The 205,514-nt window shown below is 38.5% G+C and overlaps 2 protein-coding genes across 5 annotated transcripts; both read left to right on the top strand.

The window, feature by feature from the left end:
- Positions 1 to 52,389: 52,389 nt before the first annotated feature.
- Positions 52,390 to 55,458, top strand: LOC122994217 (E3 SUMO-protein ligase ZBED1-like). The gene is made up of 2 exons (XM_044368792.1): positions 52,390 to 54,002; positions 54,232 to 55,458. The coding sequence occupies exons 1-2, from the start codon at positions 53,778 to 53,780 to the stop codon at positions 54,718 to 54,720; spliced, it is 714 nt and encodes a 237-aa protein (XP_044224727.1). The 5' UTR covers positions 52,390 to 53,777; the 3' UTR covers positions 54,721 to 55,458.
- A 16,207-nt stretch (positions 55,459 to 71,665) lies between these two features.
- Positions 71,666 to 202,187, top strand: LOC122994302 (cadherin-12-like). Of its 4 annotated transcripts, none has more exons than XM_044368912.1 (14): positions 71,666 to 71,681; positions 83,316 to 83,363; positions 111,267 to 111,888; positions 136,413 to 136,537; positions 139,841 to 140,010; positions 146,679 to 146,798; positions 149,856 to 150,023; positions 150,185 to 150,372; positions 162,027 to 162,280; positions 163,244 to 163,380; positions 171,051 to 171,172; positions 173,839 to 173,953; positions 179,430 to 179,681; positions 201,298 to 202,187. In XM_044368912.1, the coding sequence occupies exons 3-14, from the start codon at positions 111,583 to 111,585 to the stop codon at positions 201,909 to 201,911; spliced, it is 2,571 nt and encodes an 856-aa protein (XP_044224847.1). In that variant the 5' UTR covers positions 71,666 to 71,681; positions 83,316 to 83,363; positions 111,267 to 111,582; the 3' UTR covers positions 201,912 to 202,187. The 4 variants fall into 4 exon arrangements, with proteins under 4 accessions (XP_044224847.1, XP_044224850.1, XP_044224848.1 ...); XM_044368913.1 differs by lacking the exon at positions 71,666 to 71,681 and adding an exon at positions 72,682 to 72,704; XM_044368914.1 differs by lacking the exon at positions 71,666 to 71,681 and adding an exon at positions 75,019 to 75,134.
- The last annotated feature ends 3,327 nt before the right edge of the window (positions 202,188 to 205,514 follow it).

Genomic DNA, 205,514 nt, shown 5'->3' with positions numbered 1-205,514 from the left:
TACACTGATGGCACAGCCATCAGGAGCAATTTGGGGTTAAGTGTCTTGCCCAAGGACACATCAGCATGTGGACTGGAGGAGCTGGGAATCAAACCGCCAATCTTCCGATTAGTGGACGACCCGCTCTACCTCCTGAGCCACATTATACATTATATTATGATTGTTAATGGACAGACTTTAGTCAGGTGTGTTGCAGTAGTGTAATCACAAGAGCTGAGTTGGTGGTGTCAGCAAGAACGCTACAGGAAATGATCATACTGCATCCTCCTGTCCTCATGAGTTTGGGCCCCTGAGTTGAACCTGGCAAGTTTGAACTTGCTGTCCTACGCATTAAGAAAGGCCCACTGAGAGGCGACTTCTCACCTCATGTTTAGTCGTACATTTTGGTTGGCTTGGCTTTTCTCTGTGTGAAAAGAACCAAATTAAGTTTACCAACTCATCCACTGATTCAGACTAGAGAAAACCAACTAGAAGTTTGAATAAATACAGGTTTTCAAAAAAAAAAAAAAAAGTCACCCAAGGCTACATGGACCCTCATACTAAATACCAACTCTTCTTAATGTGTGCTCCAAGCAAACTGAAAACATAATCCCTAGCATCCCTTCCTGTGCTAGGCCTAAACTAACTTTGATTAAGTTGGTTGAACAGTTATTGTGTAGTATAAATCAGAAACTACCAAAATGAACAATAAATCACACATTGCAAATGTCCCTTGAACAGAATAATAAAACTATAACCTGTATAAAGGAACATGTAGACCACATAATGTTTTTTTTTTTCAGCTGCCTATTGTAAGAAGGCATGTAAATTGCCAAACCCCTCTGGCTAACACTGTGAGAGCACAGCCATTACTGTGTGACAACTGACAGCTGTGACAGTTGGCCGGGAATTCTGTTGAATGCCAGTAGAAAGTAGGTGAGCCTGGCCAGCCTCACCGTTCCACTTAATTAGTTGTTCCCTGCATTCATGACAATAGAATAAACATGATCCTCCCCTGGGGTGCAACTAATTAGCTCATGTTGCTGCCAGCATTTCTTTATGCTTTTTAGCATTACAAGGTTGTCAATTACACACTGAGTGGCAGGTTGAAGAACAAAAATGTCACTGGTTCTAATTCTCAGTTCAGCTGGGAGATCTGGGCAGAAAAACAAAATGAGAAATATTCTCCCTTTTATTGGTGTGGTGCCCCTGATCTAAGCATTTAACCCCCAACTGGTGTGGTTTATGAGGTTCAAAAGCAGGGATGTAGCTACCATTGAAGACACCGACATCATATGCTTTTCGGTGTTTTGGGTGGGGCATTGGGAGAATTTACATTATACAGTTTAAAGAATTACAACGTTTTGTAGGATGATTCCAGCATTTTCCGATTCAATATTTCACAACCACGGTTTTATTCCTGGTAGTGTGGAGAGGGCTTTGAAACAGTATTTACAGTATTATATTATTTGTAGGAACATAAAATGGCAATGCTTTATTTTACAGGTTTGCAATGTCTTGATAATTGCCCATTAAGTTTTCTTCCTTTGGTTCCGGTATATGGAAACTATCCTGACACAGAGTAATCTGAGTTAGTTCTGTTGGGTTTATAAACAGTAGTTGGATGTCAGAGGAGTTTCGTTGAAGGAAAAGTTCTGTTAAAATAAAACGTGCAGAAAATATAATCATCCGAATGATTAAACAAAACTTTTTAATAGTATTTACATTACAGTAATTAGGAAGAGGTTTTTGCACAAAGAAGGAACAAGACAGCAACCAAAAATCCCTTCAATGAACCGGTGATGCACTGTTCATCAACATATCCCACAAGGACCAATACTTGCTCACATGATTATGAGAAAAGAGTGGAGGAACTGCATAAATAGCAGTAAATTGGCCTAAAAGTACACCATTATTTTGTGCTGAATTCTTTTGCATTGGAAGCAATGCATTTGTCACAGTGGCAAATCCAAGGGACATATTACATTCCTGATATTGTAAAGCATGATGACTGCATGACTCTCCAGAAAATCACACATCTTTACACACTACCATGTAAACCTACAGTACAGAGTACCTGGAACCCCCCACTGTGAAATATTGGGTTGAAAGTTCAATTGGTGAATCTGGCATTTCATATATACTTTTTTAGTTTATGAAAAGATTATGTGTGTATGTATAGTATAGTAGCAGTGTGTAATCTATCAAAGTATGAGCAAAGGGGCCTCAAACTGTTATAGATTTATTATGATGTTTAGGTGTGAAGGATATAAAAATGAATATATACCAGACAATAATTTATAAAATGCCCTCAAAGTACCTTTTCAGTAAGGTCGGGTCGAGTATACAGGTTCATAGTATTTAATGACCTTATCAGAGAGTGCATACAGCTTCGGTAAGCTCCAATGGACAAATGTGTCAGTCAGTCACCACCTGCACAAACTTTTCCCATCATTTAAATGGAACGATACTACAGTGCTAAAAACTCACTCAGTACTGTATAACAGTTTGCTTGGTAGCGTATTAAATAGGGGTGTGTATCTCTCGCTCTCACTGGATTCGATACGTATCTAGATACTAGGGATGTGCAGAGAGTCCAGTATTTGTATTTGTATCTGTATTTGAGGAGGCATCAAAATTATTTGTGGAAAGAGGCTAGGAAATTAAAGTGTTACAATAAGTGTTTAAGAATAAACTACCTTACGAAGGAGGTCCCCAAACTGGGTCTCGAACTGGAGTCTCCCAGATCATAGACGACTGTGCTGACTACTGAGCTAAAACTTTACTCTTCACCTCTTTGCAGACAGACTTCTAACTAACAAATATTTTAAAAAATATTTGTATGAAACAAATATTTGTAAAAAAAAACCCCCACTATTTGTGCTTTGCCGAAGAATGTATTTGTATGCGGGCACACCCCTACTAGACACATCATCCACGATCCAATATAAAAACAATACGGTTGAATTTTTAACAATATGATACACTGTGGTACAAAGCCAATTTAACACAATTTGACTGAGCTGCCATTAGGAATCGATATTTTTACTTTTTTAATAATAAATGTGACTAAAATAAACAATAAATTTCAAACACTAAATCATAAATGCTCCAGGAGAGTATGTCATTTGCCACACCAACAGTGGTAAAGATGGGCAGAAATACACTGGATAACTCTTTAGGCACTAAAATGCTGCTGAATGTGTATTCTTTACCTCAGTCTCTGGGTCAGTGTCATCATCATGTAAAAGGGGGGGAGCTAGGGGTCAGTTGGAAGTAGCATTAGCTGCTAATGCTAGCGTTACTTGCATTGTATTGACTTTGAGTAACTTTTCATTCTGTCAGCATACACGTCATTTTCATAAATTAGTAGCAGAATGTGAGGTTCCCCGGCATATTTTATGATACCAACGTTTTGAAGACTAAAAAAATTTAAACATCAGGCAGCATAAACATGGTGGTACCAACATTTCTTTCAGGGTGGGAATGTGATGGAGGGTTTGAAGCAGGTGTGTGATTGTGAGCCAGCAGGAGAGGGGCGGGTTTCACACACCAATACAAACACACAGAGGCTATATGTACAGTACAGAGAAAGAGACAGAGAGGAGACTTTGGGATAGTTTTAACAGACATATTGATTTTTTCCCAAATTTTATTCAGAATTTATCAATGTAGCAGTCTCAGACTCTTGTATCAGTGTTCCTAATAGGTATCAGTTAATCTTTATACCCCGAATACTGAAGCAGAGTAGGCAGGAGTGTATATTTCCTGGAGGCATGATGTACCTGTGCAGACCTGGTACCAATCAAACTCAAAACTCACCACACATTTGTTGCTAAGGATGCTGAATCTCTGGCCTCAAGGTAATGTGCAATTCAACACAACAAATACTGAAACTGAGTGACCACAAACAAGATGGAAAGTACAGCATCCATTGTAAAAATCCTGAAGGTAATCTCCTTTTCTGTTGCTGCCCTGAAACATCTAGCAGGGCCACAGCTGCTGTCCTGTTCCCCCCGCCCAGACTCTTATACAAACAAGTAATGATGATAATATAAGAACAGATATACATTCAAGAGAGAGAAAGAGGCAACTACTAGCTTATAAGAAACAAAACTGCATACAAGAGAGAAGAGAGAATTTGTATATATATCTGTAAAGTAGCATACTGCAATATACAAATATATTTACTTGTGTTATTTTGTTATATACTTGTATTACTATTATTACATTAACATGTAAGCAACTTTTCAATGTTATTTTGAACATTATGTACTACTGGGTAGTTTAATAATGCATCGTATGTTATCAGTTTATGTATTTACTATCTAAAATCGGAATCTGCAAATGTAGCAGAGTAGAAACAGAAATAAAAGGCAGCACCGAATGGAAATATTCAAATGAAATACAAGTACCACTTTAGTAAATGATTTTAGTTAAATAAGGGCATCAATAGCAGCCAGTGGAGGAGAGGAAACAAGCACATTTACTCAAGTGTTATGCTTAATTATAGGTATGAGGCACTTGTACTTCACTTGCATTTTATTTCTATTTTATGCAGCTGTTCTACATACTTCTACTATACTTACTGGTTAATTTGCAGGTTCGGATTTTACACACAAACAATATGATCAACGAATAAAATATGATTCATTCTACAAGAGTAACAAAGAAAAGTAAAACTCTGATTGTCCTTGTTTTCATGAACAGGATATAAAGAATAACTCAAATATACACTCTGATCACAGGCCTATCAAATCATAATATGACATTGGCTGTTAGAAGGCTGACCAAGAAACGACTAGTTCATCATACCAAGAATGACACAAAATCTGTAAAATCAGGGATTCCAAGAGAAGTGATGCAAATGAACTGGGATACAGTCACATAAACACATGACTTGAACACCTACTGTGATAATTTTATGACAGCAATTCATGGTTTAATAGACAGATACACCAAAATAATAATAATAATAATAAAAGGAGGTCACTTCCATGGTTTAGTCAAGATATCTGGCAATTAATGAAAAAAATGTGACTTTGCCCTTAAAAGGTTTCTAGTCACAAATACTGACACTGATCGTCTCTTTTACACAGGCCTAACAAACAAAGTTGTCACTGAACTATGCAAGACTAAGGCTCTAACCAACTCAAACACTATAAACATCAGAGAATAAAGGAGCTAAGAATGAACAATGAACATATCTCTGATAATGCAAAAATTGCAAATGAGTTCAATGCTTTTTTGTGGAGTCAGTACAGGAATTTGCAAATAATTAAAAAGAAAAAAAAAAAATCTATTTTACATCAGACGTCAATCTTGAAAAAGTCAACAAAGTCAATCATGATTCTGCACTGACGAAGAAATAAAGAACAGAACTATTTAAGCCAGTAACACACCTCATGAACTTATCAATTAAAACAAGAACTTTCCCTTTCCCGTTCTGAACTTGACATGTTATTACAGACCCATTGCCATTCTCCCAGTTGTCTCCAAGATACTGGAAAAAGATACTGCATCAACAACAATTTGGATTCAGACCCAAACATTCTAATGAGACTGCTAACTAATTACTGCTATGTAATTTAAAAAATAACAGGTCTTTTGGATGAAGGTCATGCTGTGGGAGCAGTCTTCTTAGGCTTGCAAAAGGCTTTCGACACCGTTAACTACAGTGTATTGATATCCAAATTTCATAGAGATAATCAGAGTGTCCTTATCCTATTTCCTTATTTACCTTATAGACATGAAATTAAAGGAAACTTACACTTTCATTAAGATGAAGTGGATAGGTACAGATGTAAAACAAATTGAACCTTGGTTTTGTAACACATCAGTAACTTCAAATAATTGGCTTCATAACTTTAGCAATCACAGGTTCAACCTGGAAATGTATTATGTTGCCCTTAAAACTTAGAGTCCTTCCTGAGTCTATGGACTAGTAGAACTGAAACAGTATCCCATTGGGAAAAAATAAAAGTGTCTTCCAACCACCTGTCTTTAATTAGGAAATGAAATACTGAAAGTTGTCCAGGAGGTTGTGTAGCAGCAGCCGTCAGTTCCTCTCCAATAGTCACAGGGAACAAGCTGTCCCTCTTAATCCGAAGTCTACCTCAGCGCTAACAGGGGAAAATCACATAAGCAGGTGATTTGAGGCTAGTGAGTGCAGACGGTGAGCAACTGGCTCTCACAGGCTAACTGCCACAGCTACAACCATCTGAGCTCTTTTTAAGCTCAGTATATACACAGTACTGTGCTCTAGGTTTAATACACAATACAAACTTTAGCTCATTGTAACTTAAATTATTATATTAAATCCAAAACATACATTACTCCCTAAAATAAGGAATAAAATTATGATATTTTAAGCAACATATTCCTTTAACATCTAGCTTAAAACAGCATAAACCATGTGAGTTTACATTCTGGACACAGAGGTAATTTGTACAAACTTTTTGCCAAAGTCTGCCTAGCATGGTGGCTAATTAGTAATTAGCCATTAGGGGTAATTGCCATTGTTTCTGTGAAAGTGCGGGTGATGCAACACCAATACCTGCAGCTGCGACGTGCCTGCGTGACACCTCATTACGTCCAGCATTATATGATACAGACATATTGTATGTTGGTGCCATTCTGTGTGAATGGTGTGAAAAACTAACAGCCCTCTAAGTGGAGATCTTCAATAATATTCTGTTAAATCTGATTTTTAACATCACTTCATAACTTTATAGAGGTACACACCTGTGACTCAGGTGTTAATATTTAGTAGTAACCAGTTTTATATCACCTCTCTATAGTTCAGTAAATATTAAAAGAATGTGTCCCAGAGCTGGAGCATGTGAGGGGTAATTACAGCTAGACTTGATAACAAAGTGATAATTAAAGTAATAAGTAATTGAGCAGGAACGAGGAAGACATTTCTCGTTTTTGTTTGGTTCATGTTTGAGACTGTGGAAGGTAAAATATACATATATATAAAATTTCATGATGTGATTTACTTTATTTTTTAACTTTTCAAAAATAGAAATGTATTATACACTTACGAAAAAGAGCTTAAAAGAACAATATGTACTTTCTGCTGTTAGGGGTCTCTCAATCAAAACAGCATGACGATGGTTTGAAGTAACGTGGGATCATGGGAGTTGTTGTCTTCATTGTTAAACAACCAGTTTCTTCAGGATAGGATTTCTTCAGTGTTCATCATTCAGGATGTTTTTGCTGGGAGCCGAATTATCCGCAGAGGTCTCCTCCTCTCCATAACAAACAGATCTGGTGATTAAAAACACTGAATGAAGCGGTGTCACTTTAAAAATCAGTGTTTCTCCGACATCGTTCGGTGGACACAGTACATCCAGGAGGGGCTTTGTGTGAGCCGAGCTGCTGCTAACATTTGCTCAGCTTGTTTCTCTGATAACTTAAGATACAGACATTCAGCAGGTTTTTAGATTCAGAAATCCGATGACTAAAATCCTTCATCTGGTTAAAAGATATAGTTAAAAATGACCAAGATCTAAAAAGTTTATCATAGAAATGTGGCTTAAAACTGATTAAAAGTCAATTCATGACAATTTCTGGTGGGCAACCACAACACTGATGTATTACTTTGTATGTGTATACTCTTTGGTAGTCTCCATTGTAGCAGACAAACACAACATCAACACATCCATCTTGTGCACATATACGCTTCGGTAGAGGGGTATGATGCCATTGACAGGTGACCAAATGAAACAGACTTTGATTATTGGTGATTGGAAACATTTGGGATAATGTAAGTACACAACTCAACAAAACATATAACATAGATCTATTTATTTTTAGACATTTTAATGCAGAATAGTCACTCATTATAGCTTTAAACAACGACACAGAGTAGAAGAAAAATCACACAGAGCCAGCTGTTATCCATGTAATATTTGTATGCCCCTATTGACCTCCTGTTTGTAACTCTTCACAATATTGGAATGCCAGTAATGCCTAAACCACTTTCTTGATATTCATATATTATGTCTATCAGATTTAAAGAGCATACATTTAAAACTCTCTCTCTGTTGGACTGGTGCTCCTTATCAATCAGATATCACTCGCACTTCCAAACAATCCACTCAACATCTCTGTAATCCAACAGAGACACACTTTAGAAAACTGATCAAATCCATAAATACATTTTTATAGCACTGTTTATCCATCACTGACAGCAGAAACAACTGTATGCTGCTGTTGTGAATGTGAGCTCTCAGGGCTCCAAACCAAAGCAGTAAAGTAAGAGAGCTAACACTGCTGTGTCTGAATCAAAGCCTTTATCATCATAGGCACTAAATTTATAAATTTCCAGGGGGTCCCCGATACAGCCCCCATTGCGGAAAAAAAAATCCATGATATGAAACTGACAAGGCACATAAGTAACCTAATCAAAATGAACAAAGCACAGTCACCACTCATGATGATGCCACACTTTAAATACTTTCAAATGCAGTTTTCAGTCAGACTATTATGTAGTTATTTAGTCCTTGTTGGAGATTTGTCAGAATTTTGTCTGGCACAACAGATCAATACAAGCCAGTGACACACTGTACATAACATAGGGAATCATTAGTAAACCTCGCACTGCTCAAGATAATTACGTTTAAATAAAGTGGTATCCTGGATGACTGGTGCAAAAACAGATGGGGAACCCTCAGCCACCTGTGGAGGTGGTGCTCAGTCTCGGTCCTGGAGGATTTTGTTGCTACAAGAGAACTCCAACTTGTATTATAAACTTATGATCTTCAAAAGGTCGAATTGTTAATGGACCGGATGCATTATAATGGCTGCAACTAACTGATGTGAAAGTTATTTTGCGTGTGTTAGAGCAAGTCAGGTCAGACGAGCTGGGCATATGTAATAGGGGTGTGCCCGAATACAAATACATTATTCGGCAAAGCACAAATAGTGGGTTTTATACGAACATTTGTTTCATAAAAATATTTTAAAAATTATTTGTTTTTGGGAAGAAAAAAAAAACATGTTAAATACCAGTTCACAGGTCAGTTACATCGTTATCTCAGTCTCTCTCTCCTCCGCTCCACTGTCTCATCTATCAAGGGTAAGTCCCAAGGGACTCTCCAGAACCTGTTGTCCCCTATCTCCTTTCCACAAAGTTAGGTTGTAAAGAAACAAGCAAAAAAGTGCAAAGCAAGAATCGCCTTTGAAGTTCTTCTTCATGTTACATGGTGTCCCATTTTATGAGTGTATAAATGAGTGTCTGCCTGCAATGAGTTGATAAGTAAAGTTTTAGGTCAGTAGTCAGCGCAGTCGTCTATGATCTGGGAGACTCCAGTTTGAGACCTGGTGTGGGGACCTCCTTCGTAAGGTAGTTTACTCATGAACGCTTATTGTAACACTTTAATTTTCTAAAATTAAAAGCGTAATAAATTCAAAAGCCATACATAAGCCTCTTTTCACTTTTGTTCGAATACAAATACAAACACAAATAATTTTGCTGCCTCAACAAATACAGATACAAATACAAATACTGGGCTCTCTGCACATCCCTAATATGTACAGTAAGAAAGAACTGAGTGGTTAAAACCTTAAGGGAGCTGTCAGGACATTTGACATAATATTACGTAATATGTTAGTGAACACAGGTTTAACTTTCAGTTAAAACTGAGGTGCTCACAATCGGTTGATAGCTGATATGATGCTTTAGTGGTGCAGGTTCCCAAACAAAGTTACAATTAATCAAATCACCATAAACCAACTAACACAGAATGACTACAGGGCTTTTGGGGCCCCTGATGGTCTGGGGCCTCAAGAAAGTTTCTCATTTTGTGTTATTGGGTTTATCATCTCATGTGGGTGTTAACAGCTGGATTAGCAGTCAGTGACTTAAAAAAAATAGAGATGATAACATTTTCTCAGGAGAAGAATAAAAACTACCCAACAAGCAAACATAAACACAAGTATGTGTTTGTGTTTCACTATGAAAAGCTGCTCTTAGCATGGATGGATTATGAGAAGATGAGCCCCTGGCAGCACTCATGAGAGGGGATTCCAATTACTTTAAGTGTCCTGTAGCAACAGATCCACACTGACTCTCATTTCCACAATTATTTTGCAATATATTACAAGATATTTTATCAAATATTACAAGAAATCATCAAAGGAAACCTGTCAAGCAGAGTATCTCTGTCAATACATTCAAATTGCTTTACTAGTTTTACTTTAGGCTTATTATAACCTATGTAAAGTATATACAGTGCATGTGGGGAAACATAATATAAAAATAAACATTGGATCAGACTCAGTTTGGGCAGGTCACTATTAAAGGTGAATGTGATCAGGTTCAAAGAAAATAAATATGATCAGTGATCCATCCGTGAGAGCAGGTACAAGCTACTGGATGCATGAAGAAGAGGAACAATCTGTTGGTAAAAATAATTGTATCTATTCTCGTGTGTGATTTTGCAACTTTAATTAACTGTGTTTAAATCCAGTGAATTCACATTTTGGCAGCTGTGACATTTAAATTGTAATATTCATAAGCAGCTCTCAGACAGTGACTCAGACTGCTAGTAAATATCTTGGGTGCTCTCTTGTGGTCGCATTAACACAGTACAACTTTCACTTACACTGTGGCCTAAAGTATGTGGACACCCCTATCCGAGGCAGTTTTCCTTTCTGTAGACCTAAGAGGTGTTGCTCAAACCAGGAAAATAGTACTACTACAGCAGTGTAGTCAACACTTTTCTGTTGTCCATTCTTGATCCAAAATTGATTTCAGGTTGAGATGCACCCATAATTTCAGGGCTGATATGGATAAGCGATAGTTATTAGTTAGTTGTGGCTGATACAAATGCAATTACTGATGTTATTATAAATAAAGTCCCTCTTTTTGTTACTATACTTCCCCCACAGCTCAACAGGGAAACACTGTCCGAGGAAACACAAAGAGGGAATTTGATGCCAAAAAGACTGTAAATGTGTCAGAAATCCACTAACTCAGACGTTTTGCTCAAAACAAAGACTGTGGATTTTGTCCCCCATTACTTACATTGTAAGTGCATCATGAAGGGATCTTCTAATGGTCAGTATGAACAGGAGGAATGATTACATCAAGAAAAACATGTTTCAGTGTTTATTTGGGCATCAGACTGTGAACTGAACTGAAACTATGAATCCATCCTTTAACAAATCAAAAAACACAGGGGACCTGCAACTGACAGAGAACAGAGCACAGGACAGAAAGTCAGAGAGGCAAACATCTCCATTCAGAAGTCAACATTTTTCTCTGCTGAAGAGGAGAGGCACCGTGACTTTCTATCATTCTAGCAAGAAACCACACATGACAGGAACTACTGTTATCTATTTTAAGACATATGGCAACAAACTTGTAGTTTCTTGTGTGTATCACACTTTATTATATGACATTACATTCTCTGACTCATTTGGCCAAAGCAACTTAAACTGAGTGCATCTTTTACATCTTAACACACCAATTCATTACTTCATAACACAATTAAATTTGACATTTTAAGAGGAGTGTGCTAATATGTTACCACTATAATGTTAACTGATGTCACTGCTGCCTGCACTCTTTGATCATAATGGCTGACCTGTACCTAAACTGTGGACAGTTTTTTTTTTTTTTTCTTTTAGGCTATATTGAGACATTGTACCTGTCTGTCACATAAATATTGTTTAGCAGTGATGTCTTGCTGTTGTTGCATGTTCTTTTTAAATAGCGAGTAAAGGGCAGTAATACAGTTCTGGAAAAAGAAGTGATCCTGCCATGCTGGTGTGCTTCTACATCATAGGGAAGCTGGTTTTGAACACATTCAGACATTCAAAATGAACACAGTCGCTCTTCTTAAGACACCAGATTTGAACCTGTTAAAGTGGCATACATGTAACTTTACATGTAGGATACTCGGATAAAATTGTTACAACCCATCTGGCTGTCAAAGACTGTGACAATCTTTTTTTAAATATATTTTTAAATCATTTTAAAAGTTAATTACTAAGTACCAGCAATGCCAAACATCCTGAGGACACCAAACCCATCTGGGGTCAGTCGCAACATCATGTTCACACTCTACAACTGAGAATTTTTACTTTTCACATGATATTTTGGTAGAAGTCACTGTGTGTGTGTGTGTGTGTGTGTGTGTGTGTGTGTGTGTGTGTGTGTGCATATCTGCATGTGTGTGTTTCTCTGCGGTGTATATTTTGTAATTGCTCGCCTGAGGAAGTTATTGAATTGAATTGAATACATCATTATCTCTAAATTAATTCAGCATACTGATGAACTCAGTTCCTGATGAATATATCTCTAACTCACTTGTCACTAACTCTGAAGAGACACAAACATTGCTTCTGTAATACGTATTGCAGAAGACAGGGGACTACTGCTCCATTGAATGTCTTCCTATATGAATTATAAACATAATTAGTGTACAACCAGCTTCATGTGAGGTTGGTATTATCTTCTCCAGCTGGTACCATATTGCCAACATTATCTCAGAATGCCCTGTTCCCCTACAGTGACCATTTCATATTGCTATTTATGTGACAATATTAGGAATATGTGACAGCAGTCATTTCCTTTTTCACCACTAGAGGGCAGACTTGTACACAATATCATTATGTTGTCTCCACATTCTCCAACAACTGAAACATCTTCAGTGAAGTGAAGTGTGTGTGGCATGGACAAATAAAAAGCTATACCTGCTGATTTTTTTATGATATAGATAGATAAATAGATAGATAGATAGATAGATAGATAGATAGATAGATAGATAGATAGATAGATAGATAGATAGATAGATAGAATAGATAGAATTAGTGGTTTTGCTACCCCACTTTTTATCTTTTAAAAAATAAACTTATCATCATACAGTCCCCACAATCAGGTGATTATATTTAAGCAGCCTATATCAGTGATTGTTGTACTATTCTCAGCAACTGACAAAAACAAGTAAACATATCACACATTTTGGGACCCACCCTTTGAGGTTCATTTGAACACGCCACTGATCGTTTGCCACAGTATGCTTTGCCTGTCAATCCACACAGGAGTCTGACTGTTTACAAAAGCGAGAAACATAACTTAACTGGAATCATTGAGTGAAAATAGAACATAGGTAAAGATAGGTTAGCGTGTGTTGAACGAACCTGCTTGGCCCACTGACTCCAGCCAAACTTTAAATTAGCTAAAAGTAGAATTGTACTGCTGCTGAAATGCAAAACTGTTTTGTAAGTCAGTGTTTGCTAACTTTGCCTGACCATCCACCTAACATTAGTTCGCTGATCGGATAGTATTTGGCTCTTCGCACATGAGCTGGATCAGAGTTGGCTCTTTTAAGTGTAACATAGGCTGCCAACTGTCACACATTGACCGTGAAACTCACATAATTGCTCACATGCTCTTATGCCACATGTCCTTTTTCTCACACAGTGAAAAACAAATTCATAACATGAGATAATGTTCTTAATGCATTCTTGGTTTCCATAATACCCTCAATCTAACTAATCTAGACTAGTGCAGGAGGCTGTTTTTTGAATTAATTCAAGACGTTATGTGGTGTAGAAATGCAGGAAATTTGTTTTAAATTACTTTTGTGTTTTCCGGGGGAGGAACCCCCAGACCCCCCCTGCCAATTATATATCTTTCCAAGTTTGCTCCCCTATTTTAAAACATAACCAGGTGCCCATGTGTATATACAGGGGGTGAATGCAAAAAGACATTATCACCTATACAATATTATGCATTCCAAAAGCATCACAACAGAGAGCAGAGAGAGAAAGGAAACACAAGTAGAGAGAGAGGTATGACATGCAACAGACATTTGCAGTTACATGGCATTTAACATTTAACCAGCAGGCTAACAGGGAGTGCCACGTTGAAAGTGCTATTGATTGCTGTAATTTGTTTCTTTTGTCCCTACTGGCTGCAAATAAGTCCCTTCTTAAAGTGATTTCAATGTACAGTAGGAGGTGGGGGACAAAATCCTCAGTCCTCCTCCTGTGAAAAAACACCTTCCAAAGTTCAGACGAAGCAAATATGAGGTTTCAGCAGTCTCGAAGACGCCGACGTGATTTGTCTTGATCAAAGTTGAAATCTATTTGTTTCAACAGACGGAGTTTTTTTGTTACTGTCCCTCTACCTTTGCTCAGCAAGCAAAGAGGAAACTTTGTGCAAGTTACAGTCTGTTTAGCACAGTTATGGGACAAAAGAGATTGTGCAATTGAAAGCCTCACTACCTCTGTCACACAGCAGAAGCATTCATTTTATTTATGTGTTTTATAATTGTATTTATATATATTTTGCAGTGACTCGCAGTGTATTTGTATAATGCATGGTTTTACATATTAAGTGTGTTTCTAAATTGCTTTTATGTTTTCTGTGATTGCTTTTACTGCGTGCTTTTAGTTTGTATTTTACTTGCATGTTGACATCCTCCAGCTGGTCATGTGACTGTATTCCCACTAATAATAACCTGCACCTGGTTGAGCTTCTTTTACCCTTGTATAGACATAGGGTGCATCCCAAGTCTCTTAAATCCACATTTCCCTCACTTGTGTCTTTTCCTTGTGTCTTAGTCCCTCCCACCGTGGATGCATGCAGAGACGCAAGGAAACCATGTGAGGAGAGAGGAAACAAGGAAATATGTTTTTAGAGACATGAGACGTCCTGTCCTCTGAAGCATCACGTGAAGCAACGTCGGTTTCTGATGACGGCGGCAGCTGATCGCAGCTGGACCAGCTGTCAGTCGGCTTTAACAGCTGCACACATGTGCACTGTGTTAATACTAATAAAGGTGCACAGTTATCACTGACAGAGCAGCAGTGTTTTCTCTCTGCAGCCTGTTAGCTGTTTAACAAACACCTGCACATGAATAAAAACCTGCATTCTGTATTTATACTGTGTCCTGCTCAGACACACAAACCATTTCTACTGACAGAACGTGTTTATATCATTTATTAATTATTTAAGTCTGTACTTATTGATATTCTGATTGTGAATTCATTATTTAATAACCCAGAATATGATTAGAGTGTCTCTTGAACACTGGAAATTATTTATTAAGGCTAAATGTTTCAGGGAAAATGGAAATTATGTTACTCATATCAAACCTGACGCTCAGGAATTTCTAGCCTTACATGTGACTGAATGGAAATAACGATAAATGATGTGAAATATAAATGTATTTAAAAAGTGTTTCTAGCTGACAGACAGACTCTCCCTGACTTTAATTTTATCCTTAATGAGAGAAATGACAGATCGTGAAAGGAATATTTCTAATAAATGAAGAAAGTTGTTTATGGTTCTTTTGTCAGTCAGTCCGACAATTAATACAGATGTTTAACTAGATGATGAATCAGAAAACAAATAAAATATAAAACTTGGCTGTGATACACTTGAGTTTGATATGTAATCTGTCTCCACTCAGTGAAGTTGCGACATATCAGATCAGTCTGATTGGCTGCAGTGTCCAATCAATAACTGATATCCAATAAGGGGGCGTCAACAAAAAGACGTCTGTGAAGGTTGCTCTCGTGTATCCTCGCTCCTCAGAGCAGAAATAAGAGACTTGGGACAGCCCTCAAAATAGAGGACCAGAACAACTTTCTGCTCAAGTGAGGAGTGAGGAAATATCAAACAAGAGACTTGGAATGTAGCTGTAGTTTTTAGCCAATCCAAGTAGAGTGTGTAGTTTGGTGGACCAATGTTGTGACTGGGAGGGAGAATCACACCTCCAGAAATGGGAAGAGCAGAGAGAAAGAGGGGAGATGGAGTGCAAAACAACAATACAAATGACTACCGTGTGTCCCATTTGAGGACAGCGGCCCACTAGGAGACCTGTTGATGTGCCCTACAGAAACTGCCAGTGCAGACCTAAGGACAGTAGTTACGGAACCTTTAAACCTTTTAATTTGTCTTTTAAACAGTTTTCCTTTTTTTTTTAGATATCTTGTAGACAGAGGCTGCCTTTTTACTAATCATTCACTTTGTATAAGTCAGGCTGTTGAAGCCTCAAACTGAACTTTTGAATTAATTCTTAAACAGAACGATGATTGTGAATTTTGTTGGAAATTGCTTAAATAGAGATTTTTTGCGGCCAGTATGGACAGAAGCAACAAAAACTCAATGTTCATATGGGCATGTACGTATTGTATTAAGACAAACTTGAAAAAATGTGAGGCAGGCAAATAGCAGCCTGTGGTCCAAAATCTGGCCCTCCAGCTTTTGTTGGGCGGCCAAATATTTTAGTTTTTTTCCCTTTTATAGATTACATCAAATCTTCTTCATAAAACACAAGGCTCATCTAAATCCCAAAAAATATGACTTAACATTGAATAGACTTATGAACTCATGATAGATATGATGATAGATCACAAGATATGAATTCCATCTCTAATTAATCATCTCATGTTTATGAGTAATTTTTTTTGCCAAATTAGTGAAAGACACAGAGTCACAGCAGCTTAACGTTAATAATAATTGCTGACCCCAGCTTTAAGGAATGTGGTTAGCAACGACCAGGATTAGAACTCTAGTCTGCCACATGAAAGTCACTACTATCTACACCCAGCAGCCACCTGGACCTCCTCTCTCTGCCTCACTACATAAAGGCCACATTACTTGTCACATTGGTGCTGAATGTTAGCAAAGGATATAAATCATGAACTGCAAAATCATCCAGTATGTGTCCTATGGATTTTGGGCTGAACTGAAAATTTAAAAATACAGTGGCTCCAAACCTTCCAACCTACCCCTCTGCTCCACTAGGTGTTCCTGTGTTCTGTGGTTCGTTTGCTGGTTTCTCTTTGTTCTGCAGGATCCGGGGGGCAGGGCGGAGGGTCGTCATCTGCTTCATGAGCCACACCTGGGCCCGGTGTGATTTCTGTATAAAGCACCGTGGCGTGGCTTTTGTTTGCTGACACACATCCATACATACATGCATACATCACTGATTACTGAATCCCACGTTTTTTCCGTTTTCCATTTGTTATTCAAAAATAAATACACTTGTCCACGCTGATAAACTTGTCTGGTCTCCCATATCTGTCGTCGTCCAGGAGCCGGGGTGTGACCGTTTAAATGTAGGTGGACCACAACTGAAAGGATAGACAGTGTTAGGTTGAAATATCCCCCTTTCTGTCCAACTTTCTGGTCACGGTCTACAAAAATTTGTTGGTAGAGTAGTAATTATATACTGTATAAAGATGAGCATCTGTCATTCAGGCTGACTATTGCTCAATCCTCCCCCTCCTGCATCATCAGAGTGATCTCCAGATTGTCCTGGGATGTTCATAGGTTCGGCATCCACATGCAGTCTCTTTACCATCACCAGTCCCAAGACTTCAAGGGGGATTGAGACTTAAATCCTATCATGGTCCTGCATTCTTTGAAGATGATACTTCACAGTCTCGTTACTAAAGGCTTTGTGTGTATCTAGGGTCAGATTAAGCTGTTAGAGGGCTCCTATTTACGCCCAACCTCCTGCCCTCTGTGACCAATCAGTGCTATGCCAGAATACTAACCAACCCCAGTGTCAATGTCAGTGACTAATCAAATTACCACAAACTTTGTCAGACACATTGTTATGAAGGGATACTATGTAAACGCAATATAACCCAAATTGTAAAGATCATAAAACTAGATTTTGACAGGGACCATCCACAAAATTAAAGTCCCCCCTCCAGTCAAAAAGTGTGTTGTTGCTTATGTTTGAGCGTCACTGTGCGGAATTTGTTTTCGCATTCATCTGGTCTCATTTTAATCATCTGATCTTAGCATACCTACATCATTTATGTGCATTTATGTGACATCACAGTTAGTTTGGAAGCCAATCATGGTGTAGTATACACATTAACTGCTGGACACAAGGTGTCTCCTACTTAACTGTAAACTTTTGAAATAAACAACACTGTAAACCTTTAAAATTAATTTACATATTGATAGATTCTGGATTTTTAAGGAGGATTTTAACGAGGTAAATGCTTTGAATAAAATTGCCTAATATGGAGTATTTTTATATATCTTAGAACATGTATGGGGGGGAGCTTTAAGTAAAAGACTTGGTTGATTTTATACTTTAGTGGTACAAATTCCCTAAAGAGATTAAATTAATGAAATGAGTAAATCTTATTGTTATACAGGGAACCTAGGACTCTGGGGGCCCCTGTGGGTTTTGAGTCCTTAGGGCAGTTGCCCACCTTGTCCATTTGTACCTCAGTACCTTTTTATTGAGATTTAATAAGAGGCAAAGATCATTACATTACATGCACTGTGGTATATATTATCAGTATATGCAGCACATTAAGTGTTAGTAAAGAAGATAGGTGAATGTATAGCTGTATACATGTATGCAAGATGTGAATGTGAAATAAACATGATACATTCTTGTTTCTTCGTCCTTCAAGCTTGACTGTACTTTTCATTGTTCAGCAGTCCTTAATCTCTACATGTCTGCCCTTATTCCCCTCTGTGTACTGAAACATATGCCATTTGGTAGACCCTTTTATACACACTGTGAGTGCTTATATTTTTAGTGTTGGAGTTTCCACTGGGAATCTAAGCCTCCTGGCAGGATTACAGCTGCGTTGTCCTCTTTGAGCTACATAAGACTACATGCTTATGAATTATGAATATCAAGAGAATACCCCATATGTACAGAGTGATGTAATCTTGACAATATTTCATTGCTCTCAGTCCTTCATTCCTTCCCTTTATCATATTGCATCAGCTATATATTGATGTTTGAATTTTAAATTCATATTTCTTTTACAGTGTACATAGTCCGTCATACCTTCTATCCATCTGAGAGCAACTGATATCAGTAACAGCAGAAAATTAAAAAAATATATATAGTGCAGGTTTAAATGAATGCAAACAATGGATTAAATGAAAATGTGACAAACCCACAAAGAATGATCAATACAGTCCACCTCGGCTCTGTGAAGCTTTTTAGACTATGCCGTATCATCGTTTTGTTTTTTCAACCCACAACTTTGCTTTCATTCAACTCATTTCCAGCTGTTTTAAACAAGACAACACTACACTTACACTACCTGCCCTGCAGCAAAGTTAGGGACAAGCTGGTGAAGAAAGTGGATCATCAGATATTTTTTGGGGGGGAGTTGGTGAAGACCAAAACATGTTGGACTTAACATTCATTTGTAATTGTGTGCAATGTTGCTGTATCTGCTGGATGTGTAATTAGAAAAAATTGCCATGAAACTTGGTACAAACACTCATGTCCCCTTCAGGATAAATTGTAATAACTTTTGTAACCTCACAGTTTTGCAGGTATTTGGTCATAAACCAAACACAAATGTTAGTATGTTAACACGCTAAACTGACATGTTGATCATTGTAAATATTATAATTATACATATTATAGCATTGTACTTGTGAGCATGTTGCATGCTGACATTAGCATTCAACCCTCACAGAGCTGCCGTTAGCGTGACTGTTGACACTTAGCCTCCCACTGGGTAGCTGCTATTTCATACATGCTGTTAAATCTGGAATGCATTGTTTCTTTGCACTGCCACATTTACACACCTCTGCTTCTTCATCATGATGTTGTTAGTACACAGTAAAAATATATTCAGTCAATGCCATACTGACATTATTAACTGAAGTGATGAATTTAGACGGGAATAACATATTCAGACAGGTACATCCTAACTAACCTGCTCAGAATTGGAGAGTATCTGCATGTCAAACTCCAGCTTTAATCTTGTGTGTTTAATCAGGGAGATTGTTAAGAAGGCAGTCCACATATTTTTGAGCAAAGACCAAGCTTTTTTTTAGTTTACTTGCTGAGCATCAAGTATGACAACTTGATATGCATATTAATGCACATCAAGTTTTCGTGCAAGTGAGCTGTCTAAGTGAGCAGCGTGCAGGCAAATAGCCCCTTCATCACCTATTGCAAGCACAAATTGCCTCAGCTGTAAGTGTAATCCACCAAGGCTCGGCATCCTCACACCCTTAAGCCCCTTTGTAATTAGGGTGTTCTCTGATGTGATATGAGATTCTAGTATGGAAACTGTCTCCTTCACTTGCCCGACTGGGTGATAATGATGTAGAATCTTTGTGTAGCCTTTATGTCACCTTTTAGAGGATTTTATTTGCGCTACAGTACTTTGGTGAGGCTGAATTTGGAAGGAGTTCAGTGACCTGGAGAGAATCTTAATTTGCACAGCCTCAATTAAAAAAGAAATGTAGGCAACATATTAAGATTTACATAAAATCTACATATATGCATAAACATGTAAACCACAAATAATCCTTTTTTTTTTTTTTAACCAGTGCTATTCGACAGCTTCTTCTCATTGCACAACTCACAGCATTCTAATGTCATTTTGGTGATGTTCTCTTCTGTGCAAACATTAAATCCAGGCCTCATTGTTAAATATGTGGTTAAATATATTTATGTAATTCCCACTGGCTGAATTAGTCATACCCACATTTTCTTTGCATGTTGATATTTGTCCATTACTATTTGCTGGTGCAATGGCCCAGTTTCCTCACAGCAAGCATGAGATTACATGTCATCGGGTCTAACCATTTGATTCTGTTCTTTCTGTTTTTATTATACTGGCTGTTTGCATCAGACTGATGAACGTTCCTTAATCTCTCCCCACCTTTTGGTTTCCACATCTGCTTCTTTTATGTGATATAGTTTTGTATCGACTCTGCCAGTGACAAACAAATGCTGTGAACACTAAGGAACCATCTTTTCAAAGGAGTCAATATATTTGTTTAATTTGGGGTTTTTTAACTGATGAAAGTATATGTAAATGGAGAAGTTAGGATGACTTTCCAGTAGAGTTATTTAAAGGTAATTTATTGACTTTTCAACTGATCATTTATAAAGTTTTTATTAACTGGCAGCAGTCTCCTGCTCCAGAGAGTTGTTGATAAAAGAGAATGTGAGGTGATGAAAATGTAATTGAAAAACAATATGATGATAAGTCATAAACTGAAAAACAGTGGGGGTATGCATCACACTCACTGAGACCAATTCTGTTTTTGCATCTCAATACAGGATAAAGTGTTTCCTCACCAGGGAAAAGCACACACTTTGATGGGTAGTGCGTGCAAATAAAAAGGGTGGCCCCCTTCTGTTGCTCAACTGTAGGGCACATTATGATTACCCAGTTTCTTATCAATGACAATACTGCCAACCTCTTCTCAATGTAAATCTGTTTACTCTAGATGACCACAGTCGTCAGTTTGCCCATTATAGTGTTTAGCAACGAGGAGAAATATAGTAATATTCAGTCTGCATGAACATTTCTAAAGAAACAATACCACTAAAAACTAAACTAAAGACTTCCTCAAAAGTTATTAGACATTATACATTGAGGGTTCAAGGTTATGAATTAAAACACAATGACAACATAAATGAATAGCTCAACCCTTGTTGGGAGTGAATTGCTATGCTTGGTGATTTCAAGCATATCTGGGTCTTGATCTCAACCTCCATCTCAGTCTCACTCTTGATCAACAGGTGGATTGATGTGGCATCAGCAGTAGGGATGTGCAGAGATCTCAGTATTTGTATTTGTATCTGTGTTTGTTGAGGCAGCAAAATTATTTGTATTTGTATCCGAATAAAAGTGAAAAGAGGCTTAAAATTCTATTTTTTGTATTTATTACGCTTTTAATCTTAGAAAATTAAAGTGTTACAATAAGTGTTCATGAATAAACTACCCTACAAAGGAGGTCCCCACACCAGATCTTGAACTGGAGTCTCCCAGATCATAGACGACTGCACTGACTACTGAGCTAAAACTTTACTCATCAATTCATTGCAGGCAGACCTCTACCTATTTATACACTCATAACACAGAGACAACACACCATGTAACATGTAGAAGAACTTCAAAGGTGATTCTTGCTTTGCACTTTTCATTTATTGCCTATTTTTTACAACCTAACTTTGTGGAAAGGAGAAGGTAAACAACAGGTTATGGAGAGTCCCTTGGGACTTACTCCTGATAGATGTAATAGTGAAGCAGAGGAGAGAGATAATGATGTAACCGACCTGCAAACTGGTATTTGACATGTTTTTTTTTTTCTTCCCAAAAACAAATAATTTTAAAAATATTTGTATGAAACAAATATTCGTATAAAACCCACTATTTGTGCTTTGCCGAATAATGTATTTGTATTGGGGCACACCCTTAATCAGCAGTAATGCAGGCACTGTACTGGATTCATGCAGAGATGATTGAGCTCAGTCTGGAGTAGAAGCTCTTGATTTAACAGTTAACCAAAAGAATGATGTTGCAGATACAAACTGCAGTTAGAGAGGTTTGATCTTTTGGAGGCAGGATAAATCTGGATGAAAGAGCACTTGCCCCTCCCTCATCACCACCACTGAGGTGCCTTTGAACAAGACCCTTAACTGGAGCTGTTCGGGTGGAAAAAAAAAATATCAAGGGATTTCTGATTTCCACCTCTACATGACTAATCTTTTCATTCTAATGGCACAATTTTATATTCATAAGTGCAAGTTTACGAGTAAAAATCCAAACTTTGTGTGAACCCTCCCCCTCAAGCTTAAAAAAGTTAAGTTTAGTATATAACATATATCATATGTACTTTGTCTTTGTTCATTGCATTGTGTATGTTTTTGTATGTATGTGTTGTTTCAATAAAGAGACAAAGAGAGACAGAGACAGAGAGAGAGAGAGAGAGAGAGAGAGAGAGAGAGAGAGAGAGAGAGAGAGAGAGAGAGGGGGAAGACATCACATGAGAGGTCCGGTCAGAGGATGTGACCGCGGGATTTGAACGGAGACAATGGCTAATGGTGTCTACTAGCTTAACACATCTCTGACAATAAGATAGCTTGGGGACAGAGCTAAGTTCTGCTACCTTGTTATCTGCTCACCAAATGTGTGTGTGTGTAGGTGTGTGTGTAGGTGCATGTATGTATGTGGTTAATAAAAGGAGAAAGGAGTGGAAACACCAAGAACAGAGAGAGATCCTAGCAGCTGTGGGGAGACACAATAATTGCTTTTTATCACTCAGAGACGTGTTGAATGGACTGTGATCCGTCCGCTGTGGTTGCTAGTCTTTTAACAGATAAAATACAATTTATTGGCTTTGCACATGGTGTCAAACTAACACAAAGCAGGTCCACAAAGCTGGGCAAAACACAAATCAGCTTAGCGTGATAAACACAACCAAAAACAAGCAGGAAACAATAACACTTCCATGGTATTAACAGCAGCAATAACCAGACTCACGGTCAACTTCACAACAACAGCAATAAAGCTTAAAATAACATACACAACCTATCTCTGCCCAGAATTAAGCCTCTTACTTGTGTTGCTTAAGGAATCGAATAAAGTGTGTTTCAGTCTGTCTTTCGGGTCAGGTTCCGTTCCTGGGGTTCAGATACTGATGGGGGTCGTCTTCTCACTCTGTCTGCCGGTTTCACAGCAGCTGATCCTCAGCGGAGTTGCGGAAGAAACAGTGGAGTCGACTCAGTTGAAGGGTTTATCCTTCTTTTTCAGGAAAGGATGAGAGTATGATGAGTTGCACAGCAGTCTTCTTCAGATCCAACAATGTGCTAAAGAAAATCTCTACTTGTCCAACAAGGTGGAGATAGTGTGGAGGTTACTTCCTATGGGTCTCATCCAATGCGAGCTGAGAGTTTGACTCTGCCAGATTTCACATCTGGGTGTGAGTTGAGCATAGCATGGTGGGAAGTGAAGTCCGTTATGGACTACTATTGTTCGACTTGGCACCGTCTCATAGTTATCAGGTTGTGTGAGTCAGTTTCAGTCAGACTTTATGATTGCATGCAAGCCTGCCTTTGTCCCATGGGGCATATGAGGCCAACTGTTAAAAAGCAGCAGCCTCTTTTTTGGGCTTATTCCTCAAACACTCTAATATCTTCCTGGGTTCCGCCGTGGACCATTTAGTTGAATAAACTGATTGTGGACTGGATTTAAAAATGTACCTGGTATTTCAGATGCACAGTGTGAAGAGGAAGTGTCGTCACAAATGACCCTGGCTATGCTGTGACAAATTGAAAAGCGCTGAGGGCTATGATGCAGACTGCTCTTTAAGAGGAACCTGCAGATCTTGTTAGGCACAGAGGTAATGTGTAAAGAAACCCTAATTGGGCACTGGTGACAGCGAGAAAGGAGCCTTTTTGGTCATTAAAAGAAGAAAAGAGGAAGAAACAGAGAGCAAAGTTTGCTATCTTTGTTAACAGATGAACATACCACCCAAAAGGCTGGAAACATGAAGGCAATTTGTCCTCTGAATGAAATGTTAGAGCTGGAACAATTGATATGTGTTGATGAGCTGTGCTACATAAAAGCTCCATCTTCACAAAACGAAAAAAGGAGCCTTGTACTTTTTTTTGTTACACACATCACACATGTGCGAGCAAGAAAAAAAAAAGCAACAATGGCAACCTAAATGTGATCGTCACAGATCGCGTTGTCGATCTCTCTCATAAGAACAAAGTGCTGCATGATCAAAGGGATGTGGTGGATTAGGTTGGTAGTGAAGTGGGAGAGCACTCACACATACTGAACAGCTACACCGTTCAGAGACAGAGATGAGAGACACAATCCAAGAAACTCAACTGTGCAGGAAATGGACAAAAATTTAAATGTCAGAACAAACAGAAATATGGCAGAAAGGAAAAAAACAAAACAAAAAGGAGAAAAAGCAAAACAGAGAATGGAACATAGTATGTAATTTGGGATAACCTGTCAGCTACAGAATCACATTTGGGAAAAGCATTGAATAATATGGTACAAGGCAAAGAAGCAACCTCATAAATCATGTCTTGATCACAACATGGGCATGGCAGGTAACTGTACTAATAAAGACTGGAGTCTGCGTGCAGGAAGATAACTTTGCCCAAAATCCAGAGATAATATGTGGCTGAAGAAGCCTACAGGTACTGTGAAACGCCTCCAATGTAATCATTGCTCAAATGTAACTGAAACAAGAATATTTCTCGATTATTAAAACTGGTAGGACATACAATCAGAGAAACTTTAACATTAATGGATATACTGTATGCATATAATGTATTGACCATGTAAGGGAATTCTATACTGTATGAATGTGATGTACAGGATTCTTACCATAGCCTCAACACTATAAGAGCCTCTGGGGATATGTGCCTCTTACATAAGAAGGGGATAAATTTGGAATATATGTCTGTATAGGGATGTAGGCAGGGGGTGGGAGAGTGGGGGGTCTAGATGATGTAGATGACACAGAATATCTCACACTTCACACTTTAAAAGGTGTTTATATATATATATATATATATATATATATATATATATATATATATATATATATATATATATATATATATCAAATTGTGAAAATGTACAGGAACTAATTGTTTTTTTATTGCCAATAAGTGAACAGGTAGTAAGGTAATGTACTTTCTCAGTTGTCTGAAACAGCCTTTGGACTGATTTCTATATAAAGGACTTGGGCTTTTCTGCAGAAATCCAATGGAAGTGACGTTTTTGCGCGCTCCCAAGTGTCTTGCATCTCTTCTGCTAACATCAACAAATGACCAGCATAACGAGACAACAACACAACAAAAACGGTGCTATCCAACTAGAAACACGCTGCAGATAGCACTCCAGCTAATGAAACAGCTAGCTGCCTCCGTCAACCACTACACATTTCATAACAAAACTCCCCTGCAATGACAAGTCGCCCACTCGCGTGCACACACCTCTAAAACATTATGTCCTCAACGAAGGAGCAGAAAACAAGCTCCAGAGAAACAGCAGAACATAGCTTACCCCTTTTGTTTTTCCTGTTGGTAGTCCAAAGGTCGTAATAAGCACACATTTCACAACAAAACCGCAGCATGTTGCTCCCCGACCACAGTTTACTGAGCCTACCTTTCACAATATCTGCTCTAAAATTGCGATTTCTTTCGGCCTGTTCTTTTCCATTGGCCTACTCCACATCATGTGACTGTCAAGTTTCTGTCTGCTCAATATTCTAATATTCATTTTTATTATTTTAATCCTTTTTGATAACATTGCTAGCGAGAAATGTGCATTTTATTTTCATAATCTTCATTTGTTGCTATGTTGGTTGCTTTAGACGCTGCTATCACTGAAACCACATAGTTGCATGTTGTTTGAATCATTGTCTTTGTGATTTTAGAGTGCCCTGGGGATGGATTGAATTTGAAATCCAGAATTTGAAGCTTTGCGACTGGCTGACCGGAGGACCCGCTTGGAAGTGTTTTCATCACTGTCACCACGATAAGGTTTTCTTTTAATCATATCTTTAACATTTCTCAACACAAAAACAGGAAAATGTCCTTGATAACTCAACAATATGATAGGTTGATGTTAAGGCCATCAGTTTTAATCATGTCTCCTTTGATTCTGAGAAATAAAGTTTATTTTGTCAGTTTTTATTAGCAGAATGCTAAGGAAGAGCATTATGTTGTGGGCAGATGTGACACATTCCACTACTGTTTTGGGTTGTCTGCCATTAGTGGGCTTCATTCCATTTCAAATTGCTGCAACCCGAATCCATACACCACTATCTCTGTAAAAAAAAAAGGCATTTTATAGTCTGCAATTGTAAAATGAGAAGTTGCTAATCTACTTTTATATTTCCAAAATAATGTGCGTGCTGCATCAAGTCTTGTACCATGGCCATATAAAAGGAATGAAGACGGGGTTATCAAACTGGACTTAACATTTCACATCCCTCATTTAATCCCTACACTTTTCTCTTTCACATATTTCATCAAACTGGACTTTACATTTCAGGGATAGCAGTGTCCATAGCAACCACCATAGTAACGATCGAAAACCTGCAAGAATCAATGTAATAACTGACAAACTAAACATCATATACATTCACTGAACAAAGATTATGAAAATAAAATGCACATTACTTGCTAGAAATGTTATAAAAAAGAATTTTAATGCAGAAACTACCTTGAAGTATTGCATTTTCCACTAAGAATAAAATGAATGGCTGCCATTTTGTTGAGCAGGCAGAAACTTGACAGTCACATGACATGGACGCAGGCCAATATAAAAGAAAAGGCCAAAAAGCTGTAGGCATCTCACAATTTTAGAGACGTTATTGTGAAAGTAATAAGTTTTGCGCTGTGAACCAACGTAGCTATTAAACATTTTGATGTTAGACTGGGTTGCTTTTTAATCACTCAAGTAAAAGAAACAAGGGAGAAATGACAAAATAATGCTAAACATTACAGGAAATACAGTGCCTGCAGAAATATGGAAATATGAATTCAACTCAAAAGGAACATCATCTGCCCTTGGCGGCACGCCATCTGTATCCAAGGACATCAGTTCCCTCTTGGGAAAAGCTTTTCCGCTGAAGCCTGCCTGGTCTCTTCATCCATTACAAAACTGTCAGAGCACCACAGTGGGAGTGCAACATTGTAGAAGAAAAAAAGACAGTGATTTGATTGGCTAAGATTGATGACTGGACTTTAATATCATCAAAATAATTCTAATTTTATCACTATGAGTCTAACTTCTAATCTGAATACTAAAAAAGGAAATATACCAATTTTACACACCACATGAAGGTTTGTTGGAGGTGTTGGTTTTGACATTTAATGCATACATCCACATAATGTAAGCAGTATGTATGCACCTATATATTATAGAATTACCTGTGAATACATATACTGGGTAAAAGGTAATGTACTATTAATTAACTATTAGTATTATTTTTGCACTGTATGTCATACAATGCATAACTCTAGATCTCCACTGTCCGTTATGTGTTTAGTTTTTTTTTTTTAATTAATTTTTTAAATTTCCCCTGTATTGTTACTTGTTAATTGTACTACTCTAGGCCTCTGCAATTGCCCCTCAGGGACATATATAGTAATTTGATTTGAATAGAACTGAATTGGATTCACTTCAAACTGAGGTCATAGAGTGGTGGTCATCTTGCATGCATTAACTTTTTCCCTCCCAAACCTTGTGAAACTGTGTTATAATTTCACATTTTGCCTTATTTAGACCTGAGGGCAGACACACCATCACGTAGTGCAAGGAAGTTTGGGTGTTTTAGAAGTCCAGACTCGAGTATACTGAAACAACCCAATGTATCAAATATTTCAAGTCTTCCAGTGCTGGATGTTGCACTTCTCAGGCTACTATATTGTAGGACACTCTAACCAGATGTGTGTGTATAAAGTGTATAAAGTGGTAGTAAATACATTTATGCTTCATTATCCTCCCAAAATATTAGGCTGTATGCTAAATACAGCTGATATTTTATGAAATCATTTTGTTTTATTTACTTACACATAGCACCAACACAATGATTTATTATTAAGTATTATTTTTACAGTAAATAAAGAAATATCTACCATATATACTTACAAGAAAAAATAAGAAATGACCTGGAGATAATATATACATTTCAGCCAAACTACAAAACAATTATTAACAGGCACGTGTAACTAAAGTCGTGTAACTATCATATCAACCAAACTGCAGCAGAGAGTATCTCCAAAGTCTGCAAGCACACAGTTTCTAGCAATGTCTGGCCTTTTTGTCAGGGAGCTGTTTTGAAACAATATATTTACAATATACAGATCAGACAGTTTATCCAGATGATTTAAGACATTATTTCGGAAGTAAACTGAAAATGAGCACACATGAAATGTCAACAGTAATCACTTATTGCACAGGACAACAGTTTGTTCAGTTACAAGAAGTACAGTAGGTCAAAAATGAAGCAGGAAGTGGATCTGTAAACTGTAATGACTGTTAATATGGAAAGTTTGAGTAATCATTTTACTGTTCTTTTTTTCCCCCCAAAAAAGTCTGTCTTACCTGGAGATTCATTTAAAATCTGTCTGCCCTTCCTTGTTTCTTGCAGTGTAAAAGATAGTTAAGATAAGATCAACAAACAAACTAAAAAAAATGGTCCATGTTAATATTACGAAATGAAATGTGATTTAACTTGTGGACCATTCCCATTAGAGGTGATTATATTTTGGCATTGCTATTTCACTATAAGTTTATCATCTTCTGCACCATTCATTATCTATGGAGCAACCACTGATCATGCATAGGAGTGGAGACATTATTTCCTGATTTGTTCATGTTTGCATCTGTGAGTTGGCACACTCACTACACTTCATGAACAAGCCACTTAGGTCAGCAGACTGTCAGATTCTGTTTAATCCTCACAAGACAGAACAAAGCCTGTTGTGTTTGGATTTAATGATGGTTCAGTAGCAATATCTATTTTTACTATAATGCACTGAATCTGGTTTTACATGTTTATGTTTGTCAGTTTCCTTTTCTTTTTGCTCTGCCAGCAGTGATGAAAGAAAATGTGTATCCTCTTTGCCCACCCGACGTCAGCCAAATCCACCAAAGTACATCTTAAAATATCCAACTGACAAATATATCATACCAAAGAAACACTTAGATTTTCTTTCCTTAGGCATGCATGAACATTTTTACCAATGAGACTTTCAGATATCTGACCCCCCCCCTTCTGTACTTTGAGGTTAGCCGTTCTCCTCTTGGCATCCAGGGAGTGAGGGAGTGTGTACTTGTGTGTGAAGGATATACCGGATGTGCACTTTTGCACCTGTGCCCATCTAAGCTATTGCATGATGCAGCAGTCTGTTCTCTTCTATTTTTGAATAAGATGTGACAGGACACGTTCAGAATCTGATATCCTGTCTATTTTTGACACACTAAAATAAATAAAATACATATGCAATGAAGCCTGTCTACCATGAGACTGATTACACCTCTTCTTAGGACTGAGTGGGCATGTACACACTATGCCTGATTGTCTGACCCTGATTAGTTTTGTTGCACCTGTGAGGTTATTTATTTGATTACTCTCATTGGCTCATGAAGTTTGGTGACCTCATATAATTACAACATAGCTCTTCTATCTCATCTTCTTTTAACCTGAACAGGTGTTTAATTTAATGAGTGAAAACATGTGTGGGTGTGAAAAGGACCGTGTAGGGTTGAATGATGTATTGGTAGTCAATGAAAACTTTTATTTCTGCATGAACATAATGATGTAGTTGCTTGTTCTTGATTTTGATATTGATTTTTAAGCTAACTTGGCTATATATCTATTGAAAAATCAGACAGTATAGCTCACATTTATCAAAATACTACATTGATGCTGTACTTGAAAATACTCCATACTTTTAATACAATCATGATATACAGACAGGTGACAAATGAAAGGAAAAACTGGTGCAGGTCTGAATGCTTGACCCCTACATTAAGGGGATCTGGTGGCTCTGTTATGCTGTGGGGGGCATTTTGCTGACATGGTTTGGGTCCACTTGTCTCCTTAGAGGGAAGGGTCACTGCTAATCAATACAAAGTTGTTCTGAGTGATCACCTTTATCCTATGATGAAACATTTCTATCCTGATGGGAGTGGTCTCTTCCAGGATGACAATGGCCCAATGCACAAGGCATGAGGGGTCACTGAATGGTTTGATGAGTATGAAAATTATGTGAATCATATGTTATAGCCTTCACAGTCACCAGATCTCAACCCAGTTGAACACCTATGGGAGATTTTGGACTGACGTGTTAGACAACACTCTCCACCACCATCATCAAAATACCAAATGAGAGAATATCTTGATGAAGAAATGTGTTCATCCCTCCAGAAGAGTTCCACAGACTTGTAGAATCAATGCCAAGGCTGAAGAACACCACTCTTCAACTCTGTGTCCATGTGCCGACTGAGTCGTTGGTATATTTTTATTTATAAAACCTTTACACAAAAACTAGTACTGTAAACAAGGACATCTTCAAATCATTGTCTGCTGTCTGCCCCTAATGAACAGACAGAGACAGGAAAGATGTTTTATGCTCCAGACATAGAAATAGTCTGCAGAGGGAATGCCAGCCTTGTATTTGTTTTTAGCTCATTTTAATCTTATTTGTGTTTGTGATTTTCTCTGCAACTCTTGGCATACTTTAGCCTGTCTGCATACTAACACTGTTACCTTGTTTTTATTATTGTTTTGTATCCCTGATCTTGTGTTGTCCTGTCTACAACTGTTTATGCTACTGTCCTGGTCATACCTCCCTTGCAAAAGAGGTTTTGGACATTAGAAGGACTTCACTGATTGAATAAAAGACAATAATATTTTCTTAACTCTTTAAATTTGAAACAGTCATTTATTAAAAGGCAACATATAAATATACTTTATGAATCATACAGTATACAGTGTCAAGTTGACATGAAAGATCATTTTGCACCAGCATGAATACTGTATACACTGCACTGCAGTAGTTTAAAAACTAGTCCATTTTATCACAACACACTGGATCTCATTTTGGACCCAAAAGCAGACTAAAGTGGAGGCAAGTGAAGGACAGGAGAGGTGATATAAATAACAAAAAGTTGTAACTTGGTCAATATGCAAGTTTGCTGTCAGCAATAGAAAGATCAGGCAAACAACTCAAAAGGCTTGACAGGCAGCAGATGTCATATGAACACATACATGCAAGCAAAACGAAAAGTGTAGCCTGCTATAGAAACAAGCAATCATTCAATATCTGGCAGAAACAAAGACTCTTAACCAGAATGATCCCTATATGTTAGCCTGTCTCTACACAAGTATGACTTAATATAGAGTGACTCAGCCTTTGTGGAACTCGGTTAAGCTGTTATTTTATACTGTCCTCCTTACACATTCTGTACCATGAGCAGGAGACATCCATCGCCATGGATACTGATAGCCTTGCTCATTCAGCCATTGATGAGCAGTACATTTAGTGCATAACTGCAAATGTATAGCATCCCCATAGCAATCAGCATATGCTACAGATGGTGACAAATTAAGTAAAAAACCTGAATAAATGAGTGGAGAAACATAACAAAAGTAAATGCTTCCACTCAGATGCACTGCATGGTACAATTAAGCGTTTAACATCCAATCATGCTCTGTGGTATGTATAAAAATGCTGAGCAGGCCCAGTTGATTCTGAAGAAGGCAAGAGGAATAAGATCTAAGTGACTTTGAAAGAGGGTTCATTGTTGGGGCAGGAGCTTCAGTCACAAAGACTGCTCAACTGGCTAGTATTTCAACAGGAACAGTGACTAAAGTGACATCTGCATTTAGATCGATGGGAAAGACATCAGTAAACAGGGTCAGAAATTGTGGTCAACAGTGCACATTTGTTGACCGTGATGCTTGTGCATTGGTGATATGTAAGGAAAAACAGGAGAGCAACTCCTCTTGACCCCTACAGTGAGGGGATCTGGTGGCTCTGTTATGCTGTGGGGGGCATTTTGCTGGCATGGTTTGGGTCCACTTGTTCCATTAGAGGGAAGGGTCATTGCAAATCAAGACAAAGTTGTTCTGAGTGATCACCTTTATCCTATGATGAAACATTTCTATCCTGATGGGAGTGGTCTCTTCCAGGATGACAATGCCCCCATCCATAGGACACGAGGGTCACTGAATGGTTTGCACATGGACGAAACAGAAGGTGCATACACACAAAAAATTTCCCTTTATAAATCACAATCAACTCCAAGTGTCCCACCCTTGTAATGCCCATAGCTGCCTATAAATAATCAGTGAAATGCCCCAAATTAATATTCATTCATACCGACTGCATGAAGACAAACAAGGCAAACACTGACAGAATGGCTAAAATAAGACATTTCACAGAATGTGAAATCGAAGTTGTTGTTGGGGAGGTTGAGGCAAGAAAAAATATATTGTTTGGTGCAGTCAGTGTGGGCATTAGAAATACCAAACAGGCTTTAGAGTGGCAGCATGTGGTGGACGCAGTGAATGCTGCTGGTTCAGAAGGTCAGATCCTCTCCGAAATAAAAAAAAGAAGTGATCTGATATAAAAGCAGAGTGTTTGTGCCATGGATAGGGTAAAGGGTACACTGGAGCTCACCCCACTTATGAGCGACTTGCAGGAATTATCGGGGAATCCCTCCTGAGTAGTGACATAGGTGGAGGGAGACACATATATGCAAGACGCACTGGATGACCCTTGTATGTAATTTGTATTCCCTTGTTTTTGTTTTTGTTATTTCCCTTGTAAACCAAATGCATTCAAGTTATGTTTAAACATTTATTTAAACATTTGTCATTTTACTATTTATAACTGCACACTATATACTGTGTATCCTACTCCTAATCAATATCTTGCACATCTATCCCATTCCCTTCTATTTAATATTTAAAATTTAAACCTGTTAGCTGCTCCTCTCACACATAATATATTTTTACATTTTATTCTTTTGTAAATTCATTCTTTTTTATATTATTTTTGGATTACTTATTTTTTTCTGTATTTTTTGTGTATATTTAAGACTGTTGCATGCCACAACACCACCAAGGCAATTGTTTCTGCTGCGAGGTGCGGGGTGGGGTGGGGGGCTCGCTGCAAGTATTTAATAACCTCAAGCAGATATCTTTTAATGTAACAGTCTTTTGTGTAGTGCCCAATTCTCTCTTTTTGTCATGATCCTTCCACTGTAGCTCTACAGGGAAACACTGTACAGGGGAATAAAATGTGGGAAGCAGTAACTTCATTGATTATTTAAATCTCCAGATACGCCAACAGGACTGGTCAAGATCTAATGTTAATTAGTCATAATTGACAGTGTTTCTCTGTTGAGCTACAGTAGAAGGATCATAACAAAAAGAGAGACTTGGGCACTGTAATATTAAAAGATATCTGCTTGGAGTTATTAAATACCTGCAGTAAACATCCCCCACCCCGCAGCAGAAACAATAAGCACGTTTCCCCATTAAGACAGATGCTGTGCGCATTTACACATGAGGCACAGCAACGTCACTTCATTGATTATCTATCTATCTATTTTTTTTTCAATTCAATTCAATTTTATTTATATAGCGCCAAATCACAACAAAGGTCATCTCAGGGCACTTTTCACTTTAATTTACAGAGACCCAACAATTACCCCGTGAGCAGCACTTGGCGACAGCAGTAAGGAAAAACTCCCCTTTAATGGGAAGAAACCTCAAGCAGAACCTGGCTGTAGGTGGGCGACCATCTGCCTTGACCGGTGGGGTTGAGAGAGATGGGGGGCACACAGAGAAGCAGAACATCTATCTATCTGTCTATCTAGGCCATAAGCATAGCCAATGCCAATGTTTTGAGATGCAGTAGGGGCAGAAAATATAGATATAACAATAAATGTGAAAAACAAGTTGGTTTCTGATTTTCGTTTAATTTCTATTCCAATTAGCCATTTGAAGACGAAAACAGGAAAAGCATGTGGATTTCCGTTTTTCTCATTCACAGGAAAATTGGAAAATTAAAATAATGCATTGTATATTTGTTTATCCTGTTATAAAACAAGTTAAACAAAGCTGTGGACGGAGGGTACACCAACAGTGGTGAAACGTTCATAGTTCATGTCTAAGTTTAACATAATGTTGAAAGTTCAAAACATATAGCATATGAACAAGTTATGGCATGAGATGTATATTGCTTCATAAACAACAGTAACTTACATGGTGATCTCCTTCCTTTCTTGATCATGTTGATCTTTTTCTTTCCTGAGTTTGTTAATGGTGCATCGCTTGGTCGCTTTAAATATTGCCACTGCAAGGAATTGTTGGACGGAATTATCTCCTTTCCTTTTGTAAAGGATGGTCGAGTGTACCTTATGCTAAAGGAGATTACAAAGGAAGCATTAAAGCACCTTTCCTTAAAATTTAGAGAATTCGATCAGCTCTTATCATGGCTGCCACTTAGATACTTCCGGGTCATTTCACTTAGGAACATTCTTAAGCAAAAAAGACTATTCGACCTCAGCCCAGGACTTAAATACAAACTAAACTGACCAGGGGATGAGGTGCAGATGGAACAGGAAAACAGGAAAGACACTGCTAGACTGGGAAAGACACAGGGAGCAGGGCAGGGCTAACGAGCCTAATGCAGGGCAGGTGTGGAGGAAAAGTTTGAAGAGAAAGGCTGGGGACATTTTAAACTTTCAAACATACAACTGAAACCGACGTAAGGAGCAACAAAAAATCTGACAGACGGATACTGTTGAATTATTTTAGCATGTTAGATATTTTCAGAACTTACATGTTCTTTCCACCTACAGATTCCCTTTCAATCTATCCATGAATATTGATAGAGGACAGATCAATAAACACAAAGGGCATCTATGGCAATATAAGATCACAACACAGGATGAAACAGTCAGTTCATCCCAATAGTATCTATTCTTCTCCTACTCAGTCCAGACTTAACATTACAAGGAAAAAAAGTGAGGGTCTCCGGTAGAGTGGTGGATAATGGCAGCTAAGGAACGCAGAGCCAAACTGGGACAGAACCATAACAGCAGATTGACATGTGTAATCATTTAAATTCAATTGTAAATGCGATTAAGGAATATAATATCCATCTGTGCCGACCTGGAGTTCAGAGGAAACGTCTGTACTGATGTTTCCAACAACTTGTAGAATGTCGGATCTTTTCCATGTTCATCTACAGTCAGAGAGGGGCTGCACATACGTTTACACACGGATGCTACAGCTGGAGAAAGAGAAAAATGGTTCTGAATCTGAGACAAACATGTTAAAAAACATTTCACTGAGGGCATACCGTGTACCCAACCACACATTTATATTTAATCAAGTGTAAGGGTCCACTGGACCTGAGGGTAATGAAAGTGCAGAAATTGTAGGTATGAGCAGGTAAAAATGGTAAAAACAGATAGTAAATAAATAATAGATTTGCAGCATGTGACGACTCCTACCTTGTCCTTCTATATGCTGTATGTGTGTGTGAGTAAAATTTCTGAACTGTTTTCATCATTCTACAGGGTTTTTCCTGGCTCAGAATGGGCCTTTGGGGGGTGACTATGCACGGCAGTAATCATGATCGATCCACCGCGTACAGTGAAGGCAATTAGTCTGTTACCTTATTTTACAGAAATCTATGTCCTGTTCTTTGTATTTAGCCTGCTGCTGCATTAGTTGGATGTAATGAATGAATGAAAAGAAGAAACGCAGATGAGCAAAATGAAACTAGGAGCATCTGTGTCCACAGTAAATCATCTGTTGAATGTTTTATGTTTATTCATTTGTGCTTTAGGACGTAACCGCCATGAAACAATCAAGAAAATAACGTTTTATTTCTCTCATTCAGTCTACCGCAGCTCCTTCTCCTTGCTTGACCACCTTGTGCTATCTCTCTCTCTCTCTCTCTCTTGCTCATGCTCTCAGCTCGCTTGTGCTATTTCTCTCTTTTTCAGTTGCTGAAATAACAGCATTGGTTGCTGGGTCCTCATTTGATGCTCCAAAATCTAAACAAGGTCAGAATAGGGGCGTCAAGGCAGTTTGAGGCGCCTCCTAATGTTTCCCTGCAATGCATTCAAATCATAAGCGATGCGTTTTCCATCACCCACTGGTTGATCCACCAGAGAGGGAGAGCTAGGCTAACACAACAGACTCACTCTTCAGTTCGCTTGTGTGCTGTTGTGTACTGCGTTCAGTTTTTTCTAGTCTCTGCTAGCATGATGTCACACTATTTTGATCTGTTTGGATCTCTGGGAGTGAGGTCGAGTGAGGTCCAAAAACACACCTGCAGTTACTACTTATCACCATACGGTACCACCAAACAGAATGGAGTGAAGGTCCTCGAGATTGTTACTTTAAAAGCAGGTTGCATCTAGCTTAATTGATCTCTGATTTAATACACCACCCAGCGAGCATGCTAAGTGACACAAATCAAACACGCCCACAATGTCTGGTGACTAACAGGTGCATGCTGGGTCTGGGCCTTCAGTGAGCTGTCTGAAAACTTTCTGCTGTTTGTGACAATAATCCCTGATGTGACTGCAGAGCCTCATTTATCTCTAAGTGTTAAAAAACTTTGAGGAGCGCAGTGGGACAGTAAGGCTGAGTGGACAGGTTATATGACGCATTGAGAATGAATGAGTTGTACCCAGATTATTGAGGACATTGCAGTGCATGAGACCCACAGAATGATGTTCAGACAGGTGAGAACAGTAACAAGCTCACTTACTGTAACTCTTGCCAGAGGAGAACTACAGCAACCACTGTGTTTGCCTAGTAACATATTGTTTTGTGTGTGTGTTTGTGTACAATATGTGGTGTATAAAAACTGCAGTCTCTCTGTTGCTTTAATATGTGTGTCTGTTGTTAATTCTATATGAAATGTCAGGCTATTCATTTATGTGGGTGCTGGTTGAGGTGGTGAAATGTACCTCATTGCGGTGGTGATGTCGCTCGCTCTTGTGCATGGTGTAAAAATGAGCTACCCTACAGAGCTAAAATACACCAAACCCAATTTTCTATTTATTAGGGCCCCATGGCCCTTTAAGGTGTAAGCGGTAAAAGCTAATGGACTTTTTTGTTAAAGTCAGTACAGCAATCTTATGAAGTCAGACCTGGTAACATTTTCATGTCACTTTCAACACGACAAGTCTGAACTGAAGGCTGTGAGATGAACGTAAAGGCTGCAGCAGTGCAAAATAAAACATGCAGAGAGAATGTGCGTCTTGTTTCACATTCTAAGTAATATTTAAACTTCTCATTCTTCATCTTTTACGCACAAAGACAATAAAAATCTGTTCACTAGACTATGAAAGAGAAAGAGAGCAGATTCTTCTCACATCAGATCAGTCTATAAAAAATATTTTTCCCTCACTGTGCAACCGGGGGAAGAGAGATTCAAAAACCCTCCACAATAATAATCTGACTGGCACTCTGTTTTAAGGAAGCAGTGTTTCCTCAAGATGACAGTTTTTCCAACCTTAACCATGTGCTTTGAGTTGCCTAAACATGACTGAACATATTAATCATCCTTTTGTTTAGTAGGATCACAGACCAAGCTATTATTTGTTATTACTTGCATCACAGATGCAGTGTCTGTGTGTGTGTGTGTGTGTGTGTGTTTATGTGTTGTTACCCTACGGTTAGGCTAATTAGACCAGTGTGAGTTAAGTACTGTTGCCATGGTTACTTGCAGCCCAATACACCTGGTGCATTAATTTAGAAACTGTTTATATGTGGTAACACAACATGGTTTCAGTAAAGAATAGATAAATGTCAGCCAATCTTTTTTTCTTCACTAAGGTGAGCTTTATGATAAATTGTTACTTTTTCTGTTGTTAATGGAACAAAACTAAAGTGAAATTCACACTGTTATCATTCTGAGCAACAAGTGTATTTTGGCCTTTAGATGTACTGACAGTCCAGGTTGAATGGATTTGAATGCAGGTCAAGTAATGAAAGTCATGTGTTAAGACAGAGTGTATTTGCTCAGTTCCATCTGTCCACAGCACAGTGCACAATAAGTGCCAAGAGACGACTGTTGACCTGAGCTGCCCACCAGCCACAGCAGCAGGCAGAGTGAACAGGAAGAAAGAAAACAGTGTTCAGATCTGTTCAGGTGTTTGACAGCTGGACTCTATTGTGAACTTGATGAAACTGTCAGTCAGTGTTCAAGGTGGTACATTTGTGACAAGGAGGCTCAGATTACAAACACATCAGTCAGTTTGTTTATTGTTCTGTCATATAGTACATCCCAAAAAACTGAGATTTTTTCACTGAGTTGCCATTAGTAGAATCATTGATAATGTTTGACAATCACTCACGATATAATGAACAGTAATGTACCGTTTCTACAAAATACAGTAAAGTACTAGAAAGTCTGAAAAAACAAGAATGACCCTTAACAGCAGGCTGCTGTAACATTTGACGGCACAATGCAGTATTTTCAATTTGGCAATAGTAATAGAGTGAGCTACGTGCAACAATCCATATTCAGTCATCGTTCACCCTCCTTTTCTTGACAAAAAGGTCAGTAACATCATACTGAAAAATTGTCCCATTTAGAGTAAAATAGATGATAAAGCAGCGTATGCTTTAGGGCATGACTACCTTGTGATTGACAAGTCGCTACCAAGTCGCGACAATGTTGGTTAGGTAACATAACCATGGCGTAACCCCAGATTCACAGAGTATAGGCATAGCCATGACTATTTCAGTGTGTTTTCAGTTCACGAAAATTAATTTTAATGTTTTGGTCACCTAGAAAAGTCTTGGTCAGTGTTTGGTTGTACTAAAAGACCCTCTAAGGGCAGCCTATTCAATTGGCAGCCGGTGGTCCACATCTGGCCCAGAAGAAACCTCTGAGTGGCCCAGCAAGCTTGAATTAAATAGGCTATTTTAATAGCAATTTTAATATTTTAATTGTAATTCTATTTCATAAAAATTATTTTTTAATAACAATGTTATTGAGTAGCCTAAATAGTTACAGCACTGCGGCCGTGGTCTAAACTCCATAAGCAGCCAGGAAACAAAACCAGCATGAGAAACGTATTCTGCCTGTTACAACAGGATCTGAGTTCACTGGGGATGTGAGTTACGCGTGTGCAAGTGGATCTGCCATCTTGGACATCTAGGTATGGCAACACTACTTGGACAAAACACATACTCCTGCCTGACTCAATTGTGTCTGTCAATGTACATCCACTAAAAGTGCTTGTTTTTGCCACTGACAGGCTCAGATTGTTATTATAAGTGACGGACAACATTATGGAAAGGACCATACAGAGAAATAAAATGTTTTTATTTACCTTTTGCTTGATCCAGTCTGTTGGTTATTGTGTCTAACCAAGTCTCGCTCAAGGAGATTGTGTGCAGTGGTGGTAATTATTCATCAAATCATTATTTTTGTAATATTTTTTACTCTGTACATTGGTGGTAATTTTTCATTAAATCACTCTTTTTAAAATAATGTTTTTCTCTATTTGTGCGTGGTGGGGGTAATTATTCATCAAATTATTAAACAAAGGGAAACAGTCTTTTTTGTCCTCTTGTGTCCAGCTCACCAGCTGCTTTAAAGAGATGTGGTGAATACATGATTGATCAGTGTTAATCTAGCTGGGCTTTTTTTTTTTTTTTGGCCAAGCATTATAAACAGTATCATGGATGTAACCCAGACTCACTCAAAGCAGTGGGTATAGAGGCCATGGAAATGTCTAAGAGGGGAGGAGATAAACTAAAGAAACCGTTACAAATAGAAACATTTTGGATCTTCAAGTTAAGGGCCATTACGAGTCCAGGCCTGAATGAAGAGCTGGATTATATTCCATATCTGTAAATATATTTGTTGTGATGGGATTACCCCTAGGATGACCCCTGGGATTGGTATTTTTTGGTAACGACTTACTGATCACAAAGCAAAGTACAACTGTAATCCTTTTTTTGGTCTCATGATATGTTCTTGGATCCAAAGAGCACCTGTTTTTGGTGCCTGCATTCGCAAAGTAGCAGTATCTACTGGCATTTGCTCTCACTACTAAATGTTTCTTAGGCAGCTGTGTATTATGTAAAGAATGACGGTGCAACTAAACAAAGTGGAAAGTTTAGTGTAAAACTAAACAGTTACACTACTGTTATGTGTTGGCTTAACACGTACCTTTTCATCAAACTAACATTCAGCAGTTACAATAGAATGCTGGTGTCACTTTCTCGCCAAGTCCCACTTTATAGTCAAAATGAATAAAAATTAACAAAATAATAAGCAGGAGAAAGTGGACATGCTTGAAGAATAATGTACAACATCCAAAATAAGTTGCACTGGTTTACAAAGAGCATGTTCATAGTTCAGGACATGTGCATTAAGGGGAATAGCAGATTTACGTAATCAGATTGATTTTCACATGTATGAAGTTGTTATTCCTCAGTATATAAATGCATACACTTTGATATACAGTATACAGTATATTACTACATTTAATTTTCATGTGCATCCAAGAAACTAAGAACATCTGCAAATGTCAAGATTCATTTACTTTAATTTAATAATTTAATTCATTTTATACAATTCCATCTTTCTCTTTTTTGTGGAAATTACAGTGCTTTCCCCTACCTCTTCTGTTAACCTTTTGAAGGTGTCTAGCTTGAGGCCAATAATTAACCTTGAAATATGAAATTATTATCACAAGGTAACAGAGGCAGTGACAGGGAACTGAATGTGAATCATATTTAATTTCCAAACACACCCACTGTTTTCTATTGTCAGTCACACTTGGCAGGTGTTACGGCACGTCAAACCACCTGTTGACTCTGATAATGGATTGATGTTTTGACTGCATCAACACCTGGCCTGATCCCAGCAGCTGTCCAATACTAAGCAGGTCTGATCACAGTTTAATGAAACACATGATCAGAGAGCAGGTTTTATTGTTAAGCTTTTTACATAGAAAATAATGCAATTAGGCAAAGGCACAATGAAATCACCAGGCCTGTGCAGATACAGCACATGCAAAGATGTCTTGTCAGTGTTTCCCACAGGTCTGAAATATACTTGTGGTGGTAGCCAGCAGAAAGGGCTGACCTGCTGGCACAAAAATGGTCTACTACATGTGACAAATCACAAATACATGTGACCTTTAACACAATATTTTGATTTATTGATTTTGATTAATTCCCCCCCCCCCCCCCCCCCCCCAACCTCCCCACATAATTAAGACATAAAACTCTCTTTAGTGTGAGCACTTAATCTATCAAGGGTTGTAAAAGAAGAGCTCCAGTGCCTGTGCATATGGAAATGGTTCTGGTACTGGTCCATTTATCGATATTCAAGGACATGCAGCCAGGTGCTCCCCTTTCGATTTGTTTCTCAGGTCAGTTTTGATCTGAAAAACAGAAGAAAAACAAACACTTGGCCTTAAATTAACTATAAAGAAATTAGATGTAAAATATATTTAGTGCTGAGAGAAAGATAAAATTCACTTACCCTGTATATGGTTGAAAAATCTGTTGCGGTTTACACTGGAGACAGGGATGACCAGCCCTGCTGCTGCCAGCAAGGAAAAGCCTATTACTAAAGACAGACTGATTATATCTAGTAAAGAAGTACTAAGGGTAAGACTTCCTGAAACAGCCTAGTTGGGGTATATTTCTTTCTTCTCCTTCTTTTTTTTAAATCTGTTTATTGGCACTTCCAGTTTTAACATGTACAAATATATATTGAATACTTTTACATAGTAAAGAAGTACAATTGTATGGAAGTCTATGAGAAAATGACCCTAATTCTCACTTGATTTATTACCTCAGTAAACAGTTTCCTAATGAGTTTATGGTCTCAATCGATAGTTTCAAGTCTTCTTCAATACATCATGATGTTTGTTTTGTAAATTATGGTCCCATTTAGAGTAAAACAGATGATAAAGCAGCATATGCTTTAGGGTGTGGCTACATTGTGATTGACAAGTCTTTACCACAGCGACAACACTGGTTAGGTAATGTAACCATGGGGTAACCACAGATTCACAGAATAGGTGTAGCCATAGCCGTCACTATTTCAGCGTCTTTTCAGTTCATGAAAGTTAATTGTAACATTTTGGTCGCCTGAAAAAGTCTTTTTCAGTGTTTGGTTGTATTACGTCCATTATTTTTTACAGTTTATGGTTACATTAGTTATTATTAAAGTAAATCAGAAAAGGCATCCAGACTTTCTTGAACTTACCATTATTGCCCCTTAAAGTGAATTTTATAATCTCCAACATAAGATGAAACATGACATCCCTGATCCATCTGACATGGGATGGAGGTTGTGAGCTCTTCCAATTTAAGAGTGTGAGACATGGGGCTAATAAGGTAGTAAAGGTCACCACATCATATTCTTCAGGTCTCACACCAAATATAGTAAATAAAAGATGTGGGTCAATAGTTGTACTGAAAACTTCACTCAAGGAGTTGAATATTACTGGCCAAAATGCACGAAGAGTAGGGCATGTCCAAAACATGTGTAAAAAAGTAGCTGGCGCCTGTTTGCACCAGCCACATGTGGGGTTGATGCTGGGCTAAATCTTGGCCAGTTTAGCTTTGGTAAGGTGGACACAGTGAACAATCTTAAATTGTATATGCCAATATCTCCTGCATGAAAAGAAGTGCACTTGTTCTAAAACTGCCTTTCACAGATTGAGAGAGTTGTGCCAAGATCTTGTTCCCAGAGGGTTCTAAGGCTGGCCACAGGCTGAGGATTTATATTGGCCAGTATATCATAGATATCACAGCTCTTCCTGGGAGCGCTCCTGTTTTTTGGTCCCCTCCAGCTCCTGTTGTCCACCTCATTTACAATGCTGAAGTCCCCAAGTCCTGGGTCATCCAGGTCCTGGTGATGGCAAGCAAGGAATGATCTGGAGAGTGGAGTCTTGCCTGCTTCCAGAATACTTCTCAGAGTAGCATGTGTGACAAAAAGGACCAAAAAAATGTATTTAAAGACTGTCATCTATATTTTGAGGTGTTGGGCCCTTGTTTCATTATATTATTCCATTATCCTACAGAAGTGACATAATAGTATTGTCAACATAAAAAAACTGAGCCACCCTTTATAGTTAACTTATTTATATATTTTTCATTACCTGAAGAATGTATTACACTCATTTATTTTCCTCTCATATTCACAGTGTTCATTGGCTTTGGTGACAGCTATGTCCGGTGTGGTGCCAAGAGAGATGCAGAGACTATGGGAAGAAGTGTGCCAGATGCCCCTAACATTAGACATGACCATCCCGGGCTATTTTTGAAAGATGGAGTTTAGTGTTATCAGTGAACTGCTTATAGTATATTGAATTTGGCCTTTAGGACCCATTTTGTTAGACGTAAACATAGCCCTGACTGTCATCGCTAATGTTGTTAGTTAGTTTTAAATATTGTCCACCTTTTAGTGTTTTATTAAAACATTCACATTTCAGTAAATTCTATTTATATTTGCACTCCTTTTGTCTTTAATACTGACTGAAAATTGACTCAAGACATTGTCTTGAAATATCTTGAGAAAGGTCAGAAGACCAAATCGACAAATAATTATGCAGAGTCTATTTCTGTGTGTGCAGGAGTACTTTCACTTTCTACTTCAAGATAACTAAGGAGACTTACACCTAGCAGCAGGGCCTGAGAAGGATTTGAAGAGTGCCTTCTGTTTGCTGCTCTGTTAGTCTAGTTTAAACACAGAACAATGTGACACGTTCAAACAAACCAGTGGGTCAGGTGCTGGATAGAAGGGCTCAAAGTACAAAAAAACAAAGAATTACCTGCAGACTGAATAGTTTTGAGGCCCCTTAGAAGGTATTATTTATTTGTGATATTGCAAACTCTGAGAAGGTGTTCCACAGGCAAATACCCAGGCACAGTAATGAATGCTGTGAAACAGTGAAACTAGATGTCTGCATTTTACCCATCCTAAGTATTAGGAGCAGAGGGCAGCCACTGTACAGCGCCCAGGTACCAACTCCAGTTCTATGCCAGTGCCTTTGGTCAGGGGCACTGACAGGATAATTAACCGAACCTACATGTTTTTTATGGTGGGAGGAAACCGGAGCACCCAAAGGAAACCCACACAAATACAGGGAGAACGTACAAACTCCACATAGAAAGGGCCTTTCCCAGCCAGGAATCAAACCCTGGACCTTCTTGCTGTGACGCAACAGTGCTAGCCACCGCGCCACCATGCCGCCACCCACTGAACCATCATGTCGCCACATCAGCTGATCAAATGCACCTGTGGCAAACAGGTGCATTCTGTCAGCCGATTGTGCATGTTTTCTATTTTGTTTTTTTTAGCCTCACTATATAAGCCTTGCAATACCTGTGCAATACCCACAAGACCTTATCGGAAGTCACAACATTGCAAATAAATGGTAACGCCTAGGGGGCTAACCCAAGGCTAATTAATTAGCTGGTTAGTTGGCTAGTGAACGAGCTAAGCTAACAAGCCAGGTATGGTGACCGCAGGCATTGATACCTGCTAATTAATGCTAACAAATAATACTAGAATTTCACTCACTGAAAAAAACTGGAGCATAGACTTCTGGGACAGTACATTAGTACAATCCACCGTATAGCAGGCCATATTGTTTGCGCAATATTTGCATGGAAAATTCTCCAAAAGGCCCCAACACCACAAGTCAGGTTCAGTGACTCAAACATGGACTCGAATTAGCTGAGGTGATGCCTAGCAGACAGCTAGCATCAAGCTAGCCACCCATGACAGCAACACCTTTCACTCAAAGCAGCCACACCCTTAATTACGCATAGTAAAATGAATTAATAATAAAATCTAAACAGGGGAGTTATATAAAAGTTAACCCCCTGTACAGTTGTCATGAAAGGGTAAATTAGCTATGGAAACCAAAACTGTTTTTTGTACAAGGCTGTTGGGCATTTTAACATAGGGGTCTATGGGGACTGACTCGCCCTTGGGGCCAGCCTCAAGTGGCCATTCAAGGAACTGCAGTTTTTGGCACTTCCGCATTAGCTTCACTCCAGCCATTTGGCCATTAGGCACTTCCTTGTACTAACCTCCTCTGCAAGAGCAACCAGCATGGCTGGTAATTGTTAAACATTGTTAAGTATAAAATAAATAATATAACACCACAATAGTATTATCAAAATTGGTGAACAAACACCTTAACTTTCAAGTCGCTCAGAGTAAGAGTGGTGGTGGTGGATCAGTCACACTGATCCGTTAAACCACAACACCAGGGATTTACCTCCCCAAGAATCATGAATTCATTAATCTTCTCCTTGAAGATGAATGGCAAGAGGAGGAGTCCACCCCTGAAGTCATGGTCAGGTGCTCCCTTGTACCTGGCGAACGGGGAGCAGGAGCATCCTCTTGGATGGACTGATGTGGAGATATGTCTGCACAGGAAGATGTGGTTAATACCCATGGTTGTGCTGTCTCCTCAGACACTGGCATCCTCAGTAGTGCTGGGATTGGACTTTGCATTCTTCAGTGGGATGAAAATTGATGTGGTAGGTGGCTCTTACTGGTTTTGTGGGGAGACGGGGAGGTACTTTTTCCAAGCCTGTCACCGGAGATGGAGGGAGCTGGCAACCATGTTGCTCTCTTCTTGGCAAATACCCCAGAGATCATGCAACCTCTCTTGCCAGAAGTATCAGACCTGATGACCTTTGAAAAGGCAGTTCAAGGCTTGCACTTGGAAGGGGAAAGGAGAGAGAGGCTTATAGAGATGCTGCAATATAACAACAATGTCTGTACCACCAAGGTTGGGTGCGCTGATTTGCTTAAGCATCAAATATTCCTGACTGAGGATTTGCCTTTAAAACAGAAACCTCACCGTCTCTCTCCACCAAATCAGAAGGTGTTAAAGGAGCTTCTGGATGAAATGTTGGCAAGTGAAGGTTCTGTGTGGATTACAGAAAACCAATGCCAGAACCTTTACTGATGCCTATCCCCTTCCTACCATCCAGGAAATCTTTGAGTCCCTTGCTGGAGCTACCATATTCACAGCTCTAGACCTTAATAGTGGATACTGGCAAGTGGAGATGGATCCAAACTCCAGAGCCAAGACCACTTCCATCTGTCCATATGGCCTGTACCAGTTTAAGGTAATGCCTTTTGGTCTGAAAAATGCACCAGCCACCCTCCAAAGGTTCATGGACATGGTCTTAGGTGAACTCAAGGGAGACACTTGTTTTGTGTACCTGGATGACATAATCATCTATTCCGACTCCTGGCAACAACATTTCAAGGATGTCCAAGCCATCACTGACAAGCTCTGGGGGGCAGAGCTCACTGTCAATGTGAAGAAGAATAAATTCTTCTGTACCTTCCTGACATTCCTTGGACATGTTGTGTCTTCCCGTTGGGTTCAGGTGGAACAAGAGACAACACAGGCTGTCCAGAACTTCCCAGTGCAATCCCAAGTGACAGCAACATCAAGAAGAGGGAACACACGAAGATCGAAAAATACCAAGGGCTGAAAGAGGAGCTAGAAAAGATGTGGAGAGTAAAGGCAACAGTGATGCCAGTGGTCCGACAAACCCATAGAGGCCTGGGAGAGCAGCTGCAATGGCAGGTCTGGCCAACTGACAAGTACGCTGCTATCTGTGAAGTAATACTACAAAACACATAAGCCAATTTGTATCATGTATGTTATGCTGAATGGACAGGCAACTTTACAACAGCTTTACAAAAGTTTGTGTGTGTGTTTCTTCAGCTTCTGAACACCTCATAATGAGGAGGTCACAACTGCTGTGCTCCAGGCAGAATTTTGCTTGCTAAATAATAAATGGAAAATTGTTAAATCAGTAATGTTTGTCACAGTTAATGTCTGGCATGTCGAGTAGCCCTGCTACAAATTTGATATTGGGCACAAACAAACTTGATATCTCCAGGGCCATTTGAATAACTTGCCCCCAGTGATGGGCTGGCAGCGAACGCCAAGTGCTACTCACAAAGCTTTTGGTGTGAGTGCATAGTTAGCCTAAACTCTGCAACTAAATACCTTATGTAAAAGCTACTGAGCTAAAGGAACTAGAAACATGTGTCACATAACTTTGCAGTATGAGTTGAACCAGGATGACCGAAAAATGTCAAACCTGAATGGATTCCTAATTTGGAAATTCTGCCATTGTGATGTGTATTCATAATTTATACCTGACCTTGAATAAATGCCTAAACTGAACCACAATTATCCCTACTTAACTGAAAAGTTAACATTGTTTGTTTGTTTTTTTCATGCATAAAAATGTCTGATGGAATTATTTTTTTATCTTATTTTTTTTTAGATTCTAGATGGGATTTAGGTTTGGAAAGGGCTGAAATTAACTTGTTTATAATATTTTGTTGATCACTTTTTCCCTGTGTTACAGCTCTTCAAAAAGCGGGTCAAGTTTGGGGAGAAACTGCTCACAGCAGACGACCTGACTTACTTAAAAGGCGTTGACACCAACTTCGTTAGTGATGAGGAAAGTGACGAAGACAAGACGGTGTTTAAATTTGCATCCCCAAAGTGGCGGGCAACGCGGCTGACTAGGGTCATGTCTGCCTGCCAAAAGGCCATTGACAGAAACCTAAAGAAGGCAGTGGAGCCCAGATCCACCCACATATGAAGTAATGCGGGATTCTTCTCAAAATGAAACCCCTCTGCCGCAGAGGGCAAATGTTTATATGTGAAAGAGAAAGAGAGCAGTGGGGAGGAGGATGAAGCGTAGGGGAAAGGAAAAATGTAAGGCATTTTAGCAGTTTTAGTTCTTTTACGTCTGTAGCTGCGCATTTGGCCATTGTGTTAGTCAAATTTCTTAAATCTTGTTTATTTAGTGCCCACTGCCTTGTTTTATTTTGTGCAAAATTCTTCACTAATCTGTTGGCTCTTTTTTGTTAGCCTTTGCACAATTTCTGTTTTGTACCTTTATTTAATACAATTAAAGTGGCTTATTTGCAGTCAAGTGGTTTTCAATACGGTCATTTTTAGCTGAATATTCTTTGGATTTCTTCAAAACAGAACACATGTTGGTGTATTTCTATTGTTAACAGACAAGACCACTGAATCCTGTCTAAAAAATTCAGAAAACAAATCTGACTGGTTTTAAAGTATGATTACTGGAATATTTATACATATTTATACAATTTCCTGATATTGGATATGACAGATATCGTCAGATATGACTTAAAATCACTTTGGTAATATATTGAAATATCCAGACAGCAGAAATTACTCATGTTCGGACTTCAAACATGGTTACTGGTCATATCTATACAGTTGGACATGCTCCGAACATGAAATCTGTGACTCTCATGATTGGAGAGTATCCACTATGTATATCATCGTATTTGGATCATGTTTTATTCAGGCAATAATATCTCTGGATTATTGAGGTTTTTGCACAGTGAGCCTATGCATACACCCTCTGATGACGAAATTTACATCACATGGACCCTAGCGGACCCTTGCATACTCGCAGATGTGGAAAGTATAATTTCAGTTTGAGGGGGAGGCTGTTCCAAAGCCAAGGGGCCGTACCAAAAACGCACAGTCACCCTTGGTTTTCAGTCTGGTCAGTGGAACAGCTGAAAGTATTTGATCGGCTGATCTTAGAGTCCTGCCTGGGCTGTAAGGAATTAAATATTCTTTAATATAATCTGAAGCCAGACCATGGACGGCCTTGCAAGTAATTAATAAAATTTTAAAACGTATTCTAAAAGTAATGGACAACTGGTGCAGTGATCCTAAAATTGGAGTGATATGACAGGACCTTCTAGATTTAGTTAATAATCTGGCTGCTGAGTTCTGAATAAATTGCAATTGTGAGTTAAACAGTAGTCCAGTTGTGATGATATAACAGCATGTATGACTTTTTCTGCATCATTGAAATTGAGTGTCTTTTCTTGGAGATGTTTCTTCATTGATTAAAACAAGCTTGGATGGTAATTCTGGTATGCTGCTCAAAGGATAAGTGGCTATCAAAAGTTACCCAAGGTTCTTTGCCATGGACTTAATGTTGGTAGTAAGTGAGCCAAGGGAGGACTGTAACTGTATCTGACACTGGTATATGAACGAATCTGGCTTGGTTTTTGTTGCCTGGATTATATCCATAAGGTTTTACTGTATTTTATTTTATTTTTTAGTATGAATGAAACATATTTTTATATCACACTGAAGTTAGAGGTGGGAGGTCGGGGTGGATGGCAGGTGTACAAGAAGCGGGGGTTTGTCGCCAGAGACCGAAGTTCACATCCTGGCTCCCAACTGTGGTCAGGTTTAGGCAATAACAGCACTTTGGTTAAGGTTAGTGAAAGATCCTGGTTTTAGTTAAATGTTAATGAACACTGTGCTTCCAGTCATTGCAGATTTTTTTTCCCTAACCTTAAGTACTGCCAGTGCCTAAACATAACCATTAAAATAATACTACCAGTGGATATTGTCATGCAAGATTGGATATTTTGGCTGAAAAAATAAATAAATATGTTGTCAGTAAACATTTTACTCATATGTTCAATATAAACATTTTTCACAACTTTCATTGTTTTGGGAGTAAAAATAATTTGGGAGGCATTATAAATGTATTATGAATATTATTAAATGCAATTTCTAGGGGAAATGGTTGCCTCAGTCTATGGGTAACAATTTGGTATGTACTATAAATGAAGTACATATTGGATATAGTCTGGGTAGCAAAGTGTATTGATCTGAAAGTATAATGAAAGCTGTATCCAAAGTTGTCACAGTTGGAAAACAAGGAATTTAAAAAATTCTAATGTTGCTTTAGCTGCCTTCCTTTGCACCACATGGGATTACATGACAATACTCATTTCATTTCCAGACATTTTCTCTCTGTATAAAAAGACACTGCATCAAAAATACACGAGCATCAAAGGTAAAAGTCAAGCAACTTTTTTCTCTACTTGAAAAGGCTTTTGGGAACAAGCAAGACTGATGAAATGTGAACCTCAGCAGGGCTACAAGATCAAGAAAATAAGACATAACTCTGTCTGGTGTGATGAGCAACTGAATCATAACAGTTTAAAAGTGTGTGTTTATTCCCACTCTTTGACTGACTGCACCACACAGCACAATAACTGAGCTGAGAGAGCTCTTCCATCAGGATGTCACTGTGTCTGCTGGGATAAAGCAGGCCACTTCAGGTCAAGAAGCACAGATACAAATAAAGAACAAAACAAGTGGAAAGCAAGCTTGGAGAGGTAGATGCAGAGAAATAGCGATATTTGGACAGACACGAGAGAGACAAACAACAGAGAGACAGACAGCAGAAAACACAGAATGATGACTCTCTTGAGGATTTACCAAACATGAAAGGGAAGAAGGAGAAAATGGTGTTCTAGCCTGAGAAAAGGAGTATTTTCTCTCCTTCCTGGGGACTAAATAGCACTCATTTCACTGTGGCATAAAAGGACACACAACTCAATAAGCACTACCAGGCATATGTGGGAGTTACTAGTGCATACAAAGTTGGTAAAGCTGGCTTACAGCACTTACTATTAGATTTTGAATTCTTTGTGATGAATGTTAAGCCATGATTGAATTGTTGTACAAAAAACCTATTATCTTAACTAGTGTTATAACATGTATATTTACATCATTGTAACTGTTGGTTTCTCCTTTATCCATTATATCCATCTATGTTCTTCTTTCTTTCTTCTTTGTTGTCTATAAAATACACTGCACTGCCCTGCTGCTGTTACTGCTGTTGTCTGGACTAACCACTCATCTGGCCTCATATGTCAAGACCTGCAAAGGCCTTGGGCTTGTAGGAAATGGTGTCTGTTAAAGGCCACTAAATACATAAATATTAAAGACCCCCTCTAGACATTTATTAAAACATATTACCACATCGAAATAGTTAAAATGGCCTTATTAAAAATCCCAGAATCTACTGTACAAATATGCAAATATTCAAACATCCAACTGTATGAACAAGAGGAAAGACACATTTTTTGAGTGAAAGGGATTTTTAATAAGCCACAATAATTGGTTTGTTATTTTTAAATTACTATGCTAGATGTGTGGAGTAAAACCAGCCTGGTTGCCAGAATAAAACATTGGCATTGTACGTTTCTGCAAACCACAGAAACGTTGAATATCTACGTTTCAACATGTGTGATACGCAGTATATTAACATGTCCAAAACACGTATCATCTCAACATTTCTAAAGTGACGTAGTTCACATGCGATCTATATGAACTGACTTTCCTATTAGGAGGAGGAGGGGTTGGTAAGTTTCTTGGCAGCATGTTGAAAAACAGCAGAGCATGGTTCGAGACCACCTCGAAACCAATGCCTGCTTCCCGTTTCAAGTGACAAAAACGGGTGTTTTTAGCAAGACGTCAGGACATTTGCAAGGAGTAGAAATATTAATATGCTACCTTTGTAGAAATGTTGATATAATATATACTGCACGTGTTGAAACGTATTTGCAGAAACATTTATTGCCAACGTTTTGTTCTGGCGATTGGGTTGACTGTTAAGTAAAGTTATGTACCAAAGCTGAATATCTAGTCATTTGCATTAATTTAAGGTTTTGTAGGGTTCACCAAATGAAATGTAAGATGTTTTAAGACCTTTTTAATAGCACATACCAATAATGTGTGTCACTATCATATCAACCAACGTATTATGATGAAAAACCAGAAAGGACAATATGACCTACAATGATTTATTATTACATACATACATTTTACCAGAACCTCCCAGCAGTATGTAAAAATAATCCCTAAGGATATAATTAAATTCATGTGACCTGGACCAGATAAGGGGCACAAATGGATAGATGAAGTTTTTGCTAAAACCAACACCACTGAGTGGATGAGCTTCCTAGCTACTGTAGCTGCAGTAGTGACAATGTGTGTTACAGGTCTGATGGTGATGGCTGAAACAATCCTCAATCTAAACAATCCTACTTGTAGTTTATACCATAGATGTGCAACAACTCCTTACAGCCCGTGATTGGACACAATTTTAAAACTAACATTACTGCTTATGCAGTAATGTTAGTTTTAAAAGCAAGAGGAAATATTAAGGAAGTTCAAGAGTTTTTCATACCTGCTAATTAGGGGTGCGCAAAAAAATTGATTCACATAAGAATCGCGATTCTATGTCTGCCGATTCAGAATTGATTCAGAAATTCCAAGAATCGATTCACATTTTTCAGTCTTGCCGCAATGCTGTTTTCCATTTTTTTCCTGACATGAGTTAGCTGCTAAATCCCATAGATGGCGCAAAGACGCCACATCGGTTTCCACCCGGACCCAAATCTGGGGGCAAGAAGGAATCGAAGGGTGTCATAGAGAGGCTATGAGCAACACTGACGGAAAGACAAATACAACCTGCCCCATTGACAATGAAGGCATTCATTTGAACACATTTTGGCTTTTATTTTCTCGAAGGGCAGAAGGAGCTTGACAAGACGAATGCAATATGCAAGCTTTGCAAAGCGAAGCTGAAGTATTTCAGAAACACTACAAACTTAAGGACTCACGTTGTACGCCATCACCCAGAGATAGCTTTGGAGCAGCAACCCTCAGTGGCAGCAAGCATTCCGGTGAACCAACGCACTCTTCAACAATGTTCTAAACTTCCAGCCAACTCCGAACAGGCAAAGAAAATAACTCCATAGCATATTTCATTTCAAAAGATCTGTGGCGTTGTTGACAATGAAGGCTTTCGGTACATGATGCACACAACTGAGCCCAGGTATACTATACCATCTCATCTCATCACTGAGAAAGCGATACCTCAGCTTTACCAAGAGACAAAAGAAATGGAAGCCTTGAAGAAAGCACCGAGAGTATCTCTAACAACTAGCAACTCAATCATATGTCAGATATACTGCTCACTATATCACTGATGGTTGGCAGCTGGAGTCTCGTGTTTTACAAACCAGAGTGATGCATGAGAGCCACACCGGAGCGAACATGAATGAGACGTTTCAGACTGTTGCACAAGAATGGGGGCTCCCAACCACCGACATAGTACTAGTTACTGATAACGCTGCTAACATGGTAGCTGCAACACAGTTGGGCAACTTTAAACAAGTGTTTTGCACACACCATCAACCTTGCCGCGCAGAGAGCTCTAAAGCTGCTGCCTGTGTTATGACTGCTGGGGAGGATTCAGAGAATCACAGGATTTTTCCACCACAGCGCCACTGCAAATCATGCCCTTGAGCAGAAACAGAAGCTTTTGGAGCTGCCAGCCCATAAGTTGAAGACGGATGTGGCTACAAGATGGAATAGCGTGTTCGAGATGATAGAAAGGTTCCTCGAGCAGCAGCCAGCCATTTGCGCTCCTCTCCTCTCTCCTCAGGTGAGGAAATGTGAAGCACACCTCTGCACACTTAACGAAACAGATGTCACCAACACAGAAGAAGTAGCTATGGCCCTAAAGCCAATGAAAGAGGCAACAAACATAATGTCTGAGGATAGCACACCAACGTTGTCGGTGATAGCTCCACTGCATGCACAGCTACTCCACGACACAGAAGCAGGCTTCTGTGGTGACACACCAATCGTCCGGGAAATCAAACAGGCGATCCACAAAGATCTGGCCAAGTGTTGTGGAGAAGAATATGCTCCACACTGCTTCTACCCTGGATCCCAGATTTAAAGCACTGCCTTTCCTCTCCCAAGATGAACAACAGGACATACGCTCCAAGGTGATTGCTGAGGCTGCAGCACTTGAGGTAATTCTTCCATACAAATAAGTGTAAAAAAATATCTGTGCTACATCATAATTGTGTGTGCTTATGCTTAATAACTTACAATACAGGTTTCACAAGCACAACCATATATAATGTCATGTAGTGGGCCACTAGTTTATATATATAAGAGATAAGACATTGAATTTGTAATACAGGATGAGACTTATATGTTGACTGTGTTTTTCCTTTTCTTGTGGTCTTTTCACTGTAGCAGGAGGAGCCTGAGGACCATGCTGAAGAGCCAGATGGTCCAGGCAAAGGCCTAGATGATGATGAAGCAGAAGGCCCTGCCTCCAAAAGAAGAACATTATCTTCTTCACTGGTGAATCTATTGGGCAAGACGTTTGCTGAAGTCAGAATTGTTTTCCCTAAATCTGCCCACACCAGAGCTGAGGAGGAGATGAAACAATATCTGGAGGTCCCCCCAGTATCACTGTCAGAAGATCCCCTCAGCTGGTGGAGGTCCCACAAGATTGTCTTTCCCCTAATGGCCAAATTGGCTAAGCGCTATCTATGCATCCCTGGTACTAGCATTGCGGCAGAGAGGGTATTCTCATCTGCTGGGGACATAGTAACTGCACAGTGGAGCATGCTCACTCCAGAACATGTAGAGCAGCTTCTGTTTCTACAGAAGAACCTAGACATTTCAGACAGTGGTGGACTTGTGGCTGCAGTAACAATCAATCAGGCAGAGAAATGAACTATGAACTTGTGACACGTGTGCACACACATGTCTGAATGTATGTTTGTCCACGTCCTGTCTGATTCTAAAGCATGTGACCAGACGTGCCAAAACTGAGACTTATAAATGGTCTGGTGTTGACCATACCAGACTGTCACGGTTCCAAAAACTGTTGTCTGCTGAAATTAACAGCTTAAATAGAAATACATTACAGTACATTTTCAGTGTTTTAAAGTTGTTTTTGTTTCAACTCCAGCACCTACTAAAACATTTGTTGGGGATGTGCATTTGTCTACTCCTCTTACCTTGACAGGTTAAACACATTCAAAGAAGATTAACAACTGAATTTAGAGGCAGTGGTTGTGGCCTCTTGTGATTATGATAATTGTTTTCCCAATTCCATTTCGCAGTTGTACACCATCTATTGCACTCTTAAGTCAAAGTGCAGTGTACTTTTAAAAATGTGAAGTAATGAAAAAAAGCCATGTGTTGAATGTGTAATCGAGGAAGTGAAGTAAAGTTAACTTGCCTGTTATATTATTCGGCTACTTCTGATGTTAGCAATTATAATGCAATATTTCAGATGGAGACCTCTGGCCTTTATTTGAGTCCATACTCCAGGGAAGTTAAGTTCACGTTTTAAAAGTCAACCACTAGTTACAGCAATTTACAGCTAAATGAAGCAGGCAGCTATTGTTTGTTTAATTTTGTTATTTAAGTATGAATTACAAAGTTAAAGAATTCAAGTTATTATTTGAAGTTTTGCACTAATTTTATCTCTGCAATCATTTTTAATTTTGTATTAAGTATTCATTTTACCCTTTGTCTCAGGGCTGCCTTAGTGTCCTATTGACTGAGTGGACTAAAGGAAAAATAAAACTTACTCACGTTGACATTGAGTAGCATATGGTAACATTTGATTCAGTGTGATTTTTTTTTTTCTTTGAGACCTATAAAAGTGTCTACCACAGTCAAATGGAAAGAGTTACAGCAATCTAGAATCAAATCTATGAATGTATTGAATCGAGAATTGATTTTGAATTGCGAATCAAATTGATTTTGAATCGCGAATTGTTTTGAATAGCGAATCGATTGTGAATCGAATCGCCAACCCAAGAAATTGAATCGAATCGAATGGTGAGATTTCCTGAATCGTGCACCCCTACAGCTAATCCTTTTTGATGGAACTGAATTCAGTGCTTTGAAGACGTTCCAAAACCTGCAGATATCCTGATTAATACAATGTCAATGTGATTTTGGATGGATGGATCTTGAATGTAATGAAATGTTTTAGATTTACTGTTAATCCACCTGTGGAAATTTTACCACTCTTATTAGCTATAATTCCTCTGGATTTTGGTTTTGACTAAATGGGAAAAATCTAACTGATCTTCAGCTAAGACATCAAGAGTCATGCCTTGTAACCAGAGTTCTGTGAACCAAGGCTCTATGAAGAGCTTATTACAGACTCAAAGCTGCGGAATAAAGCTTACAATCCCGACAACAGTCAGTCACCATTCTTGTTGCTAAGTAACAGGTGGTGGCAGCTTTCTCATATAAACTTGTCACAGTGTCAAATAATACAGAAACACAGGTCAGTGTGGTGGAAGACCAGACCTGAGAGCATGGCTGGATTACCAACTGAGCACAGTAGACAGCTGCCCCAGGGGTGCCACACGCTCAGGGGCCCCCAGAGTCTCCTGGTTCACCATGTGGCAATAAGTTTGCTGATACTGTATGTGCCACTAAAGCACATTATAAACTGAATCAAAGAAGCTGACAATGGCATTAGAGTGCTATACACCTTCTTCATGGTGGACATTTTGTTTCACAATTTTCATGTGGCCACTGAGAAAGCATCACCATTGTTTCTTTAAATAAAGGACATACAGAATCCTCATCTTGCAGGAACTTCACGTTTCAGTACAATTCAAGGACAGGAGATCAGAAGTCCATGCGGTGCTCAAGACAAAAAGTAGAATTATGAAAACAAATTAAAATGTCAGGTGAGAGCTGGAATAACATGGTCTCCCTTTTGAACAGTCTTGCTGCAATATTCTGGACCTGCTGAAGTCAAGACAAAGATGCCTGGGAAATAGAGTATAGGGAGTAACAGAGCATCAGAACCAGCTCATCTGTGACTCATAGGAGGAGAAACAAGTGCTGCAGGACTACAACACTGTTATCATCTCCATGTGCTGACTAGAGCTGTAACATTAATCCATCAATTGGTTAGTCCATTGACAGAAAATCGATTAATTGTTTTGGTCATTTTATTCTAACAAAAATGTCCAAAAAAATGAACGTGTTGTAGCTTCACGATTGTGATAATTTGAAGCTTTTCATTATACAGTACATGATAGCAAATTGAATATCTTTAGATTCTGAACTGTTGACAAAAAAAAAGACATTTGAATTTCAAGTTTGATGCAATCTTTTTCCAGTCTGTTTTTGAGAATCTTTTCTGCTGGTACTGAGGACAATAAATAACAACATGTTCTACTGTTTCCTGTATGTCACAGTACTCACACATACCAGTTGCATCTTTGGCAATTATCACAAGTGTACTGTTAAGACTAGTGTGCCCAAATCTCATCCTTGAGATCACGTCTTCTTTCTCAGTTCTGCTAGTTTCTCTCATTTCTCCTACTGTCTTTTGGATACTGTAGTAATGCCTATTCTATTCCTCCTGATTTGATTATGCTTTTAATTCCAGCCTTAATATACTTTACTGTCATATTTACTTCTAATTTATCAGTTGTGTCTTTTGCATATTTATCTGCCAGTTCGTTTCCCTCGACCCCTCTATGTACTGGAATCCAGATGAATTTCATGATTATTCCTGCTTTGTTAACTCTGAAAACAGTTTGAGGTATTTCCAGCACAATTCCCTGTCTTGCTTCTGAGTGCATATTCTTGACACTGGTTAATGCACCACTTAGAGTCCAAACCTATTAAAACTTTGCTTGGTTTGACGTTTTCTGTCCAACTGAGTGCTAAAAGCATAGCCAACAGTTCCCCTGTAAATACTGACAGGTTGTTGCTCACTCTTTTATTCGACATTACATTTCAATCTGGAATGATGAATGCAACCAATACTCCATTATCGACTGCTTTTGAGGCATCAGTGTATATTTCAAGATATATGAATAATGTCCTTCTATGTATCTGCTGACTTGGTTCGTATCTATCTTTTTCTCTTTATTTCATCCTAAAAGGTGCAGGTCAACCACAACCTCCTCTAATAATCAAGGCAGGACAACAGAGAACGGTACAGTGGACTGTACTTGTATAGCGCCCTTCTAGTCTTGCAACCACTCAAAGCACTTTTTACACTACAAATCACATTCACCTATTCACACACATTCATACGCTGAATGGGTACAGGGGCTACCACAGCCATCAGGGGCAATTTGGGGTTAAGTGTCTTGCCCAAGGACACATCGGCACGTGGACTGGAGGATCCAGGAATCGAACCGCCGATCTTCCAATTAGTGGACGACCCGCTCTACCTCCTGAGCCACAGCCGCCCCAGCCGCAGTGGAACCTAACATCATATCCCTATCCCAGTTCCATTTACTGTGTTTCTATTATCCAACCAAAGCTCTTGATCTGTCATTTTTCTTTCTCTTGGTAAGGCTGTAATGTTTTCTGAGAAGGATGATTTTCCTTATGGCCCTTTAAGTTTACCCGGTATGTTAATGCTAATTGAGTTCTTCTGTTTTCAACAGTGTTTCATTCATTTCCACCTGCAAGGCTGAAACTGGGGTTGTTTTTATGGCACAGCAGAGTCTCAAGGCCTGATTTGTAGGCCTGAATTGTATCCAACTTCTTTAGTAATGTTTTTGATGCAGACTGATTATGTAGCCATAATCTAGAACTGCCCTGATGAACCCAACATATACGGTCTTCAGAGAAAACCTACTTGCTCCTATGGCAAGTCATTTAAACATTTAATTGAACCACACTCCTATCTGTAATTACATTTTAGATATCCATAATAGCATTTCTCTTAGTCAAAATTGTATTCTCACCAGTCAGAATGGTAATTAAAAATATCCAAAATAACCACTAGTAACTCTTACTAGTAGAAATTGCATTTCAAGATATCTACAACTTTAATTGTACTAGTCAAAAATACATTTAAGATATCTATAAATCCTTAAAAAGTATAAGTGGCAGTTTAAACATTTAATAGCTAGACTGGATATGTATTGCAGATGTCTGCAATTCAATTCTTCCAAGTCAAAATGAACATTTCAGATATCCACAATGATATTCTTCCAAGGACAAATGATGTCACTTTTGCCATTCATGTGCATTGGGCTTTCAATTTCAGATATCAACGATTACACTTTTGATATCCAGAATGAACATTCTGGATATCTCCCATTTCAGATATCGACAATCCAATTGTTACAATTGAAACTGTGTAAACTGTGTAAATGCTGAGTTTCCAAGCTGTGAAATTCAGGACCTGTTGTCTATGGGGAGGGGGTGCTGTTGCTCCAGTTGTTTGCTAAGTGAGGGGCTTTTAGTCTATTGAATACTACCGAGAAGCAAACTCTTTTTTATCTTTTGAAAGTGCATAATTTATTAGGGCAAGCTTGTTTGTTAATAAGTTTGTCTGCAGTCATGTCACACAATACTAAAGTTAACATTTTGTATTCACAGACAGTACTATCTGACTGCATGCAGTCTGCTGTCTCCCCCCAACCCACATGCATGTACACACACACACACACACACACACACACACACACACACACACACACACACACTGACATTTTCTTGTGTCATTCAACCCTCTCACTGATACACACACACACACACACACACACACACACACACACACACACATACACATACACACACTTGCTCAGATTAAGCCCACCATGTGTTTCAGGGATTAGGTTGTGCATCCCTAAAGGGGCATGACATACCATCTGTGCAGGGGCTGACCACAGAACACATACACACATGCACTGTTAAGTCTACTCATAATCATTTGGTTGTAGAACACTGTAATTGACTTTGCAGGAAAGACAAAACAACAAGAACATTTCTTTGTCATGATTGCATGCGAAATGCTCACATCACTGCTGCTCTGTATCCAGACATGTGGTTAAAAGTGCTTAAAAAACACATACACAGCAGCAGGGACCCAGTAGCATGGCTTAAGTGTGAGCTCCAGGCTGCTTTGACTTCATTTGTGCTGATGGAGGAGAGCATGTATTTGATTTACTAATGCCTTTGAGAGATTCATAATACCTCTGAACCAACTGTTCTGTAGCATGAATTAATATATACAGTCTATGACAGATGAGCTGTTTTTGTGCTTCACTGTGTGTGTGTGTGTGTGTGTGTGTGTCTGTATGTTAATATGGGTGTGTTTTAATTAAAAGCCAGTATATCATTCCCAGACAACTACTGTACAACACTAGCCTCCATCTCCAACTGAGTCTGGATCCAAGTAAGAGAAAGGATTACGCTTAATTAGAAAAAAACAACACACAGTAACAAGTATGTTACAGACAGACAGCTACACTATTAATTTAGAAAACAGAGGCTTTTTAAAACCTGACCTCTGACCTTCCCATTTGCTTACTGCTCATTTGGTGTGTGAGTTTTGTGCGAAAACATAGTGCTTATCACAATGCTTGCATTTGTGTAAAAGTCTGTTTTTGGCCTTGAGAGAGTTTTGATGCTTCCTTTATCACATCAGCTTACTAGGTTGCACCTCTTGCAAATGTTGTTTTGCAAACTGGAGAAAAAGTTAGCCACTTTAAAAGCCAGCATGGTATTTCTTTATTCATTTATTCTGAGATAAGGTCGTTCACAGGAACATATCCAGGGAATCTTTCGGGCAACTAACAATTTTTGTCTGTACCACTGGCACCTAGTTCCAGTTTAAACTCCTGTCTTCAAAAAAGGTTATTTAATATGTATCTGGCACATTGTAATGACCATTTCTGACACTTCTTTTCATGAGGTACTTAATCCAAATACTGAAGGTCCTGGTTCCAAATTATTATGATGATCAGATTAAATTATAGATTTTAGATTAATGAAAGTTTAATTGGAAAATGTCACTCCTGAAATAGATGTGACAAAATACTCTAAAAAGAAAGGCTGATGAGTGGTAGGTCGCTCAACACTTTTGATAAGTGCCAGATGCTATCCTCCAGCCGGCTTGTTTATTTACATTATATCATCCCAACTGGGACTAATTAAACAAGGATGTTACAAGTTATCTAAAGTTAAAGACCAAAATATCAGTTCAGTGAAAATTACAGTCTCCATGGCGATGTTATTAACACTATCCAATCACATTGTGCGACGAAATATGTCAAAATTCTCCAGGTGCACGACATGAAAGTTAAGTGTCAAGCAAAACTTTTTTCTGTTGAAAATATGTCATTTCTGTCAAGTGACACTTATCAAAAGTGTTGAGTGACAGCCCCTGCTGCATCAGCCACCTCCCAGACCACCTCAGCAGACACATTGCAGCACTAGCCATCCCGTGGCCACGGAGCAGCCCATGCTGGGGCGAAAAACACCGATAGACCCCCGCAGAAGCTGGGAAAGTCTGCGGTGCCCAAATGACTGACAGTGGGAGGAAGCGTCACATCAGTGAGGGATAGGATAGGTTCAACACCCCACCCCGGATGTGCCAGCGGAGTTCACCGCCCCCTCCCACCACTGTTCATGTTCATGTTCACTTTGTGCTGCACGTTAACGAAGTGGATGGACAAAACACTGAGACTGGTTTATTCTTTCCAGTTCCGCTATGTTCCTCCTCTATTCTTGGGCATCAGGGACATAAATCTATCCTCCTAAGAGGAGACAGATTCTCTCTCCGGGGAGATCCAGGACCTGTTGCTGAAACAGGCTGTCTCGGTTGTTCCCATTTACGACAGACAGAAGGGGTTCTACTCCGCATACTTCCTGCTTCTCAAGAATACGGGAGATTTCAGACCCATTTTGGATCTCTGCATCTTGAACCAGTGCATCGCCTGAAAGACATTAACCATCAGGATTGCTGGAACAGGTTCAACCAGGCAACATTCATCATGCTCTGCCCGATGAATGTCCAGTAGAGGGTAGTGTGAAATAGAACGAAGGCTACGATATTGTAACCCTTGTTCTATAAGCACAGGCGGAGCCCTCTACCTATGGACCCTGCTGCTCCTACGCTGTCTGCTGAGGTGGTTTATGGATGAGAGTGACTAAACTAGACTAGGAGATCATGGGCCTGGAAGGAAAGCTCAGTGCTTGTGCCCTTTTCTATCCATAGCAGGTGGTCTTTTATCCTGTTTGGATGGTTGGCAGAAAGAGAGGCAGAAGGAGCTGGAAGGACTCGTGAGGTTGGAGGACGCATGTGAGCCAAGACACAAAAATAATAAAGAAAAAAAAAAAAATTTTGTGTTTGGTGTGTGTCACTTACATTGATGTATGTGTGTGCATGTGGGTAATGTTAAGCAGCAGTGGTGGAATAGTATTCTGTGTATCCAGGTGCGGTTAGTCAGTAATGGGGAGTCGGGTGGCTGAGGGGGTTCGGCCAGCTGTAGAATGAATGACAGGGGAGTGTCAGCTGTTAATTTTGCTTCCTTTATCGTTTTCTGGATGGATGAGACACTGCCTTATATACTGTGTGAGACAAGAGTAATTGATAGATGCCTCTTGATTGGCTGGCTATGGACATGCGAATTTCAGTGGGTCCAGTGTTTACAGAATTAGGGTTACAATATCAGAGCCTTCGATATATCAAGTTTGGATACACTCACAATACTTGCAAGTAGACCAATTCATTGTTTGTTTGTGTCTGCACATGGGGTTTGTTGACAATAAGAAAAATAGAAATTTCACCTGATGTATCCTTTGACTTTGTAACTTCCACAAGAGAGGTTATGTTTCAGGAATGTTTATTTGTTTGTAGTTAGCAGGATATAAGGATAACAGATTTCAGTAAACTTTAGTGTAAATGTGGCCGGTTGTCAATAAACAAAACAAAACAAACAAACAACTGATCAGGTTCTGATATGTATAGTGCCACCAAATGTATGCACAGTTTGAAAAACCTTCACCAATAAGTGGCACTACAGCAATGTGGTTATTTAAAATATATACCAGCTATATAATACATATCAGTTGACTCATCCTTGTGTGAAGGCTTTATACTTATAGGATTTAGGTTTTCTCAAAAAAAAAAAAATTGATTATGATTATATATTTTGTTAAAGATCTAGATCCAGACACAGATTAAAATTCTCTAAAACGTTTATTTATAAAAAATAACATCACAGGACTCTGCAGCCTTAGGGTTGTCGTCAGTGTGTTCTAATTTGCCAGTTGTCCGAGTACTTTATGTACCAAAGTAGAAAAATAAGCTGAAAATAATCACTTAATAGATAATTGCTGCTTTGAAGAGAAATGTCTTGCCTTTCTGCCATGTTCAGTTTCAGTGTTTACCCCTTCACATCTCCTTTCCAACACTGATTTAAACATCACAGTACAATTTGTTTTCATGTTGCATACAAAACATGCTCTAATGAAACTGTAACTCATCAGTCCGTCATTGGTGTAATTTGCCTAATTGTAATTGAAATGAAGCAGTGAAGATATGGATGTACTAGAGGAACCATAGACTGTATATAAAGATAGCCGACATGACAGCTCCCCAAAAGGGAGTCAAAATATATCTATCGTCCCCTGATGGCTGGTTCCTTCCATGTTAGCAGATGGACATGGGTCAAACTAAAAAATCAAAATGTGCATCAAGAACATTTTTCCCAAAGATGGTTTCTGCAATTTTAGGTAGTTCTTATCATGCTGATGCATGTTCAAGTGCTCATTTTTTGATAAGTTTGTTGTTATTTAATGATATAAGAAGGGGGTTTGATGTCATCATTGACATCTGTGATTGACAGCCGTTCTCAAACCTCTGTCTGGAGTGGCAGACGAGCCAAGTGACTGCAGCAGTTTCTGATGGAAGACACTAACGTATGTTTTCATCTGTGATTGACTATCAGCATTTTTATACCGACATGGAGCTGCTGTTGACAGTTCTTACAGATACTGAAGAGTCTTCTTTTCATTTACTTCAGTAAGTTTATCATTTTTCATCAGCTAACTCGTGTTAGCTAGCTAACTAACCTTAGCCTACTGTAAAACTCACAACCTGGTGGGGCAACAGTTTTTTGTTTATAAATTTGAGTTTGAGTTGGCAAGACCATACTCAATAGGTATTCAACCTACAGAGTCATACTTTAATGAAAATATTAAAATGACCAGTCAGTGGGGTAATACTGTTTTAGAAAAATCTTTGGAATTAACATATAAACTAGACAGTCAAAGGACAGACAGTGACTATGCAGGCTGCTGTGTGACATCTTCACTTTCTAGCTAACTTACCAGACAGGTGAGTTCACATGATTTGGTCATGGTGGACTACTGAGAACCAGACAGCTGGCCCACACCTCCTTTGGCATTATTTGCTCTCAGTCATGTATCTAGTGATACACTGTATGTGAAGAACAAAAATTTTATGAACTTTAGCTAAGTATATTGTGAAGTAACATTTATAATCATACAGAACAAAGGAGGAACATGAGATATCTTTTGTGTCTCCGTGGTTCCATGTTGAGCTCGAACTGATCTATGAGTTTAATTTACTCATTTGATTGTATTGTGCAGCACAGAAGATGAAGACACCTCCAGTCTGGAAAGTGTGAAAGAAAATTGAATAGTAGGTTATCATTTTATAAATCTTTTGTATATATGTTACAAATGTTTTCAAACTAAGGAGTCAATGTTTGTTATCAACTGAATGTGATGTAATGTCATTGTCATTTTGGGGATACATGTTGGTGAAGAAATCCTACTCCTAGGCTAGTTGAACTCTTGAACCTGTTTCTATCTGAGGGTTGCTTGCTGACCTCTGGGGTTAGCTAGAGATATCTTTGTCTTAAGCCTGCTGTTTTAGAGACCATACGTGTTTGTAAGAAGGTGTAACGGTTTGTGGAAGTGTCCATTTAGGTACCAGACTGTTTTTAGCTTTGCTTCTGGAGAGGTATAAATCTGTCTAGTTTGAGTTCACAATCTTTAGAGAAAGGGCTGGCTTTAGGGAAAGGGCCAGCTGAACAACATGTTTTCTCTCCAAAAATACAAGATGATTGTATTTTTGTTTGTGTTTGGACATTTGTATAATTGTAACTGATGATGTGATGGATTGTACAGTGTTTACAACTGCTTCAACAAGTAACAATGTTTAATGCTTTCTTTATGTCTCCATGTGCCTCTTTCTCGAGAAAAAATTTCCACAACAACAGCGGGACCGTCTACTGTCCACTCTGTCATGGTCTTTGAAAGAAATGTAAAGATGAACAAAGGTTTGAACATTCAGATAAATCATAAACATTTATATTTTATTAATGTACTTGTTAGCTGAGCAGACCTGGCTGTGATTCCTCTCTTCTTTTTTTCTCAGTATTAATGTGACAAGTTAACCCCAAATTACACATCTAACTGTTTGAATGTAATGTACAGTAACAACATTAAAGCCAATGTAATACAAGTTCAGTAGACTTGTCATTATGGATTATTATTACATTTTTGGTTAATGTGTACACTTGATAATACAGAGAGCATTAGATCATTTTCAGTAAACTGTTACTGTTACAAATAATTTAATTAAATTCATGTTCTCTGCAGGTAGTGTACAATATGAAGGAACAATCACCACATCAGAATTGTATAGAATAAAACTTTATTCAACAAAAAGAGCATTTGAAGGATAATATCCAGCAGGCACAGCCAACCCCAGGATGCTTCTGTCTGAAAGAGACTGTCCTCCCAAGAAAAATGACACAACAGGTCATAATGTCAGTCACCCAAAAACGACCTATAGTTATGTTTGACTGACTTATGCCATCTAGCAGCTGTAGTAATTATGACCAGAGAAGTGGTATAGTTTAGATGATGTCTATATAAATTCACAAGTTTCCTCATTTGGAGGTAGTATGTTGGGTGGATGGCTTAACCACAACTTGCAAAAGGTGGACTTTGCCACAGGAAACCGCTGTTCATTTCCTGTTTCCAAATGTGAATCAGGACTGTTTTTTAAAAATGGTAACAATGATCATCCCCTAACCTTAACCCGATGGTGTTTATTGTTGCTCTGACGATGAAGGTCACCTAAATAACTTTAAGGAAGTAGTAACTTTGACCCACACCACATTTTTCAAACCTTAAAGGGGACCTATTATGCATTTCCTTATTTTCAGTCAAATATATATTGTTACGATGTCGGATGTTCATATCAAACATGGCCAATGAGGTAAATGTATATAGAAGTAATTCCTTTGAGCAAATAGCAGCAGCTTCAGACTGCTCTGGACACTCAATTTCCAATGTATTTTTCTACTTTCAGCAACATTGGCCGTGATCGATTTCTTTATATGGTCATCTGCTCCACGAACAGTGGGAGTTCACTGCTCCACTCCGCTAACATTATGGTATTTTTCCATTGTTTTGGGGGTAGTCACGCTGAGCTATGACTGGAGTCCAGCTGGCATGCAGTAACTGTTTTCCATTACACAGCAGGGCAAAGTAAAATAAGTAGTTTACTTGTTGGAGGTGTGCTGGTCGTCTGCAGCTCTTCATCAAACATTATCATCACTGTGGTTGTTTCTGCCTGTACTATTCCTCCCTGCATTAATTCTAACATATCAGCTGAACTTAGATCTGAAAATATCTCCATATCTTGTTGTGTTAGCGCCGCTAACAAACCTCTGCTAATTCGGTAGGAACACAAATCATTTCCTGTAAATTCTTCACAGTCATTTACACACTTTTAATATAAAGCAGTAAATCAGGAAATGTTGGGTTTTCATCGGCAGTATTTTAACATGACTCTGATATGGCTGCCCATTGGCAGGCTTCCAGAAATCTGGCCAATCAGAACAGATTGGGCTCATCGGGAGGGGGCCTTAAGGTATACAGGTATTGGTTCGTGTTAAGGTAGGCATTTTTGTAATGCCTTCATCAAATGATATTTTGTCATTACACATCAGTTTGCTTAAGAAAATGTAAAAGCAACTGTATGACAGACTTAGCGATCTACACTTAATATTTCGAAAGAAAGTAGCATGATTTGAGCCAATGAGATGTATTCAGTGTTCGCTAAATTAATCTGAGTTTCTAGCATCAAATTGATCTGCATTAACTAGAGTCAACAGGGATGTTGTAATGTAAGATTATATGTACAGTGAGCATACATATTTCCTTTCTTTGTATTTTATTTGTTATGTATGCTCAACAGGTGAATATGTGTATAAGGACAGTGAATGCAGCTACATTAACATGAATGTTAACTGTTTATTAAATGTCATTATATATTTAGGCAAATAGTTATGCCAAGAATTTGTAAATGCTAGGGCACAAAACCAGAGATAGTGATGAACCCATAATATTGCAGATATTCCTAATAAAAATGGTGAACAACATCTTAAATTAATATAATTATTATTTTTCATCAGTATATTTTAGCCATATTTACACAAATACAAAATGATGGACTTGTGCCTACCAAAAATATGGCGGTGTTAAAAGTGATAATGTGAGGGAATACGCCTGTTTTGTATGCACGTTTTTTTTTTTTAAAGCATTGAATTCCAGAGGGCTTTCAATGCAGCATGGAGCTTTTTAGACTCAGAGGAGTGACTCAAAGCTCAGGAACACCTAGTGATCTCCTGATAGTGATGGATCACCTTGCTGAAGAAAGGCCTGCACACATGAACTGTGACTGCCCAAAGGATCCTTACCATGAGTGGGACACTGGTTAAGCAGTCATCATGGTGCTTTATATAGGGTCTACAAAACTTGCCTAGAGGGACTTCTTCTTAAACAACCAGCAGCAACATTAATTTATAAGCCTCCTGATGACAATTGGGATCTGCTGCCTGTGAGTGGGGCCTCAGTGCAAAGAAGAGAATTAATTCAGACTGGAGCAGTATAGCTCCAATATACTGTAGATGTCCCCTGCAAACCTTTTTCATTAGTCATGAAAGCCCTTAAGATCTCCAAACCCAGAGGGAGGTGGACAGATAGTTTTCTAAGTCAGAGGCAATTTGTAAGCTAAGTATATCTCCTAATTTCAATGCAAAGGGATTGTGGCTTGTTTCAGTCAAACAGGAAAATGCATAGGTGGAAAATGCCTGTGTTCAGCTATGTATCCTGTTTAAAATAGTAATTCTGCTCCACCCAATGTGGTCAAGCATTGTTTAGAGAATGAAGGAAGCTGGAATCTTCGGCTTTTGCATTTTAAGGTGTCAGTAAGTCTATACCACCTTTTCTCAACTGGTGGTCCATGGTTTTTGCTAGGAACAGATTTTGTTTGGCATGAGTGGATGTTGTAGGAAAAACCTAATAAAATACATTGACAGTTAACAATGTGCAGGTATGATCTGGATGAACATTTTGTGACTTGGCAGATATGTTTATTGAAAACTATATATTTATCCCATCAGACATGTGACATCAGATGCATGGACGAGTAAAAAATGTGGCCACTGGACACAGATACTGTATGTTGCACCCCAGCTGCACCAATGTGCTCTGGAACAATTTCACAAATTATGCATCTTCAAGCTGACTGAACCTCAGCAGCCAGATTTGGTGGTTTTGTTGTATTCCTCTAGAATAAACAACCACAACTGACTGCCTGCTTAGTTTATATTCCAGACAAATTCAACAGGACTTGAACATAGACGTAGACTTGACTGTTTCTATGTTGTTTCAGGTGAGTCATAAATATGACTGTAGCTGTGAATGCTAGTAGTTTCACTCAGATTGGGGGATTCTTTAGGCATGTCTTCTTATCACAGTGTGTCTAGTAATGAAAAAAAGGTTGAGAACCACTAAATCATCAAATAATGACTAGCCTATATTTCATATTGGAAAACAAAACTGTTTTTTTTTCTAGCTCTCCAACCATTCAGGTCATATTTTTGGATCTTGGATCTTCTAGTTGACCTGCTGGAGGTCAAAGACAAGAGCTATTCACAGCTGATCCAGATTATATTAAAATCATATAATTTAATAGCTGACAATCCAGTATTCAGTAAACCAGGTTGGTTTATTAACATGATCCCATATCCTACAATATGTGTGAACCAGCTGGACAGGTTGGCATTTGAGAAGAAGTTTGTTGACTACACCATACCAATACCACTGTATTGTCTTCTATTGTTTATGTCTAATATTACTTTAAAGCCATACAATGCTTTTATTGAATGAAACCTACTGTGCATTTGTCCTTCAGTACTTTGTTTTGTATGTATAGTAGGCCTAATTGAAATACAATTTGGAAAACCAGTGTATTGTTATGTTTTTTGTATATTTTCAGCAGTCTGTAACAATTTCTGCAGATGACTCCGGATATAGTACAATGTGAGGTAACATTAAAATAGTAAAAGGCCGTCTAAATATAGTAGTGTTTCAATGTAGTGTTTTATTCCTTTTTGAGGAGTTCCATTTTATGAAAAGGGATTTGCGTGTGTGTGTGTCTGTGTTAGTAGTTTGAACAATATCTTAGTAGTAAATAACTAATGAATAATGTATCAATAACAATAATTTGGACATATTCCGTAAGTGTAAACACACACACGCACTTGGTTCGTTTGATTTATTGTGGAGGAGATTGAACAAAGTTTCAAGCTGTCTGATAATTAATATCCATTCTGGTGAGAGCAAATGTACAGGTTGATATGTATAAGTGTCCCTCTGCCCTTTTTTTTTTGACTCGGCCCTTGAGTTGAAAAAATGGCAGAGTGAGATAAGAGAGAGACAAAGAGGAGGTAAGACGGGCAGAGGCAGGGACACCACGGTAGTCTGTCAATGAGATAAAAGCACAGAGGAAAATAGCAGGAGCAACACAAGAGAGAGGTTGGAGTGTTGTGTGTATATAGGTCAGTCAGCAGTGAGGGACATTCATCCATCAAGACTCTATCAAAAATGCAAGAGCTGCAGCTTTTTCTGATTAGCAGTTAGATTAAAGACACATATAGAAAAGCTCTGATCATTTGTCAAACTACCCAGCCGGAGAGACTGAGCTACATACTGTCAAGTAATGAGGCTGCATGTCATTCGCCACAACACACACACACATTTATAAATATGAAAAAAAAATATGTAAAAACATAAATAAAAATATAAATATAAAAATGAATATATAAGCAGTGACTGCCAGGCCTCCTTGTAAACACACACACACACACCAACACAGCATCTCATCACATGTTAAGTCTTTAATTGGTTAAGATGGGAGCCAGATGAGGGTCTTTGTGGCATTGGAGACCCCTGCAGCGTCAAGCTTTAAGATGAGGGAGTGGGAGGGCGGTGCTAATCCACAAGCTAGTCTTTGTGTGTATTTGTTCGTATGTGTGTGTGTGTGTGTGTGTGTGTGTTCACCTGCTGCTTGTGTGGCAGTGAATGCATGTCACGTCAGAAGTGTTTCAGTGTGTGCCAGTGTCTTCATACATGTCACACATATATGTTGATTTGGTCTACAATGTGTGTGTTTGTGTGTGTGTGTGTGTACGGGGTTATGTTTATTTGTGTGCATAAATGCCATCTTTTTTTTTTCTTTTGTCTTTTTTTTTTCTTTTGTCTTTACTCATACAAAACCACACTTGCGGGTAAAGTCATCCTCTGTTTGTGCTCATATTGTGCTCAGTCAGTGTTTGTGTACTTGGCTGTCATAACAGGCATACTTGTAAGAGCGTGTGTGTGTGCGTGCGTGTGTATGTGTGTGTGTGTGTGTGTGTGTGTGTGTGTGTGTGTGTGTGTGATTAAGTGCTAGGAGAGAGCCCTTCTTGAGAAGCTCAGGGGAAATGCAGTCAGATAGCGTCTCAGCTACAATACAGCGAAAACAGCCGGCAGAGAAACAGACCGTTTGCCTGGAATCTTCACGACTGATACTCTGTCAACAACTCTGAACTATCTTTACCGGGAGGGTTGGATGAGGGGGACTGGGGGTGGGGGGTGGGGGGTGGGTGGGGGTTGTGTGGAGGAGGAGGGGGAGGGAACAAGGGAATAAGATAAAATGAAAAGAGAGGGAGAATCAGAGTGAGAGGCTCTGCCAGAGGAAGAGAGAAAAATAAGTTTAGTGACATTTTCAGCAACAGACTGAGGTAAAAGAGTAACAGCCAAACAGAGAGACAAAGAGAATACATTACATTTAAATTATATCTCATCCTATCATATATATTATTTATTTATTTGATTATCATCATTATTTTTGAATGATTTGCTTTCAACAATTTATTTTTTCTTTTATAATTGTTCACAATGTTGTAATGTCTTTCATTTGAGACATATGCTTTTGCACTTTCTTTCAAAGAGTGAGATGGGAAGATAAATATCCATGTCCTGTCTGTCTGTTAAGTATAGATCTGTATTTAGGCTGTAGTTAGCATAGCTTGGTATAAAAACCAGAAGCAGTGGGAAACAGCTAGCCTGGCTCTGTTCAAAGTTTTAAATTGCTTCTACCAGCAATTGTAAAGCTGACTGACTAATACGTTTTATTTCCTTTGGCTAAGTCAGACATAAACAGTAATATAAAAGCAATACTTTGTGGTTTTAGTAGGAGTATCGTGCCATTTACCTAGCACTTCTATGCAGCTAATAGCATCTTAGCTACAATACAGCAAAACAGCTGGCAGAGCGATAATGCTTAAACGCACAATATGTAATTTCAGCCACTAGGGGTCTCTCAATCAAAACAATAACAAAGGACGGAGTGTGATGACGGTGTGAAGTAGCAAGGGATCATGGGAGTTGTTGCCTTCGTTGTTAAATAACAAGCTTCACTGGGATAGGATTACTCCAGTATTAATCATTCGAGATGTTTTTACCGGGAGCCGAATTACCCACAGAGGTCTCCTCCTCTCCAGAACAAACAGACCCGGAGATTACAGGTAAAAACAATGAATAAAGCTGTTTCACCTAAAAAAAATAGTGTTTCTCCGACGATGTACGGCGAACACCGGACGTCCGGTACGGGCTGTTAGCCGAGCTACTGCTAACTGCTGGTTTCTCCTGGGAGCCGAATTGTCTACAGAGGTCTTCTCCTCTCCAGAAAGAAGCGTACACACAGATTAAAATCGTTAAAATACTAATTAAAGCTGTTTTACCAAAAAAAAAAAAAAAAAAAAAAAAATCAGCGTTTCTCCGACGATGTTCGGTGACCACCGGACTTCCTGGAGGGGCTGTTAGCCGAGCTGCTGCTAACGTTTGCCCAGTTTATTTCTCTGGTAACTTAAGATCTAGACATCCAATGACTAAAATCCTTCTTTCGGCTAAAAGATATAGTTAAAAGCAACCTAAATTTATCATGAAAATGTGGCTTAAAATTGAATAAAAGTCAACAGTAACAGTTTCTGTGGAACAACCACAACGCCGATGTATTATCTTGTATGTGTGTAAGTAACTCTTTGGTAGACGCCATTGTAGCGGACAAACACAGCGGAAACAGCTAGCCTGGCTCTGTTCAAAGTTTTAAATTGCTTCTACCAGCAATTGTAAAGCTGACTGACTAATACGTTTTATTTCCTTTGGCTAAGTCAGACATAAACAGTAATATAAAAGCAATACTTTGTGGTTTTAGTAGGAGTATCGTGCCATTTACCTAGCACTTCTATGCAGCTAATAGCATCTTAGCTACAATACAGCAAAACAGCTGGCAGAGCGATAATGCTTAAACGCACAATATGTAATTTCAGCCACTAGGGGTCTCTCAATCAAAACAATAACAAAGGACGGAGTGTGATGACGGCGTGAAGTAGCAAGGGATCATGGGAGTTGTTGCCTTCGTTGTTAAATAACAAGCTTCACTGGGATAGGATTACTCCAGTATTAATCATTCGAGATGTTTTTACCGGGAGTCGAATTACCCGCAGAGGTCTCCTCCTCTCCAGGACAAACGGACCCGGAGATTACAGGTAAAAACACTGAACATTGAACATTTTCTACAAAAACTTTCTACAAGTCTGAACACATCTTTAGAGTAGTTGATAACAACCATAGGCTGTATATAAAGATGGACAACATGACAGCTCCCCAGTGAAGCCAAAATATCTCTTTCGCCCCCTGGTGGCTGGTTTTAATATAGGTCATAAACGGGACATGGACCAGACAAGAAAATCAAAGTGCATGTCAAATACATTTTTCCCAAAGATGATTTCTGTCATTTTAGGTAGTTCTTATCACGCTGATGTATGTTCAAGTGCTCATTTTCTGATAGGTTTGTTTTTAATTAGTTAGCGATGCTATGAAAAGGGGATGTGACGTCATGATTGACAGCGGTGATTGACAGCCACTCACAAAGCTCCGTCAGACGCAGCAGATGAGCTGAGTGACCACAGCAGTTTCTGATGGAAGACATTAATCTACATTTTCATTGGTGATTCACTACTAGCTATAGCTGGTGGTTACTGGCCGGTTTTGTTGGTTTATCTTCATCGTGGCTCTGGGTTCACTTGGCTCTTGACAGCTGTCAGTCAAGTTAAAGGGGCGTGTCCTTCGGGCCATCGACCCGCCCCCTCGACTCTACTGCGCAGACTCTGGTTGCAAATGATGTCACTCAAGCAAGTTGACGGCTCTCATAAATGCAATATTTTGGCTTTCCTTTGCCATTCGTCCATCTTTATATACAGTCTACATGCTATACATGCTAACAACACAACAAGCTAACTGTACCCCCTTGGCTCCAGTCTTTATCCTAAGCTAAACTCTCCCTGACAGCAGCTCAGTAATTAGTATATCATACTGACCATTATGGAAAAAAAACATTTATGTAAGCCTCCCATTTAGATTTGGAGATATCAGGAATTCCTAACAGCTATGACATCTTGTTGACAAGAACTACAGAAGTGTCAACAAACTGGTGACAATTTGGCTGCAAAGCTGCCATTGCCAGCAGTTACATCTTCAGAAAATCCAATATTAACGCTAATTGAATCAGTTCAGCTGAATAAAAATGATCTCTACACTGTTTTCTGCATCTGGTTTCACTTTTTAATGAACTGCTACACAAATAGCTAATATAGCTTATTGCACTGCTTTGTTGAATACTCCATTCTGTTGGTCAATTACGCCATTTTACAGTCTATTATTTTCTGAATAGCAGACCGCTGCTATGAATAACCGATCGTTGCTATGGACGCAGTTGTGATCATAGACTCTAGAGGACAATGTCCAGTAATATCAATCCACAGAAAGAAGTAAAAGCACCAACTGCATCTCATTCACGACACCCTACTATCACACAGAGGGCAAAGTGGAGCAAGATCCTGTCCTCCAATCCTAACTTAAGCGATAGGCAGTAGTGATAATAGTATTATTGTTACCAGTTGTAATATCAGTAACAATTGTGTTTCCAGGTGTGTCAACTGCAAAGCCCCAGCAAGAGGGAAACATATAGAAGAACGACAGAAACGTCCTGATCTTAAGAAGGCTACAAAGTTTTCATAGATGTTTATGTTGCTATGCACACAGTTCCATTCATAGAATCTAATCTCATTTTTTTAAATAAATAAAATCATTTTTTAAATCAATATTTTGTGTCAGATTATTGATTTCTTTAGTAAATAGCCAGGTAATAAGCGGGATAATGTAAAGCGAGCACCTGCGTCACCCTGTCGGGGGTTAATTTCACAATAATGACCTGCTCGCTGTACATTATCCCCTTACATATTTATCTGTTGTGACAGATACAGATACAGATACAAAACTAGCAATGGGGCATCCATCTTGAACTAATGTATGAACACTCCCAAGTGGTTTTCAGAACTTGCCATTGTGCGGGACATGGTGTGAATGCAGCTTTAATGTATAGAAATGAAATAGATATTGATCTTCTACTCTTTTCCCATAATGCTAAAGTATTATCTTAAAAATTCTGAATTGTTATACTTACATAGTAAGTCTTGTACAATTTGTTATGACAACGGTTTCCTTAATTAACATTTCTGCCATTGAAGCAAATTGGTATTTGAGAGAGAAATCTAGAGAGTAAACAGCAGGGAGGGATTGGATGGAAGTACATCAAGGGACAGAGAGAGAGAGAGAGAGAGAGAAAGAAAGAGAGAGAGAGAGGATGGGAGGGAGGGGAGGGGAGGGGGGGGGGGGGTCAAGGGATGTATGATAGAGAAAGAGGCAGAGAGAGGGAGGGACTTAGAGGGAAAGAGAGAGAGAGAGAGCTTAGAGGATACGCAGAGAAGAGAAGAGAGGGCGAGGGGCAGATAGAGCGTGCTTTTTAGTTCAACAGGGTGAGCGGAGAGAGCGGACTCAGCGCAGACAGAGTTAGATGAAATATTTGGACTTAATATACTCAGCAGCAGTACGGAGGGACACTGAGAGGCTTGTGTGAGGTAACTGGCTCTTCTTTTCACTCCTAACACAGCATGTTGATGAGAAAATGTACCAAAGGGCACTGACTCTAACACTCCACATTTATAAAAAAACCAAGTCTCTTTGGTACACTTCTCTCTCTTAATGATGGTTTATTTCATGTGTTGCCAAGTATCGAGGTTATTCCTGAAGTATTTAACATGAGAGGTGGGACAGTAAGCCGGGAGGGAAGGGGGGTTGGGGAGCTTCAGGGTTCTCTTAAATCAATTAAAGAAGTGACAGCTACAGTAGAGGCGCTGCAATCAGGACATGTTGCGCATTCCTAAACAGGAAAGCCTGTTCACTCACTGTGGAAGAACATGCCTGTGTTTTAATCCTGATGACCAGTTTATGATTGTGTGATATGAAGCTTGAAAGCAGTTTGTTCTCAGGAAGTGCAGCCTTCGTTTCGCCGGCTATAGGGCTTGATAATAATAGGGTTAGTAGGCAGGAGAAGTTAGAATGCAATGTAGCAGATTAGTTGGTGAGCACACAAAGGTGAAACTCTAACAGCGTTAAATGAAAGTCAACATTACCTGCTCTCGCAATAACGTCCCCTTAAAGACACATTTCCTTATTTTGTTATAGGACCATACAAAACTCCGATACAACCTCCTAGCTCGGTGTTGATCTTTTAAAGCTCAACTGTGAGCCGTGGTGAGCTTCTTATGGTAACGACGGTGGGCTGAGAGGAAAATTACGGAATGCATCTTTAAGCTCATACAGTCTTCATGAATAAAGACATTCCCCAATGATGTAATACAAAATCCCTTACATATGTGATAAAGTATAGTCCTAGTAATGTCAGAATAAATGTACATGATGATATTGTTACATTATCTATGTTGATACCTTACTGTGGAGAATAATGTGTCACTTATCTGATTGTATAACATATATATTAATAATCATTACATCAAAAAAAAGTTATTTATGGAAGGATACTATAATAATTACATACATACACACTTGGAAAATGGCTAACCTGTCAAATAATTATGATACTGTTAGAATATTTGTTGTACATTCACGATATTTATGAGAAGATAATAATAAACATGTACAATGTGAGGCTGCATTTATGGATATGCAGTAAGTATGAATTTCTTCATATAAGAAGGAACTAGAGCTGCAAATTCTCTGATTTCAGCTTCTCAAATGTGAATATTTTCTGGTTTCTTTAGTCTTCTGTGACAGTAAACTGAATATCTTTGGATTGTGGACTGTTGGTCGGGACAAAACAAGATATTTTGAGGGCATCACGTTAGGCTTCGGGAAATATTGATTGACATTTTTCACAATTTTATAGACCAAACAACTAATTGATTGAGAAAATAATCGACAGACCAATCAATAATGATGAATAATCGTTAGCTGCAGCACTAGATGGAACATAATAAATGGATTGGAAGCTGGTTGGGACCTAACTGGAAACAAACAAATCATACAGGAAAAAACAGATGACAGTAAAATCACAAAACATTTGATGATAATTCTTATATTATGTTTGCTTTGTTTTTGATGTCGCACTTAAAACTGCATTAACTGGATTTTTCTGGCACTTGTTTGCAGTGCAAAAAGCTGTAAAGGCTTAAAAGCTGAATGTGTTAGTAACCATCCAGCAGACACAGTTAATATTAGCATTCATTTGAGGTCATGTTTGTTATTCTGCTTTTACTTCTGTACTGTTCTCCACCAACTCCTGAGGGAAATATCTCTATTGCAGTTAAATGCTCCAGTATGTCTCTAACTTTGTCTGTCTGCAGTTTGGGGTGGACAGGAAGTTTACAGTGGCTGCCTGCTGGAAATGAGGTTGATGAGAGCTGTGAGAATGAATCAAAACAGTGAAGTTGCTTTAAAACCAAAACAATGAGCTAAAAGACGCTAAAACATTCATAGAGCTGAGGTGAACTGCAGTATGGTGATAATTTTCTGTCACTACGACAAACCCCTTTCACAATATATGTAGTATTTCTTTTTCCTGTTTTAATATAAAATATCGATTGGTGCAGCTTTAAGTTGGGACATAAAATGTGTTCAACTTAGCATTCATTCATTGTAGCAGGATACAAGAATTCCTCAGATCTTCAATAAATCTTCAAAAGTCAGACAACAAATAATGAAATATCCAAGACTACTCTACACATACGTAGGTCACTCTCCAGACATCTCTCTGATGTTTCAAGCAAAAAATATATTTACTGCAGAAATGAGCTAAATAAAATAAAAAGGAAGCTTTGGAGGAGACAAACAGCTACTCTCGTTATTGAATAACAGTGAATATTCCTCTGAAAGACTCTTGTGATGAGAGATTACTTGAGTTGATGTTGAGATAATAGGGACACGAAATTGTGTCACAAACTCGTGTAGTATATTTTCTAAAAGGCCACTGTGTGAGTGAGAAACGTTCTCTTAGCAACTGTGATGAAAAAGCAGTCATGAGACACTTGAACAGCTACAACCACACTGTAAGTAATTTGAATAAATGGGCAATGAAGCAACAAAAACTCCACAAGAGAACTAAATCAACAATAAAGAATGTTTTTGGATATGTTCATGCCAGCAGGATTAAATCAGGGACTGTCACTTGTTTAAATAGAGCTGATATAATTAGGTAACCAACAGAACATTTGTCATTAACTGATAATCTGATAATTGATTAATTACCAAGTACAAATGGCAAACATTCTCTGGTTGTAGCTTCTTAAATGTGATGATTTGCTTCAGTTCTTTATTTTTTTTAGTTTATTTTTTTTTCAACATCTTTTTTACTTCCACAGAGTGTACAATAACCAGCATCAATCGATAAATATACAGCATAACTGTACACTGAGTATCCTCATATCCCCCATCCCTTCCCTCCACCCCCATATGCCCAAGTAAACAAAACAAAATAAAAACAAACAAACAAACAAAAAGTATACTGAAGTATATTTTTTGAAATCGCACTTTATATACCTTAGTGTGCCTTAGTGTATATATATATATATATATATATATATATATATATATATAAATTATACTAAAGTTGTGTTAAATTGAAAGATGTGCTTAAATATAATGAAATTATACTATTGATGTGTTCTTGGTTACTTTTGCCTACCAAAATAGTATATTTTTAAGAAATTCCCTAAAGTACAACCTATGTTTGTAAAAGTCTGAGGTGTGTACTTAAGTATATTTAGATTACACTTACAGCATATCAATGACCACAACACTATACATGTAATGAAGGACCAAATACATTGCATGTATACCCTCAGAAAAGATCTAATTGAAAATCTGGCATATCATTTAATAAATAGAAACAAGGGTTTCAATCAAATTCTGTTTCCAAAACCGATTTAATAAAGGAATGAATTGAATTCGAGAACAGATGGCATTGCCACAACAGATGCATAAATGTTCTGTCTTTAGTTTTACATCTAGGACAGTTTGATGAATTATTTTTGGAAATTTGGTGCATCTTTACAGGAGTGAGATAGAATTTATGGATAAATCTAAAAATGAACTTCCTTGATTTTGTTACTTGTAAATGATCTTGTAAATCTTTCACAAATGTTTAGCCAGGTATTTTCATCTAAAGCCATCCCTAGATCTTTTTCCCAAATCTTTAATAGAGTTAGGAAAGATGAATGACCTCCTTTAGATAGAATATCAAAAAATTCACTAATTTTACTTTTAATTGTAATTGAATACATTGATATTTCCTCTACTTCAGAGAATCCAGGAGTCAACATATGTTCTTTGATAAGTGAAGGGACAACATCTCGAGTTAGGAATGCAACACTCTGTTCTTAAATCAATGAAGGACTTTCATTGCAATTTTTCATGAAACAAATCTTTGAATTGTTATACATCTGAGTTTAGCCATTTGCATATATTGATTAATGTAAAATGTTTGTTCAGATCAGAACATCTTGGGGCAGTTTTCTCTATTTTCTATAATTTCACAGACGGGACAATTATTTGATTTATTGATTTGATTTCTTTTATTGTTAATGTATGAATTGTACTGGTATACTGTACTTTTGCTTGCATGTTAGATACATTTGTAGTATATTTCTTTGCATTGGTGTATTATATATATATATATATATATATATATATATATATATATATATATATATATATATATATATATATATATATATATATATATATATATATATATATATATATATATTGTGGTAAGCTAGGGTTTGAAGATGGGAGCAGCTCAATGGACAGCAGATTTGACTTTGACAGCAGCAGGAGGCAACACTGAAATAAACTAATGATATACTCCCATTCAGGGGGAATGACAGCAATTGTGCCTACAACATCACTCACCATCACCACATTTGTTTGTAATAAGTAGTTGTGTAATAATTTCAGAAACAGATGAAAACTTGTAGAACACAACACAAGATAAAATTATAGCAATAATGCAGGAACACACATTAAATTAGACTTATACTGGAAGGCTTTTTTATACGCCTCAGCCTGATTATACTGTAACTACATGCACACCTATGACAAACAGGGTTGACAGCAGCACACTGAAGGATGGCGTCTTGTCTGAAATGTCTGCATGTGCTAAATAAATTATCAGAAGTGGAGTTCAGTCTTGGACTGAGCTCATTTTTTGTTAGACAGATGGATATGTCTTTTGCCTGTGTAAAGTTAGAATATAATAAGTGGCTCTGATTTCTGGTGGATAACATCTGGGTCTTGTTTGTAGAATTTAAGAATTTGAGGACTTATACTGACTTACCTCTACATAAGATCAACCTGCTATGAGATTTTGATTCCAGTGTAAAAGTTGGTGTTAACAGATGGATTTGGTTTAAAAGAGACATTATGAATACCAGATGCATTCTTATCATAATGGTCCTTTATGTCTGAGAAGGCTTTGCACTAGATTTTGGGACCTGGCTGCATTGATTTGCTCCCATTCAGACACAGAGCATTTGTGATTTAAGCATCAAAATTCATTCTTGACCTTAGAAATATTAGTTTGACCAGATTATCCCAATTTAAGGTCCACTGACTAGCTTTTTCCAGAGCTTCAAGCTCACTCACACAGTCTTCATCAGTGGACGGAGGTTGCTCAGTTGTCTTGGAGATGGATCTGTTGGCATGCAACCCAGTATCTTTGGAATTACATCCATACTGTACAATTATTTTGCACCCCACAATTTATTTATAACATTTAGTGCCAGTTCAGGGAGATGTGTGCCCTTTAAAGTAAAGTAGATGGATGGCCAGGTAGCACATCTGTCCTCCATGCACGAAGACCAGAATTTGCCTCCTGTTTACAAACCTGCACATAACATGTGCCTTTTTTAAAAAAAAAAAAAAAAAAAAGCTGTAACCACAATCTTTCCTTAACTTAGCAAAGTGTTTTTGCTGTCCAAATCTAACCATACCTTAATGATACTTTATTTGCCACAACCTTTCTCTAGCCTTAATCACAACATAGTTGCCATGCACAGACATCGTAGAAAGAAATAATTTAACAAAACAGTGGCTTTGGATGCACTGTCGCCAAACACAATCAGGGGTTTGTGGAATCACCCAATACTAATGTTCTTGTCTGGTGGTCTGGTCGACACATGGGAGCTCAATAGCTTCATCTATAGCACTCTTTGGACTTTTCATTTGTGCTGGCTTAAAAAGCTGTTGAAAGCTCCAGACAAAGCTAGTAAGTGGACCTTGAGTTGGGATTGCTACCATTTCCGAGCTCAAGAATGAACTTAGATCCTTAAATAAATGAGAATTGCTAAACGTGCTATAGGTGTGTCACTGTGATAAGGCCTGGCTGTGTTCCAGTTCATCCCAAATATGTTGAATAAAAAAGTGGGAAAAACTAGGGAGACCATTTCTGTAAAGACCAAAACATAAAGTGCTGCCACAGCTGAAAGCACATACTTGTCTAAAATATCATTATATGCTGTAACAATCAGATGCCTCTTCACTGGAACTGAGGGGTCTAGCGAAACCATAAAAAACAGACCTAGACCAAAAGTATGTGGACAGTAATGTCCACTACTGGCTATGTAATATAACATTAAAGCTAAATAAAGCCTACTTATGCATATTAACATTAATCACTGCCTCTTAACACTGTGAAGTACAGTTTAATGTTGTTGGTTTTTACTAAATTTATGCATTTCCTCCACTGTGTTAGTCTGTGGCTGTTTACACCACAGGTCTAATGTCAGATTATTTAAACACTTGTTGACATCTTATTATAAAAGTTGCCCATTTCTAATGCCGTGCAAGAGTAAACAACCACATAACTAAGCAACAACCACAGCCCACACAGTCAAATCACCATCTGCACCGGACACATAGCAGCAGAAATAATGACTAAAGTTATTGCTTATTGATGCATATGTAGAAGCCTGCAATGAATAAATCACATTATAAAGGTGAAGAAGAAACGAGAGGAGCCCTGGTTTCAGCATGGGCTTTAAAATTGCTCCTACTGTTATTGCTGCTACTGCTACTCAGTTCAGAGGGTTGTGTGGATCCTGGTGAGGATGCATGGTGCAATGACCAGAAACATCAGATCTGTGTGTTCAGATGAAAGTTGCATTTGCAGACATCCAAACATAAATGTGGCTTGAAACTGCTCTGAAAATACAAAAGTCAACTATAAAAGTTTTTTTTTTTTTTCCCCTTCTTCTAAGTTTATCATTTTGTCTATACTGTATCTGATTTATTTTAAATGAACTCAATGTTATAAGGATTGATATGAACATAATTGAATGATGCCACATGATTAAGAAAATAAGGAAGTAGTAGTAAGAAATAGTGGAAGAGAGGCTGGGGCCGCTAACCCATAATGCACATAGTAATAACATGCAATACATCAGTCAGTACAGTTTGACCTGCGTTGCATTTTAATGTAAAGATTCTGGTCCTGACTTCATGCCCCACTGGAGCAGCCAGATGTGAACAGCAGTGATGTCACTGCTAATTCAGCAGTGTTTGCCCACAGCAACAGATGAACACACAGTTGGTTATTCATAATGGGATTACTGGTGTTAGATAAAGACAGTAGAGCATCACTAATGATAACAGAGTGCAACCTAACAGTGTTATTCAACTTCGGCAGCAGCATCATCCTCTGAGTGCTTGGCCCTGTCACAGGAAAGAGTCAAATCCTTACTGGTTATCTCCTAAAGCTCTGCTGGTTGACTGGAGCTTCAATTGGGGCACCTCCAGGGAAAAACTAAGCCTGGCATAAAGAGGTGGCTTGCATCTTAGCTAACCTCCTTTCAAAGAACACAGCCTGGAAGAATCTAAGCTCCAGTGGTAGAATGTAACTAAGTACATTTACTCAAGTACTGTACTTAAGTGCAATTTTGAGGTACTTGTTCTTTACTTGAGTATTTCCATGTGATGCTACTTTATACTTCCACTCCACTACATTTATTTGCTTAAGTTACAGCTTTAGTTACTTTTCAGATGAAGATTTGACACAATGGATAATAAAACAAGCTTTTAAAATACAACACATTGTTGAAGATGAAACCAGTGGTTTCCAATCTTTTTGGCTTTTGATGTCTTATAAAAAGCAGTGTGTAGTCGGGGTCCCATTTCACATGTCTATGAGTTGTTAACAGCTCCACCAAATAGTGATTTTTCCCTCTAAACGTCTCACATGCTTTCATTTCAATAAACAACATAACACACAGCAAAAAAAGGATAAAAACTTTCCAAATGATTCATTATTCACTTCTCTACTGCCCCCCATCAGTGTGCTCAGTATGTTGAAAACTGTATCAATATGAATATTTGTTCTGATTCTCTCTTAATATCACTATAGCCTATGCGACTACATCACTGTCAGGTGCAGGGCCTCACATATATGATATGATATAATATGATAAATATCATTATAATGATGATATAATATTGATAAAACATTGCCACTTCCTTATTGCTGTGGATTATGGGTAATTTTCTGAGCAAAGTCTAGTTGAGGCCCCTTTTGAAATAGTGGATGTGGACAGCCCTCAGCTCTTGCTGACTTTAAGTGTGCGTTCCCAAGAAGTCTTGTCACATCTGAAGTGCAGATGTTTGGATTTAGTGTGGATTTTATTTCTATTTTGAATAATGAAATTAAGCTGGACTCCATTGAAGTAAATTGTATTTTTGTTGCTTTTCAGCCTCCTGTCTACTCTTGGTAGGTCATAAAGAAGTTCACCATCCTTTGGGTGAGTTTTATTTATTCCTCCCTTTACAGACTACAATCCTTTATGTTGCACAAGATGATACCAACATAATAACTGAAATATTTTTATACCACCGCACATATGACTTGCAGTCACCATCAGCAAAAAGTTTCTCATACTGTCTCCATGTTTGATTGTGTAACATTGTCTGCTTTTCACATTTATATTTTAAATGTATTCATTTGGCGGACGCTTTTGTCCAAAGCAATGTACAAATGAGGTAGAATCCAAGCTTGTGTAGATCAAGGAGAAACTACTGAGAATAAGTACCTTGACATGCAGTTCCACGTCCCACCTGACACAAATGTCCTATTAGTTTAAGGTGGAATGCATGCAAGGGGATCTCTGGATTTCTGTTGTTTATAGCAATATAGTGGATCACCTGAAAATGTTTTCATCTCTGTGCCTGTTTAACATCATACTGTCAAATGAAAATGCTTCAAATGTTGTTTGAATATCATTTGAGATGTTTCTAAGTTAGTTGGTGAGACGTGACAGCTTATCGCTATTAATGTGCATGTTGGGTCCGTTGTCAATGTTACCTGTGCTTGTTTATAGAAGCTGAACACCTGATATTGTCCGAGAAAATATTACATACATACATACATATTACATATTTCTCCAAGTCAAGTCCTGACTTATTCCAAACGTTCCAATCACCACTCCCTGTAAAGGTCTCTACCTCATGTTTTCTGTTCATGCATTTTCTTTTTTATCTTTCTTTTTTTCAGTGAACTAGTCTTTTTGTGATGGGTTTTGATATGTGTTAAATTTGCAGTTGTTACGGGTTTTTTCTTGGCCGTGTGCATCACGTCATCATTGAAATGTGAATCTTCGCCCTCACAGAGAATCAATTCTACCTGCCAGCTGGAAGCCGGACAAATCAGTGAACCATTTGTATGATGATGTCCTTGCCACGTCTCAAATCCCTGAACCACATCAATAACTATTTAAAGCATTCATGATACAAAATGAAGCAAGATTTGACACACTAGGTGATAATTTTGGAGACAGAAGCCTGTTGCCTTATTTGTCTTGTATAAAATGAACAGAAAAGGCAGATGACCTCGACCGAAAAAAGCCCAGAGGTTCAGGAAAAATCACAGTGGGATGACATCATTTTGGGCAGACACATTCAAACACAAACTCTATTTAAGTGGCAACAAAGTCTACAGTAGCAGGTTAAAAGAGTGGGCCCTTCCCAGATTGATACAATTCTACCTTGACTGTGGAGAGATAGCGAGCATCTGCCAAATTTTGACGGTGCTGTACACAAGATACAGAAAGCAAAAGGATGAGAAAGTACGCTTTAAAAATAAATCAAAACCTAAGTCTACCATATTCACCATCTTAGTTTAGCATGTTAGCATGATAATAGTTGCTAATTAGCACTAAACACAAAGTACAGCTGTGCTAATGGGAAGTTAGTTTTGCAGGTATTTGGTTATAAACCATAGAGAGATATTCATCTTGAGGGGAACATGACTGTCTGTACCAAAGTCCATCCATCCAATAGTTTAGTTCATGTTTTAATCTGGACCAAAGTGGTGGACTGATCAACTGACATTGCCTTCCTTTTACACTTTCATGGCCTTCACAATAAATGCATTTTAATATGAAAGCAGTGGAACACCTTTACTGTGAAGCAGGAAGTTTTGACACTGACATTCCTCGTTAGTCAACATTAACCAGGCTTTATTCAATGTGTGTTTGTTTTTTGTTTTTTTCTTTATAAAACTAGACATTTTCAACACGTTTTGACAAGAGGTTGTTTCAAAGCATTATTCAATAGATTTTATTACATGATTAACAAAGTTTGATAAAGGAGAAGAGCTCAGAAAATGAGGACTAATGTTACCTAAAAGTTTAGCTTAGTTTAGTTTTTGTAATTGGAATCATAAAACACTACAAACGTACTGTTGAGCAGGTCAGTTTTGCTGTGTTAAGAATGGACACTCTTACCTTGTGTCCAGACAGAAAGCAGCAGAAAGCGTTAGCAGCACGTTTAACAGATCAGCAGCAAGTGACTACACAGGAATGCGTTCAGGTACATTGTTGAGTGTAGGTGTTTTGGAAGCGCTCAGAGCTCAATACACAATGACTGTAGTTACACGCATAAAAAGAAACTAAATACTTCCATGGGCAGTTCAAAACCAGTTTGTTTCATACACACTGAGACCGTGATGACTGAAGCACCACTACAGACAAAGCACAAATCTTTGGAGCAAACATACCCACTCAAATCCAAACTGAAGGAACAGAGAATAGGAACGATCTAAGAGCCCAATATGATTAATCCACTTTATTTTAGGATGCACAGTATTTTATTTTACTTGAAATGAGTAAAGAACATTTATTTACTATTAGAGTACTTATTATTCATAACATCTGTGTATAATAGAATGTTAGTTTCTTTCATATTGTTGGTGTATATACTCATTCACACCTCACATCTACCGTATTAAGTAGTGGCTGGAGGCCAAGCAATCGACCCGGCATGTTTTGAACGGGCACTGCACTGGTTTTCAAAATTGGAAGAAAATACTTGTTATCAGCTGAGTTTAGCTATCAGAATCAATACTGGGGGTTAAAAAGTAATTATTTCACGTGTTTGTTTGATTCAGAGCAAAATAAAAGGTTTTTATTGCATCATCAGCAACCTTTGTTTAATTCCAAGGTAAAAGTGAGACCCACTCTGCCCTCCAAAGGACACATTTCTGTTGATGTCTCCAGAAATGAATTTGCCTCAGGTGGACTCCAGTCAAATTCTGGAGACATCCTCTTTACCATTAAAAGAAAGCAGAATGGATTAAAATCCTAACTGAGCGTCATACTAATGATTCTGAATTACTGGATGTAGAGGAAGTATTTTTGTCCTGTAAATGTGATGATCTTTCTAGGCTACTGCGTAGACTGAAGGCCCCCCAAAAAAATCAATTTTATATCAACGTTTTGACACAATTTATGTGAAAAAAAAGCAAAGCATGAATAAATAAATAAATAAGAAAAAAAATCTATCTATATTTCCAGTCAAATTGCTCTTGCGGTCGTGCAGGAAGTGCTGGTGATAGATGGAAATGAATGAGAGTAATATATTGGCAGCATGGAGAGTTTCTGTGTGGCTCCAACTGGGGCAGCTCGCCTTGTTCCACCTCAGTGGAAGATTGATGACTTCTGGGTTTTCTGGGATTTGCACCTGTTTCCACTCCTCTGCCCCACCGACACCACCCACCCCCCCACTGTCTCCCCCCCCATCTCTCCCCTCCTGTCCTTCCCTCTGCATGCTCTCTCTCTCTGTCCTTTCTCTTGACTGTCTTCTGCTCAGGAATTGTATTGTCTGAAAATATTATCCACATAAGTATGTCATCAGTGCACTGAAATGCAGTTTTCATGAACACACAGGAATGTAAGTAAGTTTTAACATTCAAAAACACGTGTGTGTACCTTTTGCATTACACCCCCCATGTAGCATTTATAAGCAGTTTATATCCAATTCTCAGACAGAGCAGGACCTTTAATTAGCAGAGGTGTGCACACACAGAGCTCTCCACAATCACAAAACAACTTGTACTCATGTGTTTTGCCTCTTTTTATGTTATAGATGTGAAATAGTAATGTGACTCAGGCAGTGTCTGAAACTTGTTAGATTAATGTCTGAATCTTACAATAATGTTGTTCAGGTGTCATTGAATGTATCCGAGCTTTTGCAGAAACATCAGTACTGATGTTCCGTTTGTTGTCCACAGCTGGCTGTGTGTCACAGCTGGCTGCAGCATCGTACAGCAGCTGAAACAATAAGTGCGTCTCTTAACCCGAGAAAGAGGCTGTGCGCATTTTACGCACGTGGCGCAGCAGCAGTAACTTCATTAACATTGGATCAATCGGGGATCTGACAGTAATTAATGTTCAGTGTTGTGCTACACAAATCAGCTGTTACATCTACAGATTTCAGGTTTATACAGTGGAATGGTTTGTAATAAAGCAGCACTTATGGATGAATCCTGAGCTCCATCAGAGCTGTCAGGACATTCTTATTTTTAAGTAGCTGAAAGTCTGAGATAAGCCTGCCACCCCATACTCACCTGATCCCCTCAATGTATGACTGAAGATTTTGCCCTTGATATCATTCAATATCAATTTGATATCAGTCAAGCCTCACAAGCTTGAAGATGTGAAGAGAGAGAGAGAGAGAGAGAGAAAGAGAGAGTGAGGAGTGAGTGTGTGTGCGGTTAACACCAACTATCAAAGACAAGATGCTAATAACTCCACCCTAATTGCGTGTGGCAATTAGCGCTGGTCTTAGTGAATTAGACTGTTTTTGCAGCGAGGATTATTTGCATGTATTTATATTACCTAATTTACATACATACAAATGAAACAGGCGCACCATGATGTTATTTGCTTGGCAGTTTGCAGTTTGCAGTGCATTTCACCCTTTGCGGCTGCTTTGTGAATTACGTTTTGTCACATTTGCACAGGTTTAGCAGCTGCAAAAGCCGTGTGATCCTTTTGTCCATTTGGCTAAAGTCTTTATTCTTTTGTATTTTTTTATCATATTGTTGTAAAACTTTTCCCTGTTTTCTGATCTGATTCCATTCTAATTTGCTGTTGACGTCGTTCAATGCAAACTCACCACTTCCTCCTTGTTGTCTTGAGAATTTTCTCCACAGCACTAATTGCATCAGTGCAGTTAGTCACAACATACTCACCACTCTTCTCTAAAAGTAATGTTTTCACTTAAGAAGTATATCCAGCTGCTTCTCCTTTGCTGTTTTTACAGTCGCTGTTAAGCTGCTGTCAGCAAAATTCAAAACTTCCTGCATAGATCTTTCATATTAAAAGAATTCCAGCAGCACAGACGGCATAATTCTTACTTTTTCCTGATATGCTTTTAATGTGAAACATCCATATGAAGTGTTGTAAAACTGGTAACACTGACTGAAAAAATGGCAAAGTAGAAGCACTCTGAATTAATCAGTAAATAAAATCAGTATACGTGTTAAAAAGAAACAGCAGAATGACTGTTGGTATTAGTGATGTACATTATGTTGATATCACCATGTAGACTATTACAGTACCACCACACTTCAATGTTTCTACTGGGCCTTTATTAGGGACCAACCTTTATTTGTTTATGTCAGCTGTTGGCCAATATTTGAATAGGTATGCAGGTATGATATTTAATTAAACTACTTATGTATTTGTTAAGTAAAACTCTCCATATTATTATTATTATTATTTTTATTACATTACAACATAGAAATAACTGTTGTCAAAGCCTGGCTCCTAGGCTGTGAAAAAGATGGAAGACCAGATGAATTTACAAGCTATGAACAAGCATATTTATGTATAAAAAGAATAATAAGGAACGAAGCAAAAGTGGAAGTCAGCAGTCAGTGATGTCAGCATGTATGGATGTGTGAAAATGTCTGCAACATATAAAACAGAGCAACAGTTGTGCCTGCGATGGGAGAGGATAATCTTCCCCTGGGGGGGGTGGTGGGTAGCTTTGTATGGAAGAACCAGTGTTGGAGAGTAACTAGTAACATGTAATGGCATTACGTAATTAAATTACAAAATAAAATGTTATTGTAATCCATTACAGTTACTCAGAAAAAAATATAATTAAATAACAATTACTAATCAAAATGTTGGTGATTACAAACGGGTTACATCCAAATATTCTTTACGGTAAAAAGCTTATATGTAGAATATAACAATCATTCTGTTGCTTTGCATCTTTTCGCCTTGCCGGAATCCCTTCTTTTGGCATATTTATGGACAAAGCGGGTCAACGAAGCCGTTGGGATAAATTTGAGTGCAGCACCATCAAGGGTAGGATGGCTTACCAGGAGCTGTCGCTACATCATGACAGGCTTCACTCATTTGGCAGTATATGCTCAAATTTTGATTTTCGTGTAGGATGACAATCATGTTAACAATACTGAACATACCCGAGTCTGCAGGAACCTGCTGTCCCCATGCATGTCCACTGGACAGGTACATGAGATCTCATCTCCAATACTTTTAAAAGTTTGAGTTTGCTGAGAAACAAAACAGCCCTACATCTAACCACTTCACCTGTGTGTGTGTGTGTGTGTGTGATCTCACAAGCCGAAAGCTGAAAATAAAGCACTGAATCCATTTAAAACATGTGCTATACATGCACATGATCATAGTAACTAGTATTTTTTCTTTGTTTCAACACTCTCTGTAATTACTCCACTACGCTCCATGCTTTCTTTCTCTCTGTCTCTCTTTTGCACACCATCCTCTCACAATGTGTGTTTGTTCTTGCGATATAGTCGCTGGATTGCTGTTATGTGAAGTTGTTTGTTCCCATTTCATCATATTTATGTTTCATGTCTAACCATGGTGACTGTATTTCCTAATAAATATTTCCTTGAAGATTTTCCATGAACATTTTGCAGTCTTTTAGTCTCACAGGCACCTTTTTAAAACAAAGTCATGTAGATCATCAGCAAAATGGAAATGGAATGTATTCCTAACATGGCCTGTGCTTTCAGGGATAAAATCAGTTACATCACCAGAGTTGCCATGAGGAATAAATTCATGTTAGCAGTAGTGCTGAAAATGTCTTGTTCTTATTGTGGCTGTCTGTGGAAAAAAAACACCCAACACTGGGCGTTCAGTATAACAAATGCAGAAGCTTTCAGTAAGAGAGAGCAGTTTATATGAAAACGTCACACACATGCTAGACCATTTAACTGACTTACTTTCATTCCCCGGTGGCTTAACATGACGCCAGTGATGACGAGATTAGCTTCTGTTGAATTCTGCAATGGCAGTGAAAAACAATGGGGTTGCCAATTTTGTACCCAATTAGACACCTGTCCCTGATCACATGCAAACAAAGTCCAGAGCTTCTCTAATGTCAAACCAAAATGTCTGGTTGAAGGCTATGCTGGGTCATATCAGGCTTTATGACCATGACTGACTTGTCCTTGAACACAGTCACTGTCATATACAATCAGTTTTAACTGAGTTGATATTCAGTGAACTTTCACTGCACCCCATTTTAATACATGCAATCTTTGTTACACTCTCTGTGTTAATATCTATGTAGGCCCAGTATGTGTGTGGTGTGGTTTTAACAAGTTTTCTTCAGTTGGAGTTTAGATTAAAGGGGACATATTACGCATATTTCCAGGTCTATATTTATATTCTGGGGCTCTAATGGAATATCTTTGCATGATTTACAATTCAAAACTCCTTATTTATCTTATATTGACCCTTTATGCAGCCCCTCAGTTCAGCCTCAGTCTGAAATAGGCCGTTTTAGCCACTGTCTCTTTAAGACCCGCCTCCTGATGAACCCACTCTGCTCTGATTGGTTAGCTTCCTGAAGCTGTGTCACAGTAGACTTCCTGCCGATCAGAAGGCTACATTAACAAACCATGAAACAAACTATAGTAGTAGGATTTCGTTACTTTTTCTTGTTCGTTACTTGAAATGTCAACTTCTCAAATCTATCTGTACATGTTCAAGCTGACATCTGATCTGAAATATGAGAGCAGATTAGGCAAACAACACATGGAAGGACCTTAGCAACAACCTTAGCAACCAAGGCTACGGAACAGACAAAACTGTCAAAAACTGTCACAAATGAAGCGTTCACAACAGGTTGATTGCAGGGAGCATTTCTGCATATGTTAACCTCAAGTTTTGGAACTTTGACCATGTTTGGCATAGATACCCGACATCATAACAGTACATAAATAACAGAAAACAAGAAAAAACATGATATGTCCCATTTAATTATGTCGTGTATAATAATGTTTACTTTGACATTCGCTAATCAGTTCATGATAGAACGGTGATACTTCTCCAGGCCTTTTTCATACTGTAATGAGGACCAGGATATGGTATACATGGAGAAATAATCAGCTTTCTTCAGAAGAAATCAGCCTGTACTAGCCAGATATCACAAAATCCTTTACATGGACATTTCTGAAATCACAATTGGAAATGAGAGTGAACATCTCACACAGGTTCTTGTAGTGGCATCTTTGTCTACACCTTGTCTGTTTTTATCTGCAGGTTATGCCTGTGAGTCTTTCTCTGTCAGTTTTCTTTGTTGACACTTCTGACCTGTAGACCTCTAAGTTCCGCTGAGTGAGGAATCTAACATCAGCCCAGGCCAACAGGCCATGTACAGCATCCTGTACCTGTTTTGTTGACAGCTTTCTCAGTTTTATATTATGTATAATAATCAAGGGCAAATGCTCTGCCAAATATTTATGCCTAAAAAAAAAGAATACTACACACAGCTGGTTTGTGAGACCTTGAACCTCTCTGTCCCTCCAAAGGCTCCTGCACTCATGCTTGTGCTGTATGGTGATTTTATATTAAAACATTCTCAAATTTTTTATTACTTTAGCAATAGAAATGAACTGTCACTGCTGTTTTTATCTGTACTAATAATGTCTCAAAGGCAAACCATGCAACTCAGCGTGCATGTTCTGAACACTTTCTTTCTTTTTCCTCTACTACTCCTAGCACGGATACACTATGAAAAATAGTTTTTCTGTCCATGCCAGTAACATACCGTATCTTTTTAGTTTAATTATAACACATAAAAACTGCTTTGAAATGATCCAAAATAGTTAAAAACAGCCAAGCGTCTTCATTTTCAAGAGTTAATTAATTGCACTTCAATAATGACGGCTGCGGGCATAAATATTCAGATTTTTAGTGGACCACTGTTGATCATCATGAAGCTCTGGTAGCTCTGAGTTACTGCGTGCTTCCACCTGACAGAAAAGAGTATACAAGTCTTATTTTCAAGCATACACATCTCCTGCTTTCCCAGCAGGATTAGGTGTTGATGCCATTTATTAGCTTTTAAAACAAAGACTCAAATGGGAAGGGAAGCCGTGATATTATGACATGCTGAAGATGGCCCTATTAGAATGGGGTTTTTTTTTTTTTTTTTTTTTAAACACTATCTGACCATATCCAACATACAGTATGTGTGATTTTGCAGAATTTAGCTGCATATTCCTGCTGGGCTTTTCTCCTTTTAATGTATTTTCTCTCAGCTCCATTTTTTCCCTCATTCTCTTTTTTTCAGTTGCACTGTCTGTTTTTTCTCCGCACTGAATGTTGTGTTGATGTATACATGCACCTGATGAAAGGCAGAAATCATACTATTAGATTAAAAGCAGGGAGGGGACCTGGTGGTCTACAACTCTGTGACTGTAGCTGCCCTGTGCTGTTTTTTGCTTTGGTTAACCATTTCATTCTGCATTTTTAACACCTGATACTCTGGGTCAGTGATCTGGCCAGGATACCAGGTATTCTCCCGGCCTGTGCTGGGCTTGTCCTTTTACAGTAGTTGGACATACTATAGCATCTACCTGGACATGAGCTTTCCCCAAGCTGCTCTGACTGGTGACTGGATTTAGTGTTTCAGTTTGGAATGAATCAATTTGAGCCCCAACACAGACCTCAATAATCCTTTTCAAAAGGCCACAGCCGTCAAGTCTCAGTGCATCCAGTCACTGAGCAACAGTAAATGTCATCAAGTCAATGTGTTTACTCATATCTTTTGTTCATTAATTTTTGAACTGGACCACATTGTTGGATTATGTGTGATATCCTGTGAAGCCAAAAGAGCCACTTCCTGCTGTAAAGAAATCAAATTTGTTATTGGTTGTCACCATCACCGAACTGTCAGTCAAATTGGGTGTAAAAAATAGGCATATTTTATTATATGTCCAACATGCGTGAAGATTTTGTAAAAAGCATATCCTGTATGTCTTATATTATTAGCTGTCCAAATGTTGCTTCATCTCCTCACAGGCATCCTTACAGTAGGTCAGGGTCAGTTAATTCATGCTTGGCCTTAGTGGGACTTTCATCTGAGGAGGTAAAACCGTAGCTGGACAACAATAAGAAGGTCTTTTTAAGGCAATTTCAACTCACAACCATTTGGAAACACATTTGTATGCGAAACAATAAAAACAAGCTCATTTCCCTCACTACTTTGAATAGGTTACAACCTCGTTTTGCCATATAAAAACTAAATGGAAGCTAGGCTAAGTGATCAAATAAAGACATTGCAAACTATCTGCTGGTACACAGTTTGCTGGGTAAATCTTCAAACTTGACAAGTTTTCGATAATTAATTTTTTGCATAATTATTGTACCTTAAAACGTAATAAATAAAGTTTAAAAGAAAAATGCTGTTGTGGCACATGCTGTTTATAACCTAAGACAAAGACAAAGTCGATGATGCCCTTCAGCCTCTCCTTTTTGTCTTTCTTCTGCTCCACCAGCTGTGCCTTCAACACCTGATGTGTCCCAGAAGTCAGCCTGTTCATGACACTTTTTACACCACCGAGGATACTTTTTTTCCTCTTTACGGAACAGCAGTTGAGGACATTGTGACATGTTTTTATTTTCATTTTTCCCCTTTGCTTCAGTTTCTGCTGGGTCCTCAGATATCTTGCTGAGCGTTTAGAAAACAAGCTCCTTCCAAATTTAGGCTCAGGTGTGTGAGAGTTCAAGGACATACTTAGCTTCATTTCTTATTTTGGAGGAGGCCGACTTCTCCCCAACAACCCTCTGACTCAACCTCTTCTTGGTCCTTTGGGTGGCTGAGGGTTTGAAAATAGCCTCAGCTTCTCCTTGAAGGAGGCTTCAAGCCCCTCTCATACTCGACAGCCTCCCACTTCTCTATCCCCTGCTTTATCTTTTTTATCTAACAGACAAATAAACTCATATTGTAATTTAAATTCCAATTTCATCTACCGTCATACTGTTTACATTTAGTCAGTCAAGTTGCTTGTACATTATTCAAAATGACTATCGAAAAATGGTGTATTGATCCGGTCAGAGTAATAAGCCGTAAAGCCCATTGGGAAAGAAGTCAACAAAAACTCCCAAAGAGTATTTTATAAAACATTCAATCACCTAACTTAAGATTCCCTGGCATGCACCTCTAATGGCTGTTTGTTTTGACCTAACCAAGAGTGACGGACCTGTCCCATCGTGGGTCATTTTCAGCTGCTAGGACAATCTAGGGGGTTTAAGAAATTGCTTTTCTTGTAAGTTGACTTATAGCAACCTGTTTAGCTGCGAATATCTCATCATTGCCTTTCACAATTGTTGTGGCTGTTTTTCTGTCACTATTTTTAACCATGGATGGATTAAAAATAACTAGATACCATGTTCCAAGATGGTGCCCCTCTCTGGGAGCACATGCTGAAAACATTTCTCTCTCCATGCTTAGGTTCCCTTAGAGCATCAGCATTAGAGTCAATTCATGGTCAATCAGAACTAGTTTGTACGATGTGTTGGCCACAAACACTTTTCAATGATTATGTCAAGAATGTAAAAAAAGAGTGCTAGAGAGACAATTTTAAATGCTGGCGACTTTCTTACCTCCACACAGCTGACCAATCACTGCGTGAGGTGGGTGTGAATGTTGGGAAGTTACAGAAATGGTCAGACACACCCCTAATCCAGTGTTCAGGTATGTGGGGAGGACGTTTCCGAAGCTATTCAACAACCTGACAAGCACTTCTGATGGAGTATACAGGCCCCTATAGAGCATGCCGTGTTGCCAACTATTTTCAATAGAAAGTAGCCAATGCCTGCAAGAAAGGTCAATGGATGTCCCTACAGTACAGGAACGCATTTTAGCATAAGCAGTCTATCAAATGTGGTTGTTCATTAAATGGTTGAAATCTACCCCTTTTAAAATATTTTTTTATGATATTTGGCTTCATTTTAGAACATTCAATGTATTTTCTGTGTATCTAATGCACAAACGCAGAGCATGTAGCTAGGCACAAAGGATCACAGCTATTAGTGACCGGTAATGGTTTGTCAGGCATCACTACTGCACTTCACCACATCTCAAGAAAGAATCTCTGATTTCTTTAATAATGGCCCCAAAGCCAAACAGCAAAAACCCTTACCCTGCCAGAACACAGTCAACTCCTTACAGGCGGACCCCTGCCACTCAAGCAGCCCTGAGGAGGAGAGATCAGAGCAGTGGCAGTTGCTTGCTAACATCAGTGCTAACATCAATGCTACCCCCCCCCCCCCCCGATGGTCCTATATCAGCTAATGGGCAAGTCCCAGCCAATTACTCTGTTGATTCTGATTGAAATGTTTTTTGGATTATGTTTCTCGTTGCTGTTCAGGCTCACTTTGGTCTTGGTTTCAATATTTATGTCATGTACATGTTTACTGTAAATTTCAGATCTTTTGTGTGTTTACTGTTTTAAACTTGGTGTGATGGTGGTGGTGGTGGTGCTGGACAATTAGTTATGTAGCTTGCTCCCTGTCTCTCAATTTCATGTCTCACGGGTTACAGGGCGTACAAATTGATTATAGCCTATCATTTAGCAAGTTACATTATTTCTTGTTTTTGTCACAGACATGGTAGTGTGACATGCTGCGAATGAGAGCAAGAGGATGTCTCTGTGTGTGAGAGGTTTTGGAGTGCAGTCTTTAATGAAAGCCTGTTTGTAAATCACTGCCTACGGCCTGTTCAGAGTTACTCGTTAATGTTTGTGGTTGCTGTGTGTGTGAGTGTGTGCTATAAAGTTCAAATGCCTTGTTCTATTGTTACCCATATAGCATGGCTGTGGCTCAGTCAACAGAAAAATCACTGTCTGTTGTGGTGTAAAATTCTTGTTGGCCATTTTAAGTAATACAAAAATCATGAATATTGCACAGCATTTAATATGACTATCACTATATAAACTTTCTCTCATCACCCCCAACTAGGGATGTCAATGGTCAACCATTAATCGGTTAACCACCAAGAATATTTTTGAGCGGATACACATGTCGGTCTATAGATTAATTTGCATACTAGGGTTGGGTACTGATCTTGTTAATTCACATTAAACATGTTGGATCAATTGGTGCCAAATTTTGGGACCTTGTAGGACTGAGAGTGAGCGTAGCACCGAAATAAGTTTTAAAAAGACACTCATACGTCTCAACCCACGGATACAAAGAAATATGATTGATCCATTTTACCAACCTGCACGGTGGCTGGCAGCTAGTTTGCATGGCTAATGTCATTAGCAAAGCCACGCTGTGCTATGTATAGCCCACAGACCAGTGGTACCCAACCTTTTTAGCGTATGTATCTCTTGGGCTGTTTTGCCACGCCGATAGTACCCCCTCACTCATGCGTGTTGATGTTTCTGCTAAACTAGTTCTATTACACTCATATTAAACTTAAACAACTGATTAAATGAAAATCATTTGAATGATTCCCCTTTACTACAAAGACATTAACACTTACTGTGAGTGAAAAAAATAATATTGAGACTCACTCAGTAGCAGTTTCAACTCCTTATCAGTCACCTGTGCCTTAATGAGACACTTGAGCTTGTTTGTCTTCCGTAAGTTTTGATAGGTCTGGAGGCAGTGTGGCAACAGCTGTTACCAGGCTGTTCTCCACATTCAGTCTGTTCCTCTGCTTGGCTCTGATGAGACCCAAAGCTGAGAAGGTCACTTCACACATATAAGTAGATCCAAAAGGCAAAAGTTCATTCAAAGCACATTTTCCCAACTCAGGATATTCCTTTTCAACATCACACCAAAGCTTTGTCAGCATGTACCATCTTTAGCCCACAGTTGGAGGACAAATCCATCAGATTTTCCTGCAGTCTTGCAGGAAGGCTGCTGCTGTTTTCATTCACACTGAATGGGTTCCTCACCCAGTCCAGTTTTTCTGACTTTGCATCAGTGTCATGGAAGTACTGGTTGAAATCAGTGTCGAGTTTGGACAGATGTGCTTTCACCATTTTCACCACAGGGCTTCTGTCAACATCAGTGGTAGCAAGATGGGTCTCAAGCAGTGGGAAACAGCTCACATCTCCATCCTCACATTTCCTCCCCCACAATTTGACCTTCTTTATGAATCCATTCACTTTGTCATCCATGTTAATGATATGTGAGTCCTTGCCTTGAAGTGATAGGTTGAGGTCATTCAATTTGGTGAACACATCAGCAAGGTATACCAGACGTGCAACGAACTTCGGTGGGAAGTTCAAACAGTCTCAGTAGCGTTTTGCCATGAGACAACCAGTGGACGTCAGTATGCAGTAGTAGCTGCTCGTACTCTGACCCGCTGTCATAACAAAGATTTTGAAACAGCCTGTGATTCATTGGCCTGGACTGAATGAAATTAACCACCTTAACTGCATCATCTAAACAGCACTTAACTCCAGGCTCATTGTCTTGCTGGTGAGTGCCTCCCGGTGAATAAGACAATGCATCCACTTTATGTCAGTACCCCATTCACTCTCTCTGTCATTGCTGCTGCACCATTGGTGCAAATGTGACTGCAGAATTTCCACTCCAGTTTGTTATCTTTGAAAAAGCTGTCTATAACCTGAAAAATTTCCTCGCCAGTCGTCTTTCCTGTAAGCTTTATAATGCACAAAGGCCAGGAGCTGAGCCTCTCCACTAACATTCATCCAACTGCAAAGCAAACTGACCTGCTTGTTTCATTTTATTCATCACTTGTCCAACGATATTAATGGACATTATCAATCTGACAGGACACTGTGTTGTTTGATAATGGAACTGTCTTGAGTGCGTCGGCTGCTTTCTTGTCAATCATAGTTTCAGCTAAAACTATGGCTGCAGGGAGAATGAGATCTTCGACGATAGAGTGAGGCTTTTTTGACTTAGTCACAAGTAGCAACACAGCATAAGACGCCTCCAATGCTTTGCTTGACACTTGTCGCTTTCCTCAGTGTAGTCTGACTTGACTTGAATTCTGACAGTTTTTGACTGAAGAAATCATCTGTTTTACCAAGACTTTCTGAGTGTTTGGTTGTCTGGTGCCGCTGTAAATGGGCTGGCTTCATTTAATTATTTGTCAGGATTTTGCCGCAAAGAAAACACTGTGGCTGTGGTGGATCCGCGGGCGTACAAGTAAATCCGTACAAAATATATTTTTCACTGAACTGTTGGGTTTGGCCTTTTTTTCCCCTTTTGTCACCAGGCTCCCCTAAATCTGAATCTAGATTGAGACCAATATGCTGCCAATCAGCGTGGTAGAGGGTGAGGGATTGAAAGAGCTAGTTCAGTACCTCAAGCCTGAGTATGTTATGCCTCTTTTAATAGTGGATGGTCACGGACAGGTAAACAGGGCTGAACAGAACTAGCAGAAGGAACAACACAAAACGATCCAACAAAGACTGAACAGAAAACCCGAACTTAAAGAAACTGAACTAACAAGGAGATGAGGTGCAGGTGGGGAGATGGGTGGAGAACTCGAGAGGGGAATGAACATACAGGGAGCTGATTGGCTGAGGACACACAGGGAGCGGGGCAGGGCTGACGAGGCTAACACAGGGCAGGTGTGGGGAAGACAGCAGGGCAGGGCTAACGAGTCCAAATGCAGGGCAGGTGTGGAGGAGTACATGAACACACAAGGGAAACGGAACAAAAACCCAGAAAACAAACTCAATGCCATCTACACTAACCCATCCAAAACCAACCACAAACACAAACCCAAGCACACAACCCAACAAACTAATGATGCAGTCCTCTAAAACCCACCACCCAAATCATACAAGAAAACCCTTATGAACCGAGGGACTAAACAGACGTGCAAAACCAGGAGACCCCACAGAACACAACATAAGACCAAAAAAAACACCCAAAGTCCAGGCAAGATGTGACACCCTGCTACAGTAGATGATTAGACTGCATATCAAAAACACAAACATGAAGTGCCTAACTATCCATCAGTTACCTGTGTCGAGGAATATTGAGGATCATGTAAAAAAAAATTAAAAGGGGAATTTACAGCAAGGGAATAACTGGCTCCTCCAGCTGGCCTCACAGTCTGAATGCTGCTGCAGTCTGTCATGTCAAAGCAGGTATTTAGCTGTACTAAAGACATGGCAGTCACTCGTGTCCTAGAGGTACTTTGTCCATCAGTGTCTGTATTATGACAACAGCTGTTATATGTGATGAAATCTATTTTTGTTGGAAAATAGTTGCTTTGTCTTTGTCATGCTGTTGTGTAGGAGTGTTTTGCAGTATGTGATGGTGTGGAGAAGCCTGAACGGAATCTAAATATAGAATGGAATGAAATATGCAGAGAAAATCAGTGTATGTGCAAATTCTGGGGAGAATTTGCAGTTTGTCTGTTCAAATACACATACACACAAACACACACATAGCACTTCTCTCTGCTTTGTTTTAGCTAAAAAGTTATAAATTGCTGCTGTGGCCTGGTAGGCGGCTGCTGAGCTTGAATCACTGTGACGCTGTCTGGGTCTTTAAAGATCATTTCAGTGGAACTGGGCCTGGATACCCCAGTTTCTAAAACACTGCTCACACACACACACACACACACACACACACACACACACACATACACACACACACACACACACACACATACACACACACACACACACATGCACAAACTGATGCTCCACTGGAGCACACAAGTATTTCTCTTTGAGTGTTTTACAATCAGTTGTGAAGTGGTAGGTAAAATATACAAACTATGTATGTATGAAAACTGTGTTATTTAAGATTTTTATTATGATCTTATAGATCATAATAAATAAATAAAAAAAAACAGAAAAAGGTGGTATAGAAATAATTACGTTCAGTTATTAGAGAATATATTTTCCCCTTCTGAAAGTGTTAATATGATTGAGATTGTGTATGTGTGTATGCATTACATCCCCTAAAGTTGATATTTTATCATAAATAACTTTTTTGTGTCAATCATAAAATTGTCCAATGCATTTGATTGTAATATGGATTTAGATGAATATTTTTAAGAATTCTGCTGGTGATGTGAATGGTGGTATGTATATTCATTTCTTTTCAAAAAAGAAAAAAATTACAAGTTCTCTGTTGACCAGATTTTTATGTAATTATTGACACTCCAGGAGCTTCACTCTAGTGTCAGCGACAGGCCTATATGTCATTTTGGCACACAAGACATAACCTAACTGGCACATTGCTCCCGGCAAAATAACTCCTTTCTATTTAATGGCCCAGTGACCTTTCTCCTGCCGCCAACCTCAGGACAAATTTTACATGTTAACCCCACAGCTGGTAATCTTAATCTGATCTTTAATCTGGTCTAATCAAACTCTGGTTGGTTTTTCCCCTTGGTATGATTCCTCACTGAGACCATGGATGTATATGCAGATGGATGTGGCGAAGTGTGACGTCACCTGTTATTTAATTGGAGCTGGTTTGAAGCCCAGAGTTGCAGCTTCTTCAAATAAGGAGTGTGGGTTTTTTGCCTTTCATGCTTTAGAAACACGTCCCACAACCTCGGACCCGAGCACTGCACACCTGGGCTAACATTAGCTACTTTAGCTAAATTGAGCTAACCGGGCAGGTAATGTCATCAAATTACATTAGACTTAGTGAAATATTGCGACAATAGTCCGACTCAGTGCAGGTCCCGGAGCTGAGGAGAGCAGCAGGTGAGGCAACTGTCAATCACAGCTGTCAATCAACGCCCACACAGCAGACATCAAAGCTACTATTTGGTTTCAAATCTTATTAATGGAGCAATTTCCAAAATGACCACCAGCACACTTGAGAGAGGGCCTGAATTTAGAGATTGAGACCACAATGACTTGTTGAAAAAGACTTGACACAAATTTTTTGGAGCCAACATCTAGCAGTAGCGTTGCACTTTAAGGTACATCAAAGTCGTGGTAGCTGCTGCTTGACTGAGAAGTTTTATAGGAAGCAGTCTCAGTCTGGTCACAAAGAATCTCTTTGTGGTGTGAGTGTGATCCAACCTCGATCTGACACAACTGCCAGATGTACTCAGATGCAAGTCTGAGCTAAACAGCAAGGTGCGCTTTGCATGCTGGGATGTGGATGAACAACTAACAATGTATGTTGCCTTCTTGATCAGACACAAATGAGAGAATGTTCTCACATGGCTTTTAGTGATGCATTTTGGTTCACTTGAACCTTTTTCTGTGTGAAAAGAAACCAAACCAGATTTACCAACTCATCCACTGATTCAGACCAGAGCAAAGCAACTCTAGGTTTGAAAGCACCCTCAAAATAACAAAATATTCAATATGTTTTTCTTTCCAACTCTTTGCAGTATTAAGGGGTGTGAACATTGCAGCCTCTTGGGATAAGTAGTCGGGCTTTGCACACAACCTGTGCCTGTCTTCTGTCTTTAAGAATATTCAGTGAAGGTACATCCCAAAGGGTAACATTTGTTGAAGAAAGCCATTGTGTTTACACTGAAAATGTGACATACATAAATTTCTTGGGGTTTTCTCACACACATTTTATTGGGATCACTTTCATACATTCAAATAATCCTCACACTTCATATCATCTTTATATAGCCTACTGGTTATATACTTGTGTGTAGGGTGTGTAGAGTTAGTGAGTGTGTGTGTGGGCAGGTATGTCATTATGGACCACTTAGCACATGGCCAATTAAACTTACAACCACAGCTGCTCAATAAACCTGCAAGAAAGTCCTTTTAGACAGCAAACACTCTCTGCAAATTCTTTGAATATTTTTTCCCCCCTCAGAGTCTATTGAACAGTCCAGATCTTTGTCAGCATTTTCCATGATCCGTTTGAGCACTCGTGGCTGTTGTTTAGAGAGCAAGAGAATGACAAAACATTGAGACAAGAAACTAGAACAGATTGAAATAAAAGGCCAGCAGGCGGCTTATTGCAGCGGTCTACCTCCAGTGAGTCAGATCAGTCTGATTAGAAAGGTTCCACAGAGTTTTTAACCCCTGGAAGTATCTCTGGAGAGCACTTGAGATTCACTTTCACTTTGGCCCTATCATTTGTTGTTTTGGAGATTCTTGTTTCAGAGGGGGAGTGTCCACAAAGTGGACGAAACCCTGTCTCCTAGAGATAACGTGTATATAAATTACAATATAGATCATAGATTTGTGTATATTTCTCATTTTTCCCTGATGGTTTGAATAACTTGCTGCTGTTTTGTTGTGCTGCTCTGTCTTATCTGTCTGTGCACTGTCAGTGTCCTCTTTTCGTGCAGCGACGTTATCAGTTATGAATTTGTTTTTCATTGCATGAGAAAATGGATGTTCAAATGTGCTTTCAGTGTAAGTGATGGGGGCCAAAATCCACAGTGTGTCCACACAGTCATGTAGTGCAAAAATCATTTAAAAGTTGATCTGAAGCTTATATGGGGCTTCAGCAGTCTGAGTTAGTCATATCAAGTGGATATCTGACACATTTATAGTGTTTCCCTGTTGAGCTGCGGTGGAAGTATAGTAACAATAAGAGGGACTTTGGCACTAAAAAGACTGTGATGTTGAAAGATATCTACTTGATTTGACTCATTTGGATGACTGAAGCTTCATATTAGCTTCAGATAAACTTTTAAATACATTGCACATAAGGAGTACTGTGAATTTGTCCCCCATCTTCTAATGGTCAGTATGAACAGGAGGGATGATTACAGCAAGAAAATCATGTTTCAGTGTTCATTTAGGCACCTGACTATTTTTTTTAGGAGAGACTTAAAACATTGTGAACCTGTCCTTAAATGTACCTGGGAAGTCACAAAAATGTTGATACTGATTTCATCATATGGCCATATATGAGAAGGTCCACATGGATGTCCGCATAGGGGTACATGCAACCCAAAATTTGTAACCATGCAAACTACATGCACTGTATTCACCATTTTTGGTCCTAGTCTCATTAAGCGGTCGCACACAATTTTCTTTTTCAACTTTTTCTTGCTGTTCTGCCAGATAAAACAAAGGAAGTCCCCTCCCGCTGTTATAAAGTCATCACCTTGTTTTCTAGTTCCCATCTCTGATGTAGTTTGACCTTATTTGTATCTAGTGAGCTAAAGGATTGAAGAGTGTGTTAGCAGAAGGTGTTGACTACGTTCTTAGTTTCCAGTATGATGCACAATTAATTTATATCTATGACTTTGATTTATTCAGTTTATTACATAGGTCTGGTGTTGTGCTTGCTGTTTCCCTGGTTGAAAAACCAATCATCGTAGGTGGGGTAAGGATTGGATCATAATCTTCCTACACGGTTAGCTAGATAAATAGCTCCATATATGGGGAAATATGGGGTCAAAATAATTGCCAGAAAAATGGTGACTAGCATGGATGAATTTGTCGCAGCTGTACAGGTGGTTGGATGTCGACTTATAGAAATAGCAGCGCCTGTGTCAACTGAAAACAATGATGGCAGACCACTTACTTCTGATTGGTTAGGACAAAGAGAAATCATGAACGCGACTGTGAAATGAAATGAACTGTCAGTAGGTTTTCACAGTAACTTTGCATAATATTTAGCCCACATTTGAATCCCAGTATCACCTGATGATATTCTCACTTTTGTTTCAAAATGTATTGAATATTTGTGTTGGACTCGCTTCTTATTTTCCACTGTGATGCACAATATATTACCCAGGAGCAACAGTCACTCTTCAGACGAATCTGTGGTGTAAAGGTCATCACAGCAGATCAAAAGAGTGATAACATGTACATGACACTAAAAAAGTGTGTGGCTGCAGGTGTAAGGAGGAATGGGTGATGGGAGAGATGAGGATTGACAATAGTCATTCATCACTTACACACACAAGTAACCACAGTGTAATCTACAATATGAACTGTATAATGAGGGTCATTGACTTCATAGGTGCTACATAAATCATGATAACATCAATAAATCATTACTACATTAAAGTCATTTATGAAATGATTTAATAAACCTTAGTATGTTTTTGTGATATTTCCTCCCTTTTGTTGTCATTTTAGAAAATTAAATCTAAATCTCTTTAGATTGTATTGGTGTTAAGGACATCAACTTTTAGAAATTATTATCAACCACTGTTCATGGCCTCCCTGCCGTTCCTCTAATATTTCCCTCCCTGGTTCAAACATCCAAATATGGGATAGTGCTTTGCTCTTCCCTGGGCGTCGCCTCTGATGTGTGATTGACAGGGTCATTAATTAGCTAGTTAGTGTTAAGTGGTGCATAGAATATTACAGGAGACACCTGTCCACTTGGCTGTGAGTTTTCAACATAAAGAGTCCAAGGAACTTATTCAAAGAGGCATTTCTTACAAGCATTCATGCTCCGGCAGCACACGTCAGTAAACAAACTATCCACAGGCTACTCCAGTATCTTCATCAGCTCCTCCACACTGTTTGTTAGGTTTGTGTGATGTATTTAGGTTGTTTGCAATATTTATACATGGTCTGTTTAAATAGGATTTGCATATAATTTTGCCTTATTCATGACATTTTTACTAACATATAGATGTGGAAAGAATTGTCATTCAAGATCATGTGTTCTGTATATCCCAAATTTTTCATATAACACATAACTGATGCATGGAACATGGTCATTGAGCAACTATAAAAGCAGCTATGCATAGCTCTTTATTGGTGGTCTGGCAAGTCTTTTCCTTTGATAAAACTGAAACATATAATTTTGGTCTTACAAGATGATACGTAGCTTGGTTGATGAGTTGAAAAGAACTCAACTTCATGTCTAAATTTGTGACAGATTGGCAAATTGATAAGACTGATTAAAATGTTTCCAAGTGCTAAATGAACTTTATTTAAGTTCAAGCAAAGTCAGGCATGTAAGAGATCCCAGTGAGGTTGGTGATTGAAAAGTTAAGTTAAGGATACATATAGATATAAACAAGTAACAATAATGGGTCTTGTAGGTATGAAATACCCCCTGAAAGGATTGGCTGAGTGGTAGAGGAGTAGAGTTTCAAGATTTCAAGTAACAATTACTGGATCCTTTTGCACTACTGCACTCTGCTTAGATTACAATCAATTAAGTCATCTGAATAACCTTTTTAATTAAAACAAGGTGGACTATGTATACATGTTATTCTACGTGCAGGTCAAGGTTCCCCTGCCTCCTACTTCCTGTTTGGCAGTTTGGATATGAAGTGGAGCACATGGAGCACAGCAAACATTTGTGTACTGAAACATAAATGAATACAGCATAGAGACCTGACTAAAATGCAAATAAGAGTGGAGCAATGGTAAGTTAGCCTAAGAGCAAACTATAGTGTCGTCTTGATCGAATGGACTAAAGAATGTGACAGTGTAGTGTATGTTTGGTCAGAGTGCAGCCTGCTCTCTAGAGGGCACGGGTCTGCACTGTGACACCCCCTTTAGGCTTGAAAGGTGGCTCTCAAAACTTTGTAGCTTACTATTTTTGTAGTTGTGATTTTTGTAATGTTCACCCCTGAAGGAGATGAAACAAAGTGTACCAGTGTATTTCAGAATAGAGACCACAGGGCACAGAAATCAATAACATCCAAGAATAGCTGAATCAATTGAGGCAGCAGAGCACTGTTGCCTCACAACATAAAGATTCAGATCCACTGGGAGTCCACCAGGAAACTGTCTACAGATCTTGGACTACAGGAGGGTTTTTTTCCCCCCGAGTCCAGAAACTGTGAGCAGGTGAAGTAGTGACTGAACCAAATAATACATTATACACTACTAAATTACTTTGCCAAATATGTTTTGGAATAAACCTAATTGCAAAAGCATTTCTTTTAGAATCCTATTTGTCTTTAATGTCTGTAAAGCCCTTTGAATTAACTTGTTGTTTGAAGGTGTCATACAAATATACTTGCCTTGTCCTACTGTACCAGCTTTATAGAGGTAGTTTGCATGAATGGTGAATATACAAGATGCAGGATTTAGACACCGTAGACCAGGGTTCACATTGTGTATCCTGCAGGTTTTAGTCTACTAAAACATCTTGGTTAGGGAAAGATAATGGATTGGTTATATTTAGATCTGCAGTGATTAGTCGATTAATCGATTTGTTGCCAACTACTAAATTATTATTTAGTATTTGGCACTATTTTGATAATCAACTATTTTGATAATCAATTCATTGTTTTTTAAGAAACAAAAATTTCCAAATTCACTGATTCCAGCTTCTCAAATATGAACTTTTTCTGGTTTCTTTGGTCTTCTGTAACAGTCAACTAAATATCTTTGGGTTGTGGACAAAACAAGACATTTGAGGACATCATCTTGGGTTTTCGGTAACAGTGATCAATATTTCTCACCAGTTTTTGATATTTTATGGACCAAGCAACTGATCTATTAATTGTGAAAATAATCCACAGATTAATCAATAATTAAAATTGTTAGTTGCATTAGTTATATTATTGAAAAAGTAATCTTGTGTTTTACTTCAATTCATTGGCTGTACAACATATACAGTATATATACAGCTGCCATACATTGTTGAGATCTCTCCAGAATCTTTACCAAGTGCTTTGAGCCTGAATATAATCATAAAAACATGAACATGCTTCAGTTTTTACCAGCAGATGTTGCAGGGGAATATGGAATATATGTCACTGACATATTATTCAGTTATGTTGAAAAAAAATCTCAGCTTTTCCAAATGTATTTGCTGTTACAAATGCTAATTTGTATTACTATTTTGATGTTACAAATTAGTATTATATTAGTAATATAATAAATAAAAAAAATAGTCTATCTAGAACTGTGCATTACACTCAGTGAATGCAGGAAGACAGAAAACTGAAAAAGCACTTAAAACTTGCACTTATTCAAAGTGTGAATGAAGGCAGAAGAAGTTTGTGTTCATGGTGATGAAGGAACATGTCACCCAGTGCAGCAGTGTGGCTCATTGATGTGTTTTAATAGTTTTTGGACAACAATGGAGCTCTATGGCACAGAGGAATAAGATATATCAGATTTTGATACACACACACAATACTTGTTAGTAGATCAAATCATTGATGGTTTGTGTCAGCACATAAGAATGATATTGAATATTCTCACACTTTAAAGTACATCACTAGTTTTAATGTCTTAAGACAGCAACTTATGATGTGTTTTGACGACAAAAGCTACAATTTAAGGATGTAAGGATCTCCACATGACAAACACATGATAAATTACAAATTTTTGACCAAAGGAACATTTCCTATGACATCAGTCTTTTTGTTGTGGCCAGAAGTGCAACATGCTTGAAGGTTCCAGGTCATAGAACTCTGCAACTGGGTTATCTACTTTGAAGTACCACTCCACAGTTCCTTTAAATATTATTCTAATACTCAGTGAGAGTTTAGGTTATGTGCCTGACTGGGCGAAAGGCTCTCAGGAGAACTCATACACACACATACACATACACACACCCACATACACTTGCACACCAGGGGCGCTGGCTGGACTTTTAACCATCAGGAGCTGAGCCCAGATTCTTCTCCATCAAAAAAAAACGTTTTTTTTCTTGCATGTGAGGGCTACACATTGCTTAAAATGTGAAAATTGGAGGAGGAAGGAAGGGTGTAGATTTGATTTACCCTGTAATCTACACAAGTATTCCAGCCACGAGGATGTCTCAAACCAAAATGAGCATTAGATACTGACTATCTTTATTACTAGGCCTACATGATAAGAAATACTCAAAACACAGCTACTCAAAGTGAATGAGTAGACTTTCATATTTGGTTGCAAAATCATTGCTGATGGACCTACTTGATATAAACCACCATTCCCACCTCAATGGCTAACACGAGACTAGGCTAGTTTGGTTTCACTAGCCAAGGAGGGGTGCAACTAAGCTATCATTGCTAACGGTTTAGCCAGCCACAGTGCACTGCAAGGTACATCAGCTGTATAGAACCTATGCTCTGCTCATGTCATGTTCACGTAACTTGGAACTCATACAGACATTTACACACCTTGTCTTCCTGGCTCAGCATAAGAGGATGTTTGTGCCAGTGCTTCAGCTTCAAATCTTTGTATATCCATTTTTTCCTCACACTGTCTGACTGTGTGAGCTGATACTGTGTGAATTTACAACACTGCCATCTTCTTTAGTGACAAACTGCTCAAAGTGGAGAATTATTTGTGGCTAAAGAAAAAATCTTCAGGGCTACAGTGCTGAATGCCCAGGCCAGGCAACACCCATGTTGCACATGCAGAAGCCTCCCCCAAGAGGCATTTACACCATCTCTTGTTTTAGGAAGCACTGATCCATGACAGCCTGGTTGTGCGTTGGTGTGTGGGGCAGCGGAGCACAGAAATGTCCCTCATGACCTGAAGAAGAATGTGGATTTTGGGAAACATACAGTAGTACTATTCCTCATGACAACTCTGGGGATGTACCTGATTTTCTGTATTCATCACTGATTTTGTTTAGTCAATGCAGGTTCATTTTGTGTACCACCTGACAATCAACAGTACAACAACAACACTGAGATCAGTTTAGGATGGCTGAATAGAGGAAGTGGACCAGCTACACAACACTCACCTCCTCTGGACTGTAGCAAACATGCTGTGCTGTACACAGCTGCTGTTTGTGAACACTTGCAATGAGTGCATCTCTGACTAGAGTCCAGTACAACTACAGCCTGCAGCAGCAAATGGTCAGGGCCTGCTGCCTCTTCCAGTCGATGAGTAAAAGCCTTGATGTGTAGACTGTGACATTTAGATGCAACAGTTTGTTACTGATGGTTGGTCCCTAGTTGGGAACTAGTATTGTGTTTCTTTTTTTTTTCTGATGTTTTCTGTTTTCAACATGTAATGTTTTAATTCATCACTACTGTTATTTTTACTTTGGCAACTTACAAATCACTGGTGGCTTCCACCCAGATGGAAAGCAGCTTTAAACTGTAATATGGTACAAGAAGTGTGTTGCTTATTGTACCTGTTAAATAAATGCAATAAGATTTTATTAGGACATGTGGACAAGCTTGTCAAATACAGTATATGAACACTGGTCTATCACTGATGACTCTGATCACTGATCAAGCTAATATGAAGCTTCAGTCGTCGTCGTCATGGTACCAAAGTCCCTCTTTTTGTTATTATACTTCCACCGCAGCTCAACAGGAAAACACTGTCCGAGGAAACACAAAGAGGGAATTTGATGCTAAAAAGACTGTAAATGTGGCAGATATCCACTTAATATGACTAATTCAGACTGCTGAAGACTCATATAAGCTTCACATCAACTTTTAAATTATTTTGCACAGAATGACTGTGTGGATTTTGTCCTCCATCACTTACATTGAAAGCATATTTGAAGGGGATCTTTTAATAGTCAGTATGAACAGGAGGAATGATTACAGCGAGGAAAACCTCTTTCACTGTCCATATGGACATCTGACTGCTGTTTTAAGACACATTTGAGAAATTGTGAACCTGTCCTTTAAGCTGTATAGCCGCTGCATGTGGTGAATGCAAATGTCCCTGTACAGTTGGACTAAGACGATCAGTTTTTCTCAGCAATGTAGAGAAGAACTAGATAAAAAGAGGCTTTTAAATGCTAGGTTCAGTAAGTTATTTGTAGTTTTAATGTGATGGACACAATGATATACATATCTGTACAATATAGTTCCAGTGAACAGCCCAGCACCTTTCTTGGTCTTGCCATTGCCACAAGTATGTATTAGCTAGGTGTTGAACTCTGGTAATTATTGAGTTTAGAAAAATAACAAACACCTCACAGGTGTGCAATGCACAAATACAGTGCAATGCAAAGTAGTTGTATTTATTGCACTGAATAAGCAAACAACCCCTTCATCAACTACTGCATGTGCTAATTCCATGCATCAGCTGTCAGAGTAATCCACCAAGACTGCCAACCTTGCATGCTAAAGCCTTCTTCCTAATTAGGGCCGTCTGATCTGATGTGAGATGCCTGGCTCTTGGCCTGATGTAGTGGTGACAATGACTGCTGCAATGATAGCAGTCATTCAGACTGAGTAAATACCTAACGTCACCATCTTGCATAAATTACAATAATGTGGAAGAGTGGGCGCTGTGTCAAGTGTTCACTACAAGTGTGCCACAGAGCAGGTGCATGTTTCCCACTCATAACTATTATGCAGGCAAAGCACTGATGTTTACATATGCATGACAATGACACCCAGATGAATGTATGAAAACAGTTACCATAATTTTGCTGTCACACCTGAGCTCAACCTCTTAGTATCCAATGATTTTACAAATATTTATTAACAAGTATTCTTGCCTACCAGTTATAATCATAGCTAAAGGGTAAACCATTTTCTACTACTTTAATATTACTTTACCTGCTTCATCTCCTGCTATTTCAGTTTCAACTCCTTCACCCTCCAAAATCCCAGTGCCACTTGTGTCAAGACCCCACGTATGTCTCCCTAGGGGTCTCCAAATCGCTGCTATTCATAGGGTTTATCCACTATAAATTAATGTAGTTGACCACTGCAGTGTCCCTACAAGAGTATTGCATTGCACCTGTGGTGTCTATACTGTCACTATAAAAATGATTCATACTGTTGTCAGATTATAGTTCACACAGTCAGATTGATGTGGATCACTGGACCTTAGTTGTTTCCTCTAGAATGTATAGCCCTCAGAATAGATACCCACAAATTAGATTTGACAAAACACAAAGTTAAATCTGTTCCTTAAACCTTTCCCCTTGTTTTTGGTTTTGAAAAAGAATACACCACCATCCAAACCTCTCATGCACACTGCTTCGACATGTAGAAATCCAAAGCTTGATAGGCCTGCTGTTCCTAGTTATAGTTGCTAAACTATGATTGGACAATCACTGTTTGGGGGAGAGGTTTGGCAAACAATCAATTAGGTCAAAATTGCACATTTTCATATCATGTTTTTATCACATTTGATAGTGTTTGTATTGATTATTATTACTATGGTTTATGTGGAGACCTGTGTGCCATCAGTAATTTGTGCATAAACTGTACACCTTTTTAAGCTTTTGGGACATTGTACTTTTTCATTAGCCTGATGCTGATCAAAACACGTCGCTCTTATCACCAGTGGTTTATTTTTCTGTCTTGTAATCCATCTTTATTTGTATCTTTTCCTCCAGGTGTGATCAAGAGAGAAGACCTGACGAGAAGGTGAAAACAGAACCAGAATAAAGACTTTTTACTCCAAATACTTTAAGGAAACCTCAGCCAATATCAAACCAAGACATTCAATGACTCCTTCAGGAATATAATGCTCTTCAGTATCTCTCACACTTCAGTGAGGACACTACATTGACTTGGACCATATTGAATTTACAACACTTTCCCTGATGCTTGCCTCCAGGGCAAAGCCAGCTTTGGATGCATTTCAGTTTCCAACCTGGAAATAGCCGTTTACTTGCACTTTTCACTACCTTTTTTTAACGATACTCCCTGATGATCACAAGGGAATATGTCACTATACTTTTGGTGGGCTCCTGTTTCCTGTTGGACTACAGCTCCCAAATTCCTCTGCAGGCTCAGCTGCAGAGCAGAACTAAGGGTGGGGTGCCGTCAGTCAGGGGAGGGACAGTAAGTAAGAGTGTGAGGACGTCTTTGGGGGAAGTGATATCATTAGAGGGCAAGATGAGGCTAAGAAGACATGGGAGGTCGAGGGTTCAGAGAATTAAAAGAGGATGGGTGTGGAACCAGTTCTTTGTCCTGGAGGAGTACATGGGCTCTGAACCACAGTATGTTGGAAAGGTACGTAAATATTCACATCTCTCCTTTTGATATTCTACAGGTTTGAAATCTGTCAGCTTTTCTACCAGTTTTAGTTTTAATGCAAAGTACTATTCTGCGCTATATTATAAAGTATCAAGCGCCCATTTAAAAGGTAGGTAGAAAAGATAAAGGGTATGTATAGCAGCAAAGAACAGTCACTAAGACCTGCTCACAATTAGTCACAGTAAGTCTCATCATGTCAGCTTTGAAAAAGCACCATGATAAACTTTTAAAAGTAGATTTAATTGGCAGTCAAGTTAATAAGGATCCAACAACAAGGTGAAACAATCAAAAAGCAACGGCTTGACTACTAATATATACTGATAAATAAAGTAATATTAAGCACAGAGAATTGATGGTTCATGTGTGGGGGTGGCTGCTACTCACTGATTGTAAACACGTAACTCTTCTATATTTTTGGTATTGCTGAATTAAGATTTCATATGTATGTGTTTATTTAGGGGGGATTAGCTCTCTCAGCAGAAACACATCTTTTCCACTAAATCTAACAGTTAAACCATTTTCTATAAATGGTAAGTTTCTTGATGTGTCTCTAACTGAAGTGACAATTTTGTTGTAAAATGGGAACAAAACTGCTTGGCAATATTTGATTATACTGCCAGAAGTAAAAAATAACTGTTTACTTTAACAACTCAGTTGGCTTCGTGGAATGGCTTAAAGCTTTTTTAAATGAACTCAGTCTTTTCACAGTAATCCCACTTTTCTTTCTACCTCTCTAGCTGCTAGAGTATCCCAGTCATGTGGGCTGGTAATTCCACAAAGTTAGAGAGACAGATTAAAAACAAAATGGGCAACAACTGATATAACAGACGCCGATATATCCTGACTTTTAGTTTCTCATACGGGTCAGCTCCAAAAACACTGGATCCTTGGAGCATGTTTTTGTCAAATCCTCCCTGCCTAGTAAACACCCACATCACTGTCACTCAAGTTATTTTCTCAGACTTGAAATAATACAAGTGTTTTCTCAGGATGAGTTGTAGTAACCATGACCAGTGAACTGACCTTCAACTGAAAAAAATAATAACCGTAAAATCTCCACATTGTAGGGCTAAATTGTGTAGTTCAGCATAAGTGGAGCTGTCGATCATTTCTTGCACTCATTACTTGTTCAATTTTTTCAAATGCTTCCATAATTATTGATATTCAGACAGGGAATCCTGACTGTTTTCAAACCTTTCTAATCTCCCCTTACTTTGGACAGTTTTTGAGTGACAGTGTTTGAGGGGTGAGGGTCAAGCTGAGGGGTCAGTCTTTGTTGTCTGAGTCTCGGTTCTGAAGACTCGATGGATACACTGTTCAGTAACTGAAGACAGCATCCACAGGGAGGAAGTGAGGAAGTCTTGGAGATAAAATAACTGCCAAAAGGGACTCACTTAGGGCAAGGTTTAGATAAGAGTACATCCACAATCACTTTAACAATTGAAAAAAGGGTGTCGAGTGTGCACTGCCAGCCACCACATGCATAGGGATAGCAATAATATAATAATATGGCTTAATGTAAGAATACCTGCTATGCTTAATGTGTTGTGTTGTTGTGTGTAAACTTTTCACATTTCAGGCTACCTGCAATGAACCTTTTTTTTCTAAATTTTCTAAAATTAAAAGCGTAATAAAAACAAAATCGGGATTTTTGAGCTTCTTTCCACTTTTATTTGAATACAAATACAAATATAAATAATTTTGCTGCCTCAACAAATATAGATACAAATACATATACTGGGCTCTCTGCACACATCTACATCCCTAATATATATATAAAAAACAATATATACTGAAATCTAGTTTTGTAGTTTAAGTCTCTGTAAATAAATCCTTATCTCAGGAACACTGTCTTTGGCTGAATTAGCTAAGATTGGTGTTCAGTACTGGCATCTTTTGAGTGAAAAAATAAAATTACACATTATCACCTTAATATCAAAATATATAAAGATTTTTCCCCAACAAGCTCCACCAATCAGAGGGTTGTTGTGACCTCAGAAATGAAACCCAAGAAGTTCCAACACGATGAGCGTATCAGCATCAGTGTTTATAGAGATGATGGTGAGTAAATCAAACTGGAACTGTTTATACAAATAGAAACAACATCTGCCCTCCTCACCCGCAATGTAAATTATGCCAGGTGGTGGTGCACCCAGCTGCTCAGCTTGGTAGGATAGGGAAGTGGAGTATAGAGGAGAATGAATTGGCACGATCATTACTTCCACCTCCAGTCAATGCTGTAATATCACTAGATGTCAATTTAGTTAACCTTTAGCTGCAAAACCTGTCGAGTAATCAGGGTGATGGTTCATTTTGACTGCCCCGGATATAACAGGTATATTCTGAAGTGAAAACAATGAAAAAGGCTCTGCACAGTGTCACACTTGTGTGTTTGGTGTGAAAGCAGGGTCACGCATAAGACAGCAGCAACAGTAGATGTAGATGGAAAACAGACTGCAGGGATGGTAGGAATAGAATGAATCAATCTCAATTACAACTGATTGTATATTTGCATTCTTAAAAAAAGAAGTTTTGGTGATAATGCCTTCAGATTAATGTTTTGTTATCATATCACAGTGATAAATCACTGAAATGAAAGCACAATAACTCATCCATGAGTGAGCATTGTTTGGTAATTGATTTCTTGGTGGAAACAGAGACATGTACAGCCTAAAAGAGCTGGAGTTGGCATTGAGTAGCGACAGAATTTAAAATCACTGCCTTTTCTGGCTTTTGTTAGAAACCAACATATTTATATGATCAGCACCATGTTTGATATCTTGTTGAGATCTTTAATATCTCTCAGAAGCAGAAAATAGTGTTTTCTCACCTCTGTCCTTTCTAATCATCCAATCACAAAGGATTCAGTTGTGAGAAGTGCTTTCCCACGCCAACTCCAAATGATGTTCCTGAGAGCATTAAGAGGATCTCAGGATGTCATCAGTTCAGCAGACTGAGGTGCCAGCAGCTCTCCCCCAGCCTGCCTGCATTGGTAGTTTGGCAGCAGCTTTTTCTCTGCAGGGGGCCTGAGACCTCCAGCTGGCAGGCAGAGAAGGAGAGAGTATATGTGAGTGTGAAAGAGAGAGGTAAAGAGGGAGATGGAGGCACAGAGAGACCTGCATTTCTGCTGGTAAATCAAATAACCTGGATCTGTGTCAAAAGATGTCAGCATCAGATGTGGCTCAGGCAAAACAACACACAGAGACCCCCATGATAAGCGAATACTGTGATCCTGAAAAACCTGGGCCCTGTTCTTCATCTATGGATAACTGAGTTAGCTTGATTTGATTGCTGATGATTTGATATAAGCCTGGATTCTTCAGTTCTTCAAACCTGACTAAAACTGAGTAACTGTTGCTGCTCAAACCTGCAAAATACATTCAGTAATATTTACTCACCTGGATCATGATAACTTCACAAGGTGAACCCCATACTAGGGATGTGCAGAGAGCCCAGTATTTGTATTTGTATCTGTATTTGTTGAGGCAGCAAAATTATTTGTATTTATATTCGAATAAAAGTTTAAAGAGGTTTGAAAATCCTGTTTCTGTTTTTGTTTTTATTACGCTTTTAATTTTAGAAAATTAAAGTGTTACAATAAGTGTTCATGAAGTGTTCCCTTGGGAGTACTCTATTTGTGTCAGTAGCTCAGCTTTATCTCTGGGGAACACCCCCAACTCTGGGAGTGATGTCCAAATTAGGAAATGTGCATCATGTAGCAGGTGGATGTGACTCCCCTCGTTGAGACCTGCGGATAGACGTAACAGATGAGCAGAGGAGAGAGACTGAGATAGTGATGTAACTGACCTGCATGCTGGTATTTAACATGTTTTCTTTTTTTCTTCCCGAAAACAAATAATTTTTAAAATATTTGTATGAAACAAATATTCGTAAAAAAACCCGCTATTTGAGCTTTGCCGAATAACGTATTGACAAATGACTTCTGTCTTATACAATATACTATAGATGGAAGCTATGGGGACTTGGTCAAGACCTTTTGATGTATTTGTCACAATTTAGTTTTAATGATAAATAGGTAAATGCCTACATCATAAAATGGAATATACAGGTGAATCAAATCAGTTCACTTAAAATAAAATAGGCTTTACCAGTATTTTGGTACACAATGTTTCAATTCTATACTATTAGACTAGTGGAACCAAAAACACAACAAGACATTCAAATTAAACAACAGAATAGCTTGTTTGTCTGTGCGCTCCAGAATGACACATAGAATCATTCTGTAATAACGTCACCTAGTCATAATTACTACGGCTGATAGAGGGCGCTGTCACTTGAATGTAAATATTTGTTTTGGGACATTTGGTGAAACGACTGATTTGTCATTTTTTATTGGGAGGACAGTCTCAGAAAACATGGTCATTTCATGGAAATTTGTCAGTTTAACTAAAATGTACGAAATATTCACTGTATGCAGTTAATACAATTCTTTATTTTTTGTCAACCATGAGTCTGTTTCATAAAATACAAGGTACCATGTTGGAAGGTTGTCATGGCTCATACAAACATGTTAAATGTGGTTTATCAGCTTTAGGTTCATTTCTACTGTGAAGCTGCAGCAAAAGAGAAAATAAAGAAATGAAAATAAATATGCACTTTTATAACTATCCAATACTACAATTTAGCTTAATGAAAATTAACAAGGTCATTTTTGCATCAGCCTGGATAACATATTTGTATAGGTTCAATATAAATGTGTAATTTTGGTATCCAGAACTTATAAACTGTACCTGATAATTGAGACCATTTGGCATTTTTCATGTTAATCTAAGTTGCTATAATGGCTTAAGAAAGAGCTTCACAGGCTGCAATGGAAAAATTCATTCATACACCTTCAAATATTAATTTCCATGCTACAAAAATGGAAGAGAAGGAATTTGTCAGTTGTTTAGTTCTGAGGCAGGCATGGTAACCAGACTGTCCAACAAACAGAACATGAGCATAAAGATGATGATAAAGGTTGTTTAGGTTTATTCTAAATTATAGAAGCTATATCACAGTTTCTCTTATTTCGGAGATTTTTTTCTTCCTGGAATGTTTACTTGTCAAAGCACGGCTGTGCACATTGATTTCAAACACAGGTAAAGACTAGACTTTAGCCTTTTAGACCTTCAGGGCAAATGTTTGAAAATCTCAGTTCACAGTTGCAGTTCCTAAAGCCCAAAGAGATTGGAAGTTCCACAGAAGCTAAGCTGTTTGGTTGAATCCTTGCATTGCACGTAATTGTGCAGGGCTTTCCTTCTACAAGATGTTATTGGCTTTATTTCATAATATTGAGTGTGGTAATCTTTTGTCAATTTTCATTTAACAATACTATCTTGCATGCAGAGTAATCTACTTCATCCTGTTATAGTATTATGTTTTCTTTCTCATCACAGAATCAGAGAATGGTTGTCACATTCAGGTGGCAGAAATACAGAGTTTTCAATGGAAGGAGGTCTCGTTTAGTAGTTAGAGGTGCAACCAGAGCACAGTGAGTAACTGAGAGACAGACTCATTAGAAAAAAAAGCTTGGCTGACAATCCATATCCATCTGTGATCCAATCAGACCACTCAGCAACAGGTCAGTTTCTGCTCTCACAATCAAGAAACAGTCTGCCAGGTGCAGGTCAAGCACAGCATCATGATCACTGCAGGCACTCAGTGTGCTTACTGTCCACAGAGCCGTGTTCAGCAGATCAATACTGAAGTATCAATACCTCCAGTGCTGCTGTCTGCTTTTGAGAAATGATTCTCACATAAACATAAATTCTCCAAAAACTTAAATAATTTATTTGTATGAAAATTGAATGTGCATCTGAGGCAGCCCTGTGCCCTGGCAGCATTTATCTTGTTTAATTCACATACAAGTATTTCAGCTCAAATTCAAAAGTCCAACTCAAAACTTTTTCGAAGTTTTTTTTTTTTTTTTACAAGGAAATAAATATATAATCGACATATATCTATATCTTTGGTGACACTACTTTTTATTTATTTTCCTACAATGACAGTGCCACTATATTGGTGTTCTCTAAGGGGCATCAATTTTTGCTACCAAATGATGTTGGCACTGTAATGTGATTGGTGCAATAGTGGGGGCGGGCACTAAAACAGCTGGTTACAGTATATCACTTCATTGCAACAGTCACACAGGCTGTTTAGAGCACACTACTCTATCAGTTTGTACCCGCCTGGAGGGCAACCTGCCTGGCTCCATCTGTAAACTCAGCAGTTGTTACTGTGACATACAGTCAGTTAAGAAAGTGAAATTTATTTCTACAGTGACTTTCAAAACTAGAATTACAAGGCGCTTCACAAAATACAATACCATAAAATATATGTACAATTTCGGCATACATATTTCAACATAGAGAAATTAAATAGAGATAGCAAACATAAAAAGAACAACATACACAACAAAATGCAATAGAAACAGGGATTTCAAGGAGTGGTCAAACATAAAAAGATATATAAAAAGAACAACATAAAACCATTGAGTATACAATATACAAATGTTATACAAATGTCAGTCTGTACAGGTGTAGTTTTAAAGCTTTTTAAACTTAGGCAGCTGATCTGATGCTGAGGGGGAAGTTACTCCACAGTGTTGGAGCTAAAACAATAAAAGCACGATCTCTTTGTTTTAAGCCTGGACTGTGAAACTTTTAGCAACATTTGGTTCTCTGATCTGATCTCCAGACATACTCCAGCAGCATCCTTACAATCATTCATACATTAAAATACATTTACAATGCCAAATTTTATACACTCAGCAAAACCACTGAGACTAATAAAACTGATAAAATCAGTGAAACCAGAATATTGCACAAGTATTACATGTTTTACCAAGGTACATGCTGATGTTTAAAGGGCTCTGTCACAATGTTCCACCAACATAGCATTTAACTTTTTAAAATTTAATGCAAGAGGGAACTAGGAATTAGTTTTTATGACAGTTCAGTCTACATGTTGTGTGAGCTTTGAAAATCTGGTTATTTTCCATCACAGAAACTGGAACTATGAACAAGAGGTAAATAGGTGCTGAAAACATGAACTAACATCTAGTGTGAATTAACGTTTTGATGTTAGCAAGTTCTGAGCTTAGCAAGTTAGGCTTATGAGCCTCCACTTTCCAAGTGGAATTGAAATCTATCAGTATTGTAAAAGAATGGGCAGCTTAAATTGCTACTAGTTGAAAAAGAGAAAAAAAGGCCTTGTATCAACATTTGTAGTCTGTAGGCTACAGTCTGACTTTCTTTAGTTAGTAGGACACCACAGAAGTTGACAGTGTGTCTTTTGGTAATACTTTCCCTCAGTTGTCAACAGGCCTTTTTCACAGCAGACAGTTAGGAAACACACAGGTGTTACTAATAACACTGACAAATGCTCTGTTCTATCCATGTGTCCCCTTGAGCCAGCTTGCAAAATACTAGCACCCTGGCACTGAAGCAGTTAAACAGAAGTCAACCATTATTAATTGTATTATTTACACCTGTGTTTTTTATAATGTGATGTGTCTGTGAAAAAGGCCTATTGATGCTGTGAGAAACGCCCACCCAGAGTCTTGAAGCTTACACTGTTACAACAATGTTACAAAAACAGTTTTATTCTCCTTTGAAAAATGGAAATACAAACATTATAGCAGCATCATTATAGTTTTTATTTCTTTGCACAAAAGTGAGAAGGATTCTTATTTCAGTTTGAGTCTGAACTGTAAAGATGGTTCTGAGATAGAAAATATCTCACACCCTGGCTAGTTGGGAGCTGTCCGTAGTGCTGAAACTTAGAGAAGCTCCATCTGAAAAGAATGAGGTAGAGATCTGGAACTCCACGTCACAACCGGCTGATAATGAGGTTGCTAAGTGAAAGATACTGATGTGTTTGTTAATGGATGCCTTTTTAATGACTGTATCCCCTAGTTGTTGGGACAGTTTGAGTGAGGCTTTATTTCTTGAACCGTTTTATCCATTATGTATCCTTTGAAGATAACTGATTCTGATACCTTAAACCACTCACTCACACATGATATGATGGCTGAGGTGATGGGATGCGACTTATGTGAATAAAGGCTGTACCACCCCGACCTCCCAATTTTAAATCATGATGTAACGCAGCTGCGTTGTCACATTTGTACGTGTTGCTTCCTGTGTCATCTCTGATTAATTCACCACAAATGTTATGTATACCTCCACTAGCTTCTCTGTCATGGCAAATTAGTCAGATGGCTCACAGATATATCACTATGAATCAATAACGAATTCAGACTCTACAAATACTTAGCTCCACTTTATTTCATAATGAGGCCATTACCAAAATGAGGGGGGCACAAAAGCTGAATTCACTGTGACATGTGCATGAGTTCAGTTGTTAGATGTGATCAGCTGCTGCTGTAACTCATCCTGGTTATTAATTCTCATTTTCTTGACACAGTAAAAAAAAAAGGCAAAAAACATGGAGGGAGTGTTCATTTCTTTAAATAAAACATCATTCAAATATAAAACAGTCATAAAAAATATTAAACTGGCTGAGATATCCTAAACTTTAGTCTCTAATATGGGTTAAACTCCAACAACACAGGATCCAACATTTCCCACAATACAACTTCACGACTAGTAAAGTGACCTTGGTGTGTAAAATCAGTGGAGTTTAAGGCCACATAGGAAATTTTAATGGATAAAATGTTTAAAATGCTGCAGTAAAACCTCATAACCCCACTTCAACAACAAGACCAACTGATACCTTTTTTAGATAACAGTCCACCTGTAAATTTAAAGGATAGGTTCACAATTGTTCAGGTCTGCCTTAAAACAATAATCAGGTGCCCATATGATCTTTGTTCATATACTGTATATATTTCATGTACACTCAGTGAGCACTTTACGAGGAACACCTGTGCAATCTAATGCAATCCAACACAACAGCTCTGACATAAATTCTATATTTACAAAGCTTACACAGTTTTTGTTGACATTGTCAGAAAGGTGATAATTCTCATTTATGTTTATTACTGAGCTTATAGTGGGTGCTGGTGGTGTACTGGAGTGCATTATATTGAAAAACGTTCCTAATACCTTGTCCACCTCATTAAAATTAAAACACTTTTCAATATAATGCACTCCAGAATACATAAATACATGCATCTAAATACACAAACATCAAATTTTAATGCTAATAAATATGCAGGATTTTTACACTGTTATTATTTTGCTCAAGGATACGTTGGTGGTAGTTGGAAAGGAGAGAGTACTTTTGTTTATACTCTGGCTTCTCTAAGCTCTATAGTCCTTTGTTGGCCTAACTACAGGCTGTAGAGAGAACACGTGAGAGGTCTGAGGAGGCAGTCAGACTGCGTAAGCCAGGCTCCAATCATGCCCAGCCAGAGAGGACTTGTGCCCAGGGGCCCCTGATTAATCTGCTGTTGGTGCTAATAGCAGGGTCACAGCTTGATTATCACCAGAGGAGGCAGGGCTGTGTGGAAGGAGGGGGGGCAGAGGGAATCAGATGACCTCATGCCACTTGTAGTTTCAGTCAGAGCTTTCAGAGCTAAAACCTTGGTTTGGATCCGTGGAGGCAGGCAGGTTTAGAAGCTTACGGCTGAGCAGGAGTCCTGCTGGGACCAAAGGAGCTCCAACTAAACACATGCACGTCTGATTAATTACTCCTAGCTGGTAAACAATGGGAACAAATAAAGGCACCTGTTTTCTTGCGACCTCCAGCATACTACTTATCCCCACAACTCCCTTAAACACTGCATCAAGCCAGAATGTCTACAGACATTTGTGTGGATAAATCAATGGATAGTATGAAGTTATATAAAGGCCTGTGTGTTCAGAGTTGGTCCAGAGGTTGCTATGGCTTCATTTTTGACCTAAGATTTCCTAAAAATGAATAATGTATAGAGAAAAGCTGAACACAGTTTTACATTAGGCCCTAAACTGTTCACTTTGTTGTTGTGTCAGTAATTTTCAACTTGTAATAAAAAACACTGAGTGCATCTTGCTCAATCTTAGTCAAAGACTGAATTGAATTTGTAAACAGTGTTGGGCACATTACTTGAAAAATATGATCACTTACACATTACATATTACTCATTAAAAAGTAATTAGATTACTAATTACTCATCATCAAGTAGCTACATTACTTGTTATTTTACTTCTGATACTCAGTCATCATCTCTGTCAAAGTTGTCCACTAAACAAACACACTCGCATGTTCCAGCCTCTGTGTTAAACACATGTAGAAGAAGAAAAGGAGACATCGTGGTTTAACAAGCAGCCAGTTGACAGTTTGGAGGTATTTACTGACCATCAACAGCTAGCTTAACCTGAGTCGCAGTGACTGCATGCATGTAGCAAGCCAGCTAAGAAGACACAGCATGCAAATAAGTTACCTGGAGATGCATTTCTCCTCTTTTGATGGCAGCTAACCATGTCCCCACACCTCCAGCCCCCACACCAAGCTAGCAGGTACTGTCCCAGTCTGTCCAGTGAACGCACATAGACCAAACTGATATCAACTCTCCACCAAACTACCAGTAAGACAGCAAACAGCTCCAAGTAATGGAGCGTCACTGGGATTACTAACTAAATTGAATTGTAATCCCTTATATTACTCATTAATGAAATAAGGCATAACTTCACTGTAACAAGTTATTAAGTTATATGTTACTGCCCAACGCGGTTCATAAATATAATAAGGCAGCTAATGTTAGCACCCATGGTCATGGTAAAAACTGAAGTCCTCCAACATACAGTCTGCAAGCTTCTCTATATCTAAGTTACATTCATATATAAAGTACTACTGATATGTTTTGTAGAAAAGGTAACACCATCTGGATTGTGTTTTATTTTGGGTATATTTTTGGTGATCAACATTTCTATGACATGTTTAAACTGAACATAGTAAAAAACATTATTGTCAACATAGTTGCTTTATGCAGCACCTCAGTTCAGCCTCTGTCTGAAACAGACTGTTTTAGCTCCTGTCTCTTTAGGGCCCGCCTCCTGAGGAGCCCACTCTGTTCTTATTGGCCTGCTCTTAGAAGCTGGAGGCTATGTAAACAAACGGTAGTAGTAGGATTTTACTTCATTACTCACAATGGCAACTTCTAAAATACATCCAACAAACAATCTTAACAAAAAAGATTACAGAACAGATGGGCTTTGATGGTCATGTTTGATGAGCTGACGACATCTTGTCTGGAATGTAAAATAAAAACATTGCAAAGTGTTCAGTGCAGCTGAAACCTGGACTTTGTCATACAGGCAGCAATTTTACATATGTTAACCTCAAGTTTTGGAACTATTACCATGTTTAACATCTGACATCATAACATGATAAATAACAGAAAATCACAAAAAACATATGTCCCCTTTAACCAAGTGTTTTAATAGCTTCAACTTACAGTAACATATGATGTAAACCTGCAGTGTTGAAGGATAAGGCTGGCAATTTTCTATATTTTTCATATTCTCTGTAAATCTCATGTTTGGAGCCAAACCAACAATGAACTGATCTACTAACAAGTATTGTGTGTGTATCCAAAGCCTGATATATCTTATTCCTCTTTGCTGTAGACCTCTGTTATTTTCCAATAAAAGTATTGAAAACACGTCAGTGAGTCGCAAAGCTGCACTGGTGACATGTTCCTTCATCATGAAGATTATGGTCATGTTAGTTTGTTTAGAAACGGCTCCAAAGACTCATAGCAGTGATCCAGCTTCACTAGTATTTAATCATTCCAATGAACAGTTAACCATTAGCTCCTTATAGACATTCAAATGAGGTAGTTCATCATCATCTCATGACAAAAATGAACATACATCTATATATACGTTTCCCCTCCTTCTCTTTCATCAGTTCACCCATCCAGCTGATGGGGCTCTGGGCAATCACCGACTATGCCTGCACCTAATATTGGTGCTGATAATAAGACAGGCAGAAGTTTAGGCGTAGCAGCTCAGACACCTCATTAGTATTGAGAGGTAACAACTCAATGCTGATGTAATATTAAAGTCCTAGTGAAGTTAGGGGTCTTTAGCCTCTGTACTTTGATGTATTTCCCAGTGAATCGGAATATTTGAGCAGAGTACAGTTACAAGAGGGATTTAAATCAAATCCTTTGCATTTGATTGGACTGTTAAAAGGTGTGTGGGGCTTACAGAGTTAAGCGCGATACGGAGCTGCAGGGAGAAACGGACTGTCGGCTCCACACACACCTTCTTCACCTGTTGTTAGAACAAGATGAGGACGAGGGAGAGATGAATGAATTAGACCTCAGCCATATTATTTTGGAAATTAAAAGAAAGTTTTTGCCTACTGATATCCAAACACACATATCTTCTATAAATCTCTCTCCATATTGCTCTGTTAGCTACTACAGCCCACAAATGGTGAGGGTGGTTTAACATGACCAGTGTGGCTAGCTATTTGCCCAAAGTCCCATTTGATTGGATGAACTGTTGTAAACACCCCTGAGTGCAGGATGAATCATCAAACATTTGAAATCGTTTTACAGGAAGAGAAAAGACAGGAATTCTGATGTAAAAATACCATGATACTGATTTTTTGACATATATTTGGAATATAACAAGAGATAAATGAACAATTAACACAGGGACACAGGATTAAAACTGCGAAAATGAATTTTTCAGTTCATGGGGCCTTTAACATCTCAAGCATTACAATCTATACACAAGCATCTGCATGACTGCTTGAGATGATTTGCTGTTTTGATGGCCCAGCTGTGTGGAGGGAAAAACCTGATGACTGAACATACACAACTTATTTGAGCACCTCATGCCTCTTATTATGTCTTTTTTATATCTTGAAAACTCAAAACTTAAATGCATCATGAGCTGATACAACCAGTTTCTGTGGAACTGTTTCAGATAAGCAACTATTGATCTTTTAAATGTACACACTCTTCCATTTCCTACCTCCTTCACTCAGGACAAAAATAGCTTTCTACCTCAGAAACATTTTTGAAATCATATTTTCCCTTCCTTTAATAAAGTACAGGTAACATTCTTTAAGAGGGTAATACCTGCAGCTATTACTATGATGTCAATGTAATGCATTTTTGACTTAAAATAAAATATAAATATAAATGACTTTACTGTGACTTTATTAGGAGCGAACAATGCATTTTGCCTGTAGCTTCTTCAGGTTAGCTCAGCCTGAAGAAGTTACAGGTGAAACATGTTGTTCCTTCCTAATAAAGTCACAGTAGAGTCATTTCAGTGTGTGGTGGTTAATTTTGATCTTCACCTAAGATGGTCCTGTGACCGACCAGCACCTGATTGAAAATGCTGGCTGTGCATGGGGAGTTGTGTTCACTATAAATATAAATAAATTTGCCCTTAAACTGCATTTCCACACAATAATATAATAATAGTAATGTAACACTGACATACATGAACTTACTTTCATACCACAAAGCTCTGTCTGCCTGGAATGGAAGGAAAAACACACCCCGGAAATCTAAATCTCAACAGCTTGAATTTTAAAATGTCGAGAAAAAATTTCAGTGATTTGCAGTCAGACTCTGCTGGTCCTCTGATGGCCACCTCTGACCTCTGTACATCCTCGCATTTGTCTAGTATATTTTCCTCTGTGAACACTTTGCCCTGCACATGTGATCCAGTCTTTACAAAACTCTAGTGTATTGTTTCCCTTAAAGGTGTGACAGTTTACATTTTTATATACTGAAATATTGCAAATATGAAATATAAGAACACCTGCATATACATTTTTTTTTTACATTTTAATACTTATATTACATACAGTATTTTTATCCTTTATTTTTTTCCCATTTTTCTTACTATTATTGTTATTGTTACTGTTATTTATTGCACACTTGTGTTTTAGCCCAGCCTTAATATGCCACCCTGCATTTCACTGCATATGCTGTTTAAGCATGTAGCAGATAAGATCTTAATCTTGAATTTTACAATGGACATGCTTTGCTGTCACATAGCATATATAATTTAATCAATCACTCACACCATCAGTCAGAGTAATGTATGCTCAGGTGCAGGCATGGAGCGATGGGGACAATCTCATTTGGACATTGATCGCTAGGGTATAACGTTTACTGGCTAAGAGTGATGGTACAGTATTTCAAAAATGGAAAATAATATTTATTTTTTAAGTGAGGACATGTTTTGAATTATGGGCAGGCGAGATCTTGCAGGAGAGGAATGAGAAGGAGTGAAAGGGTGAAGAAGGCTGTGAGGAGTAAAATGTAAAACTCACAGAGTTGTTCTTCCATCGCATACACACTCTTACAGGAGGGGTTACTTTACTATAGGCAGAACAGATGCACTGTGACAGGATACACACCATGGGGAAGTCATGTGCCATACACGCACACACACACACACACACACACACACACTGACACTACTGAATAACCACGTGGGCACAGGTTGAGGTAAAAGCTCCCTGGATTTCTCTTTTAACCGGTCATCTGTGACAAATAAGGTTGTATCTTCCAGACTGCAAGCCCAGCAGAACTGTATGTGTGCCTGTGTATGTCATAATGAGGGTGTGTAACGTGTGTTCTCCTGCTCAAGAGTAGCTCATGCACCTTTTCAAGGCATCATTATTGACAAGGGTAGGTATTAGTGCCACACTTCTGAGAGAGGTTTAAAGTTAATGTGTTTGTGTGTGGTGGTGGCTTTACAACACTAGGCATCACAAATCAATAGTTTAGTGGTGCATGTAGACAAGCTATAATTAATGTATGATAAATCTCAGGTCAGTCGTTATTTATGAACACCGCTCACAGTTAGCATGCAGGATAATACTTAAATCTGATTTAGTAATATAGGATTAAAACTTCATTAGTCAATCTCATATGTAAGTGACTCAAAAAGCAATGAGAGGTATCTGAAGGTTAGAACTCACATCACAATTTAAAGGAGAAAATAATAAATGACCCTGCACCCTCTGACTTGAGTGAGCAGATAAATATTGCATACATACACACTAATCTTAGCAGGACTGGTTTCATGTACTGTGTACCTCTTACCTTGTTTAGTTTGGTTCAGTCGAACCCTGGAGTGTTTGTCCCCTTGTGCGGTTCATTTGGGCAGGTGTGAACACAGCAATCGCACTCAGGTGCAGACCAAAACTAACCGGACCGAGACCTTGTTGAAGAGGTGGTCTCGGTCCGGTTACAAACAAACTCTGGGACGGTTTGTCGGTCATATGAACATGATCCGACCTAGATCCAACCCAACAGCAGGAAACATTGCTCATTTTTTGGATTAAACTAGCTTCCATAGCCAGCTGAGCTGTGCATTATGCTCCTTCTTCTCTTCAGCTAACTGAAGGTAGCATGTCTTCCTCATGTAACTGATCTGTACACTGGTATTTGACGTGTTTTCTTTTTCTTACGAAAAACAAAAAATTTTAAAATATTTGTGTGAAACTAATATTCGTAAAAACCCCCCACTATATGTGCTTTGCTGAATAACGTATTTGTATAACACCCCATTTCCACTAGGGGTGTATTGTGTAACACCCCTAGTGGAAATGCGGTTCTGTTTACAGAGCTTTGCTAGCTTGTTGTGCTATATAACACAACCTCTTGACTTTTTACTGAAGTTCTTTGAGAAATTTATAATGTAGTTTGTAGTTCTGAAAATTGCGTGTTCATCCTGTTTCTTTGTTTCCTGTTGCAGTTTCAGCTGAGAATGTCAATAACCACCAATTTCCTCATGAGCTCATTAGGACACTAAAGAAGATAAAGATAAATAAAAAAAGAGTTAAGTATTGTATGACTTGCTATCAGTCTCAGAATAAATTTTGGTTTTCCTCTTGGAGTCCTTGCAGCCCTAATTATGCAGGATGACTGTCAAAATGACACAAAATACAACACTATTAGACTGACCCTATACTGGACCTTTGTTAAAATTCTAGCAAAATCAGCACAAATGAAAGATGAATCATAAATATTTTGATTTACCCTGGCTCTTGCATGTTGATTGTCTTCACATCTGTCACCCTTATTTACCTCTGATTTTAAATGAGCTTTATGTGACAATCTCTTTGAAGATATAGTATAGTGTAGGAATGTTTGGAAAGTGATAACAAGGACAAGTCAGTAAACTAACAAGTATCCATGTCTCTACTTAAGTCTTCATACTAACATCCCCCTCAGAACACTGCAGACTTAGCTGCGTGTCTGCAGTTAGCATGAAGACCTGGCATGTTTGTCTCCCAGTGTGAAACTCTTGTGGGCTTTTGAGGCAGAGATATATCACCTCATTGCCCTCATTACATATGTCTGCCTGACCTTTGCAGCGGCACATCCATCTGTCACTGTGGGGCATGACTGCTAAACAAAATGACCACTCCAGAGCATATTGTACAGACATCAGCATTCATCACAAAATATGCATGACTCTTACAGCAAAGTCATGTTCAGTAGGTTCAGAATTGACAATGGCAACATCTATCAAGGAGGTGGAAAATACCTGTAGCTATTCAAAACTCAATAAATGTGATTTTCATTTTAAATATCCCAGCAGTGGAATTACAGTATATTTGTGCCTCGTTTAGCACATGATTGGACAGTTCAAGCACAGAATAAGATTTTTTGCAAGCATTTTGTATCACAATTACATCCAATAGAAAAATTGGAGTAGGTAATTTCGGATTGGCTGTTTTGTCTCCAATCCAATATTCCTCCATATTCCTATTGCATCATACACTCAGTGGCTGCTTTATTAGATACACCTTTCTAATACTCGTCAGGGCCCCCCTTTGCCCCAAGAACAGCCTGAATTACTTGTGGTGTGGATTAAACAAGGTGCCGGAAACATCCCTTAGAGATTTGGGTCCATGACATCTGGTGACTGTGGAGGCCACTGGAGTACCATGAACTCAATGTCATGTTGGTGAAACCAACTTGAGGTGGGTAGAATGTAGCCATTAAGAGGTACATAGTCAGCAACAATATCTAGGTAGGCTGTGACATTTAAACCATGGTCAATTAAGAAAATATTCCCCACACAATTACACCACCACTGCCAGCCTGAACTCTTAACACAAGGCAGCATGGATCCATAGATTTATTTTGCTTACTCCAGATTCTGGCCCAACCATCTGCATGTGGCAGCAGAAACTGAGATTTGTTGGACCAGTTGATGTTTTTCTAATTTCAACTGTCCACTGTCCCCACTATAGCCTCAGTTTCCTGTTCTTAGCTGACAGGACTGGTACCTGTCTACTTCAAGTTTGGACATGTTGTGCATTCAGAGATGCTGATCAGTTTAGTGTTAGTGTTTAGTTACTGTTGCCTTTCTGTCAGCTGACCTATCATGGCCATTTTTCTTTGACCTCTCTTATTAATGAGGCATTGTAGCCCACAGCACTGCTGCTCACTGGATTTTTTCATGTTTTTTGCACCATTCTCTGTAAACTGTAGAGACTGTTGTGTTTGAAAATCCCAGGAGATACTCAAACTAGCCCATCTGGCACCAACAATACTTCCACTGTCAAAGTCACTGTCTAAGTCATTGTCTATTTTATGTTTAAGTTATTCCTGTGTAAGAAAGACATGATACTGAGACAGATGCTGTCTATCAGTGGTGCTGAACTGTTTGTCAATCGATGCACATAGAGCACTGTGTGCTGTACTCAGTGCTGAAACATTTGAACACGACTGGCAACCTGTTTTCTTTTTTGTTCTTCAGAACAAACATGTCTCACAAAGTGGCTTCACTGTATGTTTTCTTAGACAGGCTTGCTTGTGTTAGGATAGGATATATCAACTATTTTACAGTTGTGAATTTTAAAACGACTTTATCAGAAAGGCCCCTTGAGAATGCTCCGCTCCCCCGTGCTGAGAGTCTAGCTCCGCCCCTGGATGGGACATCAATCCAAAGGCAACTTGATGAATTTATAGACAAACAGCTGTCTTTATTCCAGCTTAGTTACACACTATGTCAGAATATCAGACCTCATTTCTCAAATCCTTCCACACAAGCCTCCTAATCAGTGGTGTCACCTCCCATTATGAATGACTGTAATGAAGAATAGATAAATATAACAGAGTGATTAAAGAATGAGATAAAGTGATGTAAGTTAGTGTAAGAATGATACTGGTGCTCTAATTAGATGAGCATCAGAGCTGCTTTCTGTGTTGATGTGTTATGATTTATTAATGGAGTGATGGATTCCAGTCAGAGCTGGGTCAAATACTGAAAGTAATGCCAAATGTTCATCACATGAAGAGGTAAGATGATATTAGAGTAGTTTACACTTTTATTACCCTAAAATAATATCCAATATATTGTTTAATCACATATTTCTAGTACTGTCTTATCATTTTTAATTACAAATATCATGTTTTCTCTTAAGTGACACTCCATTGTTTTTTATTGCAATTATAAAGTTGGGAGCCTGTGGAGTTTTGGACCACTATTAGCACTATAGAGCAATGTTTCCATGTTTATATCTTGCACATGCATGAGCAAGGAGGCCATGATACACACATTTCTGCTGCTGATTTCACGCTACTTCATAGTAATGTATAGTAATGTGACCACAAAGGCAGTGATGAAGAAGACTGTATGTTAGCAAACATAGATGTAAACAGTGCAGGATTTAACATACCACAATATAACTATATCAGCAGAGGTCAAGATATCCTGACTTTTAGGCCCCATTTACATCTGGTATTAACATGTGATCTGTATCTGGATAAATCCTCTGGATAATGACATCTGATCTATGGGTATTTGCATTTACACCTGGTATTAAAATGTTTTCTTGCTGTCTTAATTGTGATCAGATTTCAATATGCAAATTAGCCAGGCAGAGGTGGTGGACTTGTCAACAAACATGGTGCATTCCAGGTCAAGGAAACTGCTGCCACGAGTGGGCATCATTCATTTCTAAATCACTCTTTCAAGACTTCTAGCTACTGCTACTACTTGTAGCTTTTGTGGGTCTTGCTTTAGCTGGCAGGAAGAGGCAGAGCTAGGAGACCTTTAAACTTACTGCAACAGTTTTGTTTTTTTTTTTCTAATGAATGTGGTCATGCTGTATAGATTGCATTTACACCTGACTGAGATCCAATCACACGGATTGCATTTTACGCCAGGTGTAAACAGGGTATTAGTCCCTGGTATGGGTTAGGCTCCCCAAAACAACATTTTAGACCCTGCCCAAACTTCACAACCCCAGTTTATAACACAGGTTTTCTCTTTATCCAAGACCAAGCCAAGATAACCCTGATGACATCATCTGGGTTGACCTTGACAGGTCGTTCTTTATTAATGGAAACATAAGTTGACAGAATCATCTAAATTCAAGGCCCCCTTATTGCGCCAACATCGAGCTGACCTGTCAGCTCCATGGCAACTAAGCTCAGTTTATTTAGATTTGACAAAACTCCAACTCAACTTTGTTGCTTTAACCTGTAGCAGGGCATTTTACACATATTTTTTCATTATTGATCTTGTTTTTTTCATTTTATTTAAATTGTTTCATTTGATTGAGTTTAAAGTTTCATCACTGCACATCTAAAGCACCAAGTCACAGGGAGTGCTGCTTGTCTCAGTTACAGTCACAGCTAAATAAACAGGTAATTTTAATACAGTAACACTCAAACTGTGGTTACACATTTCTTGTAAAGGCACTTTCTTTTTTACTGATGTCTGCAATTTGTACTTCCAGATAAAACAGTCTTCAAATAATTCTCACATATTCTAGTTAGATGCACCAGTGGTACTCCACTTATGACTCGGATGTGCCTTATGGATAGGTAATGAGGCCATTCATAATTAAGGTCCGTTGGCAATATAGAAAAACCTGTGACAGATGGCAGTCAAATTAAGGTTTACTGTTATCTTAATTAGTTATTAATTAGTTGTTATATATTAATATAAAACAAGGATATGAATAGTTTAGATGCATACACAATGTGGCTAACAGTATAATATGTCTATTGTATAAAAAATATGCCATACACAGATGGCTTTCAGTTTTGTAACTGAAATGTAACATGGCCCTTCAGCCTAAATACAAGATATTGCATTGGTGCACTTGTAGGGGTGTGCCCGAATACAAATACATTATTCGGCAAAGCACAAATAATAGGTTTTTTTATGAATATTTGTTTCATACAAATATTAAAAAATATTTGTTAGTTAGAGGTCTGTCTGCAATGAGGTGATGAGTAAAGTTTTAGCTCAGGTCTCAGCGCAGTCGTCTATGATCTGGGAGACTCTAGTTCAAGACCCAGTGTGGGGACCTCCTTCATAAGGTAGTTTATTCATGAACACTTTTGTACACATTAATTTTCTAAAAGTAAAAGCATAATAAAAACAAAAACAAGATTTTTAAGCCTCTTTCCACTTTTATTCGAATACAAATACAAATAATTTTGCTGCCTCAACAAATACAGATACAAATACAAATACTGGGCTTTCTGCACATCCCTATGGTGCAGTTGTCGAAAGTGTTGACAACTGCCATGAGAAAATGTGGGGATACAAGTAACATTTGTCCTAAATGGGCAGGGAGATTTACCTGAACAGGAGGGAGGACAGAAAGTGAGCAGTTATGGAAGCTTTTAAGGCTTGCCCACATGCCCACAGGTTTCTTCTTACACCAAATCATTCAGTGCTCATCTGTGTGCTGCAGGGATCTAGAAACAGAACGCATAGTATATTACACAGTGAATAGGAAGTCAGAGCTGGTAAAAAGTTACATGAATATGCACGTCACCTACTGTGAGCGTCATCATTTCTGTATAAGACCTACAAGCTTGTGGTAAACAACATATGCACCTTAAATTAGAAAAACAAACACAAAAAAAAACGTATGGAAACTGGAAACATCAGGAAAGTAGCATTTTGGCCAGAAGAGATGAAAATGCAAGACGAGAGGAGGGAGAGGAGGCCAGCGACAATAGAAATGGCAGATCAATTGTGCAAATCAACTGTGCAATAAATTGTGTGCATGTATGTTTTATACTTCTATGATTTTATTGTCATCTTAGCTTTTAAAATGCTTTTGGTTTGTTTGAAAGTTGACTATACAAACTTAAGTCTTCCTTTAACAGTAAAGAGATTTCTGCAGAAGTATATATAGAAGCCAGCCAGCCCTGGAAATGGATACATTCCATGCACAGGACAAATCTCATGCTGACCTAACTGCAGCTAAAACCATCTGTAACGAACTCTTCACTGTGTCCTCCGAACCCCACCGCTGCATGTACGAAGCACATGCTTTCCCCTTTCAAATATATATTAAGCAATTAATATTTCATCATTAATATAAGCTAATGACAGGCTGTGTCACTTTGATTTACCAGCAGTTCTACAGAGACTCTGTAATGTTCAGCCCCTTTATATTGTGTGTTTGGATCACAGTCAGTCTTCCTCAGGTCCTTATTAACTTGCACACCGACATTTCAGCTCCACTGGATCTTCATTAAATTACATCAATATTCAGGTCCTTTCACATCTGTGTTTCGAGCCCACTGGGTCTTGGTCAGTTAGTTGTTAACTTTCATAGCAATGTCTGGACCCCTTTTGGAGAAACATAATGTATTCAATGTTGGGAAGCATCATCTCACTCTGAAAATGAAAATGTTTTTGATCAACTTACTGCGTAGATGTAGGCATTTAATTAGGTCATTACATGGGGAATGGCATTGTGTAGTCCAGAAAGTGTACTCTATGATATAGTAATTGCAATATTTCGCCTAAACATTTTACTGTTTAGTCTAAATATGTTGTTTTTTACTTTATGAATGTTATTATTTAGTCTACAAATTGCACTGTTTAGCCTGGAAACTGTTTAGTCTAGATGGGACTATTAGGGACATGAGCTGGGTAAGATGTTAGTATAAATATGAAACCATGGACTCTCTGGTTTAAATCATCCTTCCATTTCTTTAAGGGCTCTGTCTCTGTGCTCAGTCTTATCATCTACAACATATGTACATATTTTGTATATATTTACTTTCCCAACATTGCACAGATATAAAATGAAGTGCAAATCTCCTCGCATGTGGAAACTTCTCTTCTCAGATCTTGACAGCTTCAGTGACTATTTTAGGTCATCTGATGACTGAATGTCAGTTACTGTAGCTCAAGTTGAAATCTTGCAAACTTGCCACAACATGGAGAGAAACTCCTTTAGAAATGTCTCCAGCTCAGCGGGGATGCTGAAGTTATCACATAGGAGGGGCAAAGTTGGTTTTCGACACCTACCAGAAACCCGTCATCTGTCTATTTGCTACTACAGCTGAGGGATGCATAAAGTTAGGTGCTGAAGGGATGTGAAGCGTCTGCACACACATTGATGAAAATGGAATTGGCCGGTTTGCATGCTGAGGAAGGACGTCAGCCTGGAACATTACATTAATAAATCATGTAATTGGAGTGCTGACCTGCTCATGATTTTTACTCTGCATTTGAGGATTCAGCAGCTTGCTGTGGTAAGGGCACATTGATTTATATAGTCAGTATTATTACTGTAATACCTCTCAGGAAAGACACAGGCACTACAAGACAGAACACATCTGAGCTGTCATTAAATCTTCACTTTGAAATTTTGCAAATATGATGCAGACCATGAGAGGCTGTTAGGGATATTATGTTTATGTACTTGGACCTCTAACATACACATATGAAACCAAACTTATTCACATACTATACTGAAAACTACACACACATAAAAGTGAAATGCTTTTACATACACAACTGAAACGCTCTCATTAAAACTATTGAAAAGCTGTCACACATACTAGTAACGAATGTTCATATACACAGTTAAAATGCTCTCATATAGTATTGTAAAATTGTTTTATATAAACTATTGGAAAGTGTTCACAATTACTATTGAAAAAAAATATTTTCTAGGATGGCATTTCAGTTATTGTATGAGAGGATGTCACTTAAAACGAAAGGCATTTCAGTTGAACCAGAAGGTATATCATGTTGTATTGTGGTAAGTGTAGGATCTAGGGTTTTTGGAGCTTGACTCATACTAGAGACTAAAAATCAGGATATGTTGGCCTCCGCTGCTCCAATTTTGACCATTCCTCTTAATGTCTCTGGTGCCCAAACTTACAATACAAAGTAACTGGAGTACTTTTATAATAGTATGGACTAGGGATGTGCAGAGAGCCCAGTATTTGTATTTGTATCTGTATTTGTTGAGGCAGCAAAATTATTTGTATCTGTATTTGTATTTGAATAAAAGTGGAAAGAGGCTTAAGAATCCTGTTTTTGTTTTTATGACACTTTTAATTTTAGAAAGCACAACTGCGCTGATTACTGAACTAAATCTTTACTCATCACCTCATGCAGACAGACCTCTACCTATTTATAAACCCATAACACAGCGGCAGCACACTGTGTAATGTGTAAGGAGGAACTTCAAAGGCAATTATTGCTATGAACTTTTCATCATTGCCTATTTTTTACAACCTAACTTTGTGGAAAGGAGAAGGGGAACAACAGGTTATGGAGAGTCCCTTGGGAGCACTTTGCTTGTGTCAGTAGCTCAGCTTTATCTCTGAGGAATACCCCCAACAAATAATTTGTAAAATATTTGCATGAAACAAATATTCGTATAAAACCCACTATTTGTGCTTTGCCAAATAATGTATTTGTATTCGGGCACACCCCTAGTATGGACTCAGCTCTGCTTGAAGATATACTATCAAAAACAAACAAACAAACATATAAAACAAACAAACAAAAAAACCCTTTCATGTTAATATTCAGGAGTCTGGCTAAAGGTTAAAAAGAATGTGACACTAAAACTAGAAAATTGTACTAAAGGCGTCCTTCTTTGACTAGGTTATGAAATATACCATAAAAATGGGTTTCTGCCTCGATTAAAAAAAAAAAGAAAAGCACATGAGTCATAATATGTAAATATGTAAATATTGCTAAATGACATTCTTCACTATGAAGGGAAGTTGATTAACATATCACTGATCGTGAAAGAGTTCTACTCTAGTTTCCTCTCTTAGATCTCTCATTCATCTAAAAGCTGCTAACTCATTCATTGTAGGTGTTCATTAATTATCAGCCTTATCAGCCATGTTTTAAGAGGCTTTATTATAGACAAGAAATGCTGCATTAATTATTTTTCATGTTCACACACTCTCCATGACTAAAACATACTTATTTAAAAATATTAATTGTTATAATTATTATTTTACTATAGATGATCATATCAAATCAGTGTTTTCTCATAAAAGTATATATTTTTAGTTCTTTTCTCTGCATACATCATGTGTGCACCAACACCATAACATATGGTGATTATTTATATCTGCATATTTAACCTTTTTTTCAGTGACTAGAGCTTTAGGTGGTTTACACATTATTACTGACGCTGACCTGCGATGAATCAAGATTTATTGTGACTGATTGCTGCAGCAAACATACAGTAGAAGAAATCTATGAGCTATGTAACTTAATGTTCTGTGCCACTTTGTGTGTATTTTCTTCCTGCAGCTCCACTCAGACATGGACCATGGAGACAGTGCTGTGAAGTACACTCTGTCAGGAGAAGGAGCTGGGTCCATCTTCACCATTGATCAAATTACTGGTGATATACATGCATTGGTGGGCCTTGACAGGTCAGTACTCATCAATAATCTTGTAATAATGTCTAAAAGTGCATTCTGTGGCTTCTGATAGAGAAATAGAAAAATTACTGGCAGCTATAACCTCAGATTGGTCTACAATGCTGAAATATGACTCACTGAAGTGACTGATAAAGGAATTACAGTATCCGTGATGCACCCTATTTATTACATTTTCCGATACAATGACTGCATGTCAAAGTATACATTTATAGTTTAAGTTAAACCAGAATGTCTAGTTTTGCACTATCTGCGTCTACATTAGAATAGCTGTTACTTTGCTTTGTTAACAAATAGAATCTATATCCTACAGTGCTAACAGCTCCTACCAGCAGCCTTCCAGCTATGAGGATTCTTTTAGAACATTGATTAAGGAAGAAAAAAGACATTTCAGTGTGAATGATATACAGTAGGGTATTCATATTCAAGCACTCTTAGTCATCAGTGTACAGAATTTAGGCTTGGATGTAATGGGAGTAAATGAAGATTTAAAATTGGTCCAGTACAGAACTGCCATTCATGCACCATCTGCACCATCCAGCAAAAAACCAAAACAAAACAAAAAAACCCTCTAACTTTTGCTGCACGTCATCCAGCAACACACTGCACTGGCCAATCAAATACTCTGAGCAATCACAAAATCATGGTAGATGCCCTTGTAATGTAAAGGCATAATTTACCTCAAGATTGTTGTGTGATAATTTCCAGAGTTGTAAAATTCTGTCTTACAGTATTATAAAATTGTGTGCAGTGTTGGCATCTGATAAGACTTCAAAATCTTAGATCCATTATTCAATTCCTGGACTTTATTTCATCATCTCACCAGTGCCTGATGTAAACATGCCCCCAACAATGCAGAATACAGTCTGAATGCCCATTAACAGTCCACTGAAGCAACAGGAGTCATATTTAAAGCATTAAAAGCCTTATACATCTAAACAAACACTGAATTATTTTTTTGTAGTTGCCCATCTTTGCTCACTTTTTGTATCCTTTTAACCACAGTAATGCAGGTTTTAGCTTAATAATGAGCAAGTATGTTCTACACCTAACTGTGACTAAGTTACACCATTATCAAGTTATTTCACCAGCTGGTACGACAAAGCTAACATGGCTAGTTGTGAATGTTAATGTCAGTTGATATGATTCCTGTGGACAGCTGTTGTATGATTTGCAAGTTAGCAAGCTAATTAGCTAAAACAATGAGCTAATGGGAAGCAGGTGAAGGCAGATGACAAGTTTTCACCAGGGAGGAATGCAGGCAGGAAACTCACAACACATAGTCATATCTAAATGACCAAATAGCTCCCTGATCAGTGTCTTCCAAAAGGATTGTTCCAACGCCTTTTTTCTAATCTCAATCTTCTATGGTTTGGTTAAGTTGAGGCAACTATACGGTTAAGATTTAGCTCTAGATCACAGTCATGGTTATGATCAGGAAAACATATATAAAAAGATATATAAATAATGTTAACTGACAAAATGTAAAATGAATCAAAGTATCTGGTGTCAAAGTCACATGCTCTACTGAACAAGCCGGCCACCTGTTCTTACCTCTTGTGATGACATAATGTCAGACAGTAACAGACAAAGAAGCTGGAAATTGTACACATGGGTCATTTTAACAGTTCGAACACCAGTGAAAAGTGCCTAAATGTGTGGACACTAGGTGTGTGCCCGAATACAAATACATTATTCGGCAAAGCACAAATAGTGGGTTTTATACGAACATTTGTATCATACAAATATTTTAAAAAATTATTTGTTGGGGGTGTTCCCCAGAGATAAAGTTGAGCTACTGACACAAGCAAAGTGCTCTTAAAGACTCTCCATGAACTATTGTTCCCCTTCTCCTGTCCACAAAGTTAGGTTGTAAAAAATGGGCAATAAATGAAAAGTGCAAAGTAATAATCGCCTTTGAAGTTCCTCCCTACATGTTACACGGTGTGCTGTCTCTGTGTTATGGGTGTACAAATAGATAGGTCTGGCTGCAATGAGGCGATGAGTAAAGTTTTAGCTCAGTAATCATAATAATTTTCTAAAATTTAAAGTGCAATAAAAACAAAAACAGGATTTTTAAGCTCCTTTCCACTTTTATTCAAATACAAATACAGATACAAATAATTTTTCTGCCTCAACAAATACAGATACAAATACAAATACTGGGTTCTCTGCACACCCCTAGTGGACACATCAGCATTTAAAGCAGCAAAATTTACAGAAAATTAAATTAAATTCAATGGATTTTTTTTGTCTACATGATGTTAGTTAGCTCTTAGTCACCATGGATGTATGGTGTTTTATGCAGCATTGCAGGACCATTTGAATTCCCTATATTGATAATAATAATAACATAGGTAATAGTGAATAGTGTCATACACAGCCACAGAGATGGACAGAGTCAAGGTGTGTTCAGACAACATAAAGCAAATTTTCACCTCACGTCATTCATGCATATTTGACCACTGGTCCATTTGTGTTTATTCACCCCAAACAGCCAAAATACCAGCTGTATATTAGCTGTAAGCTTGTTAGCAGTGGAAGGCACCGACTGTGTCTAAGGGAGAGTGTCTGTGTGTTTGTGTTCAGTTCAACCTCTGACTGAACTCAGAACTCACCAGAGACTCCAGTTCTTGCAGCCATGTGATACACGCAAACTTTTCGACTCACACAGTTGCTTATTCGTGTCGATTTACACTGGCCTGCACAAATTTGCTTCTACTCATGTCTTTGCACTGACTTTGTATGCAATTACCCCATCTAAATTTCACTTCACATTCTGTGTGAACACACAGTCAAAGGTAGAATAGGAAGGAGTGGAGATGGTGTTCCCATGACGATAAGATGCTAACACACATAGTCTCCACTTCCAGTGTCCTACTGACTAATCTTGACACCTTTGACCCTAATCCACTGAAAACCCATAAATCATTAGCTTTAGTGTGTATGTTAATGTAAGTGTAATATGTGTGAGTATTACTAATTCAGGTTTTCCTGAGTTGGAGAGTTTAAGTTTTAAATGTTGATGTTGATTCTTTGTCTTTAGTTTGTATTTATTGCTCATTCATCCTGGATTACGTGTCCCATCTGTAACACAGGGCAAATAATCAGATTTTCTCTAAAGCTGCGTGTGTTGGCATTAACACAAGCTGTCATCTAACCCATACTGACACCTACATACCATGTAACAGATATCCTAAAGCCTGACTAAGTAATCATCATGTTGTTTGTGTTGCTTGTAAATATTTAAAACAGTGCATTTTATGTGTACATTATGTAATCCTTGGTGTGTTGCAGGGAGGAAAAGTCCTACTACACATTGAAAGCCCAGGCTGTGGATATCGACACAGGTCTTCCTCTGGAGCCAGAGTCTGAGTTCATCATCAAGGTGCAGGACATCAATGACAATGAACCTCGGTTTCTAGATGGACCCTACAGCGCCAGTGTTCCTGAGATGTCTCCAACAGGTAAAACAGGAGACAAGAGGACCAGAGTTCTCACTGCGCTTACATGAAGCCTCCCTTAATATACATACCTTTACATTCTCTATATAATCACAGTGTGGGTATTAGATACTAGGGGTGTGCCCGAATACAAAAACATTATTCGGCAAAGTACAAATAATGGGTTTTTTACAAATATTTGTTTCATACAAATATTTAAAAAAAAAAAAAAATTGTTAGTTAGAGGTCTGTCTGCAATGAGGCGATGAGTTAAGTTTTAGCTCAGTAGTCAGTGCAGTTGTTTATGATCTGGGAGACTCCAGTTCAAGACCCAGTGTGGGGACCTCCTTCATAAGGTAGTTTATTTATGAACACTTATTGTAACACTTTAATTTTCTAAAATTAAGAGCATAATAAAAACAAAAACAGGATTTTAAGCCTCTTTCCACTTTTATTCGAATACAAATACAAATACAAATAATTTTGCTGCCTCAACAAATACAGATACAAATACAAATACTGAGCTTTCTGCACATTCCTATTAGATATCATAATCAAAACTGAAATGGACAACACTAGAATCCATCAAGCATTATATATGAACTTGTTTGGTTTTGTCATTCTGGAAATGCCATTTCAATGGAGAATATCAGTAGAAAGAGGTCAATGTTCATAAGCCACAAAGTAATAATTGATTTTAATAATAATTGAGTTCTTAATTCATTAAAAGACGTTTCAACTCTGTCTTAACACAACAGTCAGGTGCTCAAATGAATACTGAAACAGGTGCCACAATCATTCCTCCTGTTCATACTGACCATTAGAAGACCCCTTCATAATGCACTTAAAAGATAAGTGATGGGGAACTGAAAAAAGACTTATCTCTGGTTATGAGAGTTACAAAAGCACAGGGATTTGACTGAACAGTGTGCAGACTCAACTTTGTTCAGTCAGAGTAGAGTGGTATCTCGCCAGCAGTCTGCAGATATCAGGCTGATGTTTTGTCAAGAAACTCAAATAGCAGGAGCAGATGAATTAGTGAACAGACCTTGCTCCGTGCTGAAACTGATTAATAAACTGGATGTCTGAAGCATCTGGTGCTGAGAGTCAGTAGCTGCGTGGGACAACCTGTATTTTGTACAGTTTTAACAGTGACACGCAGGTGGTGCAGCTCATTTATTATTCTTGTTCAACTTTTGCACATGGTGTCTTAAAACATATCTCATTTCATCCTGCATTTTGCAAGAATTGTGAATCGACCCCAATCTTGAAAAAATAAATGATGATTAAATAATGATAAATTATGACTTTAAACTAGAATTCACAGAGAACTAATAGGTTTTGAAAATGAAAAAGGGTTCTGCTAAGGAGCATAAATAATCTTTGTAATACCCCATATCCACCTGGTATTGACATGTGATCTCTATCTGGATATCTTATTCAATTCAATTCAATTTATTTATATAGCATCAAATCACAACAAAAGTCATCTCAGGACATTTTTCACGCGGAGCAGGTCTAGACCATACTCTTTAATTTACAGAGAGGGAGACCCAACATTCCCCCATGAGCAAGCACTTAGCTACAGCGGTAAGGAAAAACTCCCCTTTAACAGGAAGAAACCTCAAGCAGAACCCGGCTCTAGGTAGGCAGCCATCTGCCCTGACTGGTTGGGTTGAGAGAGAGAGAAGAGGTTGGAGGGGGGGACACAGAGAAGCAGAACAGCAACAGCAACAACAACAACAACAACAACAATAGATACATGACTAGCAGCACCCACAGCAGGAACAGCTGCTGAAGGACAGAAGGATGTCAACACGTCAACATGGCCCATCCTGCAGATGAGAAAGCACAATCTGGACAAGGAGTGTAACTCTTTATCATTATGCATCGGCCGGACCACATCTGGATTTGGTTTGGCTCACATTATGATCAGATCTCAGGGAGTTGTAAATGACACCTGTACAGTGTGATCAAAAAAAATCCAGCCATCAAAAAGTTACAGACAAGTCCTTCCTCTGTTCAGAAAAAAATACATTCAGCAACATCACTTCACCTGAACTTAGAGCCATCATGTTTGTTGATAAGTCTGACAGCTCCATTTGTCTAATTTGCATATTGATCACATGTTGATACCAGGTGGAAATGGGGTCAATAGTTTACAGATGTTAGCTCGTTATATTTTGATATTTCTTGAAAGTTGAAAATTCAAAAACGAAAGGCCTGGCTAAGCTAAAGGAAAGATCAGAGAGTCACTGAAAACATCAGCATTCATCCCCTGAGGGCCATGAATATATATATACCTATGGCTATTTTTCAGCAACTTCAACTTTAGCAACAACATGCTTTGAATTCATTATGCTCTGATTCACACCCATGGTTTCTTCTCTATAACAACAGCGGCTGAGGCTCATGGGTATTGACGTATTCTTAGCCGTCCTCCAAAATGAAGGACAGAACCTGATTTCTCAAAAACAAAGTTGAAATAATTGAAACTGGTGGTGATAATATAAACCTATAGGATTGTTACATTATCCAGAAGAGTCCTGAGTTTATTGACAATGTCCTTTAAAGAAATAAATCGGAATGGGAATACAGAATGGGGAAAAACACTTCGGGAACGAGCAGCCCATCCCATTTCACAACTTAATTTTATGGAAATTTAATGGAAATTTCTTGTATGTACAGTATCTTGTACAAAGTTGAAAATTTGACCTGAGCATTATCTTCTGGGAATTCTCAGAACATGTCATGGAAATCAGTTAGCATTATATGTTTGTTTACTAAAGTGTTGGTGTTAGATGAATGGTGAAGTCAACAAAAACATTAGATTTTATCCCTTGGAACATGAATATCTGTTTCAAAATAAATGTCATCTGGCCAGTATTTGTTGAGATCCTGTTTTGACATGTGTTGGGATAGCTGGATTAAATGACATCTTGACATCATGCAGCAGGAAAAAATGAAAAACCTATCAAAAAGAAGAATATTTGAGACATTATTCATTTTTAGAATACATTTTGTTGTATAAGGAGTATAAATAAATGTAGTAGTTGTGTAAAGAAATGTCTCCCTGCAACCATTTGTCCTCCAAACACGTGTTTAAAAGTGAGAGGAGCTAGTAAAATGATTTGTCATGTGTTTACTGTTTGTCGGACTAAATGAAACATTAATTGAAATTCATAAACAAAATTTTATTTACTAAGCTTTTTTGGCTCAGCTTGGTTATTAAGATTCACTTTGCTGTGTGCTTGGACATATTAAGTTGTATTTGTCAGCGCGCACACACACACACACACACACAGTGCACTAAGCCAGACTTAGTGGCCCATCTGTCTGCTAAATACCATTACTGAGAGGTAATTTAACAGTCAAGGTCTTTAGACCTTAAGCTGTTAATGCTTCAGCTGAGGCCCGAAGTACTCTGAGAGAACACAAGCTTGACCCCAGTATGTCTGTGTTGCAGTGAAATACAGCAACAAACTGTATAGCGGATTAGCTATGGTAGCAAACAGCACAAGTATCCATATGATAAAAACATAATCCTATCCGTGAGAAGTTGATTGCTAAGAATAGGTGCTGACATTTTTTTTTCCCTTTCAAACATTGTAGCTGCACTATTTTCTGTGGAGTAACAGACTTTTCAAAGAGTTTTTGATATGCTTGGAATCAGTGCTTCATACTGCACATATTCACCTATTTTGTTTGTGTCAAGGCCAATTATATATATCAGAAAATATATGCAGTTGAATTTTGTCTGCAGAGCTCTGTGCTATTTCCTAAGAATAGATTACTCAGGATAGATCATTTTTGCAGGTGCTAGTTGGTCTTCTCTTAATTACCATGCAGGTAAAAGCATTTAACCTTCACCTAAAATAAACAGATATATAATCAAAAACATCAGACATCTTCTACTTTCAAATGAAAGTCAATGACGGTTGATGCTTTGACTTTGGGTTTGTGATGCCTCTGTGTTACATTTACATGTAGGATAACCTATGATACTATAAATTACATTTGACATTCATTTTGATGTTGAGTCCTACGAGCATACTAGCTATTCACTTTGAAACTTTGTAGAGATGCCCCCTTACTGTTTCAGACCTGTAGCAAACACTGTCACTACAGCTGGCCACAGTAGCTAGGAAGCTCATTGTCTCAGTTATTAAAAATTTGATACCAAACTTCATGACTCCATCAATATTAAATGACATAAATCCATCCTATACAGTAGTTGTCAAGCTTTTCAAGAATTCAGCGTCTGGGGACCATGAATATCTATACAAAATTTAATAACAATAATAATAATAATAATAATAATGATAATAACAGACTTTATTTATATGCATCTTTCATACAAGAATGCAGCTCAAAGTGCTTTACAAGAAAGAAAGTACATTCATAAAAATAGGCATAAAATTAACATAAAAACAGGTATAAAATGCCATAATTAACATAATTAATGTGACATGAGATGGAAAATAAAACCCGTCTTATCTTTATTTATATATTTTTATATTTATTTATATATATATTTTTATGTCAGTGGTGGCAATTTGAGACCATTTATTTATTTATAATAAATCAATCCATGTATACTTATTTATTGGAATTTTCATAATTTATCAGTGCCTAGGACTGCAACCATGTCCAGAAAAAACAGTTGCCAGACTTTCACTGCTTTTAATTGATCCTATTTGAGCAAATTTACTGCCTACTGACATAAAATAGAATATATATCACCGGACCCACAGCAACACTGTCCACTCCTGCTGGCTTGTGCTTGCAGCTAATGATTGTGACATTTCTCGGTGGGGACTGGCGATATGTGTGCCTGTGTGGTGTGAAGTGTGACACAGCAGTAATAGTCATCTTGATATTTCTTTTCTCTTGTCTTTATTTGCATATTTGGTATTTGTTAAGAGTTTCAGGAAATAAAAGTAATGTATGTTAAAAAAATGTATTCAAACCTAGATCATGAAGAATGCGACATTTCTGTGTACCTTCATCTACTGTGGAGTACAAAGCAAAGTCACACCCTTTTGCAGGTGTTGCAAGAGATCATTTTGTCAGGAAAATACAAGTTATTCTAAATCTATTCATGCAGTCACTATTTAACACTAAATGAAGAGGGCATTCTGCGTAAATAGTGGGCCATGTATTTTTTTTTTGTTCTGTCTGAATGCAATTGAATGGTAGTTCATATGTTGCATTACAGGGCTATTTGAATCTTCTACATGGGATATAATAGTAACCACTAGAGATTAACACAACAGAATAGTGAACACAACAAGAAGAGGATGGAGTGGAGATGGTGCAGATGTTGCCATGACAATAAAATGCTAACACATGTAAACACTACTTCCAGTGTCTTACTGAGTAACCTTGACACATCTGACCTCAATCAACTGAAAACCCATACATCCTTACCTTTAGTGTGTGTTAATGTAAGTATAATATATGCGTGTAATGTTAGTTCAGGTTTCCCAGAGGACAAAGGAAGTGACTTTTATTATTTCAAGTTAGATCTGATGTTAATTCTTTGTTGTGAGTTTGTATTTATTGCTCATTCATCCTTGAACCATCTGCAACACATGGCAAATAATCAGATTGTCTCTAAAGCAGTGTTGGCATTAAACACCAGCTGACATCTAACCCATGTGGACACCTCAGCATTATGCAACAGATATCTTAAAGCCAGTTTTAAGGAGAGATTGCCCTGATTATGTCATCAGGGTTTTCTTAGCTTGGTTTTGGAGATTTCACATTTTTAACTGGGAATCATAAACTGGTGGTGTGTACTTTGAAAAATGAGAGCATTTACAAATGCAAGGAGGGTCTAATGAAAGACCCTATCAAGCTGCATTATGGGAGCTGTAGGATGCCTTGTTTTTGCTTGGCCTACACTAAGATGTAAAAGTCAGGATATATCGACCTCTGCTGTTTTGATTTTGACTGTTCTTCTATACTATCTGTCTGTCATAAATCCCCCAGCTTTATGGAAGTGCAATACTATTTTGCTGGAGTAGTAAAACAATAGTAAAAAGCAAAAAAAAAAAAAAAAACAGATCCTAGAATAATCCAGAGAATACCATTTATCTTCATAAATTCCACAAGGACGCTGGCGTCTTCAGCCAACATTACTGTTGTTCAGAGGCAGAAGCAGGCTCAGTTTTAAAGCTAGAGTGAAGATAATGTTGGGACGGGCAGTAGTGCGTTTGGTTATTAGCAATAATTCATAATTATCATAGATATCACTCTGTGTGACCTCGTGGTTTGAGGCCCAACAATACTAAGGCACAATCGTGCATGGGGATGGCCATTATATACTTCCATCTTCTCAGCTCTTCTACACTCTAAACTTTCAAAACACAATGTTTATCACAGATTTACGACTAGAAAAACTTGACCCACAGTGCTGAGCTGCATCTTGAACTAATATATTCGGGTTCTTAGCTTTCACCCCCCACCCCCACCACTTCCCCCAAAAAAGACTAACATGGGTCTATGGTAAGGAGAGGGGGAGTGGAAGAAGTTAAAAAATGGCACATTATGTTCAGTACTCAGGCATTTTAGACACAACACTTTAACAAGGATGCATTGTTTTGCTGGGAAGAGAAAAAAATAATTATATTTACAGGTTATATAATTATAATTACATAACCTGTGAGTGTGTGTGTGTGTTTGTCCAGGAACCTATGTGACACAGGTGACTGCCACTGATGCAGATGACCCCACATATGGCAACAGCGCACGAATCGTCTACAGCATTCTTCATGGCCAACCATACTTCTCTGTGGACCCCAAGACAGGTGAGAGGACAGCACATTACAACTTCTATAACAAACCAAAAGTTATTCTTACTATTGTATGACAGATCTGTGACTTTTGAGTGAACCCACAACTCACATTCCCGGCTGTCTCCACTCCCTCCTAAAAAGTGTGAAATTAAACCAGTCATGACACAGTGAGTGGTTCTGGGAGTGAGTTTCTCTTCAGTCCGGTACCTGAATGATAAAGCCAGCACTAAAAGGGACTTAAAGATTTTGCAGTCCTCTAACAGACATCTCAACTGAGCAGTAATCACTTTGAACATGGGGTGTCATGTTTCATTTTTCCTCTGAGGCAGAGTATGCATCACCATCCAGACTCTTTCACTGTGAGGAAAGACCTCACCAAATATTAAGGTATACATCAAAGATTTTATTTGGTTCTGGTGAAAATGTCAAACTGGCAGAAGAGTTTTGGAAGCCATAAACAACTATGACCAGTTGCCTTTTAAAGTTGGGAACAAATAAGAGATAAGAGAGAGAGAAATAAGTCACTGGAAAAGTCTGTGACCTCTTGAACCTTGGTGTTCCTGTTTATAAGTTCTGAAAAATCTAAGTTTATCAGACAAGCATGACATCAATAAAAGCCATTTTTGGGTTGTTGTTTTTTTTTTGTGGTGTATTTTGATGCAATTCTGTGATGAAACTAACAATAGCCACAGGAAAACATCACTTTGCCAGTGCAAAGCAATTCTTGAACAAAGCTTTAGGTATGTAACATAAAGGTAGCCTAGACAGCCCTCTCGCTTGCCACATCCTCCACCTCCTCTTGGGCATTCCCAGGTCAGATGTGATACATATAGAATCCCTCCAGCGAGTTCTGAGCCTGCTTCAGGGTCTCTTCCCATGTGGATGTGCCAAAAATACCTCCACAAGGGGATATCTTGGAGGCAAACCACATTTCAACACAATGGAGCAGCAGTTCTACTCTGAGCTGCTTCCACATGCCTGAGCTGCTCACCCTCTCTCTAAGGTCGAGCCCAGACACCCTGACTTCAAAATGAAATATATAATTCACACAGATCTTTTTTGTCTGTGATAAAATACTCTAAACTCAAGGTTCACTTACTAGATTTTTCGGGCCCTTTCGACAATTTCCAGCAGCCCTCTTCAGCGAATGGAATTTACAAGTGTCAGCACAGGACTTTGATCTTGAATTTTGATAGAGATTGTTACTCCTGTATCTAAACCCTGAAGAAGACCCCTCGAGTTCAACTGCATCAAAACCTTGAATTCTTTTTAAGACATGGAGGAGAGTGATCTGACCCCCTCTTCACTTCTTCCACCCAAGTGGGGGTCTGACAGCATGACACGGACCTGAATCAGACACTGTGTCAAAACTCTTTGAAAGCCAGATGGCTGATTAAATGAACAACTCGCCTAAGAGCATGAATAACCCTTTGGTTTTTTTAACTGGACATTAAGTCAAGAAGAAGAGACTGAATGAATATCCCTCTTCTCTCCTCCTCCAGGGAAGACAGAAGTCAATGTTTTGAAAATAAATTATTGTTAATTTATCATTTTGAGACTGATTAACGTTTCCCCTTCAATAGAAGGAAGGTGCTCTATCAAATGAGGGAAACTACTCTACTTGAATAAGTAGAAAATGTTTTTAGTTGTGTTTCTTGGTGTGCTGAATTTGTGGCTGTGTGTCTGCCTGATTCAGTTCTGCTCTTTCCTCTAGACTGGGTTGCACTAACAAAAATGAATTTAATCTAAGATTAGTTCTAATCAGAGCTTAGCAAAGCAAAACTAGGTTTAAAATGAGTAAATCCAGAATTAAAATTAAGGCAGCTATTGTAAAAGTTAAACCTCCTCAAGTGCAAGTATAAAGTTAATGCTAGATCACATTTTAAATTGGAGTTTAAAGTTTTGGTGCAACAGAATTAAATTTAATCTAGGTTTAGAGTAAAAAATCAACTGTCATTTAGAGAGGGGTTTAAAATGAATCCTTCTTGATTTTAAGCTAGTCTTAAAGTTTGGTGCAACATAACTTAAAGTTAAACCATGGTTTAATTGGGTTTAAAAATGAATCCTTGTTGGTGCAACCCAGCTCCAGTGTGTTAATGGATTTTCAAACTCCATGCTAGTTCAGTCCTGATAAGGTGTGTGCCTGAATACAAATACATAACAATACATTGATTTCATACAAATATTTTAAAAATTATTTGTTTTCGGGAAGAAAAAATAAAACATGTCAAATACCAGCATGCAGGTCGGTTATATTGCTATCTCAGTCTCTCTCTTCTGCTCCGCTGCTACGTCTATCAGCAGGTCTCAACGAGAGGAGTCACATCCACCCGCTACATGATGCACATTTCCTTATCTGGACATCAGTCCCTGAGTTGGGGGTGTTCCCCGGAGATAAATCTGAGCTACTGACACGTGCAAATGGCTCCAAAGCGACTCACGAAAACCTGTTCCCTTTCTCCTTTCCACAAAGTTAGGTTATAAAAAATATGCAGTAAATGAAAAGTGCAAAGCAAGAATCACCTTTGAAGTTCTCTACACGTTACACACTGTGCTGTCTCTGTGTCATGGGTGTATAAATAAGTAGAGGTCTGTCTGCACAATGGGAATACACTTGGTTTAGCTCAGTAGTCCGTGCACTCGTCTATGATCTGGGAGACCTGGTGTGGGGACCTCCTTCATAAGATAGTATATTCATAAACACTTACTTTAACACTTTAATATCCTAAAATTAAAAGTGTAATAAAAACAAAAACTGGATGTTTACGCCTTTTTCCACTTTTATTAGACTACAAATACAAGTATAAATGATTTTGCTGCCTCAACAAATAGGCTATAGATACAAATACAAATGCTGGGCTCTCTGCATATCCCTAGTGCTGATTAAAGGCTCCTAACACAGAGAGGTACTAATTAGTCATATGAGCAATGATAGAAGGCTTCAGCTGGTAAAGTGCTGCTATGCTTGCCTAATGAAGGCTAGATCCAGAGTCTATATCTGTCTGTCTGTAGAAATCTAAATATCACAATGCACCATCCCTCTCCACCCCTCCCCCTCTCCCCCTGCAGGAGTGATCAGGACAGCTCTAGCCAACATGGACCGCGAGGTGAAAGAGGAGTACCAGGTTCTCGTCCAGGCCAAAGACATGGGAGGTCAGCTGGGAGGCCTAGCCTCTACCACCACCATCAACATCACCCTCAGTGATGTCAATGACAACCCACCGCGCTTCGCCAAGAGTGAGTGGAACTTTGAACAATGCTGTCTGATGGTTGATGTAGAATGATGAATGAATGCTTGATTGGTTTATCTGTTAGGATGGATTGAGTCAAATCATTCTGCACTTTCTTTTTTAAACTGTATTTAATTTTCTCTCCTTTTACTTCTGTCACTCTCTCAGGTATTTTTCACCTCCGGGTGCCAGAGTCGGCGTCAGTGGGTTCGGCAGTGGGTCGGATTCGAGCCCACGATCTAGACGCTGGCAACAACGCAGAGGTGGATTATTCCATTGTTCCAGGAGATGAAGGCAACATGTTTGACATCGTCTCTAATGGCCAAAGTCAAGAGGGAGTTGTAGTCTTGAAAAAGGTACATTCAGTCATTATGAGCTTTTAACACATACATACACTTTGAAATCTCAAATTTACAGCATATGTGCACTCTTACACTCTGTGTGGGTTAGTAGCAAGAGAGGGAAAGAAAGAGGAGGGAAAGTGACTGTGGGGGGGGGGGAGCGGTTGCTTTGTCCACAGAGCATATGGACAGCAGTCTATAAAGCATGTTGTCTGATTTCTGATTGACAAGCAACTTACTTTCTCACTCATGGTGGCACAAACACATCAGACTGTATAGCGTGGTGAACACAACTAAACAAGGTAAGGGTTAACAGAACAAAGGGACTTGGCGCTCCATCAATTCACACAACAAACAACAGCACTAAAGCTGAAAAACACAAGCAATAAAACTTAAAAAGCTAAAAGCTAACAACACACAATATAACACGGTCTCTGCCCAGACACCTCTTAGTTGGTCACTTCAGAAAGCAAGTATAATGTATGTTTCAGTCCACCTTTTGGGTCCGGCTCAGATGCTGAAGGGGCTATCCTCTCACTCTATCGGCACGTTTGACGGCAGCTAATCCTTGGCAGGCATTGTAGAGATAACAGCGGAGTCAACTCAGTTAAAGATGAGGAGGTCCTTTCTCCCCTCTGCAGGCAAATTTAGAGCACTGTGTTGCAACAACAGTATCTCTTGGATCAGGTGATTGTGTTCGGGCGAACACAGGGGAAGTCTCAGCTTGTCCAGCAAGGGAGTGTCTTCCAGTCGGTGGGGAAAAAGTAAACGTGCTCCATTACTAAAGGAGGTAACCTTTAGTAAACTGGCTCACAGAGAAAGCAAAGCTTCCTCCGGGCGAAGTTACAATGGACAGACTATCTTCAATTCATGCAGCCGCTTCTTAAAGGTACGGTGACATCACGGCTGCGTTACCATGACTGCCGGTGGTGTTGGTGTGTCTCTGCTAATGAGAGATGATTACACACCAAGGTGTGAACTGAGCAAAGCATGCTGGGAGATGGAGTCCGTTTTGGACTCCTTTTGTTTGACTTGGTGTCCTTCCTTGTTGTATCTTACTATACTTGAGTATCAGGCCCAACAATACTGTATGTTAAATATTAAAAAAGAGCAGTATACCCTTAGATTTTTAGCATTCCTATCTGTAATATCCCATGATACAATGAATAACAAAACAAAAAACAAAAAAACCAAAGGCAAGTTTTGCAAACACCAGCATTTTTCATGTGATGTGCTGTCAGTGATCCAAGTGTGGGTGGAATGTGCTGATGTGGCTGTGATCCCAATCATTCTGCCTCTTAACCTTCCATTGACCCAAGCGATTAGACAAGATAATGCTCTACACACTAAAGCATTCAAACACACCCTCATGCACACAAAATAGCCTTCTTTTTGCAGCGTCAGCCGTTGAAACCCCCCTGATGATGGAACATCTATGGTATATATTGGAGGAACGGGAAAGAGAAAAAAAATTAAGGAAGGTGTAGAAAGATGCAGAAGGAACAAAGGATTGGAAGAGAGAAGACAGAGAGGAATGGGAAAAGAAAGGAAAAATTTTTCAAGGCCTGTTTTATTATTCCATGTTCTTGGATTTTCTTGTTTTTTGCTAAGTTATTCATTCGTCCCCAATGGAAAACTGAAGTCTTGCATTTCTTTCACTTCAAGGGTAAACTTGAACATGACACTTGCTCCTGGTGAACCACAGCATCCAGTTTCACTAAGTCAGCCTGGTTTTAACTCCTCATAAAGGTTTCAACAGGAAATCAGATCTTAGAGTAGAGCTCCTCCAAAAGAAGTCATCCGAGGACTTGACGAAACTTAAACTCTGTTAAATGCTTCGTCTAGATGGATACCACCTCCTATCACACTCACATACACACCCGGAGAGAAACCATGCACACTGGAAAGCACAATACACGTCACATCACATCAGACAGTTTAGCATCAGAGGGCTGCGGAGGCTTTTATTTCAGACTGTCCTCTAAATCAGAACAGACACGGCAGCTACTTTTTGAGCACGAAACTTTGCCAGCTAGGTCTCTTATTTTAGAAATGAGATAAGCCATAAATTCATGGCCCTCAGTGCTGACATTGTGTCCCTGTCCCCTGCTTAAAAACAAAGAGACAGTTATTGAACATTAAACAGAAGTTGGCTCACCATTATGAAATATTTGACCAAATTGGTCTACAAAACACTGTACATACATTCCTGGAGCATTAAAGGGTATGTCAACAATTTTTCAAGTGTGTCTTAAAATAACAGTCAGGTGTTCATATGAACAGTTTTCCTCACTGTAATCATTCCTCCTGTTCATACTGGCTACTAAAAGATCCTTCAAATGTGCTTTCAATGTAAGTGATGGAGGCCAAAATCCACAGTGTGTCCACTCAGTCATTTAAAAGTTGATGTGAAGCTTATATGAGGCTTCAGCAGTCTGAGTTAGTCATATCAAGTGGATATCTGACACATTTACAGTCTTTTTAGCATCAAATTCCCTCTTTGTGTTTCCTCAGACAGTGTTTCCCTGTTGAGCTGTGGTGGAAGTATAGTAATAAAAAGAGGGACTTTGGCACTAAAAAGACTGCAATGTTGAAAGATATCTACTTGATTTGACTCATTTGAATTTGAAGCCTGATATTAGCTTCAGATATCTTGAAGATATAGCTAGATAGCTAGTTGATTTAAAGAAATATATCCAAAGATGATATTCCCTCTTCTGCTCTTGTGGATTGATGTTGTTACCTCTTGTTGAGAGGCTTTTCTGAAGATTACTTGAAGGTTATTTTGCAAAATGACCCACTTTTTAGGTCCAAGCTCAAGACGTATTCAGGAGCTAATTTTTGGTGCAGCTATCCTCTCTCAAGCCACCACATAAAGACAGACTTACATCACTGAGAAGATACCTGATGCATTTTGTCCCTGGAACACTTTATTGAAAAAAATTCAAGAGACTTACAGAATGAGGACATGAAGTTTTTTCAAGTGTGCTGAACTCTTGAGGAACTTGTTATTTGTAAAATGATTCATAGTTGAAAAGGGAACATTAGTCACTGTTGAAAGCAATTCAGTGAGCAGGGAGACTGCCGAGGTGTACAGGCAGGGTTTGTGATTCAGTGGTTAAGAGCTTTATTTGAATGTTATGTGAATCTTACACGTTTAGGTGAGTCTTCTCTATGTTTTTTTTTATAATATCTGCCCCTCATTTAACTTGACTAAAGGCATGAAAGGGCACATTTTTCAGGTCCTTAGTCATATGTTCTGGACATGAGTGACAAGAAGACAGCATCGTCCAGGATACATCAGACTGCTTGTCATGATGAAAGAGTGTGATCACACACTGGACTGATGTTCATGCCTGTTTATGCAGTGATGATGTCTCTGATATGATTGAAGCAGAATCAGTAGTGGTCTACTGAGTTTTGATAACCACCAAAACTCTCACATTTATTTTTCAACTTATAATTCAACTTTGGGCTTTTATGAAATATGTCTCCTAAATACAGCCTTCCTATTGATGGATGAATTACCATTCTATAAGTATTATTCCAAGTTCAGTAGCAGAGAACACTTTCTTTTGCACCAGGGTGCTACAAAATGTGTCTGAAACAGCCCAGTATCAGGACCTGTATTTATCAAGTGTCTCAATGTAGAAAAACAGTCCTAACTGGACAGAAATTCTCAGTTTTCTTCTACTACTTTTATAACTAGGAAAAGCAGTAAAAGCAATTTATAAACTTTCTTAAGTCAGGAAATGACTCCTATGTGTCCTGAGGTGTCCTAACCTGTTAAGTCCCCAGTCCACTTTTTGCAAGTTAGGATCAAACCAGCTACCCAACCCGCCACCTCCGAACAGGGGAATATCTTTTAGAAGAATGGTTTCCTCAGCCTTGGCATTGATTCTACAGTTTCTGGAGGGATGAACACTGTTCTTCATAAAGATATTCCATCATTTGGTGTTGATGATGGTGGTGCAGAGCGCTGTCTAACATGTCAGTCCAAAATCTCCCATAGGTGTTCAACTGGGTTGACATCTGATGACTATGAAGGTCATAGCATATGATTCACATCATTTTCATACTCATCAAACCATTCAGTGACCCCTCATGCCCTGTGAATTGGGCCATTGTCATCCTGGAAGAGACCACTCCCATCAGGATAGAAATATTTCATCATAGGATAAAGGTGATCACTCAGAACAACTTTGTATTGATTTGCAGTGATCCTTCCCTCTAAGGAGACAAGTGGACCCAAACCATGCCAGCAAAATGCCCCCAAAAGCATAACAGAGCCACCAGCTCTTGTTCTTTTCTTTTGTTATTCTCCTGGCCTCATCCACATGACATATGCAAAGAAAACATTCCCAACATCACTGACAAGTCAATTCCAGGCAATTGGGGAATTATTTAGACATGAGCAGACATGTTACAGACACAGGCTATTAAAATATCAATTTTTTTTGTCACCTCCTATTGTCATGTGAAAAGTAGCAGAGAGCAGCTTTAACAGAAACTAATCCCTGAATCCACTACACACCTTCCCTCTCCACTCTCGCTGTTCCTCTCTTCTGTCTGTGGCAAGATGCCAATCAGTTAAATCCTTCCTGGCTCCCTCGCTGCCAATCAGCCCTTTTCCTTTTCCCTTTCCCCTCACTTAACCCTACAAGTCTATGTGTCAGCCAAGTGAAACGCGATTGAATTTTATCGATCCAGGAGAGGTTTAAGCTCTGCCCCTTTTTTAATCATGTCGCTGTGGTCTTCACCAGACAAAAATCAGGTCTGTCAGGAGACACTTAATTTCTCCAGAGCTAGACTATTTGAAACTTCATTATACTGAGATTGTTTTCTACCCTCTCCAATGGATGTATTATAAGAGCTGGATACCAGACCGACATGCCCATTCAGTCTAATAATTAAAACATTAAAACAATAAATTAAAACAATAAATAATTGCTCAGCAGGCGCATATGCCAAAAAAAAGTTTCTAGCTTCCAGGTCTGTGTCCGTGTTGTGCGGCCCACTGCATATGTGCAGTGGTTTTCATCTGCTGGCCCTGTCCACGAGTTCCCACTTGGCCCATAGACTTTACACTGTGGTGATGTCACAGTTTTTTAAATCACTTTTCTTAGTAAAGTTTTAAAAATTCAAAACCTCCATGGATCAAAAGTTCATAATAGAAAGAGTCATAATTGACCTTGTCTGCAGTTGTAAGTGTCCTGTCAACAGTTTTACAGACGTCTCTTACAATGGTGGTCTATGGGGAAAATGCTATTTGGGCTGCAATACCGCAAGTGACCACTGGAAAAACTGGCTGTGCCCTGTTATAATACATCCATGCCCTCTCCTCATTGTCTCCACCATTATGTTAAGGTATTCTTCTTCTCTAAGAGGATTTGCTCCCTGTAATGAGTTCAGAGGGATAAACACTGGACAAAATGAAAGATTAGAAATGAGACAGGTGAAGGATCCCTAATAGACTGCATATTTTGCTGACTTTGAGTGCTTATAAAAACTAATTTTCTTCTTTTTCATATTTTACACATATTTAAATAAGTGACAACTAGTCCTACTCTTGTAAGATGGAAGCATGAGAAACAAACTGTTTAGATTATGACATACAAACCAACTACCAATACCCTTTAAAGAAACAGAGTCTATCAGCTTCATCATCATCATCTCCAGCACATCAAAGTGGTGGGGTTGTGCCTTTTTTTATTTCAAACAAGCCAAAGGTGAGAACAATGGAAACAAACAGCACAACTCTTCATGAATGTTGGACTCTTTCATGAATTGGCTGAAGTTATAAGAATCTCCACATGGATTGTTAGTGAAATTAATGTTGTAGTTTCCACCAAGACTCTTGGATCACTGGATTCAGACAGCAGAGTGGACCTGACTTCTTGTGTGCAGGCGGTAGGCTACACATCCTCGTAAAACATATAACATCGCACTGAAAAACAGTAAAAAAAAAAAAAAAAAAAAGTCAATGCCCGGCCCTCTGTTTTTAGACTTAGATAAGGTTTTAGGCTTTTACCAAGCTCCCTTATTTTTTATATTTAACACATTTTTATTCCACACTGGAATTCAAAGTAAACTTACTTTTAAATTCAAAGTAACCTGCTGGAGGTTATTTACCTGGACAATTCATTTCTGTGGCATCAAGAGACAATGAAGGTACCACAGTTTCAACACAATACTGTTTCATACTTGCTAAACACTGAATTCACACTCAAATGAGGTACAGTATATGCAGAGTTTGAAACATCTGCTGAAGAGGGAAAGTTTCTCTGTGTACACTGTAAATCTAAGGTAAAGAGGTATATTTGTAAAAGCATGTCTGGAGGGGATATTTAAATCATCACTAACCCTCACACTCAAAGTGAAAATCATACCTCATAGACCAATGAGCCACACAAAAGCAAAACATATGTGTTTTCCATTGCAGTAAATACCCTGGTTGGCAATGGCTACAGTTCATCCAATCTTCTGCTCAACTCAAAATTGTAGTCTCCAGATATCCCGCATGTGAGGCATTTAAGGAGCATCGGTAAATTGTAACATCTACTGACAGCCTGTGTGTGAGGTGTTTAGGGGATGGGCAGTGTTCTCTCTAGGTAGATATCAGCCTGTTCTGAACAGGCAGGTTTTGAACGGACACTGTACCAGTTTAATTAGAATAATAGATTAGTTGCCCACTGAAATCAAAATAAGGGCTATTGTTTGCTAGTTCTGCACATCAGATAACGATTGCAAAACCTTTGAATAAACTTTCTCAGGTGCCTTTTCAGACTTTGGGGGATATTTATTAAGGATTTGTGGCCCATTTTTATGCACAAAACAGTCAAATTGCATTTTTCCATATTTACTGAATGGCTGACCGCACTGAGGTTTAACGCTGGTTGCTTAGAACAAAAGTAGAACCACTGAAATTCATATCCATATCTTCAGCACCTGATTTATCACCTTAGACTGACTAAAGGAGGAAACCAGCATCTGGGAAAAAACAGGTGTAAGATTAGCATGTTTTAGTGGACACACACAGAGGGAGAGAGACTATAGCAGATATAGGGAGAGAAACACAAATTAAAAGATGCATTTTAAAGTTACTTTACTCTCTGCTTAGCACTATGGCACAAAACAAAAGAGCAACAATAAAATAACCATTATTCATGCAACGTTACCTTTCTGTTTCTCTCAGTGGCCTCCTTATTTTGTTGACTTTTAATGCCTTCTAGCAGCTCTGGTCCAGTGTGATGTGATTGTAGCAGCCAGTAATTAAGTAGGCTGATTTTTTTTTTTTTTTATCCATTTACAGAACTTATGTAGTCAAAGGAGTATAGAATTTTAGCAAAATTCATTAAATCACCGACCTTTCTGTTGAGCTGATATCAGGCTATTTAATAATTCATTTAATAATTTAATATTAATTCTCCTTTTTGTGGGATGAATGCACAATATTCAAAGTTCAACAGCCAGCATACAACACTTTCTTTTGCACTTTATTACTTTCCAGACATCAACACGCCTTAAAAGAGCCTGGTATCAGATCTAATTTAGCAGTACTTAATGCAAATCATATGAACTGCAGCTGAACTCATTTACATCTGCAGTCTTAGTAAATACCCCAATAAATTAAAAAAAAAATTGCAGTGATGCAAAATTTTTGTGCCCCTGATGGTAATGTGTAACCAATTAGTAAATATTAAGTGTTGGCAGATCTTGAAATGTTCGATATGACATCATCAAACTCAACTGAGTAATTTTTGCAGCAGCGGTTACATATGTAAACCAAGAGAGGGTCTGCAATGCTGTCAGTTTTATTGATAGAACTCTCGCTATGACGTGTGGTGTTAACATCTAAATATTTTAGTGTCTTTAATTAGTCGTTAAAGGCAAAAGACACCTAAAAATATAATAACTAAAGTAAAACCATGTGGTCCTTTTCCAGAAATTATTTCCTCTTCATGTATGTCCCAGTATGTTACACACATGCATACAGGCTTAGCTGCATACAAACAAACACATACACACATACTTGTCATCTCCTTTACATTGCAGCCATCAGTGGAGCTGATTGACAGGCAGTTTGTGGGAAACGACAATAGCTTTGTTTCCCACAAGGCCATATGGAGTTAGTGGATGAAAGGTAGAGTCATATGTGTGTCTGCGTATGCTGGAAATTATGTGGGCATGTGTGTGTGTGTGTGGTGAATCCCTTCACTCAGTTTTCAAAATATTACCCAGTAGTATTTGTTGCCGATGGCCAGGTGCTCATCTTGAAGTCAAGTCCCCTGCTTGAAGCCAAAACATCAACGTGGTCTCATTGCAGACGTACAGTGCAGCGTACCGGTCGGGCTTAGGAATGTGAATTGGCTTCAGCAGCATGAGACAAACTGAGTTTGATATGTATATGAATGTGTCTTGGTACAGTTCGTGGCCACATTTCCATATCAAAGTGGCTGTCTCCTGCATCTTCCTCCTGCACATTCACAAACAGATAAGCGTGGAGAAGAATGGAAATCGACCCTCCTTTGTGTCCAAATCAATCAGCGAGCAGTGCATTCATCAGAGTGATTGGACATCAATAACCAAATATTCTGCCCTTTGAAGTCTCTAGTGTAAGGAATTAATATATCAAGATGCAGTCGTGGTTGCTATGCAACAATAAGGCAGGTTATCCTGGCATCATGCTTGAAATGCAGAAATGAAAATATTGAACTTCATGTTTGCATGTCCAGTATGATTTCTTGGGTCAAGGATTGTTGGTGATAGAGAGGTCAGTTCCAATTCTTTCCTGCGTTTTCAAATTAAGTGAAGGCCGATCCTTAATTCAGTATTCAAAAGCATTTCCAAAAAATCTTAGTCTACAGCAATTTGTACAATATGTGACCCACATGTATTTTTTTTATAAGCAGTCTTTCTTTTATTTTCTTTTGTGGACCTGAGGAATACGTTGTGTCTCATAGTCAGCTATTCAAATTGCATTAATATCCTACTTTCTAGCCTATACCTTCTGAACTGCAAGCATTCAAGTTGGCTAGCACTGCAAGACTTGTACAAGACTACTACATAAATGTAAATGTACATTTACAGACTGGTCATTTTACCACAATCCTCAAAACTGCTTTAGTACACCATCTTTTGAAGAAAAGCACTCTAAATGCTTGGAACATGAATAACTTTGTACTTAAATGGGTTTCAAAATGTATATACTTTTAGCATAATAACCTAGACCAGTGGTTCTTAAACTTTTTCACTAATGTACACCCTACATAAAGAGGTACAATACAGCACCATCAGTGTCTGATTGATTTATTAAACAACAACCTTGTAACTGAAAAACACTTCAATGCTACATTTCAAATGTTTAGAATTCATCACTAAATTCATAGCATTGGCATTGTAGTTGCATTGAACTGTGTCTCTTTGATTGATGATTTAGTGAGAAACTTGGGCCTGTGCTTCACTGAGGATCTCTGTCATTCTCGGGGGCAGGGAGGTACCTGCAGTGATCAAATTCTCTTCCAGGCACAGTCTGTTTATTTGCTTTGTTTTGATCAGAGTCATTGCAGAAAAGGAGGCCTCACACAAATATATGGATCCAAAGGGTAATAGCTACTCCAAGCTTTTTTTTTCCCAGTTCAGGGTGTTCCTTCTTCACGCACACCCAAAACTGTGTGAGTGGATGTGTCAAACCTCATCTGTAGGCCACGGTCAGATGACACATCAAAGAGTTTTTCCTGATGACTGACAGGAAGCTTTCTTCTGTTTCCTTCAGACAACACAAATGGGTTTCTCACCCAATCCAGCTGTGCATATTTCTCTTCCATGTGAGGGAAGTAAGAATAAAAAAACACCAATCAAGTTGGCCAAATGTCCCTCTATGATTGACTTCACTGGTGTTCTCTCCACATCCTCACTGGATAGGAAAGTAGGTGACATATCCCTCTGCACATGCCCTTTACTCTGCTTTCTTCAGGAAACCATCCACCTTGTCATACAGGTTCAGGATGCTGGTGTCCTTGCCCTGCAGACACACTTCCAGTTTGTTCAGTTTACTGAATATATCTACCAGATAACATAGCTTTGCAAACCAGTCGGTGTCCTCAAACAAGGTGGCATGGGGAGATCCGTGCTCTGACTGAAAGGCGCACACTTCACATCGTATTTCTAACAGCCTGTTCAATGTTCTCCCTCGAGAGAGCCAGCACACTTCTGTGTGGAATAGCAGTTGTGTGTGTTCAGCTCCATTGTTTTCACAGAGGCGGTGAAACAGTTGCGCATTAAGTGGCTCTGGCTTAATGAAGTTTATTACTTTGGAGCTGTCGTTCAAAACACCATGCAACACAGGACTCATTTTCTTGTACGCCAGTGATTCCCTACGTATGACACAGTGAGTCCACTGCACTTAATTAATTAATTGATTTATTAATAATTTCATTTCGAAGAGCTGCGTCAGTACTGAGACTGGTGCAGGATTTCCAGTTTTGACCGTTTTCACAGAAGAACGCATTAACAACATTAAACATGTCCTTTCTGGTTGTTTTTCTCCTCCAAACTCTTGCAGAAAAGTATATGTTCACAAATGTCGTCAGTATCAATGTATCTCACGAAAATAATAAGCTGTGCCTTTCCACTGACATCTGTGGATTGATCAAGCTGGAGTTTTCCGACAACTTGATTAACAATGTATGTTCCCATCGTATCTATTCTGCAGCAAACAGTGTCATTTGACAAAGGCACAGTTTTTAATTTATCCGCTGTTTTTTTGTCCAGCATAGTCTCATTCAACACAGCAGTGGCTGGAAGTAGTGGGCCTTCAGCTATGGTGAATGGCTTTAGCTACGAGCAAAGACGCCGCATAAGAAGTCTCGAGTGCTTTGGCTGATGTTGTGTGGAGACTTTTTGCATCTTTCTTGGGATGATCTGATGTCAGAAAGTTTTCTCTTAAAAAATTCTGGTGTCATACTGACATGACATTGATGTTTTGTGCTGAGATGTCATTGGAAGTGCGCTGGCTTCATGGAGCTGTTGGCTAATTTCTCCCTGCAAAATAAGCACATTGCCTCGGGAGGGTTGTTGGGGTAAATCCCATTAAAACATGTTCTTCCTGACACTGACAATATTTTGTTGGCTCTGTTTTTTCTTTCTTTTTCACCTCTTTCTCCTTGTTTTCAGTTGTATTGTTGCTACGTTTTAACCACAAATCCATTTTCTTGATTTTCGTCTGTCAAATCAAAACTGGCTTCCCGCTCACAGTGAACAAACGTCATTGTGAACGTGATTGCATTTGTTGCTTTGGGAAACAACTGCATTGAAAATAGGAACATTGTATATAAAGTGTGGTTTATCAAACTTACATTTACATTTTTATTGAACTTATTATATTATAATTATTTTAGGAATTATGCATGACTGATATTTTTTAAATTAACATTTTAAAAAAATCTCACGTACCCTCTTCAGCACTCCAATGTAGCCCTAGAGGTACATGTACCCCCATTTGAGAACCACTGACCTAGAGCAAACTGTCATTTTAAACAGTCATTCACAGGCTTACATAGTTTAGAGTTTTCAGATATTCAGAATGCATTTAGGATGTAATTACTGCACATGTTCTTCCATTTCATTCCTCCATGTCACAGAATTTCTTTATCATTGTGTTTCTGCAGACTCTCGACTATGAAACCAAGAAGTCATACATCTTCAAGGTCGAAGCATCAAATGCACAGCTGGATCCTCGTTTCCTACACCTGGGGCCCTTTAAGGACTCAGCTACAGTCAAGGTGAATGTTCTAGATGTGGACGAGCCTCCAGTCTTCACCAGACCCTCCTACTCTATGGACGTGTATGAGGACACTCCTCCGGGAACCATCATAGGCTCTGTGACGGCTCATGACCTGGACGCCAGCAGCAGCGCCGTCAGGTAAAACCAACAAGTCTGTGGCAACAATATTAACAACACCCTGGTTTGCATCTAAGCATTGTCAAAATATGCAAAAGAACGTGAACATTGTTTTATTAAGATTTGTGGTTTTAGTTTTAATATTTAACAATAATTACTCCTTGCTTTATAAAATAACCTCTCAGAAGGTACTGATTACAGTCCAGGAGGCTATCTTTTAATTTCCAGTCCTGTAGGGTTGGGAATTTTAGATGTGGCCTTGAATAATGCAAAATGAGTTCATTTTCCCACCAGCTCAATTATTCTGCTCTTATGAGCGTGGATTTAACTTGTGCTGCTGTGAAGTATCTTTGTAAGTGGACAGATGTGACCATCCTGTTAATAATTTAACAACACGTATGTGTAGATATAAAAAGAATAGTCCCATAGCTCTGCTGTGATTGGTTGTATTTAAACATGCTCCGGTATCTGAGCTGAAAATCACAGAATCTCTGTGTTACTACGATCACTTCCTTTTACAAACACACCTGTTAAAGTAAAATTATGCAATTACTATGGTTGCAATTATTCTGTGAATCAGTACACAGACCAAACCAAACCTTCATACTGAACCCGATTGAAAGTTCATTCTTGACATTGGACAGAGCATATGACAAAAGAATCTCACCACACTGTCCAATTAGTAGCTGTTCTTGAGCTTTTGATCAAGAACAAGATAGGCAAATAAAATTTCTACAATTCCATGACGACTTAGAATTTTCTGACGAAGATCATGTGATACAAAAGCTCCAAAACAGCTACTACAAATGGACCTTATGGTGAGATTGTTGTTGGTTGTCTACACAGACTACAGGATGTGTAGTCACTGCTTTGCTACATCAGTGCTGTGCTGTACAGATTAAGTGAGTGCATTTTACATATCTGGGTCCTTTGATGATGCCACTGTAACTTGTTTCCATCTCATGTGGACTCTTTTCTTTGCAGGTATTCATTGGAATGGCAGACAGAGGCTGACAGCTGTTTTGACATTGACACCGTGGAGGGAACCATTTCCACTAATGAATACCTGGACAGAGAGGCAGCTGTTCAGCACAATATCACTGTGGTGGCAACCAAAGTCAGTAAGTATTCCACAGCAAGAACATCCTGCATCTATAACAAAGCATACACAGCCCAGAACTGATTGTCTTGTGTTTGTTTTTTTTACAAATACATACATACACACTAGGGATGTGCCTGAATACAAATACATTATTTGGCAAAGCACAAATAGTGGGTTTTATATGAATATTTGTTTCATACAAATATTTTAAAAATTATTTGTTTTTGGGAAGAAAAAAAAAACATGTTAAATTCCAATTCGCAGGTCGGTTACATCGTTATCTCAGTCTCTCTCCTCTGCTCCACTGTTACATCTATCAGGGGTCTCCATAACGTGTTGTTCCCCTTCTCCTCTCCACAAAGTTAGGTTGTAAAAAATAGGCAATAAATGAAAAGTGCAAAGCAAGAATCATCTCTGAAGTTCTTCTACATGGTACATGGTGCACTGTCTCTGTGTTATGGGTGTATAAATAGGTAGAGGTCTGTCTGCAATGAGTCGATGAGTAAAGTTTTAGGTCAGTAGTCAGTGCAGTCGTCTATGATCTGGGAGACTCCAGTTCAAGACCTGGTGTGGGGACCTCCTTCGTAAGGTAGTTTATTCATGAACGCTTATTGTAACACTTTAATTTTCTAAAATTAAAAGCTTAATAAATACAAAAACAGGATTTTTAAGCCTCTTTCCACTTTTATTCAAATACAAATACATATACAAATAATTTTGCTGCCTCAACAAATACAGATACAAATACAAATACTGGGCTCTCTGCACATCCCTAATACACACAAATAGTAGAGATCCCCTGATTTACCTTTCACAGTCATTCAGATGATATCACTGGAGTAATTTTCTTAGACTCAACAAAGCTTCTACAGAGCCACAGAAGACACAACTGATTTCTCAGTATGAACAGTAAACCACATATCTCAGTTTGGGCTTGTATTAAAAACTGGGGACAGTTGGACAGATGTGGACAATTTTATTTATTAAGCTTTACTTTTATTTATTCAGAAAATCTCATTGAGATCAAGATCTCTTTGCAAGAGAGACCTAAGAACAGGTTACATATACGCATGATCACAATTACACAGTTTATTCACATCACAATCACAAAACAATCATCAGACACACTCACAGACACTACTTCAAACAATCACACATTATGAAGAATAGCAGCTAAATTTAAAGTCCCATAGTTACTAGTTAGTTAATTTATGGGAAGTGCAGGCACATACCAACAATTAATTGATCTACTAACAAGTATTGTGTGTGTATCCAAAGCCTGATATATCTTCTTCCTCTGTACAGTAGAGCCATGTTACTGTCCAAAAATGATTAAAAACACACCAATGAGCCTGTCAGGGTTTGAGTACAGACTTGGAGGTGATGGTTAGTGCTCAGGCTTAAATGCAGCAACATTAAATAGTAGTCAGACAAGGCTGGCAGCAGGTCACAAACAGGCAGCAGGTCCAAACACATGTAACAAGCAGCAGGCAGGATAGCTAAGGTACAGTGACAACCAAGGCAACATGAGTGATCTGCCAGAGAGCACATGATAGTGGGCAGATATCATGGAGTGTATATATAAAGATGAATGTAGCGAGGTGTGACGTCACCTGTTGGTTTGCCCAGAGTTATTGCTTATGTTTAGTGCAGTCTTTTCCATATGGAACCAGGAGCTTCCAAATAAGGAGTACGTGGTGTTGCCTTTGATCCTCTGGAAACACGCCCTGCTACTTCAGACCCAACTATGTTAGCTTACAAGGAACATGGAACTCAGTGTGAGTCCCGGAGCTGAGGAAAGCAGCGGGTGAGCCAACTGTCAATCACAGCTGTCAATAAACACCCACACACATTGACATCAAAGCTACTATAAGTCTTCAAATCTTATTGATGGAGCAATAATTTCCTAAATGACCTTATTTACTTACCACACTTATTACAGGGCCCTAATGACATGTTGAAAAAAATGATTGACTTTGTATATCTAGAGAGAAGTTGAAATTATGAATAGGAGTCAGTTGGAGCATCTAGTGGCCATTTGTGGCATTGCACTCAGGCTTCAGCCTCAATATCATGGCAGTTGCCACTTGGCAGGTATATATACGGGTTGTGGCTAATGAGGAATGAGAGGTAGATCTGCAGGAGGGTGTGGAGATCTGGGAATTTCCCAAGAAATGTAGGGGCCTGTAGGAAGTGGCTGACCCATCATTGGTCAAAATGATAGGAAAAAGTCTCTATGATATGTACAGCAGCTCAGTATTACAGCATTTATCAGTAATGTTCTAGTTCTACAGAATATCACCTCCAAACTTAGAAAGCGTAAAAGCAGTAAAAGCAAATACTTTTCACCCCATGCTGACGTCGTCTCGTCGCACATGCCTACAACATCTGTCCATTCCGTAGCCTTGGTTGTTAAGATTGTTGCTGAGGTTTTTCCATTTGTTGCTCATGTTGTCTTCTCTCATATTTCAGATCAGAGTTCTGCTCAAACATGCTGATGTATTTGAAAAGTTTCCATCTCAAGTAAAAAACAAGCAAAAGAAGTGAAATCCTACTACTACTGTTTGCTTATGTAGCCGTCAGAAGTTGGCTGAGGTTGGCAGCTTCCGGGGGCTAACCCAGTGGTTCTCAAACTTTTTTCAGTAATGTATTCCCTTTCAAATATTTTATCAGCCAAGGACACCCTAACCAGCATGAAACGTTTTTGGTATAAAAAAATGCCTATATAAAGAGGTACAATACAGCACCATCAGTGTCTGATTGATTTATAAAACAACAACCTTGCAACTGAAAAACACTTCAATGCTACATTTCAATTGTTTAGAATCCATCACTAGATTCATACCAAACCAATTTTTTGTCATCATGCAATAACACTAAGAGTAATTTGGTGGCATTGTAGTTGCATTGAACTGCGTCTATTTGATAAGTTACACTTACAATTTAGTGAGAAACTTGGGCCTATGCTTCACTGAGGATCTTTGTCATTCTCAGGGGCAGGGAGGCACCTGCAGAGATCAAACTCTTTTCCAGGCACAGTCTGTTTATTTGCTTTGTTTTGATCAGTTATTGCAGAAAAGGAGGCCTCACACAAATATATGGATCCAAAGGGTAATAGCTGCTCCGAAGCTTTCTTTCCCAGTTCAGGGTGTTCCTTTTTCACACACACTCAATTATGCATGACTGATATTTTTTAAATTAACATTTAAAAAACAATCTCATGTACCCCCTGCAGCACTCCAATGTACCCTCTAGGTATATGAACCCCCATTTGAGAACCACTGGGCTAACCAATCAGAGCAGAGTGGGCTCATTAGGAAGAGGGACCTTAGGTCTGCTCTGCTTTCAAGTTAAGCGCTTTGTGTTGCATTTTATGCATGAATTGTGCTATATAAATGAAGTTGTTCATTCTTCTCCTTCTTCTTCTTCTTCTTCTTCTTCTTCCTCTTATTATTATTATTATGAAATAAACAGGATCTAAAACAGCTTGTGTCAGACAGCAGCTGAACAAGAGTTAAATAAGAAGTTTTTTTTTTAACTGTAAATCAAAGATATTCCAGTAGAGCCCCCCCCCACAAAAAAAAAAAAAAAAAAAAAAAAAAGTGGACCTTTAAATGTGCAGTATATGTCCCTTTTAGACACACTTCCCAAAATGAGCTTAAGTCTGACATTCTGGACCTACATGCCTGAGCCCTCCTTTCACATACTTCTGATTATGTAAATGTTCAATTATATAGTTACTGTGGTTTGCTCTCCTTATTTGTGCAGTTAGATCACTTTTAATCCAGTAATTTGGTGTATATTAATGTCTCACAGTCTGAGGATTTGTTGTTTCTATTATCATTCACAGAGCTGCTGCTCCTTGCTGAATTAAAGAGCATTTGTAACCTGGAGCCAGTTCTGTCATCTCACTTAAATATATTCAACATGTAACTTTGATTTGGAAATATTTAAGGACCACATTAGTGTGTTTGTAAGGTTGTAAGGTTCCTTAACTCACGTCAAGGGCAGGCCATCCATTAACTGCAGGGTTGGCAGTTTGATCCCGGGATGTGAATCATGCTTTCCTGATCATTTTAAAATTCCAGATAGAGTTTCACAAATGTGTTTTTCTTACCATTACAGGTAGCCACTGGTTTCCACAAGGTGCATCAATCAATGATCACACTCTTGAAACTTGCTCAAGTCTGCATTATTTTATAAGTAGTATAACTGTGGAATGTGGAATATATAATTTAGATGTCATTGTTGAGAAAACATGTCCAGATACAGGTCACAGGTGGAACTTGGGTCTAAAGCTAATGTTGACTTGATGTTCACAGCACTGGATTGGACCAGTGGTGCTCTGGAATGGTAGATTCACCAATGGTGGTGATATAAAGTAAATGTAATTTGTAGTAAATGCAGTAAAACTCAATATCTGAAGTGAATGCACAGTTTAACAATTTGTGCACTGAACAGCGTTGATTAAAAACAGGTAGATAATTCATACAAACATACGGGTGACAAATTAAAGGGGAAACCGGTCCAGGTCTTAATGCTTGACCCCTACAGTGAGGGGATCTGGTGGCTCTGTTATGCTGTGGGAGGCATTTTGCTGGCATGGTTTGGGTCCCCTTAGAGGGAAGGGCCACTGCAAATCAATACATAGTTGTTCTGAGTGATCACCTTTATCCTATGATGAAACATTTCTATCCTGATGGGAGTGGTCTCTTCCAGGATGACAATGCCCCAATTCACAGGGCATGAGGGGTCACTGAATGGTTTGATGAGTATGAAAATGATATGAATCATATGCTATGACCTTCACAATCACCAGATCTCAACCCAGTTGAGACACCTATGGGAGATTTTGGACTGACGTGTTAGACAGCGCTCTCCACCACCATCATCAAAACACCAGATGAGGGAATATCTTTTTGAAGAATGGTGTTCATCCCTCCAGAAGAGTTCAGAGACTTGTAGAATCAATGCCAAGGTGTATTAAAGCTGTTCTGACAACCCATGGTGGCCCAACACCTTACTAAGACACTTTATGTTGGTTTTTCCTTTAATTTGTCACCCGTCTGTACATATCCATACATATAGTTAAAAACCTGTAATGACAAACCATTGCAACTATTTGAATCCTGTCACTGTTCCCCTCTCTCCACACGTTTGGTTGGAGTGCAGCTGCAGCTGTATTTACTGTGGTGGAAACTAAATTTAGCACATTTGAGCAAGCAGCTTAAGCCATGCAGACTGTCTGTGCACCATATGATTTCCTCCTGTAAGCTTCTTGAGGAGGCAAAGGGCTGCCGTCACAAATCTGCCAAGTCTCCTCATTAGATAGAGCAACAATATAAATCCTCTAACTCTGTCACAGTCATTTATAAAGTGAAAAACAAGATTTCGCCTGTTAAATAGTAGGATGATCCGAAATGATTGGAAAGGATTATCTGACAGGTGCCTGAGATTAGGGTAAAGAAAAGACACACAGCTGGGGATTATGTAAACGTTTGGTGAGTATCCGACTCCATCTAGTGGTCAAAACTGGTGATACATTGAGACAAAACAGCAGCCTCACTTTAATATGACATAAGATGTCAGATTAGGAACTGTACTTTTTGTTTGTTTATCAAACGTAATTTTGATAAGAAGTGAGTAAACTACTTTTAGCTCAGGTCATCTAAAAGTTCCTAAAAGAAAATTCTTTTCTTGACACTTGTAATAAATACTCTTGTACATCTTAGTGTTTGAGTGCATTTATCTGTCTTTTATCTGTCTGTTGGTAAATTTGAAGTTCATATTTGACAATCACAGCTGTAGCCAGAAAAGCTAGACAAATACTAAAGTCATGAGTCCATGTTTTCCAACTCCCATGTCAAACACTAGGGTCTCCCCTTCAAGCAAAAATGTGTTTTCCTTCTTGATTCTTCAGCTGGATGTTGTTCTCTTCACTTTGCAGATTGATGTATGTGCAGAGTTTGTTTTCACATTCATCTGCCGTGCTCGCCTTAAATCTGAGTTGAAGACCTGTCTATGAGAGCATGATTTGTGACATCAAAACTAGTTTGGTGCCAATCGTTGTCCAATATTCAACTTACACAAGTGTGATGTGGAAAAGCCTCCAGTGCACAAACACTGAGAATGGACTTTACAGTAGTAATCATTTTAAGGATTTTAACAAGATAACTGAACTTTTTTGTGTGGCAATACAACATTAGACACAAATGATTACTCAAACTGGAGTATTTTATAGACATGTCTGGAGGGGATCTTTAGTTATTTATCATTTTATTTTCTTTATTTATGCAGTTAACTACTCAATGAGCAAACTTGTCCACTGATGTAAACCAGGGGATGCTTTTGAAAGGTCTGAAAAAGTTAGTAAGTGGACCACGAGTTAAGATATTTTCTGTCAAACTAATTACATTTTCAGAAAATATATTGACAACATTTAATTTTAGTTGTTTCAGAGACTTACCCATACAGTATGTTGTTAATCGTAGAATGTAAATTTCCCCAGGTTGCTAAAACCAACAAAAATCTCGAAAAAATAACCAAGTACATGACTTCAGTGTCCTCAATGATAATAATAAACTTTATTTATATGATTCATGCATAAAATACAACACAAAGTGCTTAACTTAAATGCAGAGAATAATGGCATTTATGATAAAACAATAAAAACACAGAAAATAAAAAGTAAGATTAAATTAAATTAAAACAACAGGATGAGACAAGATAAAAGAACTGTCAGGTAAAAACACTTCAGGAGAAACCAATGGTAAAAAGATTAAAAGTGTTGACAGATTTAATTATTGCTTGTTGCCTGATGGAAAGAAAATTGAAAAACACTGTTGACCCATCAGGCGACAAAAAAATAATTAGTGGGTGGGATGTAATATTTACCATGTCTACTAAAATAACAATGTGAAACAGTTTCAGTGCAGGAAACAAAATGATAGTAAAGGAAATCAGTCCAGTAGTTGTTCAGATATTTTGACTAAAAGGACAGACCAATTATTGGTTTCACTGAAGAATACAAACTTTCTTTTTTCCCATCTGCCATTGCCACACAGTCTGACATCTTCAGCTCCATTTGTGCTGGAAGAACAGCAGCTTTTTTTCCAAATGCACCACACTGAACCTTCTTCAACTATGGATTTCAGTTTATGAAATGTCTTCAACTGAAGGCAAACATCTTGATGACTTTGTATGAACCCCTTTATAAACTGCATAAATCACACAGAGAGGTCTATTCCTTGTATTCTTTGGTGTTTCATTTATTTCATAGTAATAATATGTAAAGGCATCATGTCCCAAATGAGTGTTCATTGTGACACCTAATATTGACTAAAAATGTATGTTAAGTCACATTTTAGTCATTTTATCAGTCATTTTATTAGAGAGGGCAATGAAAGACTGATTTTCAGCCTGCTGTTAAGTTACCCTTTACAGCTACAGGAACCTCTGATGTATATAGTTACCATGGTTACAGCTACAGTGACCTCTGATGTCTATAGTTTGCATGGTTAGATGAAACTTAGTTTTCAGGGGCTTTTATGCAACATAGTTCCCATTGCGTACACTGTAGCCATCATCTCTGCTGATGTCACACTGACAGACTGTCAGTATATTTGATAAACACATTGGGCGATGTCACTGAGTGTATAATCATTCATGTCTTCATGTTAACCCTTACAGACAACCCTCTGCTGTCCACCAAAGTGTCAGTGACAGTCAACGTGCTGGATGTGAATGAGTTCCCTCCTGAGCTGGCAGTTCCTTCAGACACCTTCGTCTGTGAAAACTCCAGAATCGGACAGGTAAACTGAGCTGTATCTGCTTCACATTCACATCAGCTGATCTACACTCTCCGGCCACTTTATTAGTAACACCTGTGCAATCTAATGCAATCCAATACAACAGCTCTACTTTTACAAAGTTTATAAATTTTCAGTTTTGGTTGACATTGTCAGAAAGGTGATAATTCTACTTTATGTTTATTCTTGAGGTTGTAGTGGGTGCTGGTGGTGTACTGGAGTGCATTATATTGAAAAAATGTTCCTAATATTTTGCTCCCCAATGTATGTTAATGGAATGGACAAGTGTCAACTAAATGTTGTCAGGTGAGGTGTTAGTGCACAGGTCAAAAGTCTGGTACTAGTTTAGAGGCCTGCGCAATGTTGACATACTACTACTACTACTACAACTAATACTAATACTAATACTAATACTAATACTAATACTAATACCAATACTAATACTAATAATAGTGAAAAGCAAATTAAATCCATCTTTCCTCTGTCATCTCATTATTTGAGATGACAGAAGAGGATTGTTTCTCATAATTATGATTTATTCATAATTATGTAGTCTAATAATTCTTGTAATTATGGGACTTTTCTGGTAATTATATGCTAGTAAATCCTAATTGAGAAAGGGAAGTCATAACTTCCAGATAAGTCCTCCATTTTTTTTCTTTGGTGCATGCAATGCTCTTACATAGTATGAAACCAATAACTGAAATAAAGATTGAAAGATTAGAAAAATATTTTCCCACTTATGGTTTACCTTCTCCTGAAATTAACCATCTCTGCAACACCATTTATAGATTTTATGTTTCATGTTTTTATGTTTATGTTTTTTTTAATATTTATGTTATTGTGTTAAGGTGATTTTATCATTTATATTTGAGGTTGCAACTAATGATTACCTTAATTATTGATTAATCAGTTATTGTCTTGATGAATTAATTAGTTGTTTGGTCTATAAAATGTCAGAAAATGGTTAAAACTGTTAAACAGTGTTTCCCAAAGCCCAAGCTGACATTCTAAAACGTCTTGTTTTGTCCACAATCCAACGATATTCAGTTTACTGTCATAGAGAACTAAAGAAACCAGAAATTATTCACATTCAAGAAGCTGGAATCAGAGAATTTGAACATTTCTTCTTGAAAAATCAATTATCAGAATTGCTGGTGATTAATTTTCTGTGGATTGACTAATTGATCAATTGAGTATTGTTATAGCTCCAATAAGATTGTCAGTGATGTTGCATCAGATACCACTTTCATGCGCAAAGCTCTTATTTATGATTTTTCTTTTCAATATATTTTTGAGGCCAACACCATTATTGATACTTGAGGTTTTTATTTTTCATACATAAGAAAAAAAGATTTGCGATAAAGGTCCTTTAAATGTGGTTATTAAAAGGATATGACTATAAAATAAACATATAGTATATATTAAAATATATAAATGAATATATAATTACTGGACAGGACATATTTAAATACACAAGTAAATAGTCTTTATGATCATCCCACAACTCCAAGAAGCTAGATGGGTTTTATGATCAACATAGTCGTAAAATGTTGGGAATCAGTCAGTCTGAATCATCTGAATGGTCTGTGATAGCATTTCATCTTACAATATACTAACAAAGCAATTGGACACATTCTATTTTTCTTTCCAATACAATCATAAAAGATGATTTTTCTTATTCCAAACTCTCTGTTGTGAGATTCCCCAACTGTATAGTCTACATATCTGACACTACAGTGTACTTTGGCCCAAAAAGATGACTCTAAAACATGTCAGTCAGAGATGGAACTTCCTGTTCAGCCAGCTGGTGGATTTAGAAGGCAAGTCAAGCTAATGGCACATTTCATTGACTGAGACAATTCAAATTGTCCAACATAATGCACGAAAACATTAGGTAAATGAAGTCTGATATACATATTAAATGTGGATGTGAGATGGATAATGATGACTGCTTAAAGTTCAGTCAAAAGAGTGGAGAATGATATGTTTTTGAATTGGATTTAAAGAAAGTCAGGCTGCACAGTACCATCACAGTCTTCTACTAGTGGCTACTATGCAGCCTGGGAGAGTCAGTGTCTCGCTCAATGCCACCACCAGAGTAGTGAGGAAGGGAAAATGTTACTCTTTAACTTTCCTTCCTGACATTTTCCAAGCCATAAGGGATTTGAACTAGCAGCTTTTTAGTCACAACTTAAAGCTGGAGTGTGAGACTTTTATACATAAATGAACGTCCTCGCCAAATGAGTTAACAATGCTGATTAAGCCTATCACTGCCAGGCCAATGTCTCTGTATGTCACAGTATACAGTTTTAAAAAATCTGGTGTCTGTGGCGACATTCCCATGCTGGCACTCCTGTAGTGTTTTGCGTTTTACATCAGCATTGATTGGTTTGCCAGAGCTGAAGGGAGCCCATAGAGCATGCACACCAGAGACTTCTGTCAGCCAAGCTAACTAACTTCCAGTTTAGCCCTCCGCTAACTTGACTATATAACTATTTACTCTCACTGCCTGAAGGGGGAGACAAAAGTTCTGCTCTGCAGGTTTAAGCCAGCAACTTTTTTTCTCAAGCATACATTCTAACTGTTTGTAATGATACATCTGTCGATTCTGTTGCTGTTCGCTGATTACATGCACTAAGCAGGTTCTCTGTTCGGTCCCTTACCAGGTGATCCAGACGGTCAGTGCTGTGGACAAAGACCTTCCTCCTGTTGGCCAGAGGTTCTTCTTTAAGTCCCCCAAAGAGCTCCGCAACAGAAACTTCACTGTTCGAGATTTTGGAAGTAAGAAAGGGGACGGGGTGTGAGTGAGACGGATGTTTTTGAATTTTTAAGTATTTATTTCATCATTGTCCCATCAAAGCATGTGTCGGCTGCTGAGCCTTGATGTGTGCAGTAATAATTTATCCTGTCTCACTGAATTAGATCAGTGGGTTAACAGGCGAACTTTGGGATCACCATGGTAACAAATACTGCCCAGTCCTGGTGGTTGACACAGTTCTCTGTCCTCTCTCTTCTGGCTATAATGTTACAGTCAGTTTTCTGATTTTACCACAGTATTTGACCATCTGCCTGCCTTCTGTCTTGGCTCCTATCATCACAGTGCTGATTATTAATATTCATTTTTAACAGCATTTCTATTGTTAGTGTGTGATAATAATAATAATAATAATAATAATAATAATAATAATAATCAGAGGTGATAATATTTGGTTTCAGAGTGAAAACATTGAAGTTGAGTCTGAGCCCAGCTGAGCTGGTGATGATGAGGTGGTTGGATTCCTGAGTTCACTCGAGAATGCGGGTTCAAAATTTGCACACTTTATAATGAGAAAGGCTATTAACATTATCACTGTGTGCATGTTAGCATGCTGGTGTTAGCATTTAGCTAACACACAAAAAACAGCCTTTAGAGCTGCTAGCATGGTTGTAGAGTCTCAGTCTTACATGACTTTTTGCTAACAAATAAAAGAAATGAAAAGATTAAATAAAAGATTGATGCTGATTGAAATTGTGTTTTTTTCTCGAAATACACAGAATAAAGTTAGCTTTTGACTTAGCTTAGACTGGAGTGAATAAGAAATCATTAGTGATGACAACAAAGCCATTGAAAATGACATGTTTTGTGTTTCCATCACAAAGTAGCACAACCTACCAGACTAACATGGAAACTGCTTATAGTGATCACGGTTACAGTGATCAACCACTTATATGGATCAAAAAGCTCAGGACAGAATCATTCCTGTACAAATGCTGCTTAAATAATTTGCTTATTGTAATCAAGTAGTCTGCTTACAGTGTTAATTTTGTGTCTTTTTATACATGAAAACATATGGAATAAACATTTTAAATTCTATTTTCTTTTTACCTTACTCCCATAATACACATTTATTGGCTGCGGCACTGTTATCAGGTATCTGGTATCAGCGTACCTCCGCAGGATTGTATGGGGGTTCAGGGTGTGGCCGACATGAAACAATCAGAAAATAACATTTTCTTCCTCTCATTCACCGTCTTTCTGTCCTCATCCACTCTCTAGCTTGATCGACCACTGCTTCTCTTTACTACCTTTACTTTTAACATTATCAAAGAAAGAGAAATGTCCTCCCCTCTTCCTAGTAATGTTTTAGTCTCCCCTCATGTCAGGGTTGTACAGCGTTACAGGTTGCGTTTCTCCAAAAGTTGATTCTGGTTCAACTTTCTGACTGCGGCGCCCCTGCGGCCCTCACCCCCCGCAGCTCCAACACACAATGCACAACCCGTCTGCTTCGGGCTGAGAGGCTGGTGCTGCATGCACATTGAAATCATGACGGTAAAAAGAAAAGGAAAAGTCATTTTCTCTCAATGAAAAACATAGTCTCCTCGAAGCTTATGGCAAACAGCCAAAAACGAGCCGACGAGATGCAGCAGTGAAACAACAATCGTTTAAACAGCTGTTCTGTATTTTGAAACAGTCAATAAAATTCAGTAAATGGCAAAGCTGTCCGTTTCATTACTTTATATTCATGTAATAAATATACAAATGTCAATTAGATGGTAATCTGCATGAAAAATGATGAAAAAGAAAAAAAAATCGGTTGTAATAATTATCCGCTTATAGTGATCAATTTGACCTGGATGGAAGTGATCATTATAAGTGGTTTCCACTGTATCAGCAGAGCCTTTAATCAGACGTTAGTGGGAGACTGGATTAACATCATCACCTAACATCATTATAATGCTCATGCAAAGACATTTTTGAAGCAATATAAAGACGCTATTCTTAACAGACAAAAGCAACCGATAAAAATCATCATCATTTTCAAATAATTACCTGAGCGAGCACCGTGTCAGTTCTCATTTTTAACATGCTGCTAGAGACAATATAAAGTCTCTCTTTCTCTCTCTCTATCTCTCTCTCTCTGTCTATACAGATATATATATATACACACACTGATTTACTTCATTGGTGAACGACCACCATGAATTTGGACTTATTGCTTCATTCTGTTTTAATGCAGTGTCTTAATGTATTTAGAAATATTTTAATATTGGACAGTTTTTGTCCACAATTTAAATATAATGGTTCAGTTCCAGTGCTTGAAGTTGTGTGTGCTCTGTTTTAACAGTAACCACTATTTTCTCCTGACTGTGAAACATATCAAAAATACCATTTTGGCATTGAAAGTTAAAAAAAACACCTTGATTTGAAAATAATCTGATGTTTTGCAGAATCTTTCAATATCAGCAGTCTTTCTGGTGACAGGGTTGTCCTTCAAATGCAGTTTAACTACTACGGAACTAGGGAAAAAGAACACATGAGGAAAATGGTCCAGATGAGATACATTCTTCCCTGTGATGAGATACATTCTTCCCTGTCATCTCTAGATACATGTTTAATGTTGTTGTTCAATGTTTAATGAGCATTTAATGTTAATATGCACAAATAAGCTCAAACCCTGGGTGGGTCTTCTTACATATGCATCCATTAAGTCACACATTTCTAGAACATACCTACACACAGAGAAATAATGCTGATTTTTCAGTGGTTACATCATTAACAAGTTCTTATTGTTTTAGCAATAAGAAAACACTTCTCCTACATCTCCCCCCCCCCTCCTCCTCTCCCACTGAATGAAGAGTGTGTGCCTCTGTCCATCCGTTGCTGTGGGATGATCAGCTTCAACATATCCTCCCCTGACATTTCCTGCTTTCCCCTGCAACACCTCACCAACAAACACTGTTATATTTTTGTATGTTCGTACCTGTACAGTCAGCATCACGTCTGATTGAGACAGACACAGAAGCCTGCAGCCACCAAGGGGAACTGGAGCGTATGTGTGTGTGTGTGTGTGTGTATGTGTGTGTGTGTGTGTGTGTGTGTGTGTGTGTGTGTGTAACAGGAACAAGGTGCCTTAATGGTCTCTACCTTGTCAGGCTACATCTCCATCCAGCTGGGTGAGAATGGATCTTTTCTGACAAACACATGCACGCACACACACGTCATGCTGAAAAAGTGTCTAAAGCTGTAGTTTGGGAGAAAGGAACATCTTTTTCTTTTTAAACATTTTGCTCTCTGTATAAGGTGCAGTTCCTCATTTTGCTCCAGTATAAAATATTAAAGACATCATACAGGCTCCTGTGTGTTGTGTAACAAGAAGTGTACCACAGGAAGGAAGCTCTTTTATATCACACTCAAAGACACCAGTTTCTGATACGCTGCTTCATCTCTGATATTTTGGAGGACAGCATTTTGCTTAATTATCTTTTTTTCAGGAATGAATGTTTTAAAGTCCTTCAGAGAAAAAAAAAAAACCCCAACAAACAGCATTAACAGTCTACAACCATGCTAGCAGCTCTGTGAGGCTGTGCTCACATTTGCTAATTAGCACAAAATACAAAGTAACTGGAATGTCATTAGTTTTGCAGGTATTTGATCATAGACCAAAGTATTAGACAAAATGAAATTTTTACCAGATGATGGCACTAGATGAAAAGTCAATGTTTTACAATTCATCTTGAGGGGAACATGAATGTGTGAACCAAATTTCATGTCAATTCATCCAGAAATTTCACTCTGAACTAAAAATGTCAACCTTGTGTTGATGCTAGAGGAAAAGTCAGGGAATCACCAATAAGATTCAATCTGCAGGGAACGCAAATGCCAAAATTTTATGGCAACACTTCCAATAGTTCACTCTGAACAAAAACATATTAACATCTTGGTGAGTTTATCCAATATTTTTTGAGATGTTTCAGTCTAGAGCAAACTGCTGGACTGGACTAATAAAGCAGCCAACACTGCCATCCATCTAGTCACACTACAAAAGAGAAATAACCTGAGCACAGTTAAAAGGTCATGCATACTTTGTGTGTTTGAAGGATTGAAAGGTATACTCACAAGGGGGCAGATCAGGGCCATGAAGCAGCTCCTGATATCCTGACATATTGCTTCCATGGTCCATGAGCTTAACTTCATCTTTTTGACATGGACTAACCCATGCACAAGTCAACACATATGTAAAACTATATGTATAACTATATATGCCCTCAAACAGGAAATATATTTGAAACCTGACTGCTGGAATGTGCAACATTTCATCTTGTCATAGGATGTTTAACATGTTATGTTCCCTGCTACTGTATAAGGATTAAAGCCTCTAGCATTTTACAATTTCCAACTTTGGTTGTATCAAAAAAGCCACAGTGCCAGACAGCAATGCAACACCAATCCACTGAATGATGGATCTGATGGATGGGCTGAAAGCAGCACACAAACTGCACCAGTTTTGACCAGAGTCATTTTACTACAAACAAAACCTGATGCCATCAGAATAATTGAAATAATGAAATGATGCTACTATTATATAAAAATCCTACATTGACATAAAATGTAAAAAATATTGTGATGCAATTTGTGGTATTTTTTGTGCAATTTGTGGTAATTATTTTTGCATTAAAACAGTGTATAAGAATTTTGCTAGAATTGGCATTCCTTCTTGGTGATCCCATTTTCTAGTTCTAAATGCCTTTTAAACTTCTGTCTTATGCTACATGTGTCTAACTCCTGGATCTTCATTTAGAGTCAGTGTTACTGTAGCATTAATTCATTTTAAAGGACAAGGCAGGTGATATCCCATATAGCCAATTTTTCCCAGTGGTCACGCACAGTATTGCAGCGAAAAATCCCCCTGCGGCCGAAAAAGCATTTTCCCCATAGACCACCATTGTAAAAGGGACGTCTGTAAAACTGTTGACAGGACACCTCAAACTGCAAACAATGTCAATTATGACTCTTTCTATTATGAACTTTTGATCCATGGAGGTTTTACATTTATAAAATTTTCCTCAAGCCGAGAAAAGCAATTTAAACATCTGTGACATCATCACAATGTAAAGTCTAGGGGCCGAGCAGGAACTGGCAGGCGGGGGGGAAACACTACTGTGCATATTCAGTGGGCCGCACAACGCAGAAGCAAACTCAGAAGTTAGAAACTTTTTTGGCGTATGCGCCAGCCGAGCAATTCCTGTAGGACTGAATGGGCGCCATTTTTAGTCTTGTATCCAGCTCTTATAATACATCCATGGGATGGACTAACACTAACTGTTGTGGACTTCATTTATATTTCTGTTACTTGCATTCAGCATTCTGTGTATGCATTTTGTTGGAAAATATTTAAGGTTTGATCAGGTTTCTCAAATGTTGGCATGATGGCAGCCAGTCACTGAATGTATTTAGTATATTGTCATTGATGTGATGCCATTTTCTGTCGCTTTCCAGACAACACCGCCGGCATAGTGACCCGGCGCTCAGGCTTCCAGCGACGGCTGCAGGACGTCTATGTTCTCCCTGTTCTGGTTGAAGACAGTGGTTATCCCGCCCAGAGCAGCACAGCTACCCTCACCATCCGAGTGTGTTCCTGCGAGGCTGGAGGCTCGCTGCTCACCTGCTCTGCTGAGGCCATCTTCCTGCCTGTGGGTCTCAGCACTGGAGCCTTGATGGCTATTCTGCTCTGTGTAGCTCTGCTGATAGGTACGTCTTCCGTATATGACATGACTGCAACATAGTGATATATAGAGACAACCAAAACACTCTCACAGCCAGCCCAGTATTTTATACATTTGGCAGTTTTGCACATTTCGAAATAACAACTGAGCTTTATTCCAACAAGCATAATAGTGATTTCTATAGTATTAATGAGTATATTTCCCTGCAGACTGCTACCCTGGCTGTGAATGGGTCATAAAGCATTCTGGTCATGTCTGTGCTAATAAAATCATCTTCTGGTTATGGAGACCCACTAAAAAGCTTTAGAAAAGCCTGTTAGGGATGCAACTAACAACATGTTTTCAATAGCAATTTTCCATCGATGATTAATCTCTCAAAAATGGTGAAAAATGCCTGTCAGAGTTTCCCACAGCACAACGTGGTGTCATCAAATGTCTTGTTTTGTCTGACCAACACTTTAAAACCCAAAGATATTCAGTTTTAAATGATATCAAACAACAAACAAACAAAAAAAATTTACAAAAACAACCACAACAAAAAAAAAGCCTAATTGATTATAAAATTGTTCAAAAATTTCTTTTGATTATCAACTTCATCATTTCAGCACTGTATCTGGGTTCTACCAGGCTTGTGGTTCATGCCTGCTTTCAAAGGCACATCTTCAACACAAGTTGAGACATATTTAAACTTCACTCATAATCCCACAAATCACTGCTTCAACCCAGAACCCTTCTGAACATCTTGTTTTTGCTGGCTTCGAAGGTTTAACTTCTCACCTTGCTTCCGTGTACTCCGTCATGTGTCAGTACACCATGACATCACTGTTGGATGTTACAGGTGCAAAACAGCACACTTCTTATGACAACGATCAATGATTGTGAACTTGTGCACACATGCGCAAGCCTGATATTGTCTCCCACAGTCAGTCATAAATGTAATACACTCTTAATATAAGCCTGCAGCTGATGATGATAAGGAGATGCACTTTGTCAATGAATGAGTGTTTGTGATGCAACACTAGAGGGCACCAGCAACCTATGACAAGAGTCCAATTCTCACAGGGAGGTGCTGAAGTACACTCAGAGAGGCTGGTCCTCGCTTACTTCTTTTTCCCCCCTCCTATCATTTCATTTCATTTCTGCTCCTTTTACAGAGAATTATAGTTACATAACCACCTGTCCATGCATGGAGAAAACAAGCAATGCAACATGCATACAGATCTCATTGTGTGTCTGAGTGTGTGTGTGTGTGTGTGTGTGTGTGTGTGTGTATCTCATAAGGCACATGTGTGTACGTGTGTAACATTACAGATAAAGCAGAAATGAAATGAAAGCTGTATGAAAGGAGCTGTTTATCCTGCCCTCAGAACTGACTCATCCCCAATCAAGAGAGATGCATGTAGGTCTTTGTCTATGTGTGTGTGTGTGTGTGTGTGTGTGTGTGTGTGTGTGTGTGTGTGTGTGTGTGTGTTTGTGTGACTGATAGCATGTCAGGGAAGAATCGCAGCCTCCTGAGGGCATTGTGCCTTCTTTATTGGTGTCCTCTGTAAAGAGGGAGGATAGCTGAAAGAAGACATAAAGGAAAAGCTGGGAGGATGGGCTAATAGCTGCTAACACATAACATCCACCTGTTTCTCATGCCAGAGAGAGACTTCCACATATATGTCATGATGGCAATGTAGCACTTTGCTGTAGAGGCTTGGGCGCAGCTGTGAAGGCATCCTGACATGTTATTAATTTATCTAATATTACTATCTAATCTGACGTTGTGTGTAAAAATTGCATGTTTAAAAGGAGTGTGTTTTGTCAAAGATTATTACCTACAATGGAGCCTGACTAAATTAACTCAAATGTACAGATCGGGGTGTGTTATGCTTATGTTATGTGTTAGGAGCGACCTATCGAGGTCTGGTAACCTCACTCCTTTCTAACTCCACACAGATTTTATTCATTTTCAAACTTGTAGTCTTCAGCCCCAACTGATGCTGACGCAAGTGACATCACTTGAGGCAATATATCAGATTTCATACAGCTCCCTCAGGAGACATAAAAGGCTTTATATTCTGCAACTTTCATGCAGTAGTACTCAAACTGACTTTGATGTGTAAAATCGTTGGAGATCCCCTTTAATCTGTTGAATGTTTTTTTTTTTTTTTTATGACTAATTAATTGTTTAGTCAAGAAAATGTCAGAAAACAGAGACAAATGCCATCCCAATTCCCAGAGCCCACAATAATATATTCAAATTGCTTGTTCCAATAGTCCAAAACAAAAATATATATTCAGTTTGCAGTGATATACAACAGACCTAAAAAGATGATTAACAACAACAATTATCAAACTCATTTGATAAATGTTTCTGTCGTATAATGCTGGTTAAAATGGCTGCAGCTTTTTCAGTGACAGCTGTTGAAGTTACAATAATCCAATTATCAAACTTGTTTGATAATTGTTGTTGACTTATTTTCTGGCACTCAATTAATCTATTAATCAACTAATTATGTCAGCACTAGAATAAAGTTTTGACATGCTCAGTGTCTCCATAAGAGTGGAATTATTGTTATATGTGCTAAAATCCACAACTGTTGAACACAAAAGAGTTAACTTGGTCAAAAATGACATAAAAGAATTGAAAATAATGTTTAAAGGAAGGATTTAAGAAACTCCTCAGGCTGGCAGTTAAAGCTGAGGGTAAAAGCCGATTAAGTCACCTTTGTTTTTTTGCCTGGATTTAGAAAGGTGCTCTCCAAGAATCTCAGGCTTATAAAGGCTCAAAAAGGTCTTTGGGGCCAAAATTTGCAGACCCTCAAGGACTAGCAGCATGGTATTATAAGCAATGGCAAAGTTATCAGGAAAGCGTTGGTAACTTTCTGTTTCTGTCTTATAATGTTGGTTAAAATGGCTGCAGCTCCTTCAGTGACAGCTGTTGGAGTTACAATAATCCAAGAGTAAAGAACTGAGGCATACATGACCTTTTCCAGATCAACAGAGATGAGGCGAAGTTGAATTTTCGATGGTCTTTATTAGCTTGAGGTAACATGACTTTTTATACTTGGTTCACTACAGCTTGGGTCATATTTTAATAGCGTTGGCCCTCATTTAAGACAGCTAAAGCTGAAAGTCAGTAATAAGGCAGTAAAACTGTGCATATACACAACAATACAGCAATGATAGAAAGTCAAATGTAAGGCAGGAAGTGAATGGTGATGAATGTTTTACAACCGTTTGGGTCATAACTTCACTTTTCACCTTTCTTCTAAATAAGTCTGATTGTCTGAGTGCTCCTGTTTTGTTTGTTGTTGCATTTTGGTTTCCTGATATCAGGAATTAACTACAATAAATCTTACTTTTACTGAGGAATGATGGTCAATAGTGATACATAAAGTGAAATGAACAATAACATTAAACCTTTATGGATGCCAGACATTGATGGTAAAGAAGTTACCTGGGTTTTTGGATACACATTCAGGCAGTCATATAGAGTAGAAATACAATATGAATGGTTACACACATAATCTTAAAGATAAAAGTTTTTGATCTGAATCAAAACTGACCTAATCCAAAAATGACCTGAAGACAGTCAGACTAGTTCCAAATCAAGCCTTTCTCTTAGAATCATGTTTACATACTTCTAAATAGCAACGGCAAATACATTTTGAAGGAAAGAAAATGTAGCTCTCTCAAAATAAGGAGAAAATGTTGTAAAATCAGACAGACTTCAAAAAAAAATTTTCAGCAAAATATCCGATATGGTAATATATCTATTCATAGAACATCATTAAATGTTTTCATGGTTATGTTTGCTCACTAGCAGTACTTAAGGTTAAAGGTTAAAGGATAGGTTCACAAAAAAGCCTGTCCTAAAACAACAGTCAAGTGTCCATATGGACAGTGAAAGAGGTTTTCACTGTCCATACGGACACTGTGCTTTCAATGTGAGTGATGGAGGCCAAAATCCACAGTGTGTCCACACAGTCATTTAAAAGTTGATGTGAAGCTTATATATGAGGCTTCAGCAGTCTGAGTTAGTCATATCAAGTGGATATCTGACACATTTATAGTCTGTTTAGCGGTGGGGTTGCTGAGGGTGCCCGAGCACCTGTCCTTTGCCCCTTGATGTCTAACGTGCCCTTTTGTATTTTATGTTTAGTTTCACGCAGACTGTCCATCCCTTTACAGCTGTTAGTGGCTCAGACTCACTTCCTATTGCGCTATATCTGTCGTATCTTCTAGGAGCGCTCTTTTTGTTTTCTGTTTGAACATTGTATCCTTGTATGAGACACGGAGACAGCTGTTACTGTTAACAACGTGCGACCAACAATCCACCATCAGCTGCTGCTACACTGGTGTTAAAAGAAATGAATCATCCATGCTGAAGCCAGCAGGCAGACTGGAGCCGCTTTCATGAGACAGACGGACGAATCAGAGTTCAGAGGATCATATATGACATTAACTGACATGTGCGGCATCAAATAATAATGTGTTTGACAAGAGACAACAAAGTAATTAGCTAGCAAAAACTCTTCAGTGGAGCTAAAGTTTATTAAATTGACATAAGTGTTGTTTTAACTGTCCAGTTCATCTGCTGCTGCTTTACTTCACAGTTATGTTAATGTAACTTGATAGTTTGGATAGCTTGACTGCTGATGCATTCTCACTGTGTTGTTTGTCCACAACTGCTGTAATGAACACTATACAAGTTCAAGTTCTGCTTCATGCTCTGTTAGACTTTTTAAAGGAAGGCTTTTTATATTTTCAGTGAGTGAAGGAATCAGGAGAGAGGAGACAGAAGTGAGGAAGAATCGCAAGATGTAATGACGTTGAAAGAAAAACAAGGAGAAAGTAAAGAACTGATTGAAGATTGAAAGAAAAAGTTTAAGGAAGAAATTAAAGAGTACGGTTTAGACTTGATCTATGTTAATACAGGTACTAACACTATACAACGACTCTATTGACACAATGTTGTCACATCTTGCCTGGACTTTGGGTCCACTCCTGCAGTGGAGTGGACCCAAACGCAGAGGCCAGAATGCAGATATGATGAAAAACTCCTTTAATTGTGGATGGTCATGGACAGGCAAACAGGGCTGAACAGAACTAGCAGAACTTAAAGAAACTGAACTAACAAGGAGATGAGGTGCAGGTGGGGAGATGGGTGGAGAACTCGAGAGGGGAATGAACATACAGGGAGCTGATTGGCTGAGGACACACAGGGAGCGGGGCAGGGCTGACGAGGCTAACACAGGGCAGGTGTGGGGAAGACAGCAGGGCAGGGCTAACGAGTCCAAATGCAGGGCAGGTGTGGAGGAGTACATGAACACACAAGGGAAACGGAACAAAAACCCAGAAAACAAACTCAATGCCATCTACACTAACCCATCCAAAACCAACCACAAACACAAACCCAAACACACAACCCAACAAACTAATGATGCAGTCCTCTAAAACCCACCACCCAAATCATACAAGAAAACCCCCATGAACCGAGGGACTAAACAGACGTGCAAAACCAGGAGACCCCACAGAACACAACATAAGACCAAAAAACACCCAAAGTCCAGGCAAGATGTGACACAATGTTTTCTTCAGCTGTTAAAAGGCTGTTGACCTCAATAACTGTACCTTCACAAAATACATGAGACACCAACAAAAAACCTAAATCTATTTCTATTATTTTCCCATTCCTGATAAAAAAGTATGTTTGGAAACAAGTGAAAATGACACATCCCAGCTCAGTGGATGTTTCTTGTTGTTTAAAACCTTGAAGAACATCTTCTTTTAAGGAAAAGTAGAAGTAGCAGAAAAATCCTGTATATATCAGTAAAAATCCAGTGGGAAATAATCACAATTCATTTTGTTCTCATTTTGGTTGGGGAAGTGTATATTAAAGAATCAATTTAAAAATCCAACATCCAATAAAGTATTTCAGCCAAAACATGATCTAAAATATAACAAATGGTGTCCAAGGATTTATACATATTATGCTACTGTGTTGCTTGGAGCCATTAAATATAGATCTCAGAATGTTTTCTTACTTTTGCAGAAACAAAGATCTAAATTAGAATAAATGAAGAAATGGCAGCCATGTGCTGCTTGCACCTAACTTGTGTGGTTTCTTTTAAGACAAGACTATATAGCTGTGTGGTTTTCTCAAACTGTCTCTTGCACTACTTTTGAACTCTGCCTCTTCATTATTTTTAGCCGTGTTTTATAGTCTTTAGAGATTCTCCCCTTTCCATCCCAGTTGTTGTATGCCTTGTAGTTCTACCAAATTTCTTTGTAATTATGGGATTTGAAGAGCTACATGTCTTTAAAGGAGCAGCCTTTTCACCACTCTGGGTTTGTTTGTTTTTGAACGCAAGTTGTTTTATATGCTGTTCAGTCAAACATTATGAACTGAATCCTTCAGCCAAAAATACTTGAAGCCTTGAGGTGATGCTGCCATTCATTAACTCTTACAATGAAAAAACCTCAGTCCTCACAGTTTGTAGTCCATACTGTGGCCATTATGGTTCTCAGCTCTCAGTGTGCCTCATCCAGCCTGCAGAGAATGTTGCCTTTGGCTGTGTGATGTTTAATAGGTGCCAACAGAGCACACACACACACACACACACACACACACACAATGTCTCCCTCCAATTTCATCACATGGGGGACAATGAAACAATATAATGTGGTGTGTTCTAAGATTCCATGTTACATTCTGTTTGAATGTGGGTTGCTATAATTCACCAGGTTATGTTGGCGTATAGTGTTTTAAAATCTTGGTCCACGTGCTCCTTTTTAACTTTGAGCACCTGCCCGTCTAAACGTCTCTGCACAGCTCTGCTTTTTAGCATCAAATTTGTGTTTCCCTCTTTGTGTTTCCTCGGACAGTGTTTCCCTGTTCAGCGCATAGCGCAAAGCATATTAGTTTCACAATAACGGCTCTAAAATAGTGAGATGCCAACATTTTTTTGGACTATTTTTTTCTACTAGCCTGCATCCACATCATGTGACTATGCTCAGTGGAAAATGCAATATTTTAAGAAAGTTTCTGCATTAATATGTATTTTGATAACATTTCTAGCGAGAAATGTGCATTTTATTTTCATAAGCTTCGCTCAGTGAATGTATATGATGTTTAGTTTGTCAGTTATTACAAATATTTTTTTCAAGCTTTCTATCGTTTCTATGGTGGTTGCTAAGGACGCTAATATCCTTGAAACCATGTAGTTGCATGTTGTTTGAATGTGTCCTTAATAACTCTTCAATAACAAAAGGGGCTACAGACATGGGACCAACTGTTGTAGAGAGCTCTTGACCTCAGCTATCATGTGAGTATAGTAAACAATGGGGTGCGCTGTCAGATATGGGTAAAATATGGTTACAATTAATTTTCACCTATTTAACAATTAGTAAAGTCTGATTACACAAATGTGTTTATTTCGGCAATGTTCATTTGGGCATCTGACTATTGTTTTAAGACGGACTTGAAAAACTGTGAACCCGTCCTTTAAGTTTTAACGTGGTTAGGGTTTAATACAAAAAAAAGTGTTTTTGTTGCCCAAACCAAGCACACACAGGACTCAAGATGTGAACCTTGGTCTTCAGTCCTCAAGGTGCAGTGTTTTGTACGCCCGCCATCCATCTTGACCTTCTCCTTGCGACTTACCGCAGTATATAAATGTAGCATTACATTCATTCAAAACATTCTGCCTGTAAACACAATCCAGGCAGCAATTACATTTGCTAACGCAACGTAATTAGGAAAACAATTTAGTAGTATATAAACGTAATTTCTAGCAGACAGAGTTGGTCCAAATAGACCCGGTGCTGCAGAAGAGAAGAGCAGCAATCATGTCATTTTTCTTGAGAGTTCATCTGGATCCACTCAGGTAGCAGACATACTGTACTGGAACCAATTAGAGTGCATATATTTTGGGACCTGCCAGACTTGAGTCCCAGGTCAAGTCAAGACCTGAGTGGAGCTGTGAAAAGGGTGAGTGGGAGGTGCAGATTCTACTCTCTATGGTCCCAGCATGAATCCAAGAATTATATATAGAAAATTGATTTAACCCGTTACTACTTCACAAAAACAGGAGGCTTTACTTGATAAACTGTATTTTGGGCAATGCTGGAAGTGTTTCAACATTGCTGCATTTGATTCACGGTAAGCTGCAGATCAGTTCTGTTTCATAGTCTGCCCTATTTCTCACTTCAATTTGGCTAGGAAGGAAGGTGCTGTATGTTTGTCTCTTGTGTCAAAAAGTAGTTCTCTGCTACATTACAGCCTGGAGAGATTTCAGTAATTTACCAAGCCAACAACTCCACCTCCTACTCCTCTTCTCTCAACTCTAAATAAATCCTCCTCTAATGCTTACACAGCGTTATTCTCCCACCTGCACTAGGGTACGGTATTGCTGCTGATCCTGCTAAATCGCAACCAAATATATGATTTTGGCGAGTTTGTCTATATTGTCCCTTTTTTGTAAATGTCTTGCACTTGTAAAACTATTTAGTGACACGCTCCAACAAACTGAATGCTGGCTTTAACCTGAATCACAAAGGAAGCCAATAAACAGCACAGGTTTTCAGAGCATGGATTTTTCACTGACAGATTGCAGACCGTGTGTCCTCTCTCTCCCTTTGAATTCCCCTCTGACCCACTGCAGCGCCTCTGTTATTATTTCTGGAACCATGTTCTTTCCTTTTCACTATCCTCAGTTGTACCATACTGTAAGTTTTTCTCTCCTCCAGCAGCGAGCATTTCACACACACAAAAAAAAAACCCTGATGCAGACACAAGATGGTTTTCTATTAAGTCTCCCAAAGAGCTGAACATGCTGAAACATCAATGCACTGCAGTACATACCAGCAGCCCCCATTAACCCGGCCCCTAGCCTACACTATGACCTTGTTTAGTTTCTATAGCACATACCCCAGGGGATGTTGTTTTTCCTTCTCTGTGCACTGATCTGCTTCACAGATCAGACGATTGGTTTTCTAATGGAGTGCGGGTGGGGGGAGGGAGGGTGGCAGTTCTGGTATGTGGTCGCCATTACACCACATCTGCATGCAGAGCTTCCAATAAGGACTTTCAGCAGCAGATGGGGGAAGATATCGTATACGGATTGTAGGATCTTTGATTATTGACCATCTGGCTTCAGTCCAATACACATTCTTCTTCAAGTTGTGTTGCCATAGTCATACTTTAAGATGGAAGCAAAATGTATTCTAGGGTACTCAATTCACTATAGCAACTTTGTCATACTCACATGACATAATCTTACTTGTGAAGCATGAAAAAGATCTTTTAAATATGCTCAATATCTTTGTGTTTTATCCTGGTTAACACTTACCATTCACCAAACAGTACGATTTAATTACTGCAACTTTTACTGTTAATTTTTGTTTAACAGTGCTGTCAAAGGCCCCATTTGAGACTGTCCTCCCAAGAAAAATTACACAATAGGTCATAATGTCAGTCGCCCAAAAACAACATTTTAATTATGAGCCAGAGCAGTGGTGCAGTTCAGATGACTTATATAAAAGTTGATCATTTTCTTCATTCAGAGGAGGAGGAGAGGTGGATGGAGGCATTTACCCAACAGTGGACCTTGCCAGTGGACACCACTGTTCGTTTCCTGTTTCCAACTGCTAGTTGGGGCAGTTTTTTAACAAGACCGGGTCAAAACTTAGAATATGGCTGGACTGTGTATTAAACACTAGAGCACTTTTAATTTGCATGTTGCCTGATTAACATCAGACATTAACATCGCAGCATTTTTAAGATGTTTGTCTTTATGTATGTTTATGTTTATTTATTTGTATAGCACTTCTCATATAGTAGTTGTAACTCAAGGTGTGGTACACATAAGAAAAACAAATACTTAAAATAACATTTTGGATGTAGACTATATGGTGCTGTTGTAAGAAGGTTTGGGTTAAGATTTAGGGTATTTTTTTATATGTTTTACATATTATTTCACTTACACACAACCCTAATATAGTTTTAGTGCAGCAGGCCTGGACTGGCCATCGGGATACTGGGACAATTCCCGGTGGCTTGCCTGATTCGTCTGCTGATTGGCCAGTGGTGTCAGGTCAGTGTCAAAATGCAAAATTATTTAGGTAAATCACAGCAAAAACAACACAGCACAGCCACATCCATTCAGATCTGTAGGCATGCAGTCCCTCCCTCCCTTTCATTGCTTTTGACCTGATGGTAAGATCCGTGCCTATCGTGACATCTGATTGGTCCAAAGCACTTACCCTCCTGCATCAATAAGTCTATGCACAACACACAATTATGCAGGGTTTTCCTGTCATTATAAGACGCAGCACCTAAGCTGAATGAACAGAAAAAAACACTATGCATCTCTACCACACGTTTTGGTGTCATTTACGGTCCCATTAGCTTCTCTGTCCTCTTCTCTGCTCCCTGGGGCTCAGCTTCTCACACACACACACACAGACACACACACAAACACACACACACACACACACACACATACACAGCGGACAGCAGAGAGGTGGATGCAGTGAACCAGGTGAAGTGAACATAACATGTTACTCAAGTTAATGATAACTTGACACTTGACAAATGCAATAAAACCTTTGCGATTAAAAAGCCAATAAGTACTTATTTTCATCTGCTTTGCTCTCAGACTCCCATCTACCACTGGTATGTTTTACACAACAACAGTGCACTGGTTAGGCAAATAGTGAATTGTTAAGAACAAGCTAAAACAAAAGCTGTCTGTATGAACCCGAACTGAGCAGTTTGTAACTTAATGTTATATTAAAACTAGTCAAATTCTTGTAAACTGAGCTATTGGCTGAGACAAACCAGCCCCTCCTCCCTCTACCAGCTGTACCTGCACGCAGTGAATCACATCAGCAGAAGAGGGAGGAGAACAGACAGGATGTTCTTCATTCTCTCTCAACTTCACTCAGTATTTTGATGTCAGTGATATTATTTATTCTACTGACATGTTCGATTTCTTTCCATTGAGATATTATTGAGTTAACATAGTGACTGTTGTAAATGTTACTGTTGCTGCTCTAGAAACAATGTTTTGTTATATTTAAAACGTGAATCAATTCTAATCATGTTCTGAATGTATTCTTTTTTTAAATCATTTTTTAAAACCTCAAGTGATTAGTAATGAAAAAGAGTACTGATAAAGAACTGGACCGATAAGAGTATAGATAAGATAACCATACGTGTTCCTACAGCTGGTTAGTAACTTCACACTGACTATAGGTGTCAGGCACACAGTGCACCATAAAATATATTTAATTCTTTTATAAATATTGAAATAATAGTCCAAAATGATGAGAAAATGCATAATTTTTAGTCAAATCAAATTTTCTCTTGCTGTGTTGCTGACTATTATTCTGCTTGTAACCTAATTTGATGATTTCAGTCAGTTTAATGCTGTAGTTGTGGTGTTAATGCTGCTGTGAATGGGAGATGAAATGAGGGCACCTTTGTGAAGCTGTGCAGAAACTTAATTGTGTGCATTTATTTAAAAAACAGTCATATTATACATATTATGAAGATAAATAATAATCATGCAGATTTATGTCTTGGTCCAGATTCATTTCTGTTTGAGTCCGGATCCGGACTGGAGTCTGCCTATCAAGTATCCCTGGTCTAGATGAGATTCCCGGCCTGAATTTTTGTCCCAGTCCAGTCCTGTAATGCAGTAACTAGGAACTATCTAGTAAAGATACTAGATGCATGTAACATGGACATTGACAGTATGTAACCCTGGCGACAGCGTGTAAATGTCACACAACAGTCTCCTTCAGTAAGTAATGGTGGCACTATTCTCATGTGAAGAAAAATATTAAAACTTAATAAAGTGACATATTAACAGTCCAGGGATACAGCAAAAAATACAACAGCTTAATCTCTGCTATTGCTGCTTGCCGTTGGTTGGTGCGAAATACATTCTGGGATACTTAGCTTCAGCAGCCTTCAGCTGATTAATGATCTAACTTCATCACTCAGTCATTGACTCACTCATTCAATCAGTGCCAGACTTTCGCATGTGTAGAGCTGGCCCTGCTGTTGCAGTCCAGTCAAAAAACATAACTACTATCGTCCCCTAACCTTGGCTCTTTGGTATTACTGTAGCCATGAAGGTGAAGATGGCCTAACTTTAAGGAAGTAGTAACTTTAACCCACACCACACCTGCTTGTCTAACCTTAACAAAGTGATCATTTGAAACCAAATCCTGCGGCTATCTTTCCCTAAACCTAGCCAAGTGTTTTTTCTGCATAAACCTACCGGACCATAAGCATAGTTGTCACACCATAAAACATCATTTTGTGTAACAGATTTGATGCTCATAAAGGCACCAGATTAGAAAACGCTCCTATGTGTCTTCTTCATGTTCTGGAGTCACATGGTCAAATGACATATTTGGTTGTTTAATTTGGAGGACTTGTTGCCCCATTTACAACATTTACATAAAGAGTTTAGACACTTTCATTAACGCATACGTATACTCTGTTGGCCAGATCACAAACCTGATTGCAATCCATCTCGTTTTTCCTGGACTGTGTAAATCAGGGTCAGTTCTACTCCAGTCCAGAGGAGGGTGGTAATGTACCTGAAGCTGTTTGGTAACTGCCAAAACATCCAAAGAAGAATAACTTCTGCACTTTGCATTTTAGTTTCAACAGTTAGCTATGACTGTGTAGTTGAAATCACTGGAGCTGCTTTTCTCTTGTTGCTTTAAGAAGAGAAGAGGAACAGTGGAGGATTCAAGTGTAATTTCAATGTGACCTCAGCTGCCATTATCACAGGGGAAAGATCCTGTACAGGCTACTTTCAAAGAGCGCTTACTGATGAAATTATAGTTGGAAGGAGTAAAGATTACGTATGTATCTAGGGCAGATGAATGCATTTACACCTTTTTAACATCTGGTTAGAATGTTTTCAAACCATCCCCAGAGCAGATTTCAATCTGGCTTGAATGCTTCTCTGATGCATTTACTCTGAGCTTTTTAGAGATCTCCAATGTGCTCAAGACTTGTAAATGTTGTCATGTACTGACCAATCTAAGTGGTTAGATTTTATATTAGATAAGCATGTAACTTTTAAGGAAAGTATTAGTGTTTTAGTTTGGATCAGAGCTGAACAAAGTCAGACTATGTCAGAATGTAGGATTCCACACTTACATACAACTATATAAGTCATGTGTGTGTCCTGTCCTGTCCATGAACATGTGAATTGTAACACAGTCCATTACAGAGCTATTCAGTGGATTGTGGGAGTTCATAAGCTTTCACTCGTCATGATATGGAACAGGAACCTCCAGACATGTGAACTTATCTTATTAGCAACTCAAAGCAGAACATGTTAATTGTAATATTCATTATGCCTGTTGCAAATGCTTGCTGGTGTATAGGGAAAGTTGGTCTGTTGACATTTGGTGCAGAGTAAATACAGAGTAGAGCCTTATGTAAAGCAGAATTTCATCAAAAGTCCAAATAGAAACAGGCAAGTTCAATGTTCAGGTCTCCCTGAAGAGAAAAGGCTTTGTGTGTTTGTTGAGTGATTGAAGTTAAATTGCTCATGATAATTCAAGGGATGTGCGTTTTCTTTCATTTCTGATAAGTTCCCCTACTTGGATGATCACTAAAGATTTGAATTGTGTTTTAGGAATTTGTAAAGCTTTGGACAGAAAAGAGACGGAAGTTCTTTGTTTGCTGTTTAATAGACATAAGATGTTACACTCATGTCTGATGCATGTTTCACCACTGTAACTGCAACTGGTGAGCAGTTATTAGCCCTCAATCAGCTCATATGTTTGTCGGCCGTTAGTTTGATTGAATGAGGTCAAGATTTAAGAATTTCTCATTTAATGATTTAGCACTGCCAGCCTTCAACTTCTGCACCCACTTGCAGATTCTTTTTTTTCTGAGTATTCCTCTGCTCTCTGCATTTCTTATGACAGGAAGAAGATAGAAATTATGCATATCAACAAGGAGAAAACGCTGTGTGCTAAAAATATTGACTAAAATGACCAAGAAAGCACAAACTATGTATTTACTCAAGATACATCTACCCTTAAAAATGCAGGAGGTTACAACAGAATATCAGGTTAGCATATCAAATGCAGTTTCTCTGTTTTTAAATGTCTGATAGGGCTGATGTGTATTCCAGTCAGCAACAGCAGTGGTGGTGTCAGCCATGTGGAACAGAGGAGGCCTCGCAGGGCAGTTTAAACTCATTGATTATCTGGTTAAAGCAGCTGCCTTTGTTTTCCTGCTGCTATTGATTATATAGCAGGAGACAGGATAAGCAGTGTACAAATAAATTTGGTTGTTATCAAAAGTGGAAGAGAGGATGAGTGAGTGAACAAATTAAAGGTGAAGAAATAAATCAGGACAGACAAAAGGATGTAGACTTAATACACCTCCAGCAGCCTTTGTGGTCTGGGTGGACATAATTAAATCCCCATGTGTAAAATTTGTAAGTGATTATTCAAATTATGTTGAAGGCAGAGGTTTTTGTCTTGGTGAAATTGGTGCAGTATTTGCATTTTTTTCTGTCTGCAACAATGGCTGTTTTGATACTACCAATTTGGGCCACAAAAGTTTAAAGAATCTACAAAAAGTGGCAAAAAAAGCAATAACTAGACTGTCCTCCCAAGAAAAACATCAGGATCAGTTGCTCATATATACACAATAGGGATGTGCAGAAAGCCCGGTATTTGTATTTGTATCTGTATTTGTTGAGGCAGCACAATTATTTGTATTTGTATTTGTATTTAAATAAAAATGGAAAGAGGCTTAAAAATCCTATTTTTGCTTTGATTACGCTTTTAATTTTAGAAAATTAAAGTGTTACAATAAGTGTTCATAAATAAACCTTATATATATATATATATATATATATACACCTTACGAAGAAGGTCCCCACACCAGGTCTTGAACTGGAGTCTCCCAGATCATAGACAACTATGCTGACTACTGAGCTACAACTTTACTCACCACCTCATTGCAGACAGACCTGTAACTAACAAATATTTTTAAAAAAATTTGTATGAAACAAATATTTGTAAAAAAAAAAAACCCCACTATTTGTGGTGACAAATTAAAGGAAAAACTTTGTGTAGTCATGGCTGTAGCGTTAACATAGAAAGTGCATTGGCTGAGTCACATCACAATGATCACTTGAGCAACACAGCCTGTCTGACAGCCTGTGACAGGCTTCTATGGTTATGCTGGGTGTGCCAGCTTGAGATTTAGATGGCACAGGCACATCCGGGCACACCCATGGCTACACGGGTGGTGCACATCACTCTCAATTTAAAGATGCACTTATCATTATAAACACTGGAGACAGCCACAGAAATTGCTCCACTCACTGTAAAAATAACTACTGATCTCATAATACATCCATTGCCTGTATGTGTCTTGTTATGTGCAGCACCATATTTCTTCCCTTTCCTCCAACACTCCATTTCCTGCTTAAAATAAATTAAAATAACTATACTGTAAAGGCCTGGCAGAAAATGTACTACTACTGTGACTCATTCCCAAAAGGTTTTGAAATCCTACTACTATAGTTTATTTCTTTGTTTGTTGATGTAGTGTCTGGAGTCAGCCGAAGTCGCCGGTGGGCAGCTTCCAAGAGCTGGCCTATCAGAACAGAGTGAGCTCATTGGGAGGGGGGCCTTAAACACACAGGAGCTAAAATGGCCTGTTTCAGACAGAGGGTGAACTGAGAGGCTGCATAAGATAAATAAGATAAATAAGATAAATATTAGAGTTTTTGCACTGTAAATCATGCAAAGATATTCCAGTAGAGCCCCAGAATATGAATATAGACCTCGAAATGTGCAGAATACGTCCCCTTTAAAGCTATAATATGTAATTATTCCACATTAAAATGTCTTAAAACAACTAGACCTATGTTATATGATTTGTTGAGTTGTGTACTTACATTATGCCAAATGTTCCCAATAATTTTCAAACCCCCAGAAATCTGTAATTTTAATCAAGGTAACAGTCTGTTTCATTTGGTCGCCTGTCAATGCCGTCACACCTCTCTACCAAAGAGTATATGTGCACAAGATGCATGTGTCAGTTTTGTGGTTTTCCACCAGATACTGTTATGAATTGAATGAATTTTATTCAGTTTTAAGCCACATTTTTATGATGAACTTTTTAGATTCTAGAACTTTTGGACTTGGACGTCTGTATTTTAAGTTTTCAGAGAAAGAAGCTGAGCAAAGGTGAGCAGTAGCGATGAACACTGGAGTAATCCTAACCCGGAGAAGCTGGTTGTTTAACAATAAAGACAACAACTCCCATGATCCCACGTTACTTCACAGCATCATTAAACTCCATCGTTTGTTATTGTTTTGATTGAGAGACCCCTGGCGGCAGAGATTACATATTGTACGTTTAACCATAATGTTGTCACATCATAAAACAATACTATTTTTCTTCAGTGCAATCTACAGTACAATTTGTAAGGCTTTTGGAAGGCAGAGACAAATGATGTAGTCCTGCTGATGGGTGTGTCAAATCAGAAAACACTTCTGTGTCATTCTGGAGTGCATGGACCAACAACTTATATTGTCTTTTAATTTGGAGGACTTGATGACAATGTCAGGTGACTGACAGTTGGAGTTTCTCCTGGTTGAATCATCAGTACAGAAAATAAGCAAATGCATCATAAAATGTCTGGTTTGGTTTAATAAAACTTGCGGACTTAAAAACTTGCAGAGAAAACGACTTCCAATTTCATTTTGGTACAAAACATCAAATCATCAAGCTGTAGTTGTGTGCACTATTAACAAAGGCAAAACCCTCAGTAAAACATTCAGCAGCTTAAATCAGTTCACTTTGAAGTTTGGGTCCATTTAAGATGTATTCTGCTACTGTAGAGTGGGTTGTACACAAGACAGAACATTTTGACTTTGCTAGTTTTGATTCGAGACCAGCTTTTTCTCCATAGATGCAGCAACTGAGACTCATGGGTATTGTAATATGAAGAGCTTTTTGTCATACCAAACTGACAGAACAAAAAACATAATTTGTTTGTCATTAATGTCATCCACTCCTTTATTTGTGGAGCAGGTGTATTTTTGCAGTGGTATAAAAACATTCTAATTTCTGTGACTAATCCCCACCATTATTAAAGACAACTATATTTCTACAATAGTTTAATATGTGACCAACATGCAGTATATATACTTTTATTTTCACAACGTTGTCCTTATACATTCCTGATAGCTGAATGAAAAGCCTACTTTTGTCATATAGACTTGCTGTGTATTGGTTTATATACTGACCTTTAAATCCATGCAGCACAGGCTTGATGAGAAGAAGATGAGCAGTTCACTGATGTGGTAGTTTTGAAACTAATCCACAGCTCTGTGTGTTGTGTGTTGCTCTGCACTCTGCATCTGACCCACACAGCAGTCTCTAAAGCAGCCCTCTGTTCTCGCTAATCCATTTGTGTGCCTTTTCTTTGATGGCTGGTTCAAAAATCGGCCTGAGACACAACACAGAAGCTGGTTTGTGTTTTCCTGCGAGGGGAACAGAAAAGTTCAGTAAAGCAAAGCAGAAACATTCACATTGCACAGGAACTTTTTTTTGTTTGTTTGTTTGTTTTACGCAATTTTGACCCCTTTTGCACACAATATGGAAAATCTAATTCCCTAGACACCTAACCTACTATTGACCAAAGGGGAGGTTTGGTCCAACATTTGCTAAGTGACATGTTTGGCCATCTTTGCCAGGGTGAACAACTAGATGTCACTAGTGTAGCAAGAACAAACTCCACAACTATCTTCCCACCAATAAACACAACCAATTGTATTCATCCAAATGCACTGGTGGAAGAAGTATACAGATCCTTTACTCAAGGGAGCGCCTGTTAGCCAAATGGTTACTGTGCATGCCCCCTAACCATAATGTCCCTGGTTCAGTTCCAGGCAATGACCCTTGTGGCATGTCATACCCATCTCTCTGCCCTTGTTTCCTGTCTGCCTCTTCACAATCCTCTATCCAACAAGGGCAAAAATGCCCCAAAAAATTCTGTTTTCATATCCTGTTATGATGTCAGATGTTAAACATGGTCAAAGTTCCAAAATGTGAGGTGAACATATGTAGAAATGCTTCTTGTGAGTCAAAAGCCTCCATCTGCTCTGAACACTTCATTTGCAACGTTTTTTCTATCTTGCTGACAAGCTGACGTTAGCTCGTCACGCATGCCTATTAACAGCTGTCCGTTCCATAGCCTTGGTTGTTGCTAAGGTTTTTCCATGTAATGTTTGCATTGTCTACTCCCATATGTTGGATCGGATTTCTGCTTGAACATGTATGGATAGATTTGAGAAGTTGACATTTTGGGTAAAGAACGAGAAAAGGTTTTGAAATCCTACTACTATAGTTTACTTCTTTGTTTGTTGACGTAGTCTCTGGGGGGCAGCTTCCAAGAGCTGGCCTATCAGAATAGAGTGGGCTCATTGGGAGGTGGGCCTTAAACACACAGGAGCTAAAATGGCCTGTTTCAGACAGAGGCTGAACTGAGAGGCTGCATAAGGGGTCAGTATAAGATAAATATAAGAGTTTTTGAACTGTAAATCATGCAAAGATATTCCAGTTGAGCCCCAGAATATAAATATAGACCTGGGAATGTGCAGAATACATCCCCTTTAAGTACCAAAGTGTTCTAAGAGATCAGTGGATAATAAGATTGTTTTAGACCTTACTACTGACTTCCAGTTACTATTGATTTTCTTTTACTATATTTTATGATGAGAACATGTTACTTGCCATTTCCTAACAATTTAAAGCTGCACTAATCAATACTTTTATATGAATAATAGATTAATTGATTCACTTGTAGTGATGACCCCACAGATAATTATTACCAACTCCCCTCAGCTCAAGTGTTTTAATGTCCTTAAACTCATTGAGTTTCTTAAACTCAAGAAACTTGACAGTTTGATTTATTCTCACAGCTCTCATTTGCCTCATCTCCAGCAATTTTCACCAGAAAAAGCTGTGATAAACCCCGCTGTACCCACACTACCTGAAGCACCAAGCATCTGACAGACACAGTTAGACACTAGCTAATGAACATAATGAGAGAAAAATATCTGAAAACCTTTAATTGACTAAAATCATGAATCAGGTTCAGTAGCCAATCATGATTACTCATCAGTTCCATTCTTTTATTTGTTTGGGGGTGATTTGTATATTCATCTAGGGGAGGAGGAACTACTGTGTTGAATCAGTATGTGTTGCATGACTCTATGACTTCATATGAAGCAATATCAGACTTAAAAAAATAAAAACAAATTTATTTCCTCATTTGAAATATTCAGAAATAATTTATTAAGCTTGTTGAATGTGAATATAGCCCTGTGGCTGGTGGAGCACCACCCATGCCAGGGCTGTATGGGCTGGCAGCCACTGTTCCACTGACAAGTAAAGCCCAAAGCATAATTACACTGCATTTAATTAAACACATTAAAAGACAAAACTAAACTAAAAAAAAACAAGGGTTTCTGTTGTTTAATTTATTATTTGACCTAACAAACTATACTTGAATCCCTTTGATTTTTCAAAATTATTATTTTTTACTATTATTCCTGCAGATGCTTTTTCTCGATCATTTATGTGCACATAATTATACTGGAGAGTAAAAACAAAAAAACATTTTTTCTTCAAAGCTAAGTTTGGTAATGTGTTTAAATAAATGAATCATCATCATATTCATTATACTCATTCAACCTCTCCATATGTATATTTTAGAGAGTTTTGTCACATCTGTTTGGTTGAAAATGCCAGCAGCTAACTTCATCACTTTACATTACATAACCCAGTCGCTTGATGACAGGATATGTTTGTGTATATGGTGTCTGTGGGAAAATAGCATGACTACAAGAATTCTGCTAAGAATTAAACTGTTCAGAAATATGAAGATTTAGCTATCTGCTGTGTATTAATGTCAGACTGAGCATGCATTGACAGGTAACTAAACACAGCAGGCCTTTGGTGAGCAAACCAGGACAGGAGTGTGAGTGTTCTCAGTGTTTTGTGTCTGTAGATTTGAGAGAACAGCAGGGTTTCCTCTGCTCGCCATCTTCAAAAGCTGCTACCACTCAGTTTTGGCAGTTTATATCTCTCACATGCAGACTTCAACTGAGAGCAGAGCAAATTACCCTGCATCTGACCTGGGAGTGAGGTGTCATCCTGTTAGACCCTGGCATCAGGATACTTCACGACATCAGCTTTTTCATTTGTCTACTGACTTAAAACACATTATACAACCACTGGATTTAACCAGGTGTTCCTTTTCAATCAGAAAGTGTTAACCCAACGTTGTTAGCGAACCAACATTCTCAGTGTCAAGTCCTCAGCCTGCCAAAAGAACTTGAGAAAACTGAGAGCACTGTTTGACACACAAAATCAAGTGTTGTTTTTTGCTTTTGCACTCCGGAACCTTTCCCTGTGTGCTGTCATACTGATCACAAAAGGTACATATTTATTGAGAAAGTGGTCGGTTACTTGTTTACACAATGTTTGCCAAAGAACACGCTACTCACTAGCTTGCAAACATTTACTATTCCACTGTGATGTTACACAATTTTGTTACCAACAAAATCCACAGTCACTGTTCACCTTTTGAGATAATTGTGGATTCTGTCCCCCATCAGAGAAGCTCTGTTAGAAAGGGATCACTGCACAGATAGCAGGGAGAGAAGGAATGATAACAGCAACCAATAAATCTTTCAGCTTACATATGAGTGAGTGTTTTATTAAGACAGGCTTACTAACATTAATAAACTTGTAGAGCTGTGGGGAGAACAAAAAAGAAAGGTGAACAAGGTTGAGATTAATGCAAAACTCATTACAGGGAGGGAGAATTTTAGAGTCACTGTTTATAGGATTTAAATATTAATGACACCAGTGTCCCACAGTAGTTGTGTCAAAAAAGAACATCAGAAAATCATTATTCTTGAAATATATTTGGGCGCAAACACTCTTGTATAACATCAATTAGTGTTAAATGATGTGAAATACAATAGACTTGGTGCTGAAATAGCGTGAGATCAATGCAATCATATCAGTTCACCACATTTTTAAAATGACAATTTACACAATGTTTTTTTGTTTTTTTTTATCACCATTGTTTTAATAAAGTAAAATAAAAACCCCACTATCTGCCTCTGGCTGCAAATGTGTGCTGCTGCGTGTTCACATTGTGTACTCTGCATCTCCAGACAACAATATGATTTTGTGAAGAATTGTTTCCATTTGTTGAACGATTATGGTCATTCTTCAGTGTGATTGGCTCAGCTGTTTCAGAATTTTTAGAAAAATGACATGATTGGCTGAGAGTGTATTTATTAATCACCACACCCTCTGATCTATATTCACCTTGCATGGACCTAAATAGCAGGAGCGCTTGGAGACGCCCAAGCAGTCCATGTGCTAATTGTCCTTGTTGTAATCAGAACCTTTTAAAATATGATATCATTACATAACAAATTTTACATAGCTTTGATAAACATCCAGTTGGATCTGACACAAAGACAAGTCAGAGTGAAAATAAGAAAGAAGAGAAAGAGACTGGACTAATCCATCACCTTATTATCTTTATGTCTTACAGTTATGGCTGCATTATACATGAGCCAGAGGCGCCACAAAGAGAAAGAGACTCTGATGACATCGAAAGAGGACATCCGTGATAATGTCATTCACTATGATGATGAGGGCGGCGGCGAGGAGGACACTCACGCCTTCGACATGGGCACCCTGCGCAACACACATTCACAGCGCACCAGCATTCACAGCAGCACCTCCAAGAAGGAGAAAAACGGCTACGGCGACGGGGTTCTGTTGCATCTCAACAGTCGCTATGATGACATCAGGTCACCTGACATCCATCGTCAAACAGCCAGTGTCATTGCCACCGTGAAAAACGAGCTGCCACCTGCTCACCGTCACAGGGTGACTGAGGGTGATGCTGAAATGATCAGGGAGTTCATCGAACAGCGGCTGGAGGAGAGCCAGCAGGGTTACACGGTGCCGCCCTATGATTCGCTGGCCACCTACGCCTACGAAGGCGACGGCTCAGTGGCTGGCTCGCTCAGCTCTATAGAGGAGTCATGGGTAATTGACAATACAGGGGATTTTAGTTCCCTTGGAGATTGGGGACAGCCATTCAAAACACTGGCTAGCATCCTTGACAGACAGCCGCCTAATCTGTCTGAGCAGAGCTGAGAGGAAGTTGGACAGACAGCAGAGAGACTTTGGGTGGCCACGTGGAACGTAGTTTATATTTCTAGACCTGTTTTTACTGTGACAGGCACTGGCTAGAATGATGTGAGGACTTTTTTTAGGAAAGTGAGGTAGAGCTGTGGACTGGTTAGCTGGAGAGCATAGGATCTAGCAACAGAACCAAGAAAGGTAAACTCGATAGCTCCTCAAAGTGCCTGAGGTACTATATGTTTACATGTGTTTTAATTCATGTTACTTAATAAAAACATCTTCAACTGACAGTTTGATTTTGATATCATATTCTTTTTTTAATCAAAGCATTTCTCCTGACAGCGATTCAACCAGAAGATTCAATCATTCTTTTTAGCTACACTTGTGTTGGCAATGTTGTCTGTTGGTTCATCTCTTTAGATGTGTCTCTTTAGTTCAGTTCTTTACAACCATTGGATGGATTGTCATGGCCTTAAATGTCAAAATTTTACTAAATATCTGATAAACGAATAACATTCCCACCAGCTTTACTTTGTGTTTAGTGCTAATTAGTAATCTTAGCATTAAACCCACTAAACATCAGCATGTTAGCATTGTCATCATGAGAATATTAGCATGCTGGCTTTAGCCTCACAGAGCTGCTAGCCTGGCTTAGACTTGTGTCTTATTTCACACCAGCGGAGGACACAAACAAAAACTAACTCAAAGACATTTAGAGATAAACTGATATATACACTTAATACTCTCACTACACTTTATTTGCTCAGCACCAAACACACAGTTAGAGACTAGCTGGTGAACATAACGAAGCATTCAGTAGCTAAAGAGAAAGATATGAGAGACCAAATGACTCTCTCTATCACAGATAAGTTACCACATTACATTAATATTACAAGGTCAACTACAAAACATTACTGAAATATACAGCATATATATGAAATATACCTCTTAACCACTAGGCCAGTGGTTCCTGACCTTGTTTGTCTGATGTACCCCACAGCCCTGTCAGATGAACTCAAATGCCCCTTCATCAAACCTCCATTCACCTTCCAAATATGTTCATTTGAACTGATTTTAAACTGGACAATGGTGGAAGAAGAATTCAGATCCTTTAGTAAAGTAAAAGTACCAATACTACTGTATAAAGATACTCCATTACAAGCAAAAGTCCTGCATTTAAAATCCTACCTAAGTAAAAGTACGTAAATATTATCAGCTAAATTTACTTAAGTAAAATTTAAGTACTAAAAGTAACCCATTTTCCACAAAATCAGTCCCTATATACAGTACCAGTCAAAAGTTTGGACACACTTTCTTATTTGAGTGAATGGGAAGGTGTGTCCAAACTTTTGACTGGTACTGTATGCTAAATATTATATTTTAATATTGTAATTAAATTACATTATTATATCATTAAATGAAATTACTGAAGCATCAGTGTTAGAGCAGCATGCTACTGTTGTAGCTACTGGACGTGGAGCTAGTTTCAACTACTTTATATACAGTTAGCTAGTTTAGTCCAGTGGTTCCCAACCTAGGGGTCAGGAACCCTCCAAATTGTCACCAGATAAATCAGAAGAGAGGGGCACTGAGCAGACACAAAACAGCCTGTTTCAGGCTGAGTGAGACAGAGGCTGCATCCATGGCCTGTACAGCTGTAACTAGGTGCTTTATGACCATGAAAACATGCAAATATTTGTAAATAGACCATGAAAATGAAAATATTACGCTGGGAAAGTGACCTCTTTAACTCACTGCTCAACTTCAGGTGAGACTGATGAAAATATCAGCTTCACTGGATTGTGTCACATGCCTGTGTCTGTATGTCAGCAACATAGAGTAGAGATTTTCACAACAGCACTGAGCGTCACCTCGCTGGCAAGGCACTCATGGCTATCACGTCTTCACAGACATTTGATTAGAAATGAATAGAGCAATATCAGTTCACTATCACAAGCCCATTGAGCATTTATTCAGTTATCTTTCATGTCTCAAACACATTTGAATAGCTTGCTGACATTGTTTTTTTCTGTCCTGTAAGACGTGATGTAGAGCTGCAGTCATTCATAACATCCATATTGATTCAGCAATCTGAGCCGACAGTTTAATCTGGATTATCTAGCGATGCTCTATATTTGACATAACAACTCGTAAAACTGGAGTGTGAACTATATTGTTTTTCATGTGAACGGTTAAATGTTAACGTTGTGGGTCTAACCCTGCTGTGTGGCTTCAACCATCAGCAACACTGCTTGCTTGTGTATATAAATAAAGTCAGTCAAAGCCTTACTGGAAGTAGTTATGTCTGCCATTGCAGACTGCAGAAAGAAGACATGACTGATGTGCCATCCAGCTGCTATGATGCACAGTGATAAAAATTACAATTCTTTAATTTTCCTCCTCCAGTCCAAAAATGAGTTTTGCTTCTTGTTCCTTCCATTGGATGTTTGAACTGCACTGTGCAAAAACCTTAAATCTAAATTTAACATGAGCACGATTTCTGCCATTACAACTAGTTTGGGGCCAATCGTGATCCAACACAAGTGTGATGTGGAAACTTGAAGCCTCCAGTGCACAAACACTGAGAATGGTCTGAATGGAGAACTTTTGAACTGAACAATGTTTGCATTTTCATACATTCTGGATTTTTCAATGAAGGAGAAAAGCAGATTTGATCATTCATTTCAAAGTCCTCCTCCACTCAAAAACATGTGTTTCTTATTGTTCCTTCAGTTGGATGTTGTTCTCCTCAATGTGTAGAATGATGTTTGGAGCAAATTATGGATGAGTATGCAACTAACACAATGTGGAAACTTGAAGCCTCAAGTGCACAAACACTGAAAAGTCTATTCTCAGTAGGAGACGTCTTGTGTCCAGCAGCTCCACTTTTGAAACAAATCATTTTTGCATATTCATAGATATGAAATGAGGGAAAAGGAATGGATGTCATTTTAAGGCTTTTAATTGAACCTTTCTTTGTGGAAAAAAAAATATTAGACAGAAATTTTTATTCAAAGCAGAGTATTTATATGTATCTTAAAAATGTCTGAGGGGAATCTTTAAGATTTTCATGTATTTATGTTCATTTTGCCAGCTATTAGCCATAACTTGTTCGTTTCAGGATCTCTCAAAAGAAATCACTGGTAAGCATTTTCTGCATGCTTGTTTCTTTCACAGGACATCAGATGAACACAGATGTGAACCATATTCCATTCCAAAAATACTCCAGCTATCAAATCTACAAAGAAAAAAAAATCACTTCAAAATCTTCATCTTTGAGTTTTATTGGCGGTTGGCAACCAGTATCCCTCTGGCCAGGCACGTAGCAGCCGTGGGTGTTGAAATAAAGTTAAGTTACATGTGTGCACTCAGAAACGGTGCTTCTGTCACTCGCCACTGGCTGTGATAACAGATTAGGGAATAACAAGCCAGAGGTATGAAACAGCTCTTCAATACCAGGGAATAAGGACAATTTTGTCCTCTGTTATTTCTGACATGGGTTTTGAGTAGAGTTCTGATTTTGTAACATGAAAGCTGCTGTGTTCTTGCCAGTTTCACCCACTGACACTGGTTTTGAGTTATGGGTATGGTCAAGTTGGACAATTTAGCTCAGTT

This window comes from Thunnus albacares, chromosome 12, assembly GCF_914725855.1.
Source record: "Thunnus albacares chromosome 12, fThuAlb1.1, whole genome shotgun sequence".
Classification (NCBI taxonomy): Eukaryota; Metazoa; Chordata; class Actinopteri; order Scombriformes; family Scombridae; genus Thunnus; species Thunnus albacares.
Note: the sequence above shows the minus strand (reverse complement) of the source record. Positions and strands in the feature narration are given on the sequence as shown.

What these genes read in the sequence shown, in the direction of transcription:
- LOC122994217 (XM_044368792.1), top strand. Translation starts at nt 53,778, where the DNA reads ATGCACAGCTACTCCACGACACAGAAGCAGGCTTCTGTGGTGACACAC. An exon ending in CTGAGGCTGCAGCACTTGAG is followed by an intron (nt 54,003 to 54,231) that starts GTAATTCTTCCA and finishes TTTTCACTGTAG; the next exon opens with CAGGAGGAGCCTGAGGACCA.
- LOC122994302 (XM_044368912.1), top strand. Translation starts at nt 111,583, where the DNA reads ATGATCACAAGGGAATATGTCACTATACTTTTGGTGGGCTCCTGTTTC. An exon ending in AAAACTCCAGAATCGGACAG is followed by an intron (nt 171,173 to 173,838) that starts GTAAACTGAGCT and finishes GTCCCTTACCAG; the next exon opens with GTGATCCAGACGGTCAGTGC. An exon ending in CACTGTTCGAGATTTTGGAA is followed by an intron (nt 173,954 to 179,429) that starts GTAAGAAAGGGG and finishes GTCGCTTTCCAG; the next exon opens with ACAACACCGCCGGCATAGTG.